At 42.3% G+C, this 288358-nt stretch overlaps 3 protein-coding genes and 1 pseudogene across 18 annotated transcripts; 2 read left to right on the forward strand and 2 right to left on the reverse strand.

The window, feature by feature from the left end:
• Positions 1-11042: 11042 nt before the first annotated feature.
• Positions 11043-110850, forward strand: BMAL1 (basic helix-loop-helix ARNT like 1). 10 transcript variants are annotated; one of them, XM_047072579.1, is made up of 20 exons: positions 11043-11138; positions 40707-40779; positions 76258-76386; positions 79317-79487; positions 80107-80259; positions 82518-82556; positions 82880-82921; positions 84451-84608; positions 86224-86303; positions 90651-90743; positions 91886-92003; positions 94230-94379; positions 97003-97249; positions 98759-98865; positions 100184-100334; positions 101186-101274; positions 102784-102907; positions 105548-105641; positions 109416-109518; positions 110180-110850. In XM_047072579.1, coding segments are annotated over exons 4-20 (1911 nt in total). In that variant the 5' UTR covers positions 11043-11138; positions 40707-40779; positions 76258-76386; positions 79317-79485; the 3' UTR covers positions 110341-110850. The 10 variants fall into 10 exon arrangements, with proteins under 10 accessions (XP_046928535.1, XP_046928539.1, XP_046928538.1 ...); XM_047072583.1 differs by having other exon boundaries at positions 102799-102907; XM_047072582.1 differs by having other exon boundaries at positions 97006-97249.
• On the reverse strand, positions 109485-199109 carry BTBD10 (BTB domain containing 10). 6 transcript variants are annotated; one of them, XR_006960767.1, is made up of 10 exons: positions 198089-198602; positions 172045-172200; positions 136085-136281; positions 133699-133984; positions 130521-130623; positions 128621-128741; positions 118130-118327; positions 115615-115725; positions 112183-112641; positions 109485-109795 (listed from the first exon to the last, which is right to left on the reverse strand). XR_006960767.1 is itself a non-coding variant. In XM_047072591.1 (9 exons), exons 2-9 carry the CDS (start codon positions 172143-172145, stop codon positions 112331-112333), a joined length of 1428 nt encoding a protein of 475 aa, XP_046928547.1. In that variant the 5' UTR covers positions 172146-172200; positions 198660-199109; the 3' UTR covers positions 111538-112330. The 6 variants fall into 6 exon arrangements, 5 of the variants coding, with proteins under 5 accessions (XP_046928547.1, XP_046928546.1, XP_046928549.1 ...); XM_047072591.1 differs by lacking the exons at positions 109485-109795; positions 198089-198602 and adding an exon at positions 198660-199109 and having other exon boundaries at positions 111538-112641; XM_047072590.1 differs by lacking the exon at positions 109485-109795 and having other exon boundaries at positions 111538-112641.
• Positions 199110-209033: 9924 nt separating this feature from the next.
• PTH (parathyroid hormone) lies at positions 209034-211946 on the reverse strand. 2 transcript variants are annotated; one of them, XM_047070260.1, is made up of 3 exons: positions 211734-211778; positions 209726-209816; positions 209034-209606 (listed from the first exon to the last, which is right to left on the reverse strand). In XM_047070260.1, exons 2-3 carry the CDS (start codon positions 209809-209811, stop codon positions 209345-209347), a joined length of 348 nt encoding a protein of 115 aa, XP_046926216.1. In that variant the 5' UTR covers positions 209812-209816; positions 211734-211778; the 3' UTR covers positions 209034-209344. The 2 variants fall into 2 exon arrangements, with proteins under 2 accessions (XP_046926216.1, XP_046926217.1); XM_047070261.1 differs by lacking the exon at positions 211734-211778 and adding an exon at positions 211871-211946 and having other exon boundaries at positions 209345-209606.
• A 66971-nt stretch (positions 211947-278917) lies between these two features.
• LOC124505373 (dnaJ homolog subfamily A member 1-like) lies at positions 278918-280122 on the forward strand (annotated as a pseudogene).
• Positions 280123-288358: the final 8236 nt, after the last annotated feature.

The following is a 288358-nucleotide window of genomic DNA, read 5'->3' on the forward strand; positions in this document are numbered from 1 at the left end:
ACCCATGATAGGGAAAGACAGTGGAGGAATAAATGAGATAGGAATTACATGGGTACAGCTAGTCACCTGCATTTTCTGAAACCTGCTGTCCCTAGGAAACATGAAGTCTCTGACCATGGCCTCTGGGAAAAATATAACTTCCTCTTTTGGGCCCAAACTGGGACTCTTGATTAAGACATTGACTTTGTGTGGGCTGTGGGGTTGTGGGCTTATAGTGTGGTGGTCTCTTAGCTCTCTGCCAGATCCCTAGACAGCAGAGTATATTCCCCAGAGGCAGGGCTTCACGCTGGAGAATATCTGCAAATAAAAATAATGCTAAGCATTACTAGTACGCTGTCAGTTATTTTCAATTTCATGTTGGAACTGGACATACAAAACGTGACTCTTGGTATTTCCCAGTTAGTTTATTGAGACAAAAAAGTGCGATCCAAGACCTAAGAGCAGATCACGCTGGAATTTTCCAGGGATCCCAGCTCAACCAGGGCAAGTTATCTCAAAGGCTGTACAATTTGGATAACTGGCGACTCTAAGGAGAGAAAACCAGAATAACATGAAGTGGTGCCAGAGAACACATGAAGTGTTCTGGAACACTCGGCTCTCCTGATTTCCTTTAAAAATCATTTTTATTATTATAAACAACTTTGCAGAAAGTCTATCCCATAAACTCTTCAATAAAATTATCGACATATCTCTAGAAGTCTTGCAAATTTGTCCCTATGTCTGTATCTTACGTAACAAAGTTTTAGTCTGTATGTGATGGGGGTCTTACTTTTCGTGCAGCATTATTTAGCACATTATTTTCTTTGACTTTTTCTGTGTGTTTATGTTCTAACTTTATAGTTGACATTTTAAAGGAGGGCACAATATCTTATCCAGTTGATAAAACAACTCAGTTTCTCGAAGGTGAATCAACTTCCTACCCCTTCTTGCTGGACTCTTTGACAAAAAAATAAAACGACACAATACAAACTGAGAGAGAGCATACCCCTTATAACTTTCAGGAGAGTTTGTTGTTGTTTCTTTTTATACTCCATGAAATACTTTATTTGAATGTATTGTCAATTAACTATTAGGTGACAAAACAAAGATTTTGGTAGCAGCAACTGTAAAAATGGCTAATACGTGGCAAGAACACTGCAACTAATTAAAGGAAAAATTGGGGGAAAAAAGTGTTTATTCTGTTGTCCCTATATTATCATGTGAGGGGCTTTCCTGAAGTCTGACATGGCCACTCAAAATGGTGCGACAGTGCTACGTTGTGGAATCTTACCTACTCATTTATTCATTCAATCATTCCGCCAACATTTATACATTGACCATACATACGATGGGCGCTCTTCTAGGTGTGGGAGATAGAGCAGTAAAAATACCCCTTCCCTATAGACCTCATTGCAGAGAACACACAATAAATAAATATGTAACAAAATGTCAGCTAATGGTAAGTGTTATTAAAAAAGAAGATGGGGGGCGTGTCTGGGTGGCTCAGTCGGTTAAGCATCCGACTTCGGCTCAGGTCATGATCTGGTGGTTTGTGAGTTCGAGCCCCGCGTCGGGCTCTGTGCTGACAGCTCAGAGCCTGGAGCCTGTTTCAGATTCTGTGTCTCCCTCTCTCTGACCCTCCCCCCATTCATGCTCTGTCTCCCTCTGTCTCAAAAATAAACGTAAAAAATAAATAAATACAAAATAAAGAAGATAGGGGCACCTGGGTGGCTCAGTCGTTAAGCCTCTGGATTCGGCTCAGGTCATGATCTCGTGGTTTGTCAGTTCCAGCCCCGCGTCCCACTCTGTGCTGACAGCTCGGAGCCTGGAGCCTGCTTCAGATTCTGTCTCTCTATCTCTCTCTCTCTCACTCTGCCTGTCCCCCACTCACACTCTGTGTCTCTCTCCTTCAAAAATAAATAAACATTAAAAAAAAGAAGAAGATAAAGAAGGGTAAAGGGGGAGAGAAGGACAGGAATGGGGTAAAATGGAGAGGCTGCTATTTTTCTTAAAATTTTTTAACGTTTACTTATTTTATTTTTGAGAGAGACAGAGCACAAGAAGGGAGGGGCGGAGAGAGAGGGAGACACAGAATCCGAAGCAGGCTTCAGGCTCTGAGCTGTCAGCACAGAACCCAATGTGGGGCTCGAACCCATGGACCACGAGATCATGACCTGAGCCGAAGTCGGATGCTTAACCGACTGAGCCACCCAGGGCCCCAGGGTGTCTGCTATTTTTCATGTATTTTTGTACTGAAGTATCATTGACATACCTTGTTATGTTAGTTTCAGGTGTACAAGGTAGTGATTCCACGAGTTTATACCTTATGCTGTGCTCACCACAAGCATGGCTACCCATGTGTCACCATACAGCGCTATGACAATATCGTTGGCTATGTTCCCTATGCTGTACCTTTCCTCCCTGTGACTTCTTCCTTCCATAACTGGAAGGAGGCTGCTATTTTCGAAAGGGTGGCCTGGGAAGTTTTCTTTGATGTGGGCTGGTGATTGGAGGGGGTGATTCCTATATTTGTCTATGAAAGAAGATGTGTGTATGCCTGGAAAATGTACACCTCACTTTTACATCTCTTCACTGTTGTTTATTCACTCATCCAAACAGTATTTGTTTGTGTGAATGTGCTGCCACTTTGATAGCTACAGGAGAGCTGAGTGAACCATAAAGGATGGTATCTGCCTCCCAGAGTCTATAGAAAGACAAGAAATTACAAGTGCGATAGTGCTTTGAGAGAGGAAATACAGGGTGCTTTTATGGCTGGGAGGTCCGGGAAGGCTTCCCTGAGGAAGTGACCTTTAAGCAGAGAAGCAGGTATGAGCCAGTGTAATGTGGACAAAGGCATTGAGAGTGAGGGAGATTTACAAGCACAGGGGTCACTGTACAACTTTGTTTTGCTGATGACTTTCAACTTTGCCACCTATCCAGTGTTCCAACGGCTAAGAAGAAACAGCAGTTGATTATACTTCCTTGCTTCTCTCTGGCAGATGCACAAATGCACAAAGAAATTATTTAGCAGTAGAAGAATAAGAGACATGACATGGCACAAGGGACAAAAATAATAATACAATCAAAACTCAATGACTCCATTTGTGCTCAAGATTTGGATATCTTTATTTACAGTAAGTTTTATTGCAAATCAATCCTTTAGATAGCTGGAGTGCCCTTTGAAACACAGAATTGGGGTAATAAATTTTCCAAAGACCACTTATCAAGCCATAGTCATTTCCAGTTTTGTTTCTAATTGGACGGCATATAAATTTTCTTGTGTCTCTAACGTAAGATTTATGATACAGAGAGAGAAAGAAGCAGTTGCGGGAGGAGACAACACGAACACTGTCAAGGAAAAATATGTAAGTTTTATTCCTCGTCTACGCTGATTGATTTCTTGAAACCCGGTATGATAATGATGTAGGGTAGGAAAGCTGTGGGCCCATTTCATAAGCGTATACCATACTCAAAACTGTTTATAATGAAGGACAATTAGGAATAAGAGTTTTGCATAATGGTGTATGATTCCTCCACACAATGGTATATGCCATCGCCATTAGGACATCATGTTATAGGAGAAAGCTGAATGGCCTGGAGGAATGTTCATGCTGGATCAGTTTTTTTTTTTAATTTTTTAAATCTTTATTTTTGAAAGAGAGAGAGACAGAGTGTGAGTAGAGGAGGAACAGAGAGAGAGGGAGACACAGAATCCAAAGCAGGCTCCAGGCTCCGAGCCATCAGCACAGAGCCCGATCCAGGGTTCGAACTCACAGACTGCGAGATCATGACCTGAGCCAAAGTCGGATGCTCAACCGACTGAGCTACCCAGGCACCCCATGACGGATCAATTTTAAAAAGCAGGATGATAAAAAAACAAAGTCAGTGTGATAAAAGGACACAATATAATATAATTACAAAGAAAACTTCGCCAAGAAAACACATCAATATTTTAATAGGAGTTATATCCGCTTAATGAGATTATAGATTATGTTTAGTTTCTTCTTCATGTGTCTTTCTTCATGTGTTTTCCAAATTTTTTAAGTCACAAACATGTACTAGTTTGTATAAACTGTAAAAAAAAAACATGGATATTTGGGTCTTTTTATTTTTTATTGCAAAGAGAAAGCAGGGATTTGAGCAGCAACCTTCTTATAATGGACACACATTCTTGTACAAGATGGGAGTCTTCCTCAGGTAGGAAGTCTCCCTCAGGTAGGTTTTGAATCAGTAGTTTTTACACAAGTGAAGTAAAGGGCCCAGAATTGCTGAAAAGAATCAAACAGGCTTTGTTGCTTGGGATAGTGCTTGGGGATTATTGGCTTTTATTAAAACAAACAAACAAACAAACAAACAAAAAACAAAACAAAAAACCCAGAAACACCCAAGAGAGAGAGCCAAGGAAATCAGACAACTTTACAAGGAGTAACGCTTCATAGAGGAATTCTTCTGTTACGAATGACAAGTTTAAATAATGTCCCTAGAAGCATTGCGTACATCTCATACCCAACTTTTGACCTTTTAACTGGAATGTGTATGGTGCATTCTTAATAATATGTTGTGGGCCTGTTTGCTGGCTGTTCTTTTGTTCATGGTGTGTGTGTGTGTGTGTGTGTGTGTGTGTGTGTGTGTTTATGTAATCCACCTTTGTTTTTATGGTCCCTGGATTTTGTGTTATGTTTAGAAATATCTTTAAAGTTTGTAAAAATTTTATTCATAGTTTCTTCCCCTGTTTTTTTTTTTTAAATTTTTATTTATTTTGTGAGAGAGAGCATGTGCACACACGCAAGCAGGGGAGGGGCAGAGAGAGAGGGAGAAAAAGAATCCCAAGTCGGCTCCACACTGTCAGCACAGAGGCTGGGGCTCAAACCCACGAACCATGAGATCATCATTTGAGCTGAAATCAAGAGCTGGATGCATACCCGTCTGAGCCACCCAGGTGCCCTACTTCCCATGTTTTTATAGATTTCACTCTTTACATTTAAATCCTAAATAGTGATGGGTTACATTTTAGGGAGAGAGCAAACTTTAGGTGTTTCCATATGGCTGGCTAGTTGTTTTAATACCATTTTTGGAAAACTCCACATGTTTTTCCTCAATAATTTAAAAGTCACCTTTATATTATACTCAATTTTTGTGTCTTTTTGGTCTGTTTCTAGATGCTATGCCTTTTCATTAATCTCTTGATCTGTTTCTAAACCAATACTAGACTATTTTAATTACCACCGTCTTATAGCATGCTTTGATAATGTTAGGTCACATCCCCCAATCAGTCCCCTGTTTGCTTTTTCAAAAGCATATTGTAATTTTTTTTTTTTAGTTCACGAATTTCTTAAATGACTTAACACTTCACTTTGCTTTACTAGCCTGAATGGAGATACACACACATACACACATATATATATGCACACATATATAATATATAATAATATGTATGTAACATACATGTGTATATATTACCCAGAGATTGAATTTTAGTGCTGTTCAGTCTAGTAAAACAGGGCAAAAAGTATGCCAGTTTTTTGAAGACAGTGTCTATTTGTTCTTCAGCGTTCTGTTGAGAAGTGATGTGGTCACTGGTGTTTTAGCTCCCTCTAGCAAACACCCCCCAGCCAAATGGAAAAGCCCCTTCGACATTTGAACGCCAAGGTCTCTGGAATATTGGCCATGTCTGCAAGCAAGATGTAGCCTAAAGCCTAATTACATGGTCTAGGGCACACACTCTCCCGCTCTGGACTGGTATGACCATCCCATTTAAAAAAAGAGCCAAGGAAGGTCTTTTCAAAAACAGCTGAAAGAGGTATAAATCCTGGTAAGCCCACTAATGCCCGATGTTTAGAGGTTCCATTTTTGTGTGTCCAGACAGTCAACGTTGGTTAAAAAAATAAAATCGTACCCACACCTATAAACATAGACCACTTTCAGTTAGGTTGGCTGCTGAGAGATGGTCACAACTCTTTTTCTAATATCCCCTTAAATAACCAACGTCTTCACAAAATTGTCTGTCCTCTTGGGCACCATGTCACCTTCACGCATTTCTGTCTGTGATTTCCCTGATTTCCTATGGCAGATGTGGCTGTAGACGCAGTGTTAGTGAAACAGTCTCTTTGGTGTTCCAACCAAAACCTTTGCCTCACGTGTAAGTTTCCGTGACCTTCTCAACCTGCCTGCTGAGGCTTTCTTCTGAAGTCTCCCAAGTGCGGCTATTCACTGCTCACTTCTTTTGCTGTTCCTACTCTATATTTTCTCCTGTTCTCATTCTTCTTTCACTTCAGTAGCACCTTTGGGGGATCTTGCTCAGTCCATACCCTCAGCTTTGAGAACGACCTGTCTGAGCCTTTCCTGTTCTCTTTCTCTCCCCGTGGCTGAAGGCGTTCATGAAGGGCCATGTACAAATGGGCGGAGGGTGATGAGCTACATAGAAAGAGAATCATAAGGCACATAAGCAGAGGGAAGGCAAGTCCAGGGGACATGTGACCTCAGAGAGAGGAGGAGATGGGAAGTGCTCTGTGCCAATGGTGCTGCAGCTCTGGTCCTTTGTGGGGGGTGGGGGTGGGGGTGCGGCTAGCTGTACTTCTTCCTATGAGATATTCTTGTCTGCTCCCAATAAACCTCCCCCTTTGGGCTTAAGTTAGGTGAAGAGGCTTCTATTTCTTGCATTCCCTAAATGTGAGGTGACACCCTTAGCCCTAAGACATAGTCCTGGGTAATTTCCTTTTCTCTACATGAAACCGCAAACAACTCATTACCCTTAAGTTGATGACTCCTGAATCCGTGTCTCTAAAGTGTGAAGTTTCTTTGTTTTCCAAAGGAATTGTCCAAAGGAAGAGGGGATTTCCTGAAGTAGTTAAGAGCGTGAGTTCTGGGTTCAGATTGCCTAATTAGCATGAGATCTTAAGACCTCTCTCTGTGCTTCTATTTTCCCACCTGTAAAATGGGAATACTAAAAGTATCTACCTTGTAGGGGGTTGTGAGAATTGAATGAGTTGATGCATATAAAGCTCTTAGAAATAGTGCTTGACACGTTGTAAACCTGCAATAAATATTATTGTAATTACTATTATTTATAGGAACACACTGCTACTTGACTTTCTGCTTTCCAGCTTCCCAGCTTCCTTGCAAAGAGAATACAACTGCCCGGTCCTGTCATTGGCTCCTCCATTCAGTCCAGCAGTCCTGAAATTTTTTTTTTTTTTTTTTTTTTTTTTTTTTTTTTTTAAATTTTTTTTTCAACGTTTATTTATTTTTGGGACAGAGAGAGACAGAGCATGAACGGGGGAGGGGCAGAGAGAGAGGGAGAGACAGAATCGGAAACAGGCTCCAGGCTCTGAGCCATCAGCCCAGAGCCTGACGCGGGGCTCGAACTCCCGGACCGCGAGATCGTGACCTGGCTGAAGTCGGACGCTTAACCGACTGCGCCACCCAGGTGCCCCAAGCAGTCCTGAAATTTGACTTCAGGTCTGTTTGACTTTGGGGCCTGGACTTATTCCATTAGACTAGCAGTTCCCAAATTGGACTACATGTCAGATACCAAAGAGTTTGAATCGGAATCCTTCCAAATTAGGACTTGAGAATCTATATTTAAAAAAACAAACAAACAAACAAAAAACCCAAACGAACAGAATAAACACAACTCCTCAGTTAATTCCAATGGACCTGACCACGGATCAGAGTTTGGGGAACTACTGTGGATTATACTCTTTTATCCTCACTGACTTTCTCTGTAAAGTGGGTGCAGTAAATACCTATTGCATAGAATTGCTAACCTAGTATGTATTGTAGCTTTACTGTGTGCCAGGAACTGTGCTAAGGGCCTTCTTTCTACTCTCTCATTTAACTTCCACAGCAATCTTGTGAAGTAGATATTAGATTATCCCCATATTACAGATGAGGACACTGGGGTAAAAGGAGGTTACACTGCTTGATAAAATCATTCACCTTGCAAGTGTGGAGAGTGAGCATATCAATCAGCAAGGTTAAAAAGAATAGCATATTAGATCATGTATTTAAAGCATCTGATACACAGTAGGTGCTCAGTAAAGTTCTCTTTCCCCTTCCTTGTATCTCTGTGATTCTGTTCATGCCCAGTGAATTTTAGATGAGGACAACACTTTGACCTTAACAGTGCCCAGAGAATTAAAAACCAGTATTCTAGGAGGGACAAAACAAAAGGGAAGTAGGTACCAGTGAAAGATGGAGGTTGGTTGGGATGGCCAACAGACAGAAACACAATGTATAATTACCTATGGAAGAACAGGCTCATGTGAGGAGAAACAGTAGCTTGGCCACTGAGCGTAGGAGAAGTCAAGGTGACAAACTTTTAAAGAGGAGAACCAAGGTATGAGGGTAGAAGCACTTCATCTTAGAGAGGCAGAGTCCTAAAAGGACGACCTGTCCTGGGACCGCTCCTACCCCTGGCCATCCAATTCTTATTTAGAAATTTCTGTGACAGGAAATTCAACTTATCAAGGAAGAAGAGGTTCTAGTTGTTAGAAAACTCTTCATATTGGTTCATTTGAGAGGTTCTACCCACAGGTCCTCCTTCCACCCCTTAGGGCTCTGAAGAATGAGTCTAATGCTCTTCTCTTTGACAGCCCTTCAAATACATGAAGATAGTTACCTTGTACCCCTGGGGGCAAAACCTTCTGCTTCCTTTCATCTTTCCTCATATGACATAATTCCCAGCCTCTTTATATCCTGGTCCCTCTCCTTGTGCATGTAGATACTTTTCTTGCCAAGCCCTAATTGGAGACATTGCGTAATGAGCAACACTGGGCAGCACTGTAACACCCAACTTGCTTTACACGTCAGACTTTTATCAATGCTGCCTAAGACAGCATTCATTTATTTTGACAGCCATATTTCACTAAGGACTCAGATTTGAGTTGTCTGTCACCTAAGCCCATTTAGGCTTGCTTGTATATGCATCCGTCAAGATACCTTTGCCTTTCAGCAGTTAGTTTCCCAGGGTGAGACCCCCACATTTATCCCTGTAAGAGCTAGCCCACTGCTCCAACACTGCATTCAGCTTATGTATGTAATGGCATCTCTTCCCCTCCTGGTTTGGCATCATTCAGAAATGTGATGCAAATGCTCTGGGTTTTCATTCAAAGCACTGATGGAAGTTTTGAAGTCTGGGCCCTGGAGAGAGCCTTCTGCCATTCTGATGGTAACTGGTATGGTGTGAAGGTTCTGAAGTCAAATAAACCTGGTTTGAATTGGGAATCTGCCATCTACTGCATGACATTGGACTAGCCGGTTAAACTTGGAGTTTCAGTCTCCTCATCTGTAAAATGGGGTTGTGAGGATTAAGGGAGAATATGCAGGGAATGCATTTATCACATGATTGATGCTGCACAAATATTGATCCACTCTATTCTTCTTTCAGGTTGACACAAATTCATTTATCAGCATCTTTAGGTTATGGTTGCTTAAGCCAGTTATTCACCCAGTTAATTACACTAGAATCCAGGCCTATATTTCTTTATCTTGTCCACAATATCTTGGGAAGTGCATTACTAAAATGCCACTTACATAAAGTGGTTTCCTTATGAAATCAGGGCAGGGACAAAGTAAACAGCAGTAAGATTCCACCTGCATATAAATTTAGAAAAAAATAGTAAGCTAACAATGAAGTTAGTTGACCTTGAGGACAGTTGATATTCAGGCCATAAGTACATATTGGACAACCACTCTGTGCCTGGCAGTGAGCTGGAGACAGCAAGGATTTTACGATGATTAAAATGCAATGTTTGTGTTCAAGGAAAGAGGCTACAATTCTAGAGTCATAGGGGCTAGTCTGGGTCATAGAACTGGCTGAAGTGATTTAATCCCATTTGTTCGTGTATCCAGTTAACAACATTTGTCAATCACTTGCTAGATGTCAGGCCCCTGCCCCCATCCCTCTACCTCACTCCCATTAGGTGCTCAAAGGAGGCGGGTGAGTATAAGAAAAAAAAAAAAAACAACCACACCACCCTTGCATTCGGGGAGTTTAACAAGCAGAAGGGTTGAGAGATCTTTGTGCTTAAAGGCCCTCTGCTGAGTGCTTGAGATGCAAAAGTAAGACAGATTCGCTGTCATCTCAGTACCTAAGTTGTGTTTTATTATGAAATATTGATTTGTTTCCTTCTGTCCCACTCCCTCGACAGCTTTTCGCGGTGGAGACGGCGGCCGCCGGGACGGTGTCTGCCACACAGTAGGTGGTCAAAACCCGGCAGCGGGAAGGAAATGCAATGGAACCGCCGCGGGCTTGAGTTTTCTCTTTTGAACAACGAGAATGACAGCTCCAACGGGACACTTGGAGGTCAGGACGAACGAAAGGAACCTAAGAAGCTTGGATGGGAAAGCCTCCTAGAAATAGTAAGTATTCGTTCTCCCGTTTGGACTTTGGCAAGCCAGGGTGTTTTAGGAAGGGTCTGGCACTCTGCGTTCCTAAAATTGGTTTCCTAGATGGAGTCGCAGGGAGGCGAGTGAGGAAACGCTGCATTTCGTCCGGGTGTCCGAGGGAAGAAGAGAAGGAGGAGGGGTGAAACCGCTGAGCCAGAAGCAAGCCGGGGTCCTACAGAAGAGGGACAGCCCAGGCGACCGCAAGCAGTGCGGCGTCTGCACCCGCAGTGGCCACCGCGAGCAGGAGACCTAAAGGGAAGGGAAAGGGCAGGGGCGAGAAAATCCAGGGAAAGCGCGCGGATTGGTCCGCTCCTCGGGGCGTGTGCTTCTGTGCGCCAAGCGATTGGTGGCGGGAAAGTAGCAGGTAAACCAGCCCCCACCGCCCCGCCATTGGTCAGAGGCCTCTCTAGCCGCCACACAACTGGCCAGCGGGCCGCCGAGCGGCGCGCGGATTGGCCGGGCGCGACCGCCGAGACCGGCTCCCTTCGGGCGCTCGGATTGGCTGGCGGAAAGAGGCAGGTATCCGGGCTCCGCGGCTCCTCCATTGGTGGGCGGGGAAGGGGGGTTGGGCACAGCGATTGGTGGGCGGGGGGCCGGGCCTGGGCCGGCGGGGAGCGGATTGGTCGGAAAGTAGGTTAGTGGTGCGACATTTAGGGAAGGCAGAAAGTAGGTCAGGGACGGAGGTGCCTGTTTACCCGCGCCGGACTCACCGCCGCCGCCGCCGCGGGATCCGAGTGGGGGCGCGGACGCGGGCGCTCCCGCGAGCCACGGTGAGTGTCGGGCCGGCCGCGGCCGGCGGCGCGGCCCCGAGCACCCCGTCGGGGGCCGTTAGCACCCTGGCAGGCGCGGCGCCCTCGCCGCCGCCCCGGGCGCAGCCCGGCCGCCGGGGAACCCTGCCCGACGTGCCCGCTGCCGGCCTTAAAGGGCCCGTGCCCGCTCCCTGCCCCCACCCCAGCCGCGGGGAGGCTGCGCCCCTTAAAGGCGCCGCGCCCGGCCGCCCCCATCCTCTCTCGCGGGGGCTGGCACTGCAGGGTTGGGCGGGCAGAGGTGCCGCAGGCGCCCTTAAAGGGACCGGGAAAGTGTCCGCGGGAGTACCTACCTCCTCTCAGGGGGCATCGTTACCTGAGGGGTGGGGAGAGGAGGGAGGAAGCAGCCAGCTGCCTCTTAAAGGGACAGCTCCGCCCTTTGGGAGCAATGATCCGGCTCTGGGCGAGTCCTAGAATGTATCCCTGGGAGCTGGGGGGGAGGGGTGGGAGCCCTCGAGAGGACCATTCTTGACGGCTGCACCCCAAGGGCGTTGGGCAAGCAGTGCCTCTTCTGCCCTTCCTCCGCATCTCCTCCACTTCCCTTTCGGGAGCCAGCGGGGCTGGGAGGGGGTGGGGAGGGCGTCTCCGTCGGGCTTGGGGAGTCCGAGTCTGCTCGCCCCTTCGGCCCAGTCGCGGGGCCTGGCGCTGCACCCGGGAATCCGGGCCCCAAGATGGGGCAGACCCCAGCTTGCGAACTTTCGTCCGGCCTGCGCCGTCTGGGTCCTCGGCGGCCCTGGGAGGATCCCCCGTGGTCTCTGAGCAGGTGCCCGACGGCACGGGGACGTCCCCCGGCGTCCAGGTGTGGGCCCGCCACCCGCCCTGGAAGCCCGGGAGCCCCGCGGAGAGCGCTGCGAGGCTGGCTTTTGCACCGAGTTTGACAGATGTCAGGGAAGAAAGGTTCCCATTCGCGATTGCCGAGCGTTGACAGCCACGAGAGCTCTCGTTGGCTCTGAGGTAGAAGTGGAAGAGTGGAAATTAATGCCGACCTTGTCGGGCTTCAGTCGGTGACCCCGAGGGGTCACAAAAGCCTGCTCCGGACGGCAGGCGGGTGTCGGAGGGCAGGCGCAGGGGAAGGAAGGGTTGTCCTGAACATCGGCGTCGGTTGTCCCTGGCAGTGCTGGCCGATGAGGGAGCAGGCTGACACCCCTCACCCCACATTCCCTAGCCCCCTTTCCCTCCTCCGCTTCGGCCCCTTGGCCCCTTCCCAGTCCAATAGCGTTGTTTGGGCACTTTGGCGCTTGCTAGTCTCTTCTCCCTGCTTACGAAGCTACTCCTCAGCATGCAATTATTAGCCAAGTTTTCTCACCCAGCTTCCAGAAATAAGATTCGGTATTTGTGCAGAAGCATTTCCTGGCTGTACCTGTATTTCCAGGATCTCCGTTAAAAAAAAAAAAAATCCACAAAAGCTGCCCATTAGATGCATCTCATTTCACACAAGGCTTGCTTGTCCTTCTGACATCTGCTGCTGTTCTCCCCTTCATCTATTTTTATATGACGACTATTATTTTAATTCTTCTGGTCCCATTGATATCAGGATCTGTCAATTTGGGTTGGTGGAGTTTTTAATTAATGTACTGGTTGAATCATGAGCTTAAAATAATCATTGCTGCTCTTGAGCAGTTTTGAATAATCTCATGCTCTTCGAGCTTGCAAGTAAAAAAAAAATCACTGCTGTCAAATTAAATTTCCATATCAATGAAACTCCAAAATATTTTTTAAAACACAAAATTGAATCTTTCGGTCCATGATCTGTTACTGAGTTCACTTGAAAACAGTTCGTTGAATGCTGTTTAGAAAAGGCTTTGAAATCGCCTGTGTCATCTGAACCCGGATCTGTGGAGGTATTTTGGTTTTGATGGTCGTTGTAGCCAGTGAATAATAATAATAATAATAATAATTATTATTATTATTATTTAAAACTGTAGTTAAATTTGTGCCTTATTTTAACCCCTACAGTTTAAAAAGAGGGCGAGAGGAAGGAACAGGTGGGGTAAAAAGCACTAGCTGAGAGTTAGAACATGCTGGTCCTTGCCCAGACTTGGGTTTTCATGGCTGTGCCGCTTCAGGCAAGTCATTGAACCTCTCTGGGTTCTGTTTGTCTCAGATGGAAAGTCAGGCTGTTGAAGTACGTGATCTCAGAGATTCCTTCTGCGCTACAGTTCTCTGCGTCTAAAGTTTTAATACATTTGAGTTCAGGTTGGTATTTACCTGCTCAAGCCTCCAGAACATCTGAGCTGAAGTCCTATTTTCATAGGAAACTTCAACAGAACAACAGATGGGGTTTGAACGAATCCATTTAGAATGATTTATAAAATGATGATTACTCAGGAGTTTGTCTGCCTCTCGCAGAAGAGGTTCTGCATGCCACAGAGAAGAAAAGGAAGTGGTCGTGTTTTCAGATTTAGCCCTCAATACCGACAATCTCTGTGCAATTTATATACTAAACAATGAACAAGCACTGTAGAAAGACTTGGCTGTGTTAACAAAACTGCCTGAGAATCTGTGAAAACTAAATATTTAATATGTCTCTTTGGTGGAAGAGTTGCCTTCCTTCCATGAGATTTCTTCTGTTTGTGATTGCAACATCAGCTCTGAGGGTGGTGGGAGAAAGTCAGTATTAAGGAAACAGTTTCTGCCCCTTACGATGTTATAGTTATGGAGTGATTTTAGTTAGCATCATGGAAGATACTTGCAGGGAGGTAAAAAAAATCCTTTCTAGACCTTGAGGGTGGTGAGGAGTCCAGAAACACCCACATGCTGCCCTTCTCGGATCTTTTCTCTCCTCGTTGCTACTTTGTCCCAACACCCAGACTTAACCCCAAACACCCACCCTGGCTTTTCCCTTCTTTCTCTCTGGAAACAAGACCTGCTCTGACTTGAGCCCCCTCAGCAAATCTTCCTTCCTGTTCGAAGCATCCTGTCACTTTCCTCCATGGCTTCCCTTCTCTTTCCAGATCAGAAAAAGTAAGTGGATCTCTCCTCTTTCTTTTTCTCAGACCTTCGTTTTGGGTGGGAGCCTTGACTCTGGTGGCAGGACCTGGGACTGGGGTTTGGATCAGAATAGTGCTTGACCCCTCTGACCACAGGCTCCTCCTCTGCGGTGTAGTGACAGTGCCAGCTTCATGGAGTCCGTATGAGGATCAAGGGAGATGATGTGTGTAAAATGCCAGGCACACAGGAAGCCCTCCCTCAGTGCCTGCTGCCACTCCCTCCCACCGCTGCCAGGGTCCTGCCCGCTGAATAGCTTTTCATGCTGTTTGTCCTCAGCCTCCTCATCAACCCCAGAAAAGCCTTCCTCTCAGTTTAGGAGAGGAAGGATAGAAGGAGAAGAAACAGCCCTTCTGCGGGCCTGCTGTGCGCAGGCGGCTTTCACTCGTCTGTACATGGTACCCCTGAACCTGTGTGTCTTTCTCTCCCCTCCCTGCCCAGCAACCTCTCACAGGGGCTGTGCGCATTCACCTCATTCTCTCTCGTCTGCTCTGCCCCTAGCTCCCACCCTCTGGCTCCTTTCAGCCTTCTCTATAGTTCTTCTCAAAGATCTCCAAAGTCTTTAAGTCTTGAATTCCAGGGACCCGTTCTTAGTGCAGAATGGTCGTTCTGGGCCCCTTTGCAGCTGTAACCCTGTCTTTCCTCCCTTCTTGAAATCCCCTCCTTCTTCTGCCTTGCCATGATGCTTTCTTGGTTCTCTTCCTGCATACCCTAAAGGTACGTTTTTGTCTTGGCCCTGCGCTTCACACTGTTCCACTCACCCAGGGTCCCACTTTCAGTCCTGATCTGTCTCTTCTGCTTCGGCGGCTAGCAAGTTCACTGTACACATTAACAGTAGCCTGGAGCCGGCATCTGTGACCTTGGAGTTAGAGGTTGCAAACTGCTTGCAAGCACTGTCTCCTTTCATCCTCCTGACACACTGTTGCCTATACCCCTTCACAGCCAAGCTGTCCTGAGGGGCAGTTTGTTTGAGCGGTTAAAGGTGCAGACTTTGGAGTAAGTGTCATATCCTAACTGTTCCTTACCAGCTTTATGATCTGGTCAAGTTGCTGTGCTCACTGTGTCTTGATGTCCTCAGTGATAAGACCAGGATCTCCAGAGTCCTTACCTCAAGGAGTTGTGGTGTACATTGAATGAGTTAAAACTATGAAAAATACGTGAAGCTATTCATGGCGCATAGTAAGCATTCAGTGAATGTTAGCTCTTGGTGCTTCTGGTCCCTCTCGCCTTTCCATATCCAGCCTGCCTGTCTGTGTGCACAGGACTGTCTGGTCAAACTGAAGGGCTGTCCTTTCCCTGGGCCGGCCCTTGGCTCATCCCGTGCTCCAACTTATGTCCAAATCTTACTCTTCTCTAAGACCCGGCTCAATTGCTTGGCCCTCTAGGAGCTATTCATTTTGTTTTTCTTCCTCCCCACACCTGGTAGCAGTACCCTCCAGCTCTTGATCTAGCTCAGATTCTTAGGTACTGCCGCATCTGTGTTGTGTTGGGCCGTCTCTGGGAATATGTGTCTTTCTTGCTCAGGCTAAGCAGTTTGGGGGAGTTCATCTTGGTTTCCCAAAATCACAGGCACAGGGAGCCTTCAGGATGTGTTTGCCCGAACTCAATTAATGATCTTGAGAAGGAGGAAAGGGGATGGGATGCACCAGGGGCACCAGTGGTCATGGCCAAGAGTAGGCGGGTTTACAGGGAAGGGGGGTTTGAGGTGGGGACTTTCGTGGTAGGGAAGATAAGATTGGATACGCTTTAGTCATCTTTGCTTTAGGGGAACGTTGAGTGCTGGCATATGATGAGAAATGATTTTTACATTAGCACATGCTGTCCTTTTAAATAGTATAAACTCATGTTCATCCAGTCTGGTTAAAGAAGGGGGAATGGAGGTCTTGATTTCATATTCTGGTTAATACTCTACCCATTGGATTTTGCACGTATACTGAGTAAAACATTTACATCTGTTTATGCCTTCAACTACCATTTGAAATGTGTGGCCTGGGCAAATTAGTTAGCTTCTTTGAGTCTGACTTACCTCATTTGCAAAACAGAAATAGTAATAATGATGGTAATAGCGGCTAGCATTTATTGAACACTATGTGCCAGCAAAGATGTTAGTCACCTTATGTTTATGAACTTGTTTAATCTTCCTTACAACCCTATGAGGTAGGTCCAGTGATTATCCTTATTTTACAAGTGCAGTGGTTTTGGAAACTGCCCAGGGTCACTCGGCTGGTATGGGGCGGGACAGGACTCGTGCCCAGAGGACTCCGGAGTCGGCCCTCTAGCCCCTGGAGTCGGGGCCTGCGGGGGGGAGCCCCCACATTGAATCCTGTGTACGCAGTGCCCCGCACCGTGCCAGCAGGCCAGGAGGCCAGGAGGCCCGTAGTGGTTGGCGACCCGTGTTACGGCTGACAGATGTGCTTGTGCACCTGCTCTCCAGCAGGACTGAAGTCCTCTGCGGGGGATGCCACGCACGGTTGGGTCTCACCCTGGCAGCAGTTACAAGGGCTTGTGAGCATTCTCTTCACATCCTGTTGTGCATTTCTGTCACTTGCTTCCTCGTGCCTTTCTGCGGCACTGCTCTGACATGGGCCCTGTGTGGTTCAGCCAGCCTCTCCGGGACGGTTCCAGGTATGAGATGGACCTCTGAACAGAGCCCAGTACCCCTGCCTCCCCCGGTAGCCATCTGCGAAGGAAATGCAAAGGAGCCCTTTTCAAGAGTCTCTCACCTTCTTCCTCCTCTCCCCAGCTTCTTAACCCAAAGACAGGCACCCACAGCCTTGGTGTATATATATATTTTTAATGTCAGTTGTTTCCCGAATACATTTAGATAGTAAGGGAAACATTGTCTTATGTCAAGAACCTGTTACATAAAAATGTGTTATATAATGTTCAAATATATATACTGCACAGTGGAATTAGATACCACTTTTTTCCCCAAAGAATAAAAAGATAATAAACACAGGCTGTACTGAATGTCATTAATCTTGGAGCTGGAAGGCCTGGAAAGACATGCTCTGCCCTCAGAGCTATTGTTTTGAACCTCCGTTATCCTCCTCGAGTGCTCCAAGTGTAGGATGTATGGGAAGTTGACCTGAATCTGCCATGGAATGCTACCGTGAAATACTCTGGCAATTGTCTTTTCCAGGGGGACAGAATTCCTTGACATCTTGCTCACTTGTGTTTTTCTTACATCTAAGCAGAGGGAAGAAGCTCTTTTTGCCCCTGACGCTCGGACCACCGAGGCCATCTTCTAACCAGTTTCCTGTTCTAGCCTCTACTTCCTTCAATTCTTCCCACACAGTGTGGTCATCTTTGCCTTCCAAAACAGCCCTGTTTGCAGTGGCACGTGGTTGACACCCGCGTGTCCAGGGCTCCAGGCTCCCCAAGGTCCGGCCCTGGTCCCCCTCGCCAGCCCAGCTCCTCCACCCCAAGCCCTATTCCCGGACTGGGCCGGGTGCCCGAGGTTCAGTTCTGCTTGTCTCTGCCCTGCCTGGGCTACTCCATGCCATACTCTTCCCTGCTGTCTGTCTTGCTCACGTCTCCCCCTTGACCTCGGTGGCCTGACCTCTTAGCCTGCCTTGAATCTCACTTCTTTGTGAAGCCTCCTCTGGTGACATTTGCCCCCTTTACACACATACACACACACACACACACACACACACACACACACGCGCCCGCTTTCTCTTTTTTACTTTTTATTGCCAACCATTCATTCAGAAGCAGTGGTACTTCATAATTAGCAAATTATCACATTGTATCTAATCAGGATGGCCAGTTCTCTCATTTTTTAATTGTTCCATGAATAAATACCTTGTCCTCACTTCCCATTCTCCAACTGTACTCATTTACTCCTTCAGTGTCGTGTGTTGGAGGCCTACCATGTGCACAGCAGTGTTACAGGCACCGGGGATACAGCAGTGAACAAAACAGAGTCCCAGCAAGAGACAGATAAACAGTTGAAGACGTTAACTCCTGGTCGTGATAGATGCGAGGAAAGCAATCACATAGAGTAAAACAATAGCGATGATGGGAAGGAGGTTGCTTTAGCCAGGTCCTCTGGGGTGGCCTTTCTGAAGAGGTGACATTTGAGCTTGGTTGCAGGAAGCTCTGGGGAAAGGTGTCCCAGGAAGCGGAAACAAGGCCCTGAGGTTGGAAGTAGCTTGTTTTTGAGGAAAGTAAAGGCCATTGTAACCGGATTAGGAGTTACACTTGTGTACAGATGTTTTATCCTCCTTGTAACCTTCACCCAGTGCCAGAAAGTCCCTGTAAATACTTGCATACAGAATTGGAGCATTTGTAAATTGTATAAATAGCAGTTGACTCTACTCTGCACAGTAGGCTTTTAATAAAACTTTATATGGCACACAAGCAAGTTCACAGCTTGAAGGATTTTCTCATCAATGTACACCTAGCACGTATCACCAACTATGGAAGTTTTAATTGTGTTTAGTGCAGAACTTCAGACCTCAGAATTCTGTTTTACATGCACAGCTATCTTAAAACCAGCTCTGTTCCACAAGTTCATTTGTAAGGCAGTTGAAACATGGGATGAGTTTTTCTGTAGAGAAAAAGATGAACTAAATGGTGGTTTCGTTCCCCGGCGAGCCCACAAAAGTCATTTCATGCTGACTGTAGCTGAAACCATACTGTTTAGTGCTGAAGTATCATCAGCATTAATTGAGCCTTCTGCAGCTAGACCCCCGCATCTAGATGGCGTTATAGGTCAGTTACTATGAGCCTTAATGGGACTCATTTACCTCGGTAACACCTCCTATTTTTCCTGTCTGCCAAAAAGTTTTATAAAAGGAATTCTTGCCTTTGTGCCTTTAAGATTTAGCTCCTTGTGTTATAAAGGAATCAGTGGCGGGCAGAGTAGGGAATGCCCTGCACTGGGGGGCTAGGAGAGCCCGGGGCCCAGTCTTAGCCCAGTCCCTGACTTGCTGAGTAACTTTGAGCGAACCGCCCTCGCTGAACTTTGATGTCTCAGGTCCTTCTTGGATATAAAACCCTGTTTTCTCACCACAGTGGGAAAACATACATGTATTTCATCGTTCAAACCTACCTCAAATGACTACCTCTAGTTTCTTCCTGAAGTAGATGTACTCAAATGACATGAGGAGCTCAAGGAGTTCTGTGTATGGTGCTCCGCAGTTAGACGTTCCGTCTGAACCTTGATTTTGATCTGCTGTCTTTCTTAATGAGTGGAAAGAAATTTTGTCCTAGAACTTTTGGTCCAGATAAGATTTCTGTGTTCTTGGCCAACTTATCTTCCATATAATTATGTAAACTGGTTTTTCTTTTTAACTCTTAGGGATAAAAATGGTGACTATGGTTTGTTTCTTATGAATTATACTTATAAGTGCCCTTAGGGAATGGAACGAATTTGCAGGAGAGAGCAGAGCTGAAAGAGTGTGGGATCAAAAACAATTTTAAATGTTAAATGCAAAGCTATTTTCAGTATCCTGCTGGAGGAAAAAAAAATTTTTTTTTAAGGCTTTAGACGATGGAAGAGGTTTCTGCTCCAAAGGAGAAAAGAGCCTCAGGGTTTTGCAGTAGAGAAAGCTACCTGATCCTTTAACTGACGACCACCCCTCCCTTCCTCCTTTCCCCTCTCTGAGTTTCTTTTTGGCATCATGAACCACATTTGCCATTTGAGAAGTTTGCTGTGTAAACGACTAGCTTTGCTAGTTGCAGAGCTCAATTGGGACGTAGGGTGTTAGGGAGTTAGCATTCAGATGGCTTAGGGTACAGAGTGCTTTGTCGCAGAGTTCCCCACAGGATTCAAGTGAGGGAAGCCTCATCAGGACAGAAACAGCACTTCTAGCAAGGCCTCTGTTTGATCAGCTGTGAATGACGCTTGATTGTTTTTTCTCTTTTCCTTACTTGATGGCACAGCAAGGAGTTGGGGCAAGAAGTTGTTGCTGGATTTCACTTTGGAGTTGGAAGGTGGCATTATACCTTGTGTTCCTCCTCAGATGCTAGAATATGAGTAGGAATTTTTGTCTGTTTTGTTCTCTGTTGTAACCCCCACAGCTAAGACAGTGTCTGCACAGAGTAGTCACTCAATAAATACTTACTGAATGAATTCAGCCTGAGAAAACCTCAACTTTCTTTTCCTCTCTAACTGTGTAGGCTCATGAGCTTGGTCTTGCAAGGTACTTTGGAGTGTAGATAACCATTTCCTTTTGACATCTGTGTTTTTCTTGTTCTTCAGGTTGGCCAGATATCAGTATCTTTTATTGATGATCAGGACTTAACTGGCCATGGTTGTCCCTGCCTGCCTGATGTTCATCTTTGTGTTATCTTTGATTGGCCTCAAAGTACAACAAATCAATAGCCGAACCATATCAACTAAAAGAAAATGTACCGTGTATTGGGCATAGTACTACACGTTTATTTATTCAGTCAACATATGTCTGAAGGGCCATTATACCCGGCACCCAGGCTACACCTAGAGGAAGAGCAGAAAGAGTTGTTGTAGGGATACCTGGCTGGCTCAGTTGGTAGAGCAGGCGACTCTTGATCTCGGGGTTGTAGGTTGGAGCCCCATGTTGGGTATAGAGATTACTTAAAAAATAAAATCTTAAAAAAAAAAAAAACAAAAACAAAAGAAAAGAGAAGACAGTTGTTGTACCCAAGGAGACTTCAGTTTAATCTGTTGGCCAAAAATAATCCAAGGCCATGTATAATGCCGATAAAGTAGTCTAGACTACCAATAAGTACTACAGAAATTCAGAGACCAGAGGGATTTTTGTGAGTTGTTATGGTAGGGAGGAGGCCTCTTAGAAATGAGCAGGTTTAATCCAGACCTTTAAGGATGGGTAGGATTTAGATTCACAGACCAGGGAGTGGATGAAGTGGGGGGACATAGCACCATTAAAAGCGCAGAGGTAGGAATGACCAACCTGCATAGAGACTTGCCTAGAATGGAGAGTTCTCAAATAGTGGTGGGAATTTAAGTTTGGAAAATCAGTCAGTGCCTAAACATGATGCATGCCATTTCAGATGATACCAATTGGTAATATATACAGAGTTCTTATGATGTCCTTAGCACCTCACATGTATTATCGGATTTAATGCCCACAAAACCCCACGTAGTGGAACTGTCGTTAGAATCACTGTAGAGAGGACGAACTTGAAGCACAGAGTGATCCAGAGACCTCCCTAAGGTAGAGGGTCCAAGCTTAAAAACCAAGTCATGGAAGCTCTTGACCATTGGACTCTGCTGTCTCCCAGTGTCCTCCACCTGCAGGATTTGGATTTAGTTGGGGTGTTAGAGTCATGAGCTGAAAGTGAACAAGGCTCTATTTAGCCACTCCTTCATATTGTAGATGAAGAAACTGCAGGTTAAGTGACAAGTTAACCTGGTGAGGTAGAGACTGCTAAGCAGTGGAAGGAGAATCACTGAAGTTGTTTCCACTGTGATTATGATTACCATTTCAGTGATGTGAAATAATTATCCCTAGAGCATTAGTCCAGTGTGAGCGTTTCTGTTGGACTGAAGCAAACAAAGAAGGACTAGCTGCAGCAGAGACCTGATAGGAGGCTGCTAGCTGAATCCAGACAGGAGTTGGAGGGAGCCAGAGCTGGGAATTGTCAATTATGTTAATCGGCATGGCTGTTTTCTGTCACCCTTTAGATCTTTAGAGTGCAGGCAACATCTGCTTGTGAGTGCCTTTCAAGTATGTGAATCTGCACTGTACTGTGACCGAAATGCCTTGGTTAATGAATTCTCCAGAAGCAAAGCACCATTATGGAAGTTGAATGTTTAAAAAACAAATACCCACATTTTGTGGAAAGAGCACCAGATTAGGAACAAGATAACTTGCATTCTAGGCTGCTTCTGCTACTTAAGCACCAGATAGCCTAAGTCAAATTACCTAAATGTCTCAAACTGTGGCTGATTCCTTATCAGTGGCACAGGTGTAACAATTCTCATCCAGCCCCTTACAGTGTGGTTCTGATGCTGGAGTGAGATAAGGAAAGAATAAGGAGTTTGAAAGCTGCAAAGTTGCTCCCTGGTTGAAGGGGGGCAGCCATCGTAGTTTTAATAGTGAAGGAGTACTGGCCTTGCAGGGATAGTCTGGAGGAGCTGAAGGAATTTTCCGCCCCCAGGGCTTGTTTGGGGATGAGGCGCTGTCCACCAGATGGGTGCTGACGGGCCTCACTTTGCTGGGTATGACCATATTTTAAAGGTGACGATGTATTTCACCCTAGAAATGGGGAGCCACAGCCTGGGCATGACTGGAAGGTTAGGCACAGATATTCACGTTAATCTCTTCTCCTCTGGACACACCTCTCAGGATAATGATGAGCAGGTGTGAGCCAGAAAACAAAGTGTCAGGATCTAGCCAACTGGCCAGTTGGGTATGCTTGGATGTTTCACCTATCCTGGGGCATGAGGCAGAAATCCAGAAGAACCTTGATTAGCCTAGGAGCTAATGGGTGAGCCAGCATGCTGTCCAGGTACAACCTGATTACAAAGCCCATAGCAAAGTCTTGACTGGAGATGTGCCACATCTTAATTTTTCTTAGTTTTGCATGGATGATGATGATGATGATGATGATGATGATTCATAGCAATATCTAACCTTTGAGTATTTGCCATATGCCAAGAACTGTGCAAAGTGCTTATATGCCTTTTCCCACTTAATACAGTAGCCCTGTGGGGTGGACACTGGCAATCTCACTTTCTAATTAGGGAGACCGAGACCCAGAGATGCTTCAGATAACACACAGTGGGTGGGAAAGCCATGATTCAGACCCAGGACAGTCTCCGGAGCCTGAAATCTCAACTGTTACCTTCTTTCTTCCTTTTCCTGGCACCCCACATGCTTCCTGCCCCTGGTTTTGAGGTTTCTGACAGCACGGTGGATCTCCGGAAGGCATTTTTGGTTGATAAATGACATGTCACCCAGTGGCCTCAGCTCACTGTGGCTCGCTCTTCTTTGTAGCCCGTGGCTGACATCGAGCAGCTCTCACTGGCTGCTTAAAGCTCATGAGCAAAATGATGCCAGCACTGAATGTAGCAGATTGACTAACTCTTGCTGGCTAATGCATGTGGGGATTTTAAGGAAAGAAAAATAAGACAGTGAAAGGGATTGCTCTGGGTCAGTTTTTCAAAAAGTGTAGCTTATACTCTGCTCAGTGTTCATTAACATGCTTGTCAAAATCTCCCCACAAGAGCCTTTGCAAATGTCAAGATCCTGATGATACTGTTTACCTCCATGTGTGATTTACAAAGTAACTTTTGCATGCATTGTCTTGTTTAGTTTTCACCACAGCCCCATGAGGAGAGGTGTTTAGAAAGACTTGTTTTGCTGGCTGTGAAATACTTGGGGAGTTTAAGCTACTGCCTGGGGTCCCAAAGCTAAGTCAGTAGCACCGCCAGAAAAGTCACTGCTTTTCTGACTTTAACTCTTACTCTGTTCCCCAGTTTCTCTTCGCTTTGTCTGTTGAAAATGTTGTTAAGTGATCTGATTTACTGTATTGAGAAGTCAGCAGGGATTATTAAGGTGAAGTATTTTGTGCTACACACTGTTAGAGAATCAGAATAAATAAAAAGTCATGTATGGTTGTTGTGTTGGGCAGTTGGTTTGCACCTACTTTGTATGGCATAGGACACACATATAGCTTTGCGGTATATTGTTGGACCAACAGCCCTCTTAGCTTTAAAAGTCCAAAGGCTTTGGGGCACCTGGGTGGCTCAGTCCGTTAAGCGTCCAACTTCAGCTCAGATCATGATCTCACAGTTCATGAGTTCGAGCCGCATGTCTGGCTCTGGGCTTAGAGCCTGGAGCCTGCTTCGGATTCTGTGTCTCCCTCTCTCTCTGCCCTTCCCCTACTTGTGCTCTGTCTCCTTCTCTCTCTCGCTCTCAAAAATAAACATTAAAACAAATTTTTAAAAAAAGTCCAAAGGCTTTAATAGATGATAAAACATGGAATTTATGTAATGTCCTTTAAAAGTTGACCATCAAGTTCTTGGTTAGGAACACAAGCTCCTGTTATCACATTGTTTCCATTAGCCTTGGCTCACATCATTTCAGCTCTTGGTGCCTTTTCCAGGAATGGAGTGAACTGCTTTAGGAGAGAGAACTGGTCATGCTTGTCACCTAGAGCTCTCTCCCCTCCTGTAAGTGCAGGGGGCTGATTTACTTCTCTGGGCCCTCTCAATTTTTCCTGTGATCTGAACATAAATCATCTGTGAGGTCCTGCTAATTTCATTTTTTAGAAGCTTTCCATGAAACAAACCTGAATGGAACGTTTTCTTATATAGGTTTGAACCTCCCCTTTAAAGTATTTAATTGGTGGGGCACCTGGGTGGCTCAGTTGGTTGAGCATCTGACTTGGTTCAGTTCATGATCTCATGGTTCTCTGAGATCTATGAACCATGATCTCATGGTTCATAGGTTCAAGCCCTGCGTCAGGCTCTGTGCTGACAGCTCGGAGCCTGGAGCCTGCTTGGGATTCTGTGTCTCCACCTCTCTCTGTCCCTCCCCCACAAGGCTCTCAAAAATAAATAAACATTTAAGAAAATTATTTTAAAAAAAGTATTTATTTGGTGGCAAGGGGCTTTACTAGGAGAATGTAGAACTGGTCTCGCTCAAGCCTTTTCAGTTGGGACACCAAGCAAGTTCCTGTATTAAAGAGATCCACGGACCACAGCTGAAACTAGTCCTTAGCAGCCAGTGGTCCAAGTCTTCTATCTTCAACCTGTGGCTTCCACTTGGTGGTTGAAGGCAGAAGCTTCCATTTTTACCATCTCCTGGGGGAAAAGCTAAGGGGGGAACACCTGCAGTCATTCTAAGGGCAAGACCTGGTAGTAGCACATTCTTTTATTCTAGGGGCCAGAATTAGTTAGTTAGTTGTACTAACTAGAGGTACGACTACATCTAACTACAAAGGAGGCTGAGAAGCATCTTTAGGTGGGAGGTCATGAGTCCAGCAAAAACTGTATTTAAAAGTGGAGAGGATATAGAACATGAGGGGAAATTTGCAGCATGCTGCATTGTGGTACCAGTGGGAAGGATTAAATAGAGTTTGAAGCTGGTGCCAGGAGAGCTGGGAAGATGCCTGAGTCCAGGGTCAGGATCTAGGCAGGCACACAGAAATCTTGGCGTATGTAGCCATCTAGAAGTCAGGGCAACTCATTGCTCAGAGACGAGGCTGCCAGGTAGAACCAAGGTGCCAGAGGTGCCGAGGTGCTGGAGGGAATATGAATAATCTAGAAGACTTCAGTTGTCAGAGGAAATTCATCAATGTAAGTGGTACAGTAGAAAGAGCACTGAGCTAGGAGTCAGAAGACCTGGGTTTGAGTCCATCCGCTTCTGCTTCATAACCTGGGGCAGAAGGCTTTGATGAACATTTGCTTTATCATCTACAATGTGGGAATAATGGTGATGGCCTTTCCTGTCTCCCAGGCCTAGGGTGAGTAATGGAAGGGGAAGTGCCCTGCAAACTGAGCTCCATGGAAACTGGCATAGCATCTGTGTTATTCACCTGTATGTCCCCAGCATCTGGTGCAGTGGTGGGGAAAACTTGCATTGTGTGGAGGTCTTGGTCCTGGACAGTGTTCTCTGCTAGGCAGAGTTGTTCTTCTGTTCGTCATTGGCCAAGGTCTTCATTGGCCAAGGTACAGCCACTTACCCCACCAGGGTGTGGGCAGACATCAGGGCAGCTCCCAACCAGGTAGCATAGGACATATAATATGTCTTTGGCAGAGCCATTTGCTTACTCCACTGACAAGGTGACAGAATATAACAAAAGGGGAGCTAGGACTTCCATTTGGATGTCATGGTCCCCGAATATGAAGTGATCATTTTTAACTGGTCTGGTCTTCCTGCAGATTGGAAGATGAAACCTTCCCAAAGCTGTTAGAACATGACCTCTTGCTTCAAAATAGTAAGATGTAGTTATAAAATTCCTCTGTTGATTTGGAAAAAAAAATATGTGGCTTGTTCAAAACAATAAATGTTTACTGAAAGTATGATATAGATAAGAGAATACAAAAACAAGCTTATGGTTTCTATCCTGTGGACTGTTTCTATCCTGGCCAGAGTGATTTTTTTTTTTCTTTTGCTGGAGAAATGGGGTCTCAGTGGATAATCAAAAAAAAAATTTTAACTTTGATTCATTTTTTTATTTAATGTGTTTATTCACTAAAGATGATCTTCTTTCCTGGAACACAGTGGAGTATTTTTAACCGGACTTTACTGAAGAAAAAAAAAAAAAAAAGCAGGAATTGAACTTACATTCACAGTATGCTCTTGACTCTGTTAAAGGCTCAGGCATAGAAGGAGGGAAAAGCACCTAAGTGTTAACAGTGGTTCTCATCTCGTAGAATTTGAGGTGATTTCTATTCTCATCTCCTTCCCTGTGGTTTTCTATTTTTCAACAGTGAGCCTGTGTTGCTGTTATAATCATAATCGGCTAGTTAAAAATGAGTCTTATAAATTAATACCTTCCAGCCAAATGAAGAATTTTGATTTTTGGCAACCTGGCCTGGGCTATAGGCTCTCATGTTAACTCAGGCCTATTGAGGTGATTTTCTGACAAGGTAAGGAATTTGTTAGAAAGAGGATGTTTTCCTTTGTGGAAATCAACACAGAAAGCAATCGTTCTGTGACACGTCGGGAAAGATGTCCGGGGGAACTCTGCTCCTGGAATTTGACTAGCCTGTTTTACGGTCACTTAAGGAAATGAACCTTGCAGGTTTCCCATTCACCGTGTGACTGTTCTCCTTTATCTTATACTCCTGTGTTCCTCGGGGACCCCTGGCTCCATCATCCTGGGATCAGGTGACCCTGCCCTTTGTTCTCTCAGACTCTTCCATTACCAATGTCCTCTGTGCATGTTTCCCTCTGTTTGTGACTGTAGATTTGGTGGTGGCTTCTTCCCACCGCCATGTTTACAGACTGAGGAGAACTAATTGTTGCTCTTTTCTGTCACAGCTGTCCCTTGCCCTTGTCATTGCTCAGGTGAGACCTGAGCCATGCTCTGGGGACAGAATGAAGAGGAGGGGTCAGGACTGTAGGGAAAGGGTGGGGGTACTGAGCTGACTGCAGGACCTTGGGGAAGTCCCTGGGCCATCCACCTAGCACTTGGCCCGTACCCGGCAGGACGCTCTCTGACACAGCTCCTACAGATGACTGCTTGGTGTTTGAAGCCATGCACTGATCTGTTGAATTCCCGCAATGTGGCAGTCACTGTTCCAGATGCCATCAGGGGACATAGTGATGAGCAAGGCAGACCTGCTGTCTGCTGTCATGGAGCTTTCATTCTCGTGGGAGAGAGAAATGGTTCACAGGGAAATAAACGAAGCTCATTACAGACTGTAAGAGCGGCCCCAGAGATGCTTACATGCACCCTTTTGTAGTGGAGCAGGAGGGCCGGGGTTAGGATGATTCAAAGGCCTGGCTCTTTCTATTTCGCCCCCTGTGCTTTCTAGTTGGGAGGGAGGAGATTCGGGGGGGGGGTGGGGCGGAGGGGTGCGGATATCTCAGTAAAGCTGAGCTGCTTCTCCCATTCAGTCCGCCTGGGCCAGGCCTGGGCGTACAGGTGGAGAGAGCAAAAGCCAAGGCATACCCCGGGGGCACGTCCTTCTTTTCTGAAGAGCCAAGAGCCAGTTTGCACAAAGAAGTCCCAATCAGTGCCCGCTGCAGCTTTTTCCATGGCCAAGCTTGTGTTTTCTCTCTTATTTACAACTTGTAACGAGGCCCAGCCTCTCCGTGTCCTTCTAGCAGGATATTGGACTGATCCTTTCAGGGACAAGGTCTTCTATTTTGTTGTTGCCGTTTTAGTTATAGTAACCCCCTCCCTGACACCCTGTTCTCCAGGTCTGGTCTTGCATGTGTTCAGGGTGGTTTACTGTGCCATTGCCCGTCCTGAAACTCTTGATCACTGACACTTACAGGATCTTTGAGCATCACTGTTGGCTTGGCTTTTGGCTGCCCAGAAAAGCTGGAAGTTGGGGAGATGTGAGCTTCCTTGTCGAGTCTTCTTTTCTATTACACTTCTCTGTCAGATCGAGGGCTCAGCCATTGGTCCTGTTCTTTGTGCCCCATCTTTCTGAAAAACCAGGACAGACAGGACCCTGCCTCCCATGAAGACTCCACACTCTTCCTTCTACAGCCCTTAATGTCTGTGTTTTCTGACCCTTCTTCTCCCGTCTTCCTGTTCAGAGAACAAGGCCTTTGAACTTGCCTCACACTGGCTTGATGCAGTATGGGAAACCAAGTTACCTGCCTCCTGAAGGAGTCTGGGACTCACTTGGCTTCCAGAGCCCCCCCTCACTTCTCTGCCACCCAGAGGATAAGTCATGCCCACGGTGATCATTTAACTCTCCTATCAGGGCCTACAGGAAGGCCCTTTGTTACTCGGTTAATTTTCTTGTGGGGGGGGGGGTCTTGTTTACTAGTCTCATTTGTTCTGTGTTGTTACCAATTCTTTAAAAATATATCTGCATATATGCACGTGTAAGGATGTGTGTGTATCTTTTTCTATGGAGAACAAAGGGCTTTGGAATGAGTGTGGCCCTGAGAAGGCCTGGATTTACACCCCAGGAGTGGTTGACATCCTTTAGGAAATCTACCCCTTGGTCCCAAATATCGACCAACTGGAATTTGTCAAGTTTTGTCCCAACCTTAGTTTCATAGTTTTCCCCCAGTTTCTGAGACAACTTTGGGGTTCCCTGTGTTCAGGGAGGACTTCAGTCATTGGGTCCACCCCTTAAATACACCGACTCGGTGAGGAAAGCCTTTCATGGCTGGCCTCAGGGCCAGGGCTGCTGGGTGGAGTGTGCCTCTTACAGTCATCATGGCCCGGGCCATGTGTAGGCCTCCTTTACTTGGCCGTAGCGTGGTGGAGTGTCCAGTCTGCTTTGGAATAAGCAGTTTTGTTTAAAACAAGTTGGATCCAAAAGTTGCGTCTTAGGTGGTCTGAATGGCTCCCCTCCCTCCTCATGGGTTTCAACTGGTTAATATGGTGGCCTGGCTTGGTCCAGGCAGACCAAGGACATCTGCCTGGACTTCTGGCTGACCGGCACCCCTGCACTCCTCAGCATGAGTTTGCCTCCCTCTGCTAAGGAGGGAAGGAAGAAGTCATCCTTTCCACTGGTTTGAAACAGGACGTGCCTGAGTGAGGCGGCAGGGATGAGGGAGTCATCTATTCATTCAATGTCATCTGAGGGTCCCCCGTGTGCCTGGTATGATGGGAAGCCACTGGAGCATTGAGAGCACGAAGACAATAAGTGATTCATATTTTCTAAAGGTTCTTCTGGCTGCCCATGGACTGAAGTGGGAGGGATAAGCACGGAGCAGGGAGCTGGGTTAGGAGGTGCTTGTTCTGGTCCAAGGAGCCAGACTGGCTTGGATGCCACTGGTAGGCATCTGTGTGAGCAGACAGGGAACAGACAGGCCTTCGCTGGCTGCCATTGTCGTTTTCCCTTGGGCTCTGGATCCCCTGGACCATGAGCCTCCCCTTCCCTAAGTGTGGCAGGCCCTGCCAAGCTCCTGCTCCACGGCTGGTGCTGTTCACTCCACCTAGAACGTTCTCTTCCCCCGCTTCCCAATCCCGGTGGTTCTGCTACTGCCTAACCCAGTGACCTTGGGCAAGTTACCAGATCTCTCCTGAGACTCAATGTCTTCATCTATGAAAGAGTGAGCACAGAACTCCCTCATGGGATTGCGAGGGGAACACTATATGTACTTGAGTGTGATCGTTGCCGTAGCCTCTGCAGTGGTCTTTTATTTCCACCCTTACCCTGCTCTGTATGCGCTCTGCCCAGTGACCCAGTGAGCCGGGATCCAATCAAGTCGTGCCTCTGGCTCAGAACCCTCTCGACAGTAGCTTCCTGTCTCACTCAAAGGAAAAACCAAATCCTCAGCACGGCCCCCAGGGCTGCCTGGTGCTTCTCTGACCCCATCTCCCAGCCCAGGGCCTGGTGGGTAACCAAGCAGGCTGGGTCGTGCGTAGCTCACTGGTGCATGTGGGTGGTGTCCCCCCCGACCCCGAGTTACGCAGTGCACGACTCATGTGGCCGAATGCACTGATCCCACCTGCCCACCTCTTGCCCCACTTCAGCCACATCAGAGTCCTTGCTGTTCCGCAAACACGCCAAGCTGGCTTCGGGCTCGGGCTCTTTCCTCCGACTGCTCCCTCTGCCTTGAATGCTCTTCCCCCAGATATTTGTATGGTGTGGTTACTCCCCTTCTTCAGGTCTTTTCTCACATGCCACCCTGTGTAAAGTCGTACCATTCAGCCCACTGCCCCCCAGATGTTTCCCTGTTTCCCTTTTGTTTTCTTTTTCCTCTTAGCTCTTAGTGTCATCTAACATATTCTGCAGTTTACTTTCTTACTTGGCTTATCGTCTCTCTTCTCAATAGAAGGTAAGCTGCGAGGGCAGAGACCAGTGTTTATTTTGTTCACTGCTGTGTCCCCAGTGCGTGAGATGGTGGCGGGAAGATAGCAGCGGCTCACTAATAAAGGAGTAAATGAGTTTATAATAAAGCAAGTGGAGTGTTTTGTCCCGTGCTTAGCATAAGTGAGTGCGCAGTAAGCGCTTGCTGCCATCATCTTCGTCATTGGTATCGATTATCCCTCTGGGACCAGCTCCGCGTGGCCTTCTCTGAGCCCTTCCCCAGCCCCTTCTTGGGTTGAACTTCATCGTGGCCACCTCTGCTCCCTGCTGCCCTTCCTTCTGTGTCCTCTCCCTCTGTGGCATTGATCACACCGCACCAGTGGAACACGTCTCACTCTTTTCCCTGTATGAGCCCAAAGTCCTGTGGGGCAAATACGGACTTGTTCAGATTTGTACCCTAAGGACCCTGCGCCCGTGGGGTAGCACATAGTAGGAGCTCAGGAAGTGTCCACTGGCAGCCATGACAGGTGGAAAGAGCTCTCCAATTCCTCACCAGTGGTCCTGGCTCCAGCATTGCTGTCTAATGTTTGCAGCCCCACTCCCAAGGGGTGTCATGAGAGAGTCTGACAACCACTGAAGTGACAAAATCTCTAACAGTATGTTTAGAACAAATTTGGGGGAGCAAGAGTGCCTCCTGTGCATAGTCCTTTGAATGACAGTATCTGGGTGGCTTGCTCATGCCACAAGTGAGAGTCGGGCCCTTTGGCTGCGCAGGACCCAAGGAGACAGTATGATTCAACTTACGCTCATTCAGTGGAGACCATGTGAGTAACACCAGTGTGTTTGGAGGAGGCTGGGGAGAAGCAGAGAAAGCTGGGGCTGGTTCTTGGGGGACTTGGGGTTGGCGGGGAGAGCATGGCTTCTGGGGATGGTATAAGGAAGAGGAGAGCAGCCCCTGCCTGGTCTGGGGAGCAGGGGTGGGTGCCTTGGGAGGCATGATTTGGTAGGTGGTGTGGGCCATATGAGGGGAGACCTTAAATGCCAGGGCAATGAGTTTGGCCCCTTGTATTTGGCGGGAAGGGTCCGGTTTAGGGATTCTGATGGATAGGTATAAGAATCAAAAGGGTCAGGGGAGGTGGAGAGGAGCTCTGGAGTCATTGTCACCTGTCCAGAGATAGACTGTCTTGTGAGACCTGCAGGTGGCATACCAGTGCCAGAGGCCATGCCATTAGGGACGGGCATTGGCACCCACAGACAGCAGAGCTTCAGCTGAACCAATGGAGTGCAGGGGACTGAGGAGTTAGAAGTGGGGGCTTAGGGGCACCTGGGTGGCCCAGCCAGTTAAGCATCCGACTTTGGCTCAGGTCATGATCTCATGGTTCATGAGCTTGAGCCCCACGTCAGGCTCTGTGCTGACAGCTCAGAGCCTGGAACCTGCTTCAGATTCTGTCTCCCTCTTTCTCTCAAAAATAAATAAACATTAAAAAAAAAAAAGTGGGAGTTTAGCACAGACTGGTTGTAGGAGTGGACTTTTTCTCCTTGAGGGGTACTGTTGGTGTCCCAGGGTCACAGAGATCTTCCTGCCCTGGTCTGGTTGGGCTCACCAATTCATAAGCCACTGTTTCTGTGGAATGAGCTGGTTTTCTACACTCTATACTGGGCCAGTCAGCTCGAATCATCAGTCAGTTTTGTACCAGGGTGCTCTTCAGAAAAGCTTTAAACCCAGGGACTGGCAAACTCAGATTTAAGAGTCAGCATGGCCCATAGCTCCCTGTGAGGTCTTGGTCAAGATGCTCATTCTCTTGGGGTGGTTCACTTTCTTTATCTGCCAGGTTAGCAGAACGCTAACCCCCTGGGTTCTAGGCCAGAGCCTCTTAAATCCCTCCTGCCCTGGGTCAGGATTAGCCCTGCAGGCTTGGGTGGGACTGAACCTTCAGGTGGGAGGCCTCATGGCCACACTGTGGAGAAGTCTAGCCTTGACACTGAGTGGCGTTTGAAAATTGTTCACTCACCCAGGGATTGATTCATTCTGCAAAACTAGTGAGGGTTCTCTTCCCATCCCCCTTGCCTGCTTTGGGATGGAATTGCTGAAATGACCTTGGCTTCGGGAAGCCGTCCCGTTTTCCGATTCTGCTCTCCTAAACATGGCCCCTGCCCTGTGCCTAGGGGCCTCATTCTCACACAGCTACCATCATTCCCTCTGGCCTTGTTGCGTGAGATCTCCTCTTAGCTTTCTCCTCCTTTCCTTTGCATCTGATTTCTTTTTTTTTTTAACGTTTATTTATTTTTGAGACAGAGAGAGACAGAGCATGAACAGGGGAGGGGCAGAGAGAGAGCGAGACACAGAATCCGAAGCAGGCTCCAGGCTCTGAGCCATCAGCCCAGAGCCCGACGCGGGGCTCCAACTCATGGACCGCAAGATCGTGACCTGAGCTGGTCGGACGCTTAACCGACTGAACCACCCAGGCGCCCCCTTTGCATCTGATTTCAAACACCGGGCCTGATCTGCCCAACCAGGGCAACCCTGATGGTTTCAGCACATATGCTCACATATCTGCCTTCCCTTTACTCCTAAGATTATATCCTCAGCCCATTCCATGTGGCTCCCTAGTTTTGATCATGCTCATTTAAGATGGCTGCATAATATTCTATCGAGGGAGTGCCTTCAATAAGCCATGAGTTTGTTATGGGGCATTTCACTTGCTTTTAATTTTTGTTCTTTCAGCTAATGCTACATTGGCCATCTTTGTGTATTGCAGAATGATTTTATTACGTTGGCATTTATCTAGCTAATGGCAGTGGCCCAAGATCACACAGAGAATCAGAATTTCTTTTTTCAAGAAAAATGTCGTGAAGATATATTTAAAATTTACTTTAAATGCTAGGAATGTTTTTGTTGTATTTTCCACGAATGAAGAAGCAGGGTAACAGTAATGTGAAATGAGATATAAGTGAAAGGCTGTGTGTTTACAAGTAATACATGACTTGTTGTTTGTTCCTAAGTGTAGAGGTGAGCCAGTACACTCTCTTAAGGAGTAATTTATCTGCTCAAATTGAGGAATTCTGTATCCCTAGATTTTTGGTGCTTTGATTAAAACAGTAAAATAAACAGTGATCCCTTGTTCACGATGTTTTTAAGAAATCCCCTACACCCGTTGGGATGAGCACTGGGTGTTGTAGGGAAGCTAATTTGACAATAAATGATAGAAAAAAAGAAAAAAAGAAAAAAGAAATGCCCTAAAGCAAGAAAAAGTAAATGGGATTTTTGAGGGGGGAAAAAACCTCCAGTGTCTCCTTAAACCAGAATGAGCCTGTCAGGAAGTGCGCCCGGCAGTGGAAGCTAAGATCGTCCAAGACCATCCTGCTGTGGAGCCAAGTGGAAGCAGGTTGCAAACTTGCTGAAACAGTTTGGTTTTTTGTTGGTCATAAGGAAATAACCAGAATGAAACCAACAAACCAGGGTCAGTGACTTGGTTCTGAGTGTTCTTTTTAGCCTGGAATCCATGTGGCTTTGGGGTGACGGGGAAGGCTTCCTCTGCCCAGATGATCTGTCGTTGCTGTTTCAGTCTCTGGTTGATGATTACGTGGACCATTTCAACCGGCAAATGTCAGCTGAGTTGCCAGGAATAAAAACTGGGGAAGAAAACACCCAGTGCCCCCTTGTTTCTGAGGAGCCCACGAACTGGGAGTGGGAAGGACAAAACAAGTCTAAAATTGGTGGTCCTTCACTGGAGACTAAGAAGAGAGTCCTGGGGCAGTCAGCTCTACTCTGTTAGAGAAGAGAGAGGGATTCCATCTCCTCGGGAGGCTAGGGCGGGGACGGGGGTGTCAAGAAAGGTGTTATGGGGGGGGGGAGTTGCTGTTGTCAGCACTAGAAAGGACTGGCTGAGATGGGACTGGACAGTCCCAGCAAAACAAAAAGGCTGACAGAGGAAATGGAGGTGGAAGGACATGGGGATATGTTTGGGGTTTGGCTGAAGCAGTGTTGCTTTAGGGCGTGTATCAGATGCCAGACTTGGGTCTAAGCACTTCGTATATATTAACTCATTTAATCCCTACAGTGACCCAAGGGGGGCGCTACCATTGCCTCCATTTTACAGATGAAGAAATAGACATAAAGTAACTCATCAACTGCTCAAGATCGTCCTGCTGTAGAGCCAAGATCAGACCCAGTTGGTTTGGCTCCAGAATCTCGGTTCCTAACCACAAAGCTGCCACGCCTCTGATATAGGGGGAGAACAGACACTAGAACCAGAGGCTTGGAGTGCCAGTGATTAGGGGTACCGAGGTAGGAGAGGGGTCAGAGTGGAGATGAAAGGGATTATAGGGTGGGGATGGGGGAGTTTGCTGAGAGCCGAGGGGCCACAGGAAGAAAGAGCTTCTTGGGGCGGTGGGGGTGGGGTGGGGTGATGCTTTGTCTACAAGGCCCAGCACTGCAGCGTTCCACGAGGTGAGATCTAAGAGCAGGTCTGATCCAAGGTCTCCACGGGCGGGCCTCTGGAGACTGCACCGTGCTGTTCATTCTGGAGGGTTCTCTATTTTGAAGATGGCGAAGCAGGCACAGGCTTTGGGTATCATTAGCCGTGTCCTCGTGTGGGTAGGAAGAGATGAACATGACAGAGAGGGGCAGGTGAGAGCTGGCATTGCTAATTTGGTAAACCCGGTGGCTCTTCTGCAGCCTAATGATGTCTGAAAGCTGTTTTCTATGCCGAGGCCCAAGCGTGACTCCCTTATCTGAATGCTGTAGCAATTGCTATTTTTCCTGGGAAATTGGGCCCATGTGGGCCCTGTGTGTGGTTTATTTGAGTTCCATTTTTATAACCTTATTACCTTGTCCCCATGATGCAAGGGGCCTCTCTTTTCTGGAGCTTTGCTCTGAAAATTGTTTCTTAAAAGGTACAAAGTGATCTCTCATCATTTGGGTGGCGTTCTTTCCATAGTAGCACTTTTCTGCAGACTGTGTGCACGCTTTTCATCACCCCTGACACCAGTTGTCATGTTTTTCTGATCGTTGGCAATTTACTGGGATCTTTTAGGCAGTTCTTAAATCTCACTACCTAGGTGTTTGTCACGATTTCTTCCAGAAGAGTTTGTGCATTTAAATATCCATTCAACTTCTGCTGCAAAGTATGGCTCTCCCGATGACCTTGCTAGGGCCTAACACCCAGTCTTGTCCTCTGGCCTTGAGTTGATAACAATAGCAATTAGCATTTATGGAACCTGAGCTGTTATTAGGCACTGTACTGAGGGATTTATGTAGGGATTCATGTTCACGATCTTAATTATTCCCGGTCTCGATAAAGAAAGTGCTGTTACTTCCGCCATTTTACAGATGAAGAAAATGAGTATTAAAGAGGTAGAGTATCTTGCCCCAGGTTGCACAGCTAATAAATGGCAGAGCTGGGCCTCAACCCAGGCCCTCCTGACCTTGGAGCCCATGTACTTCATTCATTCATTCATTCAGTCAGTCAGTCATTCAACAATAAGTGATTGTTCATAACATGGCCAGCACTGTTCTAGACCCAGGGATACAGCAAAGGAAAAAATAAAAAGCAAAAATTTCCTGCCTTTAGTTCACATTCAGATTTGGGGGGATAGAAAACAAAATAATAAAATACACATTATCCAATATGGTAATAAGATTATGGTGAAAAATAAAGCAAGGAGGTTGGCTAAGAAGTGTTAGGAGAATTTTAGAGTAGTCAGAGAAGGTCTCGTTGAGAAGGAGACCAAACTCTTAGGTTAAGTAGCAAACAAACCCCTGAATCTCAGTGTTATCAACCCAAGAAAACATTATTTCTTGTACAGAAAAATTCCAGTTTGGCTGCTCCTTCTTTGTGGTTACCGAGGGACGCACATTCCTTATATCTTATGGCTCTGCCCTCTTTAAGGCCCTCAGATTGCTTTCCATTCAGCTGGAGGATGAATAAGAAGAGAGATGGTCTTGTGGGGAAGTTTTTGTATTTTTATTAAAATTTTTTTAATGTTTATTTATTTTGAGAGAGAGAGAGAGAGAGAGAGAGAGAGAGAGAGAATCCCAAGCAGGCTCTGCACTATAAGTGTAGAGCCCAATGTGGGGCTCCACTTCACGAACCGCAAGGTCATGACCTGAGCCAAAATCAAGAGTCCGATGCTTAATTGACTAAGGCACCCATATGCCCCTTGTGGAGAACTTTTTATGGGCCAGTCTGGAAGGAGCACACATCTGTCCCACCCTTTGGTGAGAACTCAGTCACATGTTTACTTCTAACTACAAGGGAGGCTGTTGGGAAATAGAGTCTAGCCATGTGCCCCCAAGAAAAAAGAAATGGGCTTTTGTGAACTTGTACCATAGTGTATACTGTAGCGAATGAAGTGAAGAAGTGAGTTGTGTGTTTAACTGGGGAAAGAGCATTAGGGTATAGGAACAGCAGGGTAAAGATGGCCAGGGTGGCTGGAGTGCAGTGAGCAGAAGACAAGGAGGGGGGTGGTAGGACAGAAAGCAAGAAGAGGAAAGTCCACATGGCAACGAGGAAGTGTGAGGAGACCAGGTTGAAAATGAGGGTTCTAGCTTGGGCAACCAGCTAAGGCTGGGAAGACCAGGAGGAGTCTATGGTACAACAGAACGGGTGCCTTCCAGGCATTTTAGAGCACATCTGGAAGAATGGACTAACTGTGCTGTCCTTCAGGGAAGCCTCCATAGCATTAAAGGTCTGGCTGCTGTGTAAAAATCCAAGGAGCACACATTCCAGGCAGAGAGAAAAAACAGATATGGGAAAAACACAGATATGGGAAATTTATATGATGTGCCTGTTGGGACTCCTGCTAGTGGAGGCATAAACGGGGAGTTACTGGTTCCGTAGTTGGGCAGGATGCTACAGGAGTTCACAAAAGGAAGGGGTTCCAGAATGGGAGTTGATGCTGCCGTCTAGCTCCCTGTCTGCTATTCTTTGTATGTTGGCATCAGTCTTTCCTACTGCAGATGGACCGTGCTCCTCGTGGGGGCACCACTGCTGACAGACCCAGTCCAGCAATTGCAGTGAAGGGACAACTCCTTTCTCTGCATCTATATGTCAGTTCTAGAGCAAGTCTCGGCCTGGCTTAGGTTGGATGTTGTGCCTGTCATTGCAGCCAGGGAGTGGAGTAGTCTAATCGGGCTGGACCATTTGCCCACCCTTGTTGGGGCCTTCATGGTCTTTTTTAAGAAGGCAGAAGAAAAGCATCTATGGAAAATAAAAAAAGAGTCTTTAGCATGGTTTACTGTACTATGTTTTGAAGAATTTATGGTACAACAAGGTAGGAACTCTTTGGGGAGTTTTAAACAGAGGACTTGATCATATTTAGGTTTTTAGGTTTTATTAAAAGTCATTACAGACACTGTGTTTGGGTTTGTGGTTGGAAATAAATAAGTGAGTAGAGGTTAGGAGGTTGCCACTGTAGCTCTAAGGAGAGCCGAAGAGACCTGAGCCAATTAAAGCCCTTAGTTGTGTCATTTGGACTTCACCTCCAGCCATCCCACCAGTAAAGAGGAGTGGGAGAAAGTCTAGAGACAATGAGGCAACCAGGGCTTGGTGACCAGCTGGAGGAGGCAAGAAAAAGAGGGGCTTAAGGAGGATCCCCCCCACCACCACCAAGGGGGGGTAATAACTATTCTCCAGAAGGCTAGATTTATCTTTGGAAACCAGTTATTAAGTGGTAGCAGACTTGACATATCTTATGTGCTTCTTGAGAAATGTGAGTGCTGTTGGCTTTTTGTGGTGCCTCAACTGGAAAAGGAAGCTGACTGATTGTATTTGTCTCCCTTTAAAGTTTCCTTTCTTTTTGCAATCAGATAATAGGAGCCACAGCCAGGACTGCCATTTGACAGATGGATGGGAGCTGGGCCCTGGCCCGAAGACCTTTCCTCCCCCCATGCCTGCCCCTGGGCCTGCAGGTCTACTTTATAAACATTCATCTCCTTGGCATTGGCCTTGCTAGGAAGGCTTTTCAGGATTTTAAGCAAAGAAATGACCTGTTCTGACTTACGTTGTGACCAGTTCCCTCCTGTACTGGGAATAGACTGTGGATGGAGGGAGGAGTGTTACCAAGAGCCAAAGCACAGGGGAGGGGTGGGGGGCAGGCACACCTGTGCAGGGGCTGTTGTAATCAGCTATGTTGGTAATGGTGGAGGGGGTGAGAAATGGTCATGTTCTGAATATATTTTGAAGTACAAACCAATTTTGGTGAGGATTGGATATGGAGCAAGAGAGAGGAGACAAGAATGACTCTATAAACGTTTTGACCTGGGCAACCTGACGAACGTTGTCTTTAGCCTGATATGGGGAACACTTGGAGGAGCAGGTCTGGGGGAAGGCCAGGGGTCGGCACTGGACATGTTAAGTTTGGGACATTGAACATGACTTACACAGAGCTCCTATTTGACATCTTACTTGAAGCGGGCAGTTGGATATATCCTACCAGTCAGGAGTTAAAGGAGAGATCTGGGCTTGGAGAAAAATCTGGGCATCCTCAGCATACAAATGGTATCTGAATCCCTGACATTAGGCGAAATCACCGAGGGGTGAAGGCATACAGAGAAGAGATGAGAATGAGGCCTGAGCCCCGGGACACTCTGACATTGAGAGGCAAGGAGAGAAGGAAAAACCAGCAAAAGGAAAGAACAGCCAGTGAGAAACAGCAGGCAGAAAACAAGAGTGCTGTCCTAGAAGCCAAGTGAAAGGAGTCGTCAAGCAAGAGGGAATGGTTTACTGATATCAAGAGCTATAAGACAAAGACTAAGGCTTGCCTGTTGGGTCTGGCAACATGGAGGACAGGCCAAGTGCATGTTCTGGACCAGCGCTTAACCTCTCAAAAGAAGTCACAGTTTGCCCACTGAAGAAGAATACAGTTGTGCAAAACAGGATTGCTGTAGATTGAAAGAAATCCAAGAACGATGAAGACAGTGCCATGGGCGTCTAGTGCTGTGGGACAGCCCTTCTGGCTTTTGTGAGGAGGGTTGAGGTCAGATTCATTCATGTCTTTATCCAGCATTTATTCATTTCACAAAAATATACTGGGTTTCAGAGACTGGGAGTAAGGGTTGGGGGAAAGGGAGAACGTGGAGTCATCATTTAATGGGTATAGAGTTTCAGTTTTGTGGAAAAGAGTTCTGGAGACGGATGGTGGTAATGGTTACACAGTAACACAAACGTGTTAATACCACTGAGCCATATACCTGAAAATGGTTAAGATTATAAATTTTCTGTTATGTATGTTTTAACACACACACACACACACACACACACACACAAATGAGAGAGAGAGAGAGAGAGAAAAAAAAAAACAACTTATTGGCCCCATCATGAACTTGGTCTGGGACATAGTGTTTGAAATGGATGGCATTTCAATAGGAGATAATTTGGAGGGAAGGGAAGAAGGACCTCCAGCTGGAGGGAATACAGAGAAGGCCCGCTATCAGGCCTGTTTGTCTGGATTGTGGGGTCAGTGGGGGAGGCCACTCGAGCTGAGGCTCTGGACTCAGGCTGGGCCAGTTCGTGCAGGCCTGGCGGCCTGCTTATGGAGTTGGGCTTGCCTTCTTAGATTCTGGAAGCCTCTGAAGGCTCTCTGCCCAGGGGAGTGTCATTCCAAAGGTGTGCATTTAGACCATTAATCTCATGAATCCTTCCTGTTAAGCCATTGCTTATTAAAAGCAGTGGGATTGAGGCATGCCTTTCTATAGGGAAAATTGTGATCAAGCAGAATTTTCAATACCCAGGCATGTGGTAATGAATTAAGTGGGTTGTTTTTCCTCACATTTTTACAAATATTTATTGAAGACTACCTAAATGCCCACAGCGTTCTAGGCAGTGGGGTGAGAGTAGGGGTAAATTTAACAGGCCTCTGCTCTTGAAAAGCCTAGACTCTAGGGACCCCCATTCCTAAATAAGAAATTATGCTCCCACCACGTGTCACGTGTTGCCATAAATGTCTCGCCATGGGAGAGTTCCATGGGAACTGAGAGGGGGATGTGCCCGGCTTGCTGGGGACACTGGGGAGGCTTCTTAGGGAAAGACTGTCCAGTGGATTTGAAAAATGAGCACAATTTTCTGGGCAAAGTAACAGAAATGGGCATCCTGAGAGGATGGTAAATCAAAACTTATTGGGGGCTGTAAATTGAAAGACGGTGTATAAATAGCCTCTCTTAAGCTGAACTCTTATTTCGTTGGCTTTAGGTGGTGCTGGCTAGAGTGCACGCATTTGGACCCAAGCTTAACTTTTCAAATGTGGAATCCTAGGCCTTCACTGGTAAGTTTGTTTGATGCCTTCTTACCAAATTATGCTGTTGAGGATCGGTATTTAGAATAAAGGGCAAGAAAGTTATCATTGGCACAGCTCTGTGGAGGTTACCAAGCCTAGACTCTAGAGAAGCCTGTAGTACATGCAGAAGGGATCCACAGGAGAAGTGAAATTTCACTGTAGGTTTATGAAGTAGATGCTCTGGAGGGGCATCCAGGAGGTGTAAGGCTCATGGCACCCAGGCTCATGGCAGGGCGGGCTTTGGCTGGGTTTTGAAGGAAAAATCCGGAGAAGAGTGAAATAAGGTTTTCGGGTTTGAGAAAGTGGGCGTAAGACACAAAGACAGTGGGCTCAGCAACAGACCCACAGGAGCAAGAGCTTCAGAGGAGTCATGGGCCAGACCTTTGGCAAGAGATGATTGTTCTAGACCAGGGTCAGCAAACTTCTTCTGTAAAAGGTCAGACGGTAAATATTTTTGACTTCATAGGCCATGCGGTCTCTATCACAGCTACTCCGCTCTGCTGTTGTAGCATGAAAGCAGCTATGAATGAATGGGCACCGCTGGGTCCCAGTAAAGCTTTATTTACAAAAACAGGTGGTAGGTAGGATTTAGCCTGTGGGCTGTTGTTTTCAGACTCCTTCTCTGAACCCTGAATGTCAGGCTAAGGCACTTGGACTTTGTCCTGGAGGCAGTGGGAAGCCATTGAGGTTATTTTGGGAAAAGAAGTGAAATGGCAGAAGCGACACGCTAGGACCGTTCTTCTCATAGCTGGACAGGAGGCATGGGGCTTGTTCAAAGGAACAGCAGCAATCTGCGCATGATGGCATGTGGTTAACAGTGGTGAAAACAGGGGCAAAGGACCAATAGAAGAGCTGTTGCAAAGGGAGATCCATAGGATTTACAGTCTTCTTAGACTTTAAGAACAGGAGCCAAAGAAAATGGAAGTTTAAACTTGGTGGTTCACAGTGGCATCATTGGCACATGTAGACATTGGAGACTGAGAGGGGTAGCTGGTGCATCTGGTTTTAGATACACTGAATTCAGGATGACAGCGGTTCATCCACAGGAAATGTCCCGTAGACAATTGGAAGTGCAGGGCTGAAGCTGGGACTGAGAGGGTTTGGTCTGGAGGTGTGGAAGGGAGGCCGTGGGATTAAATGAGTTCTCCCCATGATGAGCGGAGAGCTGAGCCTTGGGGAATGTGCATAATTCCAGATGGAAGAAAAAGGTAGAAGAGAACCAAAGGCCAAGGAGGAGAGAGTCCCAGGAAGGGAAGAGAAGGGGGCAGCAGGGACCATGGAGAAGGAAGTTGAAGGAAGGCTGCTGACTTGGTGACACGTTGGTTACAGGTGGCCTTGAGGAACAGGATGCCACAGGAGGAGAATGGGGGATGAGGGCTCCAGGCTGCACAGGGTTGGACATAAATGAGGGATAAAGAATTGAAGACACTAGGAAAATAGACCACCCATAGAGAGTGTGGGCCTTAAAAGAAGGGAGTACACATTTGCATGTCGCAGTTACCTTTTCTTTAGCTCTGAGGCAGGCACAACATGCTGTGACCGGTGCTCTTTTCCTTCTCTGGAGCCAAGCGGTGCTTGGGGGTTTGTGTGCACCCTGGGCTGGTGACTGTGTTCTTATGTGCCCTTGGAGGCGTGGTGCTCACGGCTGTGCCGCAGCTTGCACACGGAACCCAGCCCATGTCTGGACTCCTGCCAGGAGACAAGATGCGATCTGTCGGCGAAAGAGTTGCATTTGCCACAATGGAGGGGAAGAGAGGGTAGACCAGGAGACTCAAATGAGACCTCTTACTGGAGGGTCGGCCCATGTATGGGAGTTTGAGATGTGTCCTCAGGTCATCCGACCAGGTTATCAATTTGTGCTCTGAGCATTTTGAGTGTACGTTCTTTGGTTTGGATTCTAAGTCACATTTGGCTTGGTTTGTGTGAATGTAGCAGTTTGAGATCTGGGAACAAAGGCAGCAGGTGTAAGTGGTTCAGAGCCACCATTTATGGAGCCCTCGGTAGGTCCCCAGCACGGTGCTGGTGCTCTACAGGTGTCGTTTTAGGTCCTCTCTGCAACAGCCTCCAACACGGGGAGTTCATTTTCTCACATCAGTAGTGAGGAAATCAGATCATAAAGAGGCTCAGTAACCTGCCCAAGGTTACAGGAGATTTGAACCCAGATCTGACCCCCGGGTGACTCTGCTTCCTGTTTTCTCTCACCTGAGTCTGGAATTACTCCTCCCACTTATGTAGAAGGACTAGGGACGGACTGAGCTATGCGGGTTAAATATTCAGAGCCTAGTGTGGGTGTTTCCACTTCCTAGGAGTCTGGTGAAAGGGTGGAGGAAGTGTGGGATCTCTGCAAGAAATCAAGACCAAACCTTAATCGCTTTAACTGTTTCCCCAGGTAAAAATTTCCTGGGTTGGAGGAACTTGGAGAAGGTTGACAGTCGTGGGCTTGGAAAGGAAATATCACTGGAAGGCATGACAGATTTCAGCCCTAGCTCTGCGGCAATTATAATCGACTTTTTGTTTAAATATTTGGTATTTGTCTCTGCTCACCTTCAACTTTAAGCTTTGAGGGCCGGGTGTTTCCCCCCACACCCCCAGCATCTATCATGGCTTGGGCATGTCCTATGTGCTCAGTGAATATTTGCTGTTTGTAATGAGCCAAGAGGCTTGGGACAAGGTGCTTAACCTCTGTGTGCCAGGCACTGACTCTTGGCACCGTGGCTGTAGAGGTGACACGGCCTCTTGTCCTCATGAGGCTACTCCTGAGAAGATGTTTCTAGTAGGGGAGACAGACAGAATAAAGGTATGAGACGTGGTGTGTAAGGTCAGGCAGGCGTGATCACGCCCTGAAGTAAAGTAAAGGGAGAGGGTGGCCAACAGTTTAGTTAGGGTCATCGGAAGGCCCCACCAAGAAATGAAGCAAGACAGTGAGGCTGTTGGGGGAAAAGTCATAATTCTGTTTGAGACTTCTACAGACGTCAGCTGAACTGTCAACACTCCTAAATTCTTTTGCTGGGCCGTGGCTGCTAACACCTAACTGCTTCCATCAGTGAGGACTCCCTTTTCCGGCCCCTCGTCTGTGGCCTCTGAACTGTCTCTTCCCCTCCTTGGTAGGTGCTCCCTCGCCTTGCCTCGCCTCACCTCACCTTGCCTGCCTCTCCAGGTTCTCCTCCAGCCCCAAAGCCCTTGCCTCCACAGCCTGCTTTGCTAGTGTTCTTTCTTTTGTCCTTAGCTTGGTAGGGTTTTGCTTGGTCCCTTTCTCATCACCGCGAGAATTCTCCCCGGCGGAGCCTGTGCAGTGCTCCTTTCTACCCTGCAGTCATCCAGAACTACATATCCAGCACAGAACCTCCTCCTAGGCTGCGCTGCTGGCTGCTGTCCACTGCCCGCGGGCACCTCAGGCCCATCCCTGCCCCGCGGCCAGGTGCGTCTGTCTCCCTGTGTCACCTGCCGTGCCTGGGACTGCAGCCCCAAGTTGCGTCTCCTTCACAAGTCGTCCCTGGCTTTGTCCTTTCCCTCCGCTGTCCTGTTCTGTGGGTGACCATCCTAGTAAAGAGGGTGCCTTCTCACTTGTCCACTCCCTTCTCTTCCCTCCCTACTCCTTCCCTTAGGACTCATCATTTGGATTTCTTTCAAAAGCCTCTTAATTGCTCTTCCTGTGTCCATTTTTGTCCTCCCTCATTCCACCCCCACACTCCTTATCAGCATGATGTTTATAACTCACACATCTGATCATGGCTTTCTTCTGCTTAAAGCTCTCCAAGGGCTCCTTATTGCTTGCAGGATAAAACCTAAGCTCCTTGGTAGGCCTTCAGGCTTTCATGATCTGGCCTGTGGGCACATTCCTCATGTATTTCTAACCTCGGCCCAGCCTCCCACCAGCCATCACCTCTGGGCCCTCTGGGGAATGACCTGTGCCCTGCTCCCCATTTCAGTAGCTCAGTTCAGGTTTCCAGTCTTCCGGACACCTTCCTTCCCCTGTTGCTCCTCTCTGTGACCTGGGGACGACCTTCCTCTTGTCTCCCACAACACCCTGCATTTCTCTCTTCCAAAGTGCTTATCAGCACACTGTTGATTTACTACTTGTTATGCTCAGTAAACTGAGCTCCTTAAGGGTGGGGACCACACATGCATGTGCGCGTGTACACACACACACACACACACACACACACACACACACACACACTCTTGGTTCTCAGTACCAGCATAGTACATCTGGCTCAGGAAGTGTGTGTTGAAGTAAGGATAGTAAAGTCTGTTTGCACAGACTTAGAACGTGATCAAATGTACTTGAAATTGGAGGTTCATCAGCCATGGCGTTGGGCAGAGCCACCCGCCTGTCCCCTCAGCTTTGAGTGCAGGAGGCATTGCTCTGGGTGTGGGTGTGTGGCCGCCTGCTGTGTCTCCCAGCATGCTGGGGCCTCGGGAATGTAACTTCCTTACATTCGTTGCCCCTGACTTTCAAAAATCTCCCTTGTCGATGGAACAGTAACAGCAATTCAAAATGAAAAATAACCCATCAAGGAATGCTCAGGAGTGAGGTCTGCCCAGCTTCAGCCCGGGTGAATCCCAGATTTCCTAAATTAGCCAAAATGACGATTCTTGCTAACCGCTGACAGGTTTTCTTCCCCATCACCTAGCTGAGAATACTTGTCTGGCTAGGGGGTGAGGACAAGCTAGCAGTCCTTTGTGGACACGCCCAGGGGTTTCTTTATCTGCCCTTGGAGCCCTGTAAAGTCCTCGGTGAACACCGACGAGTGGCGCAGGAAGAGGCTCAGACCCCACAGATGCCAGGTCAGCGTCTGTACTCCCCATGGGAGCGGGCACAGCGCACCCGGGCGCTAGTCAGTACGTGCTCGTGTTTTCATGCGGGGCCATCGGCTCAACGCTCGTTTCGTCCTCTCCACTTCCTAGTTTTGCCACAGACCTGGGGAATTGTACTGAACGTGCAGCTTTTGCGTGGGGGCTCACGGCAAGCTGGGAGGGCTTCCTAGAGGAAGTAGCCGTTCTTACCATGGAGGCATCCTGCTGACCAGGGTGCTCCAGCTGGCACTTGGAGCTGCTGTCCTCATCCGGAGGTGTCCTCAGGGACTTTTTAAAAGCTGCCCGCCGCATGGATGCATTTTCCTTTTGGTTTATCTGGTCCATGCCCACTCTGTGCCTTCAGACCTCCGCTAATGTGCCGCCTCCTAGGAAGCGTCCGATGACCTCCCCGATAAGAAACCTGGGTCTGATCGTCACCATCACCGTTCTCGTGACATATCGCTTACGGCTCGCTGGCTGTTTGGCAAGCCCAGGCAGAGTGCTTGGCGGGCAGGCACATGGTGGCAGGGCCTCGGCAGGTGTTGGCTGCGGCAAGTGTCATCATTATGATCCCACACGCCCCATCTGAGGGGACTGAGGCCCAGGTCAACACGGGACATGCGAGCAGGGGTTTGCCGCATGTGCTGACCAGGTTGGCGCCCTTCCCCCTCCCTCCTGCACCGCGGTCCCTCTGCCATGCGTGCCCCCAGCCCACACTCCCGCTCATTTGCAGTGCTCGCCACAGAGGCCGGTTTTCGTTTACTTGTGTGGTTGTAGATCAGTGAAGGTTTGCCCCTCCACTGGGCAGCCCGGTGAGCCCAGGACTGTGGGGGTCTGCCCTGTAGGTAGGTGTGCCACATGGACTTGCCCCACAGCCTGCCTGACGTCCCGCTTTTTCTCCCTGCCCCCTGCACCACGGGCATCTGACGAGATGGGCCACAGGGGCTCCCCAGGGCCCCCACACACTTTAGCCGGTACCCCTCACCTGTTTCCATGTCAGAGCCGCTGTGCTGAGAGTCTGTGCCTCGCTGGGATGCCTTTGTCTCAGACCCCCAGGACCACTCCTTTTGTCTTTTTCTCCACCTCCTCCCCCTTTTGTAAGGAAGTGGACCCTGTTCTCCCCTTAGGATAGAGCCAGCACCTTCCTATGGCCCTGCACACACTCTGGGGATGGCTCTGACCACCGAGGGCCATCGTGATCTGTGTGCCTGCCCTCCTTGTCCTTCTGGCACCCCTGGGGACCAGCCGTGGCGTGGTGTCTGTGGCAGGGCAGTACCTGGCATAGTCAGGGCCGAGGGGTCTGTGGAATTGGGGAAGGGAGCACAGAGGTTACCGCCTTAAGGGCAGCTGCCGGACGATGCAGTTTGCGTGTACGTGTACCTGTGTTGGTGAGTATATGTGTATGAACGGGGCTGTGTGTGTGTTTCTTGCTCCGTGTTTTTGTTTGCATAATTTATCCTTGTGCACATTGGAGACAGTGTCTCCCTCTTTCATGGGTCTGGTATGGGGCCTCGAATAATAGATATTTCATAGCCGTTGGCTAAATAAATATTTTCTCCTTTCCCAAGCTGCAGGCGCCTCCCCTCTCCTCCACCCGCCTCTTTGGTACCTCAGTGACCGTTTCACAGGGTTGTTGTGACTTGTCAGCACCCGCTTCCCAGACCCTATTCAGACAGCGGTGACGTGAAAGCCCCATCTAGACCCCAGCAGGCCTGGCTACCCTCCTTAAGCTGGCAGCGAGGAAGCCGGTCCGCCAGGGGCACCTCACCAGGCCTCCGGGGCCCTGTAGGGCCAGGCTGGCTGAGCCCGGAGTGATTCATACCAGTTTTGAGTGGGAAAAATAAAAATTAAAAAAATGGCTTCTGACCAAGTGGGGAAAGTGGGTGTGGGGGAGGAGCAGCAGAAGGACCCTGGCCACGCCTTGGGTACACTTGCCAGCAGCAAATTGAGATTGGCTTAGAGCACGGGCCCCAGCAGACCTGCTTCAGTATTTCGGCTCTGTGCCTGCTGATGGTGTAACTCAGACTGCCCACCCAAGTTCTGTAGGCCTCAGTTTCCTCCCCTGCCGCACGGGATGGTGATCCTAGTGATCACCTCTGTGAGGCTCGTGTGAAGGGGAAATGAAAATGTGCTTAGCCCTGGCATGTAGCAAATGCCAAATAATCTGTTATCATTGTCGCTTTTGAAAAGTAGTGTCATTAGCAGTAACTGTAAGACGACTTTGGACGAGATACAAAGTCTACGATGCAGTTAAAGGCTCCGAGGAGTGAGCTAGTGCTTCAGAAAAGCGCTTTGTGAGTTGCAGTTTATGTGCAGATATTGTTATTAGCACAAATATAGCTGTGACTTTTTTGGCTTTGGGAAAAATGAGCACAGTTTTCTGATGTTGACTCTTAAGTCTTGGTTGAGTTTGGTTTTGGTTCTGGAGGGAGATTCGTCAGGCCTCTCTTGGAATCTTGCCCAGAGGCTGCATGACCCACACTGGTGCTCCCGGATGCCGAATGCCTGAGTGACACCTAGCATCTGTACTTGATGTTGTTATTTTCAGTGTCCTACGATAAACATAGTCGAGTAAGTTCTTGGAGATTCATTGACAGTAAATTGTGGAAATTTGCTCTGGACCTGGGAAGTTCTCCCTCTCAAGTGCTTCATGCCTGGTATAGCCAACAAATTTTAACAATTTCTTCAGAATTTGACCCAGACAACTACCATTGTTTCCTCAAGTACGTTAGAAATATTTTCTTACTTATCAAACACTTGACTCTCGTTCCATATTATTTGCCTGCCTCCTCCCATCCTTCTAAAAATTAAATTGCACAAAGATGACCCATTAAGAAAATGTAGATAGTTTCAGGCTGAGGTTGAGAACTTGATTCATGGGCTGCATCTGGCCGGCAGATGTATTTTGTCAGTGCTCACGACATTGTAAAACTTTGGAATATGTGGCCAACACTTGACACGTGGTAGATATTGTCTAGAAATCTGGATTTCTAACCTGCGTGAAAAATCGGAGGTCTGATGGCATTGGGGAAGAGTGGCAGTCCCTCCTCCAGTGGCTTCTCTGGCTTGCCCAGCCCTGCCCAGCTGCCCACCCTTACCCACCCTTGCCCAGCCCTGCCCAGCTGCTCACCTGGCCTGCAGGTCACGGACTGGGCGGTCTCTCCTAAACGTAACCCAACACCTCGTAGACACTGAATTGATTTAGGATTATTTTGTTTCATCAGCAACTTTGGCCATAGATAGGAAGGTTACTTCACCCCATAAGCTGGGATTTTATGAGAACCCAAGTGACTATAGTGTTTGACATAGGCCCGTTTTGGATTTGGGGGAGTCACCGTCTCTCCTCCCTGTGGGATTTCCTCATTAAGCAGTTTTTAAGAACTCTTCAGTGGAGACTCAGTCAACATACAATGTTGGGTAATGCAGGATATCAATTTTGATGGCCCCTATTTAAGAGAGGCTGCCAACAAGTGAACTTGAATTCAGTAATTTATGATGTTATAAAATTTGACTAAGACACTTAGTCCTTTTTATTAGCCAGCTTGTTGAAATAGTTGTAATTTGGTAGAATTCTTATTGAAATAGCTGAGGGATTTGAGATTCTCAGTCCTGGAGACGATCCCCACCTGTAGTCTTTTCCTAGGCAAGCCCAGGGGTGTGCACAGGGCCAGTGGCCACAGGCAGAGATGGAGAGGCTGTGCTACGTCCCGGGATGCTTACTTTAGGGCACTTGCAAGCACTTTAGGTGCTTGCAAGCACTGGAATTTTAAAAATTATCATCGTTGTATGACCTTTTAGGGCTATTTTTGTTTGTTTTTGTCATCACAAAGGAGTCTACACTTGTAGCAGATTCAGACAACACTAAAGTGCACTCGCATGAAGGAAGGAAGTCTTCGTGACTTCTCCACCTCCAGCCTTCTCCACCGATGGGCAGTTGAGACTTTGTTGGGTATAGTCCTGGACTTTTTCATTCACTTGTGTTCCTTCTGCCTCCTTTGCCCTTATCTCCAACATACGCACTTTCACTTTTGTTTTGTAAAAATGGAATTTCTCTATTTGTACCATCCTGTAGCTCTCCTTTCAGGGGCCGACTGTCAGTGCTTATGGTCATCTTTGCAAGTCGCTATGTACAGGTAGACGTGCCTTATGTTTGGCAGCCGTACTCCATGGTATGGATACATTTCAAGTTTGTTTAATCGTTCCCATGCTGGTGGACACCCAGGTTCTGATCTTTTGCCATCGCCACGGCTGCTGATGTGGGAATTGTTGTACACGCTTGTGAACTTTTACATGAGATTTTCTGTGGCATAGGCACCAAGAAGTGGGACTTCCAACTTAAATAGTTTGAATTTAAAATTTGAAACAACACAGGGGCGCCTGGGTGGCTCAGTCGGTTAAGCATCCGACTTCAGCTCAGGTCATGATCTTGCAGTCCATGAGTCTGAGCCCTGCATCGGGCTCTGTGCTGATAGCTCAGAGCCCGGAGCCTGCTTCAGATTCTGTGTGTCCCTGCCTCTCTACCCTTCCCTTGCTCATGCTCTGTCTCTCTCTCTCAAAAATAAACATTAAAAATTTTTTTTAGGGGCGCCTGGGTGGCTCAGTCGGTTGGGCGGCCGACTTTGGCTCAGGTCAAGATCTCGCGGTCCGTGAGTTCGAGCCCCGCGTCGGGCTCTGTGCTGACAGCTCAGAGCCTGGAGCCTGTTTCAGATTCTGTGTCTCCCTCTCTCTGACCCTCCCCCGTTCATGCTCTGTCTCTCTCTGTCTCAAAAATAAATAAACGTTAAAAAAAAAAATTTTTTAAAAAATTTTTTTTTAAATAAAATTTGAATCAATATTGCTTAATTGCTCTCCCAAAAGGCTGTACCAATTCATGCTTCTCCCAAGAGTATCCAATTATAACTTTAATTATCTAGCTTTCTTTCTTTCTTTTCTTTTCTTTCTTTCTTTTTTTTTTTTTTTTTTTGCTTAAACACTTAAAACTTTAAAAACTCACAAATATGCCATCAAAATGATACGTTTGTCTTAGTCTATAGGTTTAATTAAATGATTTTCATATTTTGATTTTGGTGATGGTTATCATCCTGCATGATGACAAAAATGTTCCTCAACTGTTGTAGCCAATTGTTAACTACTTATTTAAGGGCTGTTGTTGTGCCCGGTAGCCTTTGGAAGAGGAGGGCCAAATCATAGCTTCCTGTTCCACAGCTCTCCCAGCACTCCTGTGTTCTCCCTTGAACCATCGGTACGGAGGCCAGCTCAGCACTGAAGGAGCTGCACCCGGGAGTGCCGGGCCTTAAGCCCAGGACACTTGGGGAGGGGGGCAGCAGGTGATGTGGTGAGGTACCCCACGATTCCCAGCACCCCTTCTTTACATCTGAACGCCGTTTGACATGGACAGTTTCTTCCCACATGTGTTTTCTCATAGCGTCCCTACGACCTCCCTTTGAAGCAGGCATTCTCCTCCTCCCCCTGTTTATATCTGGGGACACTTAGGCCCAAAGAAGATCTGACTTACTGAGTGTTGCACAGCTGGTAAGGAAAAGTCTCTTGGACGCAGGTCCTCCAAATGCAGTGGAGTCAGACCCCTGTGAGGCTGAGATGTAGCTTTGGGCCTACAGCGCACCATTGGAAGTTTCCTTTACAGGGCTGGGGCTGGAGAAAGGACAAGGAAGTGACATTCCCAGATGTCCCGTGGTCACTTCTGTCCCCAGCTTTCTCCCAGGAGTGCTAACACTTAGGATCGTGTTCTTGAATGCTTCCCCAGTGTTTAGAAAGGATCTGTGAATTCTGGACCAGGGGACTTAACTGATCACACGTGGTCGAGAACTGCTGACCCAGAATGTGTCTTCTTCTCCTTAGACAGGATGGGCCTGGGGAGATGGTCAATTTGCCATTTGCTAACTGTATCTGAAATTTAGAATTCTGTCTTCTCCCGAGGCCTCCTCTCTGTCCCTCTGACCTGGTGCCTGGCTTTTGCTAACAGGTTACCCTGTGTTGGTCAAAGCTCCTTAGCACTAACCTCATTATGAGCCTGCAGGGAGATTCGATGTCCAGACCACTCATCCTTTCTGGATGCCGTCAGCTTCACTAGACTCATGCAGGTGGGCTGGTCTACTGAAAACAAGGGGATCTGGAGTCTGATGGACCGAGAATCAAATCCTGGCCTCATCACCTTTACTAGCAGTATGAAACTTTGGCTGTTGACCTCACCTCCCTGAGCCTCAGTGTCTCCCTTCTACAAAATAGGGATAATAATTCCCTCATGGGGCATTTTGAAGAATACATGAATTAAGACTCGGAATGTGCTTCTCAAATGTTCAGCATAGAATGGATACTTATAAATATGAGTCCTGGCTCCTTTTCCTGCTGTAGAGAGAAGGTTCTCCTCTGGGGATGCTCCAACCTGCTGGCTGCTGGCTGGGGATCCTAGGGACAGAGGAAGGCCACCAAGATGAATCATACACAACATGTGCTCTCAGGAACTCACTGTTAGGTAGGGGAACCCAATGAGCAGAGACCATGTGACGTGTACATTGTAAGAATCAACTAACAGAGCGAAGATTAATTAACCTCCAGGTGAATGGGGGGGTGGTGGTGGTGGAAGAAATTATCAAGCAAGTAGGGTATTGAAGATTGAATAGGAGCCTGACGGAGAAGAATATACATAATGAATAGGCAACTCTATCCATCAGCAATCAAATGACATTATTTTGTATGTATATATATATGTTAACTTCATTGACTCTTACCAATGCACTGATCTATTCAAATCCTTCCTCTCTCTCTTTTCCTTTTCCCTTTCATTCTGCCTTTCCTCCCCACCCTGCCTTAAGATATTTCAGCGCCTCAAAATTTCTTAAAGGATTTCTTTATGCTTTGGTAAATCCTCAGAGGGTTGATGCTACTTCAGTCCTGCTAAGTTTTTACAAGAGCTTTGGTGTGGCTACCTTTTCGTCCACTCCTTTTCTCTCCAGCATGAGTAAACCTCTTTTGCTTTCTCAGCAATGAACAAACTCCCGGCCATTTGGTGCTGACTGGGTCACTGCCGTATACCCGGGGCATGGGTCACCCCACTCACTAGCCAGAACAGCTTTGTGAAACAGGGCTCTTCTTTACAGATGAAGAAAGTAGGCTTAGAGAGGTCGATGTGCTGGTCGGGGAGCCACGGTTCAACGCCGGGCTTCTTCTCCCTGTCCTGTGCTGCTTTCTTCAGTGTCTCGCACACAGTAGGTGGGCAGCGAACACTTGCCCAGAGGAACGAGAAGGCTGCCACACGCTAGTCCGCTCGGTTCACAGGGCTGGTTCTGTGACCCTCTCCGTGCACTCACGGCGTTCTCACTTGGCTTCCCACCTGTTGATGGTGTCCCAGGATCACAGGAATAGTTGGTACAAAATACAGTTTCCCATTCCCCTTGCTTTTTTTTGTTTTGTTTTGTTTTAGTTTATTTTGAGACAGTGAGCACAAGTGGGGAGGGGGCAGAGAGACAGAGAGAGAGAGAGAGAGAGAGAGAGAGAGAGAGAATCCCACACAGGCTCCGCACAGTCAGTGCAGAGCCCAACTCAGGGCTCGATCCCACAATCACGAGGTCATGGCCTGAGGCGAAGTCAGACGCTTAACTGACTGAGCCACCCAGGCACCCCGTCCCTCGCTTTTATTTCTAGGGCACTTGAGAGCAGATAGGTTGGACTGTTAAAACTTTGTGCTCGGCTTTGCCTGTGCCCTGTAAGAAATGCCTGGCACCGTGCACGCGCAGTGCTCTAGGAGCCCGGCCCAGGAGTCAGGGGCTTAGTGACTCCTCAGTCACAGTGGGTAGATCACATCCCCTCCCCAGAATTACATATCCTTGGCACACTGTGGGGCTGAGAGGGTCCCTAAGGATCCTGCCCATGGTACGATCTGCCGGAAGGAACGCAGGCACTGGATTGGCCAAGACCTGAGTGTGAATCCTGGTTCCTGTCCTTCCCGGCTCTGTGACCCTGGGCAAATCACCTAACCTCTCGGATGCTCGTTGCCTGTGTCTACGAAAGAAGGCAAGTAGGACCTGCTTCCGGGCTCACCGTCAGGAGGACAGGAGTCCACGTACATGAGGGCTGCTTCCTTCCCTCCGTCTCTGACTCCTGAGTGCTTTGGTTTTGGACTCGCTGGGGGTTCCTGCAGTGAGACCCGACACATGTTTCTCAGGTGCGGTGCTCACGACACCTCACCACATCCTGAGATACTCGGCTCGTGGATTTCTCGAAGCTCCCGCGTGCTGTTGAGAAACTGCTCGAAGGCAGATACCGTTCTACCACATTGAGCGGTGGCAGTGCTGCGGTGACGCCTGACTGCCCCCCCGTCCCCTTGCGGACAGCAGTGGCAGTGTCCACCAGCCTGCATGCAGGTGGCTCCTTTGCGTCTCTTCACAGAGAGGAGAACTCCGGTCATTTGGCAAACGTTTGCCGTGCCCAGGCCTTATGTTAGGAGGCAGGGTGCACAGAGGAATAGTCTTGCACTCACTGCCCTCGGGAAGCTCACAGCGAGGAAGGGCGAAAATAGGGGTGACACAAGGCCATCGGGGCATGTGACAGGGCACTGTGGGAGAAGGAGGGGCTTAGGCGCTCTCCCCTGGGCAGTCAGGAGGGGCCTCATAGACAAGAGGTGACTTTTGAGCAAGTCTTAAGGGACTGGTAAGAGTCTACACTGCAGAAGTGTGCAGGCAGAACATTCCAGACAGGAGGAGGCCAGAGCCTGGAGGAAGTGACGCCTGGCTGCGTGTCTGGAGCTGAGGCCAACAGCTGGAGGACCTGGTGGTCGTCGGGACGACGACGCCCTCGGACCTTTCTCCGGAGCCCCAACCCGCATACCCGCTGCCCACTCAGCATCCACGCGTTGATGTTTAATGGGTATCCCAGACCCAACGCCACTAAATACAAGTCTTGGTATTTTTCTTCTTAACGGGAGGAAAAAAGGCAAAATCATAACCCTGCCCCTCCCCCAGCTTCCCCGTTTTATGTGGCAGGACCATTTCCCTGGTTACGCAGGCCCAACATATCGGCATCACCTTGGATCCTGCTCCAAACCTTGCACTTCACGCTGTCTGCGGACAGTTCTTGACAGGTTTCCCATCAGAGTGCACCCTGAAAGCACCGCCCCTCCCTCCCCTCCTCCAGATGCCCCCCATCTCGCAGCAGGTCTCCCTGCTTCCGCTAGGGCCCCACTGCTGCCAGTGCTGCGCACAATCAGGCAGAGTGACCTTTTAAAAGGTAAATCAGATGGTATCATTTCCCTGCCCAAACTCTCCGGTGGCTTCCCGGCATCCTTGGAATAGACCTGCTTGCCATGGCCTGCCAGCCCCTCTTGCTTCTCTGATCTCTCCTTTTGGACCTCTCTGTTTTGCTCACTCCACTCCAGCCACTGTGCCTTTCTTGCTGTTCCTCTTTCTTGCCTCGGGGCATTGGCCCTTGCTCTTCTCCCCCCGAATCTGTCTTCCCCGACATCTCTGCCTGGCTCACCTTCGCTGCACTCTGTTCTCCGTTCAAATGAGGGCCGGAGAGGAACAGACTTCTAGTCACCATGTTCAAGGACTAAAATGCGCTGTCCAACCCCACCCTTTAGCCGATCCCTCGATCCTCTCAGCTTGCCTCATTTCTCTTTATTAGCATCCGTTGTTACCTGACTTCTGTATCTGTTTGTCTTCGTTAGTGTTTGCCTTACTGCCCTAGAATGTAAATCCACGAGGACGGGTGCCTGCCTTACCTGTCTCATTCACCACTCTATCTCCAGGACATAAAACAGAGCCTGGCGCGCAGGAGGTGATCATCACACATTAGATTGATGAGGGGGAGAAAAAAAATGAATGAATTAATGCAAGTGAAGACTTTGGTGTTTATTCCGTAGGCAGTGCAAATCTAGTAGACATCTTTCAGGAGGTGAGTGACGTGGTCAGCACTTTTATTTTAGAAAGCCAGCTGGTGGCAGTGTGGGGGCTGGACTGTAGGAGGGGGCAGCAGAACTAGTTAGAGGCAGTTAATTTGGTCCAGGAAATTGATGCTGCGTCCTGCGTCGGGCTGTGGGAACGGAGGAGAGGGGACCCGTGACAGGGTGTGGGGACCTTTGATCGTCTTTGGTGCCTGTTGGGGTAACTTGGTAGAGCAATTCCTTTCTAAGAAACACAGGGGCGAAGCTGGTCTGGGGAGAGCCTGGCGATACTCCGTGATGTTCTTCTCCCCCGGCAGACGTCAGCCCTGGGATGCACATTCTCTGCAGTGCCGTTGGCTCTCTGAGGAGCGACTCTGCGGCTCTCCAGACTCCCCCGTTCAGTCTTTCAATAAGAGGGTAGTCAAGATGGCAATGTCAGCGAGGCTGATGCTTTTTCCCACAGACAGGCCCTTTGCTCTTACACACCACAAGCCACACTAAATCTTTGGTTCTCGCTTGCAATGGGTACGTTTCTTCATATTGACTTCCAAAGGAGACTTGCTGTAACGACAGATTTTCTGCTCTGCCCACGTTCCGGACAGGGTTTACCAATAACCTGGGGATTCAGCATCTCCCTTGCTGCAAACACGCACAGGGACTCTTCTCCCTCGGGTGTCAGAGAGTCGGGTGGTCGATGGGCATGTATTTGTAGCCCAGGAATAGCCGTGCTGTTTGGCACTGCCTCTTGAAAACTTTCTTTTGAGGCTTGACTTATTCCTCCTTCCAAAAAGTCCCCAGTCCTCTCCAACTTTCAAAGAAAAGCCTTTCATCTCAGAGTAAACACATTCCTACCCATCCTGCTGCGGTGTCCCTTCTCTGTTCCCGAGAATATGCCATCCCAGGCTCTTAAGCCTTGGTCCAAAGTTCCTAATCCTGTTTGTCGAACCCCGTGAAGTGAAATGCTGCACCATCTGTATAGCCAGATGCCCACCTCCCACCATCCTTCTTCTCTCTTCCAAAGGTCCAGATGCCATCGCATTACATTGCATTAATAGCTACCCTGTGGAGTTCCTGTGTGCCAGGTACTGTGTTAAACACTTCCCGTGCATTCTGTCCAACCCTTACCACCCTGCCAGGGTGAGTATTATTAACCTTTTCACAGATGAGGAAGCCAAGGCTTGGCAGTGCGGTGGACCTTAGTAGTTGAGAGCGTGGGCTTAGAGTCGCACAGACCCAGGTTGGAATCCCAACCTCGCAGTGCACCTTGGGCATGCCACTTAATCTTCATCACCTTCTTTTTCCAGATATAGGAAATGGAGATAATATAGAGAAGGTTCATGTGTTGCTGTGAAAATTTAACAGCATATATTATTTCACAAGTATATAAGTATTTGCTTACCTTATGCTAGACTTTGTGCCGTCGGTAAATAATAGCTCTTGGTAGATATTGTCTTCGGCATCATCGTCGCCATTGTCATGGTCATCATCCTTGTCTCAAGGCTACACGGCCAGGGTTGAAGGTAGCCCTGCCTGGCTGTCAAGCCCTTGTTCTTTCTCCTGTCTCACAATGTTGCTCCCAAGTTCATCTTGCCTAAGACACACTGGTCACTAAGTTTGCTCTCTTGGTCTCTTCTGCTCAGTAGCCCCCCCAGTCCCTTCCAGCCAGTGACCTCTTTTCACTCATTGATGTGAGCAGTCCCAGTGGCCGGGCTGTTCAGGCAAGAGCTTGGGCGACTTTCCCTGACTGTCAATGTCATCTTGTCTACTCTGAAAGCCATCTTGTTGTTTATGTTACAGGATTGTCCAAAGAAAACAGGAGAGGCAGCAGAGAGGGCTGGTGGGGGTCCCTGTCTTTTGGGGTCACAGATCAGTTTGTGAATCCAGTGAATTTTACGGAGCCTCTCTCCAAAAAATGCATGTGGTAAATACTCTCAAGACGAATATTGTTAATGAGACACCTGCCCCGAAGCCCACCCAGAAATTAATTGTAGCTAAGAAATTGTGTTCCAAAAGGTTAGCTTATGTGGTTCTCTTTAGTCCTGCCACCCCTCATTCACAATCAGGAGGGGCTTTTCTTTCTGTAGGGTGTTTGTATTCACAGGTTGTCCTGGTAGCATTTGGAAAAACCTGTTTTATCGATACGAGTTGCCATTTTCATTACTTTCCCATATTTGAGAAATGTGTCCACGCACTAGAGTTGGCCAGTCATTTTGATGGACCGACCTGCTGATTTACACATCAGTTCAAACCACTGCCTGCATCTAGCAGACAGGCCGGGGAGGAGGTTTGGCTCAAAATATCATCAGACTAATAGGAATTTTATTGTGATATACAGATTATAAAGGTTCAGAAGCTCAGCGTCAGCAGGGTTCAGTGTTCTAAATTGAGATATATGTAAATCTCTGCTTTTCAATTTTAAGATTTTTAAAATTTCAGTCTTAAAAAGTATGCTTCCTTTCCTTTTTTTTTTTTTATTCATTCCAGTTTTCAAGGTATGGGTATAAAGGGAAGTCAGATTCCAAACACTCCGCAGTCTTCTAATTTGCTTGCAGGCCTCTCCTTGGAAACTTTCCAGCAAATTCTGGAATAAGCTTGCTGTTTCTAACAGCGATAGGAGTCATGGGTGTCACTGCTGATGGCTTCTCCCTTTCCTGCCTGGCCTTTGGAGCCCCACGGAAAGACAGGAATGGACCTTCCATAATGGGGGCCCCAGAGCCCTTCCTCCCGCTCTGGCTACAGGCCTGTGGTGCCGATGCCCTCTGCAGCTGGGCTTTTAGGGCACAGGAACCGAATCTGTCATATGTTAGATCATTTGATGTAAAGCTTTTTCTGATGCGTACTTTTTCCTCTAAAGTTTTTCTCCTTTGCTTTTTCTAAATTATAAAAGCAACAGATGCTCACTTCAAAGCCAGGATTAGAACTTTTCACGCCTGGCTTGGAATCCCAGCTCCATGAACGCATTAGATGTGCAGCCCTGGGAAAAATATGCACCCTCTCTGAGCCTTGCTTTTCTCATTGTTACAGAAGAGGTAATGATTTCCCCTCATACCATGGCCATGAACATCGAGAGACACTGGTACTTCCAGAGGTCTGGCATGGATTCGTTTACTCAATGAATATTTATCGAGCACCTACCATGAGCCAGCCACCATTCTAGTTGTCCTGGAAATACTCGAGAACAGGACAGAGGGGGTCTCTGCTCTCATGAGGCTCACCTTCTAATCAGAGGGGGGCCCAAAGAAAAGACACCATTTCAGAAATTAAGAAATGAGGACCCCCAGATGGTAAGTGAGTTATAGGAAGGGCCACTTTAAAAATCTTTTTTTTTTTTTTTTAACATTTATTTATTTTTGAGAGAGAGAGAGAGTGTGTGTGTGTTCAGGGGAGGAGCAGAGAGAGGGAGACACAGAATCTGAAGCAGGCTCCAGGCCCTGAGCTGTCAGCACAGAGCCCGACGTGGGGCTCAAACTCACAAACCGTGAAATCATGACCTGCGCCGAAGCCGGGCGCTTAACCAACTGAGCCACCCAGGCGCCCCAAGGAAGGGCCACTTTAGATGGGACACCCACGGGAGACCTCTCTAGTGAGGCTCCGTGTTTTGTGACCCCCAGGTCCCAAACTTTCCAGCTGTAAACAGTTCTACCGCTTTCAGTGTAGGTCCCAGTTTTGAGTTTGGAAAATCTGGCCACAGAGCACCTATCAGTTCTCTTTTGGGAGAACTCACCAATTGGTTCCCCATTCAGTGTTTGAGCCTCTGCAGCTGGATCTGTGGCCTGGGGCCTTTTGCAGGCCTCCTGGGCCTGCTGGGGTTCGTGCTCCCCTCGGAGCACTCCCGCAGGAGATCTGCCACTGAAGGGAGGAGGGAGGGTGATTGGTTTCTAGCCGGAGCCCATTGTGCTTCAGCGCTGCCCTGAGCATTCCGGTTCCTAAGGAACTGGAAGTAATTTCTCTCTCAGTGAGACCGTGGCACGCGGCAATCCCCTGATTCCCTGCATGCAGTGTTTCAAGGGCTGGTCGTGGCCACACGAAAGCTGGGCAGCCGGGGCAGCCCCAGCTTGTGCAATGGCATTTGAGCCCCAGAGCAGTCAACCTGACCGCGTCGTCCCTCGCGGGGTCTAATACGGATTTTTAAATGACCGTCTCAGTCTGCCGCATTGGACAAGAGGGACCCAAACTGATCAGTGAGGAAAGCTGCTGAGTAGAAGGGCAGGCCGCCTGTGACTCACCTGTCATGTTCTTTGCTGACCCACTTTTATTTGACCTTGATTTGCTCAGTGCAGTTAAAGACGCTGTCGTGAAGGCACTTTTGCCGCCTGATGGAAGTCCAGCGTGTGACAGCCCAGGATCTCAGGCACACGCGTGACCCGGGCAGATGGACGGATGGACAGGTGGTTAGCTTCTCATCTACCTCTGAATTGTAATTCGATCATGAGGAAAGGGCTTAATTTCAAGAAAACAGAACAATTATCTCAGACTAGACACGGTGCCAAAGCGGCAGGCCCTCCTCCTTGTCACAGGGCGGCTTAATCAGAAGATGGCCTAGATGGCCGCCTTTCAAGTGGGTCCTTGCAGTAGCTTGGCAACTGGCACAGGGTCATAATTGGAAGAATTTGGCTCTGAGTGTCTGTGGGTGTTTACAGTGCACTATAGGGCCGGGCTGCTTTTATTTATAGAATATTGTGAGCAACAAGCAGCAGAAGGCTGAAAAGCCACTAAATCTCGATTTATTTTTAACAAATTCCATTTTTCCCCTCATCCCAGAAGGAGAACTGAGTTATTAAAAAACAGTAAAAAATACATCATCGCAGAGCATGCCATATCTAATTATGGGGTTGCCAGCGTCGGCCTGCAGCCACATTTTAAGGGCTTTGTAAATCAGCCATCCATTCAATCTGTGAACTTATATGACTCCTAGTCTTCATTTAGATGTAGAGCGAGATTATTGGCAAGTGAGTGCTGATCAGAAAAAGTTCTACACTGCCTAAATTAGGAGATGGGGTGTATAAATATAGAAGAGTGTACTTATGTTCTCAAAGGGAGAGAAAATCACTCCTCGCTGTCCATTATACTTAGCGGTACAAGCGCACACCCCCCCCCCCCGCCCCCCAGCACTGGGTATCTGCTCCCGGGTTTTCGCTCCTCGCAATGGCAGATCCGTGCCACCCAGAGGAGCTGTAGGGTGATATCACTGAGTGATTATTACCCGCACAGTCAGGAAAGACACGCAGCTGGTGCTTCGTGGCCTGTGTTCTCGTGGTGTGTCAGAGCTGGGCAAGGCGTCAGGGACCCTCTAGCTCCGAGTACATCTTAGTCTAGGTGGGGAAGCTGAGGCCCAGGGAGGAGGGCGGCTTTCCCAGGGCTCCTCAGCGAGTCATGGCGGAGCGGGGCCCTAACGGGGCCCTCGTGTGCCAGGCCCGGAGCCAGCGAGCTAAACAGATGTGATTTCTGTCCTTCAGCGTTCCCAGCCTCGGGCAGGCAGACATCAAGACGGGCCAGTGGCCGCCACGTGCTCAAGTAGACAGGGCTGTGTGAGTACAACAGCCGGCGAGTTGAGTGGGGGGAATGGTGAGGGGGACTTGGGAGTCTGTGTATTGGGACACTGAGGCAAAGGTAAAAGCAGCTGCTCTCCGACCCACTTGGAAAAGCCTCATGGATGCTGGGAGGTTGCCAAAGGAGGAGGGTGCCGCACGATTGCCGAGTACTGGGGGAGGAGAGTATGGTGCCACAGTGGTGCCCGGGAAAGTAGAGACGGCGGTTTTGGAGGGGCCCTCAAAGCGGATCATTGAGGAGACTTACGGGAACACCAAAGGGAGTGAGGGACTGGAGCGCAGGCCAGGGACAGGCGGTCCAGAGCGTGCGCGGCGCCCTGCCCTAAGCTGGGATGGCGTGTGGGGGGGGGGCCGAGCCCGGCGGTTCCCGTCCTCGGGCTCCCAGGTGCTGCTCATGGTGGCTTCTTTCCGCCCTTCGGGACCCTTCTTCGTGCAGCACTCGGCTGCCAGTATCCCTGGACGGGAGCTGGCCTGTGAGCGGGCACCTGTCTCTGTCTTCCCTGGGCTGATGCCCTGCACGGTGCCTGCAGAAGTGCGCCTCGGTGTTAGTTCTCTTGTTGAGGCTGGGAGGGGGCGGGGCGGGGGGGAGAAAGGATGAGGAAGGATGGACTGTGGAAGCTTCTGGAAAAGTCACGTCTTGGCGATGCTGGAGGCCAGTGATTTGGGAGGATGTGAGTAGGCCAGGAGGGGCGTGCCTGGGGCCTAAATTAAGGCCGTAGCAGTCAGCACGGAGAGGAGCAAGCGGGGAGGAGATACAGGAGGAAGCAGCAGTAGGGGTTAGCTGCAGAGAGCCAGGCCACCCGAGGGGGAAGGACCGCGATGGGCTGGGACGGGAACCTACCAGGCAGAAGAGATGGTCTGTCTTCCTGCCCAGTAAGTCCCCAACCACTCCAGACGGTGGTTCTCACCAATGTTGGCGGGTGTTTCCAGGAGGCAAAGAACTGAAATCGGCACAAAGAATGTCTCCGGCGTCCTCTCCATAAATTTTTTTTTTTCTTAATCGGTTTGATACGCCGCTTACCCGCTTTTGAGTTCTCAGAGTTGAGAGCATATAAATTAGCAGTCATGATTATACATGAAATCCTTGGAAAATAGCTGGGTGAGCTTTCGTGTCCAGAATTTGATCATTTTTCTTGGATTGGTATCGCGGTTTTTATACCGTCTGATAATTTTTCATTGATGAAATGGTTTCTGCTTCTGAAGGATGTTTTCCATTTTTATAGTTGACAAAGGTGATACTGAAATGATGGTGGAGGATGCTTCCTGAATCTGTTTTTCAAGGAGCAGAATATTCCCTTTCCTCTCCCCTGCTCCTGGCCATTTCCCTGTGTCCCAGCGTCTTCGCCTGTGCCCAGAGGACCAAGCACACCAGGTCAGGGGAAGTTTCGGTGGTAAAGAACACCAAAACCTTGCCAGAGCGATGGTTGGGAGGCTGCCTGTGAGCCGGAACGACCCCCGGTCCTCCTGCCCCAGGCGCTGCCTGTGGAGCGGGCCCACCTGATGACTACACAGTCCGTGTCCCCAGTAACAGTAGCTTCAGTAGATGGTGCTGTCGTTCGATTCTCCGGAGTAAGAAAATGTTGATAGTTTGTTGCCACGGCTCTGACATCTCACGCTTTCTGAATTGCTTTGCTAGGCACCCTGCAGGTGTTCAAGAAACACTTCTGAGTTTCACCGAGCCATTGCTGGTCATGGCGTCCACTGCCGCCACCACCCCCACCCCCCAGATGGTGTTCTGAGAAAATGAAGTGAAAGTCCCGAAGGTTGTGTACGTGAAGACGGTCCAAAGTCTCTCCCGGCTTCCTTCAGGCGGCTCGGCCACACCCTGCCTATCGGCACTTACTTGCTCGTTATCAGAGTCCTAGCATGGGGCAGTGGGAAGGGGCGTCAGGGGTCACTTCCTCTGGCCACCGTCCTGTGCAGGAAAACCTCATCTGTACTGTTCCTGACAGGCAGGCGGGCCCATGGGCCTCCTCAGGCGCCCACACCCCAGGCATCCTGCTCCGTCTTTTGGACACGTGTGCTTGTTAGAAAATCCTTCTTTCTGACCCAAATCTGCCTCTTGGCCCTGTCTCCTCATTGACCCCCTTTCCTTCACTAGGGTTTGTGTTCTCCAGGGCCGTCAGCCGTTCTTTCTGTGACATGGCAATCAGTAGTCCCATCAACGACAGGCACCCTGAGTGCTCACCATGTGGCAGGCACTGTTGTAGGCTCTCTACGTGAGTTGCCTTTATTACCGCCTCCAACCACTCTGTGAGGCGGGTACTGTCTCTATTCTCATATTACCAATGGGGAAACCGAGGAACAGAGGTCAAATCTTGTCCAGAGTTACACAAGCAAGCAGCAGAGCAGACATGTGGACCCCGGCAGTCTGGCTCCAACGCTTGTGCTCTTAGCTGTGAGGCTATAGCATGTCACAGGCCGGGTGCCCAATGTAAGCTCGTGGCCCGCTAGACTGGGGCCTGGCCCTACTTTGACTTACTTTCCAAGAAATCCCTTGACCGGAGCCTGAGTCGAACCCTTTTCTATGAAATATCCTCAGGGTTTGTTTCCACACAGCGGGCTATGGGGCAGAGGCCTGTGCACGGTCATCAACAGATGGGTTCGTCCCAGTTCCACCAGGCCCCGTGGGGTGGGTTTCGATCAGGATGACAAATATGGGCTATTTGTATTTTCTTTCCCTGAACATGAAGTCTGATGCAATGGGTTCCTTGTTTAAAGTGCTTATTCATGGTTTTGTGGCCAGAAAGCTGAGGGAGAAAGGTACCTGAGGATTATAAGCATGGACCCCCTCTTCAGGTACCTGCTCCAATGCTCAGTCTCACAGAACAGCCCCAGAGGTTAGGGGGTAGGGGGATGTGATGGCCACCTGCCCTCCAAAGCTGGGTGCAGGGTGTCAAATACACGTTTTTTGTTTTGTTTTGTTTTTTCTGAAGTGCATAAACCAGGAAGGGCAGGAGAGGGAGGGCTTGGGGCCGGTCTGACCTGGGCTTGAGCCTTGGCCCTGCCCCTCGCCAGCTCTGTATCTAGATGCCAGGCCTTTGTGGTCTTGGTTCCCTCTTCCGTAAGGTGGAAATAGCACTATCTTCTTATAGGGATGATTTGAAGGTTAAATAAGCAGAGGCGGACATGCCATGAAGCTGCAGTGACTGTTCTGGAGTGTTCCCCACACCTGACACTTCAAGGTTTGGTGACCAAGCCCTCGCTCGGCGTCTGGCCCTTCCTGCGTCGGTGGTGTGGGCTGCAGCCCCTGGGCTGCCTGCCACCTTGTGGAGTGTGGAACAGACTGTGGAGGCATGGGCCTTCCGGGGCAGGAAAAGTCCCTACGGTCACATTGGCTGTCCTGGCCTGACCCCTGGCAGGTCAGGCTGGGCTCCTTCAGGAGTCTTTGGCTTCATCCGGAGTCCGCTTCCTGTACTTACAAACCTCTGGGCACAGGCCACACGGTGGCTGAACCAGGAGGGCCGAGAGGCTGGGATTGAACCATCTTTCTTTTTGTTCATTGCTTTTCAGACAGCGTGCACCCCAGTTATTCGTTCCTAAAGATTTAAGTAGCAAAGTGAGGGACCTGATCCCTGAGGTGCGGGCCCAGGGACCTGGAGTGAAAGCAGCTGGAAGCAATAGAGAAAGGATTGGACAAAATCTAGTTTGGGGTCCTGAGCAAGGACCTAACCTCCCTGAAACGTGGTATCTGTATCTGAAAATTAGAGGTGCTGATAGAACTAACCCCTTAGGTTGATAGGAGGAGGATTCGATGAGATCCCGTGTGAGCATAACAAAAGGCGCCTGGCACTTCTGTTACGTCTGACAATTAATAACTACAAATAGAATTTCCTTTTCCTCCACTGTTAACCCCTTCTCCTTATCAGCTCCTGACTGCTGTTTGTTTTCCTATATGACTTTGGATAAAGATCTTAGTGTCTCTTTGCCCCTTTGTAGAAAACCTAGAGTTGAACCAACTGCTGGTTCTGAATGGGCACGTAGCGCCCCCTGTAGGACGTCTTTGGGATGTGTAGGGCGATTTGGCCGTGACAGGGATGGTCCTGGTCAGGGCTGTCTTCCAGGAAGCGGATTTGCTGGATGTCACCCATGGAGACCAAAGGATTGTCCAGCATCCTACACAACTCCTGAAGTTCAGTGGGCACTCATGGAGGTGGAACCCTGTTGACCGAGCCTGGAATCTGACTCACTTTACACCTAAACACACATAATTTTTGCATGCTTTTAATATATACAGAATTTTCCAGGAACATAACCACCAAGTATATGAGGTTTACTATGCGTTATAAATAGGTCCAAGCACCTCATTAGATCTTTCATCGTGTCTTCTGGAGTAGCTGTGCCCAACATTTGCATATTGACTCTGTACGTAGTATCTTATTTTAACCAACTTATTTTTTGTGTGTTATAGTCAGGGTATTATGCAGATTGTGTTTGCAATTATAAGTGTTGGTATGTTATATTATTCACAAATTTCAGGAAAGTGAAAAGAATATTAAAATATTTGTTCAACCTTTGCAAGTATGAGAGAGGGAGTGTGTGTGTGTGTGTGTGTGTGTGTGTGTGTGTGTGTGTGTGTGTATTAGCTTATAAATTAGCTGGAGAAACCTTAGGATAAACCTGAAGTGAAAAGAAATAGTTTCTTTGAATAAGTTGAAGGGAGACGTAGTCAAATGTAGAAGGATGGGTTAAATATACATACCTAGACATATCTTTTTTAACTTTAAAAAGAACAGGTCACAACTAAAGGGAAACAGAAAGGTATGCAGCAAAGGAATGGGGTCAGAATACCCCACATAGCCCCCACTGCGCCTAGGATTTACATGCTCATAGTAAATATGAAAGCTGAATATTCATCTGCCCAAAATAATTATGCAACTTTGTTGGCTGAATGGGAGGTTAGGTTCTTGTGCATGCCTATAATGACAGAGGTAATAGAAGAGAGGTGAATTTCCCTCTTCTGTGGCGAGAAGTGAACAGATCCCGGTTAAAACTGGGGTGTCAGTGAGCAGTACCATCCGCGGTTGTTCAGAAACACAAAGGTACTTTCTGTAACTGGTTGCTTCTGAAAATGGGCAGGACAACCTAGGGACAGATAATTCTTCCAGGAGCCTTGTAGAACTTAAGGAGTCTCTACACTAGGTCCTAACAAAGCATAAAAGAATAACGAATAAACAATAAAAATTTAATTTAAAAATTGTTTGATTTCTCTTAAAAATGTCCTTTTAGGGGCACCTGGGTGGCTTGGTCGGTTAAGCGTCCGACTTCGGCTCAGGTCGTGATCTCACAGTCCGTGAGTTCGAGCCCCGCGTCGGGCTCTGTGCTGACAGCTCAGAGCCTGGCTCCTGTTTCAGATTCTGTGTCTCCCTCTCTCTCTGATCCTCCCCCGTTCATGCTCTGTCTCTCTCTGTCTCAAAAATAAAATAAACATTAAAAAAAATTTTTTTTAAAAATGTCCTTTTACATTAAGGATATGTAACCGACATCAGAATTTTTAATGGCATCCTTTGTCAGACAAAGAAGGTGTTTTGATGTTTTCCCCTGTCCCTTTTAGCAAATACATAAAGAGTCTGAAAAGTAATTTTTATCACCTTTTTTCATCTTTGCCATCTCTGTTTTTTTTTCACCTCTCCCGCCTGTACATACATTGTTTTGTTTTTTTTTTTTTTTTTTGAACATCCATGTGTAGATTTTTACAGAAAGGAGAACCGGCCAGGCCCCTGTTCTTTACCATGTTGTGTTATGTCCTCTGCCTACACGAATTAATGGTGTGAATGTTGTGAATTTACCTCTTGGTATTCTTTAGTTTCCCAGGGAGGTATTTGCCTTTTTGTCGATTTATAGGAGGTTTTATTTTTGTTTTGTCTAATTAAGAAAGGATGAGAGTCCTTCACCTGTCACAGAGCTTTGGAGTCAAACTGACCTGAGTTTGAATCATGACTTTCTTGTTCATGAGCTAAGAATTTCAGGCAATTTACTTCACATCTCTGAGAATTAGTTACTTCTTTGGAAACTCAGTGAAACAACACTGACTGGCACAACATAAAAGCCCAGCGTGTGGTCTCTGCTGCCACAGTTTTTGCATTGTTATTTTTGTTGTGGTCCCTGCACTGAATATTTTCCCAGGAAAAGCACCTTACGAACTCGTGTTTTTCCAGACCCTTGAGCATGTGACGGTCACTTGCTGTAACCAAAGCTTGGAAAAAGGAAACCAAAATCACTGAAATAATGGCTTTATTCCTTGCGTGGGAATGAAAGCAAACAAGCAGATTCCGTTTTAGCTAAAAGAGGAACTTGCAGGGATGTTTCTGGGGTCCGGAACACTCACGGCAACATCTGGGAGCTGGGGCACTGGAGGAAGGCCTTGAGATCCATCCCAAGATCAAATCGTCTTCCTCAAGTTGTGCTCACGGGACGGGCAGGTGGACAAGAACATTTCAGAAAGGTTTCCAGTTGTTGCGAGTGAAAACGGAGAGGACCATCTGTTAGATACACACCGGCCATCCCCCTAATACCCTGGTCGGGGCACGTCCTTACTGTGTTCTGACATCCTTGCCCCATAGGAAGGAGGTGGGATGGGCTTCAGCTGGCCCTGCCCTACATCTCCTACTTTCGCTTTTCTCTGCTGAGTCACTGAAGACACAAACCATGTCGGGCCCAGCTCTCCAGTGGGGCACATCGGGGTTGGGTGTCCGTTCCCCCGGCTGGCTGTGTGATCTCAGACAAGTGGCTGTACCTCTCTGAGCCTCATTGCCATCTTCTACACTATGTTGATGATGATGCCTTTCCCAAAAGGTTGTTATGCCCACCAACTGAGCCACATCTGGGTCAGCACCGTCCCCAGCAGGGGTGATGCTCAGTAACCAGGAGGCAGTCTCCGCTCCAGATGGGAGGGGAGGGGCAGCAGGAGTGCAGTGCGCAGCTGTGCACTCCGTCCTGCAACTTCTATGTCTCGTCGTGCCTCTCACTTAACAGTTCCCCGAGCAATGGCTGCTGGCCTCTGGCTGGACGACAAGAGATCCCTCTTCCTCCAGCCGTCACACAGGGCATGCAGCCTGGCAAGTAGAGCTCACGTTGGGACTTTCACCCCCAGTCACCCCCATACCTGGGGGCCTTTGTGCAGTTCACAGAGTGGCTGTCACCCCTCATGCCAGAAAAAAATCAGAAAGTCCGGTCAGCTGTTCCTCCAGAGTATACCAGGAAGTGACCGCAACTCATCACCTCACCTGGCCACACAGCCCCGAGCCCTGTCATGCCCTCCTCACTGCCCGCACTCTTGGGCCGGGACCGAGCTGTGTCACCTTCCCCAGACCATCGTAGCCCTCTCCTCGCGGGCCTCCCCAACGCACTCATGCATGCATGTGCACACTCACTCCCACACACGCACATGCATCACGCTCACCCGTGCGCACACACGCAGGCACAGGCATGCTCACTCACGCACAAGCAGGTGCACCCACCCACACAGTCCCGCTACCGCCACATGCGCCTGCACACACAGGTCCCCCCTCCCCACCATCTCTTCTCAACCCTGCAGCCAGGCTTAACCCCAAGTGGGGGCCCATCACCCCCACTTCACTCAGAGGCAAAACCAAGGCCCTCACGGGGGCCCGCCAGGCACCACGTGGTCTGTGCCCACCCTGCTCCAGGGCTGGTCCCCTGACAGCCTCGGCTCCCTCTCTGCCTTTGTGCAGGCTCTTCCCGGCCTGGAGTGCTCCTCCCTCCACGCCTCACCTCCTCACCTCCCCGCTGCCACGTCTCCAGAGCTCCTCCCGCCCCGACTCTGAGTTCTCGCCCCAGCGCTCCCCACCTGCCAGCATCACTGACTTACTCGTCTCTGCTTGCCCTCCTCCCCAGAATGCGTACCAGGTGAGGACAAGGATGTTTGTGTCTTCGCCCGCAGTCCCGCTGTGGAGAACGGTGCCTGGCACGTGGATGCCCTCAGCAAATATTTGCTGAAAGATGAACGAATGAGTGACTGTGGACCCGCACGCTAACGGTGTCTTCATGATTATGACATTGTCCTCGATTGAAATTTGACTGCCGCATGCAGTTTGTGGTGGAAACTTACTCAAGTCCCTGACTCTTCTCACCGTACAAATTACCTGGTGGATATGGGTGCTCAGTAGAGTGCGTTGAGGGGATTGCTTGAGGGCCTTGGGCGCCTGGTAGCCATCTGAGGCCTCCTAACCTGTCAGCCAAAACCTATGGTAGGTGAGCCATAACAGGGACATCTACTTCCTGTCCCCCAACACCCCTCAGCTGGGAGTCCCGCAGCCCTGGGCAGCCAGCTGTCCGCTGTGGTGCCCGTCTCTGTAGGGAAATCACTGTCTCTGCTTTCTCCACCTCACCTTCCCGGGCAGTTCTGTTACTATCAGCCATTGACTTAAGTTTCTCATGATCCTGTTCCCAGCTTTCTGTAGGAGGAGCTCTTTCCCTGTATGTTGGTTTCATTCAAGTAAAATGAAGGGGTTGGATTCCAGAAATACCACTCAGCTTTCCAGTTGTCATGAGTCCTCCCTGCTGCAAAATACTGCCCTCTCCTCCGGCCCCCACCCCATGCCCAGGTTCCTCCACTCATTCCCCAGCCCCCCTCACTGACTCCCTCGTGGTCCCCAGAGCCCCCTGTTAAGTTCTTTATGTCCACTGGCAGGCACACACAGTCTGCTCTTACCATTTCTGAGCTCCTTCGTTCCAGAGTGTCCCATCTGAGTTTGATTTCTTTGACATCACAGCTTACCTTTCCACAGCCTCCTACCCCTCCTTTCCTCAGTAGCGTGAGGCCCTCCATTTCAATAAGCACAGTTAACCTGATGAGCGTTCTAAGTGCTTTTCCGATACTGAGCTCATTCAGTCTGTGACTGCGTCCTTCTCATTTTACGGGGGAGAAAGTACCGCTCCCAGAGGTCACGGAACTGGCCCAGGACGCACACCTCGTAGGTGGCAGAGCTGGGATTTGAACCCAGCCGTCTGGCTCCAGAGGCCCTGCACTGACCGCTGCCCTGCCCTCCCTCCTCATGTGCCCATGATCTCACCCTTTTGTCCATGCCCCACCTGCCCCTTGCCAGGGGGAGAGTCTCAGCTCTTCCCCAGCCCCTGCTTGTGAAAGTGCCTGGGACGTCACATGCCTGATCCACCGGCTCTGGAGAAACACCTGCTCAGTATTCTTCCCCTTTTCTCTCACCTTGCCCACATCCTCAGAGAAGGCATATCCCTTTTCTCCTCAGAGTCTCAACCCTCCTTGGGTCCACCCCTGCTGGCTGGGCCAGCCTGCCTCCATCCACAGCCCTGACCTGGAACTCAGAGCGCCTCCCAGGCCTCCCCATCTGCTCTCCCTCACACCAGTGTCTTGATTCTACCACGAAATAACAGCACTGCATCCTTTGGTTTCCTTTAGAACAAGATGTGGAAGTTTTCCAGAACTTTCTTCAACTTCAGGCAGTAAGTTTTCTGGTGGAAATAGTGTTATTCCCTCTGAGTCTTTAGGGCCAGGCTCTCTTATTCTATACAGTAAAAAAAAGAAGAAGAAAGGTTCTTCTTCCTAGACTTCAGTAATAGACGTGGCGAAGGTCTAAGAAGGCATCTCTTTTATCATTCGTTCAGCAAACATTTACTAAGCACTTGTGCTGGGCGAGGTGCGTGCTCTGTCTCGTGACTCTTCATGAGATCTCTGAATCCCACTAAGAGCCCCCAGTAGCCCCTGGAGACTGGGATGTTGTAGGTTCTGCTCCATTGATCGTGTTGAAGACTTCTTCCACAAGAACCAGCCTTGTGTTCATTCACAGAATTCCCCAGGATTTACAAATCCTTCCCCCCACCCCCCACCGTGAGACCCTCTCAACTGGCCCTCCAAGCCCTGTGCTTCCAAATGCAGCCTCCTTGATTTGTGCTTGATTCCGGGATTCCCAAGCATCTAGAGCTACCAGCAGACAGGGATCCCCTGGCCCCTGACAGCCACGGTCAGTGCTTTTTCCCCAGCTCAGAACAGACTTCCAACAGCCCGGTCCACCAGGCAAGCATCTGCAGCCCCTAATTCAAGTCTCACCGCCACCCTGGTTCCTTCTCCTCCCCTCACCGACACCACACACACACACACACCAGCCCCTAAGCTAAGTCTTTCCTCCTCCATTCTGCTCCTGTCCCTTACGTTTGCCTCACAGCTAGGGAAGAAAGGCCCTCCTTCCTCAAGACACTTGACTGCCACCTGCTGGAAGTTTGTCATAACGGCTCCGCAGATCTCTGCCACTTAACCACGGCAGAGGCACATCCCGGACTTGTGCTGTTTGTGCAAGTGTAAGCCTGGCTCCGCCCCTTGCAGCGAGCATGCGGTCATGTCTTTATTTAGATCCTGTCTCTCCAACTCGATTGAGGGGATCTTGAACATTAGGACTGCTGATTCCTCCCTGTGTCCCTGGTGCCCTAGGGGCTAGACAAATCCTCGCTGAATGACCCCGATGCAAACACCTGTTACCTTAGGCTCAAAGCACCTGGCCTTACTGGGCGAACATTCTCTAAATGCATCTGTTGCAAAGCAAGGCAACTGAACTCCCCACAGGCTGTCATAGGGACCATGGAGGGCCCAGGGACTTGCAGAGGAGACAGAGCCCCTCCAGCCTCTTGCCTCTGCTCAGAGACCACCACCACCTGAACGGACTAGAGCAACTCCTCATCCATTCCCTCAGTAAACTTGGAGCCAGGCCCCAGCACCACATCGTGGAGAACGTGGAGGATGGGACCAAGGGCCACCTGCCATGGCCCTCTGGGGTTGGTGGGGGGGGGCGGTTAGACAGGGAGGGAAAGTACTTCTGGAACACCTCTGTGCCCAGGGCAGGCCCCTGAAGGTTGTGGGATACAGAGATGGCCATGCAGGGGCCCTTACTGGAAGGCTTGGGGTTTTGAGGAAGCAAATCAGTAAGCATACAGCTAGTAGGGTAATCGAGGATGCCGATTATCTAGCGTCCATATTTTCCTAAGCCATGCCCTCTTATTAAGCCACGCCATCAAACACTGCCACCCTACTGACATACTGGGGCTTCACAACGTGGCTTAACGGAGCACCATCAGCTGTCACACCTGAGGGTAGGGGCAGGCCGGGGCAGGTGTTCACTGAGGTCCCATTTTAAAAGGGGGAAGCACTCTTCTTTCACAAAGCTTGTTGCCTCAGAGCCCTTAGGCCCGGCATTGCTCAGGTCCCATAAACCTCCCTGACAGATACCCCTGCCTGGTCGGTCTGTCCGGAGGATACACTTCCCAGCCAGTGTGAGGGCTGGACGTTTCCTTCTCTGCCCTGGCTGCCAGGAAGCCCAGAGACAAACCTATTGGTTCAGGTTCTGTAGCTGTCTTGAACTAGGATTGCCTGTTCTTACTTCCCCTCATGCCTGCTCCAGGAATGCTTGGATTGGGGCTGGGGGTGGTTTTGGAGACGGGACCGGCCGTGGTGTGGTAGTCAGAAGACCCAGCATGGAGCCGGACACACTTGGGCTTCCGTCCCCACCTGCCAGCTGCGTTATCTTAAGCAAGTTAGCTTTGCCTCCTCCATCCTCACCTGGAAAATGGGGATAATGACCACAATTAACGGATGGGTTATTTGAAGATGAAACTAGTCCAGTGTGAACATCCCTGTCCCTTCCCTCCTCCCAGATCAGGGGATCCGTCAGTGGCTCCAGGATCCCGTCTGTGCTTCCTTCGTCCTGCCTGTGTCGGTCTGCTTCGGATGGGTGAGAGATGCAGCGGTAGGAACTAGGTGACCGACTGTCCTGGTTTGTGGGGGACACGGGTTTTCTGGGAGGCAGGACTTGCGGTGCTAAAGTGGGAAGGTCTGAGGCAAACAGAAGAGTTGGTCTCCCTAGTGACACCCAGCCTCAGCCTCTCAGTGGCTCCCAGTAGCAAAGCTTTATTTCTTCCTCGTGCCTCTATCCGTCCGGGACCTCCGCGAAAGGAGGAGCCTCGCTCCGGGAAATTCCCGCTCTCGGCACAAAGGAACACGTGGTAAAGATTCTTTTAGAAAGTTGAGGCCGTCCCTTCCGCTGGCATTCATCCATCAAGGAGAATCACCTGGCAGGGCCAACACTGGGGCGTCCTGCACACTGTTCTCGCAGGGAGGGGAGGCTAAGAGTTGGAACCATAATGCAAGCTACACGCCCCCTCCCCTTCTTTTTTTTTTTTTTAATTTTTTTTTAAATTTTTTTTCAACGTTTATTTATTTTTGGGACAGAGAGAGACAGAGCATGAACGGGGGAGGGGCAGAGAGAGAGGGAGACACAGAATCTGAAGCAGGCTCCAGGCTCTGAGCCATCAGCCCAGAGCCCGACGCGGGGCTCGAACTCACGGACCGCGAGATCGTGACCTGGCTGAAGTCGGACGCTTAACCGACTGCGCCACCCAGGCGCCCCGCCCCCTCCCCTTCTTATAGCATGTTGGGGTACTGGGTCAAGGAGGAGGGAAAGCAGAGAGAGACGTCTGGTCTGCCATCGGTGGTCTTCAATGTGGTCATCCTCCTGTAGATGACATGGGTGGGTTTCTCATCCTCTCGTCGATGACCCGTGTGGGTTTCTCCGGCTTTCGGCTCACCCTGCTCTGCTCAGAGGAGCAGCTGTGTCTGCTTTTGGTGCCTAATAGTGGTTGACACCCTCACCCTTCTCAGCTGCCGAGGTGCTCTGCAGGGCCTAGCCGGGGCTGGGACTCCCCTTCCAGCCCCGTGCTCCTTTGTATGGAGCCCCTGAGATTCTTCTTCCTGAGCTCCAAGGAGCACGAGGGGATTGAGGGGTTACTGAGGGTACCATCAAGCTCTCCCCAAGCACACTGCACAAGTCTCTCTGTGCCTTGCTTCCTCTGACATCCGGTGAGCCTCCCCCTCCTTGGGAGTCTCCAGCTCAGAAGTGGACACACATGGGGTCCCCGATTCCAGGTCAGGCTCCCCCAAGAGTGTCTTTGCCATGTGTGACTTCGATGGCAGCACCAGGGCTGGCCCGGAGTCCCCCTTAGCAAGGACCCCTCTCACAGTTACCTGTTGTCTCTTGGAGCTCCCTCCCGGGGCTCAGTTCTCCGTTGGAAGAAATCACAGAAAGAGGGATTTTCTTTTGTTGTTTCATTCATTGTCTTACATCTGAGAACACCTTCTTGGAGAGAAGACAGCTTTCCAAAAATACTTGTCACAGCTGATTCAAGCTTCCTTACTTTGTCCAAGCATACAGGAAAGGCCTTTCTGATTTTTGTTTTGCAAAATATAGTGCCAGCGTTTGTGGGAGCATTCATTATTTCTATAAAGGAAATTTGAGTATTGGAACAACTGATCCAGATAAGAAATTTCATATGGGCTTTGGTACTGAGAGCCTTCATCTAAGTTTCGGAGAAGTGAGGGAAAGAGAGTGAGGTGCGGTACCCAGGGGACTCCCTAATAGTGAGATCACGGAGGCGGGGCAGAGAGTGGAGGGGCCACAGGTGTGAAGAGAAGGGTCAGAGCAGCATGGGCAGAGCCAGAAGGCCTCTCGGGGGAGCCAGAAATGCCTTCAACCTGAAGGCACTTGAAAGGAGAGCCGTTCACCAGGTGACCAATTAGTAAAGGGCAAAGCAGCGTGGGCCAGTGGAGGTCACGTGCTCTTGAGAACTTAAGTGCCTAGAGCTTTAGGCATCAGATGGGGAGGGTTGGGCGGGGCAGGAAATGCAACCAACCAACCAACCAACCAACCAACCAACCAACCAACCTACCTACCTGTTGTGGAGGTTTGATGTTTCCTGGTAGGGAGTTTCTGGAAGGCTTGGGGCAGAGCAGGGGAGGAGCTACTGAAGTGTTTTAAATAAGGGGGGGATCCTATCTGTGACCACAGTATGGAGGGCCCAGGCTGAAGAGGAGAACGGCATGGAGGGAGGCAGTGGCCCATCTGTCAGAGGGCAAGCGGGGTGGGTCCTCATCTGGGGGCTGGAGGAGAGCGTGGGACCCATGTGGGGAATCAGACCGAGCCCAGGGAGGGAGCTCCAAGAGACAACAGGTAACTGTGAGAGGGGTCCTTGCAAAGGTGGGGTGGCTCCGGACGAGCCCTGGTGCCGCCATCTGAGTCACGCATGGTGAAGACACTCTTGGAGGGTAAGTGCTTGGGCAGCACTGCCCTGGGGACTTGGTGTCCATGGGCTGTTCAGCTGAGGCTTAGGGACTACAACCCCAAAATCCTGTCCTGCTGTTTACACGTGTCCAGACTGTGGCTACCCGGGTCAGTGAAGGTGTCTGAATCAGACCGCACAGAAGCTTAAGAGGACAAAAGCAGCCCTATTTCTGGACGTTCAAGACCAAGGTATTCAAAGGCTGCAAGAAGTAGCCAGCAGACTGTGAAACCCCAGAATTTTTGCTTCAGAAAGGTCAGGAAAGGCCCACTCAAGACCTGATGTTGCTGTCTCAAGAAAGGGAATGGGAGGGCAGGTGTGGCCCTCTTCCTTTAGAGCCAGTTCCTTCTAGACGCGGGGACCACAGGCCGGAGAGGAGACCCGTCTCCTGCCAGTAGGAGAAGGGCAGGGCGGCAGGCCATTTGATAACACAAGCACCTTCTCCGAATTGCCTTTCCCCTTAGCTCTAGGTGCCCAGACTCTGTACACGAACTTCACGGGCATTTCCTATAAATCTCTTAACCTTGCCTCTAGCAGTCTCAGATATTGGCCCTGTGCGCACGTGCTTTGGCTTAGTGTTTCCTAAAGGCCTGTTTTCTGTTGTTCCTTGTTGTCTGCCCTCGGACGGCTTTTCACCTGGGAGAGAGCGGAGGCTGCCCTCAGCGGCGATGGGGCCCCGTGGCTGTGTGACCTGGGCTAGGGTCTTCACGTCTCTCTCTGCCTCAGCCTTCTCATCGGTACAGTGAAGAAAATAGTAGCGTCTACCTCATGGTTGTTTTGGGGTGTAAATAAGTTAATCTACGTGATGCGGTGAGAACAGTGCCTGACACAGAGCCAGTAGGAGAAACGAAAAGTACGGCTAATCTTCTTTCTCTTAAAGGCACATCCAGGAATCCATGTTTAATCACTTAAAAAGCATTGTTTTTTGTAGAAAAATCTCACCTGCCAGCTTCCTTCATGTGTCCGCAGTTGGGTTTAATAGGCAGCTGGAGGCTGGGATTGTGAGCCTCTGACCAGGAGTCGGGAGCTAGCTCCCCCGTGTCCCTTAGCCAACAGGAGATCGTTCGGTTTATCTTCCCCCAAGTGACCTGGCTGGGTGTTCTTTTCTTGTGGGCCCCACTGTAGGTTTCTGGAAGAAGTTGACTGCCCGAAAGGAAACTGCAAAACATGAAAATCGCTTTGAGGTGACCGATAAGCCCCGTGGCCCCTTGCTTCTCCCGCAGTGGATCTGAGCTTTAAGAACTCTAACTTCAGGTAATAAATCACCTCCCCAACCCCCCCACCTGCTGTCATTGGCAGTTCCCATGGGAGTTCTTTTTAGGAAGGGTGCTTTCTCCCGGGAGCCCTGGAACTTGGAATAGTCCACCTCAGGCTGTCATCTGGCTGTTCACAAAGAGACAGTGGGGGCTAGACGTGGCACCCCGCAACTGACCCGCAGCCCAGAGGGTCGCTGAGAGCCCGAGGATAGGACTCTACTCCTCCTTGGTCTCCTTCTCCTACTGTCAGTAATAATGAGGATTATCATGGCAGCCACCGTTGATCTGATTAAACGATTATAACCTGCTTCTCAAGGAATACGTTGGAATAACCGGGGAATTCTGAAGATGAAAAGTAGTAAGAGGGAGAAGATTTTGTTCTACCCAATATTAAAATGTATTATAAAGCCACAATAGCATAGGACTGGACTGGGAAGTAACTAGGTCAAAGGAACGGAATAGGACAATAAACCAATAAAGGTGGCCTTTCAAATGACGGGTAACAGAAGGTCTGGTAAATGGTGTTGGCACAGTTATCTATCCATTGGACGGAAATAAGTTTCCAACCGTAAGTAGTGTATCAAAAATAATTTCCAAATGGATAAAGAGCTAAATAAAGTTACAAAAATATCAGTAAAGAGAGCATTTGTATTTTGGGGCTGAGAAAAGGCTTTTTTTTTTTTTTTTTAAATGTCACTTTTAACTGTGCCTACAAATACTGTAAGCAAAGTTAGAAGGCCAAAAGGGGGCTGATTATTTATGACATCTATGACATGCAAGAATGAATATTCCTAACATACAAACTTATTCATTCAACATCTATTGAGTTTTTTTTTTAATTTTTTTTTTTTAAATTTTATTGTTTATTTTTGAGAGAGAGAGAAAGAGAGCTCAATTGGGGATGGGACAGAGAGAGATAGAGGGAGACACAGAATCAGAAACAGGCTCCAGGCTCCGAGCTGTCAGCACGGAGCCTGACTCAGGGCTCGAACCCACCAACCATGAGATCATGACCTGAGCTGAAGTCGAAAGCTTAACCGACTGAGCCACCCAGGTGCCCCTATTTATTGAGTTTTATGCTAGAGAGTGTTCTAGGCTACTAGGGTGTAAGCTGTGAACTAAACCAAATCATTGCCTTCTGATGCTTCTAGTCTAATGGAAAGGAAGCTAGTAAATAGATTATTGATAAGGATTGTGGGTAAAGATGAAGCAGGGTGGGGTGGTTAGAGGGGATTGGTGCTGCTGTGGACATTTAGGGAAGCTTCACTGCCAAAGTGACATTTGAGCAGAAATAGAGAATGGGGGAAAAGTGGTTGGATTTGGATTTTTTTAAAAAGGTTAGCTGATGGGATTTTCTAATGGATCTGGTGCAGGCTGTGAAAGGAAGCAAGGAGTTGGGATGATTTCTAGGTTTGGGGCCTGAGCATTGAGAAGGATGGAAATACCATTGATGTGAGCATCACGAGGGGGCCTGGCTTGGGGAGGACCAGGGGTTTGGTTTGGATACTTGAGTTTGAGGTCTCTGTTGTCTATTCAAAGGGAGACATCCGGGAAACAGTCGTATAACTTTGGAATTCAGGAGATGTCCAGGCTTTGAAATCACCAAGATATATTTGGGAGTTCTCCTAGCGTGGGTCATATTTAAAGCAATGAAAATACACAGACCTCTTAGGGAGTGGGTATAAACACAGGAAGTGTGATGACATTCGCAGGACCCCAATGTAGGGGTGAGAGAGGAGGAGGGACCAACAAAAGACCCCATCAGGGGACAGGTGCCCCAGTGAAGTGGAAGGGGACAATGAGAAGGTGGCCTCCCCAAAGCCGAGAGCCAATGAGGAGGGACAGATCAGCTCCAGCAGGTGTTGGGATGGGGCACTTAAGGAGGGAATGTAGGACCAGCCACTGGATTTAGCAACGAGGAGGTCACTGGGGAACCTAACGGGGGCTGTCTTATTGGAATGATGGGTACAAAAGCCCAATTTGAGTTTTTTATAGCAAGTAAAAGGAAAGGAATTGGAAACTGAGAAATGAGGTGGGGACTAGAAGGGCATAGAGTTCAACAAAGCGTTTGTTTTTTCCTCAAGAGGAGAGTTGTTGTGTGTTTTTATCCAAAGGAGAGTGATCCAGTAGACGGGGGAAAGTGGATGGTGCAGGGTCGGAGGCAGGGGGAGACTTCGGGAGTGCTGGTCTTCAGTAGTGAGAGAGGATGGAGTCCCCACCCCTCGAGGGCAGAGGGTCCTAAACAGCAGCTTGTAGGTGGGCCGTAGATATGCTCACTTTTCTCAGTGAAGTAGAGCAGAAAGTATCAGCTGAGAGTACGGATGGGGACAAAAGAGCAGGTGTGATGTTCCCAGGAGCGGAGCAGGGGATTCCAGGGCCACTGGCAGCACTGGCGTCAGTGGTGAGAGGTCGTGGATTGAAAGTGAGGGCAGCTAGTTCATTGTGTGCTTTCCTTCCAGCAGGTTCAGGTGTCCAGGTGAACATGAGTTAGGAGGCCCATCCGTACTGAAGAAAATACGGTAGAAAAGCAGGACATGAGTGGGCACAAAGGAAACCAGAGAAATGCCTATAAACATAGGGACACCATCCGTAATCATTTAAAAATGCAAGTAAAAACCAATGGGGATTTGTTCTTTTTCTTCAGATTGACAGGCACTCTTGTTGGGGGTATAAATTACTGGAGCTCTGCTGAAGCACGGTGTTCCAGAATGTACCCCGACATACTATGTGCGGTCCCTTCTGTCATGCTTTTAGACATTTGTCCTAAGAGATCATAGCTCAGCTGCCTGGGGATAGAGCACAAAGATGTTCCCTCCAGCAGTGGCCCCGCAAGTGAAAAGCTGGCCCACTCCTAACCCTGGTGCACTAATCTGTGGCCGTGACCGTTGTCTTGGAAACGGCCTCACAGTCTCCCCTCTTGCTTTGCAGATGAAGCAACTTGAGCCCAGGGAGAGGGAGTGAGTGCCAGGGTCACGTGGTGTGGAGCTCGGCCCGTCCGCGGGCAGTGCGTGGCCCTCTCAACTCGGCTTGGACTTGGAGTCCCTTGCAAGGTACTTGTCAGCCTCTCTTCTGGGCTGGCTGACTCCACGCTTTTGAAATGTGAGTTCTCAAGGCGTTTTGCAAAGTTTTCTACAAGGTCTCTGTGTCCTCATGCAGCTTTTCCTTGCAGGGGATGTGGAGTACCACGGACAGCCGGGAAAGATGGGACAGATTTTTGCCTGGCCCGATGATAGGGAGGGACCATATTTTCCTGGCTCCCAAGAGAGACTTCAAGTCTGAGAAAGGATATTTTCTGCTTTCCCCTCACTTTTTCAAAAGTTGTAACAAAAACACAAAGATAACTAGGGAATCCTGTTTGCTTTATGGATTGGAAGAAAATCGAACCGTCAGGGAATAGCAGGTCCCCTCCGAGGTAGGAGCGCTGGGCGACAACTCCTAGCGTGCTGGGTTCTGCCGTAGCACGGGAGAAGCCACCCGGTTTCTCTGAGCTTTGTGTCCTCACCAGAACAGTGAGCAGGTGAACCTAAATGCTCGGCCATAACTTGTGAAGTCTGAACGACGCTCTTTCCTTTCTGCCACGTCCCTGTTCCAGCTGGCTGGGTGGCAGCGGTGTTAGTGCAATACACAAGTACCCGGCCCTCCACCAGACCACCCTGGCCCGCCACCACGTGAGAAGAGCACGTGGCAACAAACGCACCTTTGTGCCTCCTTGTGCTAGGTCCCGACCTCCAATGGCCGACCAGAGAATGGACATTTCTTCAACAATCAGTGACTTCATGTCCCCGGGCACCACCGACCTCCTCTCCAGCCCCCTGGGCCCCGGCGGCACGGATTGCAACCGCAAGCGGAAAGGCAGCTCCACCGACTACCAGTAAGCCCTTCAGGGTTCATGTTCCTCTGGCCAAACCTGGTGTCCGTTCCCGGAACATCGAGGGGCCATCTACCATTCCTCCCGGAAGAAGGGGTCCTCTTGGTGCAAAGGGATGGAGATGAAAGAGCCAAGTCTAGGTGGCCGCACGATTGGCTTTTTTTTTTTTCTTTCTTTCTTTCTCTTCCCCGTGGATTGTCAGCAGGAGGCAGCCTCCAGCATTGCTGAGGCACTTACGAACCCCCTCCTGTCCCCACATTGTTCCACGTCAAGGGAAAAGGAAGAACCTTAAAGCCAAGTTAGGTCTTTTACCCCTTCCTTCGTCATCCTTGGCTCCTTTGAGCAAGCTGGCTAAGCCTATGGATGTCATCTCGGTGATTTCAAAGAGAACTTTGCCGGAGGGCCTCTCTCGGAGGAAGACCTCAGCCGCTTCATTGTGTTTGTAGAAGGAATAAGTACAGGTCCTCTCCCAAAACACTGTAGGAACACTGATACTGTCCTGAAACATTATTTAAATTAGTATGTACCTGTTATATTAAATAGTATTTTTGTTTCTTTTTAGACTTGATGACTTTTCTTTTGAGTAAGTAAATTTGCACACTTCCAGTCGACTCTTCTCTATCTGTACAAACCCCCAGGCAGTAGGGTGCTGCGTAGAACACTCAAAGGCACATTTTGTTTTGTTGAGGCAACTGCGTGGAATCTCATCCAAATGTCCACTTAAGAGGTTTTCTTTTGTTTAATGAGGGAAAATCTCCAAGGAGGTGTCTCCCCTACAGCAGATGTCCTTTCTGCTGAAGTTCACAGGTCGAATTTGGGGAGCACAGTGGCTGAAGGTCAGATGCCCACTAGGAGGTGCTATGATTAATATGTAAGTGACCCCAGATGATTGAGCAAGCAACCGCCCAGGGGATGGAGAGTGGGTGTGAGTACGGAGAGGGTGTAGTCACTCCCAGCAGGGAGGCCAGGAGACGCTCTCCAGGGACCACTTGTCTTAGGCAAGTGCTGATAGAGTCACTGGTGCCTTCTAAGACTTCTGCTCTCTCAACCTGTGGTTTCCAACCTTGTCCCCACCCGAGACCTCCAGGTTTCCCTCATGCACCCTGTTTGCAAGTCTTCGGTGATTCATGGAGACCCCATTAGGCACCCATGATCCCTTTCCCTGTAATTTGAATGTGCTAAAGTCTGATCGGTCAGGCGGAGCTCTCTTCACCTGGGATGATCATCTGGGCCTCCTTGACCACACATGAGTCTAGACAAAAAGGGAGGGGGAGTTTTCGTTTTGCTCCGTGGCCTGAAGGATTGCTTCTGAGCTTTAGGACTAGCTACAGAAACTCCCTGCCCATGAGGAAATCAAGGGCTCCTGGTTGGACCACTGTTCTAGAATGCCCACAGTGTGATTCAGTGCCCCTGGGAAAGTTGTTTTTGCCCTTGAGACTACATTGTTTGAAGGGCCACATCCCTCTGTTCTTAATAGGATACAAGAAAAAGAGAAGCTCAGGTGTTCGTCAGTGCCCCCCTGGTAAACTTAGGGGCTGGAGAAGGGTGTGAGCTCACCCCAGGAGGATTTGGAACTCCTTCCTTGGAGGATTTCCATCTGTTTTCTACCGAACTACAAGGTGCCCTGAAACTTGGATCTCTGGAGTCTCTGAAAGGGAGGTAGATCCCTGCTGGTGACCCAGGACCCTCAGCCCCACTCCTGCCCTATATCCCAGCTTCTCGGACCTGGGGGTTCCCCACCTTGCTGAGAACCAGAACACTGGGTAGCAGTGCCTTTGAAAAGCTGCCTGAGGGCTCTGCTCAGTGCTTCTTTGTGGGTACTTTGGTTTCCCCCTCTTCACCTCACCACCACCCCCAAATATATATGTATGCACACGTATATTTGAGGCTTGGTATGTTTTGCAAATGAATGAACTCCATTTATCCAGAACGATGAGGGGAATGAGGTAGTATAGTTATTTGGATACTCTGATTAAGAATTCCCATAATGCTGTGTATTCCCGATGTTCAAAATATGTTGTAAAAGATGTTAACATGCAAACTCTTCTGAGACTACACCTAACTTTTGCTTGATACTCTGGAGAAGCGGTCCTTGTGTAGTAGGTTCAAGTTGTCTTTGTTGGACTCTAAGTCGATAGTCAACACTGGCTAATTGAGCTTTCTGATTACTTAGTTTCTGGATAAATGAGAGCCTTCTATATTTTAAGAAACAGTTTTGTATGTCTTTGTTAACAAATAGTTATGTTCTCTCATTTTTTCAGAGAAAGCATGGACACGGACAAAGATGACCCTCACGGAAGGTACCATGAACCTAATCATGAACTTCATCCTTTATAGCCATTTTCTTTATATAATTACATGTTGTGTTAGTTGGTGTGGGTTTCACCCATGTCCTCGATTGGGGATAAACTAGGAGCCTCTGAGCCTGGGAGCTCAAGATGGTCTCCGCAGCCCCCAGCCCCCCAGAGTGGCTAACAGCCAAGAGCCCTCGTGTGTTGAGAGAGATGAGCAGGATTAAGCAGGGAAATGAATTCAACTGGGAAGTAAACAGAGCTGTATAACTTTGCCATTAGTCTCCCAGGGATTGTGTTTTATCTTTTGTTTTTTCTTCCCCCACCTCCAGGTTAGAATATACAGAGCACCAAGGAAGGATCAAAAATGCAAGGTAGGGGCACCTGGGTGGTTCAGTCGGTTAAGCATCTGGCTCCTGATTTCAGCTCAGGTCATGATCTCCTGGTTTGTGGGTTCAAGCCCCATATCAGTGCAGAGCCTCCTTGGGATTTTGTCTCCTCCTCTCTCTGCCCCTCCCCTGCTTGCTATCTCTCGCTCAAAAGAAATAAACTTAAAAACCAAAAAGTATTTAAAAACAAAACCTAAGACAAGGTAAGCATGGACCCTCTTTCTCCCTGTAAACTGTCCTGGTTCTGGGCCCTCTGAGGACCGCTGAGGCGGCTCTGTCTGGTCCCTGTCTGTCTAAGCATCCTTTAGGAGATGCGGAAGGGGGTGGGGGGGCCTTGGCTTGATGTGACTGCCTGCCCCTCGCCCTCTCCATACTTCACTCGTGGCTCTCGAAGCGCGTTTCACATGAAGGGGACTTGGGAAGTAGCAGGAAGTCCATTAAGGCTGAAGCTTTTCCTCCACCGTCTTCAGCGGGTTGCCCCTTGCTGACCAGAGGGCCCTCCCAAAGAGACCGGGCCCAGTGACTCTGCTCTTGGGCCTTGCCCCACGAAGCAGCCTGTGTTGCACCGCAGGGCCAGGCATGGGGGCTGCCTGCTCCCTCGAGGAGGTTCTCTAATTCGGTCCTTTGTGCCGTTAGCCATGCTCGCTGACCCCATCCGTGTGGGCCCTCCGCTCTCCTGCAGTAGCCCCGGGGCCATCCGAGGCTGTGTCATGACACAGAATCGGAGCTGCAGAATTGCACTCACCCGAGACTGGTAGCTTTCCCCTCGCAGCCCAGCCTTGGTGGGAGGTCCTGCTTGGTGGCCCCGTTGCTCTCGCAGCGAACTCCATTTCCACTGCTGACGTGCCGCCACGGGGGACAGTCCCAAACGGCAGGGGTAAGCCAGTCAGGGAAAGCGTGTGTGCCCGTGAATGCGCCCTCCTGCCTCGGCAGGCAGCAACTCCCGGGAGGTGGGAGTGTGACAGCCTTCAGAGGAAGCTCCTGGGACAGATGTGGCATCTGCTGTATCTTGGTGGGGTCATCGTCGGTCCAAAGATGGCAGCGTCCGTTACCTGGTGACTCGGTCAGTGAGTCTCTGACAGGCCGCACGGTGGGGTCTTCACAGACCCCAGAGATCACCCAGGGACCACAGGATCCCCCCAGTGGCTGTGCTGGAGGCTTTGCTCTTTGCAACCCCTCCACCTCCCTTCGCTTTCCTTCTACACCCGTCTTAAAATCCAACTTGACAGAGACTAAGAGGAAAAGAAATGAGAAACGAGCAGTACAGTTAACTCTGAGAAGACATTTCTTTATGTCTCTGAATATGAGCTAAGCATAAAAAATAGTAACACTGACCTGGCAGTGAAGCCACTTTTCTGGTGACTTCAGTAGAAAAGTCTAGTTCAAAACACTGTACAAATTCTAAAGGTGCCCCAGTCCGGCGAATGTCGAAAGCAATTCTAACTTACTTTTGTCATCGCTTCCGTGAGGCTCGTTTTCGTTTTATACAAATCATTTTTCCTGTTGTTGTTCAGGGAAGCTCACAGCCAGATTGAAAAGAGGCGTCGGGACAAAATGAACAGTTTTATTGACGAATTGGCGTCTTTGGTACCTACGTGCAATGCCATGTCCAGGAAATTAGATAAGCTCACTGTGCTAAGGATGGCTGTTCAGCACATGAAAACATTACGAGGTGAGACCCGGGGCTTTATTCTTCATGCCTTTGCCCACAAACTTTAGCACCCTGGCCTAGGATGTTCCCGAGTCCCCAAGGCACTGTCAGTCGTTGGCCAATGTGTAGCCTTGAGTAACAGGAGTGTAATTTCCAGCAATAGACGTGACGGGTAGAGGCTGTGCTCTGTGCACGTGTCTGCATGTATACATGATAATCAGGCTACACGCACGTCAAAGAGGACACTGCTGATGTCCATTTGGCATATGTGTGTGCCTGGACCCCACCCATACAGTGTGACACAGAAAAGTCCGTTTCCGTTTTGAAGAGGAGAATTCATGGCTCCTCTAAAGAGTGAGTCACTGGTTGATGGTTCTTGCTGCGTTTTACTGTCAGGGATGAACACTGATGATATTTTCATATTCCTGGAATTTTCCCAAGCCAGATAGACTCTTTGTGAGGGAGGCAGAATTTTCCTTCTTCTCTGAATGTGGGGCGGGTGAGAAAACAGGCAGAAATGTGGAAGTGACTTACCCAAACCACAGGAGGAATCTGCGGTGTATCGGGCAACTTCAGCGAATGCTGTTCCTGGCATTTTCCATAGCCAGTCTTGGACCGTCTGAGGAAATTTGAAAGCGGGTGCTTAGTCAGACCTGTGACCTGCGTGGTAAAAGACTTGAGTCTTTGTTTCCACAAAGCCACCAGAAATAAGAAGTGGTCGGTTTTGTCTGACTTCTGAGTGTTATCCAGACATGGCCATGTTATGTCCTGTACTGTGAGAATGGCATCTAAAGCTTCCTATTAGTGAAGATGATAGAGATTCGATTACTAGAAGCTAAGTCTTATTAAAGCGGAAGGAAATGAGTGACAAATGTCGAGTTACCGTAAAGAACAGGGATGTGGCTCTGTATGTGCCTTGTTGGTTGATCTGAAAATCCCAGACCCATCCTGTCTCCCTGCTTCACTACGGTACTTTGAATGGTTACGGATCTTTTCCATTTTATTGCTTTGCTGTTCTAACCATTCTGCAGATTCCAGGTCCTTCGCTGCTGGCCTTGTTCTGTAAGATGCCAGACTGACGGCCTTTTAAATGTCCCCTTTCCGTGCTAGAGGAGCCAGCGTGGCTCACGGAGGGAGTGCCAAGCTCTGTTGCCTCACCCTGATGAAGAACTCCCACTAGATGCCTTCTACAATGTATTCACTTAGTCAGGGCCTGGCAGACTGGATGATTTCCCAGGCAGGCTGGGAGCGTGGATTTGAGGGACTGCTAGACAACCCGTTTAATGTAGATCCTGGGAGGAGGGGACCCTTCCGGGAGCTTCTGCGGGTTGGTTTCCAGAGCTGCCTTCTCTCGTGGAGACAGATTTTTACTTCTGTCTGTTACCTCTTGGCTCGCTCCTGTACAGTGACCAGAGCAAACTCGTCAGGTCCCCCATGGGCAACGGTGGGTTCTGTCTGAAGCCCCCTCTAGCCCCCTGTGTCTGTTGAGGAGAAAGAAGAGAAGATTGCAGTCCCGGGTGGTAGGGACTTGGCCACATCCGGAAGGTTGGAGGCAGTGACGTGGAACGAGACATCACCTGAGTAGAAAGGGTACCAACTCTTTCTCTTTCTTTTTTTTTTTTTCCCCCTCCCTCAGGTGCCACCAATCCATACACAGAAGCGAACTACAAACCAACTTTTCTGTCAGATGATGAATTGAAACACCTCATTCTCAGGGTATGTTGCAGTGAGGCGATGGTTTTGTCCACACTTTGACACATTTCTGAGTGAGGTACCCACGTGTGGGAATTTGATGTCTGAACACCTTTGGAGGCCCACTTCGTCTCCGCCTCTGTCTGTCTGGACGGTCTTCACATTCCTTCCCTGGGGTCTTTCTCCTCCCTTTCTACCGTTGCTTAGAGAAAGCTTGAAGGCCCGGGCTACCTGTGCCTCAGAGGAGGCAGGGTTTTGTTAAAAATGGGTGGTTAAGCATCCCATTCCTGAGTGAAGGTTTTAGAAAGGGGCGGAGACTGATAACAACGGAGAATTTCCCTTCTCCTCACTTAACCGCTAACACAAAGCCTCCGCGTACATCTTTACGCCAGCATCCCGTCAAAGCAACAGGGCTTCCAGAGACTCCTCTGCCTGAGGAGAAGAAGAAATGGGGGAGGTGAGGCTTTCCCCTCTTGACTGAAGCGCTTGCTTCATCTTGCTCATCTCTGCAGAGAGGCCATTGAGGTGGCGCCGTGCAACATTAGGTCTGCCTCTGGCGAGAGTGCGATCCACTTGGAAACTGAAGAGAAACAAACTGGATTTGGAAACACGTCCTCTTGCAAACTGTAAAAAGGAAACTAGAAAAATCTCACTGGGAGCGATAGCAGCCTCCCACCCCCCACAGCCAGGGTGGGCCTTGCCGTCAGGCCTTAGCAAGCATCTGGGCCCGTTTCTTTGAGCAGGCGTTTGCCAAGCCTTAGGATACAGGCTACTCCGTCGTCACCCTCGTTTCCGGCTCTACTTTGCCTTCCGGTCCTCTGTGCATCTGGTCTGTGTGTTCACTCCAGCGTTCTCTGTCCCCTCCTGATAGGTTGTCTGAATTGGAAAGCTTTCCGCTGCAAGGAGCAGACGACCTAATGAACAAACAGGGTTGCGTTTCTCAAACGTAGCTGGTCCTGCTGTGGGGCCACGAGGGGTTTGCGCAGTGGTTCAACGAGGGCAGACGGATCAGGCTCTTTCTGTCTTCTCGGACAGCCCTGCTGACCCAGCGTACGGCTTGTTTCCTCAGCGGGGCCGCTAGCCAGAAACCCGGGGCAGGGGAGGGTCCAGGCCAGCTGTCCCTCCTATTGAGAAAGGATACGCCTTCCTGAAAGCTTCATAGTAGATGTCAGCTTCTCCAGGAGATGTTACCTGATCACCCCTAGCTTCAGGCCAAGGATTTAGATTTGTCCAGTCTCCGTGGCGGAGGCCAGCAAGAGAGACGGGGGTTAGGAACTGGCCCGCCATCAGCATTTGCCACACACTTTGCAGAGCCACATTCGTTGGCTAGATTTTCCTTTAGAGGTGGCACAGAACTTCAGCTGTGGTCTGGTTGGCCTGGGGTGGAATGGTTCTGGTGCGTTCTTTGCCAAAGAGCCATCATAGGAGTGCCGCGCTCTGGGAAGCTATACTACTGTCCCTCCCCGTCTCGTGTGTAGATTCTTGTTCGGCCAGGTGTTCTCCATCCCGTATAGGTGCACTGAGTTCTTTTGAACCTCTCTTTTATTTCTGTCAAAATCTATTTATCGGATGGTCCTACATTGCAGTTTATTGTCCGTGATCCTTTGGAGCCTCTTGTGCCTTAATAGAGTTGCTAGGCCTGCCTTCTGTGTCTTTCATGCACTAACACAACAGATCCTGTTGTGTTAAAACAAAGGCACCATTCCAGGTACATCCAGGTCAGCAGTAAACACATTAGACGGGGGCCAGGGCGTCCCCACAATTCGGAGTGGCCCTTTGGCCACCACCCTCAGGGCACGGTTACTCAGACACAGATCTGCCCGCCTCTGTCCATCCTTCTTCATGAGGATGTCCTTGTTCTCAGGGGGGCCTTGCTGAATGAAGACGTAAACCTTGTCTGCAGCATCTCTGCAGAGACCACCGGGGCTGGCTTCACGGGTGCATAACCTACACGGCCGCATGTGGCCTGGGGCTTGGCTTAGCGCTCTGCTGTTGGCATCTGGAAGGCCCTCGTTTTTGAACAAGCGCCCTTGCGTTTCCAGTCTAGACTGGGCCCCATGAATTAACGTGGCTGGCCCTGATTGCCATACTCCTAATTGGCTGTTTTTAAGGAAAAAATATTACATATATAGGTACATGTACATATATAGGTACATGAACGCCTATATGTAAAACACGTGAAGTTCATGTTGTATACACACATCTATATATTTTTCCATATTTATGTATATAATATATATGAATTAGCTCCTTTTGTAATGACGAATGCTTAATAACTTCTCTAAATTTCGTATCCGATGCCCGCGTCATCAGGGCGTGAGACGAGGGTTTCAGTGCTGCTTAAGCTAGATGCTTCGTGTTGGCCTTGCCTTTCTTGTGCCTCTGTGCCCAAAGGCATCAGCGTTGATCTGTCTTCCCCGCTGGAACCTTGCTCCCCTCCCTGGCACGTGTCCGTGGCTATGACGTACCACAGAACGCCTGCCCCTTCCAGGAATTCCTGCCCAGGTCCCAGGAATTTGCTTCAGCAGAAGGCAGGGTCCGCTCAGCTGGGGTTTGACACGTTTGGCGGCAGAAGGTGGACTTCTGCTCTTGCTTACCAGTGCAAATCCAGCCGACTGCTTTCTTTATTAAGAGCTTTCAGATGTCTTCAGGGAAGAGCGTGTCAGGGAGGGGTCAGCCGGATTAGTTTGTAACGTCCGGATCTTCTACCCTTCCCCCCATGTTTTGAAAACCAGGCAGACCCCCCAGGACTTCTGTGTCACCTATAACTGACCCTGTCCTCCCCCCGAGGGTGAGCCGGCCCTCGTCCTCCTATGGCCCGGCCCTGCTGGTGGCCTCCTCCTAGTCTCTGCTCGTCTGCTGTCCCCTGGGTCCCGGCTCGTCCCCTGGTGGCGAAGTGAAAGCCTGAACGTTTTGAGCCTCCCCTATGCTGGCCTCCGCAGCCCACTCTCTCCCTGGAGGTGCTGAAACCCACTTTGCTCGGGTCAGGCTTCAGGCCCAGCGTTCCCTCCAGGATGTCACAGGCCCCTTTTGTGGCACCTCACTTCCTCAACAAAAAGCCCCAAAGCACTCCTCTTGCTAGGTGTGAGACGGGCTGCCAGGGAGGGCAAAGTTATTAATACCTTATTTTCTGACAGAATGGGGCTTCCAGCAGATGGGGCTGGGACAGGCTCTTCCTCTCCACTGTCATCCCCTGCCCCGATGTCGTCCCCTGCCAGCACCGAGGGCCAGCTCAGGCAAAGCCCACCCGCAGCTCCCGTCCGGCTGAGCGGCCTCCCTCGTTCTCAGCCGCAGCGATTCGGCCCCTCCTGCTTGCGTCTCCGCGCAGGTGCATGCGCCATTATTGGGCCTCTGGCACATGAATTCATTTCTGAGTTCTTTGAACTCAGTTGCATCCCCAAAGGCCCTTCTGTGGAACAGGGACTAGCGTTTCTCTAGGGTTGGCCAAAGAACAGACCAAGGACTAGTGAACGAAGCAAGATGTTGAATCAGAACTGTAGGGGCGAGCACAGGAGCGGGTATCTGACCTCCCCAGCCCGGGGTGGGGAGGGGGGAGCCCTGTGGGAGCTGGGTAGTTGTCCAGCTGCAGACTCGTGGGTAGGATTCACACACATGTACACCATGGAGCCTGAGCTCTCGGACACTTTGGTATTTATCTACTTCAGTCCAATAAACAGCATCTTGTCTCCATACCTGCCTTCACTGGGACTTCAGATTTTTACCTGTATTTAAAGTAAAGAAGAGGTAAAAAGAATGTAGGGGGGAAGTTTTGGCTTTGCTTTTTTGTCTCTCTCGGGATATAAGCAGCCCGGCCCTGGATGGAGGAATGATGTTTGAGAGCAGCAGTTCTCAACCCTGTGTACGTTGGAATCCTTTGGGGGTGGGGGTAAAAACAATGCTAGTTACCCAGCGCCTCCCCAGACCCGCAGCATAAAAACCACAAACAAACAAACCTCACACCGCCCCAAATGTTGAGACAGCACTCTGTAAGTGGAAGTGTCCAAGTTGAGGACAGATGGTGGCCAGGATGTTGGAGAGGGGATTTTGATCTTAAAGTTTCCTTCCAATCCTAGAGTCTGTGATTCTGCACAGACCGTTACAATTAAAGCAATAAAATAGGACTTCGCCGGACCTTCATATTCTCCAAGGAGAATTCTTAAAGTGAATTCAGCGTTGAAGAAATCACTTCAGCTGGACGGTCCCCTTGTCCTCATTAGATGAGATATGTCTGCCGTGGAGAGAATTTTATGGTTGATGAGCGCAGTTCCGTGCTTTGGTTATGTACCAAAGAAATCCTTATTTGCAATCAGAGTGATTACAGATCGTGTTTCCTAAAGTGTGATAAATTGATTATCCATTTCTCCTGATTAGGCAGCAGATGGATTTTTGTTTGTCGTAGGATGTGACCGAGGGAAGATACTCTTTGTCTCAGAGTCTGTCTTCAAGATCCTCAACTACAGCCAGGTACTGCTCCGGGGTCTGTAGGTGGCGGGCAGCCTCACAGCCGCCAGACAGGTCACCCCCCCCTTTCCAGAAAAATTAGAATATACAAGTCGTGTAAAATGCTTGTATTGTAACCCCCAAGCCCAAGGCTTCTTCCAGAAAGTTCTTAATTTCTTCACCGAGAAATGAATTTAAATGTAGAAAAAGCTTTTAGGATTTCCGTGCTTCCCTCACTGGCGGGTTTGACGCTGATCTCCCCAGCACCTTTATGCTTTATTGCAATGAAATGAATATCCCGTAACTAAAGGGGGCAGGGAGTGGGGGAGGGGCTGCCCAGCAAGGAAAGGCAGATAATCTAATACCAGAGGATAAAAAAAATGGGAATCCACCCACACTGTGTGTGTGATGAGGTGTCCCTTTTTTAGTTCTGCTTAACCTTGGCTTCCCCTAAGAGAAAATGATTGTAATAACCCCTACCTTTTATGATTTGTTCTTCGGATCAGATAAGATAAACATTTACGAAAGTTTCTAGAGCAGCGCTTTTCACCTCTTCTGTCCCTGGAGTTCTTATTCCCCCACCCATTCGTCTGTTCACCCACTCACTCATTCACATGCTGGTGTTTGCGTGGAAAGCTGGTAACTGAAGAATCAAAATAACACATAAATTAGAAATTAATGTTTCAGGTCCCCCAGAGCGTCTTGCTCTTTTTGGTCTCAGAGAATAGTGACGAACGAAGTTTTTATCCTCTCCGCAAAGAATGAGGCTGTCGCGGCACATAGTCTGACACAGCTTGTTTCAGAACGGAAAGGCTTAGAATTAGCACCCACGCCCTGTGTTCTTGCACGGGCATTCGTGGGCCTCAGCAATAAATCACGGGGAACGCGTTCCGCTGAAAGATTCCTGCCTTGGAGGAGCATGAGCTATTTATATAATTACAAATATAAGTAAGCCCTTCTCTGCTCCTGCGTTATCACAACCAAACTCCCGGTGCCTCATTCCCTGTGTCTATACCTAGGCAAAGCGATTGGACACGTGTACGTGCTCACATTTGAAATGCTTGAAACTGTCATGCTTAGAAATACAAAATAAAGGCACGGCACTGGTTGGGGAAGTTCTACACCACGAGCTGTTGACTTGCTGGTTTCATGCTTCCTCCCCGCAGAACGATCTGATTGGCCAGAGTTTGTTTGACTACCTGCACCCTAAAGATATTGCCAAAGTGAAGGAGCAGCTCTCCTCCTCGGACACGGCGCCCCGGGAGCGGCTCATAGATGCAAAAAGTGAGTACAGGAGAGGCTGTGGCTGCTTCCTGGGGCCACTCAGACCGCAGCATGTGCCCCGTGGTCTCGGCCTCTGGCCCCCCTCCTCTGCCCTTTATCTGGGTCTCTGGCTAAATGCACTTATCTACATTCCTTCGTGTTTGTCTCGGTTTTGTTGCACGTACATAAAAGAGAAACAACTCAGCGTCCAAATTCACCGAGAGGAACAAGAGCTACTTTGATTCTTTCTGATTTTCAATCGTTTTCCCCCCAAGAATCTAGAAGTTCGCAACTGTATGCTTCTGAGTTTAAAGGGCTCACACCAGTGCGATTTGTTCGCCTCGGAAACATGGCCTCCATTTACCTGAGTTACGCACCTGCAGCCTCTTAAGATAAAATTTGACATTTAAATCGAAGATTCTTTGACCAAAGTGGTTGTTCGTCATCAGTTGCCCGCCCCGCCCCGGCTTCCTTCTTGCAGCAGTGGAACCACCGCTCCCATCCAACCCTAGCTTCCCCCTCCCGCAGCCCTCCTGGGCCTCCGGTGTGAGGCCTGCCCGGTAGCTCTCCTCCCGTCAGTCTCAGTCTCGTGGGAGGCCGCAGACTCTAGCAGTTAAGAGGATGGAGTCTGGAATCACAGTGCTAGGCTCACTTCCTGGCTCCACCATTTCCCAAGCTGTGTGACCATGAGCAAGTTACTTCACCTCTCTGTGCCTCAGCTTCCTGATCTACAAAATAGTACCTGTTTCATCGGGATGTTGTGAGGATTAAATACACGAACGTGCGTAAAGCCTGTGGGGCAGTTCCTGGCACGTAGCAGGCCCAGTGTCAGTGTTGCGATGTTGTGGGTCGGCGCAGTCAGGCCCGACCACTTTCCTGCTTCCACACTCTCCACTTCCGTTCCCGGAGGGTGACACCTCCAGAGGAATCTTTAAACCATCCTTGACACTAAGGCGGTCGTCTTCCCAAGAGTTCGGCGCAGCCCCTGCTACCTGTCTGGCCTGGCAAATTTTTTAGTGACATGAGGAGAAGAAGATGATGACGTTTGGTCCTTGCCTTTAAGGCTCCTACCATAGAGTCAGGGAGAGGAGAAGGTAGACGGCAGCCTGCAGCACAGGTACCGCCGTGGAAGGAGTAGCAGGCCTGGGGAATAGATGATTCATTCTCTTGTGGGCGTGAGGACAGGCAGCCCCGAGTAGGTGACGACTGAGGTGGGTTTGAAAGGATGAATTACTGTGTGCCAGGTGAAGAGAGGAACAGAGCAGGGCAGACGTTTCTGGATGGATACAGAGGTGTAGCTCCCGCCGTGGAGCGAAACGAGCAGGGGCGGGGGCGGGCCAGGCTGTGTGCATTCAGGAGGTGATCACAGGGCAGGGCGGCCCTGTGGGAGGTGCGGGGGGAGGGGGCAGACCCAGGGGGAGCCCTGGCGGCCCCTCTTCTAGCGGTCGCTCGTTTTCCCCAGACGCGTTCTGGGGACAAGTAGCCGGCGGTCGTGGCAGCATCGTAGTCCTGTTCCCCCTCCAGAGACCAGTTCAGTTGGTGCACAACAGCATAGGCCAGTGGAGACAGGAGCAAACCACACGTATAAGCCACACGTGTGATTTAAAATTTAACCCAGTAACTCGAAATGAGGCCTTTTTATTTTCTATAGTCTTTGAACGCCTGTGTATATTCACACTTAAAGAATAGCCACATTGTGCGTGTTCAGTAGCCAGATCTAGACCGGGTCCCGGAACCTATGTTGATTAACCCCCCAGGGGCCTCTGGCATATAGCCAGGCTTGAGAATTTGAGGCCGTCCTGCATCCTCTTTCCCACTCCAGCGTCCACATCTTCCCCATCCTTCCAGTCCCAGCCCAAGCTCCCTCTCTGGAAAACACATACCGTCTCTGCCATTGATTTGGCACTAATCCTACATCACCTGGCATGATTCCTCTTTCCGTGGGGAACTTGCATTTCCCTTCTCCGTCGGAAGCTCCTGCCAGACGGGAGCCCCATGCTAGACTTCTTTTCGTCCCCAGAGCAACTCCACTTGTCCAGTGGCTGCATTCTGGGGGATCTGGAAACACTTCAGTTGACCCGCACTTACCCACGCGTCTCGTAAGGCCTGAACTGTCCTGAGGAATGTTACTCTCCCGTCACCTAAAACAGTGAGGCAGGAAAGAAGAGGCTTTCTTCCAGGTCACACTCCCCCTCCTGACAGACAATACTACTCTCGGTTTATCACATTTTGTGTATTGATTTGCAGCTGGACTTCCAGTTAAGACAGATATAACCCCTGGGCCGTCTCGATTATGTTCTGGAGCACGACGTTCTTTCTTCTGTAGGATGAAGTGTAACAGGCCTTCGGTAAAGGTTGAAGACAAGGATTTCCCCTCTACCTGCTCAAAGAAAAAAGGTAACCAATTTCACCGCTTTAAAATCCCAATACAGCTCAGGCTGGCTTTCTGCTCTGGAGTGCTCAGCGGGGCGTTGGTTCAGTGCCTTGCCGATCCCAGGACGGCGGCCAGCGTGCCACAATCCCCCCCCCCCCCCGCCACTGTGGGTGTAGGGCCGTTGGGGAGCAGAGGAGATTGGAAAGCCCTGGTGGGTGTCACGATGACAGAGATTCGTGGGAGAGCTTCCTTGGTTTAAACTCTGTTTGTCCTAATGTGGTTGAGAAAAAACTCTCTGAGCCACAATCCCAGCCGCTTCCTGAGCATCCTGCCAATCCACCATAATACTCTGGCTAAATTCGCCAGCGACCTTCATGTTGCGAAACACAATGGACGCTTCATTCTTCTTCCATCTTGAAGTGTCGTCTTCCCTAGGATTCCACGAACCCTTTCTTCTCGTCTCCCCCATCCTCTGCCATTCTAGGCCCTCCTCCTAACTGGCTCCTCTTCTGTCCTGAGCCACCCTTGTATCTGCACTTGATCCATAGGTAACGTCCTCTGCCGCTTTAGCCCACAGCGCCACTTAGATGCCAGTGACTTCCAAGTTTGTATTTCTAGCCCAGGTTTTTAGTTTGAGCTCCAGACCCACAAATTAACTTCTCAAATCTACCTGCTCCAATAGCTCAAGGGCATCTCAAACCTGATCTGTGTAAAAATGACCACGTGAGCTTCCCCTGACGTAAATGGCCCCACCATCATCTAGTTGCACGTACTGGAAGCCGGGGAGGCACCCTCAGCTGGGTTTACTCCCTCCCTTCATCCGGTCAGTTACAAAGTCCTGCCACAATGAATTCCTTCTGCAGAAGTTCTCTCAAGTATGTTTATCTACCTCCCTGTTTACCGTACCACTCAGACCCGGGCCACTCTCTGCCCTCCCCATGTCCAGCGAAGTAGGCTCCTTACACTTTCCATCTCTCCACACAGTACCCCAAATGACCTTTTTTTTAATTTTATTTTAAGTTTTTATTTTTGAGAGAGCGTGAGCAAGGAAGGGGCAGGGAGACAGAGGATCCAAAGCGGGCTCTAGGCCCTGAGCTGTCAGCACAGAGTCTGGAGCAGGGCTTGAACTCCCGAATCGTGAGATCACGACCTGAGCCAGAGTCAGACGCTCAACCGACTGAGCCACTCAGGCGCCCCCAAGATGATCTTTGTAAAGCGAGTCTTTCCATCAGTTTCCTGCTCCAAACTGTGCAGGGTTGCCTGCTGCTCTTGAAGAAAATTTGAGAGTCCTGAACACAACCACGCACCCTCCACTCCTACCGGCACTCCTGTGTTCAGCTCTGCCGACTCCCTTTTGATGCCAACCCCCCTTTTCTATCCAGGGTCTCTCCGCACTGACCCTTCTGATTGGAATGCCACCCCCCCTCCCCACCAGCTTTCTTTCAGCCCCATAGCTCAGCTGGTCCTTTAGGGATGTGCATCAGTGTCTGCCACTCACTCCCTCAGGCCGCCTTACGTCTTCCTGTCACACCCTACAGATTTTCTTTCTAGCATGTTCTTGCAGTTGCACTTGTGCCCTTATTGGTATAGTTGTTTATTTGAAATCTGTCTCCCCCACTGGACTAGAAACTCCATGATGGCACGTCTGGTTGGTTTTCCAGTTTCCCAGTAACTAGCACAGACCTGATGCTTGGGAAACACCCCATAAGGATTTGTTGATGAAATTCACAGGTGTCCCGTCTTCCGTGTGTCCCAAAGTGAAACGTTTCTCCCTCTTCTCTAAAGCATACTGTGTATTCTCTCTTCCCTGGCTCCGCGAATAGCACCAGCAGCTAATTCAATCCCAAACTGTTGGCGTTCTCTTCATTCTCTTTCATACCAAGTGTTTTGATATTCATACCAAATCTCAGCAGTTCTCAGAAACTTCTCCCACATCCTTCCCTGCCTCATCCTCACTGCGGAACCAGAGTCCAGTGGTCATCACCTCTTGGTGCATGCTTGTCTTCCTCCTGGTTCTTAGTCTCTTCCAGTTTACCTATCATTCTGCTTCTCGGGTGTCCAAAGCACGATTTGCTTTTGCTGTTTCCCCACTTACATACTTTTAGAAGCTCTCCACTGCCCATCTCATAAACACATTTGTTAGCAAATAGTCTAAGACCCCAGTAATCTGGCCCAATTTGCCCCTCAGTCTGTGTTGTGTCTTCAGCTGGAGACGACAGGCTTCAGCTTTGCCCTTTCCCTTTGAACCACCCAGAGCTCTCTGTTGTCTCTTGTACAGGGCGCACCTCTGTGCCTTGGAACATTCTCAGCCTCAGCACATTCTAGTCCCTTGGCCAGTGCTCATCCTTCTTGATCCATCCACCTCCTATGTTGTTTTCCTGGGCAGCCTCCTCTCTCCGGGTAGACTTAGATACCTCTTCCTTGGTATATGGGACGGCCTTGGCATAACCGGCCCTGCTCGGCATATATGACACCAGATGATAGTTGTCTATTTCTGTGTCGTCCTCTCCCACTAGAGTCTCACTTCCGGAGAGTAAAGCTCTGTTTATTTTTCTGACTCCCTTCTGGCATCCCAGCCCACCCAAGGCTGCCTGTGTCCGCGCACAGGGCGCTGTGCTGACACTGACCACGGCTTTTGCTTTCTAGCAGATCGAAAGAGCTTCTGCACCATCCACAGCACAGGGTATCTGAAGAGCTGGCCGCCCACAAAGATGGGGCTGGATGAAGACAGTGAACCAGACAACGAGGGCTGTAATCTCAGCTGCCTGGTCGCAATCGGACGACTACATTCTCACGTGGTTCCACAGCCGGTGAACGGGGAAATCAGGGTGAAGTCTATGGAATATGTGTCTCGGCACGCGATAGACGGGAAGTTTGTTTTTGTAGACCAGAGGTAAGAGTCTGTATATTACTCTTGAACAAGAATGGTACAAGGTTTTCAGCTCTGAGTGAAGCAGAGAAGACTGGGCCATCAGCTGGCTTTCTAAGAGAGAAGGAAGTGATGGGGATCTCTGCTAAAAACTGAGACCTCTCGGAATATCATCATAAATACAGAGATGTTTCCCTTTAATGTCCTTGGCATGTAGAGATGGGGAAGTAGAGTGGTTTGTCCATGGCCAGAAGAGAAATAGTAGGCATGGTATATGCTATCTGAACGTATGGACTGTTCCTGGGCCACTACAGTGACTGGAATTCTGGAATGTAGGGCTTGGAGAAGATTATCTAGTCCTGAGCTGTCTGATGGAGTAGTCCTTGGCTATGGTGATCTCATATGGCTGTTCAAGGTTTAATTTCATCAAAATGAAGTTAAAAATTCCTCAGACTTGATGGCACTAGAGTGTGTTACGCTAAACGAAATAGGTCAGGGAAAGACTGACCTTTCACTCATGTGAAATTTAAGAAACAAGACAGATGAACATAGGGGAAGGGAAGGAAAAAAAGAAGATAAAAGCAGAGAGGGAGGCAAACCATAAGAGACTCTTAAATACAGAGAACAAACTGAGGGGTGCCGAACGGGCGTTGGGTGGGGGGATGGGCTAAATGGGTGGTGGGCATTAGGGAGGGCACTTTTGGGATGGGTGCTAGGGGTTATAGGTAAGTGATGAATCACTGAATTCTACTCCAGAAACTAATATTACCCTGTATGTTAACGAACTTGCATTTAAGTTACAAAAAAAAAAAAAAAGAGTAAAAAAAAATTCCTCAGGCTCAGTAGCCATATTTCAGGTATTCAATAGCTACATGAGGCTAATGGCACAGATCTAGAACATTTCCATCGCAGTAAGCTCTGTTGGCCACACTGATCTAGTCCAATCTTATTTTTTTACGGGTGAGGAACTGGGGCCCAGCCTGAAGACTGGCTACCTCCAATTCACAGCTTAGTGGTAATGGACCTGAGCTAAGCACCCAGACGTCGTGTTTTCCACTGCTCTCTGCTGCCTCCCTGAGAATATTCACAGGCAGATAATTTTTCTGGCTATCAGAAATAGTCACTGTATGTTGGAAAAGGACACCACCACTTTTCAAGGTCCTTATGGCCCCCGCCGCCATAACTTCTAATGTTTGGTCATCCTGATTTAAAAAAAAAAAAAAAAAAAAAGGAGGGGGTAGTAAAATGGAAATTTGCACTGGGGTTTAGATTGCCTACCACATTTTTATGTGACTAGTTATCATTTCTAAGCCTCCTTTCTTGGGATGATGACCCCTTTGAAAGGCTACTTCCTTTCCCTCTGTTTGTGTAGCGTTGGTTAGATTCGGGTGCACCAACAAAAATACATCCATGTAGTAAGCCCTCTGAAAACCCAGCCAGCTTTGACCCTTGTTCTCACCAGCGGTAGTGGGGTTCATCGCTGCAGAGAGGCTAATTGTCTGAATTAACTTTTTCTTTAAAAAAAAATTCTAGGGCAACAGCTATTTTGGCATATTTACCGCAAGAACTTCTAGGCACATCATGTTATGAATATTTTCACCAAGATGACATAGGACATCTCGCAGAATGTCATAGGCAAGGTAAGCTGTACAAAAGGCCTTAAGTTTAAGGCGTCCCTCTTCTTCGACACTAGTCCACATAAGTGTTCCAGAGAAATCTGCCCCCAGTGATGTCAGCCAGCCTAGGAATCTCCAGGCCAGAACATCTCCGAAGAGAAGAAGCCGATGTTCCCAGGCCCTATTTGTCTCCTTACAGAGAACCCACTGACAGCCTAGCACTTTTGTGTACATAGGACAGTTCAATTTCTAGAAAGCATCTCTTGCCCAGAGAATTTACACGGACCCTGTGAAGATTTAGTATGGCTCCAACAGATCTGATTCTCTTTGCCATAAAATCCTGCAGTGCCTCCTGTATTTTCCTCTTGACTTAGGGCACTGCCCCATGTTAGCCTCCTGAGAGAGGAACCAGTATTGACCCGTTCCTTCACTGTCCACCAGATCCTGTCCATTCACCTCAGACATGCGTTTCCAAAGAGGCCCCATTTTGCACCTCCACTGCCACAACCCGAGCTCAGCCCTTGTGCCCAGCTGACCACTGTGATAGACATCCAGCAGGCCTCTGTTCCCTTCTGCCCCCAGTCACCTTCCATCTTTCATAGTTAGCCCATTTATGCCCCAGTCGATTGAGCTCCATACCGTCACATCCTTGCTCAAACCTCCCGCCTTTAGACTCAAGGCCAAATACCCTTGACAGGCACTCAAGACCCTCCCTCTCCTGGCCCTGCCCCACTTCCTCAGCTTCACGCCTCACCCCTGCCTGCAGAGAGACATCTCCTCATTCCCTGCCACTCCTCAGGCACTGCTGGATTCTTCCTCCCTCGAGGCTTTGCCCTCTTCTTCTGCATAGCTGCGTCTCATTCCTGTCCTGAGGGTGGGGGTCCCATCCCGTCTCCTCTTCTATCTCCGGTGCCTGGCACACGAAAGATGCTTGTTTGTTACGTAAAAGAGTAAAATGTGAATAGGTGAGTGACCTCCCTGGATTCTGCTGTCCTAAAAATGCTGTACTTCCCTCTGGCTTGATGATGGGGAAAGAACACGGGCCCTTGGGACAGGGCTTTTTCTCATTGCTGGTTCACTTCGTAGCCGATTCCGGTCAGAGGTCTATAACGCAGTCAGTTATTCCCCAGAGCCTCCATTTCGTACACTGAAAACTAGCAAGAAATTCATAAATGCCGTCGAAAGGCTCTGAATCAAACCCTCAGAAACAGCCTGTTCTCCGAGTGCCAGCTCCCTTGGCTTATTAAAGAGTGATGCCATGGAGCCTGAGTGCGCTTAGGATTTGGTTACTTTAATACATGGGTCTGAGGAAACAACATTCATGGTTTCTTTGCATTTTCAGTTTTACAGACAAGAGAAAAGATTACGACTAATTGCTATAAGTTTAAAATCAAAGATGGTTCTTTCATCACGCTGCGGAGTCGATGGTTCAGTTTCATGAACCCTTGGACCAAGGAAGTAGAATACATCGTCTCAACCAACACTGTTGTTTTGTAAGTGTTTTTCCTCTATCAGAGGCTCCCTTGCTTCAGAGATCAATGCTTTGGGCTCCTTACCTGGGCAAGGGGGGTACGGGCGACAGCCGGCATCACATCCTTTACTGCTACCTTGTTCATATCCCGTGAAGCCTCAGGATGGGCAGAAGCCAAAATTTCTCTGTTAACGACACGCTTCAGTACGCGTAGCATGCAGGCCCCTGGCTTGTGGAATTGCTCCAAGAAACAGCAACATTTCCCTCCCAATAAAGCAGTTAGCTTTTGAATTCTGAAGGCCCTGCACACAGGACATCCACGGGTACTGCCGTGCGGAGAAGGGGTGACAAACAGGTGCCAGCTCACAGTAGCCTTGGCTGAGGATGGGCGGGTATCCCTGCCCACCAGGCCGGTAGCCTGAGCACTGGCGGCTGGAGCGTTGCCTCAAAGGCCTGCTAGCTGAGAAGGGAAGGACCTCTTCCTTGGCAGGGACTGCACCACACCTCTCTTTCCCCGTGGTGTCCAAAGCCCCGCCTGTGGCTAGAGCTGAGTGAGGGGCTGGGGCGGGGTGCCTTGCAGACTGGCAAGAGAGGAGGCCTTGTAGCTATGGCGGCGGGCTGCCACAGTCACCATCTCTGCTGGACCGTGTCCCACACAAACTAGGAAGGCCCACCAGGCAGGCAGTGAGGCCAAAGGCCGGCATGATGTCCCTTGTGTTCTCAGACAGCGAGGAGACCTGCTGAGCCACTCAGACCCTTCGTTTTCTGGCCCGTCCAGGTCCACAGTGGACCCTGGACACCTTGGCCGAGGTGCGAGCTGCACGGTTGTGAGCAGGCCTGACTCATGTTTCCTTCTTGCTGGGATGTTCACAGAGCCAACGTCCTGGAAGGCGGGGACCCAACCTTCCCGCAGCTCACAGCGTCCCCCCACAGCATGGACAGCATGCTGCCCTCTGGAGAAGGTAACTATGTCCCGCAGGGGCATCGGGGCTTGCCCATGAGTAGCTGCTTGTGGCCAGCATACCATCCCCCCAGGTATTTGGTGTCCCCAGCTACCATATTTTATGGAACGAGGGAGGCCTCAAGGGGATGAGTGCTAACGACGTGGTCAGCTCATCTTCTCTGCTGAGCCTGGAAAACCCGGAGCTTATTTTGCCTTTCTTGAGGCTGCCTGCACCCTGGAAGCCCTTGAAACAGCAAAGTCCTTGCTCCTCTTGCGCTTTTCCTCTGTGTTGCGTGAAGTGCTTTTTGTTGACTGTGACTGGCTCCCGGGGTGGGAGGAGGGTGGTGTCAGCACTGGGGTATGTGCCACACCCAGTGGGGCTCCTTCCCTGGCTTGGCTCCAGCCCCTGGGTTCTGCGCTTGACTTATCCTTCCACGGGACCACCTCTGCTTGCTTGGCTGTCTTCGTTCCCTACCTCTCCATCAGTGACTCCTACATCCGGTCTGTCTCCGGAGCTCTAGGTCTGTCTCTCCAACTGCCTCCTGGACAGAGCCACCAGGAGTCTCAAAGGCACCTGAAATTCGGCATCTCCACACTGATTCTCTGCACTCCCTCATCTGGTTGGTTAAGCCAGAAACCTTGACAACTCCTTCTCGCCCATTGTATCTGAACACGAAATCCTGTCCCTTCTACTTAGGGACTTAGATTTCCATCGCCCTCCCATCTGTCATCTGGATTATTGCAGATAACTTTCTAACCCTAGTCTCACTACCCGCCCGCCACCAATCCCCTCCTTCCACTATAGATCATTCTCCATGCAGTGGACTTTCCAATAACCCAATCTGAGTGCCCTTTCTGTGTCAAGTCCCTTGGCACTCCTTATCGCCCGTGGGTACTGTCCAAATGCTACATGGCATCCCAGGCCTTTCCTGATCTGATTGGTACCTGTCTTCAGTCTCATCTATCACTCCTTTATCATCTTCATGATGACTTTCTTGGAGTCATCTCCCCAGTTTTGTCCTGCCTCGGTGGTCTTGCATAGATCAGTTGCTGTGCGTGGAATGCCTTCCCCTCCTTACCTCTCTGCCAAGCTAATTTATACTCCTCTCTCAAGACTCAGCTCAGAGTTCAACTTTTCCAGGAAGCTGCACTTGGTCCTGGATGAGTGGGGTGCCTTGTGCTTCCCTGCCAAACTTACCACACCTTGTTTCAGCCATTGTTCTTGTCTGTCTCCCTGTTAGACAGTGAGCTCCTTGAGGGCGGAGATGCTGACTTGTGAGGCTGGCCCGCAGTACAGTGGTGGTCAGGAAACAGATGTTGAGTGCCTGAGGGGAATTAAATGCTTTGCCTTGGCTTCTGATCCTGGAAGCCAACTTGAGCTTTCTGCTGGAATGCCTTTTCCTGACAAGCTATGGCCCTGCTGTCCTCTAGGGCATAACCCTAAGGTTGAACTTCAAGTGGATCACGAGATGAACTGGTTTTAACTGATAATAGCATTTCTTCCTCGGTTCCCCTTTCCCACTCTCAGATTCCTTTGTTGTAGGTGGCCCAAAGAGGACCCACCCCACTGTTCCAGGGATTCCAGGGGGAACCAGGGCTGGGGCAGGCAAAATAGGTCGAATGATTGCTGAAGAAATCATGGAGATCCACAGGCAAGTAATATCTTCTAGTCGCTCCCTTAAACCAGTGGTTCTCAATCCAGGGCCTTTTGCCTCCCCCTCAAGGGATGTTTTATGATGTCTGGAGACGCTTTTGGTTGCCATAACTGGGTAGGATGTTGCTGCTAAACATGCAATGGATAGACACCAGGGATGCAGCTTGCTCAGCATCCTGGAGGACATGGGACTGCCTCCCCCCCAATCTCCCCCGACCCCCAACGAAGAATTTTCCAGTCCAAAATGTCAGTAGTGTCGAGAACGAAAAATCTTGCCTTAAAGAAGCAAAACCCAAACAGGCCAGAGTTAAAGGAAATTTTCTTACTACTAAGGAGCTAACAAGGACAGATGAACATGGACATTACAGGACTACAGGAGAGCGATGACAGCTGGTGACCTGGGCCTTAACAAGACATTCGCTGCTTCTAGTCAAAAAGCTGCCTGGCTTTACTAATAGAGACCAAGCATTTCAGTTAGTAATAGAAGCTCTCTTGAGAGGGCTTCTTTTCCATATGAAAGACAGCAGAAGCAATTTACCTGGGTTTGAGTTCTGGGCCTCTACTTAGCTGTGCTTAAGAGATTCACTTAACTTTTTGGTGTCTGTTGAGCTAAACCATAAAAGGGGGCAATAACTGTATCTCTCAAGGATTGCCCTAGGAGTGTGAGAGATCTCTGGGAAGTTCCTACAACAGCAACTGACAATAGTGTGTGCTCAAACACTGTTAATTACATCTAAGTCTTTAACAGTAGTGATTGAGAGGGAAGCAGTTATAAATTCATCTGAATTTGGGGAATCGAAAGGGTAGTAACCAGGTCCTTAGGAATGCACACTTAATGGAACATAGGAGAAGGGAAAAATTCTTCCCTCCTGCCATGGATTTTCTCTCAGGAGAACTAAAAGCTGGTCTTGCTTTCTCATTAGCCATAGAGGAGGCTCTTATCCCAGTGGGTAGAATAGTTCTGTCCCAACCCTCTGTGAATGATGGGTATGTCCCCTTGAGCCTACTTCAAGATGTGGGGCAGTGTGCAGTGATAATCATAATCTTACCAACCACTGATAATGATGCTTGAAACCACCCAAGAACAGTAGAAAACAGTCCTTGCGGTCAAGGATCTTATAATCTTTGAGAAGTCTGTTTTCTTTATGATCACACAAAAAAGGGAGAGTGCATGAGCTGAAGCAGGGAAGGGAGATTGCTAAGAATCCTAATAAATAATGCTAAGAAGTTTAGACAGGGGGAAAAAAAATTGTAAGAGCCCATTCATTGTAGGAGGCTGAGCAGATGTCCAAAGTGTTGTGCTAATAAGCATTATGGAAAGTTAGACTGGAATAGGAAGAGACGAAGGTGAGCATTAGTAAGTTTGGTAAGCTTACTAAGTTTTTAGTAAGCAATTAGTACCCATCTGTGTGTTCTAAGAGTGCATGGTATATAGCTGTAACCTACCTTTGAGGAGCTTATGATCCAGGAGAGAGAAAGCTTATTCACTCCCAACTCTACAGAACTGGGCAATACAGGCCAATGGCCAGAAGGCTACTAGGCAGTGGAGGGAGGGGTACTTGGGTAACCCGCAAGTTGCATTCATCCACGTAGAAGCTAAAGGCCTGGTGGTCACACAGCTGCCACCATACTTGAGCTTCACCGCTAGGCCATGGCTTCCTTTCCTGAGGTCCTTGAGCCTGGCGAGCATAGATGTGGATTTACAGTTCTAAGACTTTTTCCTCTCTGTTTATCTACTATACTGAGAAACATACTAGCTGAGAGCACTTGGACCCCTTTTTCATCACCTGTTGCTTTAGAAGGCGGTGGGGACAGCTGCTGCTGCTGCTACCACTACTGCAAGGCTACTTTCTAGGTGTGGCTGAACCACCCTGGCACATTCCATTTCCTTAGAATATTCACTAGATAAAAAGTGTTTGTAGGGAAGAGGATAAGTCACTTGCTGTGGGTTCTAGCTCATGGTATGCAAAAAGCTACAGGGAGAACTTCTAAAGCCCCCTCCAACTCTGAGATCTGGATACTGTAAGAAATGAAACTGGCCACTCACCTGAAACTCAACCACCTGAAATGCAAACCCTAATCCGAGGGCTTTGTCAGTGAGATGCTAGGCTCCAGGGTCTGCATTCTAGATCAGGGCCTGTGGGATAAATGCAGCTTCTCGCCTGTTTTTGTATATATCCTGTTTTACATGTTTGCTTCTTTGCGAGAGAGAGCGTGTGGGTGCGCCCACAAGTGGGGGAGGAGCAGAGAGAGAATGAGAGAGTGAATCCCAAGCAGGCTGCACACTGTCGGCACGTGGGGCTCCAGCTCACAACCATGAGATCATGACCTGAGTCGAAATCAAGAGCCAGACGCTTAACCGACTGAGCCACCCAGGCGCCCTAAATATAATTTTATTGGAACACAGCTACACTCACTCATTTCCATATGGTCTATGGTTGCTTTCAAGCTACAATGGCAGAAGTGGATAATTGTGACCAAGACCATATGTCCTACAGAGCCTAGAATAGTTTGATCCTTCATAGGAAAAGTTTGCCAATCCCTATTCTGGGTCTTCATCCTTCTCCTTACCCCCACCCCTCACACACCACTGAAGAAAACGAAAGGCAAAATAACTAACTCCTCTTTTCTCTGACAGAATAAGAGGGTCATCGCCTTCCAGTTGTGGCTCCAGCCCATTAAATATCACAAGTACACCTCCCCCTGATGCCTCTTCTCCAGGAGGCAAAAAGGTAAGGCTGATGACTCTCAGACTAAGGCCCTTCTTAATCTGGAGAGCCTCTTGCCCAAGTTGCAATACTGGGGGTGGGAGTAAATAATTAGTGATGGTTGCTGAAACAACGTGGACGCTCTTTTCCTTTTAAGTAAATGCACCTATATGAGTTGAGGTAGAATGCATACCGGTGGAGTTAGGGAGGCTTGCTGACATCCTTAGAGGATTTATTTCATGTGAATGCAGGAAGGCAGAAAGGATGTTCTAAGGAATGGGGAGGCCACCACACTGAGGGAGTATTTCTTTTTTTTTTTTTTCAACGTTTATTTTTGGGACAGAGAGAGACAGAGCATGAACGGGGGAGGGGCAGAGAGAGAGAGGGAGACACAGAATCGGAAACAGGCTCCAGGCTCTGAGCCATCAGCCCAGAGCCCGACGCGGGGCTCGAACTCACGGACCGCGAGATCGTGACCTGGCTGAAGTCGGACGCTTAACCGACTGCGCCACCCAGGCGCCCCCCCTTTTTTTTTTTTTTTTTTTTTTACTGAGGGAGTATTTCAAGAGCTCCCATGAAGAAAGCATTAGTGAGTGCCTTGCACCAAAAACTATCTAGTTCTTTACCAAGAACTGTCAAGGGAGAAAAATATCCTCGGTGTCCAGTGCAGGCACTGGAAATAGGAATACTACCAGAAGCAACTTTGGTGCTGTGGAAGCCAAACCATGCCTTTGCAGCTGCAGAATACCTGGGGGATCTGCTACCTGGGTTTCCTGTGATGTGACAGCACAAGAATTTTATGTCACCAGCCCTCATGAAGAGTTGGCTAGAAGACTGCACTATAAACAGGCTTAGAAACCACTCTTTTGTTTCCAAGTGTAGGGGCCATCTTAATTGTAAATCATACATGCATTTATAGTGCCTGATGTCAACATAGATTAGGATAATCCAAGGGCCAGCATCTTTGGACACAGATCATCCTTCTCTTGTCTCCCAAAATATACAGAGAGAAAGAATATTAGTAATTTACACAGACAGGACTCCTAGAACACAAATTGTATCAAACGCAGGACATGGGTTTTCAAAACTGCATTCCTCAAGGCTCAGGTTACCAGGAGCTGTGGTGCTGGCAGGTGGGATGGGGCAAGGGCAGTTGGGGGAATGGAGAGGGTAAGGGTAAGGTCGGGACTCTTGCTTCTACCAGGGCAGCTTTATTTTATATATGAATCTTCTGTAAAAATTTCTATTTGAAAATAAGTTTCCAAACCCGATAAAGGTTTGAAAGGCAATTAATGGGTAAGAGTGGTCAATGAAAAACCCGAGCTTGAAGCCTGGCTTTGCCGTGTGCTAGCTATGGGCCCTTGTATAATTATTTAGCCCTAGTTCTTGTTTTTTATTTTGTTTTATAACGAGGCTACTATAGGTTAGGACAGCCAGTATCTTTGCACATTAAGCCCTGTTATAAGGTAATATATGTGAAAATTCCTGGCCTTTGTTAGACTCAGAAAATAGCACCAGTGGATGAAGCCTAGGCTTGGCACATCCTCAGTCTCTGCTTGCAGGTTTTGCTCTTAGGTCTGTTCTATCCCAAGATCCTCCATCCATATTGGGTCCAGCATCTCCTTAGGGTGGTCTCCCCTTCTCTGCTTCTCACTTCAACTTTTAGACCTTTGACTTCCTGGTATTACCAAGAATCCCGCTACTCTGTTTTGAAAGGTTATCACTCCAGTAGAGTGCTTAAATATTACTCAGGGAACTTACACATTTTCTCCTCTTAGTCTAACAACTTTATAGGTGACAAAATCTAAGTTCCCAAACATTAAATGCTGGGCTAATCATTTAACAAGTATAGGCCAAAACTTAAATTCAGGTCTCGACTGTTGATTCTTTTCACACCAACAACTGCAGAGATCCAGAAGTGTACTCTACATCACAATGCCCCAAGTATTTTTGACGCATTTGCGGCAATTTTTTTGGGGGGGGGGGGCGGGGGGCTTATAAAAATGGGAAGAAATTCTGAATAGGAGTCCTCAGCAACAGGACTTATAAGAGCAGCTTAAACAAGATGGAGTTAGAAATGACAGCAGCATTGTGCCAAAGCCATGAGAGTAAAGGTGGCCCCAGGCTTCCAGCCCTTCCCAGTCACTTTCAAATTGGGCAGGTCCAAAAATGAGCCATTCAGTTTGACAACTAGTTCATTCAGAGGCAAGCTTAAAAAGTGAGGCTCTAAGTGAACCTCCTCGGTCCAGGGAAAGTCTGGACATCCAGAGGCATAAGGTAGGTTCAGATAAAGTGGCAGCTCCCCTAAATATCATCTGCAGTCTTTTTTTTTGGAGGGCAGGGGAGAGGTGTTGAGGGGGGAAGGACCTTTTCAGGGGTCTCCCAAGGCCAAAACTATTTTCATAAAGTAAAACTTTTTTTTCTCCCACTGTTAATACAGGAACTGACAGTGCAAAAGCAGTGTCGGGTAAAACTGCTGGTGCTTTTGCAAAAATCACGGCAGTGGCACCAAACTGTACTAGTAGTCACTGTAGTCTTCATCAACTCACAAAAAAATAAATTTGCAAGCCAGCTTTAGAATGTCCTTAATAAGCAGTAAAAATACCGCATAAAATCCTGGAGTCAATGTTTTCATACTGATACAACTGGGAAATGTGCATGAACTATGTACTGCCCTGGTTGCCTCAAAGGAAAGCACTTGCATGACCAAGTCACGAGCTAAACAAATTGCTTTTGTCATAGCATAGACCATTTTTACTACTGCAAACTGCGGTTATTCAGACTTGAGTATTTAGAGACATTTTCTTGAAAATGTACGTGAGTGCAAGGAAAACAACTGACAGTGTTTGTTGCCAGTGAGAAAATTTTAGCTTTCAAGCAAAGATTAGAGTTTTTGGAAAACTTGTAACTGCTACTTTGAGCTCACCAGTTTCCCGGGATTTAAAAGGTATTTCTGCTGATAGAGGTAATATTATTTTCCAAATGACCAACGCAAAATCATGCAAAGGTACACCGATGCATTTTTATATACTAGAGTACAAGAATTTCACCGATAAGGTTTCAGATTCCATGTTGTACCTAATCTTTAAGAAACTTCCACTTGAGTCTTGATACAGAATCATCAGAATACCAAAGTTATTTGAAAAGACTATTCAAATATACCTCCCTTTTCCACCAAACAACATCTAAACAGGAGAAGAAAATGAGAATCCAGTTAAATCCAGTTAAGCCAGACATTTGATTAAAAAAAAAAAAAAAAAGACATTTCTGAACTTTTGTTTTAAAAAAGCTATTTTTCATTAAAATGCTATTCAGGTTAACATATAATAGGTTTATTAGATTTAAAAATTTTTAGTTGTAACTTCGCATATAGGAAATACTGATAAATACAGCATACATAAACACATGGTCTTTGGAGTTTTCAATTTGTAATGCCACCTACTGGCAAGACTCGCAATCACTGCCTCCTTGGAAATCTAATCAGCTGCTGAGGTTTTAGTCCTTGGCCTTCAAGAATCATGTGAATAGTGTGATCCAAGGTAAACAAATGCTCTAGGGATTTTACTCGGTCTTTAAATTGCCTGTGTGGGCTGAATCATCCAGAGAAAATAATTTGGGGGAGAGGTTTATCGTACTGTGACCATTCCTAATAACTTCCTGTTTGAAATCCTCAAATAGGAAACTGAACATTTCCCCCCCTACCTTTCTCTTTTCAACATGCTTCGTTTTCTTGATGATCTTGAGTCCAATACTGATTAAAACTGTTAATGATACAAAAACTTCACTTTTTGTTCGTAGATTTTAAATGGAGGGACTCCAGACATTCCTTCCAGTGGCCTACTACCAGGGCAGGCTCAGGAAAACCCAGGTTATCCATATTCTGATAGTTCTTCTATTCTTGGTAAGTAGCATTATTACTCGTTTCCACTGTCAGAAGCTTGCACAACATCTGGCATGAAGTCAATTTTAAGAAATGAATAAAACACACTAGTTCTAACCTAGTTTAAAATTTGTTTAAATCTTTACTTCAAAGTTCAGTTTAGTGGTTGAGTTCAGGTGGAGATTCCAGGTTTGTCCCTGGAACTCAAAAGGAGACTCCAGCAGCCTAGAGACAGCCATTTTCCCATGTGGGCCAGAAATCTTCAGTGGGAGAGCTGCTGAAGGTTCAGAGATAAAGCCTGGAAGGATGATCAATAAGCATTTCAGAGGGTATTAAAAGTCATGAAGTGATAAAGAGTTTGTTTCTCCCATCTCACCCATCTTTTTCTCCATTTGTCTTCCCAGATCTTTTTTTTCCTAAATCCCTACCTTCCTATTTGTCTTTCCTTCTGTATCTCCCTCCTTGTAACTGGTTACGTCAGAATATTAAAGTGAGGTCAACTCCAATGCTTTTTGTTTCTAAAAAGTTGGTTATTCTGAGACACAACAAAGTTAAAAAAAAAAAAAAAAGGCAATGCAGCCCCAACGCAGTCTTTCTCACCATTCTCCCCTTACTGTTATGTACTACTAATATTAAACATGCTTTGGGATTATGACTGACCAGTCTTCCTCTTCTCCCACAGGTGAGAACCCTCACATAGGCATAGACATGATAGAAAACGACCAAGGCTCAAGCAGTCCCAGCAATGATGAAGCAGCAATGGCCGTCATAATGAGTCTCTTGGAAGCAGATGCTGGGCTGGGAGGTCCTGTTGACTTCAGTGACTTGCCATGGCCGCTGTAAACACTACATGTTGCTTTGGCAACAGCTACAGTATCAAAGTGCATTACTGGTGGAGTTTTACAGTCTGTGAAGCTTACTGGATAAGGAGAGAACAGCTTTTATGTACTGTCCTCATAAAAGCCACCTCAGAGCCATTGATACAAGTCAATCTTACTATGTGTAACTTCAGACAAAGTGGAACTAAGCCTGCTCCAGTGTTTTCTCATCATTGATTATTGGGCTAGCTGTGGATAGCTTGCATTAATTGTATATTTTGGATTCTGTTTGTGTTGAATTTTTTAATCATCGTGCACAGAAGCATCATTGGTAGCTTTTATATGCAAATGGTCATTTCAGATGTATGGTGTTTTTACACTACAAAGAAGTCCCCCATGTGGATATTTCTTATACTAATTGTATCATAAAGCTGTTTATTCTTCCTTGTAAGAATCCTTTACTATAAATATGGGTTAAAGTATAATGTATTAGACAGTTAAATATTTTTAATAAATGTTTCCCTTGTTCTATAAATACTGTTTGTGCTACAGGGCTGGATCAACTTTCTACAGTGGGTTTTTAAGGACAAGCCACACCCATAACATTTACAGTGCCTTTCTGGCCTTCGTAACAAACGTAGGACTTACAGAATTTCCCTGTGTTAATAGCTTAGCTATACTGTTAAAATAATTCCTCCCCAAATAGTTGGCAGTTTTACGTGAGTACAATGTTACTGCTTAAACACATATTTCAAATCCTATGAAATTAGATTCAAGAGTAGGTGTAGCAAATGGGCTTATTTCCTACAACTCCTCTCTGCTCATGGTTGTATAGCTTCACACAGTAAGTAACCCCTGACCCAAGCATTTTTGCTTCCTTCGTGAATTGGGCCACAGAGTATTTTTTTCAAAAGAATTTGCACAGTTTGCTAAGAGGAACAGCACAGTATAACGGACAAAGCACCAAACCAGTGTCAGAAATTGTCTCCGAAACCTAAGGTTCTCCTATAACCTAGTAAAGCCATCACTCTTGATGTTAGGTTTGACTAGAAAATGTTCTTTTTTTTTTTTTTTTAGCTCAAACACTGCTTCGGATTTAGTAGGGAATCTAAGTGCTTCATCGCACATCAACCAAACTGGAGGTCCATGAGCTACCACTAAGACAGGAAATCTATGAGACTAAGGGATCTGGTCAAGATGGTTATAAACTTGATGAGAAACATTAAAACAATGGAATTTTATTTTGATGAAAAACTCGAGTTTACAATCATTTAGTAAATGAAGAGCAAACACTTCATTTTCCTATCCCATAACTCTTAAGAAAAAAAAAATTAGTAAATAAATATCTGAACAGATAAAGGGTAAGGCAGACTGGATGTTCACACTTCCTGCATGTGACTCACTGTAAAAGGGCAAGAACAGCACTGGAGAGAAGATAGATAGGGGCATTGAATCTCATCCTAATCATTCAAATAAGCCCAATGATAAATACTCATTTTTTTTTGCTCATCATGGGCAGCAAACTATACACATTTTACTGAAGGAATACTTTGATAGAAGCACTTATTTCAGTTATATTGTGCATCACAACTATAAAAATGGCTTGAACAGTTCCATTTAACCACCATTTATAAAGTGCAACTATGTAATATTCTACATTTTACCTGGGGTGTGATGAGTATCAATCTAAGCTGAAAAGACCCCAGCTGCCAATTTTCACCACTTCTGAAAATATCTAGATGTGTGAAAAAGGACAGTCCCCCATACAAAGAACCAATTTCACAAACCTACTGGTAAACAAATACATTTATATAACTGGAACCTCAGGATGCTAGAGTTGTACTCATTTAAAAAACCATTCAGCTACCTTTGGTCTTTAAAAAAGCCTCCACTGCAATATCCTAAACATTGTTATGTGCATCTCACGATGAAGAGCGTGGCCTTGTAGTGCAGAATGAGGAGAGCGCGACGTCACCGTGAAGGGTAGCATGCGATGGTTTCAAGGAACATCAGCATCACAGCATTGGATTCTGTGCATCAGGATCGAGGTCATTGTTGCCAGAAGGAGGGTGCATCGGGAGAATATCCAGCTCGTCTACTTGTGGAGTCGGGTGCATGACTACCAGCTGGTCCTGGGGAATGTCTGCGGCAGCTGCTGCAAGGTTGGTGATAGATTTGCTCTTTACACACTGAAAGTCTACATGCCGACTCTTTCCTTCTTCCTTCTCCCAAGACATTCGAATAAAGGGTCTTTGGACATAGTTGTAAATCACTTCTGGGCGGCCCCCAGGCCTTTTCTTTACTTTTTCTTTGTAGGTAGGATAACCTGGAGGAGAGAAAAATTTTAAAAACTGAGGATACACACACACACACACACACACACACACACACCCCTGTACACTTCTCGCCAAAGTTAGCCTACAGAGGGCTTTTCTGCCGTAGTTCCTGAACAAACAGAAATTAAAGAAGGGAAACCAATATTCTATCTCCTTAGTCATCAGTTCAACAGCCAGAAACTGAAACCCTACAGATACAATTCATACAGGTTTCTCCCATCCTCTCCACTCAATACACCAATCACCAGAAAAACATTCATAAAGTAAAAGCATGGAGGGGATAGGTCCCAAATACAATGGCATGTAATGGAGTGCATTTTGGGCTCTACCTGTGTGTCCTTAACATTGCTGAACCTTTCCCTTCACAGGATTATCTTGCCTCAAGGCCTGCAATTTATTGCCACATTAGCCTTCTAATTTCCTTAAACCTAAATCTCCTCTTTATATTGCTTTGGGTTTTTTGTTGTTGATGTTGTTGTTAAAAGATAAAGAGCCACAGAGCTCTTCAGCTTCACTGGTTCTAAGTACACTTCTGCACATAGGTCAGCAAAGACACTTCTAGTTTGGGAAAAGTTTCAGTCATTTACCAGGAAGGTAATTTTTCCAAAAACAAACACTTCTTAGAAGCTATTTTAAGTCCCCTCCTTCTCTCCTACTAGCAAGAATTGCTAGTTTAGACCAGGGACTGGCAAACATTTTCTGTAAAGGGCCGGACAGTAAATATTTCAGGCTCATTTTAGCTTGGATTTCAACTACTCATCTATGCCACTATAAAGTGAAATCAGCCACAGAAATACGTAAACGAATGAGCATGCCTATGTTCCAATAAAAAAAAGAACAGACAATGGAAGGAAAAACAACAGGCAATGGGCAAGATTAAGCTCATGGGCCACAGACCATATCAGAATCAGGAAAAACTAGGGAGAACCTGGGTAGCTCAGTTGATTAAGTATCCAACTCTTGATTTCAGCCCAGGTCATGACCTCATGGTTCAAGAGTTTGAGCCCCAATCGGGGTCCGTGCTGATATTGCGGGACCTGCTTGTGATTCTCGTCTCCCTCTCTCTCTCTCTGCCCTTCCCCTGCTCATGCTCGCTCTCTCCTTAGCTAAATAAATAAATAATTTTTTACATCAGAAAAAACTAGAAAAACCTCATACACTAGGGTCTCTATAATTATTGCATAAAGGATGTATGTAGGCATCATTGGTAGCTAGAATATTTAGCCATGTATGGAATGTGCACGTATGTGGCTCAGGGGCAAGCAGGGCTAAAAACCTTTTCAAGACCTTCTGCAGGATGTCGTTTCACACTCCCACCAATCAATTACCATTTGAAGGGCAGCTCTAGAGTTCAGAAAGGTCTCCAGATCTATTCCTTTGTCCTTGATTCCTCTTGGACTATTAGAAAGTCTTTTAAATTCCTATCTCACCATATTTCAATCTGTCCTCCACACAAAGTCACCATACTGACACAAGTGTAATATTACAGCCTTGCTTAAAAACTACCAATGGCTGGGGCGCCTGGGTGGCTCAGTCAGTTGAGCATCCAACTTCGGCTCAGGTCATGATCTCACGGTTCGTGGGTTCGAGCCCCGCATCAGGCTCTGTGCTGACAGCTTGCTCAGAGCCTGCTTCGGATTCTGTGTCTCGCTCTCTCTCTACCTCTCCCCCACTCATGCTCTCTCAAAAATAAATAAGTGTTAAAAAAAATAACCCTACCAATGGTTTCCTCATGCTTCAAGGGAAAGTCCATAGTCCTTAGCATAGTATGTAAGGCTTTTTTACAACCTACTTGTCATCAGGCTTCAGCTCAAGTATGTCTGCCTTAGGGAGGCCTTCCTCAACCTCCTAATTTACAGTAGCTTCCAGGTGCCTTCTTTCTAGCTTTGAAATCAAACAGCTAAATTCCACTATTTACAAAATGACAGAGAACATCACACAATGGTGAAGCAAACGTGTGAGCAATTCCACTGTTTTTAAGCCCAAAGTCTCCTCCCCTTCCTGCAAACACCCTATTTTTGGTTGTTCTTTCCCAAATGTCTCAGCAGCCCATTACTGTCATCTCCAACAGCTCAACTGGTCACTGATCAACACCACTATCAGCATCACAAATATACTGAGAGAGTACTATGTGCAAGGCCCTGTTTTAAGTGGTTTTCCTGTATTGGTTCACTCCTCATAATAGCCCTATAAAGTACTTATTAATGCTCCCATTTTAGATGAAGTAGCTGAGGCAAAGAGAAGTTAAGCACCCTGGCCAAGGTCATACAACTATTAAGTCATAGGATTTAAACACACAAGCAGTGTGGCTCTAGAACCTTTAATCTTTACACTTTGCCATATTATGCCAAGGGAAATACTTTGTTCTTAGTAAGGGCACTTAAAAGTATCTGACATGACATCTGGAAAAATCTATTTAAATCACAAAGTAAAAGCATCTAAAAATGTATGCATTTAAGAAGATGAAATAAGTTTGAAATTTGTATTTAATGTGAAAATAAGTTAACTATTATTATACCTTAAGAACCAGTAAGTTACTAATATGCTTTTACATCCATTTTCAGAAAGTGGTTTTTAGTTCTGTTTGGCTTTGAGGAGCTCAATGATCACGACTGGGCAAAGAGCTCTGCCAATCTTATGGGAACATGTACATGTGTGCCCAAACATACTATATGGGCTCAGTCAAAAATCATCAAGGTGACCTATGGCAGAAAAGATAAATTCATCTCTCTATATTGTTAGGGGATCTTATGGAATAAATAATTTCTAATGGCTTTCTATCTTTTCAGATAAAGGAAGCTAACATTTGTTATCTATAGGTCTACTGCATGAGCATTCATCTAGTAATCACTTGAGTTCTTCTCAAAGTATCTATTTCTCAAACTATACTCCAAATGGGATTCAATTTTTAGCCCTTTTTTTTTTTTAAAGAAAATTAATAGAAAATAATGAAAATGTCTTACCTTCTATTCCCAATCTAATCTTCTTAAGACCTCTTTCCTTCAAAACTGATTTGGCCACATCTCTGTTTTCAATGTACTTGAAAAATCTATATAATTTTGTGCTATAAATAACTGGAAACAAAAAAGAAAACACCAAAAATATTTTCTTAATAAAAATCAAAGTACTTGGAGATGAACTTAAAATTATCTCCATCTTCAAAGGGGCCTGACAACCCTATAAGCCCTAATCATGGATGCAGTGATGCGGAAGGGTGACTAGCCAACATGACAGGACAATTCAGTACAGTTAATGAATAAGCAAATGTCTACTTAAGTTGAAACCAGAAAAGCTTTAATAACCAATCAGGTAACCCAATCCATAGGAAGAATCTCCTTCTGAAAGATTTATCATATACAAACTTACTAGAATGGGATCTGCCCCAATTTCTTCAAATAAGAGAACCAAAAGATAGCAATATCACATCATTATCAAGCAGCCCAACTCAAGGACTTTGCTGTAATGCCTATAAGGCCTTGTCTGGAAGGGGAAAAACTGCCTCATCAGAAACTATAAAATGGATACATCTTATATTTCACGGATTGAGCAACTATTAATAATTCCCCAAAAAGGCAAAGACCCTCCCCACAAACTGTTTCCAATACAGGCGAACAGCCCCATTTACTACTGATGTTAAAAAATGGCAGATTCGAGCATGTTCTGCCTAGGTTAGTCTGTTTAGAGCAAACTGGCTTTGCAAAGGACAGACATTCCACTGACAACATGTTGAGTCTTCCAAATGTGCTGGGAACTTCAGGGAGTTAGAGTGATGGACCTTCCTCGCCTTCTCTCTTTCAGGTGGAGTTATCTCCCTTAAAAGGTGAACTGCAAAGGTTTTTTCAAAAAAAGAAAAACACACTCACAAACCAAACATGCTGGTTTAAGAGCCAATAAAAGGAAAATACGTATATAGATGCTACTCATGGGGTAAATTTGTGATTTACATCCTTAAGATTACTGGTATTTTAAAACAAAAATTTGCTGACATCTCAGAATGAATGGTGTATGTCACATTTAGGAAAATCACGCTGAAGAGGCTGTGTTTCCTCAAATCAATCTTCTTTGGTTTGGAACATCTTAGCACAAAATGAAATATATTTAAGCAAATTAAGTAAAAATGTTTTCAGTCCTCTTTAAGCTTCCAAGCTGAAGATGAAAAACATGAAAACAAACCAAAGAACACGGACATGGAAAGTTCAACAACTCAGAGGGAAAAGCCAGGTCAACCATAGTTCTTCTATCACTATCATGTCATTTCTATGTTCTATAGCTGGCTCTATACTTTCTAGTATATCTCTTTTAATCTTTGTTGGCCTTTCATTTTTCCTGTGTTTTGCTCAACTTGTTATTCCACATATTATTACAGAAAACTGTCAGAAAACAAGCTAGGAATGAGGAAACACAACAGAAATGGCTGTTACTACAACTGTCCAGAGAAGAATCACAACACTAAGAGTATCATGCAAAGGGAGCATCTCAATGTAAACTCTGAAAAGAGCTTCTATAACTTATGTTAAAATAATCTTTTGAATATCTTCAAAAAGAATACCACTTGGGGACTGTTTTGTTTTTAGACAAGGATAAGTAAAATGAAAAAATCAGAGACTAAGGCATTCTGTAAGTTTCTATATTCCTGTATTTTTCACTTAAACCCTAATCTTTACCAAGTCAACATAGACTGGAGTACAGAAGAAGGTGCTGGGTTCTTTCATCTACTTCCTCAAATCATTCTTTTAGCTCTATCTTCTCAAACCTATAAAACTGCTCAAAAATATTATATTGGGTTCATCAAGAAAAGTAATATAAATTTTCTAACAACAAAAAAATCAAAAGGCTCATATCAGGGAAAGTTTAAAAGTCTATTAAGGAAAAAGTCATTGTTAATTCTCAAGATAAGCTGTTTTGGCCAGAAATACCTAACTATAGTTCCACAAAGCTTTCTGAAGGATCATTATATCCTCCAGAACACATATATGATACTAAAAAGGGAATATCTTAGAACTTAAAATCACCCTAGAAATCAATGAGTTGAAGCAAAATTAATCTAAAAAAATCAGCTGATTTTTTATAATCTACTAACTCCAAGATCTACTTCTGTAGAAGGCTTCTTTCTAAATGCAAAGAAAAAAAATCCATCAAGATCCAGATACTCAATAAAGAGCAAACCATTTCTCTGCATGACAGGCATTTTGTAAAGGGCCACAGAGTAAATACTTTGGGCTTTGTGAGCCATGCGGTCTCTGTTGCAACTACTCAGCTCTGCCACTGTAGCACAAAAGCAGCAAAAGACAATACATAAAACTATTCATAAAAACAGGCAATAGGCTGGATTTTGGCCCACAGCCCATGGTTTGATGACCTGGTGTAGGTAAGAATTCAATGTACTTTCTTTATAAAAACTGTCCTTTGATCAGTATTATAAGATACAGAGAGAATCTATGATGACTCAAGAGAGAGAAAACATGCCACAACACTTACTTTGTGAATACTCTTCTCCCATCTGTGGTGGATACTCTTCATCCCAATCAACCACATCATCATCTGTAAGCACTACTATGTGGCATTCTCGCTCCCCACTCTGGGCACTAGCTACCATGAGAGGCAGGATCATTTCTTCCAGATAAAATTCAAACTGTCTACGAGCACCATCATTTGATAACTCATGCATTAGGGCACCTGAAATGAAACCCACAAAAATACCTTGATTTTTTTGATGACTGACGAGGAAAAGAAGAGCAGAAGGAATACACACACACAACATCCAACCCTACAGACAAAATAATAGTGGTTATTATTTTGTCAAAACTTTTCCTAGGGGCCCTCTGGGTGGCTCATTTGGTTAAGTATCCGACTTCAGCTCAGGTCAGGATCTCACAGTTTGTGGGTTAAAGCCCTGCACCGGGCTCTGTGCTGATAGCTCAGGGACTGCAGCCTGCTTTGGATTCAGTGTGTCCCTCTCTCTCTGCCCCTCCCCTGCTTGTGCTCTGTCTCTCTCTCGCTCTCAAAAATAAACAAACATTAAAAAAAAACTTGGGGGGCGCTTGAGTGGCTCAGTCGGTTAAGCGCCCAACTTGGGCTCAGGTTATGATCTCACAGTTGGTGAGTTTGAGCTCCACACTGGGCTCTGTGCTGACAGCTTCGGATTCTGTGTCCCCCCTCTCTCTCTGCCCCTCCCCTAGTCACACTCTGTCTTTCTCTCAAAAATAAATATTTAAAAAAAAAATCTTAGGAAGAGATGTTATGGAACTAACTGTAGGATCTTACAGCAAGAAGGGCCAATTAAAAGTATCTAACACAAGCTCCATTTTATACTTCATAAGTGATCTGCCCAAGGTTATAAAACTAATTTGCAAAATTAGAATTAAATCCCCCAACCCCTCCCTAGCCCAGGGTAGTTTTTACTATATCATGTTGTCTTCTATCAATATACGCAATTGTATCTTAGGGTATATCTTAAGGATCTTTTCAGATTGTCCATATGAACTAAAATAGCTCCCACATTCCATCTCCCATGTTTTCTTTCTCAGAAAATTATTCACAAACATTAATATTTCAGTGTAGGCAAAGAAGTGAATTGATTTTGGGATAAGGAAAGCAAAAGGCTAAGTACAGACGTAACGAATAACTTCAATTTCCCAAATACACAGCCACAAACTCACCTGCATTGACCTAATCTTTTTTGTTTTTCTATGTCAATGGCAATGTCCTAACTCCTATTTAAGGCACTACTAATTCAGAACTACTGAGAGGCTTAGAGAAGGAATTAGAACTCAATCTAATCTATAGTCTCCAGAGGGAGGGCTTTTTCCCCCCAAACCATGTTGCTAATTATGTGATAGTTATTAATAATATATAATGATATAACAAATGATTAAATAAAATGTTATTATTTAGCCATGCCTCTCTCTAGGCTGGCTACTTCCCATTATGATTTTTTTTTTTTTTTGAATTCCCTCTATAACCAAACTGTGAGGTATACAGGAAGGCTACTTCCCATTATCATTTCTTTTTTTTTTTTTTTTTTTCAATGTTTTTTTTTGTTTGTTTTTTTTTTTATTTTTGGGACAGAGAGAGACAGAGCATGAACGGGGGAGGGGCAGAGAGAGAGGGAGACACAGAATCGGAAACAGGCTCCAGGCTCTGAGCCATCAGCCCAGAGCCCGACGCGGGGCTCAAACCCACGGACCGCGAGATCGTGACCTGGCTGAAGTCGGACGCTTAACCGACTGCGCCACCCAGGCGCCCCTTATCATTTCTTTTTAATTCCCTTTATCGTCAAACTCCTAGATATATCAACACATTGATTTTCCTTTAACTTTTGAGCCAATTCCAATCTGGCTTCTACACTCAGTACTCCTCAAAACTGCTCTCAATATAGATTCCAAATGACCTGTAGATTGGTAAAAATAATGAACATCTTTAGATCATGTTTTTATTTGAATTCTCAGTTGAATCTCTTATGAGGACCATCACCCTCTTCTTAAAACACTCTCTTTCCTAAGACTCTCCAAAGCCACTATCCCTGTTTTTCTTTCTCCTCTGGATGTTCTTCGATCATCTTTACCAGCTCTTTCTCCTCTAGCTGTTCATTAAATACTGATGTTTCTCAGGACAACTGTCTTTTCTTCTCCTACCTTATGCTGATAATTCCCAAATTTATTCTACTAATTCTCATCTTCTATATTCTAGATGCATTATATTCAACTGCCTTCTGAAAATCTTTACTGGGATGCCACCTCACAAGTACCTCAAACTCAATATATTCAAAAGCGAATTTAATCATATCTGCTTCTCCCTGCACTGTTTTCTAAAACTGGCCACATCATCCCATTCATTTCTCAGAATCATCTCAGAAGAGTGCCGGGCATATAATAGGAACTTAAATATTTGTAGAATAAATAAGTGAATCCCTGATTCCTCTTTCATATCCTAACTCAATTATTCCCCAAGGCTTATCAAGTCTACCTCTTAAATACACCTTGAATGGTGTCATTTCCTTCTCTGGAATACGCTAACTAAAGATAACTGCAACATCTCTTATGCCTCATGCTTTATTGCAGTGGGACCTTGACATCTCTTCCCAGGAGGTGGAGTCTAACCCTCCCCTTTAACGTAGGCTGGTTATACTGACTTGCTTTAACCAGGGGAGCATTGCAGAGGTGACAGTGTAGGACTTGTGGGTTTGCTTCGGTCTTGGGGAATGCTCACTTTCCAAATGCTTCCCAACCTAACCTAGTGTGCAGGTTTGGAGAAGTCCAAGATGCATGAAGAGGCCACGTGTAGGTACCCTGTTTGACAGTCCTAGCTGAACTCAGTCTTTGAGTCATCTGAGTGCAGGCAGCAGACATGTGAGTGAAGAAGCCTGCAGCCTTCTACGTCACCTCAGCCCTTCAATTATTCATAAGATGAGGACTCAGACATCGTGAAGCAGACAAAAGCCACCTCTACTTGGTCTGAGTTCTTGACCCACAGAATAAAAATGATTGTACTTTATGTCTGGAATGGTCTGTTGCAGAACAATAATTAACCCGAACACACTCCATCCCCAATGCCCACCCCCAAGTCCAAGTCATCCTTAACTCACCAAACTACTATAAAACCTAATCACATTCCCCCAACGTTTGCTTCGGGCCCTGTGTAATTCATCTTCCCCTCAGCAGCCAAATTATGCATCTCCTCTTGTTTGAATCTGTCACGGCTTATACTATCCTTAGAATAAAAGTCCCAGACCCTCAACTTGGTCCATAAAGGTCTGTTACATGAAAAAGGAGATCACACATCAATGTGTACTGTCCTTTAAAAAAATATTTTCTTTAAACACTACATATAGCCCACATAAGTCTTACATATGTATATATACATATGTATGTATGTGTGTGTGTGTATATGTGTATATATATATATATATATATATATATCCCCTACATATAAATTTAGTCTAGCCCGTATTTCTCTCCTGAACTGTAAACATGTATACCCAATGCCCCACTAAGCATTTCCACTTGGATGTCTAGTAAGGGTTTCAAATTTAACATGTCCCAAATCAAGCTTCTAAATTTCTGCTCCCTATGACGTCTCCCCCATCTCACTTAATGGCAACTCCACATTTCAAGTTAAAGTTCTCTTGTGGGGCGCCTGGGTGGCTCAGTTGGTTAAGCGTCTGGCTCTTGACTTTGACTCCGGTCATGATCTCACGGTTCGTGAATTCAAGCCCCACATCAGGCTCTGTGCTGGCAGAATGGAGCCTGCTTGGGATTCTCTCTCTCTCCTTTCCCCCCCACTCTCTCTCTCTGCCCCTCCCCTGCTCACATGCTCTGTCTCTCTCTCAAAAAAAGAAAAAAAAGTCCTCTTCTCTCTTCCCCATCCCATATTCCGTGAGCTAGCAAATCCCACAACTCTACCATCTAACACGTCCAGAATTAGATCACCTCCCACTGCTTCCACCCTGATTTAAGCCACCACTACCTCTTACTTGAATTATGGCAACAGCGTCCTAATTATCTCTTTGCTTTTACCTTATTTCTCCTTGCAGTCCATTTCCAACACACCAGCAAAGAGTAATCCTTTTAAGCCACAGATCAGGACTACAGCACCACACAACTCTACATGAAATTCTGTGTGACCAGTGCCCCGTGAAATGGTACAACACGGCAACCTCACAGATCATATCACTCCTCTGTTCAAAACCCTCCAATGGCTTCCCATCTCACTCAGAATAAAAGCCAAAAGAAAAAGGCCCTATATGACCTAGGTCCCCGCCTAACCTCATCTACTACGAACATTCTAACTTCCTTTACTACAACTCTTTGCTGCTCTCAAATATGCCAGGCAAGCTGCCTCAACGGTTGCACTCATTGTTAACCTCTGCCTGAAATTAAATTTTCCTTTCCAAGTAAGGCTTCTCTGGCTATTCTATGTCCCTTCCTTACTTCTTCCCCCTCCTCAGCACCTATCACTAACATACCATATGCTACTTGTTTACCTGGTTTATTGTGTATCTTCTCCCAAAAAGTATTAAGTTCCATTAGAACAGGAAGTTTTGCCTGGTTTGTTCATGCTGTATCCCCAGAACTCAGAAGAGACTGGTACAGAATGAACAGTCATCAGATAGTTGTCCAGTTAAGAAATTTTGTTTTCTCCCTACTCCTCTGGCCTTATTTCTCACCTCTTACACTCCATCCCTCCACTCTCGCCACACTTCCCTTCTTTCAGTTCGTTAGGTGTGTCATATTCCTTCCAACCTGACAGCCCCTGCAAACACCTTTTCTGCTGCCTGCAACAGTCAGCATCTTATCCTCTTCACCACCCCTTTAGGTGTTAGCTTTAATGTCAAGGAGATGATCTGCCATAATCCCTTTACCACACACTTCTCATAGCATCTCATTTCTTCACTGCATTTTTCACAGCTTTTTATTACTTGTCGAATGCCTGTCTTCCCCGCTAGACTGTAAATGCCATAAAGGCAGGGACAATGTCTTTTTTTTTTTAATTTTTTTTTTCAACGTTTATTTATTTTTGGGACAGAGAGAGACAGAGCATGAACGGGGGAAGGGCAGAGAGAGAGGGAGACACAGAATCGGAAACAGGCTCCAGGCTCTGAGCCATCAGCCCAGAGCCCGACGCGGGGCTCGAACTCACGGACCGCGAGATCGTGACCTGGCTGAAGTCGGACGCTTAACCGACTGCGCCACCCAGGCGCCCCAAGGCAGGGACAATGTCTTATCCATCACTTCATATTTATATTTATACTCATTCATATTTATTCTCACTCATACTACATGCATGGAACTCCTAGAAAGCTTGATTAAGAAGGGAGGGGATTATAAGTTAAGCAGTAAACTAGAAACGCATAGCTGATACTTAAGAATTAAAGAATTGGAGGGGCGCCTGGGTGGCTTGGTCGGTTAAGCGCCCGACTTCAGCTCAGGTCATGATCTCACGGTCGGTGAGTTTGAGCCCCGCGTCGGGCTCTGTGCTGACAGCTCAGAGCCTGAAGCCTGTTTCAGATTCTGTGTCTCCCTCTCTCTCTGCCCCTCCCCTGTTCATGCTCTGTCTCTCTCTGTCTCAAAAACAAACGTTAAAAAAAAAAAAAAATTAAAAAAAAAAAGAATTAAAGAATTGGAAATCCACGCTGCATAGGAAATGTCTGAAGCCATAATGATGAATGGCATCACTTAGAATAAATGTACAGATTCTGTGAGAGAGAAGGTAGCTTAAGACAGAATGCTTGGGAATTACCACATTCCAGAGATATAGGAACAGGGAACAAGTGAGAGAATAATAAACAGAAGACCTGAAAGAAGGATGTAAAAGAGCCAAAGGAAGAAAGAGTCTAGAAGAAAGGAGTGACTTAACAGTGAAACCTAAAGACAGGGATACCAGCCAGAATTATCACTACTTTTGAAACAATGTTCAAAATATTCTAGACAATTAAATAAGATATCTATCTAGAGAGGGAGGGAGGGAGGGAGGGAGAGTGAGTGTTATTTAGGGGCACTTAGGTGACTCAGTTGGTTAAGCATCCAACTCTTGATTTTGACTCAGGTCATGATCTCATGGTTCGTGAGCTTGAGCCCCACATTGAGCTCTGCACTCCCTCTCGCTGCCCCTCCCTGACACTCATTCTTTCTCAAAATAAATACATATTTAAACAAGAATAAAAAAAAATAAAGTGTTATTTACAACAGAGTCAATTATCCACCAAGAATATATAAGAACCAACTGAAAAACTATTAGAAATAAAGAGAATCCTGTTAGATGGCTAAATAAATACAAATGTACAAAATTCAGTAGTTTTCTCATATGTTAGCAGTTAGAAAATTTAAACATATTTTACACACAACAAAAATACAAAATATCAAAAAATAAAGAGCAGAAATAAAAATAAAACTTGGGGCCCCTGGGTGGCTCAGTCAGTTAAGTGTCTGACTTCAGCTCAGGTCATGATCTCGCGGTTTGTGGGTTCGAGCCTGGGTCAGGCTCTGTGCTGACAGCTCACAGCCTGGAGCCTGCTTCGGATTCTGTGTTTCCCTCTCTGCCCCTCCCCCGCTTGTGCTCACGCATGCACTCTCTCAAAAATAAATAAAATGTAAAAAAAAATTTTTTTAAAGAAATAAAAATAAAACTTAGTAAACAGCAGTTGGAGGAGACGGTACAGTAAATATGTTAATTCTTCTAAAACATTAACTTCAAATAATTCCAATGAAAACTTAAAATATTTTTTTTATTGTTTTTAATGTTTATTTTTGAGACAGAGTGCAAGCAGAGGAGGGGCAAAGACAGAAGGGGGAACACAGAATCCGAAGCAGGCTCCAGGCTCTGAGCTGTCAGCACAGAGCCTGATGCTGCAAGATGGTGACCTGAGCCAAAGTTGGACGCTTAACAGACTGAGCCACCCAGGCGTCCCTTCACTTAAAATATTTTAAATAATTGTTTTTTAATATCTACAACAGACATAGGTCAGATTTGAGTCTGACGCTGAAGATTACATAGAGAGGAAAAGACTAATGGTACTAGAGAAGATGACAAGAATTGGAATAGGGTCCTAAAAAATGCATGAGGGATAAAATAATTTACTTATTTGGCAAATGTTTATTGAGTCCTTCCTTACCATGTGTCAGGCACTATGGACACAAAGCTGGAAAGGTACAGTCCCTACCCTCAAGTTCAAACTGGTTTAATGCTACAAACTAAAAAAAATAGAGCAAGACAGAGAGAGAGAAAGAACCCACAGTCACTCTTGTTATTTCGGTGTCTCTGTTTCCATGACTCCAAAAGCAGGCTCTACCTCTGATCTCCCTTTCTCAATAGCTTTGATATAACTTTAGTTTTTTAGTCTTTGGTTGCAGTCCCATTGTGTCCTACCTACGGTGTCTTTCTTCTTGGGCCCTCTGAACTGGTGCTTTATTCAAACTTTAAATTTCATTTTCCATACCACTTTTACCCACGGATACTATATTTTCATTTCTTTTAGCCCCGGGCTTTCATTCCTGAGTTCAGCTGTGGTTTTCAAACCCTTATGTGGATTACAGTGTTTGCCTGAGAAGATGGACACTGAAGAAATTTACAGCATAGTTGGGGAGCTACTATTTGCCATAGAGTTCCTTCACTATATGGTAAGTTCTATGACAGAAGATTAAGAAGTCAGTTCCTTCCTGTACTAATCTGAACATACAATTCCTTCTGTCTGGAACATACTTTCTTTTCCCCTTCCTCCAGAAAGTTTCCTTAAGCCTCCACTCCTGAGTTAGGTATGGCTCCTATATTCTCATTTAGTACTCTATTATTTCTCTAACACCATAATATAATTTACTTGTCTGTCTTCCCCACAATACTACAAGCATCATGAAAGCAGGGACTCTGTCTTTTTTTGTTGCCTTTCACATACCTAATATTTGGTATAAACTATGTGTTCAATAAAAATGCAGAAAATGATGGATAAGCCATTAAATAAATTATTAAAACATATTTGCTAATATAATTATTCACAATATACTTCCATGTAAAAATACTACAAAATAGCATGTACAATATGATACAATACTTTTTAAATTTACTTTTATTTCCTAATTTTGCTATCTTTTTTAAAAGGAAACCTTTATATAATACTATGTGTCAAGCACTATTCATTTCATCTTCACAACAACCCTGTGAAATAAGTAATATTATTGTCTCCATTTTAAAGATGAGGGAACTAAGAAACAAAGTTTTAAATAACTTGTCCAAAAAACCCAGTACTCTCTATTCAATAAACATTTAGTACTTGTATGGTTTTAAGTTAAGAGAGACAGACATCTTAGTGTAAAGTGCCATTCCGTATACAGTTAAGACACATCTTAGAAGGAAAAAATTCAGTTTTGACTCAAGCCTACACCTACACTATCCTTTTATGTTTTTAAAAGGCCATTTTGTCTCTTCAAATTCTATATAGTTTTAATAAAGTCTATGAGAATCTCTACATTTTAAAAAACGTGTATTACAGGGGCGCCTGGGTGGCGCAGTCGGTTAAGCGTCCGACTTCAGCCAGGTCACAATCTCGCGGTCCGGGAGTTCGAGCCCCGCGTCAGGCTCTGGGCTGATGGCTCAGAGCCTGGAGCCTGTTTCCGATTCTGTGTCTCCCTCTCTCTCTGCCCCTCCCCCGTTCATGCTCTGTCTCTCTCTGTCCCAAAAATATATAATAAAACGTTGGAAAAAAAAATTTTAAAAACGTGTATTACAAATACTCTAGAAACAGTTACAAATAATTATTTAAAAGCCAAAAGTCTAGAAAAACCATTTGGCATGTATTTTACATAAAGACTCTTACCTTTAATTCCATAACAAATAAATGAGACTTAACAGTGATGACAAGGTCTATGTCCAAAGGATTACAAAACCAAATCCACATCAATTTTTTATCTGACAGTCACCAAAATTCAACATCTAATTATATGAAATGAAATTAAAAATGGTCCCATGAATAAAAAACACAAGACGTGAACTAAAAAATCTGTAATAATGCTCATGGTTTAGTAAAAACATTTTTCAAGATGTGAAAACACAGAAACTTTGCTTGTGTTTACACATGTATGCTCTACCTGTCCAACTATCTGACTTTAAACTTTTAAATATCATTTATAGAGAAATGGACTCAGAGGTGGACCAGCCACTTTGTCTCAACCTACTGATATTTTTATGGAGACTTTTTAAAGAATTTTTGGCAATAATAAAGTGGTACTTAGGGAAAAACTTAATAAGGCCACATATTTTCAATGAGAACTTAACTAAGTATGAAAAAAAAATAGCCATATTACAGCATCCAGTAGGTGCCTTAAATTTCTAAATAATATTTCCATTCCCAGTTTCTAACACACTAAACTTTTGAGAAGGTACGCCAAGCTAGTGTTGAGTTTAGGTTAATCAGGTAAAGATAACCATAAGGCTGAGATTAACAAGGTTATAACCATGCATAGGAAACTTTTTAAGTGGCTTTCCACCATATATAGGATAAAAATATAAGAACATGAGTTTGGATTTAAAGACTTTCCATAATGTGGTCCATTTATTTATTCCCATCTCCTTCTGGTACTGATACAAAGTCCTGCTCCAACTAGGTTGTTTTCAAAATATATCTTTTGCATCTTTATTCCAAAAATTTCAACATTAGAGTCACCTCTCTACTCTTTCTAAGTTATTCCTATTTATTCTTTACTACCTGCTTCTTCTGAACTCTTTCTCAATCCTTCTAGCCCACAATAACCTCTCCTGAACTTCTTCAACCACTTAACATCCAAGTCAACATCTGAAAATTCTCCTATTCTATTTTAACCTTTCTGTGTATTATCACCCTTCCTCACCCCACCCCAGGCATGGCCTAACAATGAGAGCGAGGGATGTTGTGGAGGTAGTGAGGGGAAAATATCAAAAAGTTAGGATTTCCAAAGTTCTAGACTCTGCTCTGAGGCTGTTTGATGTTCTCAAAGTGACTTGGCCCTTGTTATGAACTGAGGGTTAAGTATCCAGTTTAAGATCTGTAATGACAAATACTGTTTTTGAGAATTATTTTTATCTTCCACAGGGGCTTAAGATATCATTTCACATGCAAAGTACAAATATAGTTAAATTTTTGGTTGATGTGATCTGAAGAGTGAAGCCAAATATCATACTTGACCAAAGCCAGGGTTCCCAAGCTGGAAGATAAAGAGTTGCAACAAAAGACAGAGACAGGGATCAAGGAGGAAATCTGGGAGAGTCTATCAAATAATAAATACATGCATACATAAATATATACATAAAATTTCTAAAAAGTTTTGGAAAATTGCACAAGATCTTGTAAAGATCTCTGTAGACTTCCACAAATCATCTTGATGGCATTAGAATGCTTTATAATCCAATTAAATATTTGATGCCTAGGTAAATAGCACTATTTCAGGCTTTTCATTCCAATACTGTAACTCTACAAACCACTTACACAAAAAACATCATACTTACTGAGATCTCTACATTTAATAGTACTATATTCAAAAGAAATACAAAGATAGTCGCATGCTTCTCTCAGTTCAGGAATAGATATGCCATCAGGACAACGGATTATTCCTGTTTTGTAGTAATCCTACAAAAAAAGTAAAGAATGCATAAAACATCTAGAGCACAAGGTGTCCAAAACCTTTTTATTAAAATTAAGCTGGCAGCATTTTCAAAAACAGTGGAGCTCTGAGATTTCTGAACTGTGGAATTTTAAAGTTAGATGGGACCTCAGTTAATCTAACCACTTCTTCATTTTACCAATATGAAAACTTGGGTTCACTGACTCACCCAGTCATACGATTATTTAATAGCAGAGGAAAGATTAGAACCCAGGTCTCCCCATTAATGATGCATTTCTTCTCTCTACTGTATCATGCCAATTCACATGTATTTTCCCCTCTGCAAGTTATTTTTCTATATAACTATCATCAAATTTTTAAACTTTTTTTAAAAAAGAAAGGTAAGGGGCACCTGGGTGGCTCAGTTGGTTAAGTATCTGACTTCAGCTCAGGTAATGATCTCATGGTTTGTGAGTTCAAGCTCTGCATCAGACTCTGCACTATCAATGCAGATTCTCTCTCTGTCTCCCTCCCCTCTCCCTCTTTCCCAAAATAAATAAACTGAAAAAAAAAAAAAAGTTAAGTGACAGATTTTAAGTTACCTTCAATATTACCAAGAAAATTGAGCAAAATTTATGGTTCTTAATAAAGAACTTAAAAGTCATATCCAAATATTAAAATATATAAACAGAATGCACAGTTAGATATTCTTCCAAATACTATTCTTTGGTGTGTCCAATTTTATGATGAACAATCAATAGCCCTCATTTCTAAAATCTACTTGAAAAGTTAAGGGTTAGCCCCCAAACTTCTTGTCACCTTTACTTGGAGGGTCAAGTGGAATTGTAAGCACTTATCCCCCAAATCAAGATCTTCCCCACCCCTCCATCAAGCTTCCTTGTGGTTCTGAGCCACAATAACGCACTTAATAAAGCTGCTACACCAGTGGAAGCAAGATGTCTTCTGGTACTTGTCCAAGTACTAACAACCCAATCAAGATCAATTTCTTTTCCTATCTTGTACCTCAGGATCCCCCTGCCTACTTTCCCTAAAATTATTTCAGGAAACCGTATTTTCAGACTGTGGCATAAACTGTCACACACTATAAATCAAATCTTTATCACTAATTTGAAATTATAAGAAGGGACTCTAACACTAATTCAAATATTCATCAAAATAAAAGGTGAAAAATCTCAAAACAAGGTTTAAAATGAAGATGCTAACAACTACACTTTGGAGATGACTTTTACATGTTCATAACTGTCCACAGTGCCAGCTATGTGCAATAAAATATTAAAATTCATATAGTCTCATTCATTCTCAGGTAGCAAAGAATGATCAACTTATTGTATTTAAGAGAATTAGGAAGGGAGGAGTAATATGACTCCAGAAGTATTATCACTAAACCCTTGAAAGAACTGCCTATTTATACCTAAGAGGTAAATCATCCCCTGTCCTATCTGTGCAAAAGTCATAAAATTCATTTATTTGTGTCGTATTACCTTTATGCACTAAAAGAAAAATAAATGAAATGGTATTTTTAAAATATGAATATTAACAATATTATTAATAACTATTAATTATATTAATATAATACCAATTATATATTATATAAAATATAATATAAAATATTGATTATAATATAATGTTAATTATATAATTATTAATAATTATTAATAATATTAGTATTATTTAAAACAATATTCTGCATACAGATATACAAATCGAACTCTGCTTCCAGTCCAAGTACCTGCCAAAAAGAGGTTATGTGATTTAGCAAATACATGTAAGAAACAAGCACTCACCAGAATAGCTCGAAACACAGTGGAGCCAATTCCCTCTGCCACTTCATACTCTCCCTTCTCATTGGGACGTGTAAAATTATGTTCTCTGCCAGATCCAAACATCCTATGATGATAAATAATTGAGAAATGTAACAAACACGATACTTCCTTCAGAGGGAAAATTTATTTCATGTACATAAGTAAAAAGGAATTAAAATTTATCAGATTAATTCAAAACATTCTTTATTTTTATTTTTGACAGAGAAAGAGAAAGCATGCACACAAGCAGGGAAGGGGCAGAGAGAGAGAGAGAAGAGAGAGAGGAGAGAGAGAGAGAGAGAGAGAGAGAGAGAGAGAGAGAATCCCAAGCAGACTCCATGCTGTCAACACAGAGCCCTGATGCGGGGCTTGATCCCACAAACTGTAAGATCATGACCTGAGCTGAAACAAAGAGTTGGACACTTAACCAACTGAGCCATTGAGGTAGAGGTGCCCCTACCTCAAAAATTCTTATCAGCAATTTATTCTGGCAAATGTAACAAATGAAGAAATAGTAAAAGCACTTCCTTTCTGATGGGAGGGAACAAGAGTATAGATTCCCTATAAGCAAACAAAATCAAATGATAAAATTCTGAAGCTAAAGAACTTTCCAGCTCCTGCTTCTCAGGGGGAAAAAAAAAATCCATCAATCAATCAGTCTAGGGGGAAAGATGATTTTTATACTAATCTTACCAGAAAGAAAAAGAAAAAGGAAACCATGTTATCTGTGCCTTCTCCTTAAGACTGCTGCCTTCTTCACTGCAAAGTTAATGCTGTAGTGCAGCACACACAGGAAAAAGGCAGATGAGGCTGTTTCACTTTTCATAATTTTAACTATAAATCTAAGAAATATCACTTGGAATTCTTACACTTGCATCTTAGAACTGAAAAAAACAGCAATGAAATGCTCAGGTAGAGAGGAAGGAAGAAGTTAAGAGATGAACGAAAAGTTTAAACAAATGAGTAAAAAGGTCAACATTAATTTTTACATAAGAAAATACCAATTTCTATTTTTTCAAGTAATACTCTTGGCCCTTTAACAGTAACTATTTTGACAAGAGGCAACTTGCAGAATATGTTCTTTGAAATTTTCCCAAGAAAATTTAAAAATTGTGATTAAAGGAAGTTGAACCTCAGAATTCCATGATACCATTGTTCCTAAAGTAAACATGGCTGAGTATTCCACTCAACAATTTCCCAATTAAAATGGTTTCCTCTTTTATTATAACACAGAAATCTATGAAAAACAAAGCTTTTTCATTTCAAAGTTTCCAAAAGAATGCCAACTGCTTTTTACAGTTCCCATGAATATTAATTTTCATTAATTACTCAACTGACGTTGGAAAAGATGACTTCACTGATTTAAAAAAAAAAAAAAGACAACAGTCTTTCAGGAATCAAATGTCATGTAATTTTCTCAAATACTTGAAATAAAAATAAACTTATTTTTTAAGTAATCTCTACACCCAATGTGGGTCTTGAACTTATAACACCGAGATCCCATGCTCTATAGCCTAAGCCAGCCAGGTGTCCCTTAAATACTTGAATTTTTTTTACAAAAGCAGAACACAGATCAATCTGGATACACACACACACACATATGCGCGCACACACATATGTTGTTGGGCTTTGTTTTTTCTTTTTTTAAATGTAGCATAACAAATGAAACAAAATTTCAAATATCTACTTTTTAAGTGTGTTTCTTTAAAGTTTAGGTAAAAATAAAAAGTATTAACAGTGTCAAGTCATCCTCCTGACACCGCCCATCAATAATATCCCTTTGTGGGGTGCCTGGGTGGCTCAGTCGGTTAAGCAGCCGACTTCGGCTCAGGTCATGATCTCGCGGTCCGTGAGTTTGAGCCCCGCGTCGGGCTCTGTGCTGACAGCTCAGAGCCTGGCGCCTGTTTCAGATTCTGTGTCTCCCTCTCTCTGACCCTCCCCTGTTCATGCTCTGTCTCTCCCTGTCTCAAAAATAAATAAAACGTTAAAAAAAGTTAAAAAAAACAATACCCCTTTGTGCTGCTAAAAATACATAAAAGCCATAATTATTTTTTTCCTGAGAGATATAAAGTCTAATTGCCAACGTTAAAAGGAGCATTTATTTGAAAATGTAGTGTCATACGTTAGCTTTTATTCTGTATGCAGAGATACTAAGAAATCACACATACACACAGACACATTCTAAATAGTTGGTTCCTCATATGCGACCTAGAAAAAAAAACAAGTTTTTTCTACATGTTAACTTCTATTCCATTTATATGCTCTTTCTTTTTATACTTGAGTGAATAGAAAAAGATACTAATTTTACAATGAAAAGGTATTTGATCCTAGTTTAGGACAAGTTGAAAAATCAAGTGTATATTGACTGTATCATTCTTAAGACTGCAGTTCCCACAACTACAAACTACGTTAATCTTTACTCTGAACCAGCAAAGATTTGAGGATGGCTAGTACCTCTCCTTCATTCTACTAACTACTTGTTAATAATGTTTCTTTTTTTTAAGTATCTACATCAAACTGACAATTTATGCTGACTTTTCAGATAACCAACCTGGTGGGTTTTTTTCTTTAAACAATGCTGATACCTGCTATATTTGGTGGTTGAATTTGGGAGCCCCCAGGTGAAGAAAGCACATTATTTCTGTTAAATTTACCTTGTCACATACACTTTAAGGTTTTCGGCTGTGCAGATCGTTTGGGACCCTATCTTCATTAACTAATATATGCATTTGTTTTTCCTGCTGATACAGCAAAGATGGTTAGAAATAAAACTAAGTTCAAGAGGTGCCTGGGTGGCTCAGTCGGTTAAGCATCTGACTCTTGGTTTCAGCTCAGGTCATGATCTCATCATTTGTGGGATCGAGCCCCGCGTCCGGCTTCGCTTCTGCCTGTTTGGGATTCTCTCTCTGCCCCTCCCCGCTCACACCCCCTCTCAAAACAAATAAAAAATAAAAATGAACTTAAAAAAAAACTTAAGTTTAAGACCTGGCTCTACCACTTTCTAGTTGTATTAACTTGAACACTTTATTTAACCTCCAAAGCTCAGTTCATCTGTACAATAGCAATGCTACATTCCAAGAAAGAATTACTATAAAACATAAATAAATAAAATAATGTGAAAGTGCTTTATAATACTACAAAGAATGGCAATAATACAAACCTGCCCAACATTGTATTTGGCTGTGCAGTAAAAATGGATGGGTCTACAACAAATCTAGTGTTATCCACTATCAGTGTTACTCGTTCTGACGTTCTTACATTCCGAGCTCCTTCTTTTGCATTTTCATATACAAACACCATCTCCCCAGATGTCTTACAGCTACCATCTGAACTTGACTGACTACTGTTTCTGCTGCTGTTCCCGGCACTGCTACTAGAACCATTTGGAGATGCCTTCTGAGGACGAGGACTGCTTGGACGAGAGGAACTGTGGTCTTTTTCTCGTTCTGAAAGAAAGATGTTTAAAAAAGCTATGCAAATTGTCCTCTAAAAAATTCAAAATCCACATATAGCTTCTAAAAATCCTGATGTAGAAAAGTTGTTTTAAATCACAGTATTTCTCCTTTTTGATTTCAAGTAATATTTCCACAGAACACCATAAATATTATTTCCCAGAAATAAAACCTAAAACATCAAAATGTTTTCTACATTAATTTTTGTAGATTTCTTTTAAAGATGTACTGATGGCTAATGCTGACCCAGACCAATCAAAATTAAGGTAAATTTTATGATATTATTGTATTTAAAAATATACAGAAACCCAAGAACAGAATAGTCTTCCAACTCAAATAACTAAGCAATGAAAGCTAGTAAACGATTAATAAAAATACCAATTTTAACTGTCCCAAATTCTAAAAGTATTAGTACTATTCTGAGAACACAAAGTACAAACTGAGGACTCTCACTATGTTAATGAGAGCATTACCAAACTAGTAATTTATCTCACAAAAGCAAGGTCCCAAAGGAAGAAAAAAAGTCACTAAGGACACAGAAAGTATTTGTATTTTTCAAATGACTTTTAATGTCTCCCAAATAAAATGGCTTCAACAGCTGATGCTATAACTTTTGCTTGAATAAAAGCACTGCCACAAATTTTATAGGACCATATGATTACTATCTATAATTTTAATTAGGTAGGAAATAGTGTTAAAATTCAGAAGATACTCTTTAGCTGTTCCAATATTCTACAAAGGGAAAATTAAAACTAAGATTAGATTCTGTGGTAAATTCCCTTTAGAGGCTAGATAACTAAACTTTAAAGGTGACCTAAAAATGTACCTCCATCTCATCAGATTCATCAGCTTCTGCCAAATTCCTCCATGACTCAGGCTACTTAGAACACTCTGTACAGCTTTACTGATTATATAATTAGGTTGGCTATATCTCCAGAGATATTCTGACACCTCCATTTTATTGCCTGTTTCCAGAATGCTGGTAGCATCCCAAAAGCAAAATTTGCTGAATAAAATCATTTATTACATCCTCCTATTCTCTTCCCAGATACTGAACTTAGCATACAACAACTTATTTATACTTGTGTTGATTTCTGGCTTATCAGTGCTAGTTTGACTTTAAGGACCTACTTTGACATTGATATGATAACTTCTCTGTATAATTAGGCTCTAAGATGAACGATTTTGATTTATAACAATCAAAAACAGGGGTGGTTGGCTCAGTTGGTTAAGCGTCTGACTTCAGCTCAGGTCATTATCTCACAATTCTTGAGTTCAGGGCCCCGCTGACAGCTCAGAGCCTAGAGCCTAGAGCCTGATTTGGATTCTGTCTCTCCCTCTCTCTTTGCCCCTCCCCTGCTCGCACTGTCTCTCTCAAAAATGAATAAGCATTAAAAAAATTTTTTGGAACAATCAAAAACAACCTCAAATATTAAGTCAAGGTATTAAATGTGCCCCTTCCCCAGGGGCAAATGAAAATCAGCATGCTCACACTGCTTACGTACCTCTGCTTCAGACTGGTGCATGCATTATAGTCACACAATGTATTTACCTCAAGTATAATAATGTTCATTTATAGTAATAAGTAGGAAGAAAAAGACCTGAGCTACTTGTCAAGAAAACAAAACACTTCACACCTTCTTTTTCATCTTCTATTTTTTGAATTAAAAATTCTGTCAAAATTCAAAATAAATTACATGATAGTTATTCTAGCTTTTACTTCCTTTTCTAGCATGATTAACCAAGAATTACTATCAATAGTTTACTACAAATTTAAAAAATAAACCACTGCCATGTATCTCATAAGATAAAAATCAATTTGAAAGATTTTAAAAATCTACTTATCACAGTTTTAAAGCCTTTTTAAAATCACTTCTTTTAGAAGACTGTCCCAGATTCTTTAAAAAAAATTCATTTTTAAGTCTCATTTAATCAACTGATCTTTTCATAGCAAGAAGCTAAGTTTAAATAGAAGCAACTGAATAGAAGTTAATTTTACCTTGAAGTACTACGCACAATTCACTGTCATTACTGCTTTAACAAGGTAACTGCATGCTTATAAAAACGTCAGGAAGGTTAGTGAATTTTACATACCAACATGGTGCTGTCGTGTTGGAGAAGTAACATTTCTAATACAAGGAGTGAGTTGAGATTCCGTTCTTTCATGAGATGAATCTCGCGATCTGTCACTTGACCTTCGTCTATCTCTTGATCGTTCATGTCCCCCACTAGCACCATGTAGACTCATTTTGGTGTGGTCAGCAACTCCTTTAGCAACACGTGCGGGAGTACTAATAAGTCAGAAAACAAAATTAACCATAAAAGTAGAACGTAAGACTACAAATGCTTTTAAAGAAAAAAGCAATTAACATAAAACTACTACTATTTTGAAGTGTAAGAATCAAATGCTACTTTACAATTCTGGAATGCAATTTACCTTAAACTTGTAGGTTTTATAAATTCTGAAACACTGTATCTTTAAAGATCATATAATCCAATTCAGTTTTTTTAAGAATGACAAAACTAAAGCCCAGAAATGTTCATTAACTTTTGAGTTAGTATAGTAGTAATAGTAGTCGACACCACCGACATCTCCTAAATATTGTTCAAATACTTTGCTCTCTTTGATTTGGGGGATGGGGAGGTGGAGCAAGAACACCAGCTTCTGGAACTCTTAAAAAAATGAGGTAAAGGACAAAGTAATTGGTTTCCTAGCCAAATAAAATACATCTACATGCTAACTTTAATCAGCTAATTTTGATTTTGACTAACTCTTCATAATTTTTCAAAATCATTTCTCTAAAAACTTTACTATGCTGTGTAAAGTCACAGAATTGAAAATTTTAAAACATCTTAGGTAAATCTGCTCATGAGAAGTGAATAACTGAGAATGATGATTAATGTGGTTGACAGAATTCAGTAACAAAATTATTTATAAACTTGTATGTACTATGTGCACAATGCTATAAAGAAGCACCCTCAAGGAACTTATGATTTAAGTGTAGCAGTAATACATGAACATGTAGAAATTTAAACAAGAGTTATCTCAAATTTCACATGTAAAATGGCTAAATATATCTCAAATATTTAATAAACAAGTTACAGATAATAAATGCTTTAAGATCTCAGAAGAAGAAGACATCACTATAAAGTTAAACACTGGTGAACCAAGGTGCTGGCAAATAAAATTTTAATAACCAAAATACATTGCAGGTAGGAAAACTGACAGAACAGAGCCAGACCTAATTAATATACTGGAAATTTACCATCTTAGCATATATCATGGTTCATGGTTTAAAAATACTACAGTTTGTTATAAATAAAAATAGAAGAAACTTCACAGCTTTAGAGAAATACAGTCTTAGAATTGATTTGTACTTGAATACTTAATTGCTCAACGTTGTTGAATATTACTTAACATTTTGAAACCTTAGCTTCCTCATGTGTAAAATACAGGTTCGATTTACTCTGTAGGCTTAATATAAGGATTAAAAGAAGTATAAGCAAGCTACCAGCAATGTACCTGCACAAAAGAATCACACATTAAATACTAGTTTAGTTATGACCGATGAAGATATTAAAGTTCACTTATGAGATTGCTCAGTCACGAGATATTTAGTAGATATGCTAATAACACTGTAACTCAAGCCTTTTGATTCATTCCAGGGCCCCCTCCATAATATTACCCTGCACTCCATCACTGAAACCACACTAATTAAAATTTAATCTTCTTGATTTCATTTTAAATTCCTTAGTGCTTCAGGGTCATCTCCTCTGTTGGCCTATTACCTATAATTCTTTGTTATTTTAGTGGTTTCTTTCATTATGAAAATCAGTCAACAACTCATTGTAACAGACTACAAAGATAAAAGATAAGGCCAATTTTTGCATTTACCCTAAGAGTTACTTGTAGGAAAATAAAGACAACCTATCACCCTTTGTCAGTTGTCTTTCATAAACCTATAGAAAAAATAAAAAATTCTACTACCACCTTCTTTCAGTGAAAGAGATCAGAGTAGGATTGCATCTTTGAAACGTATTTTTTCTTCGAATAGAAAATATTCTACTGCATCCATGGTAAAAACCTTAGAGTAGAAACAATGGACTTTCTGGTTTATGTCCTAAAGTAGGAAAAAGAGGGGCGCCTGGGTGGCGCAGTCGGTTAAGCGTCCGACTTCAGCCAGGTCACGATCTCGCGGTCCGTGAGTTCGAGCCCCGCGTCGGGCTCTAGGCTGATGGCTCGGAGCCTGGAGCCTGTTTCCGATTCTGTGTCTCCCTCTCTCTCTGCCCCTCCCCCGTTCATGCTCTGTCTCTCTCTGTCCCAAAAATAAATAAACGTTGAAAAAAAAAAATTAAAATAAAGTAGGAAAAAGAAAGCAATCTACAATAATGGAAGGATTATATATTGAAAAAATTAACTCCTCAAATTATTCTAGCAGTTAAGTTTTAAATGTGTCAAGAAGCACATTTTCAAAATATGAATCTAACTGATAATCTAATGGATATGGTATATACAACAACTACAACTAAGGCAAATGCAGGACAAATTTCAGTTTGAGCAAGGGCCAAGCAGACTGATTAATTGAAAAAACATTTCCACCAGACATCCCTGTAACTGAAACATTAAATACTACTAAGCATTCTGCTAAAATACTGGTTCGCTTCTAAACTGTATAGATTTTAAATAAATACAAAAGTTGTCATAATATACTTCCATTCTTTCTTTTCATTCCCAAGTGGAATGTACTCTGAATCAGATCTTCAAAACCAGATGTCATGGAAGACTAATGATGTCCTACTTTATTTAATTAAATAATTTTAGATCAGAAAAGCACTCCAAGGGCAAAAATAATTAACATGTGTAAAAGAAAATGAGGACAAGCAAGTTCAGAGGGGATAAGTCTGCTTCGTGCTGCATTTAAAAGAGTTGGAGATATGTGACTGACATCTATTTCTAGTCAAGACAAAATAACAAGGACTGCATTTACTTTCCTACCTGGAAAAATAACTGAAATGGATAAAATATATAAAACAATGATTTGCAAGACACAGCACATCAGCAAAGAAAGAGTGATCCCTAAAAGATCAAAAACAAAGGAGATAACTGCTCCAAATTATGGTCTTCGAGTTTCCAGGGGCACCTGGGTGGCTCAGTTGGTTAAGCATCTGACTCTTGATTTCGGCTCAGGGCATGACCTCAAGGTTCATGAAATCGAGCCCCACATTGGGCTCACTCTGATAGTACAGAGACTGCTTGGGATTCTCCCTGCCTCTCTCTGCCCCTTCCCTGTTCACACAGTCTCTGTTTCTCTCAAAATAAATACACTTTAATAAGTAAATAAATGAATAAAAAATAAAGGGGGGGAATGAATTTTCAGGCAAACACACAAAAAGATGAATGAATTCATCATGAGCAGACCTGCATTAAGAAGAGTTACAGGAAGCCCATTAGAAGAAAAAGTAATGCTAGATGAAAATATGAATCTACACAAAGGAATGAAGAACACTGGAAATAATAACTGCCTGGGAAGATATAGGCTTTTTTAATTGTTTAAATCTCTTTAAAGGATTAAACAATAATTGTAAGAATACAGCATGTGATTTATAACATACACATATAACTATAATAGCATAGTTTGGGAGGAGAGACACAGAAGTACACTACTGTGGCTCTTAAACCATTTCTTGTGTTCTGTAATATCATTTGAAGATAGGCTAATAAAGATGTGTATTATAAGCCCTAAAGCAACCACTAAAGTAGAGAAATAAAGAATTACAGCTAATAAGCCAACAAAAGAGAAAATAAAATTATTAAAAAAAATACAATTAATCTAAAGCAGGGCAAAGGAAAAAGGGGAGGATGGGGACACAAGAACAAATGGGACAAATAGAAAATAAACAGCAAGATGACAGACTTAACCTTAATCATATCTATCATTACATTAAATGTAAGTGGCCCAACCCACAAAAGATTATCATCACACTGGATACATAAGTCAGACCCATCTATATGCTGCCTACATGAAACACACTTTAAATATAAAGCTACAAAGAGGTACAATATTAATGGATAATGAAAGATAAAACATTGTAAACACTAATCAAGAGAAAGCAAAAGTAGCTATGTTAATATCAGACAAAGCAGACCTCAGAACAAAGAACATGACCAAGGCATTTCATAAGAATAAAGGAACATATTCATTAAAAGCACATCCCAGGGGTGCCTGAGTGGCTCAGTTAGTTGAGCTTCCAAACCTTGATATCAGCTCAGGTCATGATCCCAGGTCTATGGGATCAAGCTCCACACTGGACTCCATGCTGGTGATAGAGGCTGCTTGGGATTCTCTCTTTCCCTCTGCCCCTCTCCCCCACTCATGCTCTCTCAAAAAATTAAATAAAAAATAAAACAAATAAAAGCATGTCCCAAAAGTCCTTCTGCCTCATAACAGAGCTTCAAGATACATGAAGCAAAAACTACAAATATAAAATTACAAGAACTCCACAATTATGACCAGAGATTTCAATACTCTCCTTGTAACACTTAATGGAGCAAGTAGGCAGAAAATCAGAAAGATGAATACAATTTGAACACTAATAACTGCCTTGACCTAATTGACATTTATAGAACATTTAACCCAGTAAGAGCAAAAACTTCATGTGTTTCACATCCACACAAAACATTTACCAAGACAGACTGTATTCTGGGCACCAAAACAAGTCTCGATAAATTTAAAAGAATTTAAACACATACAATATGTCCTCTGATTACAATGGAATTAGATTAAAATTCAGTAACAGAACGATATATGGAAATTTCCCAAATATTTGGAAATTACATAACATCTTTTAAATAACCCATGGGGCAAAGAAGAAAGCAAAAGAGAAAATGGAAAATGTTCAAGTAAAAAAACCCCAACATAATCAAAATTTGTAGAATGGCACGACATTATAGCAGTGGTTAGGGAGCAAATTATAGCATTACACGTCTACATTAGAAAAAAAAAAAGGAAGTTCTAAAAAAAAAACAAAAAACAAAAAACAAACCACCTCAATTTCACCTTAAGAAACTCAACAAAACTAGGGGTGCCTGGGTGGCTCAGTTGGTTAAGCATCCAGTTACGGCTCAGGTCATGATTTCATGGTCTGTGGTTTCGAACCCCATGTCAGGCTCTGTGGTGACAGCCCAGACCTGGACCTGCTTCAGATTGTGTGTCTCCCTGTCTCTCTCTGACCCACCTCTGTTTGTGCTCCACCCCACCCCCCCTCAAAAATAGTAAATAAACAAACATTTAAAACAAGAAAAAGAAACTAAACAAAGACCAAACCAAACCCAAAGTATAAAAATCAGTAATAAAGGTCAGAGTACAAAGCAGAATTAACAGAACACAGAAAAAGAATAGGTAAAATCAATAAAAACAAAACCTAATTTCTTTGGGGGGGAACAAATTTATAAACCTCTAGCCAGACTGGGAAAAAAATAAGATACAAATTTCGAGTATCAGAAATGAGAAAATTGACATTCTACAAAGGTCACCTATATTTAAAAAGTAATAGAAGAATATTATAAATAACTTTATGCAAATAAATTCATCAACTTTGAAAAACTGGTCAAATTCCAAACTACCAAAACTCACTCCAGAAGAAACAGATAAGGTGCATAGCTCTATTTCTATTACAGAAATTGAATTTGCAGTTAAGAACTTTCCCTCTAAGAAAACTCCAGGCCCAGATAGCTTCACCGACGAACTTTGCCAAGCACTTAAGAGAGATATAACACTAATACCTACATAAACTCCTCCAGAAAACTGAAGAAAACATATGTCCTAATTCATTCTATGAGGTCAGCATTACCCAGGTACCAAAACCAGACAAAGCCTTACAAGAAAACTAAAAACTGACATCCCTCAGAATATGCATATTTTCAACAAAATTTTAATAAGCCAAATAGAGCAATATATACAAATGTCACATCATGATCTAATGAGATTCATCCTAAAAATGCAAGATTGTCTGAATACTCAAAATCAATTACTATGTCAATTATACTTCAATAAAAGACTCTTTCCTCAATCAATATAATTCACCATATTAACAAATTAATGAAGAAAAATCTGTATCTCACTAAACATACAAAATACATTTGGCAAAATACAAAACCCATTCCTGATTAGGGAAAGAAAAAGAAAAACCCACCTCTCAGCAAAAGCAGGAATACAACAGAATTTCATGAACTGGACAAAAGAGATTTATGGAAAACCTACAACCAACATCATACTTATACAAAGATGTCCACTCTCACCACTTTTATTCACCAATGTACGAAAGATTCTAGCCAGAGAAATATGTCACGAAAAAGACATTGAAGGCACACAGATTGGAAAAGAAGTAAAACCAACCTTACATGCAGACAATATAATCATCGATTGTAGAGTCTAGTACAAAAAGTTACTAGAACTAATGAGTTTATTAACAAGGTTACACAGGGAACCAACCCATGCACAAATGAAAATCTGCGTAGAACTTCTGACTCCCCCAAAATTTAATAGCCTACTGTTCACCAAAAGCCTTACCTATAAACAGTTGATTAAAACATATTTTGTATGTTATATGTATATTATAATAAAGTAAACTAAAGAAAACGTTAAGAAAATCGTAAGGAACAGAAAATACATTTACAGCACTGTATGTATACTTATTGAGAAAAACAAAAATCCACATGTAAGTAGTCCCACACAGTTTAGATCCATGTTGTTCAACGGTCTCTCCACTAGCAACAAAATAACCAGAAATTGAAATTTTAAAACAACACTATTTACAATAGAATTAAAAACTTGAAATATATAAGGATAAATCTGACCAAAGATGCCAAAAACTACAAAACATTGCTGGGAGTAATTTAAAAAGACCTAAATAAATGGAAAAATTTACCATGGTCACAAGTCAAATAATTCAATATTGTTAAGATAGCAATTCTCCCCACAAGTTGATCTACAGATCTTTTTATTTTTTCAATATATGAAGTTTATTGTCAAATTGGTTTCCATACAACACCCAGTGCTCATCCCAAAAGGTGCCCTCCTCAATACCCATCACCCACCCTCCCCTCCCTCCCACCCCCCATCAACCCTCAGTTTGTTCTCAGTTTTTAACAGTCTCTTATGCTTTGGCTCTCTCCCACTCTAACCTCTTTCTTTTTTTTTTCCTTCCCCTCCCCCATGGGTTTCTGTTAAGTTTCTCAGGATCCACATAAGAGTGAAACCATATGGTATCTGTCTTTCTCTGTATGGCTTATTTCACTTAGCATCACACTCTCCAGTTCCATCCATGTTGCTACAAAAGGCCAGATTTCATTCTTTCTCATTGCCACATAGTACTCCATTGTGTATATAAACCACAATTTCTTTATCCATTCGTCAGTTGATGGACATTTAGGGTCTTTCCATAATTTGGCTATTGCTGAGAGTGCTGCTATAAACATTGGGGTACAAGTGCCCCTATGCATCAGTACTCCTGTATCCCTTGGGTAAATTCCTAGCAGTGCTACTGCTGGGTCATAGGGTAGGTCTATTTTTAATTTTTTGAGGAACCTCCACACTGTTTTCCAGAGTGGCTGCACCAATTTGCATTCCCACCAACAGTGCAAGAGGGTTCCCGTTTCTCCACATCCTCTCCAGCATCTATAGTCTCCTGTTTTGTTCATTTTGGCCACTCTGACTGGTGTGAGGTGATATCTGAGTGTGGTTTTGATTTGTATTTCCCTGATGAGGAGCGACGTTGAGCATCTTTTCATGTGCCTGTTGGCCATCCGGATGTCTTCTTTAGAGAAGTGTCTATTCATGTTTTCTGCCCATTTCTTCACTGGGTTATTTGTTTTTCGGGTGTGGAGTTTGGTGAGCTCTTTATAGATTTTGGATACTAGCCCTTTGTCCAATATGTCATTTGCAAATATCTTTTCCCATTCCTTTGGTTGCCTTTTAGTTTTGTTGGTTGTTTCCTTTGCTGTGCAGAAGCTTTTTATCTTCATAAGGTCCCAGTAGTTCATTTTTGCTTTTAATTCCCTTGCCTTTGGGGATGTGTCGAGTAAGAGATTGCTACGGCTGAGGTCAGAGAGGTCTTTTCCTGCTTTCTCCTCTAGGGTTTTGATGGTTTCCTGTCTCACATTCAGGTCCTTTATCCATTTTGAGTTTATTTTTGTGAATGGTGTGAGAAAGTGGTCTAGTTTCAACCTTCTGCATGTTGCTGTCCAGTTCTCCCAGCACCATTTGTTAAAGAGACTGTCTTTTTTCCATTGGATGTTCTTTCCTGCTTTGTCAAAGATGAGTTGGCCATACTTTTGTGGGTCTAGTTCTGGGTTTCTATTCCATTCCATTGGTCTATGTGTCTGTTTTTGTGCCAATACCGTGCTGTCTTGATGATTACAGCTTTGTAGTAGAGGCTAAAGTCTGGGATTGGGATGCCTCCTGTTTTGGTCTTCTTCTTCAAAATTACTTTGGCTATTCGGGGTCTTTTGTGGTTCCATATGAATTTTAGGATTGCTTGTTCTAGTTTCGAGAAGAATGCTGGTGCAATTTTGATTGGGATTGCATTGAATGTGTAGATAGCTTTGGGTAGTATTGACATTTTGACAATATTTATTCTTCCAATCCATGAGCACGGAATGTTTTTCCATTTCTTTATATCTTCTTCAATTTCCTTCATAAGCTTTCTATAGTTTTCAGCATACAGACCTTTTACATCTTTGGTTAGATTTATTCCTAGGTATTTTATGATTCTTGGTGCAATTGTGAATGGAATCAGTTTCCTTATTTTCATTTCTGTTTTCTTTCTTTATTTTCTTTCTTTCTGTTGCTTCATTATTAGTATATAAGAATGAAACTGATTTCTGGACATTGATTTTGTATCTTGCAACTTTGCTAAATTCATGTATCAGTTCTAGCAGACTTCTGGTGGAGTCTGTTGGATTTTCCATGTATAATATCATGTCATCTGCAAAAAGTGAAAGCTTAACTTAATCTTTGCCAATTTTGATGCCTCTGATTTCCTTTTGTTGTCTGATTGCTGATGCTAGCACTTCCAACACTATGTTAAACAACAGCGGTGAGAGTGGACATCCCTGTCGTGTTCCTGATCTCAGGGGGAAAGCTCTCAGTTTTTCCCCATTGAGGATGATGTTAGCTATGGGTTTTTCATAAATGGCTTTTATGATATTTAAGTATGTTCCTTCTATTCTGACTTTCTCGAGGGTTTTTATTAAGAAAGTTTGCTGAATTTTGTCAAAGGCCTTTTCTGCATCGATTGACAGGATCATATGGTTCTTCTCTTTTCTTTTATTAATGTGATGTATCACATTGATTGATTTGTGAATGTTGAATGAGCCCTGCGGCCCAGGAATGAATCCCACTTGATCATGGTGAATAATTCTTTTTATATGCTATTGAATTCGATTTGCTAGCATCTTGTTGAGAATTTCTGCATCCATATTCATCAGGGATATTGGCCTGTAGTTCTCTTTTTTTACTGGGTCTCTGTCTGGTTTAGGAATCAAAGTAATACTGGCTTCATAGAAAGAGTCTGGAAGTTTTCCTTCCCTTTCTATTTTTTGGAATAGCTTGAGAAGGATAGATATTATCTCTGCGTTAAACGTCTGGTAGAACTCCCCTGGGAAGCCATCTGGTCCTGGACTCTTATTTGTTGGGAGATTTTTGATGACTGATTCAATTTCTTCGCTGGTTATGGATCTGTTCAAGCTTCCTATTTCCTCCTGATTGAGTTTTGGAAGCGTGTGGGTGTTTAGGAATTTGTCCATTTCTTCCAGGTTGTCCAGTTTGTTGGCATATAATTTTTCATAGTATTCCCTGATAATTGCTTGTATCTCTGAGGGATTGGTTGTAATAATTCCATTTTCATTCATGATTTTATCTATTTGGGTCATCTCCCTTTTCTTTTTGAGAAGCCTGGCTAGAGGTTTATCAATTTTGTTTATTTTTTCAAAAAACCAACTCTTGGTTTCGTTGATCTGCTCTACAGTTTTTTTAGATTCTATATTGTTTATTTCTGCTCTGATCTTTATTATTTCTCTTCTTCTGCTGGATTTAGGCTATCTTTGCTGTTCTGCTTCTATTTCCTTTAGGTGTGCTGTTAGATTTTGTATTTGGGATTTTTCTTGTTTCTTGAGATAGGCCTGGATTGCAATGTATTTTCCTCTCAGGACTGCCTTCACTGCATCCCAAAGCGTTTGGATTGTTGTATTTTCATTTTCATTTGTTTCCATGTATTTTTTAATTTCTTCTCTAATTGCCTGGCTGACCCATTCATTCTTTAGTAGGGTGTTCTTTAACCTCCATGCTTTTGGAGATTTTCCAGACTTTTTCCTCTGGTTGATTTCAAGCTTCCAGATACACTATGATTCTAATAAAAAACTGAGGTTTCTTACTCGAAAGTGACAAATTGATTCTAAAAATTCATACAGACAAACAAAGGAACTACAATAGTCTATGTAACTTTTTAAAAAGAACAGATATGGAACAGTAACACAATCTATTTTCAAGGCTTATTATAAAGCTATAGGAATGAACACAGGATGCTATTGGCATGATGACAGATAACTAGATCAATAAATCAGGCAAGGGCCCACATACATACATAGACAACACATTTTCAATAAGGGTTCAAAGTTAATTCAAGAGTTTTTTGACCACATAGTGCTGAAACGTATGAATATAAATGTATATTCCACTGCCAGCACCTAGAAAGGGGGGTGGGGGGGAGTTGCAGGAAAGGGAGAACTCTGATCTAAAGTTTGCATCATATACAAAAAGTGAAGTCAAAATGGATCACAACCCTAAATCCAAAACCTAAAATTATAAAACTCTGATGGGGGAAAAAAAGCACAGTTCATTAATAAATAAATTGATGGACTGGGATTACATCAAAATTAAAAACTTTCACTCTTCCAAAGAGCAAAATTTCATTCTCACTTAAAAGAATGAAATCACGACCTTAAAGAGCTGGAAAAGTAACAGCAAATAAAACCCAAAACCAGAACACAGGAAATAATAAAGATCAGAGCAGAAGTCAATGCTATCAAAACCAAAAAAAACCAAAAAAACAAACAAAAAAACCAGAATGAAACCAGAAGCTGGTTTTTTGAAAGAATTAACAAAACTGATAAAACCCTAGCCAGTCTGATCAAAACGATAAAGGAGGGGCGCCTGGGTGGCGCAGTCGGTTAAGCGTCCGACTTCAGCCAGGTCACGATCTCGCGGTCCGTGAGTTCGAGCCCCGCATCAGGCTCTGGGCTGATGGCTCAGAGCCTGGAGCCTGTTTCCGATTCTGTGTCTCCCTCTCTCTCTGCCCCTCCCCTGTTCATGCTTTGTCTCTCTCTCTGTCCCCCCAAAAAATAAATAAACGTTGAAAAAAAAATTTTTTTTAAAAAGATAAAGGAAAGGACCCAAATAAAATCAAGAATGAAAGAGGAGAGATCACAATCAACACAGCAGAAATACCAATAATAAGAATATTACAAGCAATTATACACCAATAAAATGGGAAATCTGGAAGAAATGGACAAATTTCTAGAAACATATAAACTACCAAAATTGAAACAAGAAACAGAAAATTTGAACAGACCCATAACCAGTAAAGATATAGAATTAGTAATGAAAAATCTCCCAAAAAACAAGAGTCCAGGGCCAGATGGCTTTCCAGAGGAATCCCTTGTTCCAAAAAATAAAAATGGAAGGAAAACTTCCAAACTCATTCTATGAAGCCAGCATTACCTTGATTCCAAAACCAAAGACCCCACTAAAAAGGAGAACTATAGACCAATTTCCTTGATGATGCAAAAATCCTCAACAAGATACTAGCCAACCAGATCCAACAATACATTTAAAAAAATTATTCACCACGACTAAATGGGATTTATACCTAAGATGCAGGGCTGGTTCAATATCCGCAAAACAATCAATGTGATACATCATATCAATACAAGACAAGAACCACATGATCCTCTCAAGAGATGCAGAGAAAGCATCTGACAAAATACAGTATCCTTTCTAGATAAAAAAACCCTCAAGAAAGTAGGGATAGAAGGATCATACCTCGAGATTATAGAAGCCATATATGAACGAGCCAATGCTAATATCATCCTCAATTGGGAAAAACTGAGAGCTTTCCCCCTAAGGTCAGGAACAAGACAGGGATGTCCACTCTCGCCACTGTTTTTCAACATAGTATTGGAAGTCCTAGCCTCAGCAATCAGACAACACAAAGAAATAAAAGGCATCCAAATCAGCCAGGAGGAGGTCAAATTTTCACTCTTCGCAGATGACATGATATTCTATATGGAAAACCTAAAAGATTCCACCCAAAAACTGCTAGAACTAATCCATGAATTCAGCAATGTTGCAGGATATAAAATCAATGCACAGAAATCAGTTGCATTCCTATACACCAATAATGTGGCAACAGAAAGAGAAATCAAGGGCATCAATCCCATTTACAATTGCACCAAAAACCATAGAATACCCAGGAATAACTCTAACCAAAGAGGTGAAAAATCTATACACTGAAAACTATAGAAAGCTTATGAAAGAAGTTGAAGAAGACACACACACAAAAAGGAAAAATATTCCATGCTCCTGGATAGGAAAAACAAATATTGTTAAAATGTCAATACCACCCAAAGCAATCTACATATTCAATGCAATACCTATCAAAATAACACCAGCATTCTTCAGAGAGCTAGAAGAAACAATCCTAAAATTTGTATGGAACCAGAAAAGACTCTGAATAGCCAAAGCAATCTTGAAAAATAACACCAAACCAGGAGGCATCACAATCCCAGACTTCAAGCTGTATTACAAGGCTGTAATCATCAAGACAGTATGGTATTGGCACAAATACACTCAAATCAATGGAACAGAATAGAGAACCCAGAAATGGACCCACCAACCTGTGGCCAACTCATCTTTGACAAAGCAGGAAAGAATATCCAATGGAATAAAGACAATCTCTTCATCAAGTGGTGCTGGGAAAACTGGACAGAAACATGCAGAAAAATGAACCTAAACCACTTTCTTACACCATACACAAAAATAAACTCAAAATGGATGAAAGACCTAAACCTAAGACAGGAAGCCATCAAAATCCTCGAGGAGAAAGCCGGCAAAAACCTCTATAACTTGGCCGCAGCAACTTCTTACTCAACATGTCTCCGGAGGCAAGGGAAACAAAAGCAAAAATGAACTATTGGGACCTCATCAAAATAAAAACCTTCTGCACAGCGGAAGGACACAAACAGCAAAACTAACAGGCAACTGACAAAATGGGAGAAGACATTTGCAAACGACCTATCAGATAAAGGGTTAGTATCCAAAATCTATAAAGAACTTATCAAACCCAACACCCAAAAAACAAATAATCCAGTGAAGACATCGGCAAAAGACATTAATAGACACTTCTCCAAAGAAAACATCCAGATGGCCAACAGACACATGAAAAAATGCTCAATATACTCATCATCAGGGAAATACAAATCAAAACCACAATGAGATACCTCACACCTGTCAGAATAAACAGGTTGTTTATTCTAACTAACTAACTCAGGCAACAACAGATGTTGGCAAGGATGTAGAAGAAAGGATTTCGTTTGCACTGCTGGTGGAAATGCAAACTGGTACAGCCACTCTGGAAAACAGTATGGAGGTTCCTCAAAAAATTAAAAATAGAACTACCCTACAACCCAGCAATTGCACTATTAGGTATTTATCCAAGGGGTACAGGTATGCTGTTTCAAAGGGGCATACATACCACAATGTTTATAGCAGCACTATCAACAACAGCCAAGGTATGGAAAGAGCCCAAATGTCCATCGATGGATGAAGGGATAAAGATGTCATATATAGGGGCGCCTGGGTGGCGCAGTCGGTTGGGCGTCCGACTTCAGCCAGGTCACGATCTCGCGGTCCGTGAGTTCGAGCCCCGCGTCGGGCTCTAGGCTGATGGCTCGGAGCCTGGAGCCTGTTTCCGATTCTGTGTCTCCCTCTCTCTCTGCCCCTCCCCCGTTCATGCTCTGTCTCTCTCTGTCCCAAAAATAAATAAAAACGTTAAAAAAAAAAAAATTAAAAAAAAAAAAAGATGTCATATATATACACGATGGAGTATTACTCAGCAATCAAAAAGAATGAAATCATGGGGCGCCTGGGTGGCGCAGTCGGTTAAGCGTCCGACTTCAGCCAGGTCACGATCTCGCGGTCCGTGAGTTCGAGCCCCGCGTCAGGCTCTGGGCTGATGGCTCAGAGCCTGGAGCCTGTTTCCCATTCTGTGTCTCCCTCTCTCTCCGGCCCTCCCCCGTTCATGCTCTGTCTCTCTCTCTGTCCCAAAAATAAATAAACGTTGAAAAAAAAAAAAATTAAAAAAAAAAAAAAGAATGAAATCTTGCCATTTGCAACTATGTGGATGGAATTAGAGGGTATTATGCTAAACGAAATTAGTCAGAGAAAGACAAATATCATATGACTTCACTCATATGAGGACTTTAAGATACAGAGCAGATGAACATAAGGGAAGGGAAGCAAAAATAATATAAAAACAGGGAGGGGGACAAAACATAAGAGACTCTTAAATAGGGAGAACAAACAGAGGGTTACTGGAGGGGCTGTGGGAGGGGAGATGGGCTAAACGGGTAAGGGCATTAGAATCTACTCCTGAAGTCATTGTTGCACTATATGCTAACTAGCTTGGATGTAAATTAAAAAATAAAGAAAAAAAATAAATCTAATGATGATGACCCCCCCCCAAAAAAAGAGAATGAAATCACGTATCTGATAAAGAACACATATTTAGAATATGAAGAACTCCCAAAGTAATGTGCAAAAAAACCTTGAGATATACAGATGAAAAAAAAATTAAGGACATGAAAAGATGCTGAACATCATCACTCTTAAAAAAACGCAAATTAAAACCACAATGTAACACCATTTCACATCTATTTGAATGGCTAAATAAAAGGAATGGCCATATCAAGTGTTGATGAATTTGTGTAAAAATCAAACTCTCACATATTCCTGATGATAATGTAGAATGGTACCACCACTTTGAAAACCGTTTTTGGAAAACAGTATGAAAGTTTCTTAAGAAGTTAAATATATTCTCCCAGCCATTCCATCTTACCTATTTACCCAAAAGAAATAAAAGCATATGTCAATAAAAAGATACAAACATTGTTAGTTGCTTTACTTGTAACAGCCCCAAATTGGAAACAACCTAAATGCCTATAAACAGGTAACTGGATAAACAATTTTGGTGTATGCATACAATGGAATACTACTCAACAAAAAGGAGAAACAAATTATTAATACAAATTACAACATGGGTCAAGTTCAAAATTATACTGAGCGAAGGAAGCTAAATCACTACACCATCCAAAAAAAGGGAACATTTATATCAAACTCTAGGAAACACAAACTAAAGTACAGTGTCAGAAAATATAGTGGTACTTGTATGGGCATGGAATATGGGTGTTGAAAGAGGCCGAAGGAAGAGTTACAAGGGATCCCAAGCAGAACTCTTTGAGTAGAAAGAAAAGGCAACAACCAGAAGAAAATTATGAAAGGAGAAAATTCCACAGATAAAGCAAACATATAACAAAGGTAGTAGATTAATCATTTATAAAAGCAGCACAGAGGTTGAAACAGAAAAACAGTAAAATCGATTACATCCACAAAAATCAGTCAAGGCATACACAAAATAAAAGATGTAAATATGACATCACATACCTAAAATGTGGAAGGAGGAATAAAAATTTAATGCTTTTAGAATGTGTTTGAATTTAAGTGACCACTAACTCAATATAAACTGCTATACGTGTAAGATGTTATATATGAACATAATGGTAACCACAAACCAAAACCTTTAATAGATACACAAAAAAATAAAGAGAATGGAATCCAAGCATAACACTAAAGAAAACCATCATATCAGGAAGGAATAGAACAAGAGAAAAAGAAAGGAACAGAGAAAAACTATAAAAACAACCAGAAAGCAAATAAGTACATACCTATCAATAATTACTTTAAATATAAATGGAAAAAAAATTCCAATCAAAAGACACTAGATGACTGAATGGATAAGAAAAACAATACCCATTATATGCTGCCTACAAGAGACTCACTTCAGACCTAAACCCATGTACAGACTGAAAGTGAAGAAGGGCTGGAAAAACATATACCATGCAAATGGGAGTGAAAAAAAAAAAAAAGCCCAGGTGCCTTATAACAAAAGAGACTTCAAAACAGACTATAGCAAAAAATAGAAATAAAATAAAAAATAAAACAGACTGTAGCAAGAGAAAAAGAAGGGCACTACGTAATGATAAAGAGAACAATACAAGAGGATATAACAATTGTAAATATCTATGCACCCAACATAGTAGCACCTAAATGCATAAAGCAATTATCAAAAGACATAAAAAGAGAAACTGACAGTAATACAGTAATAGTAGGGGACTTTGGCACCCCACTTACATCAATATATAGATCAGCCAGACAGAAAATCAAGGAAACAGTGATTGAAAGACATATTAGGCAAGATGGACATAACAGATATTTACGGACATTCCAACCAAAACCAGCAACATATACATTCTTTTCAAGTCCACATGGAACATTCTACAAGACAGATCATGTTAGGCTATAAAACAAGTCAATAAATTTAAGAAGACTGATATCATATCAAGCATCTTGTCCAACCACAACAGCATGAAACTAGAAATCAATCACAAAGGGCGCCTAGGTGGTTCAGTTGGCTAAGCATCTGACTTCGGCTCAGGTTATGATCTCACAGTTCGTGAGTTCAAACCCTGTGTTGGACTCTGTGCTGACAGCTCAGAACCTGGAGACTGCTTCACATTCCATATGTGTCTCTTTCTGCCCCTCCCCCACTTGTGTTTTCTCTCTCTCTCTCTCAAAAATAAATACACATTAAAAACAATTTTTCTAGGGGAGCACCTGGGTGGCTCAGTTGGTTAAGCGACCAACAATGGCTCAGGTCACGACCTCGTGGTTTGAGAGTTCGAGCCCCGGGTCGGGCTCTGTGCTGACAGCTTAGAGCCTGCAGTCTGCTTTGGATTCTGCGTCTCCCTCTCTCTCTGCCCCTACCTGGCTTGTGCTCTGCTCTCTCTCTCTCAAAAATAAACAAACATTAAAAAAAAAATTTTTTTTTAAGCAATCACAAGAAGGAATCTGGAAAGAGCACACATACATGGAGGCTAAACAACATGCTACTAAGCAATGAATGGGTCAACCAAGAAACCAAAGAAGAAATAAAAAAATACACAAAGACAAATGAAAATGAAAACACAGTGGTCTACAATCTTTGAGACACAGGAAAAGCAATTCTAAGGGAGAAGTTTACACCAACACAGGTCTACATCAAGAAATAAGAAAAATCTCAAACAATTCAACCTTACAAAGAATTCAACCTTACACCTAAAATTAGGAGCTAGAAAAAAGAACAACCAAAGCCCTAAGCTAGCAGAAGGAAGGAAATAGTAAAGATTAAAACAGAAAAAAGAGAAAAGATTAAAGCGAAATAGAGGATTAAAAAGTAAAAGTAAGATCAATGAAACCAGGAGCTGATTCCTTGAAAAGATAAACATTGATAAGCCTTTAGCCAGACTCATCAAGAAAAAAAGATAAAGGCTCAAATAAATATTTCAGAAATAAAGGAGAAATAACAACTTACACCACAGAAATATAAAGAAGCATGCCAATAAATTGGACAATCTAGGAGAAATTGATAAATTCTTAGAAACATATTATCTTCCAAAATCAGGAATAGAAAACCTGAACAGACCAATTACTAGTAAAGAAAGTGAATCAGTAATCAAAAGACTCCCAACAAACAACAGTACAAGACTAGACACTTTCAAAGGCAAGTTCTAGCAAACATGAAGAGCTAATACTTATTCGTCTCAAGCTATTCCAAAAAAAATAGAAGAGAAAGAAAAACTTCTAAATTCATTCTACAAGGCCAGCATTATTACCCTGATACCAAAACCAGGCAAAGACACTGCAGAAAAAGACAACTACAGGCCATGATCTCTGACAAACATGGATGCAAAAATCCTCAACAAAATATTAACAAACTGAATTCAACAAAACATTAAAAAAGCAATTCACCACAATCAAGTAAAGTTTAGGTATGGAAGGGTGGTTCAATATTCGCAAATCAATGTGACATCACATTAACAAAAGAAAGGATAAAAACCATATGATCATCTCAGAAAAAGCATTTGACAAAATACAACACCCATTCATGATACAAATTCTCAACAAAGCAGGTTTAGGTGGAACATATTTCAACATAATAAAAGCTTTATGTGGAAAACCCACAGCTAACATCATATTCAATGGTAAAAAACTGAGAGCCTGTCCTCAGATTAGGAACAAGACGAAGATATCCACCCTAGCACTTTTATTGAACATAGTACTGTAAGTCCTAGCTGCAGCAATCAGACAAGAAAATGATATAAAAGGCATCCACTGGTAAAGAAGAGTAACTCATTATTTGTAGATGACATGATACTAAATATAGAAAACCCTAGACTCCACCAAAAAAACTATTAGAACTGATAAATTAACAGTAAAGTTGCAAGACACAAAATCAATATACAGAAATCTGTTCCATTTCTACAAAGTAGCAGAAAGAGAAATTAAGAAAACAATCCCATTTACAACTTTACCAAAAAGAATAAAATACCTAGGAATAAACTTAACCAAGGAGGTGAAAGACCCGTACTTTGAAAACTATAAAACACTGATGAGAAAGTGAAAGTGACAAACACAAATGGAAATCCATTCCATGCTCACAGGTTGGAAGAATTAATATCATTAAAATGTCCATACTGCCAAAAACAATCTACAGACTCAATGCAATCCCTATCAAAATACCAACAGCATTTTTCATAAAACCAGAACAAATAATACTAAAATTTGTATGGGACCACAAAAGACCCTGAATAGCCAAAGCAATCTTGAAAAATAACAACAAAGCTGGAGGTATCATAATCCCAGATTCCAAGATACATTACACAGCTGCAGTAATCAAAACAGTATATAGTACTAGCACAAAGACACACAGACCAATGAAACAGAACTGAGAGCCCCGAAATAAACCCATGCTTATATATTCAATTAACCTACAACAAAGGAGGCAAGAGTATACAATGGGGAAAAGACAAGTCTCTTCAATAAATGGTGCTAGGAAAACGGGACAGCTACATGCAAATGAATAAAACTGAACCACTTTCTTACCCCATACACAAAAATAACCTCAAAATGGATTAAAGACCTAAATGTGAGATGGACAAAACTCCTAAAAGAAATCACAGGCGGTAATCTCTTGGACATCAACCTTAGCAAACACATTTATGGATATGTCTCCCAGGTAAGGGAAACAAAAACAATTAAACTATTGGAACTGTACCAAAATGAAGAGCTTTCGTACAGCAAAGGAAACCATCAACAAAACAAAAGATAACCTACTGAATAAGAAAAGATACTGGCAAATGATATATCCAATAAAAGATTAATATCCAAAACATATGAAGAAGTTCTACAACATCCCCCCCCCCAAAAAAAAAAACCCAAATAACCAGATTAAAAAACAGGCAGAGGACTTGAATAGACATTTTTCCAAAGAAGATATACAGATGGGCAACAGGCACATGAAAAGATGTTCAGCATTGCTAATCATCAGGGAAATGCAAGTTAAAACCACAATGAGATATCGCCTTACACCAATCAGAATGGCTAAAACCAGAAAGAATTAACAAATGTGGAGAGAAACGAACCCTCGTGGACTGTTGATGAGAATGTAAATTGGTACAGCCACTGTGGACACCAGTGGTGGAAGTTCCTCAAAAATTAAAAATAGAAATACTATATGATCCAGCAATTCCACTACCCAAAGAAAACAATAACAGAACTGAAAAGATATATCCATCTGTGGGACTCCTGGCTGGCTCAGTCAGTAGATGCAGCTCTTGATTTCAGGGTTGTAAGTCTGAGCCCCACATTGCTGTAGAGATTAGTTAAAAATATAATCAGAAAGATGGGGCGCCTGGGTGGCTCAGTTGGTTAAGCGTCCGACTTCGGCTCAGGTCACGATCTCACGATTTGTGGGTTCAAGGCCCGCGTCAGGCTCTGTGCTGACAGCTTGCTGAGAGCCTGGAGCCTGCTCCAGATTCTGTCTCCCTTTCTCTCTGCCCCTGCCCTGTTCACACTCTGTCTCTGTCTCTCTCAAAAATAAATAAACATTAAAAATAAATACAATAACATAAAATAAAATAAAATAAAATAAAATAAAATAAAATAAAATAAAATAAAATAAAATAAAATAAAATATCAGAAAGAAATAAAGAGGGAGGGAGGGGAAGGAAGGAAGGGAGGGAGGGAGGGAAGAAGAAAAGACACACGCATCCCTATGTTTATCACAGTATTACTTACAACAGCCAAGACATGGATGCGACCCAAGTATCCATCAATAGATGAATGGGTAAAGAAAATGCAGTGTATATACTATAATGGAATACTACTCGGCTATAAAAAGAATGAGATCTTGCCATTTGAAACAACATGAATGAACCTAGAGGGTATAGTGCTAAGTGAAGTCAGTCAGAAAGAGAAAGACAAATATTTTATGATTCCACTTATATGTAGAATCTAAAAAACAAAAACAAAAACAAAAACAAAAAGGCAGATTCTGAAACACAGAGAACTGGTGGTTGCCAGAAGGGAGGTAGGTAGAGGGAATGAGAGAAACAGATAATGGGGATCAAGAGGTACTAACTTACAATTTTTTTAATTTTTAAAAAACGTTTTTATGTTTTGACTTATTTTTTAGAGAGAGAGAGAGAGAGAGAACACAAGAGAGCAAATGGAGGAGGGGCAGAAAGAGGGAGACACAGAATTTAAGGCAGGCCCCAGACTCTAAGCTATCAGCACAGAGCCCAACACAGGGCTCAAACTCACAGACCATACCGCAAGATCGTGACCTGAGCCAAAGTTGGAGGCCCAACTGAATGTGCCACCCAGGCACCCCATAAGGTCCAAACTTACAATTGTAAATCACAGAGATGGAAAGTGCATCATAAAGAATATAGTCAACAACACTGAAGGAGCACCTGGGTGGCTAAGTTGGCTCAGGTCATGATTTCGCCATTCAGAGAGCAAGCCCTCCATCAGGCTCAGCGTGGAGCATGGAGCCTGCTTCGGATTCTCTTTCCCTTTCCCTCTGCCCCTCCCCTGCTCATCCTTTCTTTCTTTCTTTCACTTTCAAAATAAATAAAATTTAAAAAGTTATAATAATATTGCAGTAATAATGTTGTATGGTAACAGATGGTGACTACACTTATCATGGTGAGCACTGAGAAATGTAAAGAACTGTTGAATCAATATGTTACATGCCTGAAATTAATACAGCATTGTATGTTAATTATACTTCAATATTTAAAAAAAAAAAAAAAAAAGACCTCAAGGAAACTTTTGGGTGTGATGGATATGTTCATTTACTGGCTGCAGTGATGTTTCATAAGTACATACCTCTATCAAAACTTATCAAACTCTACACCAGAATTGGCCTCTTGGCTAAAACATGGCTTGCTTAAGGCTATCCTCCCACAAGTTTCTACTTGTCATTTCAATTACACTTAAGTAATAAAAGTCATGCCTTTCTCCTAATAAATTCTAAACTCTCTTTCACTAACCAACATAGATTCTTGGATTTCCTCTCATAACATGGTTCTTGTTCTCATGAAGCCATAAACATTTAGACAATAAGATTAAAAACAATTACCATCTCCAACTGATCACCACTTGAAAACCTCACAGATCAGCATTTATTACCCAACAATTACTACAAGAAACCCAAATCAGAATTCATAATCATGAATTCCCTAAGATCACAATTTTCATCAATATCACTCACAGTACCTCGCTAATAAACCAAACTTAAACACAAATCCTATTGCCAAAAGAAAATACTTCCATTTTTAAATCTTGCAACTTTATAAGCAAATTATGCTTCCGACTTATTTTATACCAACTATTCACTTAACTTCAAAATCATGCTTTGAAGCAAAAGATAAGTCAACAGGCAGTAAGTCTCCTCCTGCCAAAATTAAATCTTACTAAGACGGTCACTCTCAGAAGCAAGTATCTATTTATATCAAGCTTCAGAATGTTCATTTTGTATGAATCTCTGTTTATGACCTTGCCACCTAATTTGTTTCAAAATTCCAATTTCGGCAACAGATTCCAATGGCAGGGAAGTTCCTAAGGACTGAAGAGCAATTTAAGCGTCTTTTTTATTTTGTTCAGTAAAACTAAAAAAACTCTTACAGGGGGGGGAAATAGTAAAGTAGTATGTATAGAGTTTGAAAAATCCAACAGTATTGCAATCTCTGAAGGGATAAATAAACTGTGGTATATCCATACAATGGAGTAGTACTCAGAAATAAAAAAAGAACTACTGATATGTACAATGTGAATGGACCCAAAGGCATTATACTCAATGAAAAACCCCAAACCCAAAAGTTTACATACTCTCTGATTCCATTTATATAATATTCTCAAAATTATGATGATGGAGATCACATGAGGGGTTGCCAGATGCTAACGAGATACCAGGAGGGAGGAGTTTGCTTGTGGTGATGCAACAGTTCTGTTTCCTAATTGTGGATATAGTTACATGAATCTATGTATTTGATAAAATATCACAGGATATATACTAGAAAAAAAAGTTTATCTAAAAACTGCTGCCTACAGTTAATAGTATTGTACCAATGTTCATTTCCTGGTTTGCTAATATACTACACTTATGTAACATGTTATCATTAAAGAAAGCTGGGTGAAGAGTACCCAGGAACTCTACACAATTTTTGTAATTTCTTATAAATCTAAAACTGTTTCATAATAAAAAGTTTAATAAACATAACAAAAAGAAAACAGACAATGTAGAGAGAAAAAGAGCAAAACAATAATTAATAAACTCTGATTTGGAAAAAAATATTACAACCATAAAACAAGGACAGGGATATTGTTTTTAAAAAAATAGAGAATGAGCAGTCTTAGAAATTCAAAACACAACAGCAGAAGCTTTAAAGGATTACTAGAAGAACTGAAAGATAATATTGGGAATAAAAGACAAATAATAGAAAATAAAGAGAGAAAGGATGAGAAAATTAGAGAATTAATCAATGAGGTCAACATTCAAATAATATATGTTCAGAGAGAACAGAGAAAATGGAGGGAAATGATACATGAAAAATCTCCAGAAGTAACTGATATTACTAAGCACTGGAAGTAACTGATATTACTAAGCACTGCTGCTGGTATCTAAGAGAAACTAGTTGTAATAAATACACAAAAAGTAAAATATCTATAAAGTGAATGATATTCATTTCTGTGTGGCACCCTTATGTAGTACACCTTACAATATGTAGTACATATTACAACCTTATGTGAAAGCACTTTCCTAGTTTGAGCAATTATATTGCCTATATTTAAACACTTCCAGCAACTAACATCATAACCTGGTGCATCTTATTAATGTTTGTTGAACTTAGCTGAAGTTTCAGGGTACATATAATATCTAAGCGTTTCCCTTCACTGGTTGCTTATTCTTTGCTGTGTGTGTGTGTGTGTGTGTGTGTGTGTGTACAGGGATACAAAGCTTTACAGTTTATAAGGTGTTTTAAACATTTAATCAAGCTTTTAACATATACCATTTCTTAAAAGTGAGGTTAGCATCCTTGTAAATTTTACATTAGATGTTCCTATCCATTAGCCTGTCCTTAAAACAGCAGTATTTTAAAGCCTATTTTTATTTTGGGGAAAACTAAGTTTTTATTACTATAACAAGTATCATATTTTATGTTTTAGTTTTTTTAACTAAGCCTTTTAAATGATTTCATATTAATATGTTTTTAAGCACTTAATCTGTGTAAGCTGTTTATAGTTTTTAAGGTGTTAAGAGATTCAAAACCATGACTCATGGACCACTTGCAACCCATTACTTGATTTTGTAAATAAAGTTTTATTAAAACACAACTATGCCCATTCGCTTATACATTGTTATGACTGTTTTCACTCTATAATGGCAAAACTGAGTGGTTGTAATGGATACTGTGTAGTCCACAGAGTCAAAAATATTTACTATTCAACCCTTTACAGAAAATGTTTCCCATTTCTACATTAAGTGTCAGTAACCGTGATGATATAAGAAATGCTATCAAATTTCTAAGTCTATTTTCAACAAATTTAATGCAAATTTCTCTCATCTTCCGCCCCACCCCCTTTTGTCAATTAGCCTTTCTATAAGCTTTTTTTCTGCTTAGTATATTGTCAGTTTCCCCAGGAACAAAGGCTAATTACTGAAAAGGGAAGCTCTCAACTGAGGACTGAGCTATGGTCTCAAAGGTCAACTGTAAGTCTGTTGTTTAATCCATTTTTCCCATAGAAATATTTTAAATGTTACTTAAATCCAAGATTTCCCCACTAAAGACAACTTTAGCAAGAAATACAGCCCAAGAGTAGTTTTAATATGAGTCCTAAATCCTAACATCTTTCTCTTCCTAAAAAAATCCCATTGTTAGATTGTCAACAAGTCTAGTAAGGCAGCTCCAGGGAACAACAAGCAGCAAGAAAGTTCAATAGAAAAAAGTACCCTTGTACACTGTTGGTGGGAATGTAAATTGGTGCAGCCATAGTGGAAAGGGTTCCACAAAAAATGAAGGTATGAAGATTCCTCCAAAAATTAAAAACACAATTATTCTATGATCAATCCAACAAGGTGGAATCCAACAATTCCACTGCTGTGTATTTATCCAAAGAAAATGAAAACAGTAATTCACAAAGATATATGCACCCCAAGTTTACTGATTATTTACAAAAGCCAAGATAGGGAATCAACCCAAGTGTTCACTGATGGATAAAGAAGATGTGATATGTATCCACGGTGTATACATACATACATACATTCAAGGGACTGTTACTCAGCCATCAAAAAGAATGAAATCTTGCCATTTGTCACAATGTGGATGGAACTAAAGTGTATTATGCTAAGTGAAATAAGTCAGAGGAAATCAAATATATGATTTCACTCATATGTGAAATTTAAGAAACACAACAGATGAACATAGAGAAAGGGAAGGAAAAATAAGATGAAAACAGAGAGGGAGGCAAACCATAAGAGACTCTTAAATATGGAGAACAAACTTGGGGGTTACTAAAGGGGAGGTGAGTCGGGGGTGCGTTAAATGGTCGATGGGCATTAAGGAGGGCAATTGCTGGCATGAGCACTGGGTGTTATATATAAGTGATGAATCACTGGGTTCTACTCAAACCAATACTACACTGTATGTTAACTAACTTGAATTTGAATGAATGAATGAATGAACGAATGAATGAATAAAGGGCTTTTGCTGTTGACACCAGTTAACTGTAAATTACATAATCTAACTTATGTTAGATCAAGTGGACAATGCAAGAAAGGATGCAAAGGTAGAATCAAGTGACCAATTCAGAGGCTATTGCAAATAATCCAGGTGAGAGCTAAAAGCAACTGGGACCAGAGTTGTAGCAGCAAACATGGCAGAGTGGACTAGCCTAGATATTTTGAAGAATAAGACTCTGAAATTTCAGTGGTGCCTAGGTGGCTCAGTCGGTTAAGTGTCCAACTTCGGCTAGGGTCATGATCTCACAGTTCGTGGGATCGAGCCCTGAACTGGGCTACGCACTGACACTTTGGATCCTCGGTTTCCCCCGCCCCCATCTTTGCCCCTCCCCTGCTCATGCTCTCTCTCTCTCTCTCAAAAATAACATTTAAAAAAAGACTTTGAAATTTCAGAAATCAAATGTAGGATATGAGACAGAGGAGTCAAGGAGGACTTTATGATTTTGGTCTGAGCAGCTGAAAGAATGGAAGTTCCATTTCCTGCATGAGAATGACAGTGGGAAGCTTAGGTTTGAAAAGGATACATATATCTTAGACATGTTAAAGAATGAGATGTTTATTCAACATCCAATGCAGACATCAAATAAGGAGTTAGACACATAAGTCTAAAGTTCCGGGGAAAGGTCCGGGTTAGAGATAAAAATTTAAGAATTGGAATCTCCAAATACTTGACATTCTCAAGCAGCTCCCTACCATAGAAAATTATAAAGTAGCTTTAAAATATAGCTAACCACTATTAAAAACTGCACAGATCTAAATTAATGGTCACATATATTTTGTATCTATTGATTAGTCATTCATTCAACAAATATATACTGAGTACTTTATGCCAGTTGCTATTCATGACTGCGAGTAATATTATAATGCATACATAATCACATACTGTTAAAGGTGCTTCAAAAATTACTATTTTTAAAAACCTTTTGGAGCACCCATCCTACTTATTACTAAAGGGGGGAAATAAAACAGCGGGAAAAAAGGTATGAAATACAAATACAAGATTTCATTTTAGAATTATATATCAAATTGTGAATATTTTAACTAATTAGTTTCACAAAACACCTTTCTAGAGAGAAATTATAGCAACTCCACAATCACTCATATTTCCAAATGTCCTTTTGAAAACAGACTTATTCCATTAAATTCCCTTCTCTATGCCTCATGCTAAAATTTTAAGCAGTGAAAGAATTAAAATTAACAATCTAGGCAGCTCTTTCTGCCCATGGGTCCTGTCTCCATGCTTCAATAAAACCACCTTAAAAAAATAAATAAAAATTAAATTAAATTAAAAATCTAAACTACCCTGCTAAACTAAACTAGATTGATAAAATTAAAGAATGAGAGAATTTACATCAGAGGCCTTTTGACACCGGGCATTCAATATGCCTAAGTATTATGAGAAATAACTATAGAAACACAGAATCTAAGTTCAGGAAAACCCTTTTAGAAATGTAATCTAAACACCTATCTCGTTTCTGAATCTCATCTACCAAGTTCTCATGAATTGGCTGACCTATTGCTGTTAATGACAGGGAAGGGTAACTTGTTTTTTTTTTAAACAGTTTTGTTCCACCTTTGGAAAGCTCTGACTTAGACGGTTTTTCTTAACATTAAAGCTTAATTAAACCTTGTCATCCGACCCTAGTTCAGGGCTTTGGGCCAGTTAATTCGTTGTTGTGGGGGAACTGTCCTGTGCCTTGTAGGATGTTTAGTAGCACCCCTAGCCTCCACCCACTAGGTATGAGCAGCACTCCCTCTTCCCAGTTGTTAACAACCAAAAATGTCTTTCAGACATTGCCACAGCCAAATGAGGGGCAAAATCATGCCTCTAGTTGAAAACCACTGTCCTAGCCCTATCTACTAGGACCAAATAACAGTAACAACAACACTAAGATCTAAGCAGTTAATACATGCCAGGCACAATTCTGAGCACCTTACATATATTTTCATTTAATCCTCAAAACCATCCCCAGTTGAGAAAATAGAAGCTTTATTTTTGAGAGACAGAGAGAGACCGAGCATGACTGGGGGAGAGGCAGAGAGAGAGGAAGACACAGAATCCCAAGCAGGCTCCAGGCTCCGAGCTGTCAGCACAGAGCCCAACACGGGGCTCGAACCCACAAACAGTGAGATCATGACCTGAGCCGCAGTCAGATGCCCAACCAACTGAGCCACCCAGGCTCCCCAAGAAAATGGAAGCTTTAGAAGCTAAGGAATTCACCTAAAATTAGGTGCAAATAGCAAATTAAGTGGCAGGTCTGAGATGGGAACGAAGCAGTTCAATTTTAGAGCTTATGCCTTCAATCTCAAACAAGTCTGACTCAAACCAAGTCTAATGTCATTTCCAAAGGGCAAATCTTCACATATCTGAAGATGCCTCTTATAACGAGATTCCTTAATATCAATCAGGGTTGCCCCCAAGACCTCTAATCAGTTCCTTAAACTTACAAGGTTTCTAACTTCTTCACATCCTTCCTCTGAATATACATAGAACTGAAGACAATAGTTTGGTGTACAGCAGAGTGGCTCTAGCCTTCTTTTCCATTAATTATGATGGTTTTTTAGTGGGGAGGGTGGGGGAGAAAATGGGATGATGGCAGTTATATTGTACTTTTGTATCAAGTTTACTGCCAAAAACCACCTCCAGGTCTTTTCCATGTGCAGTGTTTTAAAGCCATGCTAACTTAATGTATGTTAGTGTTTTTCAGATCTTACGTAGATTTCCAAAAAGAAAATTCATTTTAATTTAGTCCAACAATACCAACTCAGAGATCATACTGGATCATTTAATTGATCATGCACTGTCCTTCTTTGTTCATGGTCACCTATAAATTTGTGAATTTGCCTTTTCCAGATGTGCAACGAGACAAAGCAAAGAACAAAGCCACCTTCCAAGATCAGTAATCTTGGGTCGGGTCATTCAAAATTGAAATCATGTTAACATAATCAACTTGTAGCTAACTCATTTTTCCTTCACCATACACCCAAGGATATAAAAAAAGACTTTACCAAAAACGAAGCTTAAGTCCAAATACATTATATTGCTACTAGTCAAACAACTGCATCAGAAAAAAAATCAAAGTTGCTCTGACCATCTATTTTTAGCAAACCCATTCTGGATCATTTTTAACCTATTTTTCTTCAAGTTAGTCATAAAACTACCCTTTCATTTTTTGTTCTAAAATCTTCTACTTCTCAATATCAGACCTAGATTCCCTTATCTTTTAGTACTTCTTGTATTCTAAAACCTTTAGAAACCACAAATACCAATAAGCTTAAAATTTTATAGGCATTTCCTTTTGTAAAGGTTAAGATGTTTCAACTAGCTGAGAAGGTAATCCATTTAACTAGATGCATTCTTTATCTCTATCCCCATGTTGTCTTTTATGTCCTTCATAGCAATGTTTGCTTTGTTATTATGTATTATTGGCGGTAGTGGTGGTTTGTTCTTCCTCTTTAAAAGAGAAGCTTCCTAAGAGCTAAGGGATTTTTTCTCTTCCTTCATTGCTAGGCATTATTACACTTTCCTTGATTACCTTTTTAAATGTATTATAAGAAACCCTTTGGTTGGTCTTAGCATTTTTTAAACATCTCAGCTCATTTGAGCTCCTGCTTTCCTAATTTTCATAAAATTTATTTTTTATAAACTTTATTATGGCAATCTTAGCTATTTGCTCTGTTTTCAAAGTAGTGCATATCTTTAAAGAGTTTATTGTGTAATCACACTAAGGATCTTTTTCTGTCCAAAAAATATCAAAATTACATTTTTACTTAACTCCCTAAGACATTATTCCTTTTAAAGAGAAATTTATCCTGTAGAATCATGATGATCTTTTCTCTAATCAAAAGTTGGGAAAACTCAAATTGGCAAGTTAAAAAATATATACACACAAAACACTATGCAGTTCTTAAGAATTATGCTATAAAAGACTATTTCGTGACAAAGGGGATGTTCATGATTGTTTAAAAAAAGGGTTATATAACAGTATATACAGTAGTAATAATTCAAAACCACTTTTAAAGATATGTGTGATTTTATATTTTTATATACACAAAAAAAGGTTAGATGCAAAAATATTTAAAGTATATTTCTTTTGATCACAGCATAATATTTTTGTTTTCTTCTATGTGCTTTCTATATTTATAAATTCATGTAATGAATATATATCACTTTTACAATAACACAGGCATTATTATTTTAAAAGAACCAACAAAACCAAAGAAAATATTCTATAAAGTATTAGACAAAAAGGTCTAGCTTGAGATTTCTGCTTTTATAACTCTATTTCTAAAACAAGCTTAGAAAAACATTTCTGGTCACCAAACCACAAAAAAAGCCAACACAAGATACCAGTTAGCCTAAATATATAAATAAGTCATGACAACCATTAAGATGACCATTCAAACTTTTAAAAATTAAATGGGGGGAAATCACAAGGATTTCCCGTCATTTCAAGGAAAGTCTGTTATGAACCATTTAAAACCATTAAAAACAAAAAAAAAAAGTTAAAATGTATATTCTCCCCCCCCACCCCAACCCCCACAAAATGAAGGGTCAGTAGGCTAGGGATAATGAAGACAAAAGAAAAAAAATTAGTCAAATTGTTTAATACTGAGCTAAAATTTCCAAATATAAATAAAGTAAGCAATGTTACCTGTTAAGATTGAAAATCTCATAACAAGAACAATTATCTTTACTTATAAATTCTGTGTGGTTGAAAATAAATTTGCAATAATCCAAAAACTTATCTGATTTACTCTCTATTTCAATGGCAGCATCTTATTCAGAGTCTACGTTCTAAAAGACTAGAAAAAAAGTCATTTTAACCAATTAAAAGTCATCATTCAAATGTATTCAGTTTTGTAAAATACTACTACATGTAAGTGGTTCAACTAATGATTAATTCATCCAAAAGTAAAAATGCATTTACCCCCTTCTTTAGGAAATTATTTCAATGATTTTATTTGTATATCTTGAATTTAATTTTCAAACATATTAAAAATATTATTTTAAATTAGCCTTTCCTTAAATTTTTTATGATATTCATAAAAAACAATACCAAACAATGCATTCTCAAGTTACATGAAGATTCTACTAACACTTTAAACGAAATAAAAAACAAAGCATCAAACCCATGAAAACAGTAAAAACACACTCAATTTATTTTAAATAACTTGCCATTAAGCTGACAATCAAGACATATGATCTTTTCATCCAGAAAAGTAAATGATCATAATGAAATAAAGGCCAAACATCTTTCTCAATCTCTCTCATATTCATAGATGTATAGAATTATAACCCAGTGATATCATGTAATAAATGAATACACACCTTACTTTAGTATATGCCAAGGTAGACACACAAAAACAAGAAAAAAATTCTGAAATCAGAGTATAAAGGGACTCTGCTTTTTCAAACAATGCAGCACTGAAAGCCAGGTCAGCATCCTTGGGCATTACTAGGAAACTTTAGCACATCTGATATTTCCATCATCTTCAAGATTCTTCTGAACATCAGAAAATATGCAGTCTCCCCCTACCTCACCTATCCACAGACTTCCTCTAGCTTTCCTCCCTCTACTATGTAATAATGCTATTGCGGTTATTTAGGCTGCAAATGTTCAGAGATACAACCCCCTCTACATATTAATTCAGTTCATTTTCTCACAGACACTGACTCAGCCGTGGGTTGTGCAGCACTGACGTTTCTAACCAAACAGCATCGTGTGAGCTGTGATCATCCCATTTCTCCATCTCTGTGCAGTGATTGGATATTGTAATTGATAGACAGGCTGAAGAAAACTCAGGAGATGAGGGCTTAGTGATATGTAGCTATGTTGCCAAATGCCATCTGTAATGCTAATTCTAGCTCTGCCAGCTTGCCAGGTTTTAGAAAACTAGGATGCAGCTAACTTTCTTCTTTTCCTTTCAATATCTTATTGTGTACTCTTTCTGGACAGTAAAGCTTCTCTTTAAAAAACAAAGGAAAAATATTCTGTGTACTTTAAGAATCCACTCAAGAACTATTCTTTAAAGTAACCAAACTTTTCTATTTCTAAACTGAGACTACAAAGTGGCTTAAAAAGGAAACTGTAAAGCTCAATCTTCACGCAGTCTCAGAAGAAATGAGCATGCGTACTTGTATGTGGGAATGAAACCTTGCAGCAAAGTCTGATATTGAATGTATGATACATTTATCTTTAGTAACCTGAGCAGACTGCAGCTCTGAGTTTTAAATAGTTGTATTTAACCCAATTCAAATATTCAAGAGCTTTTAATAAGCATATTGTCAATCTAGCCATTTTAATGCTAGTTGTACAGAAAAGGTGTTCTTTTTCCTTTTTAAATACAAAAACTATTGTAATTTATAAAGAAAGCTGCTGCAATTCAGGCCAAATACACTTCAGCTGAAATGGATCTTTCAGCAAGCTACAAGGGCCTCTACACAAATATTAACTACACAACTACTCAAAAAGAAACAAAGTTCAGTAATTTATTAACCCATTTATTTGTATGCACTTGCTTAAGCCAGAGGGAAGAGACACCCTGAAGTACATCCGTGTTGAGATTAGCTTCCTTGTCTTGTCTTTTATATCACAATGCTATACATACCAAATCTACATTCAAAAGAAAATTCAGAGAAGAAAGTACCTTAAAGTTTATTAGATGGAAATGAAACAAGGCAATGCCCACTAAACCCTCAAACCTCACTGGTAAGCATACCTATATAGTCACTATTGTTATTACTTTTAGAATTCAAGAAATTTATTTTTACACTTGCCAGTAAAGGTGGGGGAGAAAAAAAGACTGAAAAATGCATGCAATTCCAAAATGGGAATAGAACAAAATATAAGTTTAAACAACTTTTTAAATTATGTGTAAAAACTGAATCACTAAGAAATAAGGAATGCTCATTTCTTTGCTGCTAAAGACTGAAGGTTTGTGCCCCCTCCCCCCAATTCACGTATTGAAATGTATTCCCCCAATGTGATAGTATTTGGAGGTAAGGAGGTAAATAGGTTGAGGACAAAGCCCTCATGAATTGGATTCGTACTTTATAAAAAAGACCCCAGAGGATTCCTAGCCCCTTCTACCATGTGAGGACACAGCAAAAAGAGAGTTGTCTGAACCAGGAAGGGAGCCCTTATTAGATATCAAATGTGCCAGCACCCTAATCTTGGACTTCCTAGCCTCCAGAACCATAATGAAATAAATTTGTTGTTTATAAGTCACTTGATCTACAGTACTCTCTTATAGCAGCATGAACAGACTAAGACATTTACTTTTTATAAATTTAAATCCCCAACTCAGTTTCAGGTGGCAACATGACCATCTATATTTCTTAGCCTCTATGATCCAGAGATGACCATATGACATAGTTCTAGCCAACGATTTATAAGTAGATGCCTGCCTGCTAGAAATTTCTGAAAATTTTAATTTCCTAATACAAATGAAACCCCTTTCCCATTGCCCCCTTCTCCCTTCTCCCTCATTCTTGTCTGGAAGGTGGACATGATGGCTGGAGCCATCTTGCAATCATGAGAAAAAACAAAGAATATCAGAGATTTTTGATCCTAATATACTTAAGCCACTAAATCCACATCAAGCATTGCCTACTTGTGAACTTACATAAAAGAAAAACAAACCTCTAACTTTAACCAGTGTTTAGTCTGGCTTTCTTTCACTTAAATATCCCTAAATAAAATACAAAAGATTAAAAAAAAAAAAAAAAAAGGATGAGAGTAGGTAGAAGCATAAATGAAACCCAACTGGTCATGAGTTGATACAACCTGAAGTTGAGAGATATGTACAGAGGAGTTTATTATACCCGTTTTCTCTACTTTGCATATATTTAAAATGTACCATAATAAGTTATCAACATTTTTAAAAATAAAAAGAATGAGAAACTTGGTTATAAATTTTAACTTTGCCATTTAGAATTTGGATGGTCTTGGGCAAGTTTATTAACATCATTTTTTTTTTCATCTGTCAAATGGGGACGGTAATACTTACTATTCATAGAGCTCCACCTTCCAATCTAGTCACAGTTACCTACAGAAAGTCCCTGGCAGGAATGTCCTCCATCTACCTAATCATCCAAAGATTAGTTCAAGCGTCATTTTTACCCACTCAAGTTGATACTGAATCCTTCTCTGAACTTTTTTTTTTTTTTTCCAACGTTTATTTATTTTTTTGGGACAGAGAGAGACAGAGCATGAACAGGGGAGGGGCAGAGAGAGAGGGAGACACAGAATCGGAAACAGGCTCCAGGCTCTGAGCCATCAGCCCAGAGCCCGACGCGGGGCTCGAACTCACGGACCGCGAGATCGTGACCTGGCTGAAGTCGGACGCTTAACCGACTGCGCCACCCAGGCGCCCCTGAACTCTTATTTTACTACAACTCACTACCACAGTTCGGTGCCCTGTTGTCCTCTAATTGTTCCACGTGTGGATATTAAAGCATTCCATGCTGGTACCCTGACAAAGTTTTTTTTTTAAGTTCATTTTATTTATTTTGAGAGAGAGTGCATGCACACACATGCACGTGGAGGGACAGAGAGAGGGAGAAAGAGAATCCCAAACAGGCTCTGTGCTATCAGCACAGAGCCCAACACGGGGCTTGATCTCACAAACCACGAACTCAGGACCTGAGCAGAAATCAAGAGTCAGTTGCTTAACCAACTGAGCCACCCAGGCAAGCTGAACCCTGACAAACTTCTGAATCTCTCCTGCAATGAGTACAAGTTCTTAACATCTAATATTTGCTGATTGTTAGTTTTTAAAATCTCCCAATTAATTTAATATCGATTCCAAAAAAATGCCATTTTTAAAAAGTCAAATTGTATACATTTTTAAAGTATCCTAAGTCATATGTTCCTAAGTGTATAAGATCAAGAGGTCTCTAAAAGTAAGCTATTTTCCCTTGGGCAGAATTTCCATAAATGTGGTTAAAATAAGCCCAAAGGAGTTCACGGTCTTTTCATTTAAAACAAATAACGTATTGGTATTTTTTTTCTATTTCTCTTTAATAGTTTTCACTGAAACAACCAATATTGATGCAGTCTATGTGAAAAAAAGCATCAAAAAGTTACTGATGCTATAGCTATCAAGAAGAGCTATGATATTTATCACTGAGATACAGGAATGAAAAAAAAATACTGTTAGTTTTTATAAATTTTCCTCATTGTATGCATGCACCTTTTATAAAATAAACAATAGCTTATTTTTACCTATATGTGAAGTCACCATTTCACATATAATGTAGTACTGTACGTTAGTAAAAAAATATTAAGAACTAGAAAGGATAACATAGAATTCACCTGGAAAATGTATACAACATAGCAGATATAAATAGCCCACACTTAATGAGATAAAACTAATTTCTCTTTAATCTCAAAGACAAAATAATTATCCATATAAGCAGGATAAAGAAAAAGTACTAGAGCACCGGTTGAAGCACACACACATACACACACACACCCAAACACACACACACCCAAAAAAACAAAGCAAAAAACACTCATACCATTGCTGTGCCCTTATAAATTAATAAGTCAACTTAACTTTTTCACTCAAGACCTCACCACATTAAAAGTCCACAATAAAGACAGACATCTTGTCAGGAGATTTTTTTAAAAAGTACCGATTTCTCATATTTTCTAGCTACAGCATATGGTTTAAAAGTACCTGGATTATTTCTTTAAAATTACAAAAAGGATTTCAAAAAAAAAATTTCAAACAGGATTTCAATATCATGGCATTGTCACGAAAACTACTAACAGTTATCAGATTAGAATTTTACATTCAAGTAAGTTAAATGCCTGTTAATATTCCCTAAGTAAATATTCACAAAGCACAATACTCTATAGGAAAACATGCTTACATACCTGCAACATGTGAGGTTTATGAGCTGCCAATTAACACAGTAAATTATCAGATAATGAAGTGTTCTAAATGAAGTATTCCTCATTAAGCTGCACAGCACAAAATGAAAGCCTTACATATAATATATAAATGGGCCGAAATTTTTGAAATGAATTTCATTCAATGAATCAAACTTTAAATGAACCTGTAGAGTCATTGCAGAAAGACTGATTTTCCCATTAGTATCGAGATGACAACAAAATATGACATAGCCTGTAAATTATTATATATAATCTACACAGACAATATACTTAGAACACAAAATAAATTTCAACTAGAGAGTTTTAAATACAAAGAACTAACCTGTCTTGCCAGGGTTCACAGTTAAATTAATTATAGCATTTATTCACAGGATCACTAAGGAGATTTTAACATTACTTAGAAACAAAAATTCAAATAAATACAAATATAAGAAGATTATAAATACAAATAAAAGAAAATTAAAAGGAAAGAAATGCTTCTGTACAAGTTTTTTAAGGAGGAATGCAAACATAATTCTTTGTAAACCAGTCCCCAACCCCTGCAGGACTTGCCACAACCAAATGCAGTTTGGTTCTTTATAAAGGTCAATTTTATCAGAGCTTTGATATGTGAAATACATATTTTCTACCTACCTTGAATGTTTATAAAGTTTACGAGGTCTACTATGCAATTTCCGATCCCAATTCTCTGGATCACTGGAGTTACTGTCATAAGGATGAGGCCGTCCTGCCATCCCACTTCAAGCTTCCTCACACTACTGCTCTGAAAGCATATGTAGCACCCATAACCTACGTGAAAGAGTAGTGTTGACCTTTAAATCTGGTCCACGCAGAATAAAATAGTCAACAATTTTACATGCTTTCTGACACTACTGTGACAGATTTTTAAAGTGATGAACAGGATTATAAAATATCAGACATACAAACTGCCACAAATGGGATTAAAACAAACACCATAAGTCTTTTTAGGTACTTTTCATCTGATTCGTCTATTAAATCTGCTTACCCCTATGCAACAGTTTAACGGTGTGTTATTTATAACTTAGCAAATACACTTAACTGCCCTCTGGGTACCTCAAGTTTCCAAACATTAATATAGAACCAAAAAAAGCAAAGCAATTCCACAAAATGATTCTTTTGGACAAAATTTCACCTGGAATACATTTCTTAATTACTAAAAGTTTTAAAATGCTTAACAAAGCATCTAGTAAAACCAAATAACAAAGCTGTTATTTCTTTAAGAGCCCCTGTAGAAATTTAGTGTGGGCTCTAAAATAAAAGTATATAAACACCGTGATGTTTCCTTACATTGTAATTACCACAAAAATACAGTATTGATGTGATTCATACATTTCATGCCTTTTCACATGCGAGACTTGTGACTGTTTTTTCTACTAAAGTCATTAAATTATAAGAAAATTAACAATAGCTTTACAGAACACCTGAGCTAAGTACTTTAAAGTATATTCACTATCCAATTTAACTTTTACCTTACAAGGTGGGCATTATTATCATAAACGGAACAGAAAATGGTCTCAGTAGTTTAGTAACTTTGCCAAAGGTCACAATGTCGGTAAATGGCAGGATTATAAAGAATAATGAGAATTTATTATATGGAATGAAGTCTTGATCTTGATAAATGTTCAAGCAGGAGTATTTTGTTTGGATATAATCAAATTTGACTTTCAGAGTCTCCAAACATCAAAAACAAACAAACAAACCACACACACACAACTAAATGAGGTTAGACAATCCAGAACAAAGTTATAGAATTTGGACCAGAACAGAGGTTTCCTGACACCCACTCCTACATGCTTCCTATGCACTTTTCCAAGATGGATTTGATAGAGGGAAGTGAGGGGAGTTGTACATAAACATCAAAAGGAATCCAGATTTGGAAAAATACTATACCTTACTTTTATAAAAAATTCCAATACAATAGGGGTGGCTTGGTTGGCTCAGTCGGTTACGTGTCCGACTTCAGCTCAGGTCATGATCTCACAGTTCGTGAGCTCAAGCCCCGCATCAGGCTCTGTGCTGACAGCTCAGAGCCTGGAGCCTGCTTCAGATTCTGTGTGTGTCTCTCTCTCTGTCCACCCCTCCCTCCCTCCCTCCCTCTCTCTCAAAAATAAAGATTAAAAAAGAAAAAATTAAAAAAAAATTCCAGTACAATCTCACAAAAAATGCCCAAGGTAAATTCATTCAAATTTTGAATCTACCTCAGAACTCATAAAAAAGAATTACTTCCATAAAAAATAAAAGGTTAAAAAATATAGATTTCCACTTTAGAGAAACTGTTTTTGCTATCTGATAATTTTTTCTTCATAGTTAATTAATACTTTCTTTTCAAAAACAATTGAAATCTTACAATAAGTGGACACTTCAATATAATAAATATGTAAACAAGTAGGTAGATCAAGGAGTGAAATTAAAATAACAGAAAAGGAGGGCACCTGGCTGGCTCAGTCAGAACTCTTGATCTCGGGGTTGTGAGTTCAAGCCCCACACTGGGTGTAGAGATTACTTAAATAAACTTAAAAAAATAATAGAAAACGCAAAGTCAGAGAATTGTACAATGGCTAATTCAAATTGCTAAGTAAATGCCACACAGTTTATATGCTGAATGCTCCTGGAAAAGGAAACCTGTTTCTTTAAGGATCAGTGAATAATTAAAAATCAATCAGATATCAGAGGAACATAAAAACTATAAAATTATTTTGAAAAAAAAATTTCAATATCACTTCAGTTTTTAATTATAAAAATGTATTTACTAAAAAAGAAACTCTTTAAACTTCAATTTGATATTGTATCTACTTATCTGTACAGGAGAGATGAGGCAGAAGAGAAGGGTAAGAAAGAACAAATCAGACAAAGGAAAAAGTCAGAAAAAGGTGGTAACGAGTATCGAGAAAAATAAAAAGGAAAAATAAAGACACAGAGAGGCTTAGTAGGTTGTGTAGAATGAGATTTAGAATTTTTTCCTTACTTTAGAGGTCTTCCAATAAGCTATTTCAGGCATTAATATTTCTTTACAAGAGCGTTTTATCTCCTCCTGACATTTAACTATAAGACACACCCCTCTGGATACCCAAAGATGTCCACTGGGGGAAGAATGATAGAGAAAGTGACTAAAAAACAGAACCTCAAAGAATATATAAGGCAAATTCAGATCTACATTTTCCAACATTTTACAGTGGGTAGCATGTAGGTAGCAGATGGGAAATACCAGTAGGTCTTACTAATCAATCTATGAAAATTAAGAAGCATGTATTTTACAGCCAGACACAAGAAAGTAAAGAATTTCAGATGAAAGTTATCAAAAAGGTCAACTGAAAAATCATATTTACATTTGTCAATAAAACTTGGGTATCACCATGTGAAAGATTTCTTCCCAATCCTTACTCCCAATAGTCAAGACTACGAACAGGCTAAAAACAAGGGAAATACAAACTGCGATATCTGGAAAAAACATGCCTGTATTTGCCTACATGTGCTGGCATACTTTCAAATATTATCAATAAGCTATAAACAAGACTACAAATAGATAAAAGGTAAATGACACACATATACTAGTTTGAAATGTGTAATAATCTCTTCTATTTTAATCAATCTCTGCATCAGTGACATTATATTTTATTTCATTTCACTCATTCATTCATTCATTCATTCAAGGACTTACTGAACACCAAATATGATACGCCAAGCTATTTATAAGATGCTAAATCAAGTTGGGCATTGTTCCTGTGCTCCAAATCTCACCCTAGTAAAGGAAAAAAGCCTCAGTTGATGGCTCCACATACCACTTACTCCTGTGTCTCTCTCCTACCTGCATAGTTCTTACACCATTACCCCAATTCTTCATCTCCATTAAAACTTGGGTGTTCTTTAGGATTCCATCTTCATTTGCTGGGTCCAGGGAGACAGCGGACAAAAAAACCATGAGGACCAAACCCTTGAGAACACCAGGTTTTACATACTACATACACTGTTTTCATTATCTCTATATAAATTCTTCAATAAGCACCCCAAATTCAACAATGCCAGGCTCTATCTTGGCCTCCCACATCAGCTAATGTCATCTCTATTCACTAACTCAAGAACTCCGAAGTCATCCTTGACTTCTCATTTCCCAACATCAAGTCTACTTCAAAATTTTGACTCCTCTCCCTTTTCATTCGTAAGGCTGCTGCCTTCAACTGAATCCTTAACATGTATCAGTAAGGATTCTGGTTGACCTCTTTATCACCACTCAGTCTATACTAGCTGCACTGTAATCAAAATTATCTAAGAACTTTTAATGACTCTCCATGTCCTGACTTAAACTCCTTACCATTAAAAGATCCTTTAAAATAGAGGACTTTTGGGGCGCCTGGGTGGCGCAGTCGGTTAAGCGGCCGACTTCAGCTCAGGTCACGATCTTGCGGTCCGTGAGTTCGAGCCCCGCGTCAGGCTCTGGGCTGATGGCTCAGAGCCTGGAGCCTGTTTCCCATTCTGTGTCTCCCTCTCTCTCTCTGCCCCTCCTCCCTTCATGCTCTGTCTCTCTCTGTCTCAAAAATAAATAAACATTAAAAAAAAATTTTTAAAAATAAAATAGAGGACTTTTGGCTCCTCAGTGTATACTTCATACAAGGCAAACTAAAGTTTATTATTGTATGGATCTTGTAATCATCAAAAACATAATTACTGGACTACTAGAAACAAAGTTCTTAGAAAACATGTCACAGTTCATTGCTTTTTTAGGCATGACAGAAACTGTGGGGAATAAACTTAGGAATTCCCTAAGACTGCACTGATGGGTTAACAAGGCATAAAGAATTAGAAAGCCACAGGATGAACACACCCAAGTTTGGGTAAACAAGATTAGGTAAACAGGGCATAGGCTCCCAGTACAGGACAAAGATATAGGAATAGAAAAGCCTCAGGATGAAAGCATCAAAAATGAGGTAAACAAGATTAGGTGTTCAGGGCTGAAATGCCACCCAACTTAGTAAAATAGCAGAAAGCTGCTTTCACAGGAAGGAAGGACCAAAATAGGTAAACAGGTAAACAGAACTATGGAAAACAGCCAGCAGAAGTTGCCCTGAGTGGAACTAATTAGCAAAAGAAAGGTGCCTTGTTGACCCTGAGGTAGCATGCTTCGTCTTTCTTGTCCTCTTGGCCAGTTTAGGTAAACAGAGGTGGCAGCGCCTCCTGTCTGCTGTATACAACCTCCCGCCCAGCACCAGAATTTTGTTTTGTACTGACCCAAACCCCTAACACTGCATATCTTCAAAACCTCTTTTCCCCACGCCCATGAGTTAATGTCCACGGTTTCACTGTATCCTTGTGCACACCCATTCTGATCCTAATAAAAATGGAGCAAGGGTCAGAGCAAGGACCCTTACTAGGTAGGGGCTCCTGTCTCCTCCCAGACATTAGCCTCTCTTGCATTTCAATTTTGCGTCCACTCTCTTGCTGGACAAGAGAAAACTCCAGACCCAGAGCCTATGACAAGAAATAATCTAAATTCTAAATAATTTAGATATAATCTGTGCAGAGGGAGGAACAACTAGGCCAATTGGCTAGAGACATGCATTCAGGAGACTTGTTAAAAGTCAACTAGGAAAAAGGCAATTCAATTACTTCTCTTCTCTTGGATATTACTATTTAAAAAGGGGGTGTGGGGGAACAGAATCTTCAAGACTATAATAACATAAATAAGTGGTCTTTGGGATACTATTTCCAGGTAGTATTAATTAATGGCAATGATTCATAGAAAAGTTTTGTTTTGTTTTTTTTTTTTTTTTTGAAAAAAGGATAGTACATGGAGACTTTATTCTGTCCTATGTTGTGTATCAGTGGGCTAGGAAGTTTAATTTTCTCCTATTTAAAGCTCAAAACAAGCTAATATTATAATCATGTTTTATAGATGAAAAGATCTTAGAGCTAACATTAGAATCCCAGTCTAACAGAAAGCCCATGTTCTTTTTTTTTTGTTTATTTTATTTTCTTTTTGAGAGAGAGAGAGATGGAGGAAGGGCACATGCACAAGAAGGGCAGGGGCAGAGAGAGAGGGAGAGGGCATCTCAAGCAGGCTTCTGTCAGTGCAGAGCCCAATGCGGGCTCAAACTCACCAACCAGATCATGACCTGAGTCAAAATCAAGAGTCCATGAGTAATCAACTGGGCCACCCAGGTGTCCCAAGCCCATGTTCTTTCTAACATACTAAGCTAGGTATACAGAAATTCATAACATTTGTTCCCTACAGCCAGCAGATGTCTTTTTTTAAACTTCAGCCATCCTGTGGCTTTGTTCATCCTACTGGGATCTCATTCTGAATAGTGTCATTATATGAGAACTTTTCTATTAACAGAAAATTGTTTTTATCTCTCAAACTTTGCAAACAAAGTAATTCAAGTGTGGTGGTTACTGGAGAGAAAGACCTGATAAGTAAGAGGAAAAACAATGAAAAGAATAAAATCACACAGTGATACCAGCCTGAAGAGCCAAGACATGACTGCCTTTGGCTGCAAAGAAAGGCAAGTATCCAGAGGATATTTTAACTACATCAATAATTGGAGAGGTTAGAGAAAATGAATACTGCTACAGATAATTGTGAAAGAAAAAGGACAGGCTGGGAGGAGGGGGTTCCCTGGCTGGCTCAGTCTGTTAAGCCTCAGACTCTTGATTTCAGCTCAGGTCATGGTCTCACACTTTTTGAGTTTGAGCCCCCTGTCGGGCTCAGCACTGACAGTGTGGAGCCTGATGGGATTCTCTCTCTCCCTCTCCCTGTCCCTTCTGCTTTTTCTCAAAATAAATAAACTTAAAAAATAATAAAAACAACAGGTGAGAGCAACTTTTTGAAAGTTTATTTTGAGAGGCAGGGAGGGGCAAAGAGAGGGAGAGAGAGAATCCCAAGCCGGCTCTGCGTTGTCAGCACAGAGCCCAACATGGGGCTCAATCTCAGGAACCCTGAGATCATGACCTGAGCTGAGATCAAGAGTCAACACTTAACTGACTGAGCCATCCAGATGCCCCTAGAAGCAACTTTTAAAAGAAAAGTAAACCAGAGGGGTGAAAAGAAACCTGTACAGGCAGCCAAGTTAAGCAATCATGTGAGCCTCCTACAGATAACAATGATTTAAACATCGATAAAATACTTTTTTAATGTTTATTTTTGAGAGAGAGAGAGAGAGAGAGAGAGAGAGAGAGAGAGAGTGAGTGAGTCCCAGCAGGGGAGGGGCAGAGAGAAAGGGAGACACAGAATCCGAAGCAGGCTCCAGGCTCTGAGCTGTCAGCACAGAGCCCGACGTGGGGCTCAAACCCACAAACCGTGAGATGGTGACATGAGCCGAATTCAGCCACCTAACCAATTGAGCCACCCAGGCCCCCTGTAAACCTGGATAAAATATTTTTAAAACTACTGTTTAAAAGCACTGGCAAGGGGCGCCTGGGTGGCGCAGTCGGTTAAGCGTCCGACTTCAGCCAGGTCACGATCTCGCGGTCCGTGAGTTCGAGCCCCGCGTCGGGCTCTGGGCTGATGGCTCGGAGCCTGGAGCCTGCTTCCGATTCTGTGTCTCCCTCTCTCTCTGCCCCTTCCCCGTTCATGCTCTGTCTCTCTCTGTCCCAAAAATAAATAAAAAACGTTGAAAAAAATTAAAAAAAAAAAAAAAAGCACTGGCAAATATCCCAAAACATAAAGTAGTGAAAGAAGAGCATATTCTGAAAGGCAACAGAATTTTGTGTTCAGATGAAGTTCTTATGCTGAGTGCCCTCCCCAATCCCCTAGAAATATGGTGAAGGAAACCAGCCAGCCATACAACTCAAAGTAGTAGAGAAAACAGTTCAGAACTAGAAGTGCAGCTGGAAATTTAAGTCAGACATACTGGAAGGGAAAGAACCACACAGAGGTATGACCCAAAATCTAAACATAAATTCTACTAGGCTAAATTACACATGCATGGAGGAGAGACTCCAGACCCTCTGTGGTAGACTACAGAGGAATTTACCCTTGAAAGCTGCCCGGCCTAAGATCTAGGAGTTTGATGCTTTTTAAACTGAGTGCAGGCCCGACCATACACAGCCCAAGCAGCAGAAAGCTGAAACCCTTATTGGCTTAAGAGTGTCAGAGTACAGAAACCACCAGAGTCAGAGAAGCTAGAAATTAAAAGGGAATATCCAAAAGTAGAGGAAGTACAGGGAGGGTGAGCTCCAAAATGTGAACGTAATCTAGGCCCAAATTTTTGGCTGATCACCAAATTACACAGGTGGCGGGAGCACTTTCCTCCACTCACTCCCCAGGAGACCATACTAAAAACCAAGTAGCTGGAAGAAGTAAGAACTAAGCACAGATATCAGATGGTATACACTGCTTGGGAAACAATGTTTGCGATTGAGTCCAGGCGACTTAATGGTCCACTAGAACAAAACAACAATACTCATAAGAACATTATAATCAATACCCTGGTTTCTGCCAAAAATTATGCGATGCAAAGAAATAAGAAAGCAAAACAGCAATCAATAGAAAGTGACTCCAGGTAGGCCCAGATATAGGATTTAGTGAATGACTTCAAACCACATATTTAAACAATTAAAGGAATATATTCAAAGAATTACAATAAGAAGGTAGTCTTGATGAATGGCAGAAAGGGATTCTCAATAAAGAAATGAAAATTATCAAAAAATGAAAACTTCAGCTGTAGCTGGAAAGAATAACTAAAATGAAAATTTCATTAGATGGGCAAAACAGCACACAAGATGAGGAAAAAAATAAGGGAACTTGAAAACAGATCAGTAGAAATTATCCAATCCATAGACTATAGAGAAACAAAGACTGGATGTTATCTGTAAACACAGGTGGGAAAGCATCTAACAATACAACATGTAAGTAATTAGAGTTACTACTGATACACTCAACAAAATGGAATCTCAAAAGTGTTATGGTAAGCTAAAGAAACCAGACTCAAAGGTTCCATACCAGACGATTCCATTTCTATAACATTCTTGAGAAGACAGGGATATAGAACAGAACAGCCAGGGCCTGTTCCCCCCAGGGCTTGGGGAACTACACAGGGACAGCACAAGTTAATTTTGGGGGGGGGGGGTGATGGAACTATTCTATATCTGGATTGCGGTGGTGGTAGTTATGCAACTGTATGCCTTTGTCAAAATTCATAAGACCTGTACACCAGAAAGAGAATTTTGTTGGATGTAAATTTACAAAGAAATTCAAAAAGAAAGTGAAAAAATTAGCATAGATGTTTAATACTTATAATTATCAAACATATCAGCATGACATATTTAAACCAAGTTTTAATCAAAAAACCTAAATCATATTGTCCCCATTACCATCAAGGATACTTATAGCTATCTTCCCACTGCTCACTGCCATAATGACACACATAACTTTTGATAATGAAAACCGGTGGGAACCTTTCTACTTCTGCCACAATACTAAGTGACTAAGACAAAAAGATTTTGGAATCAGAACAACTAGTCGTATGACTTTGTAGAAGCTTCTTAACCTCCAAGTCCTCAATTTCCTTAAATGTGAAAAAATAACATAATTCTCATTACCATTATTTTCTCTATTACTTATAACTTCCAATCAAATTGTTATAAAAAATAGATGAGTCAGGGAGCACCTGGGTGGCTCAGTCAGCTAAGCCTCTGACTCCTGATTTTGCCTCAGGTCATGATCTCACAGTTCATGAGTCTGAGCCCTGAGTCAGGCTCTGCGCTGACAGCAAGGAGCCTGCTTGGCATTCTCTCTCCCTCTCTGCCCATCCCCTGCTCAAGCACATGCGCTTGCTCTCTCTCTCAAAATAAATAAATAAACTTTAAAAAAATATGAGTCAGGAAACCTTATACAGTAACACAGTGCTGGGCACACTGCTGACTTTCTCTAATAGACTACTGAATGCAAATTTTGTATATTTCATTAGCTCATTCATGACTTTCTAGTTGCCTTTTGAGATCACAGAAAATGAGAATTCCTAGGAAGTTGCTCAACAATTAATGAGCACCTATAATGTGCTAGATGGTTGGAATAAAAAGATGAAACGGGTATCATCCATGTCCCGGTTCAAAAAAAAACCACAAAAAACGCTAAAATAATCAAAACACAGGAGCAGGGGATGAATGATTAGGGAGGGATAGGATTTCTACTCACTTTCAATTATCTTTATTTCTCCAGGGAACTGACCCTCCCTGTTCTACTTAACATCAAAAATACCTTAGACTTTTCAGGGTCATCAAAAAACCACGCACTTTAGACAAAACTGCTGATAACACTTTTAGCATCTAAATCAAAACCTTATGTCATTCCTATAGTACTTAGATGAAAACAATTATTTCACCGTTAGCTTACCCATAAATTTTAATGCATGGAAGAACAAACCAACCATCCTCGTTTCTAACCTCAGCAAAAACTCCTTCAGTTATTTTTATCATAGCATTCTTGCTGTATCCCAGGAGCTTAAAATTTTAAAATTCTCTCTTTTGGAGATAAAAGTCCCCTGCTACATAACAAATTACCATAAACCCACCCAATGGTTTACAACACACATATTATTTTCTCAGTTTCTGCTGGTGAGGAATCTGGCAGAGTTTAGCTGGGTCCTCTGCAAGGCCACAATAAAGGTGTCAACCATGACCAGATCCTTATTTGGAGGCTCAACTAGAGAAGGATCCACTTCCAAGCTTACTGTGATTGTAATAGTTCATTTCCTCATAGTAGTAGGATTCAAAACTAATGATGGAGAGATAGCAAACATGCTGGCAAAATGGAGTTTTATAACTAGGGAACATCTCATTACCCTTAACATATTCTTCTGGCTAAAAGGAAATCACAAATTCTGCTCACACTAAAGGGCATGAACACCAGCAAGCAGGGATCAGAGGAACTACCTCAGAGTCTGTCTGCCATATTATCCAATATATTCTATCTATGTATTACACTAAAAGCTTAAGATTCTGCTCAGCCCTTGTTCTAATTATACATACCACTATACTAACATACACATACATACAAAAAGCATACATCTATTTTCTCTCCTTGACTTCACACATTTGTCACAGCAAAAACCTGAAACCAATCTAAATGTTCATCAAAAACAAACTGGTTAAAACTGTGCATAATATCATGCAATCAGTAAAAATGAGATAGAGAATATGTATACTAATAAGGAAAATATTCCAAGATACATTGCTACACTAAAAAGCAAGGTACAGATGTGCATTATGTACCTCAGTATGTTTTAAAAATTCATATGCAGGGGTACCTGAGTGGCTCAGTTGGTTAAGCATCTGCCTCTTGACTTCAGCTCAAGTCATGATCTCACAGTTTGTGAGTTTGAGCCCCACAATGGGGCTTGGGATTCTCCTTCTCTCTGCCCTCCCCCACTTGCTCTCTCTCTTTCAAAATAAATAAAAATAAACTTTAAAAAATAAAAAATTTAATTAAATTAAAAAATAAAAATACATATGCAAACCAAACACGATGTGCCTAGCTGTTTCAGTCAGTAGAGCATGTGACTCTTGATCTTCGGGTTGTGAAGATAAGAAAATATATATACCCATGCATGCATATGTTTTTAAAATCATTATAAATATCACATAAAACTTATGACAAAGTTGCCTCTGCAGAAAGGCTGGAATGAGACTTTTCACTATATTCCTTATGGTATTTGAATATAACACATGCTGTTTGCGTAATACAGCATTATCTACAATAAAGTATTTGGAGGTGGCTGTTACAGAAATTATCTTCCCTGTTTAATTTTACTTGCTTAAGTGTAGTTTTTGTTTGTTTCTGATTGCTTCTACAATATGTCAATACATATTATAGAAGAGGAAAAACATCTTTTTCCTCTACCCTTGGAAGTTCTCAACTGAAACCCCTGTAACAAAAGACAGATTAACAGAAGAAAAGCATACAGATTTGTTTAATGTAAATTTTACATGACACTGGAGCATTCATAAAGAAATGAAAACCTGAAGAAATTATTAATCTTAGGGTTCTTATTTAGTTCTTATGTGATGAAGAGTGGAAAGTTGTGGAAAGATATAACAGGACAGAGTATGAGCTAAGTGTAGCAAACTGCCTGTTCTTCAGATTCTTCTCTGTATCCCTTCATCTTCAGAGAGAAGAATAATCCTTTCCTCTGGATAAAGGAAGATACCTCTCATGAGGGTTTTTTGACTTGCTTTAGGGACAGGTCAGAAAGTCCATCCTACACATGCCATTTCTCACATTCCCTCAGCTTAAAGTAATCGATATGCCAAGGTACCACATTTTGGGGTAGCATGTGCTAAGCCCCATCATTATGCACTGGTAGAATGTTTCTGCCACGTGTCTTGTATTAAACTGTAAGATCCTTAAGGACAAGAAGAAAGTATGATTCAAGTGTGTCCCCACAGCTTAGTACAACTGATATATAAGCTTTTACAAAATGTTTTAACATTAAGATGAAAGAAATTTCATTTAACACAATCTATTAGTAAAGGGGAAATATAAATTATGAAGATTTTTGGACAGTCTTTAACTTAGTTGCTTGTATTAAAAAAGAATAGTACCATATAATTATACCCATGTTTTAGTTATGGTAAAGAGCACCAATCATGTGAATCCTACCCTCAAATGAGCAAAAATGATAACAATTCAATTTTTATTGCCAATACTTGCTCTCAGGAGATATACACTAAGAAAGTGGGGTTAAAGGAGGGAAAGTATAGGAAATAGCCCTGAAAACATTTTAAATAATATTATCAAATAACCCTTAAGTTTCCCCAAAATATTCCTTAAAGCTGTGGGTCAATTTCACAGAAGGAAGCCCTTTCAATTGTCAAGGCTTGTCCTTCTCTGATTGGCTACAGTTAAAGTAAGGCAAGTGAATAAAGTTAAGAAGTTTATTCAGGTTATTTTTATACTAGATTATGTCTGACTAAATTTTGTGTAACTAGTTCCATGATATCAAATTGAAATGATTTATGCTTTCGTTCAAAATGTATTCATTAGGTACTTAACATTTCTTCAGGCATTTTGCTAACCGCTAGAGATATTCACAGATTTAATAAAATTGCATGGAATTTCCATTAAAAAGTAAAGTTCTTTGGCTATTTAAAAGGCCTCCTTATTTAATCCACCAAAATGTAAAACTTTCAATGCCAACTCACATTCAGCCCCTGATCTTCCAGAGGCTACTTGGAGATAAAATCTTTGAGGTAATTGATTTTACAACTTCTATAGAATTTCTTTTTTTTTTTCAATATATGAAATTTATTGTCAAATTGGTTTCCATACAACACCCAGTGCTCATCCCAAAAGGTGCCCTCCTCAATACCCATCACCCACCCTCCCTTCCCTCCCACCCCCCATCAAAGCATAAGAGACTCTTAAAAACTGAGAATTTCGGGGCGCCTGGGTGGCGCAGTCGGTTAAGCGTCCGACTTCAGCCAGGTCACGATCTCGCGGTCTGTGAGTTCGAGCCCCGCGTCAGGCTCTGGGCTGATGGCTCAGAGCCTGGAGCCTGTTTCTGATTCTGTGTCTCCCTCTCTCTCTGCCCCTCCCCCGTTCATGCTCTGTCTCTCTCTGTCCCAAAACTAAATAAACGTTGAAAAAAAAATTTAAAAAAAAAAAAAAAAAACAAAAAACTGAGAATTTCTTTTTTTTTAATTTTTTTTTTTTTAATATTTGTTTTTGAGAGGGAGAGAGATAGAATGTTAGCAGGGGAGGAGCAGAGAGAGAGAGAGAGGCACACACACACAGAATCTGAAACAGGCTCCAGGCTCTGAGCTGTCAGCACAGAGCCCAATGCGGGGCTCGAACTCACAAACTGTGAGCCGAAAACCTGAAAAACCAAAAAACCTGAGCGGAAGCCGGACGCTCAACCAACTGAGCCACCCAGGCGCCCCATAGAATTTCTATTCAAATTTTGCTGACTTCTTAGTCAAGGCACTAACACTTCAAGAAATGTTTATTTGTTTTACCCCATCTTAAACAGATCAACGAATGTTTGAAAATCTTTCCACATCTTAGGCATTTTCTAAGTACCTGCATTACATGGAAAGCATTTGTAAAGAACTACATGCTGTTTATAGTGCTAAATTCTTAAAACTCACAAAAGACCTATGATTTTTTTAATATTCTAAAAAAATTTTAAGTTTTGTTTTCTGTTCATATGTCCCTATTTTTCCTTTTCTTGTATGATGACCAAATAGTATTGCATTCAAAACTGGAAACATCTTAATTGAACAAATCACCTTGACATAAAATTTAATATAGGCAAATCTCCAATAAGCTGATGAAGTGCCTAAATCAAAGGAGATTACATTCAACTCCTAAGAACAAGCACCCTTTAAACAAAGACTCTTAATTGTTTTCTTTTTTCCTCCATGACCCTTTAAAAAATACTTTTTTTCTTCTGAGACTTTTTAAATAAGTCATATATTTCCTTCATATAACCTTTATTATACTGTTCCATTTTGCCCTGTTCATTATCCCTGCTACCTTCTATTCCTTTCAGATTTTTGCTTGTTTATCTGCCATCAACAATAGGCCAGAAAAGGCCATAATAAGTATATTCAAGTTCTGGACTGTTGTGCTACCCAACAAAACTTTGTGTTTTAATGAAAATGGCTTATGTCTACACTGTACAAAAAGTAGCAACTAGCCATATGTGGCTATTAAGCACTTAGAATGTACAACTGAGGAAATTTTTAATTTTCCATTTTAATTAATCTAAATTTAAAAAGCGGTATGTGGCTAGTAACTATCATATATGCCAGTACAATTAGAGGCAGAATATCAGAGCCTCCCCCACCAAAATAGTTTTCTCCTCTAAATGTTTCATTTTAAGGAATCTAAAATTTGCCTTGAAACAAATTACTTGCACACACACACACTATACATATCTTTGTATCTTAATATTACAGGTAATGTTCCACTTATAAATAAAATAAAAATTATTTTCGGGGCTCCTGGGTGGCTCAGTCGGTTAAATATCTGACTTTGGGTTATGATCTTGCTGTTTGTGAGTTCAAGCCCCATGTTAGGCTCCGTGCTGACAGCAGAGGCTGCTTCTGATCCTCAGTCCCCGCCCCCCCTGCCCCTCCCTGGCTTGAGCTCTCTCTTCCTCTCTCAAAAATAAACGTTAAAAAAAATTTTAACAAATAATAAAATTACTTTCTTATATTCAGAGATCATTGAGCCTTATTACAAAAACTAAAAGTCTGTGATACTGGTATATGAATAGAGACAAAACAACAGAACAGAATAAAAGGTCCAGAAATAGACCCCTAAAACATGATGAAATTTTATATATGATAAAGAAGTGGTTTCTCAAATCACTTGAGGAAAAGACAGACACTAATAAGTGGTATTGGGACAAATGGATAAATAACATTTGGGAAAACATAAAATTGAACACGTACCTCACAAATACTAGGATAAACTCCGAATGGATCAACTATTATAAAAACTGAAATCATACATATACTAGAAAAAAAATAGGTGATTTCCTTTATAATCTGGAAGGAGGTAAAGCCTTTCTTATTTGACTACATAAAAATAAACACCATTGTACTACAAAAAGCAGCAGAAATAACAAAACTTAAAAAATACTTTTCACTATATAAAAAGCTCTTTAAAAAGAGAAAAAAACCCACAGCTCTCCCCCACAAAAAATAGAGAATGTTCAAAAGACATGGGAAATTATCAGAATAAAGGTAAACAAAATAAAGGTAAATAAAGGTAAATTCAATCTATTAAAGTATGTTCAACCTAACTCATAAGAGAAATGCAAAATAATATCTCCAAATCTGACCATAAACTGTGTTGGTAAGACTGAGGAGAAACAGATATTCTCTACATTCTCATACACTGCTAATGAAAAACAAACAATATAACCCCCATGGAGAAAAATTTTATAATATCTAAATTATACAAATGTTTACCAGTCTCACTTGTAAAAATCTAGCCTGAAGATACAACTCCACAAATACTAAACAAAATATTCAAAATATATTCACTGTGGCATTATTTGTAATGGCACGAAACTGAAAACAATCTGAATGTGCGTCAAAAGAGGCTAAATGAATAAACTGGTACATCGACAGAATGAACTACTATGCATCTATAAAAAAGAATAAGGGAGATCCCCATGTACAATTATGGATCATATCCAAGATATATTATTAGATGGGGGGGAAAAGTGAAGAACAAGTAGGATACAGTTTGTTTGTTTTTTCTGAACAAATATATACATATATCTATACATAAATACAAATATACATGTGTTTATTTTTGCAAAAAGAACTCTAGAAGGATAAACAAGACACTAATAGAAATGGTTACCTACAGGGACAGATGGGAATGGGGTGAAAGCAATACAGATGTAAGCAAGGTTTTTGAGTATTCTTTTAATATAGTTTTGATATTTGAACAGTGTGTTAATTTATATACTCTAAGTAAATAAAAGGCCTACTATTAGCATGTTCTAAATTGCAACACTTGTTTCTTTGGTTTTGTTTAAATAAACAGTAGATGCACATTATAAATGTAAGTGCAGATTTAGTAGCAATGAAAAGGACTGCTATGTCACTCAAATGCATTCAAGTCCTATTAACTACCTCCATCTAGAATAGTAAGCAATGACCAAGACATATCAAAATGGGTTCTTGAAGAAAAAGGTGAAGCTATCCTCATTTGGGAAGTTTACCAGACTAGTGGTAGGTTAAATATGTTTCAGCATTAAGTGAACTACAGCAAAATATTTACTGAGATTTTTCAAGTAGGACGGAGGTACAGGGGCTAGATGCATCTAATTCAGGAAACCTTGGATAACAGGTTGGATTTTCACATATATTATCTATGCTAATCCACATATCAATCCTATAAGACACAAGAGATGTCTTCTACTGTATAAGGTGATGCCTTTCTAAAAAATTGAGAAACTGGCTTAGGCTTAAAGGGATTATGTTATTTGCCTAATGTCATATAGCTAATAAATAAGCTAGGACACAGATACATACCGCTATAGTCAAATTCAGTGTTTTTTCCAACATACTATATATATACACTGTCTCTCAAATTTAATACACAACCAATTCAAATGCTATTCCCAGAAAATAAAAAGTGCTACTGGTAGCATTTCAAATCAGTAAGAGTTAGATAGCTGGATTACAGACAGATTCAAGGTTAGATAGACAGGTTCTAAAAAAAATTAACTGCTTACCTATTTGAGCAGAAGATCCTTTCCAAATTTCACATTAAAAATTTCAAAGTACAACATAAAATCACAACAAAATCAAGGAGAAAATATAAGTGAATAATTATCTGACTCAGAATAAAGAAGGGGTATCTAAGCCTTTCCAAGTCTCAGAAAAAAAAAAACAAAACCATCAAGCCAAAGACTGCTAGTATGAGAAACAGGAATGTGCTGCTGGTCAATTTAAGCTAATATTCTCAACAAAAACTAGTAAAAACTTCATCAGGGATCAGATTTAGGATGGCACACAGGCTTCAAGAAGGATTGGTTAGACTACATAAAACTCAAAGAAAACTATAAAAGATTTTACATACAAAATAAAAAATTAAAATCTTAAATAGAGAATATTTACATATCCATATTAAAGTACCTGAATACTATGATGGAAAAATGGGCAAAGTTCATGAACTAGCAATTTACAAAAAGAATATGAGTGGCCAAAAAGGGGAAAAGAAGAAATATTCAACCTCACTAGTAATATAAGAAACCCAAGTTAAATCTGAGATGTTTTAACCCATCAAATCGTCAAAGGTTTGCTGGTTGATTTAATGACAAACAGTGATGGCTTAAGTATAGAGAAGATGGCTACTCAAGCTTGTGGGAATATAAATTGTAAAACTTGTAGGATATCATACACTTTGACACAAGAACCCTTTTAAAATTTTATCCTAACAAATATTGTTTATCAAAGCATTTATGATAAGAGGAAGGGGAAAGGAAAGAGGAGGGGAAAAATGTTAATTTTTAAATCTAATTACATATCTGTTATATTATTCAAATTTTCTTTTAATTTCTTAAAATTTTTAAGTCATTACATACAGAATAGATGTGTGTGTGCGTGTGTAAAAAGACAGAGGCAGACAGGCTGACCGACAGACTCTGGAAGCCATAATCTTTGGGTCATGGGATTTCAGTGCTATTTTCTTCCTTGTTCTTTGCTAAATGTCCCAAATTGCATGCACTGCATTATACTTTTTTGGTCGAAAAGAAATTACTTCCAAAAATATACTTTTGTAAGTAATTTTTCAAAGTGCTCATTGTAAAACAATTTCAAAACCAAGTGTTCAAGACTACTGTTAAATATCAGTCACTAATGAATGACAAATGAAAGCAATGAAAGATGTCACCCCACTTTTCTTCTAAAATGACACTTTTACCCCTTTCTTAATGTTATGAGTTCAACTAATTTAACAGCAACATATGCATACATGTATATAAATAATGCATATATGCTGCTTTCTAGTATTATAAATACACTACATAAACACAAAATGGAAATTAAAAAAGGGACTGAGTAAAGATATATAAATGGAAGTTCTATTTTTTCTTTTAAATGGCACAACAAACAAGTTTTTCATACACTTCCAGAAGTACATGCAACCCACTAGGGAGATAACTGAAATAAATCACTCAGAATCAGGAGACCTGCAGATCTGTATTCTAGTCTCAGCTTTCCCACTACCAGACAATAACTTTTATCAAAATCAAGTAAGAGGATTTATTCTGCACTTCAATTTATTCTTCCAAAAATCAGAGTATTAATGATTTCAAGTACTTTCAGCATTATGGTTTTATAATTCCACCACTAATAACTCAGCATTCACTTTTAAAAGAGAAACTCAGACAATGTGGACTACTCAATAAGAAGGAAACAACAGTGCCCCACAATTACCATCTTACAGGAACGTCTTGAAGAAAAGTCTCAATTAACAAATGAGGAACCAAAAGGGCTGAGCAGAGTGTGTTGTTTGCTCTCCAAATGTGAGAAAAATCAAATTCAATCCTGCATTGTATAAAGCACACTGCCCTGAATGAAATAATTAACTTTAAAATAATTCAGCACTATCTGTATGATCATTTAAGAATAAGAAAATTATCAAAATACTTTGTTGTACAATTTTGTATCTGAGATCTCAGATTGAGATTCTGAGGTTTCTGAGCTTTAAAATTATTTTTTTTAATTTTTTAAAAATGTTTATTTATTTTTGAGAGAGAGAGAGAGAGAGCACGAACAGGAGACAGGCAGAGAGAGAGGGAGACACAGAATCGGAAGCAGGCTCCAGGCTCTGAGCCATCAGCCCAGAGCCCGACGCGGGGGGCTCGAACTCACGGACCGTGAGATCGTGACCCGAGCTGAAGTCGGACGCTTAACCGACTGAGCCACCCAGGCGCCCCTAAAACTTATTTTTAAGGTGAGATTTAATGTAGTCTACAAATAGAAAATGTAGAATAATTTTCTACTCACCTGCTATAGCAATGACCATCAAAGAAACAAAAGGGCAACAATCCAAATTGGTAAAAATGATTTTATTTTTTTAGAAGTAGATAACAGTATCCTAACAGATTACTTTTTATTTTTTTATTTTTTTTTTTTTTGAGAGAGTGAGAGCACAAATGGGACACGGGCCGAGAGACAGAGGGAGAGAATCTTAAGCAGACTCCACACCCAGCACGGAGCCAGATGTGGGGCTAGATCTCTTGACCCTGAGATCATGACCTGAGCCGAAATCAAGAGACAGATGCTTGACCGACTAAGCCACCCAGACATTCCAAATAAATGATTTTTAAATTGCCAAACCATCTCACTCTACTATATGCTACTATTCCATCTGGCATTCAAATTACATAGAATTCCAGACATCAGTCAATGGATGCCTACACGAAAAGCAAGAAAAAGAGCTTCCTATTGTTCAGTGCTGACTAGAATAAAAAACAACAACAAAAAAACACCTTTATAATTTCTAGTGGAAGAGCCATATAGCAAAGCTGTAAACAGCCATTTGAACTTGTTTCCACCCAAGAGAGATAGCTAGATGTAAATTTACCCTGATGGATGTGTGCTATTTTTGAAGCATAAACACAGAAAAACGTACTAACAAGTGATAGTCACTTTACTATTTACATAGCACTTTTACATAAGTTTATTTTATTTCATTCTTAAACTCATGACAATTGTGTTCTAGTTCCACTTTTCATGTGAGGAAACAAAGGCTCATAGAGGTTAAGTAACCTCATAGAGCTAACATCTGTGTTTAAACTCAGATCTAAATGATCCCAAGTAGGGCAGTACAAGCAGAAAAGTAGGATTATAATTAAAATTGCCTCAGAAAAGTGTTATGCACAGTTTCTAATAAAGTACTTCAATCAGTGATTCACTATGAGACTGTCATCCTCAGCCAAATACTAAATGTTAATTTCAATTTGTGACCAAAAATATTAATAGATAACTCATTTCAACTAATTAAAGATAAAAGTAAGCACCAAGTCCCAGATATTTTACATTTTCAATCAGAAAAATATAAACTATTAATTAAGGGCAATGAAAGATGCTTTGAATGGCAAAGATATCTTTTAACATCTTACTGATCTTCAGCAATCTACTGTGACATAAGATCACATATTCTACATAAAATCTTTATTCGTTTATGTTCAAGTTTGGGCTGTTTCAAGTACTCAGCTCACTGTATTCCCATCATCTACCACTAACATTTACTAACCTCTTGATCCTCTCTCAGGGAGGATCTCTGAATTCTGATTGCTTGTCTTCCATCTCTGTGCTTTAGATTGCTACCTGCTTAGCAAGGAAGTGTGATTCAAGGATGCCAAAGTAAACCAGAGCAAGCCATAGTAGAAGAAATGCAATGTTAACTTGAACCCTAATAAACACTCTATCCAAAAGGAGAAAAAATTATTAAACAGTTCTTCCTCCCTTAATGAACACCAATAACTACCTCTTCCCCCCTTACTGTGGGTTCATAACCAACAAAGAAACAAAATACAGGAGTCAGACAAAGATAAAAATACAGCCAAAACCAGTTGCCAAAAAAGCTTCCTATTACTTCAAACATATATTAAGCATACTTAGATCTGTAGCTTTCCATTTCTTTTTCCCTCCTCAGGCCCCAGCCTGCTCAGATAAATCTACCATACACACAAGCAGAAAATGTACATCCTAAGAATTGGGAGCTCCAGAAACAGAACCAAAAGGCACTGAGCAAAAACATACTCAATCCCTTCTAGCTTCACCTAATGCTTTCTTGGGAAGACAGCTCAGGAGATAGAAAAAAGGAGGAAAGCTACTTCCAAAAGAGAACTTCCTACTTTACAAGTCATGGCAGAAAAACAGGAAGCAGAAAATGTTTCCCCCTTCAAACATAATCTCCACAAATATACAACAGATTCTTCAGAATGTTTTTAAAACTCTCAAACAGCAACACCTCACAAACATATTACACAGCGCCTGTTTTACTTCCTATACTAGAGAGAGGAGGAGGGACTGATGAAGAGATAGTAGACTAGTCCGATTTGAGAAGACTGAGCTAAAAGGTAGAAAATCAAGTCTTCAAACTACCAAAGTAGTCCTCATAAAAAAAACCAATATTCTCTGTAGTCTTTGTAGGTGTTATGGTAAATTTAGTAAAACTTTGTAAAACTACACAGTAGACAAAAGGGTACTTCACCATTTTATCTTCCTTTTCAAAATTCTCTCCCTTACCTAGCCTCCTCTCTCACCCTTACAGCCATCAAAGACCCTCCACCTTGCCTTCAATAAGGTCCACTTTTCTTGGTCTGACCTCTAAACTTCCACTCCCTTCAGCCCAACTAAATATGAATCAGATTATGTGATTAAAGTATTTCATACTAATGGGTAAATGTGCTTTAATCCACGGGGTTCAATCCTACAAATAATCACCAAGCTCTACAATGTATAATGCACTGTGTTTTGTCAAAGTACCTATTCTTACAAGAAAAACTAGTTAAATCAGTTTTTTAATGTACAACGTAAAGAAGAGGAACATGAATGCCTGCTTCACATCACACTCTCCCCATCCCATTTCTATCACTATGCACCTTCTCCTCACCCCATCTGCCAGGAATAGAATCCAAGGAACCAATACTGCTTCCAGTAAAAGTCAATGACTGAGAAGACAATGTGAGATGGCAGAGCAACCAATAAACATTCAAAACCATAGATGAGTTACAGAGGGTCCTCTGAATTTAACTTCACGTATTAATTACAAGTACACTAAAGGGCCTCTCAATAAACCAATTTCCTTACAAGATACCTATAAATCAGCTTTGCTCAGAGTGTGAGTCATTACATGATACTTTACATGGAAAACCCGAAAGACTCCACCAAAAAGCAGCTAGAACTGATACATGAATTCAGCAAAGTCGCAGGATATGAAATCAATGTACAGGATTATATCAATGTATAAAATTGGTTGCATTTCTATACACCAATAATGAAGCGACAAAAAGAGAAATCAAGAAATCGGCCCCATTTACAATTGCACCAAGAACCATAAAATACCTAGGAATAAACCTAATCAAAGATGTAAAAGATCTGTATGCTGAAAACTATAGAAAACTTATGAAAGACACTTATGAAAACTATAGAAAACTTATGAAAGACACAAAGAAAAGGAAAAACATTCCATGCTCATGGACTGGAAGAACAAATATTGTTAAAATGTCAATACTACCCAAAGCAATCTACACATTCAATGCAATCCCAATCAAAATTGCACCCGCATTCTTCTCAGAGCTAGAACAAACAATCCTAAAATTTGTATGGAACCACAGAAGACCCCGAATAGCCAAAGTAATGTTGAAAAAGAAAACCAAAGCAGGAGGCATCACCATCCCAGACTTTAGCCTGTACTACCAAGCTGTAATCATCAAGACAGTATGGTACTGGCACAAAAACAGACATATAAAACAATGAATAGAATAGAGAACCCAGAACTGGACCCACAAGTGTATTGGCCAACTAATCTCTGACAAAGAAGGAAAGAATATCCAAATGGAAAAAAGACAGTCTCTCTCATACAGAAGAATGAAACTGGACCACTCTCTTACACCATATACAAAAATAAACTCAAAATGGATGAAAGACCTAAATGTGAGACAAGAAACCATCAAAACCCTAGAGGAGAAAATAGGCAACAACCTCTTTGACCTCAGCCACAGCAACTTTTTACTCAACACATCTCTGAAAGCAAGGGAAATAAAAGCAAAAATGAACTATTGGGACCTCGCCAAGATAAAAAACTTCTGCAGAGCAAAGGAAACAATCAACAAAAGTAAAAGGCAACTGACAGAATGGGAGAAGATATTTGCCAATGACATATCAAATAAAGGGTTAGTATCCAAAGTATAAAAAACTTAACAAAGTCAGCACCTGAAAAACAATCCAGTATAGAAATGGTCAGAAAACATGAACAGACATTTTTCCAAAGAAGACATCCAGATGGCTAACAGAAACAGGAAAAGATGCTCACCATCACTCATCATCAGGGACATACATATCAAAACCACACTGAGATACCACCTCACACCGACCAGAGTGGCTAAATAACAATTCAGGAAACTACAGATGTTGGCGAGGATGCAGAGAAACGGGAACCCTCTTGCACTACTGGTGGGAATGCAAACTGGTGCAGCTGCTCTGGAAAAGTGTGGAGGTTCCTCAAAAAATTAAAGATAGAATTCCCCTACGACCCAGAAGTAGCACTACTAGGAATTTATCCAAAGGATACAGGAGTGCTGATTCACATGGGCACATGTACTCCAATGTTTATAGTAGCGCTGACAACAGCTGAATTACGGAAAGAGCCCAAATGTCCATCAACTGATGAATAAAGAAGATGTGGTTTATTATACAATGGAATACTAGCTGGCAATGAGAAAGAATGAAATCTTGCCATTTGCAACAATGTGGATGGAACTGGAGGGTATTAATGCTAAGTGAAATAAGTCAGAGAAGACACATATCGTATGTTTTCACTCATATGTAGAATTGGGGAAACTTAACAGAAGACCATGGGGGAAGGGAAGGTGAAAAAAATAGTTTCAAATAGAAAGGGAGGCAAAGCCTAAGAGAGTTTTAAATACAGAGAAAAAACGGAGGGTTGATGGGGGGGAGGGGGGAAAATGGGTGATGGGCATTGAGGAAGGCACTTGTTGGGACGAGCACAGGGTGTTGTATGTGAGCGATGAATCATGGGAATCTACTCCCCAAGCCAACAGCACACTGTATACACTGTATGTGAGCTAACTGGACAATATATTTAAAAAGAAAAAAGAACCCTGAGTCATTAAACCATAAATACTGAGAAGTTTCTTCTTCAGTTGTTTCCATAGTTAAAATGTTAATAAGTACCAGTTCCATTTGCCCTACTGTACTTAAAAGTTATTAAGTTTGGCTATTAAACTTACCTGTTTTCAATTAGACCTGACATTTTCCCCAAATCTTCGTAGGTTTGAAATTCCAAACTAATTGGGATACTTGCTTTAAATCTTTTTTATTTTTCAGTTGTAAAATTTACTCATTCTGACCTATAACAGAGGTCCCAAACTGGAAAGCAGGCTACAACTACTGACAGGTTTGGGTTTGGTTAGGCCACATTATATTATTTTTAACTATTTTAATTAGTTGTCAATATTTTTAACAATCAAGAGACTACAAGCAAAAATCAAAAGATACTGTGTTCTATTAAGAAGGCTGAAAACTGGGCCCATATTCATGTATGGCACTAAACAAGTGGACCTGAGAACTAGATTCCCTCTAAGATGAAGCATAAACCCTCTAGTGCAGTTACTTTCATCTGCCTGGTACCTGAGGGCGTAGGAGTTTGCTATTCATAATGTACTCCTATGAAAGGTGCATATTTTCCAGATCACTCTCACACTTTACCAAGTCACCTAAATGTAAAAAAAACCACAAAGCAGATCTTGCTGGTTTGCAATTTAATAGTTAATAACAAAAAAAATTTTGGCTCAGGTCACGATCTCAGTTTGTGAGTTTAGCCCACATCCAGCTCTGTGCTGACAGCTCAGAGCCTGGAGACTGCTTCAGATTCTGTGTCTCCCTCTCCCTCTGCCCCTCCCCTGCTCTCACTTGAGCTCTCTCTCTCTCCTCTCAAAAATAAATAAACATTTAAAAAAACATTTTAAAATATTTTTTCATTAGGCTTTAAAAAAAGTGTAAGAAAGAAAATATTCTGACTGGTGGAAGGGTGACATAGAAGTAAAAAGCCCATCTAAAAGCTTTTTTGGGAGAAAAAAGGTGAAAGAACTCAAAAACATTGTTGAGTTACTGAAAGCTTTCCTGATTGAACACTATGTTAATTCCATGGTTTATTACCACACTCCATGCTTCAGAATCCCCCTTACTTCCTCTTTATGTATAACAATAGCAGATAGATCATAAACTCTGAGAAATGTTAGGGAAATTTATAAAACACCTTACACCTTCAAAAGTAATTCTCCTCACACTCTTTTAAACAGTCTTAACAACCATCAAGTCCTTTCCCAAGTATTTTCTACCGCTTTTCAATTTACATTCAAATGACAACTGCAGTCCTCATTTTCAAGGCTTGGACTTCAGTCCTGGATGGGCTCTCTAGCACAGAAACTTTTTTTGGCCCTTATGGTTGCATTCCTCATTAGACTTCTTATTCCAATCTCTATGGTCTATTTCATTCAAAATTTATCCCTAATTCCCTCTCTAAAAGGCCTTGATCAAAGCCTTGTGTGCGGGGGAGTGGGGGTGGGGGTGCCTAACTGTCCAAATAAAACCAATATACTGCGCTGTTTCATTGCGATTCATTTAAATTAAAAGCATGACGGCTCTAAAAGACCAAAAAAAGTTAAATAATCTTTATATGCTAAGTGCACAAAGAGCCAAGCAAGTGACGCTCTATCTTTAGCAAGTGTGGACTAGCGACTTTTTAACATGGACTCTTAAGTACTGACAACTACTGTACCAAATCCACGGGCTCCAGGGATGGTCACACTACCCCCACACTAACAAATTACCAAATTATGTCTCGTGTCCCAGCACCCCATTAAGGAGGCAAAAGGGTGTTACGGGACTTGCATCTGAAGAAGGAAAAAATAGGCAGCTTTTCTGTGTAGGTTTTGGGAAAACAAAGCTTCACCATACGTGATACTGTTACAGCAGAAAACCACGCAGCACATTTTTGGAGTCTCACTCCTCTTCACCCAAAGGGAGACTGCCTTGCCACTCTATCCTCTATTGTGATGTGCCCTCCTAAGGATGTCGCTGCGTTAGCCCAGTGGTGACAGAAAAAGGGGCGGGGCACGGGGTTACTCTGCCCAGGGAAGGAGGGATGAGGGTATCGCCTTCATCCCTTGGGGAAGGGCCTCGGGACTCCCAACCCAAAAACAGCACCGCCGAAAATCCAAATCCCTTCCTTGCCTCTCCGAATCAGGGGCCAGCTGCCGGAGCCCAGAACCCCACCCACGGTCTCCCAGCAGGGTCTGAGACACCCAGACCACCGCCACGGCAGCCCGGCGCTCAAGCCCAGATTCGCCCTCCGCCCCCTTCCTCTTTCGCCCAGCCCAGCCCAGCCTCCGGCGCCGCCCCCACCGAGTTCCCCAGGTGAGTCCAGTCACCCTCGAACCTGCAGTCCCTCTTGAGTGTCCAGGGAGGACCTAGGCGAAGGCGGGGGGCCAGCGACACCTCCGCTTCTTCCTCAACTGGGTCCCTCTGGAGGTGTCTGTGGCAGCGGCCACTCAGGCGGCTGCGGCCAGCAGAGCCGCCGGGGCAGGTTACAGGCCGGCTCCTAAGCCTCTTCTCGCGAGAGCCTGGAGTCCGAAGAGGCGAGGCTAGCGGTGTTCTCGCGAGGCTCAGCGCCCGGGAGTGGGCGGGGCGCCGAGGGTGAGGGTGAAAGAGGGAGCGGCCGCTTGCGGTGGGCGTTCTGCCTAGGGGCTGGGGTGGCAGGGTGCTGGGCGCCGGCCCTCACAGACGTCAGACCTGGATCCTCGGCGATCCTCTTGTCTGAGAGGCCCAAACCTCTGAATCCCACGTTTTTCCTTCGACTTCCTGTTACCGTTAGAAAAAAACGGACAGCGTCTCCTGCCCAGAGTTAGAGAAATAGCTCTGGGACCCCGAGTGCTCTGGGAAGACGTTTCCCTTAATTGAGCAAACTCCGAAATGGCCTTAGCGAGCTCACCTGGCGGCTATTCACCCACCTGGGTTCACGAAAGGCGGTCGTCGTGAGGCCCACGCTCTATGCCTCGGTATCTGCAGCTGTTTGTTTTTAAAAGCTGGCTTGGCGGGAACCGGGTGCCAGCTGAAACTCCTCCTTCACTTGAGCCGCCTATCACACGTCGGGAGGAACCTGGGTCGCATGTTGCTCCTGTGGCCAGAAGGTCGCCAGTTAATAAGAGTTTCAGTCATCCAACTTCTCTGAGCCTACCATGTGCCAAACGCTGGACGATCCTCACGAGGGTTGGGGGGAGGAGTGACTAAAAGACGCGGTCTCGGCGCTGGAAGCTCAGACCGCGGGGGCAAGACCCGCCCGATAAATGGAAACCCACTGTGCTGTGATAAAAGCCGGGTTGCTCGCAATGAGCTACGGGAGCAGCAGACAGGGAGTAACCGGCTCTGCCTGGCATGTTGAGGAAGCCTCCACCAGGGAGAGACATTTGAGCTGAATCTTGAAGGATGAGTACGAGTTCTTCCCCGGTTTTGAGAAGAGTGGGAGGGGCGTTGCAAGCAGAGAAAGCAAAGAGGAAGAGGACCTGGTTTGTGTAATTTGGAATGAAAAACGGATCTTGCGGAAAGAACTTTGTTGAAAAACTTGTAATCATTGTTTAGTTCGGAAGAGAAAAAACTCCCAGGCCCCCATGCGTGATAACCAAAGTGTTGTCCAAACCAAGGTTTATGCTAAGGAGATGAATTGTGCTGCACGGTACCGGAAAGTGAATATCCTCTTCCTCATCTAGGTACACTCACACATCAGAGACCTAAAGGGAAATAGGTTATTGTCCTAGTGTGCCCAATTGTTACTGCCAACATTCTGTTAAATTGGAAATTCCCAGTACTCTTTGAGGACTGCTAAGTAGAGCGATTTAACAAATGTTGCAATACAGGGAATCTCATGGAGAAACTTCAGAAACATCCTCAGGCAACAACACAACAAAAACCTCACCAATTTTGATTTATTATCAAAATGTTCTGCTGTAAGCTAAAATCAAGGGAGGTGATTCTGTAGTCCAAGTTAGGTTTAGAGAGGTCTGTCAAACAGGAATCATTTCCCTGTATCAAAATAGAAGCTATAATTTCCTACAGAAAGTCTCTGATATTCTATAGAGTTTCCACCAATCTTCCTTCAAAAAACATCTTCATTTTTAATATGTATATTTATATATACAATAGTGTCATTTGGCTCATTCTATCCTCCCTACAAATAAGCCCAATACTTAATAGCAAAACAAACAAAAAGTAGTTCTAACCCTGCTATGGGCCAATCAGGTGTCCTCCTCAGCATAATTCACAAGTTCTAGTCCAAGTTCCAGAAATTCTACAGGAGGAATTATGTCAGCAAAGATTTTAGATGAAATTTGGAAACTTTGTCCCATACTGGAATCAGGCCAAAACATTTTACCTTACTTTGAGGGACCTATAGTCCATCTTATTCTGTTATTCCAAGGAAGGAAGGAAAGAAGGAGGGAGGGAGGGAGGGAGAAGCAAGGAAGTCTGAAAATCTAATAAAACTATCACCATCATTTGCTTAAAAAAATTAACCTATCAAATATTAATTTGGGGAGCATTGGTAGCATCTATATGTCTAGTAGGTAACGCCATTGAGTCAAATCATCACAAACTGCTTACACCATCATTTGTAAATGCTAGCTGACTAACCCCTAACGTCAATCTTCTACAATATTAATCACAATACGCACCAAAAAGATCAATACAAATAAAGAGTTTTATACAGAAGCAATGAATAAATTCCTTTGGTTGTATTGTTGCACCTCGTAATATAGTAAGACAAGATTGTTTCACAGCAGAGGATAAGATAGCGCCTGGAGGGCTCAGTCGGTTAAGCATCTAACGCTTGATTTCAGCTCACATCATGATTGGTGGTTAGTGAGTTCGAGCCCCCCCCCCCCACATCAGCATGGAGCCTGCTTGGGAGTCTTTCTCTCCCAGGGTCACTCTGCCCCTCCTTCATTCGCACAGTCTCCAATAAGTAAACTTAAAAAAAAAAAAAAAAAAAAAAAAAGACTTCTAGTTAAATACTTGCTCAGCAAATTAATAAGCCACAGAACCAGAATCCTGTTTAACTTTAAAGCCTGGGATTTCTTGTTACTAGAAGGTTTGAGCACTGTCACCTAACAGCAGGAACAGGAAAATCACACTAACACCAAAAGAACTCTATTCAGCAAACGTATTTAAGATTAAGACCCTGTTTAAGAATACTAGTGGAAGTACAGGCCTTATTAATATACAGGTTCTAGGATGGGAAAAGATAAGATTCAGTAAGCAGAAAGGGAGAGGCTAAGGCTTGAAGGTCCTGGGTGGGGAAAACACATATTTTAAAACAATGCTGGGGAGCATCTGACCACTAGCAAACGCCTGAGGGCGCAAGGTTCCTCTTAAGAATGTAACAAACACCACCTACCCGCCCCCCTCAGGTTTCCCTCAGGAATTTGACAAAAGACCTAACTAAAAATAAGTAGTAGACCATAAAACATATGACCCAAAAGAAACAGTTTGCCCGTAGAACACCCCCATACAATGGAAACAAGCCAATCAAAAAGGAATGACTAGGCATTTAGAGTTATCTAGCCAATAAGGGTAAAACCTGAGAAGGGACAAGGGGGAAGGAGAGGGGCTGATCAAAACCTTATAGAACAGAGTTTTATAAGTTTGCCTACAGTTTCTGGCATTCACTTTTTTTTTTAATATATGAAATTTATTGTCAAATTGGTTTCCATACATGGCATTCACTTTTGAATGAAGAGAGCATTCATACAATTCTTTCTTTCTGATCTTATGCTCTAATAAACTTTTGCCTGCTGCTCATTTTATTTTGTGTCCACCTCTTCATCAATGCAGCGAGACAATGAATCCCAGGTATTAAGTAAAAAAAAAAAAAAAAAAAAAAAAAACCTCCCAAAACATTTCTACTGACTTAAATGAGATGTGTAAGTAACAAATAAAAGGAAAGCAAGCCGGGTGGTAAGGAGATAATGTGCTGTGAGAAATCAGAGATAGGAAAGATTATTTCTAATTGAAGAGATGAAGAAAGTGCAGGAAAGGGGGAAGATGGATGTTTGATCTGGGGCCTTGAAGAATAGATAGGATCCATGCATGAAAAGATAATAGGAAAAAGCAGCTGTTTTGTTTGTTTGTTTGTTTTTGTTTTTGTTTTACGTAAACTCTATGCCCAACATGGGGCTTGAACTCATAACCCAGTGATCGGATCACATGCTCTACCAACTGAGCCAGCCACGTGTCCCAGGAAAGGACATTCTTATGGAGAGATCAACAAAGGCATATTAATGGCTAAGCTATGTATACTTTAGGGGCAATAATGACCCATTTAAAAAATGAATAGGACGCAATGTGAGAAAAGTAAAATGGAATGGAGACATAATAATGTCCTGGAATGTTGGGTTAAAGTAGAGGTCTGCAAACTTTCTGTAACTTGCAATATATAGCTTGCAATAAGGGTAAAATCTCAGACCTTTCACAGCTTTTGACAATTCCTATTAGGCTTTGTTTTGTAGAGATTGACATAGTGATCTAAAAATTTACATAGAAATGCAAAAGTCCTAGAACACGAATTAAAAAAAAAAGAACAGGGGCGCCTGGGTTGCGCAGTCGATTAAGTGTCCAACTTCGGCTCAGGTCATAATTTCACACAGTTCATGAGTTCGAGCCCCACGTCAGACTCTGTGCTGACCGAGAGGTGCCTGGAGCCTACTTAGAGTTCTGTGTCTCCCTCTCCTTCTGCCCCTCCCCTGCTCATGCTCTGTCTCTCTCTCTCTCTCAAAAATGAATAAACATAAAAAAGAGAGAGAGAGAGAACAAAGTTGGAGAACTTACATGTCAAGATTTCAAAACTTATTACAATACTACAGGAATCAAGATGGTGTGGTGTTGGCACAGAGCTAAACCTATTGCTTAATGGAATAAGTTGTGAATCCAGAAATAAGCCTTTACATTTATGGTCAGTTGATTTCTAGCAAATGTACCAAGATAATTCAATGAGGAAAGGATAGTCTTTTCAAAAAAACAAACAAGCAAACAAAAGACCCTTAGGTCCTTACCTCACATCATACACAAAAATATTAATCTTAAATGGATCATAGGCCTAAATATAAAAACTAAAACTAAATTTGATAGGGGCACCTGGGTGACTCAGTCAGCAGAGCATATCTCAGTCATGAGCTCATGGTTCATGAGTTCAAGCCCTACTTAGGGCTCTGCACTGGTGGTGTGGAGTCTGCTTGGGATTCTCTCTCCCTCCCTCTTTCTCTGACCACCCCCCCCCCCCATGCTCACATGCTTTCTCTCTCACTCTCTCTCAAAATAAATAAATAAACTTTTTAAAAAACTATAAATTTGATAAAAGAAATCAAAGGAGAAAATCTGCATGGTGTTGGGTTACACAAAGAAGTCCTAGACATGATAGCAAAAGACAAGTTATTTAAAAAAAATTGACAAATTTAATTATTACATTTAAAATGATAAGTTTAATCAATAAAATTGAAAATTCTTGAGCTTCAAAAGACACCATTAAAAGAGTGAAAAGACAAACCACAGACTGAAAGGAAATGTTTGAAATCATAATAAGAAGGTGTATCCATAGTACATAAAGAACTCTTATAACTTAATAAGACAATCCAATTAAAAAACAGCAAAGGACTTACACAGACCTGTCTATGATGATATACAAATAGTTAATACACACAGGAAAAGATGCTCAGTGCCATTAGTCATTTAGTAAATGTAAATTAAAACTACAATGAGATAAATTACAACTGCACACTCACTCGAATGGCTATAATGAAAAATCACACAATGACAGTGTGTGAAGATAGGGATAAACTTGAACCATCATAGATTGCTGGTGTAAGCATAAATCGCAATCATTTTGGAAAACAGTAGCTTTTTAAAGTTAGATATAAATTTACCATACTATCCAGCAACTCCTAGTGATGAAGTTTCGGGGTGATGGGAGGTTCGTGGGGTCCAGAGCTGACAGCCAAGAAAGAGTTCCTTAAGATATCTTTGGTGCAAAAAGATGACTTTATTAATGCATGGGAACAGGATCCATGGGCAGGAATTGCTGTGCTGTGTGAAGGGTGACCGTTTTATGGAGTCAGGGGAGATAAAGTCAAGAGGGAGTTTCCAAAAAGACTTTCACATGCTAAAGACTTACTGGAGGCCAACTATTGTTAAGCTAAGATTGTTTTCCCCTTAGCAAAGCATTAACATTGAGACAGTAGGGAGTTCCTGGACTTCAGGCTGTTGATGAGATTGCCTTTTTCTGCTAAACTGGTGGAGACTCCTATCAGTTTAACCATTTGTTTTTTGTCCTTTCTTGTTTTGGGGTAGCCGGGAGTGTCCAAGGAATATCACACATGTCCCACCTGGGGGGAGAATGCTAGCTTGTGTTTTGCCCTCAGCCTGCCTCACGCTCCCTCATCACCAGGAATCTACCCAAAAGAAACAAAAAAATATATATCCACACAAAAACCTACGTGTGCTGCTCATAGCAACATTATCCTCAGTAGCCAAAAACTAAAAATAATCAACTGGTGAATAGATAAATGTGGCACATTCATACAATGGAGCGCTCTTCAGCAATAAAAAGGAATGGCTTACTGATATGTACTACAACATAGATAAATCTCGAAACCTGTAGGCCGAGTGAAAAGAAGTCAGATGCAAAAGACTACAAATTGTGTAAGTCATTTAGATGAAATGTCCAGAAAAGGCAAACTTAGAAAGACACGAAGCTGATCCATGGTTGTGGGAGTTTCGAGTGGGAGCAAGGATTGACTGCAAGTGGGCTCAAGGAAATTTACTGGAGTGATGGTAATCTTCTAAAACGGTATATGGATGATAGTTGCATGATTCTATAAATACTAAATAACACTGCTTTCAGAAGGTGAATTTTATGTAAGTTATACCTCAATAAAGCTGTAAAAAGGGGGAAAAAGGACTTAAATCCTATGGATCGGATACCTCAATTAATTCTTTGGATCCACATGAACCCAAACTTGCAGAGGTGGGAATTTTCCTGCTTGTAACCTGAAAGCCATTTCATTTTTCAATGCCATCCATGGTTTCCATGCATGCACCTCCATAAATATATCTACCTCAGAACCTCTTTATCCACTTTTCTGTCCTGGGATCCTAAAAGAGGGTGAGAACATAGAACCCATGAAGATCTGTGCCAAGGAGCTACAGACGTTGCAATTTGGCCATCGTCCTCTCAAGGAGATGTGATCTCTGTCCAAAAAGAAGAACAGACAGAAACTTAGATCATACGCTCCTGAGCTTTTCTAATAATACCAGGAGTTTATGAAAGGGCGGGCCTATGCTGGCCGACTCCATCTTGTTCTGTGTCCTTCACCTTGACCACACCTCCTCCCCTTGAGTAAACCCCCCCTCACCTGCCTAACAGGACTCGGACCCTTCCCCAGGACCCTTCCCCAGCCAATCGGCTGAGGCCATAGCCATTACCTCACCAACTGCCCCCAGGCCCCAATAAAACCTTTGTCCTTTTGAAACTCGCTCTCTTTCCCTGGTATGTCACCGCTGCGTCGGTGCAGGTAGGGGATCGAGCTCGAGCTAGCTCGAATAAAGGCTCTTTGCTTTTGCATCGGACTCGGCTCCCTAGTGGTCTTTGGGGATCACGAATTCTGGGCATAACATTTATATGTTTGTTTTGCTGAAAAGGAAGCTTTAGGATAAGAACTGCAAAAGTATATCACTGATTTTAAAAACTGACTATTCTAAATACTGGACTTTGCTTGGGATGAAGTTGAACTAGACCAAACAGACCCACTGTTTAGGGGCAGGTTGTTTCTTCTCCAACATGTTCTGGGTCCACTTCCATGAACTGCTGCTTCCAAATGGAACCAAGAACTTGTTTCTATCGAGTTCCGCACAGACTAGGTTGGATATTTACAGGCCCAATCCCTGAAGACTTGGGAAGGAAGGTTTGTGGTGTATGGGCCACATGGGGAGGAGAATGATAGGGGTAAAGATACTTAGAGACACACATTATCCAAGGATTAAGTTAAGCAGTGAGAGGAAGTCAGAGGCGAGTGACTTGTGGGACCCCATCTGATACTGACCTTTCAGGGACTGAAAGTTGATTCAAAGAACACAATAAAACATTTTTTCACTACTCAGAAATAATAAATAAGTAAATAAATAAACCTATGCTTACATGAGAACTTAAAATGTGATTTTTAAATTACCTACAAAGCTATGGGAAAATAATTGTTTAATAGATGGTGTTTGTTGTTTGTTTGTTTGCTTGTTTGTTTTTACAGAGAGAGAGAGAGAGCATGAGTGGGGAAGAGGGGCAGAGGGAGAGAAAGAATCCCACGACCCTGGGATCATGACGTGAGTCGAAATCAAGAGTTGGATGTTCAACTGACTGAGCCACACAGGCACACTGATAGATGGTATTTAGAACACTAACTGTCCATATAAAAAATAATAAAGCTCCAATATAATATTTTGTCCTACACAAAATTAGACTCCAAAACGATAAATACTTAAAAGTGAAACGTAAAACACTAAAGTAGTTATAAGAGATAATTTGTGACCTAGGGGTGGGGAAAGACTTCTTCAGTAAGACTCTCCAAACACAGAAGCACCTGGGTGGTTCAGTAGGTTAAGCATCTAACTCTTGATTTAGGCTCAGGTCATGATCTCACAGTCATGAGATTGAGCCCCACATCGGGTTCCATGCTCAGTGTGGAAGCCCGCTTTGGGATTCTCTCTCCCTCTCCCTCTGCCCCTCCCCCATATAAAAAATAAAAAACAAAAATAAAACCAATAAAGAATTCATATTAGAATATGCAAAGAACTCAGAATTAACAGGGCCAGAAAATCAATGAAAAATTGGCAAAGGATATTAAGGAAAAAAAAAAAAAACCAGCTCATGGACTCAGAAGACCAAGTGGCCAGTTCGTAGAGAGAAGTTCAATCTAACTAGTATTCAGAGATAGGTGAATTAAAACAATGGGCTACCACTTACCATCAATGTGACACAACTTTTCATAAATGTGCATACTTCCAATTGTAGGTGGAAATAGAAATGCCTAGTTCTCCTGGTGGGAATAGAAACCGTACATGTGATTCAGAGTCTTGCGAAGTTTGTTTATGTATCAGGATTCTACCCCTGAGTAAACATCCAGGGAAATTCTCACACAGTTCCATCAGGAGACATATTTAAGAATACTCGTTGAAGCTGGACGCTACCAGGGAGCTGGAGGCACCATCCACACCACCTTCTACTGCTTATTCTTGTATTAGATAGTAAACTGGAAATTGAAAAACTGCATTCTCCAGACACCTCTGCTGCTAAGGTTCTAGAAGAGGTTTAGGTTCAGCCAATCATATGCACTCCTGGGAGAAGGGGCAGGCATAAGTAAGGTGATTCTGCCACTTTCCCCTTTCTGCTGGCAAGCCCTGTTGTAGAAGGGGTTGATTTTATTGTGTTAGTGTTACCAGATTCTAGCAACAAGGCCCAACAGATGTCAAGAAGCAAAGGGCTTGCCATCTTTTTTTGCTGCGGTTGGTCATGGCAGGTACAGTTTGTTTCTGGAACAGCAATAGGAAGCAGCTGCCTCCTGATCAGGGCAGTCTCATGACAATATCAGTCAGTTGCGGAGATGCGAAGACAGAACAACTCTCTTGGTGACTTTGTGAGTTTTTCCTCCAAGTTTAACATAGAGTCTGTTTTCATCAGCATTCTCAATGATTTTGTAATGAATCTCTTTCTATAAACTAACGGAAGTAGCTTCTCTTCTCTGCATTTCAACCAAAGCCTGATTGATTCCACCAGGATGCCAGACATTTGTTAATATTCTTGTACATTTTGCAAAATTTACTTGCCATTTCAGTCCCATCTCCATTGTTCCCTACATCAAGAAGATCTGTTCCCTTCTCTGTGTATCATTGTGTTTTGCATTTCACCTATAACACTGTGATTACTTGCTTACATCTCTGTTTTCTTTAGAACACAAACTGTTTGAGGCCAGTATGGGATCTTAGTCCTCAGGGATATAAAGCATATTTTATTTTTTTAAATTATTTATTTATTTTTATTAGTAATATCTACACCTAGCATCGGGCTTGAACTCACAACCCCAAGATCAAGAGTAGTGTGTTCTATTGACTGAGCCAGCCAGGCACCCCCACAAGGCACATTTTAAGTGCACATGTAGACACTGTATTGGACAAGACAAAATATAGAACATTTCCATCATCACAGAAAGTTCTGTTGCACAGCATTGATCTAAGTAGAACCAGCGTCTGTATTTTACACTTCTGGAGTGTCTTGTATTTTTCTTTCAGAGTGTTTATCAAAATTAATAGTGAATTAATATCTGTCTTGCATACTAAATTGTAGGCCTCATTAAGATAGAAACTGTGTCCATTTTGTTTACCAGTTTATGCCCAGTGTCTAATCTATTACATGACAAATAAAGGATACTAAATTTAGATATTTGTTAAATGACAAATGAATGAAATCATGTCCTAATAAATACAAACATTGTATTCGTTATTTTTAAATTTTTTTAATGTTTATTATTTATTTTTGAGAGACACAGAGAGACAGAGCACGAGTGGGGTAGGGGCAGAGAGAGAGGGAGACACAGAATCGAAGCAGGCTCTAGGCTCTGGGCTGTCAGCACAGAGCCTGATGTGGGGCTTGAACCAACAAACCATGAGATCATGACCTGAGCCAAAGTCGGACACTTAAGTGATTGAGCCAGTCAGGTGCCCCCAAAAGTTCTGTTCTTTACAATTTGGGGTCCAGTCTAGAAATACGATCAGTGGGTTTGTGTGTAGACAAATGTTTTCTCAAGTTTCAGACTACTTTTTTGCCTTTCCTTGCAAGGCATTTAATTTCCTGAAATGAAGAGAGCAATAGTATCTAGCTAGTAAGGATTCCAGGACCTAGTATTTTGGTAATATTAAAAAAATGATGTCCAAAATATGGGACTGTAAGACACATAATTAAAAAAACATTTTGCATTATTCTTCCTACTCATGACCAATTTAAACACTTTGGTATTAGTCATAACCCCAGAAAGTGTTCTTAAAATTTTTTTAATGTTTATTTATTTATTTTGAGAGAAAGAGACAGATAGCATGAGCAGAGGAGAGACAGAGAGAGACACACAAATCCAAAGCAGGCTCCAGGCTGTAAGCTGTCAGCACAGAGCCCAACGCGGAGCTTGAACCCACGAACTGTGAGATCATGACCTGAGCCATGGTCGGACACTTAACTGACTGAGCTTTCAGGTGCCCTGAAAACGTTCTTATAACAAATGAGAACTCTTTAACTTCATTTATTTAAAATTATGATCATTAAATTTTTATTTTGCAGTGTACGATGGGAGAGAGGTTACAAAGTGCAATTTTATTCTTTTATAAATTATGCAATAACATACTTTAAAAAGAATAAACAACAGAAATGGAATAATTAAAAGAGGCCTTACATGAATAAAAGTAGAATCAAAACGATCAATTAGAATTTCAGCTATCGTGGCTAGCCATGGATTAGACGTAAATATTGGCATTTGGTGATCTTCAAAGCTTGAGAATGTTAGCAGCATGTAATTTTGTTGCCCTATCCTGTGTATAGCAGTGCTCTGCTCTGTCTTCACTGGGATTTAGCTTTGATTAACACATCCACATCAGCTTTGTCTGCTTCTCCAAGACTTTTTTGATGGTTCTCAGCCGGGACATTGTCTTCCTTTTTTCGGGGCCTCTGGGAACCACCATCTCTGTGAGCTATTGGAGCTCCGAGGGCGACAAAGTTGTGTACATCCTGTAGTTTCCTCCGCAGCCATTCTACCCTCTCCACGGAGCTCAGATGCTTGCCCAGGTTATGCATAAACTGTATTTCACTCACAGACCTCTTCCTGGAGAGAACAGCAATGGGAAGGACCACTCCATTAGCTCCCCCCTTCCCAATCATAAAGCCAACGTTAAAAATCCAGCTCCCATGCCCTCACCATGCAGAACAGCTTACGATACTTACTTAACAGGTTTCCCATCCGATTTTGCAAGAAAGCAAATTGCAAACATGACAACCATGACCTTAACCATGTCTTTCGCAGACATCATCTTCACTAAAAGGAAAAGGAAAATGGAAGGGTTTAAAAATATTTTTAATGTGTCAAACTGTACAATCAAATTTGTAGTAGTTGCCTTTACAGCCATACAACTGCACAAAGTGTTACAGAAATCCCAAGTAATTGAATTGGTTTTCATGAAAGACTTTGACAATCAGTCTCTTTTATTTTATAGATACGTTAGTATATATTGTATACACACAAAATTTGACTCTGAAATTAGTCAGATTAGTTCTCCTTTCTTAAGTATCTTTTAAGAGTTTTGTACAATTTTTAATATATGAATTTAAGCCACATGAGAACTGAAAAGGCTTACTTTTTAGAATTTCCTCCCACGTTTTATGTTGCTTATGATTAAGTGCTTATAATTTGCTTGAAAATGGCTAATTCTCTTAATTAGGTAACTTGCTAACACTATTTACTAAGCAAGTTTCTTTTCTCATAAGTCAACTTCATTTCAGGCACTACAATAATAGTCATAAATATCAAACGAATAGGCTCTGATTTAGAGATTTTTAATGAATTAATGCACACTTCTATCATTAAAAAGAATGTGCCAAAGTATTTTAAAATTATCTAATCCATCATCTAATCATTAATTCATTGTTTTTGGAGTTAGAGCCTTGGCTCCATATGGAATGCTTGTCTATCTTATTTGACTTATTTTATTAACAATCTTGTTTGAGTATAATTTTTAGCACTTTCCTCTTTTGCCCATAAAGCTTTTCATCTCAGAATAGAACAGTCTTACCTTAATCTGCATTTCAATAATTGCAAAGCCTATTATTACAGAAGTGCTTTTTCTTAACGCTTAATGTTCTCCATTTTAACATACACAGAATGGCTATGTGCTCATATTTTTAAAGGGAAACGGCATCATTTAGAAGTAGCATAAGAAAAATTATAATCCACATTTATTTTTATTCTGCAATATAAGACTACTGATGGAGCAACAAATGAATATTCTTCAGTGTTGGTTTATGTTAGAAACAGGCACTGTAGCTACAGCATTGGGATTTGGTCCTAGCTTTGTCACATCCACCTAGTGACTTAAGACGTCTCTCCTTGGCTTCCTTGTTCTTTTATTATTATTATTATTTTAAGTTTATTTGTTTATTTTGAGAGAAAGAAAGAGAGAGCAGGAAGGACAGAGAGAGGAAGGGAGAGAGAGAATCTTAAGCTCTGCACTGTCAGTGCAGAGCCCAACACGGGGCTCAATCTCACAAACTGAGATCATGACCTAAGCCAAAATCAAGAGTCAGATGCTTAACGGACTGAGCCACCCAGGTGCCCCAGCTTCCTTATTCTTAATAGAGAGAAGAGCTTCTTACAAGAATGTCATGAAAAAGCTTAAAAAAGACAGTTGTAAAACACCCTTAAAATTCACATACAGTTTTCAGAATAGCAATTTTGAAAAGGCTTTATGTAAACGGAATAAATATCCAGGAGTAAAACTGAATTTCTCCAACTGTAACACAGATTGAGCTCTCCACGAGTCATAAAACAAACCATCTAGATAAGGATATTCTGCATTAAAATGAATTTTAACACAACACAAATTTGTATCGGCTATTTAAATCAGAATTACTCATTCCTCACTAGGCTGTTTTATTTCAAAATTTCAGTAAGATAACCATTAGAGCATATCATGCCAAATTTTAATTATTTTCTGTGTAATTTCAGATGAGTTTAGAAAAACAAAGCATCTCAAAAGACTTTAATCACAAAAATGTATGATTCAAGAGCATTTTAGCAGCATAAATTTCTTTTATATTAACCATAATTCAAACTCTCCCTTAATAATTTACCTTGAACAAGCAGCATATTTGCAGAAAATAGCACACATCACATAATTACTTCATAATGACAAAAAACCTCAAATGAAATTTAAAAGAAAATATAAATATTACTTACCACACAAGGTTGTGACAAGATCTTTCAGGTGTCTTGACAGCTGATACTTTCTCAAAGTTGAGTGAACTGGTGAAAGCTGATGAATTAGACTGTAGAGACCCTCAAGTGTGACTTTTATATATAGGTCTTCCACTCACCAAAAGAAGCTTTTTTGTTGTCACAGATAATGTCACTCCCCATTCTCTGGATAGTAACGATAGGTTCAAAGCCACACACACACCCCCATTGGGCGGTGCCCATTCCTCTTAAATTTTAAATAATTGGATATTAAAAGGAAAACAGTGTGGGGCTGGGAAAAGGGTTTATGGAAAGATTTCTAACAAATATTGAAGTGTAATTGTGATGGGATTAATGAATTTATAAGAAAGACTGATTTCAAAGGTTTATGGTAGAGCTATTATTTGAAAGTAAAATCTGAAAATAAGTGTATTTGTTATAATATATAGTGTTATATATAACAATATATATAGTGTTATAACACTATTGGTATAATTATTGTGAGGGTTGTAAAGAATCACATTATATTATTCTTACTTTGGAATCTATTTTCAACCAATCCATATTATTCCTATTTCAAAAAAAAAAAAATAGACATACTGGTTTTCTTAAAGGAAGTGTTAAAAATATTTTGAGAAAATGCACCTTGTAATTAATTTTAAAGCTTCAAGTGTGAAATTATCTTAAAATTCATTTCACTTAAATTTCATTTATGCATTTTAATTTGCACAGAAAACATTTGATAAGCACTAACTATATGCCAGACTTTATAAGTATTATCCCATTTAGTCTTCGCAGCAATCCCTTAAAGTAAATGCTGATATTAGCCCAGCTTTCACATGAGGAAACTGGGTTTGGAAAGTGGAGAAGATGGAATTCAACAAAGGTCTTTATGACTCCAGAGCCATTTTGATTCTTACTACCTCAGTTTCGCCCTAGAAATGAAACCCTTCTTTGCATTCCAGTCTTTAATTTGCCTAGCGTTTTGCAGCCTTTTTGCCCAGAGGTTGGGTCTTGATTCTCAGGTTCCCCCCGTTGGTGACTAAGGGCCTACTCCAAAATCTAATAGAGGCATAGTACTGCCACCTGTCTGATTTCAAATATTGGTACAGTCTGGTCTCAGTTCGAAACCCCTTGAATGCCCTGGGTATATCCAGGGCTCATTTAGGCAGCTTGACTCCCACCTAAAGTCCCAGAACTGGATTGTTTTTCTTAGCTATGGTCCTATCCAGGCTTCATATTATCCCCTTTCTTGCTAACCATTGCCGAGGTTCAACTCTACCTCAAGTGCAAGCCAGTCCAAGTTTGGACAGTACCTATACAGAGTCTAGAATGAGATATATGCATGAGTCCTGCTCTGGGAAATCCTCTTTACTGGGCAAATCTTACCTGGAGTGTATGTCCAGACTCCATTTTGGAAGTGCTAGAGACAGAATGCAACATGGCTAGAGGATTGAACCGGGTTGCTAAAAATGTTGGAAAACATGACAAATGAGAAGCAGTTGAATGAAATTGGAAACGTCTGGAAAAGACGTGGGGGTGACTATATAGATGTTTTTAATTTTTTATGGGGCTATCACACAGAAGAAGAAATGTTTTCTGTGGTTTAAGGAAGGAAAGATGGAGTTTAATGGTTAAAGATTACAAGAAGGCAGATTTGAGCTCAACTTGGATATTTTAATTATTAAAATAAAGAATCAAGTACCTTCTTAAGTAGTGAGTTCCCCCATTACTGCAAGAGTTCAAGTAGAAGCTACATGAGGATTTTTTAAGGAGAATATAGAGATTCCTATGTAGCAGATGGTTGAACCATGAAACCAGACCATAAAAATCTATTACTTTGGTTTTTTGAAGACCTCTTCTCATGCAAAGTATCCATGTGATGTTTGTTTATCATTTTTTTTTTGTTATACACTGTTGAGGGGAAGAAGAATTGGAAATGCGAATGATTTTATAAACACATTTTCACTGTTATTATAATGCCATGTTTAACATTTTAAATTTGTAGATTTTTTCCACTTCTTCAGGGAAGTTTGACATCATTGACAGCCTTCCAGGAGTGATGCAGTTAGTACTTTCACTGTGTTCTTCCTATTGCAATTAAATAAGAATAAATTGTCTCATTGAAGACAACCATATTGCTAAATTAGTTTTTCTTACAAATTAAGCAAACCGTTTAGACAATGTTCACTTGTTTAAAAAATGCCTTGAGGATCTATTATCAGCTAGGAGCTATGTTGAGCACTAGATGATTGAGATATGATCTCTGCCCTCAAATTTAACACATAATTACCATATAATATAATAGGTTATAATAGAGATGTGAACAAAGGCTTATAAAAATGCAGATAAGGAAGTAACTAAATTTCCATAGAGTTGATGGGAGCTATTTTACTGAGAAGCTGAAATATTCTCAAGGATGACGGAGTTTTCCACCAGAGAAGGTGAAAAAGAACAGAGAGAACAGCATATGCAAAAGCATGGAGGCCATGAAGACTGAATATATGCAAGTGGGAGGAGAGGGGGAGATGAGCGATGATCCCACAGAAGGAGCTTAGGTACAAGTTGTAGAAGGTATTTGTGTGTATGACAAGAAGTTTTATCTTGCAGTCCTTTCTAAATTCATGCATGTATTAGTAATATTTTTGTGTCTCTCAGATTTTTTAAAGGACTTTCTGACCTTCCCACAGAGAAGAGATATTGCTGCCAGGACTTGGCACATTGTTTATCTGAACCATCAGGGTCTGGAACCACAGTCACTTGATAGAAGGACATTATTTAAGAAATAAGAGGGCTAGGGGCTATGTGGGCACAAGAGGCTGATGTCACATTGACAGAAAAGCTGAGCACAGCTTTTTGCTTTGAAAAGCTCAGCCTTTCTTAGGACTCTCAAGTTCTCCAAAACTGGGATCAGACAACATACTGTATTCCTCACATTTGGGAAAAATAAAAGAGCCATGTGTTTTCTCTTGCATTATGGGAGGTTTAATTTTAGACAGGTACTTTTTCCTTCTGTTTGAGCAATAGGAATTAGTAAGACTTTGGGGACTTGGCATGAAGAAGAAACTTCCAGGGCTAGGAAATCAGCCACAGTTCTCCTAATTCCAGACGGATGAGATGGTATCTGAAAAGTTGACTTACTCTTTTGCTTTAAGCTGCTCTATGGGATATTGAGCTACTGAGTTCTTTTTAAAAATTTTTATTATTGAAATAAGTTGACATATAGTGTTATATTAGTTTTGGGTGCCCAAAAGAGTGTTTGGACCAATTCTATACATTATGTAGTACTTACCACACTAAGTATAGTCACCATCTGTCACCATACAATGTTATTAGAATGTTACTGACTATATGCTCTATGCTTTACTTTTCATCTCCATGACTTATTTATTTTAGAACTGGAAGTATGTATTTCTTAATCCCCTTTCACCGATTTCACCCATTCCCCCACTCTGGCATTTGCCAGTTGATTTGTTCTCTGCATTTATGAGTCCATTTCTGCTTATTAATTTGTTCTGTTTTTTAGGTTCCACATATAAGTGAAATCATATGGTATTTGTCTTTCTCTGACTTATTTCACCTAGCATAATATCTACTAGGTCCACCCATGTTGTCGCAAACAGCCAGATCTCATTCTTTCCTTAAGCCAAATAATATTCCATTGTGTGTATGCACATGGTGGTGGTGGTGGTGTGTGTGTGTGTGTACCACATCTCTTTTATTCATTTATCTATCGATGAACAATTAGGTTGCTTCCATATCATGGCCACTGTAAATAATGCTGCAATAAACATAGGGTTGCAAATATCTTTTTGAATTAGTGTTTTCATTTTCTTTAAATACCCAGTAATGGAATTACTGGGTTGTATGGTATTTTTATTTTTAATTTTTTAAGGAACTTCCTTGCTATTTTCCACAGTTGCTGCACCAATTTACATTCCCACCAACAGTGTATGAGGATTTCCTTTTTTCTACATCTTCACCAACGCTTGTTATTTCTTGTCTTTTTGATTTTAGTTATTCTGACTGGTGTTAAGTGATATCTCATTGTGGTTTGATTTGCATTTCCCTGATGATTAGTGGTGCTGAGCATCTTTTCATGTGTCTTTTGGTCATCTGAATGCCTTCTTTGGAAAAATGTCTATTCAGACCCTGTGCCCATTTTTAATTGGGTTATTTGTGGTTTTTTTGGTGTTGAGTTGTATACTTTTTTTTTATTTCTTGAAAAATGTTTTATTTCTTTTTGAGAGAACAGAGTATGAGTGGGGGAGGGGCAGAGAGAGAGGGAGACACAGAATCTGAAGAAGGCTCCAGGCTCTGAGCTGTCAGCACAGAGGCCGACATGGGGCCTGAACCCACAAATGGTGACATCATGACCTGAGCTGAAGTTGGATGCTTAACCAGTTAAGTCACTCATATGCCCCTTGTATAGGTTCTTTATACATTTTGAATATTAATTCCCTATCAGGTATATCATTTACAAATATCTTCTCCCAAAAATGCCTTTTTATTTTGTTGATGGTTTCCATTGTTGTGCAGAAGGTTTTTATTTTGGTGTAATCCCAATAATTCATTTCTACTTTTGCTTCCCTTGCCTCAAGAGACATATACAAAAATATGTTGCTAAGGTTGATGGTCAAGAGATTACTGCCTATGTTTTCTTTTAGTTTTATGGTTTCAGGTCTCATATTTAGGCCTTTTTTTTTTTTTTTTCTAAGTTAGAGCATCTTAACTTTTCAGATCCCAATTTCCACATCTCAAAGTAGAATATTTTCTTCCCTCCTCTGAGTTATGGGCTTTCAGATATGAGCTATTATATGTAAAAGTATTTTGCATGTAATTGACATTCAAAAAATGCATGTCTTCTTTGGGACATGAAACTAACTCTGAAGGGAAAGTGTTCCTTGCCTTTCCCCTCAGATGGGTCCACCTTACTCCAGGAGTCCCCATTAATAAACATGGAGAATATTGAGCTCCTGGGCCCAATGTGCTCTCTGCCTCCAAGATCTGCCAGCCCGGTCCTGTGAAGTGCAAAGAATTTAGAGGCAGTAGGCAGCTATGATGTTCATAAAATCCACTCTGAATCTGTTAATAGCACAAGGAATTGTAGTAAAATTTAAACTAAGACTAATCATATCTTTGCATTGTTGGGAACAAAATGTGTTGAATGTGATTGGAGAGTGGACTCCTACACAAGTTAACAAACTAATAGGTGGCCTCAGAAGCTACATTCTTCTTACACCCACCTGGCAATACTGTGCAGTGGAAACACTCAGGACCTGACTATGGAAGATGAGAGCAAAGATCATAGCTCTAGCACTTATTAGTTGCAAAACCCAGGATGAAAACTTTAATTTCCACACAAAAATAAACATAAGCTACCCCACAGAGTATCACAAGGATCACATAGAATAATGTAGATGAGGCACTTTGTCAACTACATACGAGGTCTTGATTAAAAACAAATTTAGGGGGCGCCTGGGTGGTGCAGTCGGTTAAGCGTCTGACTTCAGCCAGGTCACGATCTCGCGGTCCGTGAGTTCGAGCCCCGCGTCGGGCTCTGGGCTGATGGCTCAGAGCCTGGAGCCTGTTTCCGATTCTGTGTCTCCCTCTCTCTCTGCCCCTCCCCCATTCATGCTCTGTCTCTCTCTGTCCCAAAAATAAATAAACGTTGAAAAAAAAATTAAAAAAAAAATTTAGCAATAATAACATTGTTTTCATGAATCCTGTTAAAGTTATATAATTCTAACTTGGAGCTTTCTGTGTCCTTTCTAAGCTTCATGAAGGACATTTCAAGCATCGCAGAGCTTCTCTAAAGGCTACACCTAGAATGCTATCGACATTGCCTTTCAACAATGAAGAAAATCTTCCATATGGTCAAACTCAACAAACTGTCCTGAAGAACGCTCTAGTGGGTGCAAAGAGAAGCATGAAGATGAGATTCTGTATTTTCCCTGCATGGAAATTCTCTAGATGTTTAGGGCACCAATAAAGTGTAAAAAAGCCACTATGAAACTTCATTCCAAGCATATTCATGTGGTTGGGTCGCTTATGAAATCAACTAGAGGGAAGATCGTAGTGGAAAGAGCAGTAGATTTGGAGTCAGAAGACCTGAGTTCAGATCTTGGCATTACTAGGATTGTCAGATTCAGCAAATAAAAACACTAGACATCAGTTAATAATAATAAATTGTACACTTAAAGTTTTATTAAGAGGATAGATCTCTTGTGAAATTGTCTTTTCAGAAAAAAGAATTTAAAAAATGCCACTGGACACCCTGTTATATTTGAACTATTTCTAGTTATCTATGCATATGTACACAGAAATAAAAGAAAAATAGTGTATGGAACATACTTCTACTAAAAAATTATTTGTTTATCTAAAATAAATTATAAGTATCTAAATTACATACCTCTTTTTAAAATTATATTTCCCTGAATATTGACTTTTTCTTAATATTTCCTGTTTTGCAGAGTTTTTAAAAATGTTTTATTTATTTATTTTGAGAGAGAACAAGAGAAAGAACGAGGAAAGGAGGGGCAGAGAGAGGGTGAGAGAGAACCCCAAGCAAACTACATGCTGTCAGCACAGAGCTCAATGCAGTCTCAATCTCACAAATTGTGAGATCATGACCTGAGCCAAAATCAGGAGTTGGACGCTTAACCGACTGAGCCACCAAGGCATCCTTGCAGAATTTTTAAGTAAAGTTTCTTGCAGTTACAGTTTATGTTCCAATTACATTGTAGCATGGCTTCTACATCCAAATTATTTTGTTCTTTTTTGCACTGAACATACATTCATGAGAAAACATGCTCAACATTATGACATGAGCTGGTACCCTGAACATGTACTGAAATAAAATCAACAACTCTGTAAACTGTTCTTCAATTTGATTTCTTGCAACATATAATCTCATCTTTCATGGCAGGAACTGATTTTCCATTCTTCAGGATTACATCTCATCTCTTGATCAATGACTCTTAAAATTGTTGTCCATTGACAAAAAGAAACATATTGTCATCAATTTTGATTCCCTTCTTTGTCACTACATATAACAATTTCACTTGTTCCCTACTGGATGAGTATTTAGGAATATCTATGTAAAACAATCAAGTTCTTCAAGGGGGGAAATCCATTTGAAAAACAGATATGACAAGTGCCGTAATCATTGTCCACTTTGAGATGGAATTTCTTTTCCTGTTCATGAGCAGCATTGTCCCTTTAAGAACAGGCACTTAGGGGTGCCTGGGTGGCTCAGTCGGTTAAGCAACTGACTTCAGCTCAGGTCATGATCTTGCCTTCCTGAGTTCGAGCTCCATGTTGGGCTCTGTGCTGACAGCTCAGAGCCTGGAGCTTGCTTCAGATTCTGTGTCTCCCTCTCTCTCTTCCTGCCTCTCCCCTGCTCACACTCTGTCTCTCTCTCTCTCAGAAATAAACATTAAAAAAAAAAAGAATAGGCTCTTAAGGGAATATATTTCTCAATTCTTTAATCTATTCAATAAGTCCCTTTAAGCAATGGAGAACTTTAATAACAGTTTACTCTTCTTTCAATTTGCATAACCTTACTATTAAAGAATACTGAAGACTAAAGAAATACTGAAATACTGAATACTGAAGACATGAACAAGAAATAAGTAGGCTTCACTCAATGGAGTGTTTTAAATGTCAGCAAGAACTTGGGGAAACTTTTCTTCAGAAAGTATGATTTCAACACATCAAATAAACCAAGGGTTCCCTGTCTTTGTTTAATAGAATCAATGGGTTTTTAAATGTGAGACAATTAAATAATACGGAATGCCAACAGAACTAAAAATAATTTAATTGTTTAGTTTGACCAGAATAAATACTGAAGGTTAGATGGTCATCTCTGTCCCAATCATGATCCTGTGGCCTGCTGTCCATTTAGCAGGGGCTATGGATAGAGGCAGCTTTCCTTAAAAAGAACTCTGGGTAAGGCAGGCAATAACATACATCTTTATCTTACAGAATCAACTTATGCATCAAAGTATTTGCTTTAAAAAATGTTTGCAACAGGGAGCATAACTCCCCATTCCTTAAGTGTGGAATGACTTCTTCCAAAGAATACAGTATAGAAAGGAAGAGGGGTGCCTGGGTGGCTCAGCTGGTTAAGCGTCCGCCTCTTGATTTCTGCTCACGTCATGATCTCATGGCTTATGGGATGGAGCCCCACATCAGGCTCTGCACTGACAGCACAGAGCCTGCTTGGGATCCTCTCTCTCTGCCCCTCCCTCATTCACACACACACTCTCTCTAAATAAATAAATAAATAAACTAAAAAAAAAAAAGGTAGAAAAAAAGCAGCTCTATAGTAGAGAACCTGAAGAACACTACCTTTGACCAGGTGATCAAGGTCAACATCAATAGTGTAAGTCATGTTAACAGAATGTACCCTTGATACTATGCGATGAAAATGGCATTTTACCTCTGTGATTTTGCTCCCCAAACCTCATATCCCTAGTCTAATCATGAGAAAAACATGAAGCAAATTCTAATTGAGGGGCATCCTACAGTATACCTGACCAGCTCTCCTCAAAACTGGTAAGTCATCAAAACAAGGAAAGTCTGAGCAACTGTCACAGCCAAGAGGAGCCTAAGGAGACACGATGACTACATGTAATGTGGTGTCCTGGATGCGATCCTGGAACAGGAACAGGAAATTAGATAAAACCTAAGGAGGGGCGCCTGGGTGGCGCAGTCGGTTAAGCGTCCGACTTCAGCCAGGTCACGATCTCGCGGTCCGGGAGTTCGAGCCCCGCGTCAGGCTCTGGGCTGATGGCTCAGAGCCTGGAGCCCGTTTCCGATTCTGTGTCTCCCTGTGTCTCTGCCCCTCCCCCGTTCATGCTCTGTCTCTCTCTGTCCCAAAAATAAATAAACGTTGAAAAAAAAAATTAAAAAAAAAAAAAAACCTAAGGAAATAATAATAGACTATGGTCTTTAATTAATTGAAATGTATTGATGTTGGGGGCACCTGGGTGGCTCAGTAGGTTAAGCATCTGACTTTGGCTCAGGTCATGATCTCATGGTTTGTGGGCTCGAGCCCCATGTCAGGCTCTGTGCTGACAGCTCAGAGCCTGGAGCCTGCTTCAGATTCCATGTCTCCCTCTCTGTCTGCTCCTTTCCCACTCGTACTCTCTCTCAAAAACAAACATTAGAAAAATTTTTTTAATGTATTGATGTTGGCTCATTAATTATAACAAATGCATCATACCAATGTAATATGGTTTTTTTTAAGGTAAATACTATTTTAATGAATCTTGTACATGTGTCCATATGTGTGTATCTACATACACACACGTGCACACACGCACACACACATCCCTGATATACAATGTATTTTTTCCCAGGGGTTGACTTGAAAGGAATCTTCGAAAGCAGACTGCTTTTTTTTTTTTTAAGTGTTATTTATTATTGAGAGATAGACACAGAGCATGAGCAGGGGAGGGGCAGAGAGGGGGAGACACAGAATCTGAAGCAGGCTCCAGGCTCTGAGCTGTCAGCACAGAGCCCGACGTGAGGCTCGAACTCACAACCCACGAGATCATGACCTGAGCTGAAGCCAGACACTTTACCGACTGAGCCACCCAGGTGCCCCCTCGGAAGCAGACTGCTTTAAACAGTGCAGAGCTTCTCTGATGTGCCAAGCCCTCCTCTTTGGGTCAGACTTCCATGTTTACCACAGAAGCCCCTCTTTTTATCTGTGGTCTGCAGGCCCTACTGATATTATACTTTTTGAGGAACACTATCATCTTTTCTTTTCTTTTAAAATTTTTTTAATTTATATCCAAATTAGTTAGCTTATAGTGCAACAATGATTTCAGGGGTAGATTCCTTAATTCCCCTTACCCATTTAGCCCTTCCCCCATCCCACAACCCCTCCAGTAACCCTCTGTTTGTTCTCCATATTTATGAGTCTCTTCTGTTTTGTCCCCCTCCCTGTTTTTATATTATTTTTGTTTCCCTTCCCTTATGTTCATCTGTTTTGTCTCTTAAAGTCCTCATATGAGTGAAGTCAGATGATATTTGTCTTTCTCTGACTGACTAATTTCACTTAGCATATTATCCTCTAGTTCCATCCACACTGTTGCAAATGGCAAGATTTCATTCTTTTTGATTGCCGAGTAATACTCCATTGTATATATATACATACCACATCGTCTTTATCCATTCATCCATTGACGGACATTTGGGCTCTTTCCATACTTTGGCTATTGTTGATAGTGCTGCTATAAACATGGGGGTGCATGTGTCCCTTCGAAACAGCACACCTGTATCCCTTGGATCAATACCTAGTAGTGCAATTGCTGGGTCGTAGGGTAGTTCTATTTTTAGTTTTTTGAGGAACCTCCATACTGCTTTCCAGAGTGGCTGCACCAGCTTGCATTCCCATGTAACATGTTAATAACAGGGGAAACCATATGGGAGCGGCAGAGTGGAACTCTCTGTGCCATCTGCTTAAATTTTCTGTAAATTTAAAGTTCTTCTAAAAAATAAAGTCCATCGGTTAAAAAACTTCACAGAGATACGGCAGGAAAGATAAATAAATGAGCATAACTGTTAGCAAATTAACTAAATAAAAGTTTATGAATTGAATTGAGAATTAGGAGAGGTAACTGAATACAGCAAAATTCAGAGTAAAAGAAGATTTTTAAAAATCATCTATTGTCACTTTCCACAGCACTTTATACTACCCATTGTCTTATTTGGTTCTCACAGTATCTTTGAGGTAAATGTTGTTCCTGTCTGTAAGTGAGAAGCTGAAGCTTAGACTTATGAAATTCTTGGTTCCAGTTCATTCCACTAGTGAGGGGACATAGCCAGAATTTACATGTGTCTCTTATATCCATGGCTTTTTCCTCAATGTCGTCTGGCAGAAAATAAAGGTCAAAAGAATGAAAGAGGGGTTGAGGGGATGTGTGAAATAGATGATGAGAATTAAGAAGTGTACTTGTCCAGATGAGCACCGGGTGCTGTATGAAAGTGTTGAATCTCTGTATTATATACCTGAGACTAATATTATACCATACATTAACGAACTGGAATTTAAGTAAAACCTTTAAAAAAAAATGAAAGCAGGAAATTCAACCCAAAACATATCTGCTAAGGTTGAGGCCCTGTGTTGAAATGTACGAGATTACAGAGAAGGTCAGTCATGGACCCTGACCTTGAGGAATATACTCTATCGGGGGAGACACAAAATGGGGGAGACACAAAAATATAATTTGCAGTAATACCTGGTCCACTGGCATGGAGAGGAGATGCAGATGTGGCTGTTGAACATGCACACAATCTTATTCCCGTGGGTGCTAAGAAGTTTCAAGGTCAGACTCCTACATTTCTGTGCAATCACTGCAAATTAGAAGATTATTTCTTTTCACCTGAGGGAGCATTGAAGGATAGGCATCTGGTTTTGTTTCAGGTGTAAACAAGATGACACACATAAATGATAAAGAGGACAATCTTTTATCTGACATAAAGGTCTCTGCCTATAGTTTTTCAGCTGTACACGCTTTCCTTGCCACTAACCAGTTTAGCTGACATTCTGATTTTAAGCTTAGATTCACCAAAGGACTCATATCTTTCATTAATCAGAGTGCAATAATACAATAATAGTTATAGGGCACTTACTAGATGGCAGGACTCTTCTAAGTGCTTTATATACATTATTGCTTTAATCTTTACAACTATCCTAAAATGGGACTATTTTAATCCCTATTTTGCAACTGAGAAATCTAAGACATGAATAAGTTTAAAACTTGTCCAGGGTTACCTAACTATATTGACAGAGACGCAATTTGAACAGGAGAATGTGACTTCATAACCCATCTTATAATTGTGGTATATTGTTCATCTATTCACCCCCCGAACACACACACAGACACACACAGACACACACAGACACACACACTGAAAAAGTATATTAAAGTGTGTTTACTACACTATAATTTGTATGTGAGTAAATATACTTTCTCTAATTTCTAAAATTATTTTGATCTTCACAACCTCCCCAGGAGCTAATTAGCAGGGGCATAAAAGTTCTCAATTTCATTTAGTTTAAAAATGAGTTCAAGGGGCGCCTGGGTGGCGCAGTCGGTTAAGCGTCCGACTTCAGCCAGGTCACGATCTCGCGGTCCGTGGGTTCGAGCCCCGCGTCAGGCCCTGGGCTGATGGCTCAGAGCCTGGAGCCTGTTTCCGATTCTGTGTCTCCCTCTGTCTCTGCCCCTCCCCCGTTCATGCTCTGTCTCTCTCTGTCCCAAAAATAAATAAACGTTGAAAAAAAAATTTTTAAAAAAATGAGTTCAAGTATGTACCATCAGCATGTGGGATTCATTCCTGGAATGCATAGATGGTTCAATATACAAAAATTAATGTGCTCCATCACATTTACAGAATTAAAAAAACCCACATAATGATCTCAAGTGGTGCAGAAAAACATTTAACAAAATTCAACACCTTTTCTTGATAAAAACACTCAACAAACTAGGATTGAAAGGAAACTACCTCAACATTAAAGCCATGTATGAAAAACCCACAGCTGACATCATACTCAATGATGAAAGACTGAAAACTTTTCCTCTAAGATCAGAAACAATATAAGGATGTTCATTTTCATCACTTATATTCAACATAGTAGTGGAAGTCCTAGTCAGAGCAATTAGTCAAGCAAAAGAAATAAAGTCATCCAAATTGAAAAGGAAGAAGTAAAATTATCTCTGTTCACAGACCACAGAAGCATGTCTGTGGAAAACCCTAGAGATTACACACACACACACACACACACACACACACACACACACACACAGAGTTAGAACTAATAAATTCATCAACATTAGAGGATACACAATTAACACACAAAAATCAGTTGCACTTATTTACACCCACAATGAACGATCCAAAAATGAAATTAAGAAAACAATTTTATTTACAATAGCATTAGGAGCATAAAGTATTTAAGAATAAACTTAACTGTGAGGATGAAAGACTTGCATAGTGATAACTACAAAACAATGCTGAAATTAAAGACATCAATAAATAGCAAGACAGCCCACGATCATGGATTGGAAGACTTAATGTTGTTAAGATGTCAACACTACCCAAAGCAATCTACAGATTTGGTGCAATCTCTACCAAAATTTCAGTGATTTTTTTTTTTTTAAAGAAATTCTTTCAACGTTTATTTATTTTTGGGACAGAGAGAGACAGAGCATGAACGGGGGAGGGGCAGAGACAGAGGGAGACACAGAATCGGAAACAGGCTCCAGGCTCTGAGCCATCAGCCCAGAGCCTGACGCGGGGCTCGAACTCCCGGACCGCGAGATCGTGACCTGGCTGAAGTCGGACGCTTAACCGACTGCGCCACCCAGGCGCCCCTCAGTGATGTTTTTTGCAGAAAAGGAAATATTCTTCTAAAATTCATCTGGAATCTCAGGGGATCTCGGATAGCCAGAGCAATTGTGAAAAAGAAGAACACAGTTGGAAAACAACACTTGCTGATTTCAAAACTTACTACACAGCTATGGTAATCAACACTGTATGGTACTGGTGTAATGACAGATATGAAGACCAATGGAATTGAATAGAGAACACAGAAATAAATCCTTGCATACATGGTCAAATGACTTTTGACAGGGTGCCAAGATGGTTCAGTGGGGGAAAGGACAGTCTTTTAAACAAATAGTGTTGGGAAAACTGGATGTCCACATGCAAAAAACTTGAAGCTAGATCCTTACCTTACACCATATATAAAAATAAACTCAAAAGGCATCAAATATCTAAACATAAAAGCTAAAACTTCTAGAATTCTTAGAAGAGAACATAGGGAAAATCTTCATGACAACGGATTTGGCAATGATTTCTTGACTATGACACCAAAAGCATCTACGGGTAGGGGTGGAGAGGCCGAAAAGAACATTTTCTCAGGGGTGCCTGGGTGACTCAGTTGGTTAATATCCGACTTTGGCTCAGGTCATGATCTCATGGTTTGTGAGTTCAAGCCCCTCACCGGGCTCTTGTGCTGGCAGCTCAGAGCCTGGAACCTGCTTCAGATGCTGTGTCTCCCTCTTTCTCTGCCCCTCCCCTACTTGCACTCTGTCTCTGTCTCTCTCTCTCTCTCTCAAAAATAAATAAACATTAAAAAGAAAATTTTCTCAGAGGGGGTAAAATTCTAGTTGGGTTTTCAAGCAAGGAATTATGTTACCACTTAACGGTTTTACATGTATATTTTATATCTACAACTAGATCAAAAGCAATTCATGGGAGGCAGCCTGAAAGAATCATAGCTTCAGATTTAAAAGGATCATTAGAGATTATTTAAACCAATCCCTTCATGGTGCTACTGTAGACTGACTGTCTGTGTCCCTCCCAAATTTGTATGTTGAAACCTAATCCCTAATGTGGTGGTATTTGGAGGTGGAGCCTTTAGGAGGTAATAGGTCATGGAACCCTCATGAATTAGAATAGTGCCTCTGTAAGAGGCTCCAGAATTATTCCTTACCCCCTTTCTGACATGTGGGGACATAGAGGGAAGATAGCTGTCTGTGAGCCAGGAAGCCAGTTCAGAAATATATTTCTGTTGTCTACACGCCACCAGTCTATGGTAGCTTGTTATAGCAGCCCAAAGAGACTAACCCACTAACAAAGAAACTGGGGCTCTGAAAGGGGGCATAACTTGCTCCAAGTTCTTTTTTCATCTTCATCATAGTAGCTGTCACAGACTTAATAGGTCTAAATCTCCCCGACCTGGGAATATGAAATGATTTCTCCAATATCCAAATGATGAAGGTTTTGTGCCCCCATCCCACTTGATTGAAGAAAGTCTAGTCATCCAATAGGCTCTCTTCCCTAGGTGGTTTTACCATCAGAGAAGCTTGCACGTTCTGCAAGTCCAGCCTGATGGAGTATGCTACCTGGTTAAGCTAATGGTCTCAGGATGTTGCTTTTCTATGTATTTTGATCGAAATAATTTTGTTATTTTCTATTTTTCTAAGCATGGCCTTTCACTTTCCTGCCTGTCACATGGGACAGTTTGGGGATTATCATCCGTCCTTGAACACCTGCTGCCATCACTCTTTTGGCATGGGCAGTGAGGGAAGGAAACAAACCCTTCCTTTAATTGATGGTGGATAGAAAGCAGAAGAGAGAGAATAAGGTATACGTATTGCTGAATGTGGCTGCTCAGAGTCTTCAGACCCATCTGGTCAGGGTCCTAGGAGGATGCCCCCCGCCCAGCTGCTAGTCTGGCACCTTCTGGTTGGTGCCGTTTAAAAAAATTTTTTTTAATTTTTATTTATTTTTTAGAGAGAGAAAGACAGTGTAAGCGGGGAAGGGGCACAGAGAGAGGGAGGCACAGAATCTGAAGCAGGCTCCAGGCTCTGAGCTGTCAGCACAGAGCCCGATGCGGGGCTTGAACTCATGAAGTGTGAGATATCATGACCTGAGCCCAAGTCAGACGCTCAACCGACTGAGCCACCCAGGCACCCCTGGTTGGTGCCGTTTTACCTCTCATGAAAGACAAGCCCTTGAGTATCTCGTCTGCCCTGAAGTTGAAGTTCCACCTACCATGAAGCAATTGGAGGGCCATCACCCTAGTCCTCATCTTCTATTCCAGAATCAACATCTTTCCAGGCAGGCATGGTGACTAGAAATGGAAACATCCGCCTAATTCAGGAGAAGCCTCTTCTACTCCATGCAAGGTGGGTTGTAGCGCAGAATGGCCCACAAAAATCCAGTCTCATTAGATCAAAATATGTCAGTGTCAGCACAAGTGGGTTATTTCTTCAAATTATCTGTTGACACTGACAGTCCAGTGCAGTCTAGTTCCTTCCCTCCTATTGTTTTCTCCAGCTCCAAATAATGTTTGGGATCTCATATTTTGGTACGTTTTTCAGATTTCTAGATCTCTGAGAATAAAACTCTCTTATTTCCTCAATAACGAACAATAAAGCTCTTTCAATTCAACCAAAGAAAAGAATATTTTTCCCCAAATAAGTACAAATTCTGCAGAGTGGCACCACCAAAGCACATCAAATTTATATAATCTAAAAGAAAACTGAGCTGCTTCATCCAAAATATCTGCTTTCATGTCATTTCCATTTTCTCAAAAAAAGGATGCATGAGTAGTCGAGATATATGTATACATTGAATACTTCAAGTGGTTTCCCTCAAATCAATTAAGGTCTTCTTTAAAGGCCAAGTGAGTAAGATAAGTCTTCAATTTTTACAAAAAAAGGAAAGAAGAACTGCTTAAAACTTGAAAATTACACATAGCTGACTTCTAGCCATCAGAGTTTTAAAAGTCTGAGGGCTTAAAATAGTCTTGATGACTATTATATAATAGATCTATTATAGATAGAGAGAACATAGGGAAAATGTTCATGACAATGGATTTGGCATCATTTCTCTCTATTATAGATCTATTATATAATAGATTTATCTAATAAATAGATGAATGAAGCTGAATAACTCAAGCGTTTATTGGATACTTATTATATGCATGCACTTAGCTAGGTAATGAGCACACCACTGGAAAATAAAACAGGAATTTCCTACTTTCCTGGAATTTCAGCCTGGTGGAGGAGACAGGAAATAAACAAATAAACACTTAAATGCAAATTGTGATAAGTACCAAGAATAAACTGGGCTTGGTTCTCTCTCTTTTCTAAAAAAAATTTTTAATGTTTATTTATTTTTGAGAGAGAGACACAGAAACAGAGACAGAGCATGAGTGGGGGAGGGGCAGAAAGACAGGTAGACACAGAATCTGAAGCAGGCACCTGGCTCTGAGCTGTCAGCATAGAGCCCGACGCGGGGCTCTAACTCACAAACCTTGAGACCATGACCTAAGCAAAGTCGGACGCTCAAATGACTGACCCACCAGTCGCCCCTTGATTCTCTCTTGATCCAGAATAAAGGTGTATGGGGAGAGGATGTCCCCTCCTTTTTTTAAGTAAGCTCCACACCCAATATGGGACTTGAACTCACAACCCTGAGATTGAGAGTCTCATGCTTCACTACTAAGCCAGCCAGGCACCTGGAGATAACTTCTTTAAGTAAGATGTTAGGGAGGGCCTTTAAAGACTGAGTCATTTAAGCCTAGATTGAAAATTGAGTTGGAGTCAGATGTACTGAGGACTGTGAGCCATGTGTGTGAAGGCTCTCCCCCTCCAGTGCCTGCAGAACTGAAGGCAGGCCAGTGATGGTACAGTTTAATGAAGGGGAAGAGAGAGAGGGTTGTGTTATTTCATGTAGGTCCTAATAGGATGCTGTAAGGGGTCTGGATTGTATGCATTTGGGGGAGCCAATTTAAATAGGATTTTAAATAGGGCTGGGGTGGGGATTGGGCAGAAGATACAATTAAATTCACAATTTCAAACGATTACCCAGTTTGCTGTGTGGTGAATGGATAGAACGTATGCAGAGGATAGGATCCGAGAGACCAGTTAGGAGGCTCTTCTTGCAGGTGAGAGAGGAGGGTGACTTGGACTAGGATGGTGGCATGGACATTTGATCTGTAGGTGCGATCCCCTACAGAGGTGGTCAAGTAAAAATGAGATAAAAGTCAAGCATGGCTGATGATTTGTGGCTCCTGTCTTGAGGCGCTTACATAAAGGCTTCTCTCTTTGACTTTATGTCCTCCTGGCCTTATCTTCAGTGACAATATGACCAAGAGCACATTTAAAAACCTGCAATTGCCCTCGTAGCTAACCAGAAAATGCACAAAATGAAATTTGCATCCCTCACCTTTTCAGGTCATTACATTCAACCTATGAGGCAGCAGTCCTAGGTTCCTAGCTTGCTGCCACCAAGGTTTATTCATCTCTGTATTTTTTGTATCACTTAGCACTCTATTAATACAGAGCTCATGGTCAATGAATTCTACGTTGATCTAAAGTGACAAAAATTCAATATCTTCTGAGTTAGCAGGTCTACCATTTGAAAGCGGTTTCAGAATTTGGGAACAGGCACAAAGTCATTAGGAGCCAGATATAAGAACAGCTCTGCTTAATGGCATGATTTAGGCCTAAAGTAGTGAGTGGTTTTTCTCGCATGGCTCATAAACTGAAAAGACAGCCCCCGGAGAGCAGCTACCTCCTGCTCAGACCCCTGAATCCACACACCAAGCTGCATGTGCTTACTCATGGGGCACTTACAGTACTTAGGGTACCATCTGGGCACTGGATATTTAAGTTGAATAAAATATGGACCCTTGAGGAGAATAAGGTGACCTCTTCTACATAAGGCTTCCATAAGCAATCTATTCTTCCCCTACCAAAGCATATATCTCACTGCACTGCAGTTTTTTTGTTAGTCTGTCTTGCACTAAGTAAGGCTGATGTGCTCCATGAGAGCAGAGACACGTGTATTTTTTCTTCACCATTGTAGCCCTTGCCCCTAGCAATGCCTGGTACCTAGTGGAGTGGATGCTTGTGTTTGCCTTACACATCACCTTCCCTCTTCTTTAATAAGGGAACCCTCTCTCCCATGAAGCATCCATTCCATTTGGTTTACTTGACTCTGATCCCATCTGTATTGCAAGAGAGTGGCGCACACCAGAGTTCTCTCTGAAGTTTTTCAGTAAGAGATTTTAGGGAAGACTCTTGCCCCTTGTCTTGGCCAAGCTGCAAATGAGTCTTGGCAGCCACCACACCTGCCCCATGGATGCTGTTGGTGTTTCACCTAGATTCCCTTCACCAGGGAGATTCAGATAATCCCTTATCCCACAGCCCTTGGCTGACTGGCAAGGGGTTACAAAATCAGAACTCCTTGTCTCAAGGTGGGATATAAACTCTGTGGTATGATTTATGCTTCAGATCTCCCCATGGGAAAAGGCTGAAGCTAGTAGTCTCCAGCAGAGCCTGAGTTCTTGCTTAGCTTCCTGCCCCTGCTTCCCTCACGTACATTTTCCTGAAAGCATTCCCTCAATAAATCACTTTCATAGGAATCCTACTTCAGACTCTATTTCTAGGGAGTCCAACCTAGTCAGCGTGTAGAAAAGAAAGATTAACACTAATAACAGCATTTGAATGCCTGGGTCTTTACCATGTTTTTCCTTGTACTTTGTAGTTAGGTGAGCTGATTTGTTTAAGCTATTTGGATTTCAGTTTCTGTCAGTTGCATCTAAAAGAGTCCTGCCATTTAGCAGCATTCTATAAACATTGACCAAGTATATCGAATTATAAGTAGAATAAAATAGAAAGTATAGGTGAGGATGAAAACATGGTGAGCAAGTTTGTTTAAGCTACTTGGATTGGGTTTCTGTCATTTGCATCTTAAAGAGTCCTGACATTCAGCAGACATTCTATAAATATTTGTTGAATAAGTGTATTGAATTATAAATAGCGGGAAATGGAAATACAAATGAAGATGCAATAAATGGCATTCAGTGTTTTGAGAAATGGTAATTTGCATTTATCTGAGCCCCTAAATATAACTAGTAAATCAGCAGAAATGTGGGTAGTGGAGACATTCTAGGCCTTAGGAACCTTCGTAAGAACAAAGGTTTTGGCAACCTGGACTAAAGGGTGTTAGAGAAAAGATGAGTTGTCCTACATGCGTAGAGTGGAGGAATGTAAAAAATGCTTATTTTGTTGAAGCAACAAGTTTATGAGTCGTATGAAGGGAAAGGAGGTCATCACTGGTGTGTATTTCCAAGCTTGTGGGCTAATGCTGACAGGTGGGCTCTAAGAGAAAGTACAAGATGTACAGACAATACTCTGATATGTTTGGGCTGTAACAGCAGACAGATTGCAGCAAATGTAATCAAGCTGTGGCTGTTCGTCATGGTCACATGCAATCAGAGTAAAGATCTGCTGAGACCCATTGATTCTGAGGTGTGTTCTTTACCCACATGAGAGCTGAGTATACACACGGCAGTCTCTTTGGTATCATTTTGTCCTATTTCACCAGGGTGGTGCAACAGTTGGCCTGTACAGCATAGATATATTTATTTTGATCTGGTTAAGTCATCATGAAAGTTGTTGTTTTTTTGTCAGAAAACAATAAATACTAAAAATATACAGTACTTTGTATTGATTGCTCAGAATAATGCCTGCTGTCACGATGTATAATAGGAATTTTCATTTATGATGCTTTAACATAAATCGTGCCATTTAATCTTCATAAGTGTCCAACAACGATCAAAGTTTTAAACTTTGCCAGAGTCACCAGACTTTGAACAATGCCTTCTCTCTTCAAGTTCACACCTCTTTCTTTCTTTCTTTCTTTCTTTCTTTCTTTCTTTCTTTCTCTTTCTTTCTTTCTTTCTTTCTTTCTTTCTTTCTTTCGTTTGAGAGAGAGAGAGAGAGAAAGTGCAAGTTGGGGAGAGGGGCAGAGGGAGAGAGAGAGATAATCTCAAGCAGTCTCTGTACTCAGCGTGGAGCCCAGCCCGGGGCTCAGTCTCACGACTCTGGGAGCATGACCTGAACTGAAATCAAGAGTAGGTGATTCAACCAACTGAGCCACCCAGGCACCCCCACACCTCTTTCTAATACCTGAGAGTAGCCTCATGGTGATCCCTATGGATATTCAATAAATATTTGCTAAGATGCACTGATATAGCACAGTTAGTTCTTGGCTTTTGTTTCTCTGTGCTCCTCAGGATAATGGGGTTCTTTGTCTGACACCTCCCCAGCACCCAGAGAGTCAGCCTGCCCCTAGTAATAGGCCCTCTTCCTCGGCAGCTTTTATTGCTGGAAAAGCCTGGCCCTTATATTACATGGCTTTTGAACATGTCATAGGCATTTCAAACTTAACATGTCTAAAATTGAATTTCTTATACACATGAAACTAATATAATAACACTGTATGTAAGTTACACTGGATTTAAAAATAAAAAGCATAATAAAATTTAAAAAAATGGAATTCTTGATGATTTTCTGAAACCTATATATACTCTAGTTGGCTCCCACTCTTCCCCATGTCAGCATCCCCCCTGCCACGCCACCACCCAGTGAGTTATTAAAGCCAGAAACTTAAGTGTCAGCCTGTTAATTTCACTTTCAAATGACATCTAGAACCTATTTACTTCTCTTCGTCTCCACTAGTACTGTCCTAGGCTAAAGCATCCTTCCTTCATTTTGACCACAGCAATAGCCGCCTAAGTGGACATCGTGATTACAATCTACACACTCGATCCCCTCTACACACGTCAGCCAGAGTGAACTTTTATTTTATGTCATTTTCAGAGTGACCTCTTAAAAATGTAAATCAGGGGCACCTGGGTGGCTCAGTCAGGTTAAGCATCCAACTCTTGATTTCGGCTCAGGTCATGACCTCACGGTTTTTAGGATCGAGTTCTGCGTCGGGCTCTGTGCTGATGACATGGAATCTGCTTGAGATTCTCTCTCCCTCTCTCTTTGTCCCTCCCCCACTCCTGCGCATATTCTCTCTCTCCTCTCTCTCAAAATAAAGAAATAAATAAACATTTTTAAAAATGTAAATCATGGGTGACCGAGTGGCTCAGTTGGTTAAGTGTCCAACTTTTGATCTCAGCTCAGGTCTTGGTCTCAGGGTAGTAAGTTCAAGCCCCCCTTGGACTCCACGTGGGGCATGGAGCCTACTTAAAAAAAAAAAAGTAAATCAGATCACAACATTCTTTGGTTTAAAATTATTTAGGGGCACCTGGGTGGCTCAGTCGGATGAGCCATCGACTCTTGATTTTGGCTCAGGTCATGCTCCCAGGGTCGTGGGATTGAGCCTCACTTCGTGTGGACCCTACTTGAGATTCTCTCTCTCCCTCTCTGCCCCTCTTCCACTGTCGAGGGAACACACTCTGTCTCTTTCTTAAAAAAAAATGTTTAATAGTTTCCAACTGCATTTTGGATAAATCAGCTGTCAAGTAACCTACAATGCCCTGCATATATTGCCTGCTATGTCTCCAGTATTACTGTCCTCTTTGCTCAGTACACTCTAGTCACCTTGGCTTTCTGTTAGTTCTTGAGTACATCTAGCTCTTTCCTGCTACAGGGACTTCACTGTTACACTTTTTCTGCTTGGAATGCTCTCGATGAGCCTAGTTCTCTCTATTCTTCATGACTTGACACATTTTAACTCATTAAGGAGGTTTTCCATAAAATTGCTATCAACAGTTCTTATCTCTGGTATTCTCAATTAAGCACATTTTCCTTTTCTTTACAGCAATCTGCAATTATTTGCTGTAATTATTTCATTATTTGTGAAATTCCTGGTTATATATCTTCTGTGTAAGAAAGTAAACTTCATAAAGGCTGTGATATCATCTAGTCTTGGTTATATCATTAATTCCTGGCACACAGTAGGCCCTGAATAAATATTCTTCAAATGAACAAATGATTGAGTGACCTCTCATCTAAGATGGCAATAGGACCAGTATTTATCTTTGCCCTCGTGTCACTCGGTGACAACTTGCCCTAGCCTCGGTCCAAGAGAAAGTGTAGAAATTTGAGAACTATCAGCCTTGCTGTAGTGGAAACATTATATGATGTGGAATCAAAAGAACAGCATTCTAATTTGGGAGAGTTACCTAACCTTTATGAGCCTTGGTTCTCTCCTGTGTAAGAACAGGGATCATGATATAGCTTGTAGTCCCATTATCTTGTATCCACAATGCCTGATGCATAACAGATGCTAAAAATATGAGTTTATTTAACAAAACAATAATACTACCTTAGAGGATTTTTGTGAGGATTAAATGAGATATAGTTTATAATATACCTAATAGTTTGGGGTATATTTTAAATGCTTTTTAAATGCTTATCTCATAGAACATGCAATTGAAAGAAACTTAAAGTTGCTTTCTTTAAAAAAAAAAGTTTATTTTGAGAGAGAGAGAGAGAGCACTGAAGGGGCAGAGATAGAGGGAGAGAGAATCCCAAGCAGGTTCTATGCTGTCAGCACAAAGCCCCATGAGGGGCTCTAACTCACAAACTGTGAGATCATGACCTGAGCTGAAATCAAGAGCTGGTCGCTCAACAGACTGACCCACCCAGGTGCCCCTAAAGTTGCTTTCTTATTCAAAGCAACTCTGAAAAAGAACAAAGTTGGAGGGATAACACTTCATGATTTCAAAACTCACTGAAAAGCTACAATAATCAAGGCTCTGCGGTACTGGCATAAGACTAGATACAAGATAAACAAGATCGGATTGAGAGTCCAGAAATAAACCATTGCATTTTCAGTCAGTTGATTTAAAAAAAAAAAGTACTGAGATAAAATATCATAACATAAAATTTTCCATCTGAATCATTTTCAAGTGTACATTTCAGTGATATTAAATGCATTCATAATGTTGGATAACCATCTCCACCATTCATTTTCATAACTTTGAATCCTGTAAAATTGAAACCCTCTACCCCTTAAACAATAACTCCTCATTTCCCCTTTCCAGCTCCTGGAAAACACAATTCTATTTTCTGTCTTTATAATTTTGACTACTCTAAACACCTATCTCATATAGGTAGAAACATATAATATTTGTCTTTTTGTGACTGACTCATTTTACTTAGCATAATGTCTTCAAGGTTTACCCATGTTATAGCATGTGTCAGGATCTTCTTCCTATTTAAGGCTGAATGATATATTCCATTGTATATTTGCTAGGGTTGCTTCCATGTTTTAACAATTGTGAATAACGTTGCTATGCACAGGGGTGTAAAAATATGTATGAGTCCCTGCTTCCAGTTCTTTTGGATATATATCTGGAAGTGGAATGCTGGATCATATGGTAATTGCATTTTTAATTTTTCAAGGAACTGTCATCTCTTTTCCATAGGAGTTGTACCATTTTACATTCCTCTGACAGTGCACAAGGGTTTCATTTTCTCCACATCCTCACTGACACCTGTTGTTTTATGCTTTTGTTAGATAGTAGCTATTTTAATGGATTTGTACTTTTGATTTGCATTTACCTAATGATTAGTGATACTGAGCATCTTTTCATGTGCTTTTTGATCATCTGTGTATCTTCTTTGAGAAATGCCTGTCTAAGTCTTTTGCCCAATTTTTAATCAGGTTGTTTGTTTTTTGTTGTTGAGTTTTAGGTGCTCTCCAAATATTCTGGATATTAATCTCTTACATATATATGATTTGCAAATCTTTCCTTCCATTTTGTGGGTTGCCTTTTTATTCTGTTGATAATGTCTTTTGATGCACATAATTAAACATTTTTCATGAGGTCTAATCTATTTTTTATTTTGATTTCTGTGCCTTTGGTGTCATACCAGGAAATCAATAACCAACCCAATGCTGTGCAGCTTTTGTTGTATATTTTCCTCGAAGAGTTTCATACTTGTAGGTCTCACAGTTATGTCTTCTTTCCCTTTTGAGTTAATTTTTGTATATGATGTTAGTTAAAGATCCATTCACTCTTTTGCGAGTGAATATCTAGTTTTTCTAGTACCATTTGTTGCGAAGACTGTCCTTCCCTCATTGAATTGTCTTGGTACCCTTGTCAAAATCATTTGACCATACATGCAAGAGTTTATTTTTGGGCTCTTTATTGTATTCCATTGGTCTATATGTCTGTCTTCATGACAGTACCACACTGTTTATGGTCACCTGACTTTTGACAAGGGTGCCAAGACAATCCAATGGAGAAAGAGTGATAGTTTAGAAAAATGATGTTGGGACAACTGGATATCCACATATATAAGAATGTCATTGGATAAAATTTAACTTAGAATGGGTGAAAGACCTACACGTAACAACTAAAACCACAAAGTTCTTAGAAAACAACATGGGTGTAGATCTTTGTGACCTTGGATTAGACAACGGTTTCTTAAATATAATGTCAAAAGCACAAGTAACCAAAGAAAAAAAGATATATTGGGCTTCACCAAAACTAAAAATTTTGTGCCAAAGGACACTGTCAAGAAAGTGAAAACTCAAACAATGGAAGAAAATATTTACAAATTGTATCTTAGATAAGGGAGTTATATCCGGAATACATAAAAAGTCTTAAAACTCAACAACAAAAACCAAACAACCCAATTAAGAAAATTTTCTGAACGTTTATTTATTTTTGAGAGAGAAAGAGCACGTGTGAGGTGGAGGAGGGGTAGAGAGAAGTAGACAGAGGATCTGAAGCAGTCTCTGCACTGACAGCAGAGAGCCTGATGTGGGGCTGGAACTCACAAACCATGAGATCATGACCCAAGCCGAAGTCAGACGCTCAACCAACCAAGCCACCCAGGTGCCTCACAAACAACCCGATTTTAAAATAGGCAAAGGACAAACCATAAGTGACTTAAAAACAGAATAAACGGAGGGTTGATGGGGGGTGGGAGGGAGGGGAAAGTGGGTGATGGGCATTGAGGAGGGCACCTGTTGGGATGAGCACTGGGTGTTGTATGGAAACCAATCTGACAATAAATTTCATATTAAAAAAAAAAATAAAGAGGAGAAGATAGCGGCATAGGAGGATGCTGGACTCACCTTTTCCTGCTGATCACTTAGATTCCACCCACATCTGCCTAAATAACCCAGAAAACCACCAGAAGACTAGCAGAACGGACTCTCCGGAGCCAAGCGTAGACAAGAGGACCATGGAAGAGGGTAGGAAGGATGGAGAGGCAGTGCATGCTCCACGGACTGGTGGGAAGGAGCCAGGGTGGTGGACGGGCAGCCTGCCCGGCAAGGCAGAGCCCCCGAGTCTGGCTTGCAAAAGTGGAGGGAACAGACTTCGTGAATTCTGACAGCCAGCGGAACTTAACATCTGGAATGTTGTAAGTCAACAGCTCTGCTCAGAGAGCGGAAGGGTGAGAGGACACTGGGAGAGAGAGGTGTTGAGCGCTGGAAGACAGAGCTCAGCTCGGCAGGGAAAAAAGGTGCTGGCCAGCACCATCTCCCTCCCCCATCCCCTAGCCGAAATCCCAAAGGGAACCAGTTCTTGACACCGAACTTGCTTGCACCTCACAAACACCCAACGCTGTGCTTCTGTGGATCCATCCCTCTAATGGGTCTGCCTCCCTCCTGGTGCTGCAGGGCCCCTCCTGCAGGGAACAACCCACGGCAAAGCAAGCTAAACCTGCCCCTCCTGTCACTGTGCACCTTGCGGATTGACCCCGGCTATTATGCAGGTTCCCATCAAAGCAGCACCACAAGCCTGGCAGTGTGCAAGTAGCCCAGACAGGGGCCACACCACTCCACAGTGAGTCCTGCCCCTGGAAGAGGGGAAGATAAGGTACACACCAGTCTGACTGTGGCCCCAGCGGTAGGCTGGGGACAGGAATCAGGTCTGGCTGCAGCCCCGCCCACCAATGCAAGTTACTCCAGACAACACAGGGGAAGTGCCCTGCAGTTCCTCGCCACTCCAGGGACTAGCCAAAATGATGAAACGGAAGAATTCTCCTCAAAAGAAACTCCAGGAGTAGCGACAGCTAACAAATTGATCAAAAACGATTTAAGCAATATAACAGAACATGAATTTAAAATACTAGTCATAAAATTAATCACTGGGCTTGAAAAAAGTATAGAGGACAGCAGAGAATCTATTACTACAGAGATCAAGGGACTAAGAAACAGGCATGAGGAGATAAAAAATGCTATAAATGAGGTGCAAAATAAAATGGAGGTGGCCATAGCATGGATTGAAGAGGCAGAGGAGAGAATAGGTGAATTAGAAGATAAAATTATGGAAAAAGAGGAAGCTGAGAAAAAGAGAGACAAAAACATCCCAGAGTATGAGGGGAGAATTAGAGAACTAAGTGATGCAACCAAACAGAACAATATCTGTATAATAGGGATTCCAGAAGAGGAAGAGAGAGAGAAAGGGGATGAAGGTGTACTAGAACATATCATAGTTGAGAACTTCCCTGATCTGAGGAAGGAAACAAGCATTGACATCCAAGAGGCACAGAGAACTCCCTTAAGACGTAACTTGAATCAACCTTCTGCATGACATATCATAGTGAAACTGGCAAAATACAAGGATAAAAAGAAAATTTTGAAAGCCAGCTAGGGATAAACACGCTCTAACATATAAAGCGAGACCGATAAGACTAGTGACGGGTCTATCTACTGAAACTTGGCAGGCCAGAAAGGAATGGCAGGAAATCTTCAATGCGATGAACAGAAAAAATATGCAGCCAAGAAGCCTTTATCCAGCAAGTCTGTCACTCAGAATAGAAGGAGAGATAAAGGTTTTCCCAAACAAACAAAAACTGAAGGGATTCATCACCACTAAACCAGCCCTACAAGAGATCCTAAGGGGGATTCTGTGAGTGAAATGTTGCAAGGACCACAAAGTACCAGAGACATCACTACAAGCATAAAACCTACAGACATCACAATGAGTCTAAACCCATATCTTTCTATAATAACACTGAATGTAAATGGACTAAATACGCCAACCAAAAGACATAGGGTCAGAATGGATAAAAAACAAGACCCATCTATCTGCTGTCTACAAGAGACTCATTTTAGACCTGAGGACACCTTCAGATTGAAAGTGAGGGGATGGAGAACTATCTATCATGCTACTGGAAGTCAAAAGAAAGCTGGAGGAGCCATACTTATATCAGACAAACTAGACTTTAAATTAAAGGCAGTTGGGGCGCCTGGGTGGCGCAGTCGGTTAAGCGTCCGACTTCAGCCAGGTCACGATCTCGCGGTCCGTGAGTTCGAGCCCCGCGTCGGGCTCTGGGCTGATGGCTCAGAGCCTGGAGCCTGTTTCCAATTCTGTGTCTCCCTCTCTCTCTGCCCCTCCCCCGTTCATGCTCTGTCTCTCTCTGTCCCAAAAATAAATAAACGTTGAAAAAAAAAATTTAAAAAAAAAAATTAAAGGCAGTAACAAGAGATGAAGAAGGGCATTATATAATAATTATAGGGTCTATCCATCAGGAAGAGCTAACAATTATAAATGTCTATGCGCTGAATACAGGAGCCCCCAGATATATAAAACAATTACTCACAAACATAAGCAACCTTATTGATAAGAATGTGGTGATTGCAGAGGACTTTAATACTCCACTTACAACAATGGATAGATAATCTAGACTCAGGATCAATAAAGAAACAAGGGCCCTGGATGATACATTGGACCAGATGGATTTACAGATATATTTAGAACTCTGCATCCCAAAGTGACAGAATATACTTTCTTCTTGAGTGCACATGGAACATTCTCCAAGATAGACCACATACCGGGTCACAAAACAGCCCTTCATAAGTATAAAAGAATTGAGATCATACCATGCATACTTTCAGACCACAATGCTATGAAGCTTAAAATCAACCACAGGAAAAAGTCTGGAAAACCTCCAAAAGCATGGAGGTTAAAGAACACCCTACTAAAGAATGAATGGGTCAACCAGGGAGTCAGAGAAGAAATTAAAAAATACATGGAAACAAACGAAAATGAAAATACAACAATCCAAACGCTTTGGGATGCAGTGAAGGCAGTCCTGAGAGGAAAATACATTGCAATCCAGGCCTATCTCAAGAATCCCAAATACAAAATCTAACAGCACACGTAAAGGAACTAGAAGCAGAACAGCAAAGACACCCCAAACCCAGCAGCAGAAGAGAAATAATAAGATCAGAGCAGAAATAAACAATATAGAATCTAAAAAAACTGTAGAGCAGATCAATGAAACCAAGAGTTGGTTTTTTGAAAAAATAAACAAAATTGATAAACCTCTAGCCAGGCTTCTCAAAAAGAAAAGGGAGATGACCCAAATAGATAAAATCATGAATGAAAATGGAATTATTACAACCAATTCCTCAGAAATACAAGCAATTATCAGGGAATACTATGAAAAATTATATGCCAACAAATTGGACAACCTGGAAGAAATGGACAAATTCCTAAGCACCCACACGCTTCCAAAACTCAAACAGGAAGAAATAGAAAACTTGAACAGACCCATAACCAGTGAAGAAATTGAATCAGTTATGAAAAATCTCCCAACAAATAAGAGTCCAGCACCAGATGGCTTCCCTGGGGAATTCTACCAGACATTTAAAGCAGAGATAATACCTATCCTTCTCAAGCTGTTCCAAAAAATAGAAAGGGAAGGAAAACTTCCAGACTCATTCTATGAAGCCAGCATTACTTTGATTCCTAAACCAGACAGAGACCCAGCAAAAAAAGAAACTACAGGCCAATATCCCTGATGAATATGGATGCAGAAATTCTCAATAAGATACTAGCAAATCGAATTCAGTAGCCTATAAAAAGAATTATACACCATGATCAAGTGGGATTCATTCCTGGGCTGCAGGGCTGGTTCAACATTTGCAAATCAATCAACGTGATACATCACATTAATAAAAGAAAAGATAAGAACCATATGATCCTGTCAATCGATGCAGAAAAAGCATTTGACAAAATTCAGCAGCCTTTCTTAATAAAAACCCTCGAGAAAGTCGGGATAGAAGGAATACACTTAAACATCATAAAAGCCATTGATGAAAAGCCCACAGCTAACATCATCCTCAATGGGGAAAAACTGAGAGCTTTCCCCCTGAGATCAGGAACACGACAGGGATGTCCACTCTCACCGCTGTTGTTTAACATAGTGTTGGAAGTGCTAGCATCAGCAATCAGACAACAAAGGGAAATCAAAGGCATCAAAATTGGCAATGATGATGTCAAGCTTTCACTTTTTGCAGATGACATGATATTATACATGGAAAACCCGATAGACTCCACCAAAAGTCTGCTAGAACTGATACGTGAATTCAGCAAAGTTGCAGGATACAAAATCAATGTACAGAAATGAGTTGCATTCTTATACACTAACAATGAAGCAACAGAAAGACAAATAAAGAAACTGATCCCATTCACAATTGCACCAAGAAGCATAAAATACCTAGGAATAAACCTAACCAAAGATACAAAAGATCTGTATGCTGAAAACTATAGAAAGCTTATGAAGGAAATTGAAGAAGACATAAAGAAATGGAAAAACATTCCATGCTCATGGATTGGAAGAATAAATATTGTTATAACATCAATACTACCCAAAGCTGTCTATACATTCAATGCAATCCCAATCAAAATTGCACCAGCATTCTTCTCGAAGCTAGAACAAGCAATCCTAAAATTTGTATGGAACCACAAAAGACCCCGAATAGCCAAAATAATTTTGAAGAAGAAGACCAAAGCAGGAGGCATCCCAATCCCAGACATTAGCCTCTACTACAAAGCTGTAATCATCAAGACAGCATGGTATTGCACAAAAACAGACACATAGACCAATGGAATAGAACAGAAACCCCAGAATTAGACCCACAAAAGTATGGCCAACTAATCTTTGACAAATAGATCTTGGAAAGATCTTTGACAAATATTCTTGGAAAGAATGGAAAAAAGACAGTCTCTTTAACAAATGGTGCTGGGAGAACTGGACAGCAACATGCAGAAGGATGAAACTAGACCACTTTCTTACACCATTCACAAAAATGAACTCAAAATGGATAAAGGACCTGAATGTGAGACAGGAAACCATCAAAATCCTAGAGGAGAAAGCAAGAAAAAAACCTCTCTGACCTCAGCTGCAGCAATTTCTTACTTGACACATCCCCAAAGGCAAGGGCATTAAAAGTAAAAATGAACTATTGGGACCTCATGAAGATAAAAAGCTTCTGCACTGCCAAGGAAACAATCAACAAAACTGAAAGGCAACCAGCGGAATGGGAAAAGATATTTGCTAAAGACATATCTGACAAAGGGCTAGTATCCAAAATCTATAAAGAGCTCACCAAACTCCACACCCGAAATACAAATAATGCAGTGAAGAAATGGGCAGAAAACATGAATAGACACTTCTCTAAAGAAGACATCCAGATGGCCAACAGGCACCTGAAAAGATGCTCAACATTGCTCCTCATCAGGGAAATACAAATCAAAACCACACTCAGATATCACCTCATGCCAGTCAGAGTAGCTAAAATGAACAAAACAGGAGACTATAGATTCTGGAGAGAATGTGGAGAAACGGGAACCCTTTTGCACTGTTGGTGGGAATGCAAACTGGTGAAGCTGCTCTGGAAAACAGTGTGGAGTTTCCTCAAAAAATTAAAACTAGATATACCCTATGACCCAGCAATAGCACTGATAGGAGTTTACCCAAGGGATACAGGAGTACTGATGCATAGGGGCACTTGTACCCAATGTTTATAGCAGTGCTTTCAACAATAGCCAAATTATGGAAAGAGCCTCAATGTCCATCAACTGATGAATGGATAAAGAAATTGTAGTTTATATACACAATGGAATACTACTTGGCAATGAGAAAGAATGAAATACGGCCTTTTCAGCAATGTGGATGGTGCCCGAGAGTGTTATGCTAAGTGAAATATGTCATAGAGAGAAAGACAGATACCATATGTTTTCACTCCTATGTGGGTCCTGAGAAACTTAACAGCAGACCATGGGGGAGGGGAAGGAAACAAAAAGGTTAGAGAGGGAGGGAGCCAAACCATAAGAGACTCTTAAAAACTGAGAAAAAACTGAGGGTTGGTGGGTGGTGGGAGGGAGGGGAGTGTGGGTGATGGGCATTGAGGAGGGCACCTGTTGGGATGAGCACTGGGTGTTGTATGGAAACCAATTTCAGGATAAATTTCATATTTAAAAAAATTTTTTTTCAACGTTTTTTATTTATTTTGGGGACAGAGAGAGACAGAGCGTGAACGGGGGAGGGGCAGAGAGAGAGGGAGACACAGAATCGGAAACAGGCTCCAGGCTCCGAGCCATCAGCCCAGAGCCTGACGCGGGGCTCGAACTCACGGACCGGACCGCGAGATCGTGACCTGGCTGAAGTCGGACGCTTAACCGACTTCGCCACCCAGGCGCCCCTAAAAAAATTTTTTTAAATAAAAAAAATAAAGAAAAATGGGCAGAGGATTTTATGAGACATTTATTTCTCCAAGGAGATATAAAAATGGCCACTAAGCCCTGGAAAGATGCTCAACATCATTCATCATCAGGGAAAGGCAAATCAAAACTGCAATTAGATACCACTTAATATTCACTAGGGTAGCTATTTTTTTAAAACAGACATTAAGGGGCGCCTGGGTGGCTCAGTTGGTTAAGCGTCCGACTTCGGCTCAGGTCACGATCTCACAGTCTGTGAGTTCGAGCCCCGCATCAGGCTCTGGGCTGATGGCTCAGAGCCTGGAGCCTGCTTCCGATTCTGTGTCTCCCTCTCTCTCTGCCCTTCCCCCGTTCATGCTCTGTCTCTCTCTGTCTCAAAAATAAATAAAAACGTTAAAAAATATAATAAAAAATAAAACAAAAAACAGACATTAATAGGGCACCTGGGTGGCTCCATCAGTTAAGCATTTGACCTCAGCTCAGGTCACGAGATCTCAGCTGGTTAGTTCAAGCCCTGTGTCAGGTTCTGTGCTGACAGCTCAGAGCCTGGAACCTGCTTCGGATTCTGTGTCTCCCTCTCTCTTTGCCCCTCCCCCACTAATGTTTTTTTTTTTCTCTCTCTCTCTTTCTCAAAAATAATAAACATTAAAATAATTTTTAAAAAGACATTAATAGAGGTTAGTGGGGAGGGGGAAGACCGCAACAAACAATGCAGAAAAATTTTTAAATAAAGAAATATATGGTGTAAAAATAAAAAAAAAAATAAGCATTAGTGAGGATGTGGGGAAACTGGATTCTCATGCTTTGCGGTAGTAAAAGCCGGGAAGCCACTTTGGGAAACAATTTTAATTGTTTAATTGTCAAAAATTTTTTTAATTTGTTTTTTAATGTTTATTCACTCTTGAGAGAAAGAGAGAGAGAGAGAGACAGAGTGCAAGCAGGGGTCGGGTGGAGAGAGAGGGAAACACAGAATCGAAGCAGGCTCTGGGCTGTCAGCACAGAGCCCAACTTGGGGCCAGAACCCACAGACCATGAGATCATGACCTGAGCTGAAGCTGGATGCTTAACTGACTCAGCCACCCAGGCACCCCTCCTCAATTTTTAAATATAGAGTTACCACATGACACTACAATTCCACTTGTAGGCTTGTACCTTTGAGAAGTGAAACTATGTCCACACAAAAGCTTGTGCACAAATGTTTACAGCAGTGTTTTCCATAAAAACTAAAGTAAAAATGACCTGCATGTCCATTAACTGATGAATGGATAAACAACATGTGGTATATGCATACATTAGAATGTCATTCAGTAATAAAAAAGGGATGAACTACTGAAACTACAGCATGATGATTCTTAAAAACATTATGCAGGGCACCTGGGTGGCTCAGCCATTAAGCATTTGACTTCGGCTCAGGTCATGATCTCATGGTTCATGAGTTCAAGTCCCGCATTGGGTGAGCCCCACTTCTCTCTCTCTCTCTCTCTCTCTCTCTCTCTCTCTCTCTCTCTCTCTAAGAAAATAAAACAAAAAAGTGAGCTCCTAGCTGATTTGTGCCCCCCTCAAAAAGAAAAATAAGAAAAAGAAGACATGTTCAATGAAAGAAGCTAGACATAAAATACCAAATATTGTATGCTTCCTTTCATATGAATGTCCAGAATAGGTATACCCATTGAGACGGAATTTAGATTAATGGTTCTTAGGTGCTGGGAAAGAGGGGAATGACTACCAATGGATGTAAGGTTTCTTTTCGAGGTGATGAAAATATTTGGAAATTACACAGTGGTGACAGTCACACAACTCTGAACCATACTAAAAACCACTGAATTGGTGACATTAAAAGGGTGAATTCTGGGTTATGTGAAATATATCTCAATCAAGCCATTATAAAAAGAAAAGAACATTTACCTAAAGATCTCATTTTAAATGTGAAGAAAATGAGATATGAAGAATTTGACTGTTTACATATGTGTCAGTGGTTTTCTCTTCAAATGACACTATTATGTAGTTACAAAGGCAAGCAACTGGCTGGGAGAAAACATTTGAAAAAATAGATCTGATAGGGACATTTTCCCAGAATATACCAAGTATTCAGTAATAAGACAAATCAATTTTATTTTTTCAAACAACTCAATTTTAAAGCATTCCTTAAAAAAAAAAAAAGAAAGAAAGACAGAAAGTGGGGGAGAGGGCCAAGTGGAGAGGGAGAGAGAGATAATCCCAAGTAGGCTCCACCTCAGCACAGAACCCGACTCAGGGCTCGATCCCACAACCCTAGAATCACCACCTGAGCCAAGATCAAGAGTAGAATATCCAACCGACTGAGCCACCCAGGGGCCTTTCAAACAACTCAATTTTAAAAATGGCTGAAAGATTTAAAGATATCTTCTTTGACCAAAGAAGATACATGGAGGAACAAAATAGAAGGAAAGATGCTCAACATCATTATCGCTGAGGGAAATGCAAATTAAAGCCACTGTTGGGTGCTTCTGCAAACCCCTTAGAATGGTTAAAATAAGACTGACAGTATGCAGGACAATTGCAACTCTTTGTTGCCAACTGGAAAGAGAAATAATAGCCGCTTTGGAAAAGTTTGTAGAAAAGAATTATAGAATTAAAGTACACTTAAATCTAACTCAGAAATCCCACTTATAAGTATTTACCTAAGAGAAATGAAAACATGTTCACTCAAAGACTTGTATATGAGTATTCATAGTGTCACTGATCCATCTATCACCACCACTAACTTGGGAAAGCCCCAGGGCCCCTTGGCATTGCCAAGATCAACTGCTCCCTCCCAGGAAATCCCCAGAAGGCTGGACAAATCAAAGCATAGCTCCTTGCTGGGTTTGCCAACACTGTTGCCAAACAAATTTAGATAAACTCAAACTTAGATAAACTTAGAGGTGCCAATACCTCAAGGAAAAGATAAAGGGAGAAATTTATTTCAGGTGCTGGCAGCCAGAGATGGGGAGGTGGCAGGCTCAAGCTTTAACAAATAACCTCTCTGTGGGCAAGATGGACATCTAGAGTTTTATAAGGTGAGGTTCAGGTGGGTACATGCAAAGAGAGTAGGCAGAGAGCGCGTGATCATGGGTGAAGGTCGATAGGTGTTCAGCCCATGATCCTGGGCAGGGAAGGGAATGTGTGGGATGTGGTCTTGTAGGCATTCCATTGTTATCAGAGCTTTTTTGGTCTGGTGTCTGGTATAGAGGCCCCTTTTAGGCAAACAGGCTAGAGCAATGGAATGTAGAAAAGGGCCCAGAGCAACCCCCCGGTTGAATACAGGCAGGCCCCTCAGGTGACCCACCCCAAAATACCCATAGTCCCTAACTAACCAATGGGCTACTTGAAGCCAGACGCAGTCACCAAAAAAAGGGAAAATTCTTTTCATCGCCATACTTCCCCACCGTCCTTCTTTAAAAACAGTCCCCACACACCACCTCCTGGCAGATAGCCTCTCCTCTGCTGTCCTGCCCGCAGCTCCCTTTTGGTGTATTCAATAAACTTCTATCATCTTTGTTCTGCTTTGGGTGAATTCTTTCACCTCTCTGTCACCTGTCTCCACCCAATCATTGCCCCACATTTGGGGGCCCCCATCTGATTGGACAGACACCACATTTAAACACCACAGTTGGAATGTTCTGGTCGTTGCAAAACATCTCCATCAATGCTTCAAAAAAGTGCGATAAGAAATAAGCACAATGGTCTTTAGTTCGAGCATGAATTAAGCAGTCTTGTCTATTTCTGGTTTTAATTGTTGGGGTGTACAGGTGAGCAAGAAGGCTTACTGACAATAGTAGACTTTTAATAAAAATTAAAAACATAAACCTGGGAACAACCCAAATGGTCATCAACTGACAGAAAAAAATTGTCATATATTCATGCAACGACATACTCTTCAGCAATAAATAAACAGATTACTGATGTATACATGTTGATGAATTTCAAAAACATCAGACAAATTTTTTAAAAAGGCAAAACTGTAGTGATGAAAATCAGGTCTGTGTTGTTCAAGGGCTGGGAATAAGGGAAGGAGAGTGCCTAAAAAGAGGCAGGAAGGAAGTCTTGTGGGGATGGAAATGAAGTGTTCTATACCTTGATGATGGTGGTGGGGGTTACAAGACAAAATACATTTTTCAGAACTCATCTAATTACCTTAAAAATGGCAAACTGTATATGCAAATAATATCTCATTAAAGCTGACTTTTGAAAAGACCATCACCCAAAAACTTCATTTGAAGATGAAACAGTTGGGGGTGCCTAGGTGGCTCAGTTGGTTAAGTATCCAGCTCTTGATCTCAGCTCAGATCTTGATCTCAGCGTCTTGAGTTAAGCCTGCCTTGGGCTCCCTGCTGGGTGTGAAGTCTATTTAAAAAAAAAAAAAAAAAAGATGAAAAAGTAGAGCTCTAAAGTTAAGTGATCACGAAGGTAGCAGAAGTTGGAAATCCATCCAGCATTAGAAAGAATCATTGTGACTCCTTATCTAGGGCCATTTGCATTATAACTTGTAGTTTATTTTCAGGAAGAAAAGCATCAAATGTACTTCCATTTATTTAGGTCCCCCCTGCCCCCCCCATCCCCACCCCGTACTATTTGCTGGATCTTCTTGGGAATGTGGTAATTAAATGTTTGTATTATCAGGTTTGTCTTCTAGTCAGCTCAATCTGGGATCAAACCTCTTGATAATAAATAATACTGGAGTTGCCAGTTGAATGACAGGTTGTCTTGGTTTCTAAATACCTTCAGTAAAAGGGAATTAATTCCTGTCTACTTTTTAACAGACAAAAAAATTAAGAAAGTCTCAGACACTGGTTCGATAGAAATAAAGGTGTTATTTCCAGGTTTGTGACTTGTTTTTGCATTTCTCTATTGTTTGTTTCAAAAGAAAGCAAATATTTTACTTGAGAACTCAGGAGTATTCATTCAGGTTGAAGGTTTTTGCAGTCCATTTCTCCCTGCAGAAAACGCAGGGAGCCCCCTGGTGTAGCTTCTTGTTACTGCACTTGAGTGATACCGCACTAGAGTGATAGCGCCATCAAGCGGAAAGGAGAGAACTACCTGGGGGCGGTAACACAAATAAATACCAGGCTGAGTGAAGCAGGTGGCAGGGATCAAGGAGGGCACTTGGGGTGAGCACCGGGTGATGTTCAGAAGTGCTGAATCACGATGTTGTACACCTGATACTAATGTAATAACACTAATGTTAACTACACTGGAATTAAGAGAACAGAACAGAACAGAACAGAACAGAAATGAAATGAAATGAAATGAAATGAAATGAAAAATGAATTTAAAAAATAAGAAATAGAGCTAGTTTGACATCTTTTTCACTCAGATGCTCCTGATTCTTTGTGATCAGTAATCCACAGTGACCAGACTGGCTAAGGCAGAATGTGTTCGCATTGGATATAAATAAATAAGCATTATTAAGAGTCTGTTATTTTTCAGGTGTTAGACTGGTATAAAAAGAACGATACTTGAGAGACAGATCACTTTAGATCAAAAGTTAAATGTTACAAAAACGCATGGCTTACAAAATGCTTGTATGCCAGTTACTGAGTTCCATTTACTAACAGCTCTATGTGGTAGGTACTTTTATTCTAACTTTACAAATGAGGAAACTGAAGCTCAGAAAAGCAATTTCTTTTTAGAAAATTACTTTTTATAAAGCACTTTAAAGTTGAAAAACATTTATTATGTACCACACTCTTGGCCGGGTTCCAGGAATATAAGGAGACATGCGTTCAAGAACCTTCATGTTCATTGTAAATATGTAAAATAATTATAATCCAGAGAGGAGGATGTGATAGAAAGCATTGGGAAATATTTGCTAAGAGCAATGAGTTGAATCTCAGAAAGTGTAAATCAATTTGCTATGTAGAGTAGAGGAAGATGAGGTTTGTAGGAAGAAAAACACATTATATGCAAAACTGCGGGAGTAGAGAAGACCCAGGCAGTGCGAGGGTGGTGGAAATCCCATGGATTAGAGACAGCAGCAGGTATAGGAAGAGAAGTCACAGGGTTGAGCTTAGGAAACAAAGTTGCGGTTACATTGTACAGGGTTTCAATGCCATTCTAATGAGTTTGCATTTTTTATTTTATTTTTTTTATTTTAATATATGAAATTTATTGTCAAATTGGTTTCCATACAACACCCAGTGCTCATCCCAAAAGGTGCCCTCCTCAATACCCATCACCCACCCTCTCCTCCCTCCCACCCCCCATCAACCCTCAGTTTGTTCTCAGTTTTTAACAGTCTCTTATGCTTTGGCTCTCTCCCACTCTAACCTCTTTTTGCATTTTTTATTAAGAACTTTGTTTAATGTTTATTTATTTTTGAGGGGGGAGGGGCAGAGAGAAGGAGACACAGAATCCGACCTATCAGCACAGAGCCCGATGCAGGACTCGAACCCATGAACCTTGAGATCATGACCTGAGCTGAAATTGGAAGCTCAACCAACTGAGCCACGCAGGGGCCCGAAAGAGTTTGCATTTTGGAAGTCTGTGTGTGCTTCCACTGCTTACAGAATCAGCAATGTTTTAAGAAGATCACTCTGGAGGCAACGGGGAAGCCACACTGTGGGAGGTGCATTAGTTGGGGCTGTGGGAGTCATGAGACATGAGATGATGACACTGTCGGCCATGGCTGACAATGACGACAAGGACAAACAGGCAGAATCAAGAGATACCAGGAGTCAGACTTGTCAGAACTGGGTGATCAGTTGGATTCGGAGGGTTAAAGGCAAAGGAGAAGCAGAAGGTGGCTCCAAGTTTGAACTACTGTGTGGATGGTAATGCTGCCATTGTCTACACATAGAACACAGAATTCGGGGCCTGTAAATGATGGATCCGGAATTGAATCCCAGGTCTTCTGACTCCAAAACTTCTGTAATCTAACAGACTGTGTCTAATAGGCTAGTGATGCCAATTACAGTTGAAAAATATCAATGAAAGTAATTTAAAATTGTTACAAAACAAATTCTATAATACAGCCAAATTACTATTATAGACCCTTCTGTTACATAATAATTTCTGAAGAATATATTCCTTTAAAGTCTTAATATATTTATGTTATTTCCTCTCTGTCACTAATTCTTTGCTAGGTTTCTACTTCCAGAGGAGCAATTTTTTTTTCATTTGAGAGAGAGAGAGACCATGTGCAAGCAGGGGAGGAGCAGAGAGAGAAAGAGGGAGAAAGAGAATAGAGAGTACCAATGCAGGGCTCCATCCCATGACCCTGGGAGCATGACCTGAGCTGAAATCAAGAGTCAGATGCTCAACCAACTGAATCACCCAAGCGCCCCAGAGGAGCAATTTATACAGAAAACTTGGTTATATACAATTTAGTCTAAGTTATATCAGCACAGAAGTCAGTTTGCTCCAGTTCAGAGGTGTTTGCTCTGACTTGTGATACTGAAGTGTCCTGGCCACCTAGACCTGTCACCATCTGTCAGTGGTCCACCTCTCAGTGTCATTCAGTCCTTGTACCATGCTGGCCCCTATACCAGGCACTCTACATACAGTGACTGATTCAATCCTCTTTTTTATTTTTTTAATGTTTATTTTTGAGAGAGGGAGAGAGCACGAGCAGGGGAGGGGCAGAGAGAGGGAGACACAGAATCTGAATTAGGCTCCAGGCTCCGAGCTGTCAGCACAGAGCCCAACGCAGGGCTTGAACCCACGAACCATGAGATCATGACCTGAGCCAAAGTCAGACGCTTAATTGACTGAGCCACCCAGGTGTCCCTGATTCAATCCTCTTAATGTCTCTGCGAGGAAACTGTTATCATCCTTGCTTTATACATGAGGACCCTAAGGCCCAGAGGGGCTGAGTAACTTGTGCAGAGTTCAACAACTTCAAGTATGTATGCTAACTACTCCCACACCTGCTCTTCTAGCTGAAACATTGCGAGTTCCAGATTTGCATCTCCAACACTCGACCAGCCAGCCCTACCCAGACATCCTTGGCATGCCTCACAATTCAATGGGTAAAATAAGGTTCATTATTTTCCCCACAATCTGCCACTCCTCTGTTTTCTGTCCTGGTTGATAGCATCATTACACACCTGATTGTTCCAGTCAAGAATCTGCAAGTCACTTTCATCTCTTTGCTTGCTGTCTCCACTGTGTCTGGCGACTAACCTTTTTTACTTCACCCTCTTGCTCATATACATTTGCTTTAAAACTTAAGTGACTCGGGGCACCCATGTGGCTCATTTGGTAAAGCGCCTGACTCTTTATTTCAGCTCAGGTCATGATCTCACGGTTAGTGAGTTTGAGCCCTGTGTTGGGCTCCGTGCTGAGCGTGGAGCATGCTGAGGATTCTCTCCCTCCCTCTGGCCCTCTCCCCCGCTCACGCCCTCTCTCTCTAAACTAAAAAAAATAGTGTAAAGTGCTTGTGCACAGTAAGTGATCAGTAAGTACCAACTGTTTATGAATCTTCTGATTATATAAAGTATATATGTCCATCATTCTAAAAATTCAGCAATATATAAAAATTTTAAAAAAGTAGAAACCACCCAAACTATTCCATGACCACTGTTAGTGATATGAGGTTTAGGCCTGAGAGTGAATGGTCAAGGAAGAATTCTTGAGATGTTCTCAGTGCAAAAAAGGTGATTTTATTATAGCACGGGGATAAGGACCTGTGGGTCGAAAGAGCTGCACTGGGGTTGCGAGGAGTGACTGATTATATACTTTTAAGTTTGTGGAAGGAGGAGGGATAGACATAACATAGGTTTCTAAGGAATTTTTTTATGCTGACACTGAGGTTTATAGGACCTTGGAGGTCTGTCTATTGTCACGATAAGGTTCATTTAGTCTCTAATAAAACATGCACATAAGGCAGCCATGAGTTCCTTGAAGAAGGTCGTGCTTGTATGTCTCAGCTGTTTATCAATGGGCTGCAAGTTGCCTCTGTTTCCCTCATCATTTTCCTTTCTGAACGACTTTGATCCTTAAATCTTTAAGGTTGCTGAGAGTGGAAGGTCTTGTCTTCTGTACTTCTTCCTGCTGAATAGAGGCATAGAGATGTACCTATCTATGGGTCAACATTGGTCAGTCAATTGTGCATAAGGGAGCTACAAAAGGCAGCTGAGTCCAATATAAACGGCAAAGAAGTATCTCTCTGTGTGGTAAGGACAATCTGTTGATGGGAAGTTATTGTAGTGATGGAGTTTCACACCAAGTGAAAAAAACATTGAAAAAGGCAACATATTAGAATTAAAATGTTCATAATAATGAGTAGTCCAACAAGGAGATTCTTAATAGTTGTCCATTAGTCGTCCCCTGAACCAGGAACTTAACCAATCATTTAAAACGAGGGAAGGATTTTGTGGAGCCTCAATTTGAGTATTCATATCTTTTAGTAGTCCTGTGACATTTTTATGATAATCTGGGATGTATACACAGCATTCTGTTTTAATAATGGCACATGTACTCCTTGTGCTGCTGTTAGAACATCTAAAGCCATTCTATTTTGTAGAACCACTTTGCCCATTTGTGTGACCTCAGTATTAAGTAAGGAGATGTTGTTTTATGAGTCATTGAGTGCCTTTATGATGTATTTATTAATAGTGTATTTATTAAGGGTTTCCATATGCCAAATTATGCTTTCTAACCCTACAAATGGAGCAAAAAATGGATGCCAAATGATCATACCAATGGAAAACAGATCATGTCCATCTTTGTTTTAAATTGGGAAGATTAGCTTGGGTAGAGATGGTTTTGACAATGTGCCCATGAATCTAGGCAAAACCCAAGGTGTAATGACCTATCCGCCCTGGAATAAGCCAGGGGCATAGGTTAGTTCCACATGACCAGTGGGTTCCATTTGAAGGTAGCCATCTGATGCCAGGTCACCTTATCCAAACAGTAGCAAACCAGTCAGTAGCCTGGAGTATAATAGTTTGAGAACATGTTTCTAGTGATAGCCATCCTAAATGTCGGGTGTTATTTGCCCAGGTATCGTATGTATGATTTCTTTGTTCTCAGCATAAAACTGCCTTTTAACTGAGCTGTCCAGTGATGGGTGTGAGCTGTAAATAGGTATCCCAAATTTGATATATACCCTCCTCAGTATAGCAATAAGTAGGGTTTTGTAATCTAGGCACTTGTTGACAGGCATCAATTTGTGGGCTTGCAAAGTCAGTTTATATTGTAATAGTGTGAGGGTATGAAAAAGTCTGGTTATGCCCTGGTAAATGTCTTAGTGACCATGGGCCAAGACGAAACATCGTGATTCGTGATAGATTTATCATGAAACATGGTGTCATTAGGGTTTTATAGTATTTCTGAAATATAAGTACATAGAGAGTGCCAATCAGTGCCTCATAAAGAGAAAACCCACCAGGGTAACCCAGATGTACTTGACGTGGGCAAAATTCCACGTATCCAGCAAGCTGTTTGATTTTGAAGCTCAGCGTAATGTGTGCCCATTGTAGAAAGGAATTGTCTGCTAAAATTGGTGAACAGAGAAGGAAAAATATACAATCTTCATTGTCTTGCTGGGAGGAGTTTGAGACCTTCTATGGGTTCACAAGAGTAAGAAGACATGCTAGTTTGCTTGTTGGTTTCCTGTAAAGGAGGTACAGGTTTGATTCTAGATATATGGGTCCAGAAGAGTGTCCCTCTAACTTTACTGCAGTGGGAGTATATAATATGACCCGATATAGACCTTTCCATTCTAGATTTAAGTCCCCTGCTATATTCAACTTCCAATCTTTTTAATAAACCATGTCTCTGAGGCTTACATGGGTGAACTTTCAGTTACAGTTAAATCAGGTTTGGAGAGCATGTGATCAGCGTTGTTTTTTTTAATGTGTGTTTATTTATTTTGAGAGAGAGAGAGAGAGAGGGAACATGAGTGGGGGAAGGGCAGAGAGAGGGAGAGAGAGAATCCCAAGAAGGTTCCATACTGTCAGTACAGAGCCTGATGTGGGGCTTGATCCCACAAACTGTGAGATCATGACCTAAGCAGAAACCAAAAGTCTGATGCTTAACTGACTGAGCTGCCCAGGCTCCCCTGGACTGGTTTTAAAAGTGGGGAGGGGGGAAGGTAGTGCAGATTGCTCCTTTCGGATTTACTTGGGCACAAACTATACAGGATCAATAGATCTGTTTTATTGTAGTTGTTAAATTTACTCCATCACAGTTTTTTTAAGTTTATTTATTTTGGGGAAGAGACAGAGACAGTGAGTGGGGGAGGGGCATAGAGAGAGGGAGAAAAAGATCCCAAGCAGGCTCCATGCTGACAGCCTGTGGGGTTCAATGGGGGGCTCGAACCCACAAACCGTGAGATCATGACCTGAGCCGAAACCGAAGAGTCGAACACTTAACGGACTGAGCCACCCAGGCACCCCTCCATCAAATACATTTTTGATGAAATGTTCTAAAGCACCTTTGCCCAAATGAACAGCCTGATGTAAACCTTGTATTACCTTCCATTGGTTATTTTTGGGTATAAAGATTTTTTTCCTCATAGTTAACATGCCAGTTCTGTGCATTTTTTGAATATCCTCATTCCTGGGCTATGTGAATTTTTTGGTCTGAATAGGCTGGAGTTATGGACTTTTTTGGAGTCAAGACTGGTATAAGGCTTAATATTTGTTTATTCTGCGCTGCCTGCTTGGCTGCATAGGCTGCTAAATTGTTTCCTTTCTAAGGTCCTATCTTTTTGATGTCCTCTGACGTGAATTCTAGCTACCTCCTTAAGTAGGTGTATAGTCACAGGAAGAGTGATGATTTCAGGCCCATATTTGATTGGGGAGTTATGGATTGATAATAATCCTCTTTCCTTCCAAATTGCCCCATGGGCATGTAGCACCAGGAAAGCATATTTGGAATCAGTATAAGTATATATTTTTAAAGATTTTAATTAAAAATTTTTTTAATGTTTTTATTTATTTTTGGGAGAGAGAGAGACAGAGACAGGGACAGAGAGTGAGCAAGGGAGGGGCAGAGAGAATGTGAAACAGGCTCCAGGCTCTGAGCTGTCAGCACAGAGCCTAACGCAAGGCTTGAACTTGTGAAGCATGAGATCATGACTTGAGCTGAAGGCAGACACGTAACTGACTGAGCCATCCAGGTGCCCCTGGAACCAGTATAAATATTATTTTTAGGCCTTTTGTCAGTTGAAGAGTATGGGTAAGTGCTATTAATTCGGCCTTTTGAGCAGAAATATTTAACTAAGGCCTCAATGGTCTTTTTTTTTTTAATTTTTTTTTTCAACGTTTATTTATTTTTGGGACAGAGAGAGACAGAGCATGAACGGGGGAGGGGCAGAGAGAGAGGGAGACACAGAATTGGAAACAGGCTCCAGGCTCTGAGCCATCAGCCCAGAGCCTGACGCGGGGCTCGAACTCCCGGACCGCGAGATCGTGACCTGGCTGAAGTCGGACGCTTAACCGACTGCGCCACCCAGGCGCCCCTCAATGGTCTTAGTTAAACTAACTATAGCATATCCAACTTTTCTTTCTCCCTTATCCATGAAGTAAACCAATTGTCACCTCTATTTTCAACAGGGGAGTCTTTTAAATCTGGTCTGCTAGAATAAACAATATAATCTCTGAACAGTCATGGTCCGACACAGAAGTGTGATGGTCAGATCCAGGCATAAGGGTAGTTGGGTTTAAACTGTGACAGGTTTTAAGTATCATTTCAGGTGTGTCTAAAAGCATAGCGTGGTAGTTAGTAAGTTGGCCTCCTGTCATCCATTGGTGGCTTTGGTCTCTAGGACACTTTGGACCTGATGTGGAGTCACCGCTTTCAAGGATTGTCTCATAGTAAGTTTTGAAGCCTCTTCTACTGGGAGGACTATCGCAGCCACTGCTCAGAGACAAGCCAGTCACTCCTGTGCCATATGATCTAGTGACTTTGAAAAATAGTCAACCAGTCTTGTTTCATTTCTTAATTTCTGAGTAAGAACTCCCAATTCTTGTCCCTGTTTTTCTGCTACATGTGAGGTGAAAAGTTTTTCTAAACTTGGTAAAGTCAAAGCTGGGGCTGATGAGAGCTTAGCTTTTAATGTTTGAGAGGCTGGTTGCTAGGCTTTAGTCCAGAGTAAAGGTTCTTCTTCAGGGCTTTTAATTGAATCATACTATGGTTTGGCTAAGAGCCCAAATCCAGGAATCTGGAGGCAGCAAAATCCTGCCACACCTAAGAAAGGAGTTGTTTTTTTTGTTTGTTTTTTTTGTTTTGTTTTTGTAGCTGGAAGCCCAAGATTTAATATAGCCTTTTTTTCTGTCAGTAGACAGGGTATGGTATCCTGGTGTTGGTTCAAACCCCAAATGTTATACCTTTTTTTTTTTTTAAGATATTTATACCTTTTTAGGGTAGCTGAGATGCCTTCTGTCTGCCGAGAAGTTAAGTAACATTATAATATTACTATCAGATGTTTCTTTTGTGGGACTATGCCATCCACATATTGCATTACAGTCCCTTGAGGCAAGGAGCTATCACAGAGGTCTTTACTAAGTGCAGCCCCAAATAGGTGAGGACTGTCTCTAAATCCCTAATTGAACAGCCTATGGGCTTGAAGGAGAGGCTCATTCAAAAGCAAACAGTGGCTGTTTCTTCACTTAGAGGGATGCAAGAGGAGGTGTCTTTCAAATCAAGCACTGTGAGCCAGCTGGCATCACCAGGAACCTGGGTGAGAATAGTATATGGATTTGACACCACGGGATGGGATAAGCACCACTGCCTCATTTGTAGCTTTTAAATCTTGTACCATCTGATATTCTCCATTTGGCTTTTTTTAACTGGTAAAATTGGAGTGTTATAAGGAGATTGACAAGGATGTAAAATACCACGTTTGAGGGGCACCTGGTTGGCTCTGTTGGTTAAGTGTCTGATTCTTCATTTAGGCTCAGATCATGATCTCATAGATTGTGAGTTCGAGCCCCGCTGCCAGTGTAGAGCCTGCTTGGGATTCCCTCTCTCTGCTCCCGCCACCCCCCCTCCACCTCTCTCTCTCTCTCTCTCTCTCTCTCTCTCTCTCTCACACACACACACACACACACTAAATAAACATTAAAAAAAATAATAAAAATAAATAAATAAATAAAATGTCATGGTTGAGAAACTTATCACTAAGTGGTTATAACCCAGCTTTCCCCTTAGGTTTTAAGGGATACTGTTCCTTATGATGTATAGTGGTTCGGTCCTTTGAGTTTACTTTAACTGGCTGAGCTTTAAGAACCCATCCTGGGATATCACAATCCCACACCTGTGGATTTACTTCCTTCCAAATATTAGAAGGGATTCCAGTGTAAGGTTTTAATTCTCCATGTCAAAGAGAACAAGCTTCTTTAGTAAGAGCAAACCTGCTTCCTAGTTTATACATTAAGTTTCGTCCAAGTAACGGAATGGGACAAGATAAAGGACTAGAGAAACAGGAGTAATTAATTGGCTTCTATATTTACAGATCAAAGGTGTAGTGTGGCAACATGTTCCCCTTCTCTGCCAACAATTTTATGGTTAGAAAGACAAGTAGGACTGGAGTGCAGAATAAGAACAGGATAAGTGGCTTCTGTATCAATAAGAAAATTAATAAACCTACCTTTCACATCCAGGGTAACCCAGGGCTCACTCATCTTGATGTAAAGGTAGCTGGACCAGCCTCAGGGTCCCATCATGCCAGATCCTCTGGTTTCTGCTCTCGAGAGGGCAGGGAAGTTAACTCCTGTCTTTCTCCCTCTGCAGATGAGGACACTCTCTCTTCCAATGTCCTTTCTTCTTACAGACAAGACCTGGCTCTGGTGGAGAACATTTGTTTGGACATCCCTTGGTCCAATGTCCAATTTGCCACACCCGTACCATGGGGTCTTACCTGGTCCTTTGTCTGATACTGGCATTTTCTTGTGCCCCTGGTAAGTCTGTCATTGTAGGGAATCTGTAATAGTGGCAGCCAATGTTTGAGCCTGTATTTTACCCTGCAATTTAGCTTGCTGGTCTTTTTCCTGCCTTAAGGCTATATCTCTGTTATTTTTTTTAATTGTTAATATTAATTAATTAATTTATTTAGAGAGTGCATGGCCAAGTTGGGGGGGGGGGCGCAGAGAGAGAGAGAGAGAGACAAGATCCAAAGTAGGTTCAGCACTGCGAGCACAGAGCCCAATGTGGGGCTCAAATCCAGGAACCATGAGATCATGACCTGAGCCAAAATCCAAGAGTCAGCTGTTTAACCAACTGAGCCACCCAGACGCCCTCCCTCCCACACCATATCTCTATTATTAAAGACTCCAGTAGCTACCTGTAGTAGGTGCTGGGTGGGGGTTTGAGGACTTAGAGCCATTTTAGTCAGTTTTGGCAGATGTCAGGTGCCAAATGACTTATAAAGTGCATGTTTAGTATATTTGTTCCCTTAGGTGAGATTTGGTCCATATTTATTTACAAATGCCTTCTATCAAATGATTCTGAGATAGAGCTGGATTCTCATTACCTCCTTGAGTAACTTCCTGAATGTTATCAAAGTTTACAGGTTTAGAGAATCCTTTTATTCATCCCTTCTATTAAGCGAGTGATCACATGGTCTCATCTCTCCCTTCCCTGTGTATCTTCTTGGTAATTCCAGTGAGGTTCAGTATTGGGAATAGCAGTTCCCCCTACTGGATAATAATCTCTATCTCTGAATGCTAGCTTATCAGCAAATTCTTGAGCCTCTGCCCAGATACAGTTCTTTTCCTTAGGGGTACAACAATGAGTTAATGTGATGTATATATCTTGCTGGGTCAAATCAAACATAAAAGATAATTGTTGAAAACCCTCAATAAATTGAGAAGGGTTTTCAGAATATCGTCTTAATTGTTGTTTTATCTGAGCCAGGTCTGCCATGGAGAATGGGATATGGACTTATTTTTTTTTTTTAATTTTAAAAAAATGTGTATTTTGAGACAGAGAGAGCAGGTGGGGGAGGGGCAGAAAGATAATGGAAGAGGGAGAGAGAATCCCAAGCTGTGCTGCCAGTGCAGAGTCTGATGTGGAGCTCCATCCCACAGACCATGAGATCATGGCCTGAGTCAAAATCAAGAGTCAGATGCTTAACTGAGTGAGCCACTCAGGTGCCCCGGGACAGGGACTTTTTGCCCATTTCTCCATTAGCAACCTCCATAAGAGGATACAGCCCAGATTTAGGTGGAAGATAGGGAGTCCTACTCCTGGTATGTCCAACTGGGCTGGGACAAAGGGGTCTTAAGGTTTATAAGGAGGAGGGATAGTAACAGAGCCAATGTCCTCTTTGTTTAGATTAGCCTGTGATTCCTCCAGTAGCCCAGGTTTATTAAGAGGAATTGGCTTATTTTTTTAAATTTTTATTTTATTTATTTTTTAATTTTTTATTATGAAATTTATTGTCAAATTGGTTTCCATACAACACCCAGTGCTCATCCCAACAGGTGCCCTCCTCAATACCCATCACCCACCCACCCCTCCCTCCCACCCCCCCATAAACCCTCAGTTTGTTCTCAGTTTTTAGGAGTCTCTTATGTTTTGGGTCCCTCCCTCTCTAACCATTTTTTTTCTTCCCCTCCCCCATGGTCTTCTGTTAAGTTTTTCAGGATCCACATAGGAGTGAAAACATATGGAATCTGTCCTCTGTATGACTTATTTCACTTAGCATAACACTCTCCAGTTCCATCCATGTAAAGGCCATATTTCATTTTTTCTCATTGCCACGTAGTATTTCATTGTGTATATAAACCACAATTTCTTTATCCATTCGTCAGTTGATGGACATTTAGGCTCTTTCCATAATTTAGCTATTGTTGAGAGTGCTGCTATAAACATTGGGGTACAAGTGCCCCTATGCATCAGTACTCCTGTATCCCTTGGGTAAATTCCTAGCAGTGCTACTGCTGGGTCATAGGGTAGGTCTATTTTTAATTTTTTGGGGAACCTCCACACTGTTTTCCAGAGCGGCTGCACCAGTTTGCATTCCCACCAACAGTGCAAGAGGGTTCCCGTTTCTCCACATCCTCTCCAGCATCTGTAGTCTCCCGTTTTGTTTTTTTTTAGCCACTCTGACTGGTGTGAGGTGATATCTGAGTGTGGTTTTGATTTGTATTTCCCTGATGAATAGCGACGTTGGACAAGGAATTGGCTTATTTAGACAAACATCACCAATACATCCAGAGGGTGTTTATTAAGCTGGTGTGTGGTTAGACACGTTCTGAAAGAAGCCCTTAGGTCAGGGTCCTGATTTAGGGCCATGAAGGCCTGGACATAGGGTACCTCAGTCCATTTGCCCTGTGTTTTGCAGAAGAGATCTAACTGACAGATTATATTGAAGCTTAATGTCCCACTGATGGGCCATTGTCCCTCATCTCCTAAGGAGTACTGAGGCCATGCAATGTTATAGAAGATCAGTTTTTTTCTTTATTAAATCTTGCAATCCAAGTTGATTCCAGGGGGATAAAAGTCATCCCAAGAGAGAATCCTTGGGGACTGAAAAAGAAGATACCATGTTGCTAGAAAAGTAGCAAAAGTCCATTATCAAAAAATCCTCCACCTCCCAGGTGGTGTCCCAGGGAGGATATATCAGAGGTTCCGCGTGTCAAAGTGACCCAAGTTGTCCCTCTAAGAAGCCTCTATGAAAACTGCCTTGCCTTGTAAGAGGGATCCTGGTGTCCCCCTGCTTCCCTATCGCATCCTAGGCTACAAATGAATGCTGGTGAATGGACCAAAATGCAGTGCTATGCCATGCCATGAAAAACCCACCATTTTTAACCCATGGTGGGGGGAAAAAGTTTTACAAGGGGGAAATTACCCAATTTTGTAATTTAAGTAGTTAATAAGGGACATTGGCAGAAAACAGTAAAGACAGAAACCACCATGATCTAAGTGACATTCCAACACATGTAGTCCTTACAGCCAACTTTCCTAGGAAATAGTCCCTGGTTGGGTTTTAATTTAATCAGGTACTGGTTTTGGCTGCCTCTGGGTGGAGGTCTCATGGACAGAAGTGGCTAGACCAGAGATGTGAAGGGGATCACATTAGACCCATGAGGAGGAAAGCTCACCTCACAGGTAAGTCTTAAGATGGGCAGCCATCCTAGTGACTTAGGTGGTTGTCCCATGCCCCAAAAGACAACTTTGTATAAGAATTGGAATAAAGGGGGGGCATCAAGTTCTAGATCTTATTACCATTCCAGCCAGGGCACTAGCTTCCAGTAAAAAGGCAGGCTTTTGGTCCTCCACATAGAGTAGCCATGGACCAGAGGATTGCAGCCTGAGCAGTTGACATGAAAATGTTCCAATAAGACTGTACTCCTTGAGGGGCGCCTGGGTGGCGCAGTCGGTTGGGCGTCCGACTTCAGCCAGGTCACGATCTCGCGGTCCGTGAGTTCGAGTCCCCGCGTCAGGCTCTGGGCTGATGGCTCAGAGCCTGGAGCCTGTTTCCGATTCTGTGTCTCTCTCTCTCTCTGCCCCTCCCCCGTTCATGCTCTCTCTCTGTCCCAAAAATAAATAAACGTTGAAAAAAAAATTTTTAAAATAAAAGACTGTACTCCTTGAAAAGCCCCTGAAATGAAAGTAAAGGGAGAGAAGAGGAAGTACTCACCAAGTTTGCACAGAGGCTCGGAGTACAGATGAGAAGATTCAAGCCCCACATTGGGTGCCAAATGATGTGATTTGAAGTTTGGGTCCTAGAGTGAATGGCTAAGAAAGATGAGATATTTTTGTTGCAGGAAGGTGTTTTTATTATAGTAGGGGAACAGGACCTGTGGGAAGAAGGAGTTGCACTGGGGTTGTGAGGAGTGACTGATTATATACTTTTAAATTTGTGGAAGGAGAGAGGATAGAGATAACATAGGTTTCTAAGGAATTTTTCTATGTTGAAAGTGAGGTTTACAGGACCTTGGGGGTTGGTCTATTGTCACAATAAGGTTGCTCTTAGTCTCTAATAAAATATCCACATTAAGGCAGCCATGAGTTCCTTGAGGAATGTTATACTCTGTATGTCTCAGGTATTTGTCAGTAGGCTGCAGGTTGAAAGGAGATTTAATTTAAGCTATATTTCTCTTGGCTTTATTCTCATCATTAGTATTTTGGTGAAAATCCTTCCAGTCATATTTTTAGTTTATATTTGTGATATACAGAATCTGAAATTTACTGCAGAGGGGGAAGAAAATTTATAGAAGGAGCACTGGTGCCTCCAAAAGGGACAAATTCCAGATCTTTCTTTGATATTCTGAGTTATTGAAGCAGTGGTATTAAACAACTTGGGGTGGCAAGCAATTCATCTCTGAGACCAAAAAATGCCTATGACTCTCAAAAATAGAGAAGGTGGTGGATTGGTTTTTGTCCTGCATCTAGATTGAGGAAGATTTAGGGTCTATGGGGCAGCAGACATCAGCCCCTCTTTTAATATATATGAGGAAGCTTGTATTTCTACTAAGTGGTGTGCATGTGAGCAATGGAAAAGCCTGTTTGTTGAAAGCCTTAAGTCAGCAAGTCAAGGCCTACTTTGGAAAGCAGTGATGCGTTTGAATCCTCAAGCTCTGTTAGCAATGACAAGGGGCACTGATTCAGAAGACCATATAAGAGTATTGCCATTTGAGGTATAGCCTAACTTTGCACCTTTGAGCAAGATGAAACCTAGAAGCAAGAAAACAATAAACACCAAAGCAAAGATAAATAAAATCAAGAATAGAAAAATAATATGAACAATATCATTGAAGCCAAAAGTTGGTTCTGTGAAAAGATCAACAAAATTGACATTGAGGAATCTTGGGGCAGGAGACCAAGAAGGAAAACTGTATTTTCTGCTAGACTTAGAAGAATAGCATTGACTTCATTATTATTTGAACAGTAAAAATAATGACTTTATTTTATACCCAAGCAAATGAAGAAGGCATACTTGTTCCTTATCTTTGTGAATTATTTTACATAAATGGGATCATAGTATACATGCTGTTTTATACTTTGTTTTTTTTCCCTCAACAATATGTTGTGGACATCTTTCCATGAAGTAAATGTATAAATGTATCATTTTTTAATCAGCCATGCACTATTCCATTATCTCTACAACCAATACCTACCACCCCACAAAATCAGAAGAAAAATACGTGCCACAGCCCCCACCTTTTTCTTCCATAAATGACTAGTGCCCCATTTACAGGATCAATGGAAGATTCTATATCTTCTTCTCATGGCTTCCTGTTCTCCTTGAACTATTGAAAATTCCAGGGCCTTACATAGCTTAAAGGGAGGGTCATTTGTCTTCCACTTCCAACCAGGAAGAACCTAGTATTGGTTCTGTCATTGTCCTCCAGACTCTTCCACTGATGGAAGGTCTGACCCAGGGTCTGCCCTGTTCTAGTTCCCAAACTTTATAAGATAATAGGATAACCAAAGATTCTGAAATCCACATAGCTGATGGAGTTTAGTAATGTTTATCTTCCCAGTCTAGAAGTTCTGGTATAGATTATTGAGTCCCTGTGTTGCTCTCGGGTTCATAAGACAACAAAGGATCCCAGTGATCAATTTCTGCACCCCCTGACTCATGACATTCCCTCTTTTGTGTACTTCAATGTTAGCTCCTGCTACACTTCCTTACTCTTGCCGGTGCTCTCTTTCTAGAGATTTGGTCCCTGTTGCCTGCCTACTGGCTGTGGCCTGACTGATGGAGCCCTCAAAAGTCTCCCTTTTAAAGCCCTGATATTTGAATTATGGCTGAGCTCATTCTTTAGATATAATGCCTTGTGGGGTGATATCTCCATCTGTGACTGCAATCTGTCCTTGGCAGAGAATACTAAAAAAGAGAGTCTCGTCAAGGACCAGAGCAGGTCTTCAATGCTGACACTGTCTGGAGATGCAGCATGGTATCCTGGTCATGGTGATTCTCAACTCACTCTCTATCCACCTCAAACCCAAGAATGGTAATCCCTTTCCTTTACTCGTGATCAGTATAAGAGTGGGTCAGTCCTGGCAAAGAGGTGTGAGGGGAAGTCTTCTGGGAAAGCTTCTAAAAAAGATTTCCTTATTCCTAAAATAGACTCAGAGAGAGAAGATCCCTCTTCCTTTGTACATCATCATGTTTAAATGGGATGTTTGGAACCACTTCTGCCTGGTTATAAGATTAAAGCCGATCCACTGTGGAGGAAAGAGCCAAGAGAATTGCGGAGAGGTAGAACTGGCACAAAGACATGCTGACCCTAAAGTCTGCCCTACTTCTAGACTTTGTAAGTGAGATAATGATTTCCTTATAGTTAAAGACCATTTGTGTAAAGTTTCCTATTCCTTACAGCCCATATGAGCCCTTCATGTGGATAAATTACTTATCTTCCTTGAGCATCAGTTTCTTCAGCTAAAATAATCCCTATATGCCTGTATTTTGAAGTTTAAGTGAGCTTTGTCAAGCACACTGTCATGACACTATCATTACTAAGTTAAGATAATACTTCTTTGTCCTTTCACAACTTGACCTCACAGTGGGCTCCTCGTCTAGTTTGAACTCTATTTCATATTCTCTCAGGAATTTAACCCCACATAATCTGGACTGAAGATTTCGACACTGAGTAAATCTCAGTCAGCTCCACAGATCTGTACAGCAGTGTAGTGTAATGATTAGGAAAGAGGGAGCAGGAATTAGACTGCCTTGGTTCAAGTAAAGTTGCCCATTAACTGTGAGCTTGTGTAAATTGTTTAACTTCTCTAAGGCCCAGTGTCCCCATCTATGCATCATAGATAATAATACCTACTTCACAAAATTGTTTGTACATTGCAAAGAGGTGATCTATATTAGGATTTTAACCCAGTGACATTGTTCACAGTTTAAAACACACACACACACACACACACACACACACACACACACACACGCACACACACACACACACACACTCCCCCTATTCCCATGGCCTAAAGGTGTGTGGTGACTAAGGGGATGAAGATGTTGTTGAAATGGATGACGTGTCTCTGGGCCACTCCTCCTGAACTAAGTCTCCCTTCTAAAAGCTGTCATGAGCTGAAAGAACCAAGATGAACCAGGACCATTTCAGGATCCTTCTTTTTCCTCTCTTTACCTTTCTTCCTCTGGCTCCTGGTTTGCTGTGTCAATTCAGCTAACTGACTAAAGAGACAGTTTCTTTTAATGTTTGCCTGTCTCTGCCTTATAGAGAAGAGCTCAAGAACCACAGGACCATTAGGGCATGAAGACCCTTAGCACTGTGAAGAATAAGAATATCCAATCCAATCTTATTTGATATCTAAGACACATTAGGCTCCCAAGTGTCTAATGACTATACAGCTACCTAGGGGGCATAGTAAGGACTTGAACCTGAGTCTGGATCTAGCCATCACTCTAGTTTTACTTAATGCCTTAATCTGGCAAGAGTTGCTAAAGAAATTCACATTTACACAATACTTACTAAATGCTATTTACAAGTCAGATGCTGGGCCAAAGTTATTTACATAATTTCATTTTATCTTCACAGGTATCCCGTGAGAGGCTACTGGAGAGATTTAACAACTTGCCAAATGTCATGATGGATTGTAAGTGGGGAAGCTGGGATATGAAACTATATCATCTGATTCTAAATCCAGAACTCCTAAAAGAGAAAATATTTGTGCTCATTCTACCTATACTTTACCTCATACATATGCTTGCAGGTGCATGGTAAAAACTAAATGAACAGTTTCCTCTCTCCCTGCAACCATAGTACCCTCAGCCAAGGGAAACATTATTTATTCATGAACTTCAGGGTTTAAAATTTTTTCCCCTAACGAACTGTGAAGCCTCTAGCCCCTACCTACGGAAAGTATGTGGTCCTTACACCAAAAGCTTTGGCATTTCCTTGGAGCCTGCTAGAAATGCGGAATATCAGACTCAACTCCAGACTTCTTGAATCGGAGTCTGGAGTGTAATAAGATCCTCAAGTGAGCGGTGTGCCGCTTAAAGTTGAAAGCTCTCTTTTAGTCTAGATGAAGCTGAAGGATTCCTGATTTCTGATGATCACATAATATTGTTACTAAATTTCTCCTTAACAGGATGAAGTTTCCAAATAATTATGTCCAGACCGCTCTCTCAAGAATTTGCAAAAGGAGAATCAGATAAAAAAAAGGATTAATACTAGATGGCATACCTTGCTAAAGGCAAGGAGACTTGAAATCAATTTGTAAGTCTTTTTGAAAAAGTACAAAGGAATTTAGACAGAAATTTCTATCATGCCCCAAACCACTGAGTCCAATGAAGATAACAGATATTTACTGAAAAAATGAAAATATGAGGGGAAAATAATACTCACCAAATAGCTACACCAGGCATTTTGCATCGTTTAATTTCTCATCACAACATTGGATCCTCACTATGTATATAAGGAAACCAAGGCAAAGAAGATGTTAGGTAAATTGTTCAAGGCCATGCAAACTTGGGTCTGAATCCAGATTTGCCTGATTCCAAAGCTCTGATGCTACTCACTCTGTGTGACCCACACATACTGTACTAGGTGCTGTAGGAATCCAAAAGAAGTTTCTATTTTCTCAATTCTAAGATGTACTTCTTTCCCTACAGCTTGACAGGTCTGAAGTTTGGGAATCTTCTTAAAACCAGTGTCAAAGTTACTTGCCAAGGTGCCAAGAAAATCCAGTGTAGAACGGGAAGGTTGTTGTTTTTGTTTTCAACAAATAATGTCAGAATAACTGGATATCCAACTGAAAAATATGAACCTTGACCTGTACCTCATATCACACATTAAAACTAGTTTGAGGTGTACCATAGACTTAAATGTAGAAGCCAAAAAAAGTTTTTTAATTTATTTTTAATTTTTTAATTTTATTAATTTTATTTTTTTTAAAGTTCTTTATTGGCTTTTTTTTTAACGTTTTTATTTTTATTTTTGAGACAGAGAGAGACAGAGCATGAACAGGGGAGGGTCAGAGAGAGAGGTCAGAGGGAGACACAGAATCTGAAACAGGCTCCAGGCTCCGAGCTGTCAGCACAGAGCCTGACACGGAGCCCGAACTCACGGACCGTGAGATCATGACCTGAGCCGAAGTCAGACACTTAACAGACTGAGCCACCCAGGTGCCCCATTTAATTTTATTTTTTAATTTACATCCAAATTAGTTAGCGGATAGTGCAAGAATGATTTCAGGAGTAGATTCCTTAATGCTTCTTACCCGTTTAGTCCATCCCCATCCCCAACCCCTCCAGTAACCCTCTGTTTGTTCTCCATATCTAAGAGTCTCTTATGTTTTGTCCTCATCCCTGTTTTTATATTATTTTTGCTTCCCTTCCCTTATGTTCATCTGTTCTGTGTCTTAAAGTCCTCGTATGAGTGAAGTCATATGATATTTGTCTTTCTTTGACCGAGTAATTTCATTTAGCATAATACCCTCTAGTTCTAGCCACATAGTGGCAAATGGCAAGATTTCATTCTTTTTTGATTGCCAAGTAATACTCCATTGTATATATATATATACCACATCTTCTTTATCTATTCACCCATCGATGGACATTTGGGCTTTCCATACTTTGGCTATTGTTGATAGTGTTGCTTGCTATAAAAATTGGGGTGCATGTGTCCCTTCAAAACAGCATAGCTGTATCCCTTGGATAAATACCTTGTAGTGCAATCCCTGGGTCGTAGGGTAGTTTTATTTTTTATTTTTGGAGAAACCTCCATGCTTTTTTCCAGAGTGGCTGCACTAGCTTGCATTCCCACCAGCATTGCAGAAGAGATCCTCTTTCTCTGCATCCTCATCAACATCTGTTGTTGCCTGAGTTGTTAATGTTAGCCATTCTGACAGGTGTGAGGTGGTATCTCATTGTGGTTTTGATTTGTAGTTCCCTAATGAAAAGTTATGTTGAGCATTTTTTCATGTGTCGGTTGGCCATCTGGATGTCTTTGGAGAAGTGTCTATTCATGTCTTTTGCCCATTTCTGGGCACTGGATTATTTGTTTTCTGGGTGTTGAGTTTGTAAGTTCTTTATAGATTTTGGATACTAACCCTTTATCTGATATGTCGTTTGCAAATATCTTCTCCCATTCTGTCGGTTGCCTTATAGTTTTGCTGATTGTTTCCTCTGCTTTGCAAAAGCTTTTTATTTTGATGAGGTCCCAATAGTTCACTTTTGCTTTTGTTTCCCTTGCCTCTGGAGACGTGTTGAGTAAGAAGTTGCTGCAGCCAAAATCAAAGAGGTTTTAAGCCAAAAAATTTTTAATGTCTATTTACTTGTGACAGAGTGCGAGAGAGAGAAGAGCAGACAAAGAGGGAAACACAGAATCCAAAGCAGGTTCCAGGCTCTGAGCTGTCAACACAGAGCCCAAGGAGGGGTTTAAACCCACGGACTGTGAGATCACGACCTGAGCTGAAGTCAGACGCTTAACTGACTGAGCCACCCAGGTGCCCCTAAAAGTCAAAATTTTAAACATGGAAGAATATATCTGCGACCTTGGGATAGGTAAATATTTCTTAAAGAAGACATGAAAAGCACTAAATAATCTCATACCCATTAGGGTGGTTGCTATAAAAAAATAACAGAAAATAACAGGAGAGTGAGAGGATATGGAAAAACTGGAACCTTTACACACCATTGGTGGGACTGTAAAATAGTTCAACCACTGTGGAAAACAATATGGAGTTTCCTCAAGAAATTTAAAACAGAACTACCATATGATCCAGCACTCCCACTTCTGGTTATATATATCCATAAAAATGGAAAGCAGAGTCTCAAAGAAATATTACACACTCATGTTCATAGCAGCACTAGTCACAATAGACAAGAAGTGAAACAATCTAAATGTCCACTGACAGATGAATGGATAAAGTGTGGTATATACACACAACGGAATATTACTCAGCCTTAAACAGGAAGGAAATCCTATCACAGGCTAAAACATGGATGGACTTGAGGGCATTATACTGGGATAACCAAGTCATCAAAAGACAAATGTTGTATGATGCCATTTACACACGCTATATAGAGTAGTCAATTTCACAGAGACAGAAAGTAAAATTGAGGTTGCCAGGGACTGGGGAGGAGGAATAGAGAGATATTGTTTGGGTAGAGGGCTTTAGATGTACAAGATGAAAAAGTTCTGGAGATCTGTTTCATAACAGTGTGAATTAATTAGCACTATTGAAATGTACACTTTAAAGTGGTTAAGATGGTAAACTAAAAAAAAATTTTGGTAATCTTTATTTTTGAGGGAGAGACAGTGCGGATGGGGGAGGAACAGAGAGAGGGGGAGACACAGAATCCGAAGCAGGCTCCAGGCTCTGAGCTGTCAGCACAAAGCCGGATGTGAGGCTTGAACTCACGAACGGTAAGATCATGACCCGAGCTGAAGTCGGATGCTTAACCAACTGAGCCATCCAGGCACCCAAGATGGTAAATTTTATATCATATGCTTAAAAAATTTTTTTAAATGTTTTGTTTATTTTTGAGAGAGAGAGAGAGAGTGAGTATGAGTGGTGGGCAGAGAGAGAGAGGGAGACACAGAACCTGAAGCAGGCTACAGGCTCTGAGCTGTCAGCACAGAGCCTGACGTGGGGCTCGAACTCACAAACCGTAAAATCATGACCTGAGCCAAAGTCAGTTGCTTAAGCGACTGAGCCACCCGAGTGCCCCTATATCATATGCTTTTTACCACAGTAAAAAACTTAAAGTCTCTATGGAAAAAAAGAATTTAACATAAAAGAAAAAAAATTAATTATGCTTCATAAAATTAAAAAGAATTTTTAATCTTTATTTTTGAGAGAGAGAGAGACAGACAGACAGAGTGTGAGCAGGGGAGGGGCAGAGAGAGAGGGAGACACAGAATCAGAAGCAGGGTCCAGGTTCTGAGCTGTCAGCATAGAGCCTGTCTCCGGGCTTGAATTCTCAAGCTGTGAGTGAGATCAAGACATGAGCTGAAGCTGGACACTTAACCGACTGAGCCACCCAGAAACCCCAATACTTCATAAAAATTTAAACTAGCCATTCCTTAAGACAATGAAAAGAAAATGAAAAGGCAAATCACATACCGGTAGAAAATATTCATAGTACATCTATCTGCATTAAATGCTATGGTGCTCCCTCCAAATTTCCCTTCCACAACTGCTGGAAGTTTTAGCAGCTAGAGCAACAGGTAATTCTGCCTCTAGACATTTCCATTGGCCAGAGTGAGCTGCCAATAACAGAATGTCTCAGTCCTGAAAGAGTTTGGAGATATGAATGTGGAGGTCACTGTTATCAACTCAATTTATAGTTCTGAGTGAAATCCCTTAGGAATAGAGAAGATATTTACAACAGAGTTTTGAAGAAATACAATGTTTCATGTTTGGGTAAAGGAGGGAGAAGAGAAGGGAAAAAAAAGAAGGTGAGGGAGAAAGGGAGAAGAGAGGTAAGGGTATCCAGAGAGATGGGAGGAAAACTAGAATTGCGTGGAGACATTAAAGTCAAGAGAAGAGGATGTGCCTGAAGGGAGGTAGTTTATCAAATGCTGCCAGAAGGTTATGTGGGAGAAAGACTAAACAATGTTTATGAGATTTAGCAATATGGAGGTCACTGGAGACAAGAGGTCGGAGCAATTTATTTGCATAATGGGGCAGAAACCAGATTGATGAGTGAGAGGTTAGGAAATAAACACAGCAATGAAACAACTCCGAAATATTTTTGAATGAGAAGAAAAGAGAGAACTAGGTTAGCATTGGGAGCAACTACCTGAATCAGATGGCAAAATGTTTAAAAACTCAATTTAATTATTTTTAAATAAGTGCTACATTCACTTGGTTCAAAGGTTTTTAAAAATTATACATTGAGGGGAGCCTGGGTGACTCAGTTGGTTAAGCGTCCAACTTCGGCTCAGGTCATGATCTCATGGTTTGTGAGTTCAAGCCCCACATCAGGCTCTGTGCTGACAACTCAGAGCCTGGACCCTGCGTTAGATTCTGTGTCTCCCTCTCTCTCTGCCCCTTCATTGCTTGCATTCTCTCTCTCTCTCTCTCTCTCTCTCTCAAAAATAAACATTAAAAAATTTTTTTTAATTATACATTGAGAAGTTTTACTTTCATATTCTTTATAATCCACACCCCCTACCTCGTCCTCTACATGTAACCACTGGCCATTAGTTTTAGGAAAACTAATGAAAAAAATTTTTTTTCAACTTTTTAAATTCCAGCTCATCAACATACAGTGTAATATTAGTTTCAAGTGTAGAATTTAGTGATTCAACACTTCCATACATCACAACAGGTGCACTACTTAATCCCCATCACCTATTTAGTCCACCCCTAACCCACCTCCCTTCTAGTAACCATCAGTTTGTTCTCTATCGTTAGGACTCTATTTCTTGGTTTGCCTCTCTTTTTTTCTCCCACGTTTATTTGTTTTGTTTCTTAAATTCCACATGTGAGTGAAATCATATGGTATTTATCTTTTTTGATTGGTTTATTTTGCTTAGCATTATAGTCTCTAGTTCTATCCACATTGTTGCAAATGGCAAGACTTCATTCCTTTTTATGGCTGAGTAATATTCCACTGTGTGTGTGTGTGTGTGTGTGTGTGTGTGTGTGTGTGTGTGTGTGTATAATCTTTACCCATTCACCAGTAGATGGAAACTTGGGCTCTTACCATAGTTTGGCTACCTTAGATCATGCTGCTATAAACATTATAGGTGCACGTATCCCTCTGAATTAGTATTTTTGTATTCTTTGGGTAAATACTTAGGAGTGCAATTGCTGAATCATAGGGTAGTCCTATTTTTAACTTTTTGAGGAAACTTCATACTGTTTTTCAGAGTGGCTACACCAGTTTTCATTCCCAAAAAGTGTAGGAGGTTTCCCCTTTCCCCACATCCTTGCCAACACCTGTTTCTGTGTTGTTGATTTTAGCCATTCTACAGGTGTGAGGTGATATCTTATTGTAGTTTTGATTTGTATTTCCCTGATGATGAGTGATGTTGAGCATTTTTTCATGTGTCTGTTGGCTATCTGTAGGTCTTCTTTGGAGAAATGTCTCTTGATATCCTCTGCCCATTTTTAAATTGGATTATTTGTTTTTTGGGTGTTGAGTTGCATACATTCTTTGTATGTTTTGGATACTAACCCTTTATCAGATATGTCATTTGCAAATATCTTCTCCCATTCTGTAGGTTGCCTTTCAGTTTTGTCGATTGTTTCCTTCACTGTGCAGAAGCTTTTTATTTTGATGAAGTCCCCATAGTTTCTTCTTGGTTTTGTTTCCCTTGCCTCAGGAGACATATCTAGAAAAATGTTGTTATGGCTGATGTCAGACAAATTACTGCCTGCGCTCCCCTCTAGGTCTTTAATGGCTTCCTGTCCCACATTTAGGTCTTTCATCAATTTTGAATTTATTTTTGTGTATGGTGTAAGAAAGTGGTCCAGTTTCATTATTTTGCCTGCTGCTGTCCACTTTTCCAATACCATTTGTTGAAGAGACTGCCTTTTTCCCATTAGATATTCTTTCCTACTTTGTTGAAGATTAGTTGACCATACAGTTGTGGCTTCATTTTTTTTATATTCTGTTCTGTTGATTTCTATGTCTTTGTTTTGTGACAGTACCATACTGTTTTTTTTTAAGTTTATTTATTTTGAGAAAGAGAGAGAAGGGGAGGGGCAGAGAGAGAGGGAGAGAGAGAATCCCCAGCAGGCTCCACACTCAGGGTGGGGCCCGCAGCAGGGTTTGATCTCATGACCACAAGATCAGGACCTGAACCAGTATCAAGAGTCGGACATTTAACCAACTGAGCCACCCAGGCACCCCAGTACCATTCTGTATTGATGACTACAACTTTGTACTATAGCTTGAAGTCTGGGATTGTGATGCCTCCAGCTTTGCTTTTGTTCTTCAAGATTGCTTTGGCTATTTGGCTATTTTGTGTTCCATACAAATTTTAGCATTGTTTCTCCTAGCTCTGTGAAAAATGCTATTGGTATTTTGGCAGGGATTGCATTAAATGTATAGATGTTTTTGGATATTATAGACATTTTAACAATATTTGTTCTTCCAATCCATGAGCATGGAAGGTCTTTCCATTTCTTTGTGTCCTCTTCAATTTCTTTCATCAGTGTTTTATAGTTTTCAGAGTACAGGTTTTTCACCTCTTTGGTTAGGTTTATTCCTAGATATCTTAAAAAAATTTTTTTTACATTTATTTATTTTTGAAAGACAGAGAGACAGAATACAAGTGGGGGAGGGGCAGAGAGAGAAGGAGACACAGAATCTGAAGCAGGTTCCAGGCTCTGAGCTGTCAGCACAGAGCCCAACACGGGGCTCGAACCCACAAACTGTAAGATCATGACCTGAGCTGAAGTCGGACGCTCAATCCACTGAGCCACTCAGGCGTCCCTTATTTCTAGATATCTTAAGGTTTGGGGTAGGCAGATAAGAGCAAATACTAATGTAAATTAATGTTCCTCCCCTCTTTCTTACACAAAGACAGCATACTAGCTTTGATTTTTTTCACTTAACAATAGATCTTGTACATCTTCCCAGATCAGTACCTACAGAGGGACACAAGTTGTTTCCTTTTGCTGTCCCTGCTGAGTGGATAGAGCATTTTCTCACTGATTCCCATCCTCCACTGATGCTTGCTCCCAGAAATGTTTCCAGACTACCGGTGTGAAGGGATAGTAGACCTCCCTTGGCTTCAGGGAAAGCATTAGGCTGAGAAAACTTGTGTAGGGGAATTGTGCACCAGAGCTGCTCCAGAAATGCAAGCTGAACCGAGGGGATGTGGCTTAGGGCACAAAAAACACTACATAAACCCATACCAGGAAAGTGAATGGAAGATGTTTAATCTTTTAGAGAAGAACCTTTCCCCCAAGCCCCTCCCATCCCATGTTGTTGGGGAGGAGAGTGGTTATTAGGTGACCTGTTGCCTTTGCACATGTGTTTAAGCCTCAAATGAATTTCCTGTCCTTAGCAGAATTCTCATTCCTGCCCTCAGTCATAGGACTCAGGCTCTCAAGCCTTTCTGGGGTTGCCGGGCAGATCTGCCTCTGTGCTATATAACAGCCCCCTTGCAACTTATTCTGGGCTGTGGATTCCTTTGTTATGTCACCTAGTAACACTTTCTTGTTCACTTTCCATCTTCTAGAATTTTGCTGAAATTTTCATCTCCTAATGGAGAAATCTCTATTCAGATTCTTTGCCCATATTTTAGTTGGGTTATTTGTCTCTTTATGTTTGGGTTGAAAATGTTCTTCATAGGGGCGCCTGGGTGGCGCAGTCGGTTAAGCGTCCGACTTCAGCCAGGTCACGATCGCGGTCCGTGAGTTCGAGCCCCGCGTGGGGCTCTGGGCTGATGGCTCAGAGCCTGGAGCCTGTTTCTGATACTGTGTCTCCCTCTCTCTCTGCCCCTCCCCCGTTCATGCTCTGTCTCTCTCTGTCCCAAAAATAAATACATGTTTGAAAAAAAGAAAAAAATTAAAAAAAAAAGAAAATGTTCTTTATATATTCTGGATTCTAGTCTCTTATCCAACATATGATTTACAAATATTGTCTCCTATTAGGTGAATTGTCTTTTCACTTTCTTAGTGGTGTCCTTTGAAGCACATTTTTTAATTTTGGTAGAATCTTACTTTTTCTTTGGCTGCTCCTGCTTTTGGTTTCATATTTCAGGAACAATTGCCCGATCCAAGGTTATGATTTACACCTATGCTTTCTTCAAAGACTTTTATAGTCAGGGCGCCTGGGTGGCGCAGTTGGTTAAGCGTCCGACTTCAGCCAGGTCACGATCTCGTGGTGCTTGAGTTCGAGCCCCGCGTCAGGCCCTGGGCTGATGGCTCAGAGCCTGGAGCCTGTTTCCGATTCTGTGTCTCCCTCTCTCTCTGCCCCTCCCCCGTTCATGCTCTGTCTCTCTCTGTCCCAAAAATAAATAAACGTTGAAAAAAAATTTTTTTTTTAAAAAAAAGACTTTTATAGTCTTAGTGCTTAGATTTAGGCCTTTGACTAGTTTTTAGTTAATTTTTGTATATGATGTGAGAAAGGGTGCAAAATCACTCTTTTGCATATGGATGTCCAGTTGTCCCAGCACTATTTGTTGAAAAACTATTATTTCCACTTGAATGGTCTTGGCATCTTTGTTGAAAATCAACTGACCATAAAGTGAGAGAGTTTATTTCTAGATCTCAATTCTATTCCATTGATGTGTATTCAATTCTATTCCATTGTGTCTCTCCTTACCCCACTACCACACTGTCTTGATTAGTGTAACTTTGTAGTAAGTTTTGAAAGTCAGAAGCTTGAGTGCTCCAAATTTATTCTTCTTTTTCAAGATTGTTTTGAATTGTTTGGCTATTCTGAGATCTTTGAATTTCTCTATTAATTTTAGGGTCAGCTTGTCAATGTCTGTGAAGAAGTCAGCTATGATTAAAAATTGGCACTTTAACTTTTCTTAATATCAAAGTACTTGTAATATACCTCAGCAATGTTCATAAACAACATCTCAACATGAATATTGAGAATCATACACATATTTATTATTTATGTTCATTTGCTCAATAAAATTCCTTGAAGCTTCTGTTCAGAGGGTGGCAGTTGAAAATCATAGCAGAGGGGAGCCTGGGTGGTTCAGTTGGTTGAGCATCTGACTCTTGATTTTGCCTCAGGTCATGATCCCAAAGTCATGGGATGGAACCCTGCATCAGGCTCTGCACTGATGCTCCATCAAGCATGGAGCCTGCCTGAGACTCTCTCTCTCCCTCTGCCCTTCTCCCCTACTTGTGCTCTCTCTCTAAAATAAAAAAAAAAAAAAGAAAGAAAATCATAGTAGAACTTTCTAACTTTGTGAAAGTCTATATATTTTTATGTTATCCCTGTGAATCATAATAATATACACACCAGACTAACACAACATAGGATTCTTTTTATCTTTCCTATGTGATATTTTTGTTGCAGAGGATAAATGTTCACAAGATGGCAGACAGATTCCTCTTTTTTTGCTTAAACACAGAGTTCCAAATAAGACTGTTCAATAAAAATATTCTCTAAAGTCACTGTATTTCTCAACTACTTTGACATGAATCTTAAAATTCAATTCAAGAACTCTCACATTAGTACAGACTTTCTCTTTCCCAAAAGAGAATATCTGTGAATCACATCAAATCAAATGTAACACTTTGTAATTTATTATTATTATTTTATTTTATTTTTTAAAATTTACATCCAAGTTAGTTAGCATTAGTGCAACAATGATTTCAGGGGTAGATTCCTTAATGCTCCTTACCCATTTAGCCCATCCCCCATCCCACAACCCCTCCAGTAACCCTCTGTTCTCCATATTTAAGAGTCTCTTCTGTTTTGTCCCCCTCCCTGATTTTATATTATTTTTGCTTCCCTTCCCTTATGTTCATCTGTTCTGTGTCTTAAAGTCCTCATATGAGTGAAGTCATATGATATTTGTCTTTCTCTAATTTTGCTTAGCATAATACCCTCTAGTTCCACCCATGTAGTTGCAAATGGCAAGATGTCATTCTTTTTGATTGCTAAGTAATACTCCATTGTATATATACACCACATCTTCGTTATCCATTTGTCTGTCGATGGACATTTGGGCTCTTTCCATACTTTGGCTATTGTTGATAGTGCTGCTATAAACATTGGGGTGCATATGCCCCTTCAAAACAGCATACCTGTATCCCTTGGGTAAATACCTAGTAGTGCAATTGCTGGCTCATAGAGTAGTTCTATTTTTAATTTTTTGAGGAACCTCCATACTGTTTTCCAGAGTGGCTGTACCAACTTGCATTCCCACCAGCAATGCAAGAGATCCTCTTTCTCCATATCCTCGCCAACATTGTCGTTGCCTGAGTTGTTAATGTTAGCCATTCTGACAGGTGTAAGGTGGTATCTCATGGTGGTTTTGATTTGTATTTCCCTGAGGATGAGGGATGTTGAGCATTTTTCATGTGTCGGTTGGCCATCTGGATGTCTTCTTTGGAGAAGTGTCTATTCATGTCTTTTGCCCATTTCTTCACTGGATTATTTGTTTTTTGGGTGTTGAGTTTGATAAGTTCTTTATAGATTTTGGACACTCACCCTTTATCTGATATGTCATTTGCAAATATCTTCTCCCATCTATTGGTTGCCTTTTAGTTTTGCTGATTGTTTCCTTTGCTGTGCAAAAGCTTTTTATTTTGATGAGGTCCCAATAGTTCACTTTTGCTTTTGTTTTCCTTGCCTCTGGAGATGTGTTGAGTAAAAATTTGCCGTGGCCAACTTCTGATGGAGAATGGCACTACTGAGTAACTTCTGTGGGTTCAGCCCATCTCTTCCTTGTGAAACTTCTTCAGTGATTTATACTAATCAACTTTGGTCTGACCCAGATAAAGTGTTTAATTGTTGACCCATGGCTTTCTTCCCTCATTGCTCACCCTGTTATTGCCCAAGACTCCTGTGTTGCCACATCCAATGATCCACTTTCCTCTCACGTAACCTTTAGACACTGTTGCCTGCTCTCTGCCTTATGAACTTTGTTCTGTGAATTCTTTCAAGATATTATACCACCCTGGATCTCCCACTTCTAAACATATGGTCTCTGTTTTCTCCAGAATTCTCTCCTGTCTTCCCACCACACCCAAAAGATATGTCTCAGCCACCCTTGTCTTGCTCATGGCTTTCATAATCATTCCTATCCTGATATCTTCTTCTCATCTAGTCTTGTTCCCCCTCTTGCCTACTGGGCCTATCTAGTTGGGTGTCATATCATTTCAAATAAAGTATGTCTGGATACGGACTTACTTTATTCTCCAAATCAACTTCCTTTCAACTTCATTTCTTAGTGGTAACAACCATTTCCCAAGGTCAGTTCCCTGCCCTTTCATTCCTTATATCTAATCAGTTGCCGTGAAGTTCTGTAGGTATTTTCTGGAAGAATTCTCAAACCAATTGATTCATCTCCATTTCTCTTCTTTCTACAACTTGTTCAATTACTTATGTAACATCTTCATGAAGTCAAGAGAAATCTAGTAAGAGCTTTAATCTGCAAGGCAAGTACACACCTGGAAAGCAAGTTAGGACCTAAAGCCTGGGCCAGATAAAAATAAGCCATTGATCAAGATTGAGGGCTATTTTCAGATGGTATCAGGAAGGACTGATATAGCCATTACCTCAATATTGTATTGCTATAACTCCCTAACATGTCTCCTGGATACTGTATGCGACTAATGTATTTTGCTCTTAGCCACTTCTATACTTTTATTTATTTGGTTAGTCCGGGTTGGTGGTAATAGCTTAGTATTATCTCACTTAAAATTTACTGATTTTGTCAGAAAGGCTTCAGTACCATGGTTAAACCAAGAATGGTCAAATACAGGGAACTTTCCAGAACGCTCGCTAAAAAGTGGAGGAGTGGCAGCTGCCCGAGCTGCACCCAGAAACGCGCTCCTTCCTGCTCCCCCACACCGGCCTTGGCCCCCTCACTGGCTGTAGAAAATGGTGAAAGAAACTACTTACTATGATGTTTTGAGGGTCAAACCCAATGCCACCCAGGAAGAATTGAAAAAGGCTTACAGGAAATTGGCTTTGAAGTACCACCCTGACAAGAATCCAAATGAAGGAGAGAAGTTCAAACAGATTTCTCGAGCTTATGAAGTGCTCTCTGATGCGAAGAAAAGGGAATTATATGACAAAGGAGGAGAACAGGCAATTAAAGAAGGTGGAGCAGGTGGTGGTTTTGGCTCCCCCATGGACATCTTTGATATGTTTTTTGGAGGAGGAGGAAGGATGCAGAGAGAGAGGAGAGGTAAAAATGTTGTGCATCAGCTCTCTGTAACCTTAGAAGATTTATATAATGGTGCAACAAGAAAACTAGCTCTGCAAAAGAATGTGATTTGTGACAAATGTGAAGGCTGAGGTGGTAAGAAAGGAGCGGTAGAATGTTGTCCCAATTGCCGAGGTACTGGAATGCAAATAAGAATTCATCAGATAGGACCTGGAATGGTTCAACAAATTCAGTCTGTGTGCATGGAGTGCCAGGGCCATAGGGAATGGATCAGTCCTAAAGATAGATGTACAAGCTGCAATGGAAGGAAGATAGTTCGAGGAAAGAAGATTCTAGAAGTTCATATTGACAAAGGCATGAAAGATGGCCAGAAGATAACATTCCATGGTGAAGGAGACCTAGAACCTGGACTGGAACCAGGAGATATTATCAGTATTTTAGATCAGAAGGACCATGCTGTTTTTACTAGGCGAGGAGGGGATCTTTTCATGTGTATGGACGTACAGCTGGTTGAAGCACTGTGCAGCTTTCAAAAGCCAATATCTACTCTACACAACAGAACCATTGTCATTACCTCTCGTCCAGGTCAGATTGTCAAGCATGGAGATATCAAGTGTGTGCTGAATGAAGGCATGCCAATTTATCATAGACCATATGAAAAGGGTTGCCCAATCATTGAATTTAAGGTAAACTTCCCTGAGAATGGCTTTCTCTCTCCTGATAAACTGTCTTTGCTGGAAAAACTCCTACCTGAGAGGAAGGAAGTAGAAGAGACTGATGAAATGGACCAGGTAGAACTGGTGGACTTTGATCCAAATCAGGAAAGAAGGCGCCATTACAATGGAGAAGCGTATGAGGATGATGAACCTCACCCTAGGGGAGGTGTTCAGTGTCAGACCTCTTAATGGGGTCAGTGAAGAACACTGCTGGTATTTTATATGCAGTAGTGAACGAATGAAGGACTATAATCATAGCCCACTACTTGCTATTATTGTTTTTGTTTTAATATTCAACTATAGTAGTGTTTTAAAAGTTAAATGAAGAATAAAAAATATAAAAGCTAAAAAAAAAAAAAAAAGAATGGTCAAGTACATACCTAAGTTGGTTTCCATGAAAACCAAAAGATGAGCAAAGAGGTATAATCCTTAACTTAAGATATTGTTCACTAGGTCAGTAGAATAGTGTCAGGAACTGGAATTGAAGTAGAGCTTTCCAGAACCAGGGGAGACACAAACCAAAAAAATTATGGGCAAAAGTTTTTCTAAGCTTCCTGAGCTTCTCTGCCACCTGAAGAACAAAAATAATTTAAACCTTCACAATGAGCCTTATCTGAACTCTAGTCTTTGACTGCCAACAAGGCTGAGTGTCTCTTTCAGAAGAGTAGCTAACACTTATATAATACTTTCTTTTATATATATATGTATACACATATATATACATATATTTACATTTTTAATTTTTATTTATTTTTGAGAGAGAGAGAGAGAGAGCAGGGGAGGGGCAGAGAGAGGGAGACACAGAATCCAAAGCAGGTGCCAGGCTCTGAGTTGTTAGCACAGAGCCTGATGTGGGGCTCAGACCCATGAACTGTGAGATCATGAATGACCTGAGCTGAAGTCAGATGTTTAACCAACTGAGCCACCCAAGTGCCCCTATATAATACTTTCCATGGGCTAGTGTATTAACCATATTTTTAATATTTTATGGTGTTTGACAAGTTGTGGGGATTGACTCGCTGAGGAGAGACTGCCCCTCCCAGGGTTAGCTAATTCCCAGAGATAATAAACAATTTACCTGAAATATTACTCAGCCATAAAAATAAAAATCTTGCCATTTGTGACAACATGGATGAACTTAGAGGGTATTATGCTGAGTGAAATAAATAAGACAGAGAAAGACAAATACTGTATGACTTCACTAACATGTACAATCCAAAAACAAAACAAATGAACAACAACAACAAAAGTCAGAAACAGACTCATATAGAAAATAAACTGATGGTTGCTACATAGAGGGATGGTCAAAATAAGTTAGGAGGTTAAGAAGTACAGTCTTCCATTTATAAAATTAAGACACAGGGATGCAATGTACAACACAGGGAATATAGGCAATAATACTGTAGTAATCTTGTATGGTGACAGATGATGACTACTTATTGTGGTGACCATTTTGTAATGTATACAAATATCAAATCTGTGTATATATTTCATAATGTATGTAAATATCAACTATGTTGTACACCTGAAACTAAAACAATATTGTATGTCAATGATTCTTCAGTAAAAATTTAAATTAAAAAATGAGCAACAAACCTGAAAGCATGTTTTGCATATATAAACCAACTAATCCCAAGTCCATACCCCCAGTCACCTCCTTTATTTAACGCCCCCCAACTCCAAACCAATATACCCCCTGCCCTAAATCATCCAGGACTAAGTACCAGACAACTAAGACAGCTCATCAAAATTATTCAGACTAGCCAACCCTAAGCAGTTTCCCTTGCCCTGCCTTGCCTTTCCTACGGAAAACCATAAAGGCTCTGGACCAGGCTTCCCCTTCACTACTTTCTGCCTCCTAATCAACACTGATGCTTCCCCAGGTGGCCCTGCATGGTATGTTGTGCCTTCTCCTCTGGGAAAACATAAGTAATAAAAGCCCTTCAGTGGCACTAGTCTTCCCGTGTTTTTACTTAGTCATCTCCATAAATTAAAATTCCATGAGTGTAACAGAAATCGGAGCCATTCTAAGTATTTTGCATAAGTAAACTCACTTAGTCTTCACAAAAATTCTATAAGGTATATACCACTATTATCCCCATTCTAACAAGGAGAGCATCAGGGTAAGTAACTTGTTTACAATTCTATGAGTGAGTGACAGAGCTGAGACACCAACCCAGGCAGCTTGGTGTCAGCATTATATCGTGGAAGTCCGGGTGTTCCATGTACTCAAGACACAAATCTCTGGCTTTCTCCTCACCAGCATAGACCTCCTACAAGGCCTGCCCTCTTTGTTTGACAACTTGCCTTGAATTAGTTATCAGAATGAGGAGCAGACACATCTGGGGCCTGAAAAGCATCACTGTTCTGATCCGAGGTGATTGGCTTGGGGTGAATAGAGAAAAAAACAACTAGTTAAAGTTGTGTAAAACTCAGATGCTACAAGAATGACAATCCATGCTCTTTGTCTCTTGGATCTATTTTTTGTGGTAAGAATACAACACAGTCCCTTCAGCAATTCTAGCAATGAACCAAATGTTTATGTGCAGCAAACTACAAGTCTTCCAGTGTTTTCAGGGCATAAAGTACAAAATGGCACCAGTAGATGAGACTAGAGAGATCCACAGGAACCAGGCCTGGAATGTCTCACATGATTTACAAAAATGCAGGTAGGTGATGGGAAGCCAATATTTCTCCTTCCCTCATGCTTGAGAAATGGGACCCTCTGACAGATCCTCCAGAGGCTGCTACATAAATGGTCTCTTAGGTTATGTGAAATATAGAGTAAAGCTTCTATTAATGGCACTATTAAAACCTAACATGAACATTTGACTTTCTTTTCAATTACTGTGTTGGGCCAATTCCCCGAAATAAAATTGAGTCAAAAAAATACCGTTGTTGGGGCACCTGGGTGGCTCAGCTGGTTGAACATTCAACTTTGGCTCAGGTCATTATCTCGTGGTTTGTGAGTTCAAGCTCCACATGGGGTTTACTGCTGTTACCCTGTCAGCACAAAGCCTGCTTTGGATCCTCTGTCCCCTTCTCTCTGCCCCTCCCCTACTCATCCTTGCTCTCTCTCTCTTTCAAAAAACAAATAAAAACATTAAAAAAAAAAAACCCAACACGTTGTTCTTTCAAACTCCAGATTGCTTTCACTAACTTACATAGCCTCAAGTATCGTATATATTATACAAAGACTTGCCAGCATTCAGTTTTATCCTGTAAGTTTATGCTACGTCATCCCACACTCTTCAGAAATCATTATTTCATTCTCTTTTCTCTTCGCATTTCCATCATTCTTTTCCCTTTTCTTGCCCTCAACCAATAATCTTATTTCTTTTAAAGGAAATCAGGTATGTGCCCACCACTAATCTACCAGCCCTCCAGCATCTGTACCTGTTTATTCTGTTGACCCTCAGATTATAATGGGTGGAATTGGCATGCTCTTAACTAAGGACAAACCTTCACTTGTTTATTGATCTTCTCCTTTTTACTCAGGACTTGGCTCTTCCTCTCCCTTCTGAATGCCTCATAAGTTCAGTGACTGGCAGCTCTCCTGAGCTTCAGGCTTATATTCATATATCTGATTTCTCAATTTCTCTACTTGGATGTGTATCAGGTGATCTTAAATGTAGTATATCCAGAACAGAACTCTTGATTTCCTTCATCCCCTAAATCAGTTCCTCCAGTCTTCCTTCTCTTAGTTAACGTCACGATCATTCCCTCAGTTGTTTAGACCCCAACCAGGAGTCATTTTTGATTCTTTTCTTTCTCTCACACCCTCCATCCAATCTATCTGCAAGTTCTGCTGCCTCTAACATCAAAATGTATCCCAAGTCCGGTAATTTCACCTCTTCCAACACCATCATCTTTATATAATCCAGTAGTTTTAATATATTCATAAGATGTGTTCAACTATCACCACTCTCTTTTCCAGAATATTTTAATCACTCCTAAGAGAAACCCTAAATCCATTAGTAGCCATTGCATATTCACCTCTCGCCCTCATACTCTGGCAACTACTTATCTACTTTCTGTCTCTATAGATTTGCCTACTTTGCACATTTCATATAAATGAAATCATATAATGTGTGGCCTTTTGTGACTGGCTTATTTCACTTAGCATAACATTTTCAAGGGTCAACCATGTGGTAGCAAGTATTGGTACCCCCATTTATTTTTCATGGCTGAATAATATTCCATTGTGCAGCTATATACCACACTTTACTAATCTATGCATCAGTTAATGGGTGTTTGAGTTGTTCCTACTTTATAGCTATTACTAAGAATGCTTTGAGAAAAATTCTTTCCTAGCTGGGTCATATTGTAACTCTGTGTTTAACCTTTGAAGAACTGCCAAACTCTTTTCTAGAATGGCTGTGCCATTTTACATTCTGACCAGCAATGCATGAGTGTTCCAATTTCTCCACATCCTTGCCAACACTTGTTAATGTTTGATTTTTAAAATTATAGCCATCCTATAATGAGTGTGAGTGGGTACCAATTTGGTTTTGCTTTGAATTTCCTTAATGGTTGATGATGTTAAGCATGTTTTCATGTGCCCATTGACAATGTATATGTCGTCTTTTGAAAAATGTCTATTAAAATTCTTTGTCCATTTAAAAAATCAAGTTGTCTGCTGATGGCTGAGTTGTAAGAGTTTTTATATATTCTAGATACTAGATCCTTATCAAATATATGGAGTGAAAATATTTTCTTCCATTATCTGGGTTGTCTTTTCACTTTTTTGATAGCGTCCTTTGAAGTCCAAAACTTATACACATTAACCAAGTCCAATTTATTTTTTCTTGGGTTTGTATGCTTTTGGTGTTATAGCTGAGAAACTGTTGCCTAGTCCAAGGTCATGAAGATTTATACCTATGTTTTCTTCTAAGAGTTTTATACTTCCAGTAATTAGATTTAGGTTTTCAATCCATTTACAGTTAATTTTGTATATGGTATGAGGTAGAGGTCCAAATTTATCCTTTTGTATGTGGATATCCAGTTGTCCAAATAATTCTTTATTGCAGAGGCTGCCTGTGCATTGTAGGATGTTTAGCACATTCCTGGTTTCTACCCCTTAGATGCCAGTAGCACCCCCTCAAACTTATGACAGCCAAAAATGTCTCCAGAAATTGTCATGTCTCCTAGTAGGCAAAAGCAACCCTGATTGAGAACCACTGATGTATGTAATTGGAATTATCTTGAAATGAAGTGTGCAACCTCTGGGCTTTACTGTTTTGCTTTAAAAAAATTTTTTTTAAGTTTATTTACTTATTTAGAGAGAGAGAGAGAGCATACAAATGGGTGAGGACAGAGAGAGAGAGAGAGGGAGAGAGAATTCCAAGCAGCCTCCACGCTGTCAGCACAGAGCCCAGTGCAGGGCTCCAACTCATGAACTGTGAGATCATGTCCTAAGCTGAAATCAAGAGTCAGACGCTTAACCGACTGAGACACACAGGCACCCTGTGGAATATTTTCTTTTTTAAAGTAAAGTTATTGTAAAAAATATTCAGGTATACACAAAGAAGTAAAGAAGAGTATAAAAGACCCCCATATACTCATCACCCAGTTTCAACAACCTCTATTATAGATCCTGCTCTGCCAGTGGCCTGATTGTTTGACTTTCCCTGGCCTCCCAAAGCACATGGAGACTTCGCACAAAGCACATCATGACTTTGTCAGTCATGATGCAACTGGAATTTAATACAAGAATTAATTAGACAAGTGATGGAAGCACTGAGAAGCCAGGTAAGGTATGAGTTAATCCAGAGATTGACAATGACAGGCATCTGCTACCATGTTTAGGGGCCACATGACAAAGGAAGGAAGTGGTGTTACAAGAGCCTAGAACACTGCTCAGAGGGATCTGGAACCATAGAAAGAGAACCTGTCCATTAAGAACTAGAACCAGAGACATTGAACACGGTAAGACATGGAGAATTACCCAAGAGTCTTTCTACTCACCTTCTCAATTCCTATTTTCTCTTAATTCTTCCCTTTTGCTGAACCGACCTGGAAGCCAGTTGGTAAAAGAAAATAGGTCATGTAGCTCCCTACAAGAGAGAATAAAAGAATGAATCTCAGAGCAAAAAGCAAAATTATGCATCATTTGAAGTAAATTGGGATAAACTGAGCCCATTTCTTAGCCTGAAAGAGTGTAACTTACAAATTTATTATCCTGGTGTTCTCTTATCACAGATAGTAAATATTTTTTTGGCTATTGTGCGCATCAACTGGAGGCAAAAGATTTGACCACACTTTAGAAAATATAAACTGACGTGGGGTGACTCAGCAGTAGATAGCCCAGGAACATAAGTATCAGTTGCTCTTTTGAGGCTAGGTGCAGGGAGCAAATCAAGATGTCATTTAGTGATTTAATTACTAACCTCCATTCTATATCCCTTCTTATCTCCACCTTAGAAGATTATTATCAGAATTGTTAAAAACTTCCGGGGTTTGGCATAGACTGAAGGATCTAAATGCGTCTGGAAAGTCATCGTCTATCGGTGGCCTCTCAGACTTGGATATTGCTTTTGAACCTGAAAGTCCCATCTTTGTGAAAACCTGAACCCCTGGAGTCAGTTTGCTAAATTAGGGATATGTGAGAGTGGCTCATTGGATCATTTTATCACCACACTCAGGACCGATAGTCTTGGAAAAACTGTTGCTTACAGTGTTTCATTTCAAAAAGCACAGGGCTTTCCTAGTTGGGTTGCTTATAAATCTTATAAACTCCTACAAAAATTCCTATCTATACTGTTCCAAAAGGAAAGAGTCTCTGACTTTAGGTAGAGATGTTACCTTTCATGTCTTCATACATTAACCAACATTTTGTGAGCACCTACTTCATGCTAGGCCTTGAGAAGAATACAGTAAACAAGACCAACACAGTGTTTTGTTTTGTTTTGTTTTGTTTTACTTTGTGCTGCTTATAGGAATTTAGACCCTGAGAATACAGCCATAATCCCAGGGGAAGAGACTCCTTCATGACCAACTCTCAGGATTCTGTGAACTTTTTGCTGAATATAACCAAACATAAATAGGAAACATGCTCAGTGGGTTAGGATCAGCTGCCTGGAATGGAGTCCATGACAATTTCTCCCTGGGCTTTCTAGTAGTATCTACCCTTCTTCAACATACTTAATAGATACCTGGAGGAAATATGGACAAGTGCTCAAGTGATTTTTCTGAGTGGTTTTTCATGAAAAATGTCAATAGATACAACCTTCATTGACAAAAGTTCTTTGGGGTCCTTAACAATTTTTAAGAGTATAATAGGATCCTAAGACCAAAAAATTTGAGAACTGCTACTCTAAGGATCATATCTAGAAATAACATGGAATGGTTGGGTCATAGATTATGCATTATATTCAACTTTTGTAGATAATAGCAGGTTGTTTTCCTAGTAGTTATACCAATTTATAATCTCATCAGTAATGGAGTGCTCTGGTTAAAGGTCTTGGCACTTTCTGTGATTCCTGATTTTTATTTGATTTGTAAAGGACTCCACACTATTGTAAAGGTAACCTAGATTTTTGGAAGGGAGTGAGGATGTAGTAGTCCAGGCTCTACCATTTAATAGCAGGGTGGTGTTCGACAAATGATTTAACCTCACTTTCTCCATAAGATTGTTTTTATGATCACATGAAATAAGGCACTTTAAGTAATAGAACTGGGCTTAGTACATAGTAGATACTGTGCGTGTTTGTGCTTAATAAATGTTGGGTATCATCGTAGTCGCTGTCATTATTTTTATGGCAATATGTAGGTACATTCTGAAAATGTGTGATCAGAACTGAGATTGTAGGTATGCTGATGAAATCGGTATTCCATTTAGGCTTCAATTTACTTTTGGTCAGGCTGGGGGTGCAAAGGGAGTCTAAGAACATGGAATATATGAATGTATAGAAATTGAAAAATCAGACCTCCTGGGGTGGAGAAATGGGAGTTTGGGTTTTCTTTTTTTATTTAAGAAAATGAAAGCCCGTATGGTGTTTTCATCCAGTTGAGTAATTTCCTTAGTCTAGATCCAGAAAGGACTCATTTAGTTTCCACATGACTCAGGAAGAAAAAGAGACTGATAAATTAGTAAAGAGCTATCATATATTGAGTGCTTAACACGTGCTAGACACTATTCTAAGAGTCTTTTACTTTTTTTCCATTTCACTGTAAAACAATTTTATATATTAGGTATCTTTCTTTCTTCTTTCATTTTTATTTTTTGAGAGAGAGAGAGCACAAGCAGGGAGGGGCAAAGGGAGAGGGAGAGATAATCTTAAGCAGTCTCCATGCTCAGTGTGGAGCCCCACACAGGGTTTGATCTCGAAACTCTGAGATCATGACCTGAGCTGAAACCAAGAGTTGGATGCTTAACCAACAGAGCCACCCAGGCACCCCATTATGTATTATTCTTAACCCATTTCACTGAGACAT

Source organism: Lynx rufus, unplaced genomic scaffold (assembly GCF_022079265.1).
Source record: "Lynx rufus isolate CCGP_SWC_20201006 ecotype Redwood Valley unplaced genomic scaffold, mLynRuf1.p SCAF_9, whole genome shotgun sequence".
Taxonomy (NCBI): Eukaryota; Metazoa; Chordata; class Mammalia; order Carnivora; family Felidae; genus Lynx; species Lynx rufus.

What these genes read in the sequence shown, in the direction of transcription:
- BMAL1 (XM_047072579.1), top strand. An exon ending in GGCAGCTCCACCGACTACCA is followed by an intron (nt 80,260 to 82,517) that starts GTAAGCCCTTCA and finishes TCATTTTTTCAG; the next exon opens with AGAAAGCATGGACACGGACA. An exon ending in TTTGTTTTTGTAGACCAGAG is followed by an intron (nt 97,250 to 98,758) that starts GTAAGAGTCTGT and finishes AAAAAATTCTAG; the next exon opens with GGCAACAGCTATTTTGGCAT.
- BTBD10 (XM_047072594.1), bottom strand. Translation starts at nt 166,963, where the DNA reads ATGCCCAAGGATGCTGACCTGGCTTTCAGTGCTGCATTGTTTGAAAAA. An exon ending in CTGTGTTTCGAGCTATTCTG is followed by an intron (nt 128,742 to 130,520) that starts GTGAGTGCTTGT and finishes CTTTTTTTGTAG; the next exon opens with GATTACTACAAAACAGGAAT. An exon ending in GGGAGAAGAGTATTCACAAA is followed by an intron (nt 115,726 to 118,129) that starts GTAAGTGTTGTG and finishes TTTTGTTTCCAG; the next exon opens with TTATTTATAGCACAAAATTA.
- PTH (XM_047070261.1), bottom strand. Translation starts at nt 211,913, where the DNA reads ATGGGGAGTGACATTATCTGTGACAACAAAAAAGCTTCTTTTG. An exon ending in CAACAAAAAAGCTTCTTTTG is followed by an intron (nt 209,817 to 211,870) that starts GTGAGTGGAAGA and finishes TTTTCCTTTTAG; the next exon opens with TGAAGATGATGTCTGCGAAA. An exon ending in TCGGATGGGAAACCTGTTAA is followed by an intron (nt 209,607 to 209,725) that starts GTAAGTATCGTA and finishes TGTTCTCTCCAG; the next exon opens with GAAGAGGTCTGTGAGTGAAA.